Source organism: Pomacea canaliculata, linkage group LG1 (assembly GCF_003073045.1).
Source record: "Pomacea canaliculata isolate SZHN2017 linkage group LG1, ASM307304v1, whole genome shotgun sequence".
In the NCBI taxonomy this organism is placed as follows: Eukaryota; Metazoa; Mollusca; class Gastropoda; order Architaenioglossa; family Ampullariidae; genus Pomacea; species Pomacea canaliculata.
Window position 1 is genome coordinate 44,126,038 of NC_037590.1, and position 268,818 is coordinate 44,394,855.

General features: G+C 40.2%; 17 protein-coding genes and 1 long non-coding RNA gene across 35 annotated transcripts; 9 read left to right on the forward strand and 9 right to left on the reverse strand.

Annotated features, from left to right (window-relative positions):
- Positions 1 to 639: 639 nt before the first annotated feature.
- Positions 640 to 12,079, forward strand: LOC112561512 (ankyrin repeat domain-containing protein 50-like). The gene is given in 7 exon segments (XM_025234063.1): positions 640 to 1,360; positions 5,552 to 5,736; positions 6,134 to 6,361; positions 7,187 to 7,318; positions 7,320 to 8,021; positions 9,821 to 9,953; positions 9,956 to 12,079. Coding segments are annotated over 6 exon segments (1,560 nt in total). The 5' UTR covers positions 640 to 1,360; positions 5,552 to 5,574; the 3' UTR covers positions 10,159 to 12,079.
- A 3,158-nt stretch (positions 12,080 to 15,237) lies between these two features.
- On the forward strand, positions 15,238 to 21,700 carry LOC112572634 (cytochrome c oxidase assembly protein COX18, mitochondrial-like). The gene is given in 7 exon segments (XM_025252403.1): positions 15,238 to 15,664; positions 16,541 to 16,758; positions 16,920 to 17,067; positions 18,252 to 18,376; positions 19,198 to 19,305; positions 19,860 to 19,959; positions 19,962 to 21,700. Coding segments are annotated over 7 exon segments (894 nt in total). The 5' UTR covers positions 15,238 to 15,540; the 3' UTR covers positions 20,033 to 21,700.
- An 11,546-nt stretch (positions 21,701 to 33,246) lies between these two features.
- On the reverse strand, positions 33,247 to 44,135 carry LOC112566758. The gene is made up of 2 exons (XR_003099692.1): positions 34,356 to 44,135; positions 33,247 to 34,110 (listed from the first exon to the last, which is right to left on the reverse strand). It is a non-coding gene; the product is annotated as an uncharacterized LOC112566758 (long non-coding RNA).
- A 4,774-nt stretch (positions 44,136 to 48,909) lies between these two features.
- Positions 48,910 to 70,111, reverse strand: LOC112568890 (thrombospondin-type laminin G domain and EAR repeat-containing protein-like). The gene is made up of 11 exons (XM_025246405.1): positions 69,236 to 70,111; positions 65,456 to 65,579; positions 54,308 to 54,662; positions 53,515 to 53,689; positions 53,049 to 53,160; positions 52,592 to 52,732; positions 52,162 to 52,406; positions 51,600 to 51,786; positions 51,128 to 51,357; positions 50,680 to 50,867; positions 48,910 to 50,484 (listed from the first exon to the last, which is right to left on the reverse strand). The coding sequence occupies exons 2-11, from the start codon at positions 65,565 to 65,567 to the stop codon at positions 50,226 to 50,228; spliced, it is 2,004 nt and encodes a 667-aa protein (XP_025102190.1). The 5' UTR covers positions 65,568 to 65,579; positions 69,236 to 70,111; the 3' UTR covers positions 48,910 to 50,225.
- Positions 70,112 to 75,314: 5,203 nt separating this feature from the next.
- LOC112566122 lies at positions 75,315 to 80,332 on the forward strand. Its single transcript, XM_025242090.1, has one exon. It carries the CDS (start codon positions 75,349 to 75,351, stop codon positions 76,402 to 76,404), a length of 1,056 nt encoding a protein of 351 aa, XP_025097875.1. The 5' UTR covers positions 75,315 to 75,348; the 3' UTR covers positions 76,405 to 80,332.
- Positions 80,333 to 81,740: 1,408 nt separating this feature from the next.
- Positions 81,741 to 167,004, reverse strand: LOC112575860 (band 3 anion transport protein-like). 14 transcript variants are annotated; one of them, XM_025257983.1, is made up of 30 exons: positions 166,984 to 167,004; positions 156,794 to 156,935; positions 142,524 to 142,659; positions 121,930 to 121,992; positions 121,377 to 121,568; positions 120,370 to 120,590; positions 119,732 to 119,943; positions 119,160 to 119,333; positions 118,643 to 118,940; positions 118,175 to 118,334; positions 117,763 to 117,953; positions 117,224 to 117,369; positions 116,835 to 117,015; positions 116,329 to 116,464; positions 113,391 to 113,474; positions 109,395 to 109,578; positions 104,410 to 104,505; positions 101,316 to 101,612; positions 100,852 to 101,038; positions 99,455 to 99,520; positions 96,799 to 97,008; positions 96,241 to 96,389; positions 95,540 to 95,734; positions 94,953 to 95,231; positions 94,000 to 94,089; positions 93,412 to 93,578; positions 92,773 to 93,026; positions 92,119 to 92,288; positions 91,667 to 91,840; positions 81,741 to 91,086 (listed from the first exon to the last, which is right to left on the reverse strand). In XM_025257983.1, exons 7-30 carry the CDS (start codon positions 119,894 to 119,896, stop codon positions 91,006 to 91,008), a joined length of 4,134 nt encoding a protein of 1,377 aa, XP_025113768.1. In that variant the 5' UTR covers positions 119,897 to 119,943; positions 120,370 to 120,590; positions 121,377 to 121,568; positions 121,930 to 121,992; positions 142,524 to 142,659; positions 156,794 to 156,935; positions 166,984 to 167,004; the 3' UTR covers positions 81,741 to 91,005. The 14 variants fall into 14 exon arrangements, with proteins under 14 accessions (XP_025113768.1, XP_025113758.1, XP_025113741.1 ...); XM_025257973.1 differs by lacking the exon at positions 166,984 to 167,004 and adding an exon at positions 165,135 to 165,267; XM_025257956.1 differs by lacking the exon at positions 166,984 to 167,004 and adding an exon at positions 160,880 to 161,391.
- Positions 167,005 to 177,394: 10,390 nt separating this feature from the next.
- On the forward strand, positions 177,395 to 193,940 carry LOC112567627 (dnaJ homolog subfamily C member 10-like). Its single transcript, XM_025244323.1, has 21 exons — positions 177,395 to 177,655; positions 179,005 to 179,193; positions 179,538 to 179,706; positions 180,464 to 180,514; positions 180,926 to 181,011; positions 181,218 to 181,343; positions 181,518 to 181,680; positions 182,682 to 182,725; positions 183,044 to 183,169; positions 183,639 to 183,728; positions 184,160 to 184,279; positions 184,645 to 184,756; positions 185,046 to 185,182; positions 185,584 to 185,700; positions 186,219 to 186,320; positions 186,723 to 186,878; positions 187,381 to 187,517; positions 188,092 to 188,293; positions 189,992 to 190,123; positions 190,595 to 190,669; positions 191,154 to 193,940. Exons 2-21 carry the CDS (start codon positions 179,020 to 179,022, stop codon positions 191,175 to 191,177), a joined length of 2,343 nt encoding a protein of 780 aa, XP_025100108.1. The 5' UTR covers positions 177,395 to 177,655; positions 179,005 to 179,019; the 3' UTR covers positions 191,178 to 193,940.
- A 1,024-nt stretch (positions 193,941 to 194,964) lies between these two features.
- Positions 194,965 to 197,662, reverse strand: LOC112567022. Its single transcript, XM_025243461.1, has 4 exons — positions 197,053 to 197,662; positions 196,321 to 196,420; positions 195,783 to 196,014; positions 194,965 to 195,697 (listed from the first exon to the last, which is right to left on the reverse strand). The coding sequence occupies exons 1-4, from the start codon at positions 197,176 to 197,178 to the stop codon at positions 195,685 to 195,687; spliced, it is 471 nt and encodes a 156-aa protein (XP_025099246.1). The 5' UTR covers positions 197,179 to 197,662; the 3' UTR covers positions 194,965 to 195,684.
- Positions 197,663 to 199,338: 1,676 nt separating this feature from the next.
- Positions 199,339 to 202,176, forward strand: LOC112561521 (microfibril-associated glycoprotein 4-like). The gene is made up of 4 exons (XM_025234075.1): positions 199,339 to 199,680; positions 200,218 to 200,449; positions 200,583 to 200,806; positions 201,246 to 202,176. Exons 1-4 carry the CDS (start codon positions 199,339 to 199,341, stop codon positions 201,654 to 201,656), a joined length of 1,209 nt encoding a protein of 402 aa, XP_025089860.1. The 3' UTR covers positions 201,657 to 202,176.
- A 9-nt stretch (positions 202,177 to 202,185) lies between these two features.
- On the reverse strand, positions 202,186 to 203,375 carry LOC112567258 (fibrinogen C domain-containing protein 1-like). The gene has a single exon (XM_025243883.1). It carries the CDS (start codon positions 203,312 to 203,314, stop codon positions 202,733 to 202,735), a length of 582 nt encoding a protein of 193 aa, XP_025099668.1. The 5' UTR covers positions 203,315 to 203,375; the 3' UTR covers positions 202,186 to 202,732.
- Positions 203,376 to 203,595: 220 nt separating this feature from the next.
- LOC112561530 lies at positions 203,596 to 206,412 on the reverse strand. The gene is made up of 2 exons (XM_025234088.1): positions 205,563 to 206,412; positions 203,596 to 203,757 (listed from the first exon to the last, which is right to left on the reverse strand). Exons 1-2 carry the CDS (start codon positions 205,860 to 205,862, stop codon positions 203,596 to 203,598), a joined length of 462 nt encoding a protein of 153 aa, XP_025089873.1. The 5' UTR covers positions 205,863 to 206,412.
- A 2,275-nt stretch (positions 206,413 to 208,687) lies between these two features.
- LOC112569054 (histone H3.3) lies at positions 208,688 to 211,572 on the forward strand. Its single transcript, XM_025246703.1, has 3 exons — positions 208,688 to 208,823; positions 209,690 to 209,979; positions 210,854 to 211,572. Exons 2-3 carry the CDS (start codon positions 209,698 to 209,700, stop codon positions 210,980 to 210,982), a joined length of 411 nt encoding a protein of 136 aa, XP_025102488.1. The 5' UTR covers positions 208,688 to 208,823; positions 209,690 to 209,697; the 3' UTR covers positions 210,983 to 211,572.
- A 1,948-nt stretch (positions 211,573 to 213,520) lies between these two features.
- Positions 213,521 to 215,000, reverse strand: LOC112566895. Its single transcript, XM_025243319.1, has 2 exons — positions 214,843 to 215,000; positions 213,521 to 214,563 (listed from the first exon to the last, which is right to left on the reverse strand). The coding sequence occupies exons 1-2, from the start codon at positions 214,926 to 214,928 to the stop codon at positions 214,164 to 214,166; spliced, it is 486 nt and encodes a 161-aa protein (XP_025099104.1). The 5' UTR covers positions 214,929 to 215,000; the 3' UTR covers positions 213,521 to 214,163.
- Positions 214,510 to 236,300, forward strand: LOC112566874 (DNA topoisomerase 3-alpha-like). Of its 4 annotated transcripts, none has more exons than XM_025243289.1 (31): positions 214,511 to 214,593; positions 215,021 to 215,347; positions 215,610 to 215,746; positions 216,415 to 216,490; positions 218,471 to 218,579; positions 218,957 to 219,008; positions 219,619 to 219,710; positions 220,672 to 220,842; positions 221,386 to 221,431; positions 221,735 to 221,789; positions 222,036 to 222,110; positions 222,548 to 222,728; positions 223,312 to 223,418; positions 223,680 to 223,790; positions 224,202 to 224,276; positions 225,352 to 225,402; positions 226,755 to 226,833; positions 227,138 to 227,251; positions 227,368 to 227,437; positions 227,896 to 227,924; positions 228,221 to 228,279; positions 228,606 to 228,672; positions 229,470 to 229,548; positions 231,327 to 231,426; positions 231,968 to 232,041; positions 232,360 to 232,766; positions 234,056 to 234,149; positions 234,603 to 234,692; positions 234,868 to 234,980; positions 235,364 to 235,516; positions 235,974 to 236,300. In XM_025243289.1, exons 2-31 carry the CDS (start codon positions 215,198 to 215,200, stop codon positions 236,009 to 236,011), a joined length of 3,054 nt encoding a protein of 1,017 aa, XP_025099074.1. In that variant the 5' UTR covers positions 214,511 to 214,593; positions 215,021 to 215,197; the 3' UTR covers positions 236,012 to 236,300. The 4 variants fall into 4 exon arrangements, 3 of the variants coding, with proteins under 3 accessions (XP_025099090.1, XP_025099074.1, XP_025099082.1); XM_025243297.1 differs by having other exon boundaries at positions 214,514 to 214,593; positions 234,868 to 234,974; XM_025243305.1 differs by lacking the exon at positions 235,974 to 236,300 and having other exon boundaries at positions 214,510 to 214,593; positions 234,868 to 235,008; positions 235,364 to 235,505.
- A 138-nt stretch (positions 236,301 to 236,438) lies between these two features.
- LOC112566904 (protein chibby homolog 1-like) lies at positions 236,439 to 240,277 on the reverse strand. The gene is made up of 4 exons (XM_025243331.1): positions 240,189 to 240,277; positions 239,138 to 239,325; positions 238,879 to 238,994; positions 236,439 to 236,844 (listed from the first exon to the last, which is right to left on the reverse strand). Exons 2-4 carry the CDS (start codon positions 239,316 to 239,318, stop codon positions 236,764 to 236,766), a joined length of 378 nt encoding a protein of 125 aa, XP_025099116.1. The 5' UTR covers positions 239,319 to 239,325; positions 240,189 to 240,277; the 3' UTR covers positions 236,439 to 236,763.
- Positions 240,278 to 241,705: 1,428 nt separating this feature from the next.
- On the reverse strand, positions 241,706 to 247,848 carry LOC112563520 (monocarboxylate transporter 13-like). Its single transcript, XM_025237460.1, is given in 7 exon segments — positions 241,706 to 243,627; positions 244,415 to 244,730; positions 244,733 to 245,110; positions 245,113 to 245,441; positions 245,744 to 245,887; positions 246,203 to 246,427; positions 247,711 to 247,848. Coding segments are annotated over 6 exon segments (1,542 nt in total). The 5' UTR covers positions 246,393 to 246,427; positions 247,711 to 247,848; the 3' UTR covers positions 241,706 to 243,442.
- A 318-nt stretch (positions 247,849 to 248,166) lies between these two features.
- LOC112563512 (splicing factor 1-like) lies at positions 248,167 to 260,718 on the forward strand. Its single transcript, XM_025237448.1, has 14 exons — positions 248,167 to 248,304; positions 248,707 to 248,770; positions 250,087 to 250,257; positions 251,288 to 251,363; positions 254,207 to 254,359; positions 255,122 to 255,242; positions 255,458 to 255,610; positions 256,707 to 256,825; positions 257,266 to 257,370; positions 258,021 to 258,087; positions 258,335 to 258,451; positions 258,590 to 258,857; positions 259,015 to 259,128; positions 259,437 to 260,718. The coding sequence occupies exons 2-14, from the start codon at positions 248,725 to 248,727 to the stop codon at positions 259,703 to 259,705; spliced, it is 1,779 nt and encodes a 592-aa protein (XP_025093233.1). The 5' UTR covers positions 248,167 to 248,304; positions 248,707 to 248,724; the 3' UTR covers positions 259,706 to 260,718.
- Positions 260,719 to 261,903: 1,185 nt separating this feature from the next.
- Positions 261,904 to 266,930, forward strand: LOC112561968 (centromere protein X-like). 2 transcript variants are annotated; one of them, XM_025234866.1, is made up of 7 exons: positions 261,904 to 262,829; positions 263,397 to 263,542; positions 263,970 to 264,021; positions 264,197 to 264,250; positions 264,797 to 264,825; positions 265,192 to 265,248; positions 266,496 to 266,930. In XM_025234866.1, exons 2-7 carry the CDS (start codon positions 263,513 to 263,515, stop codon positions 266,508 to 266,510), a joined length of 237 nt encoding a protein of 78 aa, XP_025090651.1. In that variant the 5' UTR covers positions 261,904 to 262,829; positions 263,397 to 263,512; the 3' UTR covers positions 266,511 to 266,930. The 2 variants fall into 2 exon arrangements, with proteins under 2 accessions (XP_025090651.1, XP_025090641.1); XM_025234856.1 differs by lacking the exon at positions 261,904 to 262,829 and having other exon boundaries at positions 263,437 to 263,542; positions 264,794 to 264,825.
- The last annotated feature ends 1,888 nt before the right edge of the window (positions 266,931 to 268,818 follow it).

Sequence of the window (268,818 nt, forward strand, 5' to 3'; positions counted from 1 at the left end):
CTGCACGACCTTGCCACAGTCCCTTCATGCTCCTGCTGTAACAATCCCCCCTTCTACCCGCTCAGTCTTTACTGGTTCTCATAAGTACGAGTTACCCTGGGTTACAGTCGTCGATTATTGTAAAGTATCTACAAGTACATTAGTATGTACATGTATATTACAATCTTTGTCAAATTTTCTCTAAAAAATATAAAGAAACTGAAAATACTCTGATGTGGGCTTTAGGACATGAAAACATAAGTTTATTTCTTATGAGTATATATCTATATCTGGATAAATATGAGTGAGCGTATGCAACTCACGTAAGCAATACACGACCATAAGCGCGTGCACACACAGTATATCCTCTTTATAAAGTTAATAAAGTCAAAATAGTTTGTCTTAGCAAATGCTTCGTTTTTGTATTAAAACATTCTAGTAGATGTGACTCATTATGGTATTTGTTAAATGTTATCTACGATCAAACTGTCGATGGTACAATAAACATTCAGAATACAACTTCTACATTTCTATAGCTCTCCATACGCATGCGCACCAACATTTGGACAATAAAGTGCAGGTACTTCTCACAACACCACTTCTCAAACTTTCGTTGGACAACCGTGGATTCGACAACTTCAGAGTTTGTAAAAACCTGACTCGTTATTCAACCTGTTGCGGTGATGGAGTAAGGGAGATGACAACTGATGAGATGCTGTAGAAGAGGAGCCTCGAGTAGTGGTGATGTTGGTGATGTTGGTGATGCTGCTGACAGTTTACATTCTAAAAGTTCCGTTGAGGGGTGTGCGTACACTTGTGTTTATGAATGTGCATGGTATACATGATGGGTGTGCGTAGAGGGTGTACAAATGTGTATTGTATACTTGTGTGAATGCGGAAATGTGTACAAGAGTTGCTGCTTTGTGATCTGTGTGTGTGTGTGTGTTTTGTACCCACTGAACCCGGCTACCCGACTCACAACCTGCCATACCACTTGAGCTGTGCGGTGTACCCGGTCTGGCGGCACTCGACCCCTGCTGTGTACCCGCGCCCACCGATCAGTCGGGTGCATAAAACTCGCAGATACACCGCGCATGTCTGTGTTACTTGTTCATCTACCTGTCTGTCCTACTGCAAGTAGAATGCTCAACTCTCACTGCTCAACCTGATCGGGTGGTCGCCTACCTGTTGTACGGGTGCTTCGATAGTCGATACCTCCAAGTACCTGTTTGTGAGCAGTCAGGAATATTTCCACAATCGTGTGCCTTGCTGGTGGCATTAGTCGCTGCAGTGGACACTTGTGATTGACCTTCACCTGAGGAGGAATTCACTCGACTTGTGAATCACTGTCCCCTCTTCGTCTTGTCGGCCCCGCACCACGGTAAATCAGCTTTTAGCTTTAATGTCGGGCAAACTTTGTTTCTGGGAATTGGGGAATAGCTCACTAGGACGGTTGCTTGGCTGGCTGGGTGGTTGCACTTAGACAAAAGGGAAACACTGCATCTTAGATGAACACTATAAGTGCTGCAATGTCGTCTGTGATTTACTTTTCATCTTCCTGTGCCTTTCGGGTATCTGTGTACGAGTGTGCGTCCTTTCTGTGTTTGCATATACATGAGACCATCAGACAGAGTCAACTAGTCAGGAAGCGAGCATTCTGTATTTACCCTGTCTAGTGTGTGTCCAGTCATCCGTGCAAGCTTTTATTTCAACTGTCTAGTTGTCTGTGCAAATGTTTATTTTAACATCAAAGCATAAATTGTCTCTTTTAAACAAAAACAGTGATGTTTGTAACCCTTAGATTATTATTAAGTTTTCACAATTACAAATCGTGATTGCATCATGGATACTGTGGTGTGTATAGTGAGTGTGCTTGCTGGCCGGAATATTGCACAATACAGGTAAACATTAGTATTAATTATTAATAATAGGAGAAGTAGAGGTGGTGAAGAAAGAAACATTATAACAAATTACATTGATGAAGTTTTTGTGAGCTGCACATCAGCTATGCACAGACCAAATACCTGTGTGTGTCACCTCGAGCACACGGCCACTGACAGGTGAGAAGGGTTTGCCGACTTTGGTCGTGGAGGCCAGTCGATGTAGTGACAATGGACTGGCTGCCTGTCAATAGGTTGTTGCGCTGGTTGTCACTGTTATCCGCGGTGTCGTATAAAAGCCGGTCACCAAAGTGTCGCCCACGTCGTTAAGCGCAGTTCTTACGCAAGTCGTGACGGGGAGGTAGGGGTGCGGGTGGAAGGTGCTGGGCGCTTACCTGGCGTGAGACAAAGTTCAGCAGAGGTCACCTGCTAAATTGGAAACCAAAGGGCTCCGACACTAACTTCGCTGTGACCCGTAAAAACCCATTGACGGCCTTGCTTGGTGATAAAGGAAAAGCTTTTATCTTCATTCTCACCTCCCCCATTATTTCCTGATCGATGGCAGCAAGGGAGTAGCCTCCCTTGTTTCGTGCGGTAGTCTCCCTTGCTTCGTGCAAGCCAAGGACTCGGGGCGTTTCTCTCTCTCTCTCTTTTTTTTTTTTTTCTTCTTGGGCATGCGCGAGAATGCCAGAGGGATTTTCTAGCAACGCCAAGCGTCAGGTTACCTTGTTTGTTGATCTCAACACTAAAAACAACCACCTTGACTAAGTGAGCGCTGTCAAGGGCAGGTGCAAATGACTATACTTTCAGGGTGTCTAGTCACAGTTCTTGTCTGAAAGTCGAATAAAAAGGCTTTAAACATGCATGACTGCAGTTGTACCTGCGCCAGTTATGAACATGTTAAATTGCTGTATAATTATAAACAGAAAAGATAAGAAATACTCGTGGACCGTAATTTCACGCTCACAGTCACACCCACAACGGCCCAGTACCAGCCCTGTGCGTGTGTGCATTTCAGTTTATAATTTGTCATTGCGTTAGTATTTTTAATAGTAATTAAAATTCTGCTTAATCCAAAAATAGAATATAAAGATGATATTAATAATTCATTACCCCTTTGGTCCTTCATTTCTGTTTCTTTCTTTACAAGCTTGTTGCGAACTCCCTAATGTCACAAGCTGGAGCTCGTGTGAACACTCTCTCAATCTTTCTCACTCAGTAATAATCACACATTCACTCAGAAAACCTGTAGGGGATGGTGTGTGTCGGGGTGGAGGGGGGAGAAGACTGCACCAGTAACCTCAAGCAAGAAAGCGAAGCTTAGAAAGTTGCTCCACAAAGGTCTTTGTCACCGACACAGGACCATCTGAATACTCTATGCCAGTGCACGCAACAAGATGTGGCCTCGCATGTCTAAACACGCACAACAATGATTTCTTGCACTCACAAAGACCTCTAAGGTATCCAGACCGGAACAGAGCCCAATGTCTCATCCAAGCGCACGTGGACAGACGGCTTACCTGTAAATACCTTTCTCCTTTTTATTTTTCTTCTATCCGTGAGCGAGCAGTCTACCCTTGCTCGATGTGCTCATGTATATCAGCAACAAATGTGAACGAGAAAATGTCAATAAAATCAATACCAAAACCCTATCGCAAAGAAGAAAAAAGTACTGAACCTTTATTTTTTATGTTAAGAAAAGATATTGCCATTTTTGTCGCTAGGGGCGTGACTGGATTCTAACCCAGGTGTGGCAGGGTAACTCGATCTGCAATAACAATGGTCTAATGGACAAGACTATTATTCTCCTTAGCAAGGTTGCAAAAGTATAGAACCAGGTCTTAGGTAAACACCGTCCCCTGTGATAAAGTCATTTTATTTGTCTTGTGGAGAGAATTCTATAGTGATCTAGTGTTCAGCCCGCCATACCGAAGATCAATAACTATTAGACGACAAGATTGGCAGAGAGCTGTGTCATTACTGAATGTCCTCCTCCCTTTCAACGAAAAGACCCCACCCTTGGGAATTTTACACAGGTGAGACTTGAAGGATAGTGGAATGATAAAAATCTAGACTTTCAAGAGTTTCTGAGAAGGGTGTGGCATGTGCCAAGTTCATAGCATATGGGGAGGTGGGGTTTATCAGAGGACGACTGTCATCGCTGTCATGATCTCTCAGTGACTTCTCACCTGTGGTCCGGTGTCGTGTGGTGAACACGACAAGACAGGTACTGCAGGACCTTGTATTGAACATCCTGAAGCTCTAATGTAGACCGGAGATACCTTATCGTTACCTCCGAATCACGGATACATTAATAACATATTTCTTGTGCCTCATCGTCATACAATATCACCGGAATATGTTTTTGTTATATCTTATGGTATGTTTCTAGCAATTTTCGCTAAGCGCTCGTGTTTCCCTTAAGTAACCGTATAAATTACCTGGGGTAAGACAGACTAACAGACTTAAAAAATCAGACACGCAGACAAACAGATATCATATAAGATTTAGGCAGGTGTCTCTAACTTTGGACAAAGACACGGATGTAAGACTCATCACTATAGTTAATAGAATTATCGTCAGCCGGAACTTAAATAGTGGAATGTTATGGCGAACTTTAATCGGACATTCACACAACCCACTCTCCTAATCTTGAACCGATCCAATGTTGCTGGACAGTGTTCTCGTACCCAAGCGGCGTTTGCGTGTGCAAATTAGAGAAGCCTAATCATTCACCCGCCGAGGAGAGGGTGTCCCTTGAGTCAACATGATGAAGTGTACTTCAAACTCACGGGGCTTGATCCAATACCAGCCAATGATCCCCTGAATATGCTGTTCCCTGCGGATTCATTGACACTTACAGAATGTGGGGAACGGGTGGAGGGGGGAGAAATAGAATGAGGGTGGGTCACATGATTTCATCGATCTTTTCGTCACACTCCGATGTTTTCGAAATGTTTTAACGATTATCGGTCGTTCATTTTATTTCCTTGCGAAGCATAACAAATTTTTATGGTGACTGGGTTTGTTTTTTAAAGGAAGCGGTGATGCAAACAATAGCAAGAGGGAACGAAATTATTTACCCTTTTCTATTCCCACACACATATCGTTCTCCACAGTTGAGTGGCAAACATGGCGAGAAAAGCTGAACCAGAACGGACATTTTTGTCCCCGAGTGTTGGTGGGTTTTTTTTTTCTAGCCTTTGATTGTTTGTGTGTCGGTCGATTGGTGAACATCTGACAAGCGCTGGGGACTGTACAGTCACTTCATCACGTCTTGCTACGTAGACAGGAGGTAGACTGTGTCTACGTCAGCCAATCGCTGCTTTAGTCTCGCGACTCGCGAGACAGGACGTTGGCGTTCGGCGCTCAACAACACTTACACACACCCGATTAAACAATTTCTTGTAGCGGCTGTACCCTGACCTGTGATCATACAAACCGAGGTTTGTGAGATCTCTGCTCTAACGACAATTCTACACATCACTGTGGCTTCCTGTGGGGTCGTTTATTAAGAACTTTTTTATGGGAGCTGTTCTAGTCGCTAACGTCTGGTTTGTGGCCACCTCGTGTCTTTGTCAAGATGCTGTCATGATAAATAGATAGACAGATGAATAGACTGAAAGATGGACAGGGCTTACTATTGAAAGGTATATGCCTTTTTTATTAATTCGTCCACTTTGTGCCGACAGCGTGGGCCTAAGGCTGGCAAGAAATGGTGACCTTATCTCCCCCGCAACACGAAATATCCTTGCGCACCAGCAAAGAGGACAAGCGCCATGGCTTCCCAGAGCACCTCAAGCATGCTGATCTCTTGGGTGGTGCACAGAAACACAAATTCTCGTCCTCCAACGGCCTCTTTCATGCTGTGCTCAAGGTGAGTCTTCAAAACTTTTGTGTTGTTGTTGTTGTTGTTGTTGTTGTTGTTGTTGTTGTTGTTGTTGTTGTTGTTTGGTTTGACTTGTTTGCTAGTTGTATTTTGCTTTTTATGTTAAGAGGAGTTTTGTTTTTTGAGTGTTTATCTTTTCGTTCGTTTATTGTTGTTGATGGCTTGTTTGTTTATTTGTTGTTTGTTTGTTTGTTGTGCTTGATTATTCGCTTTCTTCCCACCCACTATTCTTCTTCACACAAAATTGGAAGGACAGTAAATCAGCTCTAAGCCACCAAGACAGTTTACCTTAACACAGAGACTAAGAGAACTTTCTAGTTTCCAGTGCCGATAGGTGCTGCCGACTGTTGGCTGAGGGTTCGTCTGTGGTGTTTCTGCTGTGCAGGGAAGGGTGAAGGGGACAAAGTTCCTCCTGGATCACAGTGTCAGCGTCAACAGCAAGAACGACTACGGCTTTAACGTGCTCATCGCCGCCCTGCACATCGACGATGCCAAGAAGCGGCGCAAGATGTTTCAGCTCCTGATGCGCAGCGGGGCGGACCCCTTCTTCAAGGACGCCACCCGTGGCAGGAGTGTGCTGCACTGGGCGTGCATGCTGGGCTGTCACGAGCAGGTGTGTGTGTGAGTCAGTTTGACAGTTTTCCGAGGGTTTTTTCATATTTGGTTTTTAAGCAGTTGATCTCTAGAGTAGTTCTTCCCTGCCGCTTGAATTTTTGAAAAAAGAAATAACTGTAAACTTGCAGCTGACAGGCCCTTGTGTACAGTGGAAGGAGAGAAATGTCTCTATCCTTTTTACGAATTTGTTTTCAAAATTCTGTCACACTTCATTTTTTTATACAATGATATTTTAAAAGTGATCTCTTTGATGATTGAAAAGCATGCAGAACTTACATGCAGACAAACAACATCAATAAAAGGTAACGGTGCCTTGACACAAGTAATTGCTTTAAGACTAAGATTTTCAAAAGCAAAAGAAAATATTTAGTGGACAGTAAACATACACAGCTGTCAGAATACACTATCATCACCCTCATCACTACTGTCTTCCTAGTAACAGTAGCAGCAGTAGCAAAGACTTTATTTACCTTATTAGTATCTGTCATTGGTAGTAGTAGTCCTTAGCTCTTGCTGACAAAAAACACTTAACACACCATCCGTCTCAGGTCTTGAATGTCTGGAATGTGCTGACTGACTTAAAACACTCTCTCCCCTCTCTCTCTCTCATACAAAAAAGCACTCACCATTCAGAATACAACAGATTTTTGTTATGAAAACACGTGATTATTAACAATGTTGAGTTCAGATCCTCGTCTGTCTCTGCCATTCATAGTTGCAAAGAACATTTCAGACAGTGTACTGTAGTTTGTCTGCAGACGACTGTTGTTGTACCCACTCCAATGCTAAGAACAGGTTGAATTCCCCGGATGTACATCTGCAGGTTGAAGACCTACTCCAGGAACTGGCTGGTGAGGTGGACCTGGGGGACAAGGATGCAGACGGCTACACGGCCCTGCACTACGCAGTGATGGGCGGCCACCTGGAGCTCGTGCGCACCCTGGTCGAGATGCACCGCAAGGTTCGGGGTGTCGGTGGACGTGGCGGACAAGCTCGGCCTGACGCCCTACCTGCACGCCAAGCGCCTGGGCCATCGCGAGGTGGCCGCGCACCTGCGGACAATGGGTCATGCATCGCAGGGTCACGGCGACCTGCTGTTCCGCTCGCCACGTGAGTGGTCCCAGATCGGCAAGTTCGAGCGACAGAGGGCGCTGGAGCGCCACACGCGCAACGCCGTTAACTTGGCCAAGATCCAAGGCAAGGTCAACGCGGTGCGCTACCTGGCGGGCTCGTCACCTCCCAGGCCAGGGCACAAGATCTCGGTGGTCAGCTCATGTCCGGCAAGTGACACCAGCGACGACTCCAAGCCACCAGCACAGGCTGCGCGCACACGCGTGTCCACCACCTCTTTGCCAACCCTATCCATCGAGGGGATCGCGGAAGAAACTAACGGGCGACCATCTTCTGCGGGCGGTGACATGAGGACCGGAGAAGACCAGGGCAAAGGTCAATTTGTTGTCAAAAGTCAAGGTCACAACTTCGTCGCATCGCGACGTCCGTTTCCTCCGAGGCTTGCTTTCGGGGACGAGGCCGCGGCTCCGCCATCCTCGACGGTAGAAGCCTCGTCCAACTACCTGGCGGTGCCTGCGAGAAACACTTTTCCCTGGGCCAGGCGAGGCAGGTCCCTGCCTACCGCAGAGGGTCTATCGTGCAGTCTACCTTGAGTCTACTGCAGATGGACGGCAAGGGCAAGCACGTGCAGGAGTTCCGCCACAGTCAGGTAAGCTCCTCGCTACGTCAGTGTCACGTGATACATGGTGCCGCATGAGTATCACGTGACGCTTCGGTTCGAGGTTCTGCTTGTCGGTCCCAGTGCTTCATGGGAAGTACTAAATTGGTTTCACAAACCAAACTGTGCTGTGCACACACTTGTGCTTCTTGTTTGCGTTCAGAACAGTTTGCTGTCGGTGATGTTCAGAGAGAACAGCTTGGCGTTCAGTCCATTTCACCCTGTAGACCAGGGGTGGCTGTACTTTGCCCACCCAGAGGGATGGGGACCTGGGAGATATGATGTGGGGGGAGGGTGTAAGAGGTAAGGAGGGAAGTGTTAAGGTAGATGTACGACAATGCTACGAGTGTTGGGTAGATGTCGGGTAATTGTGCAGATGTTGGTCATCGCTTTTGTTCCCTTCTTCCAGTTGCTGGGTTTTTGTTTTTGTTTTGGTTTTTTTTTGTGTGTGGGTTTTTTTTTTTTTGTTGTTGTTTTTTTTTTTGTTGCTGTTTTTTTTTTTTTTGATGTTGGTCATCGCTTTTGTTCCCTTCTTCCAGCTGTTGGGGTTTTTTTTGTTTTGTTTTGTTTTTCCTAGTTGGTTTTTTTTTTCTTACTCCGAGGTTGAGGAGGCCTGCGGTCAGCAGTGGTGGCGTGGTATACTGGTTGTCGGGTCATTATGTTACACTGTTCCTGTCTTCTTTTTCTATTATTATAGATTGGTTTATGTTATTCCATTTGTCTGTTAATCGTACTCGGATTTATTTTCCTAAAGGCCCTTTGTTCTGGAAAAGAATGTTGTTGGCATTACAGAAATAGTTTGATTGCTTCTGTTGAGTCAAATTGAGGACTGAGTGCTGATGGTATGTAGCTAGTGAGAACTACTACTCGACAACATGGCCCCAGATAATACAACGACCCGACATTCAGTCTTCTTGCAGACACCTTGTCGCCACATAAAACACGATGTCTAGCGAGTACTGCCGCCATCATTCTCACACCTTTGTACTCTCTCACCTGCTTGCTTGTGTTTGTTGTGGCTCCCCATGGAAACCTTCAAACGTGTCTTTTGTGAACAATCGACCTTTCTCCTCGCCGTTAATGTTCGATGTCTATTGTCAGCTGGTGTTTGTCGTCAGATGCTTGTTTGACCAAACCTCACAGGAAATAAATCCTCATTGTTTACAGGGTCTGGATTAGGGGTTAAACTTATAGCTGGTTGTAAGGAGGGAAATGCATTTCTAAAAAATAAAATAAAAATTCTGCCGAGGTCTAATAAAATTGTAAAGAACTATAGTCACCAGACGGTTCTGTTCGGGTGGCTATTGAAAGGCTGTCTATGGCTTCGTGAATTATTAATTAATGTATAGCAATTAGTAAAATACAGAGAGAGAGAGAAGGGACAGAGACTGCAGCACTTCTTGATGTCCTCTTCATCATCATTATCGTCGTTGTCGTCATCATCATGCGGTCCTCTTTTTCCTTCCTGTTCATTTTTCAACAATTTTAAAACAAACAAACAAAATCTTAAACATTTCAAATTTTCATCAAACATATTTATGCATTTTTTTTTTCAAACCTCAACCGTGCATATATACAGCAATAAAAGGTTATGTGCCTGCAGTTTCCTTGGCATGTATTAAAAACTTTGTTTTCTTTAATGTTTGGAACCGTTTTCTTTGCTTGCTTTCTTTGGCAGACTTTGTAACAATGTCAAATAAGGAAACAATTTTTTTTTTTCTGTTCAAGCTTGACACCTCAAAAGCGGATGAGTATCAGCACATACTGGGGAATCTCAATCACATCATGAACATCCTGTCCCAGCAGCAGTCCACGTCTTTTCGCCAGTCCGTGCGATACCAGCGACCAGAGACCCCCAAGAAGAAAAACCCAGAAATAAAGTCTCCTCCCTGGCCATCATCCTAGGCAGGGACAAGAAAAGCTTGCGCAACAAGCAACGACTGTCAAGCAACAAGATGGCGTCTGCTGCCAGGAAGGCGGAAGGAAAGGCCAAGGACAAGGCCACGACTTCCGGTCATGATAAAAAGAATGTGCCGAAGCTGAAAGTGAATGACAGACCTGTGTAATGCATCGCGAGTAGAGGACTGTTGTCTGCGAATCTGAAAATGTAACCTGCGCCATGTTGTTTGGTGGGGCTGACTTCCGGTAACAAACCCACTACACTTGAGAGTATTATTGACAGTTTGTTTATACGTTGGATCGGGATATATCTATATACTGCTTCCTTTTTGTTTTGTTTATGTCTTTTGAGCGCGTTTTACTGCACTTAACATTGCTTTAGTCTACAACGAGTGAGAGGTCGCGAGACTACTTTTACCTTTACCTTAGTAACAAAAGGGGAAGCGGATAGCGGAGTTGTAGGCGCGCCGGTTCGATACCCGTGTAGAGCAGCAAACTTTCCTCAGTCAACCCAGCTGTCGATAATGGGTAGCTCCATAGAGGTTTGGTAAGGCAACGAGGGAGAGGAGACAGGTACAGACCTAACATAAAAGCTGGCCCCGAGAAAAGTGTGGTCTTTAACACTTTACATCCCAACGACCAACAAAGATTAGAGAACGACCTTTACCTTAACAGTAACGAAATGAGCTGATAAAGCCTGCTGCCCACCTCCTGGACTGACAAAGTGTTAACTGCCTCACTAAGCAGTTTGACAGTTTTATAAATATCCTAACAGCAACTAGGCTGCGACAAGATTTTTATCGGCTTGAGTTTTGCTGTGAGACACCGAAGTCCCTTCCTGACCCCAAGTGGCTGCACTGACAGTCTGTCAAGAGTAACCAGGGACTTCACTTTCCTTACTTCACAGCCAGGGAGTCATACGTGTAGGGAACAAATTGCCCCCACACAACACTTGTACCCGAACTGAAAGGCAGGGTGCGAAGGGCGAAGGACAATATGCTTCAGTCAGACAAAATAATGGGCAGTGTGGGGTAGGTATTTCATCACCATTCTGGCCTAGAGAAGGAGAGTGCCAGATTTTTTTTTTCTTTATAATAAAAGCGACAGAAAATTCGAGATAAGAGACAGGCTGATTGTATATCGAGAGGTAACTTACCTGTTGGTAACTGGTTTGTAGACCATTGGCGTCACAGTCTTGGTTCGGTCTGATTTCTAGGTGAGATTTGTACCTGACCCGCACCTTGCCAAGCCGGAGACCAGGTGATCAAGAGCACGAAGCATTGTTCGCGAATACAAGGTATTGCCTTCACAGAAATGGCCTGATGGGGTATCTGCATGGGTGTGTGTTGGTTCTTATATCATCCTGCAGGTAATAAGGACTGCTGAACATCGCCATACCCTGGTTACATAATAGCAGAGCCTGAGAACTCTAGTTCCGTTTTTGTGTTTTATTTTTTGGAGGATTGCTTTTGTTTTGATATTTGTCTGGGGTGATTTTTTGTTTGTTTGGATTTGGGAGATTCTGCTTGTTTCTTTTATTATTGTTTTTGTAATATAAAAACAAAGTTCTCCTTTTATGTAAAATTGAAGCTGGCATATAGTATCTGAAAGAGTTGAGTGTAACAGGAAAGTGCGACTGAATTTTGAGCTATTGATACTTTTCACAGGGAGAATGCAAAGCACCACAATTTCAAAAAGATTTCTTTCAAGTGCTAATGAATTCAATGTAACCAAGTTGAGAGTCGATGTTTATCTGGAAAAACAGAAATGAGTTTATTTTCTTTCATCCACCTCAAAGACCTTTTCTGAGTCCTCTTTTTGAAAGCCAGTTTGACAGCAGACGAACTTTGTTCTTGTCTGCAGGTTCAAGATAACGGAACTGGAGGTGTTTGTTATTAGAAAAAGAACAGATATCAAATTTAACTTCTTATGCACTTTGTATCTGTTAGCCTTGCAACCTACATGTTGTATCTTCAAAGCTCTTCTGTGATCTATGTGTATATATAATCGTGTAAATAGACGATGTAGCATTTATTTAAACCTTTGTAATTTAAGAATCTCAATGAAAGTCTTCCATGTGACCTAGTATTTTCTTGTGTCTGTGTTTTTGTTGTTGGTTTTTTTTTTAATTTATTTATTTCTCTGTCCTTCCCACCCTTAGTTTGGTCAATCTGTATGTGTGAATGGTGTCATCGTCCCTCTTTGCCTATCAGGCTACAATCAGGGCTGAGCTTTAGACCTATCTCTGTTACCTGCCCAACTTTTTGTAGCTCTGTTCAACAACACTGGGGTTTGACAGACTTCCAGTAAAGCAATGATTGAATTTTGGGATACCTCTGTTGTCAATACAGAAAATTTTAATGAACCTCTGCTGGAGTTAGTACCTTGGTATTAGACTTTTGACACACATCTGTTGCAAGTAAGGTTGTCCTGGATTTTCTCCATTCTACTGTACGGGTGTGAAGCTCGGGTCTTGCTCACCGAGATGGAGAGGCAAATCCAGGCATTCAAAACCAAATGCATTAGGAACTGCTCCGAATCTCGTGCAAGGAACACACAACAAACAAACAACGCAGTCGTGACCCTGGTGGACCCACAGGAATCGCTTCTACCAACCATCAAATGGTGGAAACATGTCTTGGTTCCGGCTATGTCGCCAGACACGATGCACTTCCAGAGACTGTCCTCCTGAGGTTCAGAGAGGGACAAAAGAGGAGGCAAAGAGAAAGAACTGGCTGACCAGTGTGGAGGAATGGACAGGGCTTTGAAGAGAGATAGCTCGGGAGCACAAGACCTGTCCGGCACCCTCGACACTACTGCGTCTCATCTAGTTACCCCACCTCCCCCGACCACAGGTACCAGCAGGTCGACGACTCGTGTGTTCGCACCTACATGGAAACTTTCGCTCTACGTTATTATTATTACCGGCGAGATCTATGTGCAGTTTTCGTAAGGAGCAATAAATAACAATTGTTATTGCCATTTGTGTCCCCTGTTCATACTTTGAAAATGTAAGTGAAGTCTTACATATTAAAAGGAGTGCCAACCGTGTACACAAGCCTGCCTCAGAATTGTAACGTGAAGGGGCGACTGCTCCACCTGTCTGTTAAATCTTGTTACAGTTCTCGGGAGGGTTTATGTCTCCTTATCCGCCCAGCCGCAAACATTAACAAGCAAAGAAGACTTCGTCCGACTTCTACACAACGTGTTCGTGCATGTCTCGCTGTTTGTGCCACCTGATGTGACTTCGCTGTCGGTAAACACCTGGTTGTACTGCTCATCCAGGTGCCAAGCTAATGTAACAGGCATTTCCTCCAAACATCGCCTGGGTGGCGGCTGCACATTTAAAAGGGTGGCTCGGTCGGGAGGTCTCGATGTCCGCATTCCAAATTACTAGGTGTGAAACTCCATTACTCGTGGAAGCACGGTCTGGGCAAAGCAGTGACACTTTACCATAATAAAGTTAACTTAATCTTCATATGCTAATTCAAGGCCATAGGGCGGGAATGCTAACGGCTCACAATAAACAATCGGCCTTACAGTCACTTGGAAAATTTCCCATTCAATGACTAGCAGCCGTTCTGAGGAAATAACTCGCTGCATTCAAATGCTGATTTGAAAATAGATTAGGTTATATGCTTCGAAATATAATTCATTTTCTATATGACATTAACATTGAGTTAAATTAAAAAATGAGAACTTTCAAGTTTAAGAAAGTGTCTCACCCGATTAGTGATCATCTTATTGCATCAAAGTTGTACAGAAAAATTGTCTGTCTTTAACAGATTTTTAATATAAGCGATTACCCTATGAGGGATTCATACAAATTAAACATGAAAACAGATAAAGTATGGAAGGACCAGGGCTTAACGACACTTCTAGTAATTCAGTGTAGGCAAGGAAAATATCACGAAATAGGGCGGGGTACACAAAGCCACCCGACGAGAACCAGTTAATAAATCAGATGGAAAAGTGGCACAGCACACGTGTAGGACAGCAACTCGATCTAACAAGCCGTGAGTCTGCTGATCGAGTTCCAACATGTCAAAGGCACTTTTTGGATGCTTTGTTTTTAGCTAGAATTAACTATAACAGTAGCCTTCTCCAAGTCTAGTGAATGTAGCGGGAATGTCTCTAAAATAAGCGGCATTGTGTCAAGTCCCATGGTATATTCTGGCTTAGCATTAAAGCTGTTTTAGCAATGAACAATAAGACTACAAAGACACAGCACAGAACTATGGCAATGGCCTGGTTAAGATGTGCCAAGTGTCCATCTGAAAGAACATTTTAGTGGAAAGGTTGGATGAGCAGTTCATTCAATAGAGATAATTGTTCTGTGGTTGATAACACTGTATGTAGGGTTTCAGAAATTTAAACCAAGACAGGAAAATTATGAATCACTAGTTTCACAAGAAGGCAAAAAATCTATTTTGGAAACACAAGCATTTTCACTGAGAGACAAAATCTGTGATAATAAGTCAAAAATAGTTCTCTTTTAGAATCAAAGTATTATAAGAGAAGCAACAAGAAAACCTAGGTGCTGAAGAATCTGAAGTCACCATACTTCACTTTAAAAAAATTAGCAAGAGATTACTTAATGGTCTTTATATGTACATACCTTTTTTACACTAAATTTAAAACTTACAACATAAACGTTTGAAACGCTTATGCAGACGTCTATGTAAAAGAGGTCAAAAATGTAGTACACAGATTGAGAGGGAAAAGGATGACCTAATGCTTAAAGCATTGACATCTATACGAGCAGCTGCACATGCTAGTAGGTTTCAGAATAAACTGGCTTTAGAGCTTAGATCCTGAAGAACATCTCTTCAACTCACTCCCACATCAAGAAAGTGTCTAAAATTGGTGGTGGGGAATTAGTTTTACGCTGAGGCAGCAACTAAGCTATGTTATGGCAGGGCAGCCAGCCCTGTAAACAGACACCACATGCAAAGAAATAACAGCCAGCCCGAGACGAGAATTGAACCCTAGACAAACGACGGCGGGCCACCCATCCACAGCTAAGGGAAGACAAGAAGTAATGTTGAGGTAAGAGACTGTATTATCTCCCCTGAATAGGTTTTGTTTTGTTTTGATTACTTTAATATAAATATAATAGTCATAAAATTTTGTACAGATATTAAGCTATTCGTTCAAATAAATTAAGTTTACAAACAATTTTCAAATTTAAAAAAAAAATCACATGAAGCGCATGACCGGGAAAAAAGCCACTTCCTGCAGCTATTCCTCGACATTTTTCGCGCCAAAGGTCACAGTTGTGATGGTGCTCATCGACGTGTATAGGGATATTAGTTCGTGATGGTGCTTAAATGCAATGGCATTATTTAGTTTGACTGTGCGTTCAACGGTTTGCTCCCATTTTTTATTAAATGGATTACATGTGACAAAAACATTTCAAAATGCAGTTGCCTTTCTGCATTCAACCACGAGGTGGAGCCATCAGCATCACAAAGCTCAGCCTTCTAGTTGCGATCGCTTAATAAAAATAAATATACCACAGCACAGTTTGAATTGTGTAAGGACAAACGATGGATTTTTCCAAGTTCAAAGCAAGAAGCTTTTCAGCTGATACGTACAATAAGTACTTTTCACCTGACGTCGCACCAATAGGATATGCTCAAAATGTCTTGGAATCCATACATTCAGTAACAGGTAAGTTAATAAATTATAAATACCAAACAAATAATTCACAATCCTGGTCTGAATTTGTGTGTGAGGCTAACTGCTACCCAGCTAAGTGCTCCCTTGTACTGTGTCATGGATCTAGTCAGAGTGCTAGGACTGGGCGCGTGTGTGGATGAAAGGGTGCGAATGATGGACGTTCTCTAAAATCTAAATGGAACGTGATAAATGACGTAAAGTAACGTCAAAAAAAATAGTGACATCAAAAGGGGGTAACGTGAGGAAGCAGCTAGAAGGAGAAGGACGTTAGAGGGCAGATAGAAGAAGGACGCTAGAAGGCAGAGAGAAGAAGAGGACGTTACATAGTAGATAGAAGAGGAAGAACGTTAGCAAGTGGAAGAAGGTTAGAGAGCAGATAGAAGACGGATTGAGTTAGAAGAGATCCTTTGCCAAGACAATGTGCCTCGCGAGTGAGTAGAGATTGAGTGTGATAGTCAAAGAAAAAGCCGTTGTGTTAGTGACTGTATTATTTTTAGTCAGGATTTGTTCTTTTGAGTTTTCGTTCAGTAAACACGGGCAGACTCATACAGGCAAGTCTTTTTTTCTGAGTGAAAGAACGCGCAATTGTCCAACCCGCTGGTGTGTTGTAGAGAGTGAAAGACGAGAGGCACTGGCCGCGGCGTGACATACTGTGGTTCCAGATACCTGTGTAGATAGTGTGATGAGTCTCATTTGCCCTCAGGAATATACCATACCAAGCTACACTTAAAGTTAGCATTTTTGTTTTGCAATTATCATAAATTTTGGTATATTGAGCATAGCCGTATGTAAGCGCCGTACCAATAATTTTTATTAGTTCAGGTGTGTTCTATTCTACTGTATTTAACTATTGTCTTTATTTTTCAGGGCTACCATGGTGGGCCAGTATACTAGTTACCACTGTTCTGCTGCGTAGTCTGGTAACCTTACCACTAACAATTTATTCCATGCATATCATAGCACGAGTTGAGCAGCTCCAGCCAGAAATAGCAAAATTGTCTCAAGAACTTCGTAGAGAGGTTGCTGTGGCAGTGAAAACGTTTGGATGGGATGCAAAAACAGCCCGTTTTAAATACAATACCACGGTATGATTAACTTATAATGCGTATTTGTATTCTTTTGAACAAAAAATGATCAGTGCACTCATAAAGAGAAAATTTTTCAATTCAGTAAGTAGGATTCATTTCAAAAAAATAAAATACTGCAATTATAAATTTTATTTAATATATGAAAAATTTATTGACAGATGCGAAAACTCATCAGAGAGCTGTATATCCGTGACAACTGCCACCCTGCTAAATCCTCCCTTGTACTGTGGTTCCAGATACCTATGTGGATCTCTGTCTCATTTGCCCTCAGAAATATGAGTGGTGCCATACCAAACAACACTTCAAGTTAGCATTTTTGTTTTACAATTACTATAAATTTCAGTCTATTTAGCACACTGGTACATAAGTGCAACACCTGCTAATTTTTTTTTTAATCTCTACTTTTTTCACAAAGAAGCTGCACTGGTTTATAAGCCGCAAATATATACAACTTGAAAGCTGTGTTGTAGACATTTCATCTCGTTTTCGGCATGATGAATGTGTGTGCTTCAATAACTGATCTGAATGCCTTAATTATATGTGGGTTTGATTTAAAGATGTGAACAGTTAACACTTTAGCATGAAGCTCATTGAAAAAGTAATCAGAATTTGAAAAACATAGTGTGAGCATATATATATACAACATAATGGGCAGAAGTACACCTACACCTTCTCATACCGACATGTAAACTACATGCTGAGTAATATTTCAGCCCTACGAGTTCTTGTGCCTTTTATTCAGGATGGTGATGGCTGTTGGCAAGAAGGACCTCTGGTAGGCAGTTTTTTTTTTACATGGCACTTTGCAGTGCCTGCCCAAGAGCAACTGTTGAAATTTGGGTTTCTTTGTGTTTGGTCTGGGGCATCTTTCTGACTGCATGAAGGTACACGTCAGTGGCAGCTGTGACGTACCAGTAATTTTATTTACCTGGTGGATGACTCTGTATGGCCTTACCTTGTTTTTGACAAGGAGGTGACCATACCAGGCGGCAGTGTTAAATGTGAGGATGCTCTTAACAAGAGACCTGTAAACAGTTTCCAGCACCCCAGAGCTGATGTTGAAACTGCACAGTTTCCTCAAAAGATTTGCTGGGCCTGTCTGTGCACTTGGTTCATATGATCACTGAAGGAGAGCCTTCCATCTTTCACTGTACCAAGGTACTGGCAGCCTTTTGTACCTGCTGTCATTGGATTTGGATTGGTGGGCAGAGAGGGGTATTGCCATCTCTTCCATCATGTGCTGTCCCAAAGACCATTTCCATTTTCTGGACATTCAGCTCCAGAAAGCTGTGATCAAACCAGTCCTCCAGTTACCCCACACTTACCAGTTACTGTTACAGGGATTTCTCATCTTTGAGGCAGGTTACAAGGGCCATGTCATTGCATGCTTTACAAGTTTGAGAATAGCATTATTAATGATAGCGTGCTACAGCCGTAAATATTCACATTGTTCGTATGAGCTTTCTTAATGTTCATTTTGTGCACTGCAGATGCACCTATTCTTTGCCCTGACCTCCAAGCAGAGGGAACCTTGTGGTTTCCAGATCTGACAGCTCCAGATGTTACATGGATACTTCCAGTTATTCTTGGATTGGCTAACTTTATAAACATAGAGGTTTGTTTGTAATTTGTTCATAACTGTGACAGCACTTTCGTCATCAGCAAAATGGCTGAATTTGTCGATTCATTCCAACTCAGTTGCGATTGGTGCATAGTTTGTTAAATATAATTAAATTTTTTGTGAGGGAGAAAAATAAGTCTTGGTGTTAAAAAAAAACATTTTCAGAAGTTGCAAAAGAAAAATGCAGTGACTACACGGTGAAATAAAATGAGTGTTGGGAAATAACATGCGGCAAATGATGGGTGACAACCATTCATGACGTTTTAACAAAAATTCCGGCAGTAAGATCTTTTATATGTGAAAATTCTTGATTTTCAAAGGTCTTGATTATGACATTGAAATGTCCATGCGACAGACAGTGATTTTTATTGAGCGAGTCCACAAATGCTTTCAGCTCTGACCCCGACCCACCTTCCTCACACAATGAGTTTTCCAGCATGTATTTTTGTAAATTAATATTTTGATTCACTTCATTAGTAAGTGAGTGTTGGTAATTTCTTATCTAAAGTACTCATGGACTTAAAAATGTTTCAAGCTGCTGCATATGAGAGCTTTAAAATAAAGTAGTTTCAGGTTTAACTTAACAAGCTTAACAGCAATATCTCAAACCTAATTGAAATAGAGACTTATTCTTGTTTTTCTTTTATTACGCATTCATATTATTTTCTGTCCTGGGTCTCCTCGACAGATAATAAAGTTTGATTTGATTTACATACAAAAATTACTTATTTTTTTAAAAACCTTGTTTTGTATGCCGGTACCTATTTTAGTTGTGGAATGTGAAGAATGTTTATTGTCGTGATGATTTATTGCAGATGCACAGCTTGCTGTCACAAAAGGCGAGTAAATTTCAGCAAAGCTTGATATGGATCATGCGTGTTTTCAGCATTTTAATGGTACCCATAGGTGCAGTGGTGCCTAGTGTAAGAAAGGTTTTCTTATTTATGACCTTGGCTTAGTCTCAGTTTATTTAATCATCCTGCTCTGTCAAATGTCTGACAGTGGCTTTCTTTTCCGATTTTGTAATTCAGATTCTTCTATGACTTTGAGGAACATGATATTGAACCAAATGTGTTAATGAAGTGGGGGATGTTTTTCTAAAAGAAAATGAGTAAGGTTACAGTAATGATAATTGTAGAGTATAGATCTTGCATGAAATCATTAATCTGAGATGATTGCCATTGCAGCACCATGGGCTGGTGGGGTAGGATTAAAATGTCCTATGTGATATATAGGGGAAAGAGCAAAACCAGCTTTTTTATATATGCCTAGCACCTTATTTTTGAGTGAAAGCAGTTATTGTAAATGCAGCATTTTCATGTTCAAGAAAGGAAGCAGATAATTTTTATGGGTGATGGATCAGTTAAATTTCACTCATTAAAGTAGCATTTGTACAGTTGTGTTTTTATTTTGTGTTATACTTGTTTTTTGTTTTTATACTTGTCTAAGTATATTGTCTGTTTTCATCTTTTTCCAGTGTATGTGTTACTACTGGGTTTGCTCAAGTTTGTTTGGAGTTGCCCAGAATTTGATGCTCAAGGTTCCAACTATTCGACGTCTTGTACATCTACCTCAAACACCAGTGAAAGCAGCACTCCTTTTCAAGACATGTACAGTGCAGCACTGAAAAAATATTTCAGGAAGCAGTGATAAAAGCTACATCCTTTGTTGGGCTGAAGTACAGTCTTTCATGATCTTGTTTGGTTTGTGATTTTACTGAATTGTTCAATCCTGGGATGCCTGTAAGTACATGAATGTGATAGTGAAAATTTAATCTTTTAATTAACATTCTTTTGTATGGGTTGTGTGTAATGGAGGGGGAAAATCAGGTTATATGTGCATTAGGTGTCTGCATCTCGAGTACTTACCATATTTTGCATGAGCTATTCACATCATAATTTAACTGACTGGTTTTAAGAACGTCCAAATCCTTACCAATTGTGTACTTAGAACAGAAATATTCTGTAGCACTCTTGGCATGCTTTTTCCTTTGGTGGGTGTTGGTTATCACCTGTAAATGCCTCATTGGCAATAATCACAAGTTAATACAATTTTGAGTTTTTTTTTAACATTTATTTTGTTTCATACAATACATAACATACAATATACCATATGTAAACAATATATATTTTTTTCCCCTACCTCATTATCTTTATTCCTTTGGATTAATCTTTAGCATTATACACTTTATAAATTAATGTTCTAAATACTTCATAATAGAGCTATTAGTTTCATCAATAATGATATAAACAAGCTGCCATTACCCTGTATAAGGAAGGAAAAGCATTTTATATAGAACTTATCGACCCAACAAGGGCAGCACATTTTTGTAGAGATCAACAGTGTATTTGACCAGCTGAAATCAACTTTGTTACACTATTGACCCTTCGATTGCTCAGAAGAATAAATAACTGCCTTTTAAAGGAGGCATGTATAGTATTTGTGAGACCAAAATTTCCCCCATGTGCTGTTTTATTCTGAGTATCTTGAAACCAAATTCAGTTATCTCTTGTAAAGTTTTTTAAAACAATAAGTTTAAGAATCCGTCAGTTGTCAGATTGCCTTTCATTTAAAAGTATCTAAGATCATGTTACATGGTTTTGATACAAAAGCCACTGTTGATTAAATTCCTTTTGTCTGTTTAGCCTATGATAAGCAGCTTTTTCGGTCAAAAATCTGTGTTTTAGGTGGTATGTAAAGTTCTGGGCTACAGGGATTAGATTCTGGAGGGTGCTCTTATAGATAAAGAACTTGGCTGAAAGTATAATGATGTCCAGTACTTTATCTGTTAGTAGTTTTGGAACCATACCAAAGAGAATGAGTCCTTCAGTTAATGTAACTGTCTTTATGTGTGGGTATATATGGTGTAAAAAGTCTATAAGTTCTTTCCAGAATCTCTGGGTGATCTGGCAATGCCAAAAAAAGATGTTCTAATCATTACATAGGTGGCACCTAGGGGAATCAGCTGTTTTACAACTTGAAAAATATTTCTGTGTTGGAAGAATCCTGTGCAATAACCTTGTTTGGAACCATCTTAACTGGGTGTTTAGGGTAGTTTTATAGGGCAGCACAAAAACCTTTCCAGTCTAGATACTCAAATTTAATATTCCACTTAGAGATTGCTGTGGGTTGGGCTGAGTTTTGTAAGAGTATTGATTTCACCGCTTGATTTCTTTTGCCAGTGAGTGGCCATACATTGGAATTGGGTTAGACATAAATCACATAATTGTTTTACATGGCATGCTAACATAATAGGTCTCCTAGTGTAAAATATGACACCAGTGTAACAAAATAAGTGGTCTATAAAGATATGTGTGTTAAAGTTATAACATTATGGAGTAGGTAAGTATGCGACGGTATCTGGTTGCAAACATTCAGATAAAAGACTTACAGAGCTTTCAAAAACAACAGGACTTAACACTACTATCGTTGACAAAATAACTGCTAACATGACTAAGAAAAATAACATTACACCTTGACCATACATTAACATATTAGTCTTGACAGGTAACAAACTGGATAGACAAGTCATAATGGTAGCTGGTATGAGCATCCGCTCTGCTCTGGGCACCGAAATTTAGTATTATTATCTTCTTTCAGCAGGAGCAACTCTCAAATCTGAAAGAGAAATTTTAAGTAATAGATACACTATTACAGTTGTTGCAGCAAAGTCTATTTAGTGGGGGAAAATCTATTACCTGGACTAGTGTCCATCGCGCTAAGATTCCTCCTCACATTATGAAATAGAGATGAAGAAGCTCGTACAATAACGCTCCATGAATCTACGAGTAATGTCCCTTGCTGTGGGTGATAATCCGAGGTCACAAGGCAAAGAAGTCAACTATTTCTTCTATTGATGTATTATCACACTGAATTACATATCCAAAGGTTACTCGCCTTTACTAGGAAGAATGTCTTTCAGTTGCTGTCCATTGCTTATTCGTAGATGATAAGTGAACAGGGGTTGAGGACATTGGTAGGTTGCTGCCCCTAGAGGGGAGGTCACTAGCCGAAGGGATCTTCATGATTCTACCCGAATCCTTCGTTTTAATGTAAATACGCCCTTTGGCTGACTACGCACTCTCCACAGTCAGGTCCTCGCCTAATACCCTGAGCAGAGCAAAGTTAGCTTTTGTAAGGTCTTCTGTCATTATGATCCCAGATCCTTTTAAGAGCCTTCTGTTATGTAACACTGCTTCGGTGGCTCTCCTTGAAATGAACCAAACAGACAGCCACTGTTGTGCATTCTTTCAGTTCAAATACAACACCTGGCTGTAGGCTTCCCATGGTTGTATTGAGAGTGCCTAAGTGGATTAATGCTGGCTTACTTCATCTTTTCTTTGTTTCTTTGAATTTTTTTCTGAAATTTGACCTAGTCCTTACAATACCATGTGTAACGCATACTAAGAGGCAATGCTCAGTATGCTACACAAGCTTTTAGGACATTAGTTTGTAATTTTATACTTGGTAGTCAATGTTTCATAGCAAAAGTTAGCAACAAAATGGGACATAATTCTCTGGCCTCATAATAACGCTTTAAAAATGACATGAAGTTGCTTGAACTATAAGCATTTACATAAAACAGTAGTCTTCTCTTACATGTGCACACACATACAAGGAGACAAAAGATTGATGTGTGCCATCAAGCAAATAACAGACTGCATCAGTATTTATTTTTGTGGTCCAATCCACTGTACACAGTGGTGGAAGGGTACATGATTTAGTCTATGATCATATCAAGTGCTATTGATCAAAGACTGGTTTGGTCAGATATTAGGATGCACCAGCCACTGCTGCAGCAGGTTCAGATCTTCAGCAATCATTTCTCTTTTCTGCCTGGCAGCATTCAGCTGCAGAATTGGCAGCTTGGGTTGCTCTTTACACAGGTTATGTTTGTTGTTTTCATATAAGTGTGACTTAGGGTCTGCAAGCTGCGCAAATGAAGCGTTGATGCCCTTATCTCTAACTCTTTCTTTACGCAAGGCTAAAGGCGGTCAAACCCCCCAGTACACATGAATTTACCCTTTTTCAAAAAATTATTAAAAAATAACTAAACAAGATAGAACAACAATTTAAATTGATTATGACATATCAAAATGTGTAGAAGTGGAACAGTTTCACCTTAATCTTGCTTGAGAACTCACTTTTATGATAATCCTACCAAAATTAGGTATATGAAGTGAAGTGTGGAAAAAGTTTTTTAATACATTTCAAACATGGCGTGGTGCGAAATTTGGGAGCAAAAGAAAACCATTTTTACACCATTTGTGGTCAAATTCTCCATCTGAAGCAAGAATATCTCTGGGATGTTCTTTCTGTTCTTATTCGACGTTTCAAATGCATAATGTTCACGATCGTGTACAATCGTAAAGGACAGGTAGTGTGGAATATGGCAAGACTTCCGTTCAAACGTACGTCCTTCATCATGCAAGGGAGATAATTGTGTTCAGAAATGCCTAAACTTTCTTATTTATTGAGTTTTTCTTTTAAACCACGAGCTGTATGGGTCTAAAAAAATTTACAACAATGCATCGGCCATATGTGTATGCTCCGTACACAAGCGAGCGGGGCAAGATCAGGCACCCGTGTTAAGTGCGTAAAGAAAGAGCTAGGCTTGCTGCCAAAGTATTGTTTATTTAATTAGATTTAAGAGTTGCTTATATTTTTTATTTGAATGGCTTCAGCTTTGCCAATGCCTCATGAAGAGTTGGCTAATAACTACTTCAGGGTTAGTTAGGGTTGGGTGGGGGGGGGGGTCCTTCATCAGCCATGCCTCCTCAGGGCATGTCTCCATGAGGTCCCCCACCCATGCACGCATTTGGTTTGTTTCAAAGGGGGAATAAAACAGCACCAGCAATATTTACAACAGAGTTATCTATGCAAACTAACATTTTATGTTTCCGACAATGTATTCATTTCATTTCTGTTTTTAAGTACTTGATAGATATCTAGAGATTTTTTTGATGGCTGTTTCAGAGTTATCTATAAAGACTCGTGTTCGATCTTGGCCCTGTTTTAAAACATCCACTTTCGATCTGTAACCATCATAGGCAGGACAATCAAACACGTTCATTTCATGTTCAATCTTATCTTATGCTTGGGAGGGAGATACATCATTTTGTAGCAATGCTGTTGAAAACCAGACAGATTGTACATGCGAACTGTGTTGGTGCACTACCTGCAGTGCTACATGTGTGCTTAGCATTGAGGTTTTATACTACAGGCTATGTGATATGATTTTACCATAAGGTACTGCTGGGAAAGAAAAATGAATCATTAATAATCATCCTTTAAATTTAATGTTGGAAACAGTATATTGCTCTTTTTAAAGCATCGCTTGGACCATATATTATCTTAACTAGTTCTAATGCATATAAATAATAACGTAAACTGTCAACACCATTTCGGTGATAAAAGAATATTTGGTGAGGCAAGAACCTGTGACAGGACAGGGAAGCAGATTTAAATGGCACAGATATCCCACCTACATGTTAAAGGTGCATTAAAATGTGTGTGTGTGGCTCAAATACCTTGCAGGTTGAGAATCTATGGAAATAACACCGCACTTTTACAAAATGTTTATTTTCCCATAAATCTTGATATACACAAGAACATCACATGAAGATGTCATGAGTATGCTCACCCCCCACCCCACATACACACCCACACACTCTCATTATCAAATGAAACTTTCACTTTCCTCAAATTACAAACACTTTAAATAAGAAGCATGCATGCACACAGCTGAATACAGTCTAATATTTTCCTCATGAAAAGCTTATTATAAAACTATTACAAAGAATTTTACCCTTGGCCAATCTGATCATAGCAAGGGAGAAAGCATGTTCAGAAGAATAATCTTTTACGATAAAACACTTAAACCTTTTTGCAAGTTTACATAAATGACTTGCACCCTTCCAAAAAATCTGAAGTAAACAACAATGCACCGGGCCCCCTTGACAGCCGCGGGCCCGGGTACACCAGACCCCCTGTCCCTCCCCCCCCTCTCGTCAGGCCTGGTTTCAAAGGTGAGAAAGCACTTGGGCATCTAACTTTTATTTCTGGTATTACGGATGGTTACAAGAAGAAACGCTTTTAGTTCGTCACCACTTTGATGGACATCCACTATTTGACTCTTCACAGAAGGGAGGCTTAAAAAGCCTGGTCTCTTTCCCTCCTGTCTTCGAGGACATAGGGCCGAAGTCATTCTTTACTCGTTTTGAGAATTTGTTCGGAGCTTGTGAAGACTGATTGGTCTTTATTTGGCTTTTTCTGGATGTCCATCGATAGGCGCTCGCTATTTTCTTTTGCCATGTGAAAAGGGTATAGAGGTCCTTGTTAATATTTTTAGGTCCTCTCCATTGAAGTAGACATCTAGGATGCTTGATGCAATGCGTGGAATTCTCAGGTTGATTCTTTTGATGTCATGTACATAGACTTTTTTGCGTTTGGCATGCTGCAAATAATAATAATAAAAAAAGACTTTATTAACTCATTCATGTGCCAACACAGCAAAATGAAAATACTGAAGGTGGTGATAAAGGTAATTTTTCAGTGTAATAAATACCATGAATAGCTGTTTTAATGTGGGGCTGTAATGATTTTCACAAATAACCTAACTTTACGTTTTTTTTATGTATTCCTTCATTTACGCACAGGGTTACAAATTTAGACAGTACACTGGTTACAGAAGGACGTTGGCTGATAGAGCCCAACCCGCAGGTTGACAAGAGGTTTGGTCGGCCACCGTCCTAGTTACCCAGAAGCTTGGTGCTTCATTGGCCAAAACCGTAGTAAAGGGAATTAATTCCTATACTTTTCTCTTTTTTTTTTTTTTTTGACTATCATTGATTGATCTTTATCATAAATGGTCACCATTTGTTGTACATATAAGATTAAGTATAATGTAAATGTTTCCTGGGTTTATGCTCAGTGACATTTAATGTTTTAATGAAAATCTGTGTATGTCATTCTTGCCATGTTTGATGTTTAAAATTAAACATTATTAAAGGTTTTTGCTTAAACCTTTGTAAAACATTGATAAAAAAACCGTTTATAAAACTTTAAAACTCGTTTTCATTAAACGTTATATAAACATTAGTGCAATGGGCATAATTTATGTTTGATGCTCAATTTTTGCAAACATTGCTAAAACTTCATGCGTCAACTTTTTTCACACATTTATACAAGACTAACATAATACTGTAATCTGGGTAAATAAGACTGTACATAAAAAGTAGAAACGAGGTATACGTACTGAATTGTTTATACGCCGCCTTGATTTTTTCGCTGCCATTGCCCCTAAAGAAAAAAAGTAATTTAAAAATTATAAAATACTAAATCGAAAACGTTTTTTAAGGCAGCCAAAGGACCACCTATGCATTAAACAATATGGGTTACACTGGGGGGTGTAAAAGGTCAATGAACCATTTATAGCAGGGGTGGGCAAACTTTTTTGTTGCGAGGGCTGCATTGCTGGGTCATGACTAGTCCGAGGGCCGCACCTTGTAATTGAATACAAAAAGGACATAAAATCGCCAAATTGTAAACAAACGCATTTATTTAATAATCAGCACATGAAATATGTAACACTGTAGGAATAAATATAAAACCAGAATGAACAATTAAGCACACAATTTAATGAGAAAAATGTTTTTGAATACAATTTTGCTGAACAATTCTTTTAAAATTTGGCTCAAAATTACTGGTAGATACTCTCATAACTGACTGCAAGCTTGCATCTGAAAGCAATAACCTGTTCTTTGACTTGTTTATATTCGTGCAGGAAAAACTTTGCTCACAGATGTAACTTAAACCAAATATTGAAAATAGCTGGGCAGCAAATACTCTTAAACAAGGAAATGATTTGTTGGAGAGGCACTTATAAAACTCAACCAGTGACAGGGAATAAAACCTTTCCTTCAATGCATGATCTGATTGAAGGTGTATTAGTTCAAGTTGTAATTCATCAGGTGCATCATCAACATGAACAGAAAAAGGACATGATAATATGTTGAATTTTGATTCCATCTCCTTAAAATCCACAAATCTTGTTTGGAACTCTTCATTCAAACTGTCCAACTGTGCTCTAAATTTTTCATGCAGGTGAGCAGGTACTTTTGCCTTTGATAACAAAGAAAAATGTGTGAACTTCCCTTCACTTGCCTGCCTTGAAAATAAAGATATTCTTTGAAATGATTGTATCTCTTTATACATGTCATGAGCCAATAAATCTTTCCCTTGCAGCGTGACATTTAACTGGTTTAACTTTTCAAAGACATCAATAGCAAACATCAATTCACATTGCCACAAATCACTTTTCGTTTTGGAAACAAAGTCACACTCCATTCCCTTAATGTCCAGAAACATCAGGATTTCATGCCGCAAGTCCCACACTCACTTTAACACTTTCCCAAGGCTCAGCAATCTGACGTGGTAGAGGACGTCTCCATGCTGAGCCTCTATATCCTCCAGTAGAGCTTTAAATTGTCTGTGATTAGAGCTCTTGCTCGAATTGTATTGATTACACTTACTACAGGATCTATAATATGTTTCATATCAAGTGCTGCTTTGCATAAATGTTCCTGGTGAAGAATACAATGGAATGACCAGAGCACTTGATTTGGATTGTCTTGTTTTATTCTGTTTTCCAAAAGTTTGACCATTCCTACATTTTTTCCACGCATGGCCCTTGCACCATCAGTAGTAATACTAGCCAAGATGTTCCATTTCAAACCGCTGTCATCGACTGCTTTTAGAACACAATCACATATATCTTGGCCAGTTGTTGTGTCTTTCATGGACTCCATTGCTAGTAATTCTTGTGTGATTGTGAAATTTTCATCGACCCCACAAAGAAAAATTAGTAACTATGCAGTATCCTGTATGTCTGTGCTCTCGTCCAGTGCTAATGAATAACACAAAAAACTTTTACTTGCATCCGTCAGCTGTTGTTTTAGTTCTTCACTAATCATTTCTACACGTCGAACAACAGTTCTCCTTGATAATGATATATTCTCGAACTTGTTTTTCATTTCCGGACACGTTATAGTTACGCAATCCACCATACATTGTTTTACAAACTCTCCATCTGAGAAAGGTCTGTTTTGCTTCAAAATTAAGTAAGACACTTTAAAACTTGCCTCCAGCGCAGTATCCTGATTCGATGAATGTTTTTTAAACAGAGATTGCTGCTTGTCCAGCTTTGAGACGTATTCCAAAGCCTTTTTTCTTCTTTCTCCATCGGCCAGATTGCATCCAAAATCTCCGTGCTTTGTTTGATAATGACGCCGTAAATTGTATTCTTTCAGCACACCAACGGTATCTTGGCACAGTAAACATACTGCTTTCTGTTCAGAATAGGTGAAGAAATATTTGTGAGTCCATTCTTCATTAAAAACACGACCTTCGTTCTCAATTTTACGTTTTTTACCAGACATTTTTGCAGGAAATAAGGGAAATGATTGGCCAGCTGCCTTCTTTCCACTTTCACTTCCACAACTCAAAGGCCTTGTACCACTCAAAACTACACTATTTATCCTGTCCCAGTCGAACGTTCCAGAAACCGTCCTTTGTTCCCACAACATGGTTACGCAAACGTAGTCTCAACCTTTATTTGCCCCCCTCCTCCACCCGTGGGACCAGACTTCCTAGTCATGTTAAGTGTGTGTGTCCACGTGTCGAGGGTAACTGTGTGTGGGTGTGAGCACGTGCGTAAGTACGCTGCGACGGTTTGTGTGTGAAGGTGGGTACTCACGCATACATCCCCCCTCCCGCACCGTCTGGTCATGACCTTCCTAAGTTGGTCAGGCCGCTTCGTAACTCAGGTGTAACAAAGGGTCCACTGGCTACCGGCGAGACAGTTCAAGGCCGGCCATTACGTACGCAGCAGGCGTGGGAAGGGACTAAGCGTAACTTGTTTTCGGTAATATTTTTTTTTGTGTTGCCAAAAGGCTTCTGTGGGCCGCAGAGAACCACTTGGCGGGCCGCTATTTGCCCACCCCTGGCGTAAGCTAATCTCTCAGACTCTGACACTGTTACATATTTAATAGGAACGACAGTATCATTTTTTTTCTTAAGAAAGAGTACACAGTCCTGCATGGGCTTCCTCATCAGGATGGTGGAAACGACCTGATGGCTGTCTTGCATGCACTTTAGGAGCTGCTCGTGCATCACGATGACAGTTCAAAGCTGTCCTGACTAACGAGCCCTCCAACAGACTGGGAGGGCGTGGTCTTGCAGCTTGTGCTCGGTCTCGTCCATGTCCACCTGACTATGTATCTCCTCTATTTGCACTAAGCTCTTGTGCATCAAATGTACTATCTTCTGCATCTTATCAGACAGATCATTTACAATCTAGCAGGCCACAGCCTCGCGCTGGTCAGTAGTCTGTGCCTCTTGTTCTTCTGGACATTCGGGGTGTGGAGAGGTGAGGGATGAACAAAGGAGATCTTCGCACCCTGGGCACATTTCCTTCATGGTGTCATTTTTGCGGCGTGTGGTCGCCTTCGTATGGTCAGTGGGGAGAAGGTCGACCCAGCCTTCATGCCTAGCTGAATGAACCAGGTGATGAGACACTCCTGGCACATAATGTGACCACATAAGGGGATCTTGAATGGACTTTTGTGGTAAACTCAGGTAATTAAGGTTCATTGCAGGCAGCTGAAAGGTGTGCTTCCGTCGTGTCCATTCCTGTTTTTTTAAAAAATGTACTATTCAATGTATTTCCTGAGGGAAGTAAGCCAGAATACATTCTTCTTCTAGTATTTAGATTGTACCTACATTCGGTCTTCACAGGAACATATAACCTGTGATATGACTTGACCATAAGCAGGGCTTCTGCTAAGGCTGAATTCTTTGGGGTCCCAGGGACTTCAGATTTCTAAGGGGTCCCAGGTTAACTCTAAGGCGTCCCTTTACAATGTGAAAAAAGGTCAACATACCTTTCAGGCACACAAAGCACTGTAATGTCAGAAACTGCGAAAACTTCTGCGGTTGTTTATAGGCCTAAAAAAAAAATAAAAAATAATTAAAACAGTTTATTCACCTCATCCATTGATCGCTCCGAGGACGATTGAGCACACACTGTCCTCACAACATCTTTCCATGCCTCTGGCCTTTTCCTGTTGCAGTCTGCTGACCTGAATTTTGATAGCAGCAACGACTGACTAGCAGAAACTGCCTCTATCAAAGAACATAGTGATTAACATGTACTTTTAAGGTACTCACACATATCCACCTCTGCATCACACAGATAAAATGAAAGAAAAATAATTGACAGTAATTTTTATTTAGCAAAGGCAGATGTATACGCATCTGTGGTGTGACCAATGTTCATCTTATTTTTCATGTTCGGTATTTTCAGTTTTACTAGTTCAGTCCTATATCTGTTCAGTGTAATACAAGACTTCAAATATGCAGACCACAAAGGGATCTCTCTGTTTCCTGTACTCTGCCATTTTCTTCAGCTTTTTCTTGAGTAGCTGTTGTTTAGATCTATCCTGCTTTGCTTTGTCTTTGTCAGTCGTAAAAAGGACATAATCATCCAACTGCAGGTTATCTGTAACAAATCTCTTCTGTTTTTGATGTATATGGATGGCCATGTTCCGTGCACGATGCACAGGTTTTTCAGCAAAGCGCAATTTTTATTAATGACATTAATGCAATTGGTTACGAACGAGCAGGCATGTAGAATAAAAAGGAAGAGAAATGTGTTGAAAAGCAAGTAGCAATTCACCACACACCTGTTTCGGAGAGATCTGAATTTTTTTTCACATGACACCTGTGACATGGTTACCCTTTGCCTGCATCTGCAAGGCAATTTTTCGCCACACTTCATGGTGCTTTATAGCTGAATTGGAAAACATTTCCAAATGTTCCCTCTAAAGTTCACTGAGAAGTGAAACCTTCTCATGGGTCCATGTTGAAACACCTGTAGGAACATTATCTTTTTTCAATGCATGGTATGATGCCACTTTGACTTTTTATTGACCTCAGCCATTGGGCTCAAATCAAGGGGTCAACCATATTCCAAGATTACATTGGGTCATTAAACATCAAACTAGCATCGCGCAATTTAAAAACTCTATACAGATGGCGGGAAAGCTGTTTGAATGGTTAACTCAGCCGCATCTCCCATAACCCGTGACACATTGTTTGGGTCTGTAGCGCACACACCTTGCAGTACTGGGACTTGCGTTCTGATATAAGTATAAGCTTTACAAAAAAAAAAAGAGTACATGTGCTTCATCATCTATTTCTTCTTTGCACAGGGGACATGTCACATGGGGCCACATCATTTCTGCATCGCAGCTTATGTGTTGTTATATTGGATATCCCAAATCTGAAGCGCATATAAGCTAGTTTAAAACATTTCAATTGGTGAAGGTCAATATATCTTTCAGGTTGGAGGTAACTTTGATGCGTACACTTCTAGTTGAGAACTGTTCTTCAAGTGGAGTGCCAGTCCTGGACAAAACAGTCTTTCAATCGTTGTGGGAATGTACGTATAAATATATTAACACTCCCTACACCTTGTTGTAACCATACAAGTCCAAAACCATTTACACATAGCAAATCTTTCATGTGGTAGTACGCCACACCAAGCTTATTGTCCTGCTCGTAACCCAGATGACTATACAAGGAATGAGAGCCATCGTGGCCGTACTCATTATAGCCGAATGATCTCACACTTTACTGTACCATTCAAAATAAATAGATCCTATATTGTTAAAACTGATCTGCTTCTGTAAAAAAAATATTGAAAATAAAATCCACTGCTGCTATTTCCACATACATTGCAGTTATTCTCCAGTGTCCCACAGTAGTATACTCACCTATGCGCCACCACTCAGCTCTTGAACGTTCTTTTTGATGATATTTGGTCATTTGCTGGAGAGCAAACAATAATTTAAAAAGGTTAGCCTAAGCAGAACAAAATTAATGCAATTTATCTCGGAATGAATTTACTGCATGCTATGAAAACACAGTGAGTGAAGGCTGTATATAAACAACCAAATAGGGGAGTAAGTTAGCAAAGAGACATCTCCCTCTTAACAATAAAACTAATCCAAAGTGGCCAACAGTTGCTGTTGCTGAAAAGCCTGAATCAGGCATTCCCCAGTGCAGCCTTCACCCACGAGTTCAAGTTGAACACACCATACCTAAAGGAAAATCGGTTAAAGGGAGAGAATTTATTTAACCTTTCCCCATCCATCCCTGAATAAAACAAATTTGGAGGCAGCAACATGCAGATAAGGAAAGCTACATTTATTTTTCATGTATTTTTACACACAAAATTGCTCATTGGGAACAATGCCTCCAAATGAAAGAATAGATCTAAATTATCCCCTCGGATCACTTCAGGATTATTTCACTTCAATCATTCTATTTTCACACACCTGAGTTTGTGTAATCTCTTAGAATTTAATTACCAATCTGTGAAACCAACCTTATAGTATCTCTCTCTGTCTTGGAGAGCCATGACCTCATAAGGTAGTTTCTCTTTTAGATTGCGCCATTTGCAAGCTAAAGCTTTCACAATCTGGTGTTGGGGCATTAAAGGATGTTGTTTCTTTAAATGTATTCCCTTTTCTTTTATATAATAAAAGAAAGGTGTTCTGAAACAAATTAATAAATAGAAAATATCAAAATACTGAACAAATGTGTAATTTCAAATTCATAATTCAGCTTGTCTGCACAAGTACTAAGAGATTGGTCCTAAATGAAAGAAAATGTTCAGACTCTCATGATTACTCAGTTATCCATATACCTAGAGAGTACAATTTTGCATATGATAGCCTTTTGAGGCTCGTTTCGTTATCGCTTAGTCTCTCGTTTCATTATCGTGCTCTAACTGCATAGCCTTTTTTTTTTTTCTTCGCCGATTTACTATCACCTTTTTACTTTTACTATTTCAATTGTTAACTCTAACCACGTGTTTTCTTGTACGTCTCGGTATCTGGTTTTATAGGCAAATTACATGAAAGGCTTAGATAAAACTAAGTTACTAAGCTTTCACTTTCTTTTCTCGGTTTTTGGATTATTTCCATGGCAACTGATACCGTGACAATTGCAATAAAACCATTTTTTGAATTCCATTCAGCGGCAAAATCGCTGACATCCGCACTTTTTATGTCTAATATGCATGTTTACTACCTAAACTCTGTACACTTTATTACCACTAAAAATTCCTATTTCTTTTCACATTTCATTATCCACATGCCTTTACAGTGGCACTGATAAAGTGCAACACAAATTCAATATTAAATGTTCACATCCTGGAAATATTTTCCGCAAACACAGTAAAGCAAATTCACCCATCATTACTCCTCGTACTCTGAGTGCAAGGAATCCTTTTTTCCCCTTAACTCCAGTGAAATTGTACTGAAGTGCAAGTGGAGTTGAGAATATTCTCCTCAGTATGCTGCGCACCAAAGTTGCAACATTATCCCCCCCCCCATGGAGGAGAGATACTTCATCTGAAAAGTAAATAAAATGCTACAATACTGAGGTATGTGACCGAAAGCTCATGTTAATGCATGCTGTCATGACACTGTTATGACAGAATTAAGACGCACTTAAATGATAGTTATGCAGCATTCTTGAGAAAAAAAACCCAGTAATAATAAAACCCTAAAGAAAATAGCTGCTGCTGCAAAGCTTACCATTCTCCTTCTCATCTTATGATCCTCCAGATTGTCCTCCATCCTTTGCAGATCTGCCTCTGTCTTTAGAGGAAACGAAAAATCTTCAGATGCTGTTTCGCCCAAGTGTTGGTCATCATTGACCTTTTGTCTGTGCAGCACCTGGTTTATTGTTTCCTGTAACTGTTGCAGCCTCACCTTAATTTCTTCTAGTAATTTGAAATATCGCTCATGTGTTCTGTCTGCGCTCAAAACAAAACCAATATCAAATATAACCTGTGCATGTGGGATTTTGTAGACTAAGACAAAAACTTCACACAAAAAATTACCTTTTGGTTGCTGTCGGTCCCCAGACTGAGGCGGTCTACCTTTTTTCATGCTGCTGGTGGTCTTCTCACGGTGACGGCCCATTCTTTCTTCCCCATCCAATGTTTTGGAGTTGTCCATTATTCTTCCTTCCATTGCTATTACAGGTTCTGTAGCGAGCTCGTATTATTGTGTTTTATTTTCTTCAGGATATATCATTGTTTGTGCCTGTTATACGAGAGACAATCCTTGCGCATAAACATCAGTGTGAAAGGATCTACTGTCGCCAAATTAGAGTTTTTGATGCACAAGGTACATGGGCAAAATCATTACTGAAGTAAATGTCAGTAAATTGTTGTAGGTTATAGACAATGTTTTTTTTTCATATTTATTTATTTATTTTTTTTGTTGTTGTTTAGCCGGCTTTGTTCCTTGCTTCCTCCGTTGGTTTGAAAACCAATTCTGGAAGGAAGAACTACAATGTTAAGTACATTTAATTTTGAATTGTAATGAAACAAATGCGGCAATTTAAATTTGAAATTCATAGTACAGAGTGATTTTTTAGGCCTTGGTGGTCCGCCATATTTTGTACTTAAGTAAAGTGGTCAGCGGTCCGAAATACTTTGAGAACCACTGGACCAGTTTACTGTACTTACTTTAATAACCGCTTCTTCTAGGTGCGTGCTTTCTATGAGTCTTATCAGCGCGGCAGGCTTCAAGTAATTATTTTTACGAAATTCTTTTTTTAATGCCTTCAAGATGACTGGGCTTAAACGGTGGCCTTTTCTTTTTCCATCAGAGGATTCTGCGACACACAGAGACAGACAAGGCGTCAGGATATGTGTAGATGAATCAGATGAAATAGGACTCCACTAAAAGAGGCTTGTTTATAAAATTTTTCTTTCTTTGTTTGATTTTTTCTTTCCTTTATTTTTTGGTTCATTTTTTGGTTCACTTATATTCGTTTGTCCATTTTTCTTTCCCGTTTCAAGGGGAAGCATAACAAGACCTTATAAACATAAATTGGATTATCAAAAAAAAAAAAAAAAAAAGCTTACAGTACAAATAGCCTTCCAAGTATTGGAAATACTTTATGCACTTATGTACCATAGTGTCATATTGTATAATGACAAGACAAATCTACAAATTCAACATCTCTATTTCCATAAAGATGAATGTGACATGAGAGGATACAGTGCAAGTCCTTCTGTCGCTCAGGAGGTTCCCAAGGCAGCCAAATCCAGTGCATAACAAGGAACCATCCTTGTACACAAGTGTGCACATTGATTCCACACCAACTGCCTTCCTGACTTCCTCCTGATTTTCTCGAAGCACGGTCATCTGCAAAATAGCAAGCACCATTATAAGAATCCCAACATCTAAATGATTTGAGTTCCATATTATCAAGGGCTGTTTTGCTTATTATTAAATTTTAGTTGAAGTTAACAGTCAACTTTTTCTGCAGCAGTCCATGCTGAATAACAATGTTTGGCAATAAATAAAGTTAATAAAAAATAAGTATCTAGATACTGAAGCACAAACATGGCAGATTGTTAAGCACATAAATCTGGTGGATGAAATTTTTTTGTTCACATTATCTAACATTTTTCTTTCAAGACATCAGGTAGCTTACAATGTTTTTAATATTTCTTAACACGGCATTCACATCAAGTCTTTTGTTCCTTAATGTGAAAGCTATATCTTCATATTTTTGTTTCTTGTCTTCGGACAGGCTCCTCCACTGTTTTCCCCAATCCTCAGACTGGAAACCTGCATGGGGGTTTTTTAACATGTACTTTTAAGGTACTCACACATATCCACCTCTGCACCACACAGATAGAATGAGACAAAAATAATTGACAGTAATTTTTATTTAGCAAAGGCAGATGTATACGCATCTTGGTGTGACCAATGTTCATCTTATTTTTCATGTTCGGTATTTTCAGTTTTACTAGTTCAGTCCTATATCTTTTCAGTGTAATACAAGACTTCAAATAATCAGACCACAAAGGGGTTTCTCTTGTTCCCTGTACTCTGCCTTTTCTTCAGCTTTTTCTTGAGTAGCTGTTGTTTAGATCTATCCTGCTTTGCTTTGTCAGTCGTAAAAAGGACATAATCATTCAACTGCAGGTTATCGGCAACAAATCTCTTCTGTTTTTGATGTATATGGATGGCCATGTTCCGTGCAGGATGCACAGGTTTTTCAGCAAAGCCCAATTTTTATTATTGACATTAATGCAATTGGTTACGAACGAGCAGGCATGTAGAATAAAAAGGAAGAGAAATGTGTTGAAAAGCAAGTAGCAATTCACCACACCTTGTTTCTTGTCTTCGAACAGGCTCCTCCACTGTTTTCCCCAATCCTCAGATGGAAACCCACATTTCTTAGTGAATTGAGAAAAGACAATGGGTACAGTAGGATATTTTTCCATTATCTCTTTTCGATGTGTTTTCGAAATACTGTATATGTAGTATAAATACTATCCCTTCATTAACAAACAGTAAGATAAGATAACTTTATTGTCCAGCAAAGGAGATGTGTCTTCCAGCATGCAAGCAGAGAGAAAATCAAAAACATCAACAATAACATGAGCAATGGCAGAAGTGAGCACACACACACCCACACACACACACACGCCCGCATCAAAAGGACAATACACCAGTTTCCATGACTACATAATGACAGTGATAACAGAGATGGGATTACGTCATCCCCCTTGTGTGTAACACGTCAGGTTCGGTCTACTAGTCGCTTATAGTTTTTTGTTTGTTGAGAGCAGAGATGGCCGATGGAATGAATGACCTTCTATAAACGTTCTTTTTCGCAAGAGTGGCCCTCAACCTCCGTCTTGAGGGCATAGGCTCGAAGCGGGGGTTGAGTGGATGGGTGGGGTCAAGCATGATTTGTTTTGCTTTCCGGACAAGGGCTGAATCGTACAGGTGGGAAAGGGTCAGCTGTTAGGAGCCTACGATTTTGCTGGCTGTGTTTATGACGCGCCTCAGTTTGTTCTTGTTTGTCACGCTTGTCTGGCCATACCAAGAGACAATATTGAATGTAATTATGCTTTCTACCAGCGCACGATAGCTCAAATCAAGGGGTCAACCATATTCCAAGATTACATTGGGTCATTAAACATCAAACTAGCATCGCGCAATTTAAAAACTCTATACAGATAGCGGGAAAGCTGTTTGATGGTTTCCTCAGCCGCATCTCCCATAACCCGTGACACATTGTTTGGGTCTCTAGGGCACACACCTTGCAGTACTGGGACTTGCATTCTGATATAAGTATAAGCTTTACAACAACAAAAAACGAGTACATGTGCTTGATCTTCTATTTCTTCTTTGCACAGGGGACATGCCACGTCATGTGGGGCCACATCATTTCTGTATCGTAGCTTATGTGTTGTTATATTGGACATCCCAAATCTGAAGTGGATATAAGCTAGTTTAAAACATTGCAATTGGTGAAGGTCAATATATCTTTATATATATCATTGCAGAACACAAAGGGATTTCTCTATTTCCTGTAATTTGCCGTTTTCTCCCAGTAAGTTCTTTACTGACTTCGTGGGTTATAAAAACAAGAACAATGCCTATCAGGCTGACTGCATTTCCCCTGTAGCATGACATCTTTAACAAAAATATAAAAGTCATTTAACTGATTGCAAGGATTTTATAGATTTTCCAAGGTATACAAATATTGACACTCTCTTACCATATAATTCATTGAATATTTTCTGCACACATTAATGCAGATACCTCACATCCGATGGAACTGATTGCCTTTCTTGTGCTAGCACATGGGTCAGGCCATTTATTCTCATCTCAAAGTAGTAGTCCACACCAATGTGTGAAAGTGCTCTCTCCTGCATATTAAATTATTCCATTGTACTTTGACTATACAAATATTGACACTCTCTTACTATATGAATCATTAAATATTTTCTGCACACAGGACAATAAGGTGCATCATAATCATCATCATCAATCAACCATCCAATCCATCCGTCCACCGTCTGTCCGTCGTCATCAGTCATCATCATCATCAATCGTCAGTATTTGCACACAGCCCAGTCAGGACGAAAACTCCAAGTCGATTCAGGACTTGTTACAAGGAGGACACACTGTCCGCTCAGGACACACTGAGAACACCGAGAAGACCGCTCCTGTCAAGGAAAAACTCAGTCACAGCAAAGAATTCAAAACACCCCAACACTCTTTCCTGTGTTTTCTACAAAACCAATCTATCAGCACTTGTTGATTAAAAGACCGGCTGGCCATCACTGGTGTCACATGGACAAACAGAAAAAGCATCCTTGTCTTCTGCCTTGGAGTGTTCTGTTGGGGCATAGCAAGCTAGCACTGTTAGCTTGGTGTACTTTGAATGGAATCTTGCTCTCAAAAAGCCTGTGTCCATAAGGCTTCCATTCTAGCAGTGCCTTTTCACTTTTCCTGTTGAGGAGTAGGGCTACTCCTTCAGAGTGCTGAGCGTCTGATCTTCCTGAGAACAAGATGGTATGTCCTGACGCTAGTCTCCGTACCAGTCCATCTGACCTCACTGACTCCCAGGATGTCCAAGTTGTAGTTGTCAAACTCTTTGACTTGTTAGAGCATCCAGTTTCATACAAGGTCTGGGCGTTCCAACACCTCACCCTCAACTTTTGATTCGGCTTGAATAAATCCACTGTCGGGGTGCCAGCTCCTTTCAGGTTTGGCTATCATCCCTCATAAATCCAGTCTACTTCGCCAAAATTTCTTCTTTGTCAAAATATATGCTGTATACATATATGTTTCCTGGAGAGCAAACAATTTAAAAAGGTTAGCCTAAGCAGAACAAAATTAATGCACTTTATCTCGGAATGAATTTACTGCATGCTATGAAAACACAGTGAGTGGAGGCTGTATATAAACAACCAAATAGGGGAGTAAGTTAGCAAAGAGACATCTCCCTCTTAACAATAAAACTAATCCAAAAAGGCCAACAGTTGCTGTTGCTGAAAAGCCTGAATCAGGCATTCCCCAGTGCAGCCTTCACCCACGAGTTCAAGTTGAACACACCATACCTAAAGGAAAATCGGTTAAAGGGAGAGAATTTATTTAACCTTTCCCCATCCAACCCTGAATAAAACAAATTTGGAGGCAGCAACATTCAGATAAGGAAAGCTACATTTATTTTTCATGTATTTTTACACACAAAATTGCTCATTGGGAACAATGCCTCCATATGAAAGAATAGATCTAAATTATCCCCTCGGATCACTTCAGGATTATTTCACTTCAATCATTCTATTTTCACTAACGCCCACACCTGAGTTTGTGTAGTCTCTTAGAATTTAATTACCAATCTGTAAAAACCAACCTTCCAATAACGCTCTCTGTCCTGCAGAGCCATGACCTCATATTGTATCTTATTTTTGAGGCCATGCCATTTGTGGGCTAATTCTTGTGCTACTTGTGGTTGCCCCCACAAAGGATGTTGCTCCTTTACTATGACTTTGTTCTTTTATATAGTAAAAGAATGCTGTTCTGAAACAAATTAATAAATAGAAAATATCAAAATACTGAACAAATGTGTAATTTCAAATTCATAATTCAGCTTGTCTGCACAAGTACTAAGAGATTGGTCCTAAATGAAAGAAAATGTTTAGTCCACAATGTGGTCATCAGACAGGTATCACCAGCAAAACCATTGTGCTTGTAGGATGGCCTGACCAAAAAAAAAAGGAAAGGGAACAGGTTAAGTAATAGAGTCCAACATATACTCTCATGATTACTCAGTTATCCTTATACCTAGAGAGTACACAAAGCATCCTTTACAGATTTCCAGTTTTCCAGTCAGTAGCATATTGTTTCATATTAAATGCTAGTGACAAAAATGGACATAATTCTAAAATTTTAGATTTTAAAATTTGATGATGCTATATACATTCGTTACTTTAGTGCCTTCAAGTTAAAGATTTTTTTTTAAATGTTAGTGCTCAAAGGATATTACATGATTATTATTAATACTTAGTGTCATCATCCCTGGCATCTGATCTTTACAGAAATGAGTCGAAAAAGAACACTGCTGCCAGATTTATATAAGGCTAAACGTCAGTATGTGCCATCATCTGCAAATAATGAAGAAAATGGAATGCCTAGTACTCGGGGAGATTCAAACGGTTTGTCAAGTATGACAACGTATTCTTTTTAATATTTTGCACACTAATAATTGTAATGAAGTGTTCACCTATATCCAGTTTTATTTTTTGAAGGATGGTGATATTATCAGACACCATCTTGATTGCCAAACTTAATATGTAATAAACATTTCAGTCACATTCTTGCGTTCTTTTTAATTATCGATTACAGCTCAGCGTTTCAAGCTCACCAGAGGAATAGACATAGTTTTTTGACTCAGTTTGTTGACCCATTTTGTAGAAAGATAAGTTTGTACAAACCTTATAGCTTAAAGTCTGTATAAATCAAAGTAAACAGTACTAGGGCAGTGATTTAATGAGCAATTAAAATTGATCTTTGACTTGGTTATTAGGAGTGGGACTTGATCACTAGGGGTAGGATGGGAGTCTGCAAGCAGCTGCTAAAATGCTTTCTTTTTCTCTTTTGTATTGTGAGCTTTGCTGTGGGAGAAAGTTGGTCAGATCTTCAGGTCTCCACTTTATGAGGTTTGTCAGTCACTCCTATTTTGGTGAACCTGAACATCAGTTTTTATCCAGGATGTCCAAATGGAAGGTGTTGGTGTCTTACAGCAATCCACTTACCAAAATAGGGAAGCTTCGTCCTTTTTGCTGTTGCCAGAACAAGTTCATAGGGGCTTCCCAAGGAGATGACAGTGATCCCTACAAATCTGTTGGTCTTGTGTTTGGTTGCTGATGTGAATTTCTGGAAAACAGCAGCCATCTTTGGACATGCTGGCTCCCAAGTACTTAAAAATTTTGTTTTCCAGTTTTTGATTCAAGTAGACCGCTGCCTGCTCCTAATGATGTCTATTGTCTATGACTGCTGTTGTCACTGCTCGTCTTCATTCCATATGTTCCTGCTGTGTCTTATTATTGTAATGCTATAATGCCTGACAGAGAACTGGTGGAAATTAGCCATTATTAGACAGTCATTATAGCTAATGTCAACTCTGGATATTCTCTTTCAAAAAACAAAAGCCATATCATGTGTCTTCTGTAGCCTAGTAGATTGTATGGCCTTTGCCTTTCATTGTTTCTCACAGCCTGTCTGTTAGATTTCTTTGAATTCTCAGTGTCTCAGATAAGGCTTCTTATGTGTGAATTCTCATCTTGCAATCTTATGTAATTTAGGGACATTCCACAAGTGTTGTTCACACTTGGCCAGCATGATTGTGAAGTTAGCTTCAATATAACATTTATCACTTTCATCCTGAAACTTGTCTTATATATTCATAGTCATTGTAAATCCAGGTCTCAACCATTCCAGCATGTTAATTCATCGCTGTACCAAGCAGGGTTAGATATCTGCATTCCTATGCAAGTCATTTCAAATAGCTTCTGACCATATTATACAATTGTTATATATTCATTGTAGTGTCATCTACAAGAGGATGTCTCAGGCAGATTGAGCTGCTATACATTTCTTGATCTTGATATATGCAAACAATATAAACTAAACAATATAACTAATGATGTGCTGGACTGTGTTTCTCGATCATGACATTTTGTTTCACTTCTATGGCTTTAGCTGATGGGTTGAGTAATGCTCCTTTCTTCTATGGCGCCATTTTTATCTCGATCCAGTTTCTTGTTTGTGTATGTCAACAATTAGATGAAATGTGCAGTGTGGCAAAACGTCTTGATGACTCGAGGCAGCAAAACTGTTTACTTGTTTGACCTGGGGAGGTGTATCCTCAGCATTCTTAATTTGTTCTCTCTAATGGCTTCTTCGATGACAAACTATTGCAATCTTAGCACTAAATCTTCAACAGTGAAGTATGTTGCTAGGCTGCACAAACAAGTTTGGTCCTCCATTTTCTTCTGTCTCCAGGATTTCTTTTTCCCTAATTTATGCATTTATTTTAATTTCATAGATTTGTTGGATAACAGAGTACTATATTCGTTCAGTACAATATTCAGTACTATAATCAATTAGTCATTAATCAGATGGCACTACACGTTCCCCCATTCCACGTGTTATTCCTTTTTCTTTCCTGTCATCTTGGTTGGTTTCTTCAATTTCTCCTTATCTTGATTGTTTTTTTAATTGTTATAATTAAAATCATTAGTAACGCATCATGAGCGTGTTCATAGGGCTGGGATGTGGCACTATATAAATAATCTTTATTATTATTAAAAGTTTTGAGCCTTTTATTATCATTTTTATGTAGGGGTTCACTCCTGACAGAAATAACTTTTTATCTTTAACTCGTACCTTACAGTCTTTATATCTATAGCTCAGTTGCATTGATACACCTGTAGTGAATTAGTTGCAACTTTATGTCTTATTATAGAAGTACCATCTGACACTAAAGCTGCCTTACTGCTGTTGCGAGGATTGTTTCCTCTGGAGAAATTTGAGGAAAGATTACCACCTATTATTTTGAAACACCAGTTATACAGTCTGGTCAAAAATCGCACACACAGCTGGTTGAGTATTGCTCTGTGCACAGACATATTTCACAGCAGTAAAGTGCTGGAAACTCCTTTCTTGGTAATTTCAAAACAGAAAACATATATTTTGATATGTATGTCTATATCAAGAAAATGTTACATTCATAATAATTGGTTTTTAACTTTATTGCATGAAAACAACGCAGCATTATCTACTTGATTTTTTTTTTTTTTTTTTCTTAATTTTAATTAAGTGCTTATTTGTTATATTACATTACAATACTTTCATGATGAGTTTGGTGTGGGTTTGCCAGTGTGTGTGGACATGTGCATCATACTTGAATATTTACTTTTTTGGCAATTTTCCAAAACATCATGGTAAGCCTTGTTTTAAAGTATATTTTTCTTGGTGTCAGAATGACTTGGTCACTGCTGGGGAAGTGAAAGTATTTAAGCTAGGAGTGGATTCCAACAGTCAGTGTTTGGTATTCTCTGCTGACTATACACACCATGTTTTACGTGTTATGTCAGAAACAAAAGTTGATCAGTCTCTTATCGGTGAGTTTTGAGTAAGTGTGAGAGAGCGAGAGCAAGTAGATGTTTTCACTCACCATTTTCAATATGAAGCTCAAACTAAGATTTCCTTTCTGGCTGGTGGTTGCTTTTTACTGAAGAAGTAACATGCATGTCGTTGATAATATTTATTTTCAGACAAGGCTAGAGTTGTTTGTAAAAGAATATAAAAGTCATTCTTTCTTCTTATTAATCCTAATCACTCCCAGTGGAGCATAGGGCCGAAGTCATTCTTTACTCGTTTATTTTAACTTTTGTTTTACACAGAGAAAGTTAGAGTAAATATTCTTGATGCTCATACAGACATCAGCTTCGAAAAAGATTCTCTGACAAGAGAATATGGGTTTACAGATGCAGAAATTACGTAAGTACCTGTAGTTTTAAAGATTTAGAGGGCCTGCTATTTGTACAACAATTACATAAAAAAAACATTTAGCTATATATTAACTTTGTTTTTGTAAACCCATGTTATTAATAGTGTAATAAGACAGTCAAACATTTTGTATTTTGCAAAAGACACAGACAACTTTATCTGGGTTTTTTTTTTTTTTTTCTTAACAGTATTTTTATGGTGTAGTGATTACAAGCTACATAAATCACTCATTTTTATTAGTATTTAATAGATAATAAAATGTCCATATTACTGATGTTTGGTGAGTAGGAAAGAGATGGAGAGAGGGAAGAGAGTTGTGAAGACTGATTGGTCATTATTTGGCTTTTTCTCCCATCTGGATGTCAATCGATAGGCGCTCGCTATTTTTTTTTTTTTTATGTGAATAGGATATAGAGGTAATTGTTAATATTTTAAGCTCCTCTCCATTGATATACACATCCACAATTTTCGATGTTATTTGTGGAGCCCTGAGAAGGTTGGTTTGTATCCCTTGCTTTCTCTCATTTCTGTAAACTGCTGTGCGTTTGGCATGCTGCAAATAATAATAATAAAAAAAGACTTTATTAACTCATTCATGTGCCAATACAGCAAAATGAAAATACTGAAGGTGGTGATAAAGGTAATTTTTCAGTGTAATAAATACCATGAATAGCTGTTTTAATGTGGGGCTGTAATGATTTTCACAAATAACCCAACTTTACGTTTTTTTTTATGTATTCCTTCATTTACGCACAGGGTTACAAATTTAGACAGTACACTGGTTACAGAAGGACGTTGGCTGATAGAGCCCAACCCGCAGGTTGACAAAAAGGTTTGGTCGGCCACCGTCCTAGTTACCCAGAAGCTTGGTGCTTCATTGGCCAAAACCGGAGTAAAGGGAATTAATTCCTATACTTTTCTCTTTCTTTTGACTATCATTGATTGATCTTGATCATAAATGGTCACCATTTGTTGTACATGTAAGATTAAGTATGATGTATGATGTCGTAGAAACGAGGTACGTACTGGCAATCTTTTCTGGCATTTTTTTCGCTTGCTGACCATGTCGACCTATCAAGAAAAAAGTAATTTCAAAATTATAAAATACTAAATCGAAAACGGACCAACTATGCATTAAACCAGGGATGCCCAACCTACGGCCCGCGAAACTTCTGCCCACAGTGCAGGTAATCGGCATGTTAGTAATAAATTAAAAAAAAACGAAAAAAGGGAAGAAAAAGTATTTATCCCCACGTAGGGGCGTTTCCCAATCTTTTTTTCGATGGACGAACATTTCGATTCAGTGCTCCGACTCGGTGTCTCTACGATGAGGCCGGACATTCAGAAGTTGGTTTCGGGAAAACAACTTCAACTATCCCACTAATTACTACATAATTAATGGTAAGTACAACTTGTTTCTAATAAAAAATGGTATCTGCTCTTTTTTTTTTTTTTTTTTTTTTTTTTTTTTTTTTTTTTTGAATTTTTGCGGTGAAGTGGCCCGCGACACGGCTGTCCGAAATGGATATGGCCCGCAGGCCGAAAAAGGTTGGGCATCACTGCATTAAACAATATGGGTTACACTTTCAAAAAATATGTTTTAAATTAACAAGAAAATCATGCTCGTACAAATTTTTTTTCCTTACTGATAAATGTAAGCTTCGATGCGTATTTACCTGCTGACACTTTCACAGAGACTTATTGCGTTGTTATCTCTGCTCGGGCTGTTGGTTGCAAATATTATGTACAAATCAAGTGTAATAAACTTTTGTAAGTTTTTTTGTTTGCAGAATACATCAACTGTGTTTAAATATTTTCTTAAAATGCCTAATCATTAACCTATACAACATACCAGACTACATATTGGGCACTTCTTGCCCAGGAAGTCATGGGTATGAGCTGTCTCAAGACATAACACCTGATGATGGTGAAATTCTATAATTGTGTTACCTATAATAAACCATTAAAAATAAAATACCATTTTCACAATCCACTTATTCTTTCCATAGTTTCCAAATAATGTAAACTGAAATTATTGGCTTATAACCCTTTTAATTAAACTATATTTACATCCATAAAATGAAACTGTCGCACTACTTGACTACAGGTCTAGTGGCACTGATACAGTTCTCTATGGAGACATTAAGCAATATACCATGAGGAGCTTCTTGAAAGTTAGACTTATTGGACAACATATGATGATAGGTTTAGCAAGTGCCTTGTACATGTTGCTGTAGTCATGCTGTGACAAAATATGATAGCATGTTTACCCAGTGCCTTGTACATGTTTCTGTAGTCCCTGCTGTGACTATGTAGAAAAGTTGTCCTCCGCTCCAATGCCATGCAAAATTTCTGGAGAGACATTTGTCCTTCTAGCTGTAGCATTCTGCATTGCTCCATCACTTTCATGCAAAATGCGGTCTCTGGCTTCTTTGGTGTTGCTGGCCTATAAGCCATTTCTTACTACTGTTACTGCTTCTGACTCACATTCACAGAACTGTACTTTCATGATGTGATCTCTGCCTCTAATAATAAAGAGAAGAACATAAAAAGTGCTTTTAGAATTTGATACTGTTATACCTTTACAGAAATATTATGCAACATATTCTCATTGTTGAAATATGCTGCCTACTTCTTTTCTTTCCACACTACATGTTAAACTGCAGGTAAGGTAATTCAGTAAAGTAAATATTCTTACCTTTCAGAATTGTAAATTAAAGCTAGTTAGAGCTTTCATTTCTAATTTTATTATTACGTATTCATTTCTTTGAATCTATTTTACATATTTATTTTGTCTGACATTCAACAGTTAGCGCAAAATAAAAGTAAACATAGGAAAACATAATTTATAAATCATTACACCAAAAAGTGCCACAAGCAGGAACACGACCATCCGCCATGTTGAACATCGCTCACCCCCAGCCTGTAATTTCTAATGTTAGTGAGTCAACAGGGGCTGGGAACCAATTAAATCTATTTCCTTTATTTTTTTATGGGAACATTTTTTTCGGATAACGAACAGCTTTCCAGAATGGATTGTGATCGTTAACCGAGATTCCACTGTACAGTCGAGCAATAGGTACTTGGCTTGTAGCTTACATCTTGTGACAACTCTATGGTTGTTTTCTAGTTCTCTGAAGTTGTTTATTACTTGGCAATTTATGTTAAGTAAACTTTCAAAACTTCTCAAGGCTAACCACAAGGTAATCATTAGAGATCCTATTATTTCACTAAACACATCATGTTTTGAAGATGTTTTTCGTGAAAATTTCACCATGATTTTTCTGTCAACATGAGGGAGCTTTGTCCTCTTTACAAGGCATGTGCTTAAAAATCCAAAATTGTCAAGCAGCATTGATCTTTTAAAATAATAAGAATACCAAAAAGACATGTAATAATTACACATTGTAAAACTGAAACTGAGACATTTTGCGATCTGTCTTTCTGGCTGTTGTGGTGTTAATATATTACTTTCATGACTACATAAATGGTAGCAGGGTTTTGCATCCAAAAAAAGCTTTTGAAACCTCAGTTAAAAATGAAATTGCTGATGGTTTTCAGACCAATAAATTCCGAGGGTTTTTTTTTTTTTTAACACCCAATCACCAGCATCCAGTAAATATTACTGGATATCTTTCCAACCAGCAAAAAAAGAAATGCACAAAAATACACATTTGTTGAAATTAACACGATCTTGTCCACTCATTTTTTAAAAATTAAAGAGTTTTTGGACCCTTGGTTCAATGTCTTGCCAATCATTTGCAGAAGCAAACAAAAGTCAATGTACATGTGTAATGATCATTATAACAAGCCTTGAGTGCTTTAAATGCTAACTTAATGCTTGAAAAATTCTCTTGCAGTGTATAAGTGACAGTAATGTGCACATGCTTTCAGTTATGTCCAAGTTAAGCTGCAAGTATACTAGATCAATTTTTCTGATGAAAAGAAAAAAAATGCTTCTGTGCAAAACGAATTGCCTTGGCGATTATGCAAGCATATATACTTATATGTTTATTTGAATTTTAATTCAATGTTTTCAAAAGAGTGTATATTTTCAAATACAAAATGGTATTTCAGGATTTAATGTGCTTTGTAAACTGTGTGAATAGACTTTTAAAGCAGATGACACAGTGGTTGCTGCTTAAAGAATTCTTTTTGCAAAACTTCTCCCACCCCCACCTATTAATAGAACTATAAGTAACTAAAGAAAGCTCCCAGAATAGTTATTCCGTACTGCTTATATGACCCGTGGATTTTTTGCATTTTCTGGTAAATGATTTTATTAATAATATCTGTTTTCTCAAGGTAATAGTTATCAGGACCATTTTTCTATAATTTAAAGGCAATTATGATGATGAATCCATGGTAACACCATTCAGGGCAATATTTTTATACTGTGATCACATGTAGCATGGTGTGTGTGGTCGGAGCTTGTGCTTGGAGTATGACAAAGTACACTTTGGAAGGTGGTATAGTAACTGTAAGCCACCTTGGCCGTACTTCCACTGTTGTGATTTAATAAGGACAAGAAGCTGTTTTTAGAGTATGTTTTTTTTTTTTAAATTAAAAATGGATCTTAAAGCAGTTTTTAAAAAGTAACCTGCTCGGTGTCATTATTAATAACACTAGACTTTTTGTTAATGATTAGGTAATCCAAGTAATATTTTCATATCATACTCATGTAAAACTACTTTCCCCTCCCCACCACCAAGCCTCCTGCATGAGGTACCTCACTAACTGTTGTGTGATGTGTTTAAAGCTGTGGAACATTGAAAGGGCACTTGCATATATCTTGTATATTTGTAGATTGATTCTGGTGTGCATTATGTATCTTTTTAAATATTTATAGATGTTTCAGTGAGAATGTTGCTAAGAGTATGTTTTTGTTGTTAACTTGTTATGATGCAATAAAATTCACAGAAAAGTTGCAAGTTGTGTTTGTTATGAAGGCTTATCTCAGCTGATGTGTGTGAGAGAGACCACAAACCTGTGTATGAGCAAGTCAAACATGCATTCACACAAACCTCCACAGATTGAATAAATGAAGACTGGCAAAACATGATCATGTAGTTTATGAGAATATCAAACGATACACCAGCAAGTTAAAGATACATCAAAGAATAATAATACCGTTTGCATAATTACTGACTTATCATCACTTATTCTTTAAATTCGGGAAATGGTCCGCCAGTCTCGTGGAAATAACAGAAAGATATTAAAGATCGTTGTGCCCTCGGACATGTTACAGGACAGTCACGTGGATGCCATGTACATCATGAATGCATATGCTGTGTGTGACGTGCGACTTCCTGCTAGATGTGTCACATACACACAGAGTAACATTTGTCAGGTGGACAGTCACATGTCACTGGCAGGCTCACCCCCCGCCTAATAAATATTTCAGTCGCAGAAGTTTATTTGTGAACTGTGCTTAGCTTGTGTGTTTAGAATGCCCCCATTATGGTTCGAATAAAGTATTTCTTTTTCAAGCTATTGTTTCTCTCCATCCCCCATTACATGTACACATCTACCTAAAATGTTCCCCACTTACATAAAATGTTCCCGCTTCCGGGGGGAGCACTGAGCGCCACCTTCAAGAACGAGTTGTCTCTGCTTGTGTACCTCGCGTCTACTAGTTCCATGATGCACTGCAGCATCAACAAATAATGCTTCAGATAAATACGCTGTATGTACAGTCATCCTAAAGCAGACGATGAACAAACAGCCATTCACGCCTAAGAGCAATACTGAAGTACGATTAGAGGGTAACGGTCCCGTGAATGCGATAATGAGTCATGTGACCGTATTATCATGCTGATTATATTACCAAATATTGCGATGTACATCTTGAATAAGTAACGAGTGGGAACCAAGTTTGCTTGGATTACCACCCCCGAAAAGGTCAAAGGTTGTCCTTAAGATTTTTTTTTTCTGGGCGCAGATGACTAGCACCAACGCTGAGGGAAAAGTAAAATGGAAGATTATTTACAAAGGAATGTAAAACAAGTGAGGTAGGTGGTTTGTGGTGTGTCTTGGCACTCAGTGCGTCTGCCTGCATCCGCCTGCTATTATACAGAGTTCTTGAGGCTACTGCTCCCAGTTGTCTGACACTCCGCTGGTGTGTGTCGCCACCCGAGATGTGGGACCACCAGACGTATCGTCAGTGAGAGAAGTAGAGATGGCTGCCTACACAAACTATTCCTGAGAAGAGGCCAAGGTGTCTGGTACAGTCGTTCAAACTGTTCAGCTGTCATTGCATCAGCTAGACTGCAAAGTGTGTGAGAGAGAATGCGTGTGTGACAGAGTGCGTGCGTGCGTGTGCGTGACTACTTGTGACCAGTGTAGAACACTTCATGTGGATGCCAGGTCCTCTACACGAACTTGACCCTCAGCAGCTGCGAGGTGGCGCTCTTGGCGCTGGCCGACACCACATACACGTTGTCCCCGTCGCTGAAGGCGTCGAGGTCGGCGTTGGGCAGCGTGGCCATGGCGTGGACAGGTACAAACCGCTCGACCCCCTGCCAGCGGTACACCATGCTCAGCAACTGCTGCCCCTCCCCACCGTTCTGCGCGTTGGAGACGATGAGGTAGTGGTCCTCCCCCAGCCGCATGTACTCCCAGTCAATGGCGCTGAACAGACGAGGAAATGCAATAATCCGGCTTTCAATACAATTTATTAATTATTATTACATATTGTCTTTTCAAGAAATCTTGTGAGTAAAACACAGAGTATCTTTCTACACACATACAAGAACCTTATATTTAAAAAAATGTTCTACTTTCGTTGTAGTAATATGTAAATAGAATACTGATACTTTGTCTTACCTGTAAGTAGGTATAGACTGGTACTTCTCAAACACTCGTTTGGATTGGTTCAGGCGGTAGATGGTGGAGTTGGTGGCATAGTTGTCGACGTCGAGGTAGTTCTGTGGACCGTAGTTGTAAGCGTTAGCCACGGCCAGGAAAACCTCATCGCCAATCGTGAAGAACTCCCAGTCTGTGGCTCCGTTTGTCTGCAACATAAGTTTGTGTTCTGCCACAACTGTCAACTGCCGGAGGGTGAGTGGTGTACCGCTGGAAGGGGGTCGCTGCATTCTTTGGCATCATGTATGTGTTTCTACCCGTTTTATTGTGGTTTTGACAAGATGTCAGCATGGGTGGGTTTGATGATATGAGATGCTCAGTGTGGAATGAGTAATGTTAATGATTTGATGCGATGCCTACGTTATGTTTACTTCGTTGACCAATGAGAGTGGATTATTTGTCACTGCACCTCCATCGTCTGAAACTGCACGAAGGTGTCGTCACGGAAGAAGTAGAGGGCCGAGTCGGTCAGTGTAGTCTGTCCGGTGAAGGCGTTGGCCACCGCCAGGAAGTGGAAGCCGCTGACCGTGAAGTGTGTCCAGTCGTACGCCCCCACAGTCATGATCCGCTGCTGCTCGCGGAACACTCCCTCGCGCTCCTCCCACAGGTAGATCACCGAGTCCACCAGGTTCTTGTCACCTGCCCACGCAGGTGAAGGGACTATCACTACACTCCAAACCATTTTAATGACTACTTTCGTCTTGACTGGCTCAATGTAACTATATTTTCTCAATTATGGGTGCATACCCGTCTTCCAGGTGCAAGCCTACAAACATCCTCCATGCACAGAAACTGCCAACTACACAAACACTTTAGGGCATATAATTAATACCTGTACTAATGTCAGTATTGTTAACGAAACCGATGATGAGGATGCACACCTTGAGCGTGGTTAGCCACCGCTAAGTAGTGCTGGTCGCCGATGGTGAAATGCTCCACGTCACGAGCTGTCCACGTGGGCAGCTGCTGATACGCGCGAAACTTCTTGCGCTTCTTGCGCCACTTGAAGATGGTGGAGTTGGCCTGCTCGGCCGTCGAGTTGCCGTAGTTGGCCACTGCAAGGAAAAACTGAAAATGGAGTAAACTTTATTTATATTAGCGACAACCAGTTCTCTTGACATACAAAGTCGGCGATTTTATCTTTCTGACGCACAAACAGAAATGGGTTCAGACATTTTAAAATAAAATGAGCCCCAGAATTTTTGTAAATGTTACAATGTCATCTTCATGAGAGAACAACAATGCCGAGGAAGACTCATTACAATTAACAATCTGAGATATTTGTCGTTGAAACGATGATGTCTACATGTATATTCATTCATCATTGGAAGAAGGTTGGCCATGCACGAAGAGTTGTGGAGATAATTTAAACAAGACTGCATTTGCGTTCACGAATGCTATTAGAACGATTCTTTTCGGGGTTCATGATGAAGAGAGACTCACCTGACTTTTTATCTCGAAGAACTCCCACGACTGTGCTGCATTTGTCTCCAGCCTTTGGTAGAGTTCGAAGCGGTCGTTGACCCACTTAAAGAGGGTGGACACACTGGGGCGTCCAGCTCCAAAGGCTGCGTTGGCAAAGACCGCAAACCGACCCTCGTCTGGAATCGTGAAGACCTCCACGTCTAGGGACTCCGCACCCGTGTCGATCTGCTGGTGCTGCACGAAGTAGTCCAGCTTCCTCTTCTCTGTAACACATGGAATACACTATGAGACACCTTGCGTGTATCGAAGTAAACAAAATATTCTGCTCGCAGACATGCAACATGTTGTAATACAAAGACAAGTTATGAAAGGTCAGCGTGATACTGGCTATCTGAAGGGGTCAAGAGGGTTGAGCCTTCTGTGCATGATCCCTTGATCTTCGACTGACCTGTGCCAATGGAAACCTCTCGCCAGACGCCGTTGACGCAGACCTTGAGTTTGCTGGCGTAGATGTCGTAGGCGATGTTTCCCACGTCGGTCCACTCGCACTGACTGGGGCCCGTGGAGAAAGTGGGAAGGGGGTTGTAACCTGCGGAAGAGAGCAGACCCAGTCACAGGATGGAAAGGACAGTAACAATTCAGATGTAAAGAACGATGCTGGCAAAAGGATGATATGTTAGAAAGTGACTCTACTCTTTGTAATTTTAACGGTCATCTGTGAGACACACGTGCTGGTGGTCCTCGTGCGGTCACCGCAGTCTCATGTCACAATCTCACCCCACACCCGCATAATTCGCAATCACACACACCACATAAAGTAAATCAGTCGGCGTCTTGTTGTTCGATCTGCACACGCAGACGACAAGTGGGTGCACTTAGTGCGCGCAGGAAGGAAGGCATCTCACCAGGGAAAGTCTTGATGATGTTGTCCAGTCCTTGTCGTATCGTCTGCTTGGGAGGACACGCCCGCACCACAGCGTCCGCCCCCGCCACCAAGATGACATCCTTGAGCATACCCTGCACACCAACAGCCAGACATCATCTAACATGTCCTGCTCACCCAGTACCCTGCCACATCTTATAAAGCCTTGGAAACCTTAGTGTCATCGTCAACAAACGTTTCTGGAGACCGTCCAAGCGTCTGTTGCATACATTAAAAAAAAAAATAACCTGCGGGCATTGGCATGCGACCTCCCAGCCTTGAGCTGCTGCCTAACATCCTTCGTGTTTACTTATGGGACTAAGAACAGGTGGGTAGCGGGGTAGTGTAGGCGTGTTGGTCTGTTCGTATCAGAGTCGGGTGGATGGCAGGAGATGATACAATGATATAAGCAGGATCTCACATCTCTTTCGGCACCAACGAACCCGAACCTGGAAAACGGTGCGGTGGTTCTTGCAGCGCCCCAGACTGAAGGACGTGTTGGCCAGTGGAAGGAAATTGGGGAAAGGGGTGTGCACCGACCGCACCCGCTTGTCTCGGCAGTCCGTCGTCATGGCAACAGAGTCGGCGGCCATGCTGAAGCCATACGTATGCCATTTTTTGTCTCTGTGAGAATAGAAATGCAAGTTAGGAACATAAACACAAAAGTAGTATACACCTCTCAGTATAGCCGCAGTCTCAGAACAAATGCAATGAAGTCTCAATACATGAATGAATATAAGAAAATGTCAACAGATTACATAAACAGAAACAATCATTCAGCACAGCAGCCAGGAAATACAATATCTTGACATTTTGAGCAAACCTTGCTTGAGATGGAACACACCAGAAGTCATAGTTATGAAGGTTAGTCGCTGTCCAGGAGCAACATGGAGAATTCCCGTAGTTATAAAGAAATGTCCACACCCTGCAGATGTTTCTACCCCTTAGTTACAACAAAGATGTCCTGGGGTAAAGGAACGTTAGGTAACATCCGTAGGGTCTGGGCATCGATTTGCAACTACGAAAACAAGATGGTTTTCCTTGAGGAAACGACTTTGCGAAAAACGATTGAATTCCTCTTCATAACTACGGCCCCTGAGAAATCCCGACCATACCAGCTGACACTCCACGTCCTTAACAAAAACAAAATCATTGTTCCCTAAATATAATTACTTTACTATTTATTGCAAATCAGGCTTAGTGTTGTCTAATGTTTGTGAAACATCTCCAGCCAGCACTCACCTGTATGCGTTGTTTCTGAACTTGTAGCGCTTGTCCTTGAACTGGAAGACCAGGCGGTCGTGGGAGAGGACGACGGAGACGACTCGCTGACGAGAGCCCTCGTCGTAGAGGGACAGCAGACACTCCTCGCGCCGGGGGGACCTGATCATCCTCATGGACATGAAGACGGAGAACTCGTAAGGGAAGAACTGGCAGCCGGTCAGCAGGCGGTCGGCACGCAGGTAGATGTCGCTGGCGTCGCGCGCAAAGGTGAAGGCGTGCACGTGGCTGTGGCTGTCGTACACCAGGCTGACGCCGGCCGGAAGTTGGTCCACCCTTGGAACCGCTTCCTCCAGCAGGTCCACTGGGGGCAGGGCTAGATATGGTGGGTGGGGGACAAAGACGAGAGAGAAGAGACGGATGATGAGCACGAGATATGTTTGTTTTCTTGGGGAATTCGTTGTTTATTTGTTTTCTGTATTTTTTGTTAGATTTTTAATAAAAATAAATGAGCAATTTGTATAGCGCATACTCTCACACTCGTAAGGAGCTTGAGACAAGAATGAGACCTGGACAACATATGAAGGGACGAAATGATGAACAGTACTGATGGGTAATTCAAGACAAACATAGAGAACGCAAAGAGGAATCAGGTAACAACAACAACAACAACAACAACAACAACAACAACAAAGAATGGTATTATGATTCAACAGATGACGATGAATAGAAAAGTAACAATAACCGGAAAAGAGGGGGAGAGGTGAAAAAGGAGCAGCATTGTGTAGCTGCACAGTAGCTGAAAATTCTGTTGTTGTTGTTGTTGTGGTGGTGGTGGTGGTGGTGGTGGTGGTGGTGGTGGTGGTGGTGACAGGAATAATGAGGATACGTCATCAGAGCGGAGTTATCTGGCTGGGGTTATGAGGAAAAGAAGTTCAGAGAAATTGCGAAGGAGTCTGGAACGAAATTAAAACACAGCAAATATTTTTGAGTTGTTGTTTATGTGTGATAAGTTATTTATTTATATTTTTTGACTACAGTAGGAAGTGGTGTAGTTTTGTAATTTGTCGTTCAACTGTGGAGCAGAAGGTCGAAGCAAAGAGGATACCTCTTTGGCAGAAGGTTCAAACATCTAGACACGAGGAACCACTTACTTTGGACATGTTTCTCTGCGCATGTGTATATTTTAAAACGTGTAGCCACCATGGACATAAGGGTTTTAGGTCCAGTAGAATTAATTGATTCCGTTCATATTAAACCTTATTTTTAAATTATTTTGACTACATCTACAAAAGAGATCGTTTTGATTTTCTTTCATGCGCAGGCACAGACACAAGTCGGCGTTGAAAGAGTATTTTACCGGTGGGCAAAGTAGCTTGGATTGGGTTGGCACAAAACCTCGGCAATATTTGTGTGTCCTCGGGGTGGGTCTAAACTGTGATAAAGCAGCGAGTATGTGTCGCCATACTGTCAAACAGTTGCGGCGATCAGATGAAAGCTTAACACGCTTTGCTTTCTCTCGCACCGCCAGCCGCCTGATGGACTTTCAAAATGCAATTCTTTTCACAGACTAAATCCTATTACCCTGTCCAGGGTAAATTTCATTTTCGCACTCTCTCAAGACATTTTTCCACCTTTCTTCTTTTATTCTGCAAGTTAATCCCCACGTTTCTCTCCTCTGTGCTACCCGCTTACACGCTCACGTGCGAGGGGTCGCCCGGGTACACCCATCTCCGCCCCCCGAACTGAGGTCTACGGTCACCCACAAGTGTCAAAACTGCGGATTTCGTGGTTCAGTTTGCTTGCCTTCACTATACTTCACCTGGGCATGCTGATTATCAAATCCAGCCTGTGAAAGACCGATTGTGACTAAATTTTTTAGTAAAAATTCGTTGAAGAATATTTTTCTGTCATTTATTTATTTTTAGTAAAGCTCTGTCAAATGTTTAAATCTCAGATGTAATTAGTTTTTCTACAGCTGTAGTGAGCATGTGACGTGACATGTTTACAAAGTTCGCATGCTGTCCTCGACATGTTTGACTCTCCAATGAGTTAGTTCAGTTATGCCCTTCGCCCCTCCTGGTGCATAGGCCATCGACGACCGCCCTCCAACGCCTCCTGTCCTGGGCTACCGTCACCAGCTGCCCCCATCCAAATCCGGTGAGCTTGGTGTCGGCGGCGAGGTCCGTCTCCAGGTGTTTTCTCGGCCTTCTCGCTTTCTCTTCCCTGGGGGTTCCACGTCAGCGATTGTCTTGTGACGTTGGATGTTGGTTTCCTTAGGGTGTGTCCTAGCCAACCCCATCTTCTCCGCAGGATTTCCTCCTCTATGGGCTGTTGTTTCGTTCTCTGCCACAGGTCGGTGTTGCTTATCCTCTCTGGCCAGTGAATTCTGAGGATTCTGCGCAGGCACTGGTTGACAAACGTTTGGATCTTCTTCGTTGTGCCCTTGGTCGTCCTCCATGTTTCTGCTCCGTATAGTAGGACTGACTTGACGTTGGAGTTGAAGAGACGGATCTTTGTCGTGTAGCCTATGCTCCCGGAGCTCCAGACCTTTCCAAGCTTTATGAAAGCGCCTCTTGCCTTGTTAATTCTTGTCTTTACATCCGCGGTCTGTCCCTCCCTGTTTGTCCACCACACTCCCGAGGTAGGTAAAGGTGTCGACTTCTTCTAGCGGCCTCCCCATCCAACCTGATTGGCTCTTCGCAGTCAGTGTTGACCTTCAGGATCTTGGTCTTGCCCTATGGATGTGTAGCCCCACTTGTGCCGAGGCTGACTGGATCTCTGATGTCTTTTCTTGCATCTGTCGGTGGCTGTGGGACAGGAGTGCCAGATCGTCTGCAAAGTCAAGGTCGTCTAGTTGGTTCCACAGAGTCCACTGGATTCCATTTCGCCTTTTCATTGGTGGCTTGCTTCATCACCCAGTCGATTGCGATCAGGAACAGCAACGGTGAAAGCAGGCAGCCTTGCCTGACCCCTGTCCTCACCTCGAAGCTTCTTGTTAGCTGTCTTTCATGCACTACTCGGCACGTCATTCCCTCATATGAGTTGCGGATCAGGTTGACGATCTTCCTCGGATGCCATAGTGTCTCAGCAGTTTTCCACAGCGTCTCTCGGTCCACACTGTCGAATGCCTTCTCGTAGTCCACGAAATTGACGTAGAGAGGCGAGTTCCACTCTATAGACTGTTCTACGATGATCCGCAGTGTTGCTATCTGGTCTGTGCACGATCGGTCTTGTCTGAAGCCTGCCTGCTGCTCTCGAAGTATCTGGTCCACTGGGCCTTCAGTTCTCTCCAGTATGACTCTGTTGAAGACCTTGCCAGGCACGGACAAAAGAGTGATGCCTCTGTAGTTCTCGCATCGGCTGAGGTCCCCTTCTTGGGATCTTTATGAGATGTCCTTCTTTCCAGTCTGCCGGGACCTGTTCCTCTTTCCAAACCCTCTCAAACAGTCTGTGCAACATGTTGACGGATAGGTCAGGGTCGGCTTTCAGTGCCTCTGCTGGTATCTCGTCTGGTCCTGGGGCTTTACTATTCTTCAGTTGTGTTATGGCTCTTCTGATCTCGGTTTTGGTTGGTTTGTTGCAGTTGATCGGTAGGTCTCTCGCTGCTTTCTTCGATGTCTGGTGGATTTACTGGTGTTGGTCGGTTGAGCAATTCCTCAAAGTGTTCGGCCCATCTGTTCAGCTGCTGGTCTGTTCCCATCAGTGTGTTGCCGTCTCTGCCTTGACTGGTCGCTCTGAATGTCTAATCTTTTCCTGTCAGCTTTTTGGTCGTATCGTACAGTCTCTTCATGTTCCTACTTGCTGCTGCCTCTTCTGCTTCTGTTGCTAGCTCCTCTATGTGGTTCCTCTTGTCTTGTTTGATGCTCCGCTTCACTTCGGCATTCGCTGTGCTATACTCTTTCTGCGCTATTGCCTTCTCCGATCTAGTTCTACTGTTGTTGATTTCAGTTTTCTTTCTCTTTCTTTCGAGGATCTTCTTCTGTGTTTCTGGTGTGATCCATTCTTTCTGTTTTGGTTTCCTTCTTTCCAAGGACTTCCTCGCATGCTGTATTGAAAGACTCTCTGATGTTGTTCCACTGGGTCTCGATATTTGGGGGTGTCTCTTCGTCAAGTAGTTCTTGGAGTGCTTGAAATCTGTTGTGGACTGCTGTCTTGTATTCTTCTTTCATCTTGGGGTCTTTCATGTAGTTCACGTTGTATCTTGCTTTTCTTCTTTCGTGGTCTGTCCAGTTCTTCTTCAGCTTTAGTTTAAGCTTTGCTGTCACAAGGTGGTGGTCGGACGCCACATCTGCTCCTCTCTTGACCTGACATCCATCAACGATCTTCTGAACTTTTTTGCGATGCATATGTGGTCTATTTGGTTCTCTGTCACATGGTCTGGTGAAACCCATGTTGCTCGGTGGATCTTCTTGTGTGGGAACACGCTTCCACCAATCACGTAGTTGTTCATGGCACAGATGTCAGCAAACAGCTCCCCGTTGTCGTTCATGTCTCCTAGACCGTGCTTCCCCATCACTTCTTCATATCCTGTACTGTCTGCTCCAATCTTAGCATTGAAGTCTCCCATGAGGATATTGATGTCTCTGTCACTCAGTCTGTTCAGGATGCTCTGCAATTCGTCGTAGAAGTGCTCCTTGGCGTCTTCACTGCTGTCGTTGGTTGGGCATAGCACAGGATCACATTCATCTTTAGTCTCTTCTTCTTTGTAGAGAAGGACGCTGTGATGAATCGGGGACCTCTTGCCTCCCAGCCAATAAGCGCCTTCTGTGCTTCCTTCTCCAGCATGAACGCTACGCCCTCTGTGTGTGGTGCGCCGTCTTCCTCATGCCCGAGAAGAGGATCAGCTCGCCTGTTGCCAATCGCTGTTGTCCTGACTGCGTCCATCTAGTTTCACAAAGTCGAGGAGTGACAGTTTGTAGTCTCGCATTTCTGCTGCTATCTGGGCTGCCTTTCCTGCTCGAACATAGTTCGCACGTTCCACGTGCCCATGGAAAGTGTTTTCCTGTCGATAGAAGGGTGGTCGGTGTTGTAGCTTCCGAAGGTCGGCTTTCACCGCAACACGTCATACTCCCTCTAGGTGAAGGCCCTTCCTCTTCCAGGACTGTTGGCCATTGTTTTGCTGTTGTCGATGTTTTTGTAGCAAGGGTTTGTTTTACGGGGTGGGGGTGCTAGCCCCACGCCCAACCCTCCTCCTTTTTCAGTCGGGCTTGGGACCGTCCTTGGCGGAGTTTCCAATGAGTTAGGGTTTTGTTTATTCGGAGTCTTTATCCCTCCACGTGGAACTTTATTATTTCCTTCCAAATTCTTGTTTCCACAAAGTTTTACCAAGGGCAGCAGTCGTTGCCAGCAATCGAATATTGCACCAAACATTAAAGACCAACCATCACAGCATTTACTGTCCTTCATACTCACAGGCAAACATTTCTACACTTTAATCGTAAGAAAGGGGAGGGTGAAATTACTCCGGCCACTTAATTGCCTCCTTGGCAAATCAGGTCACACAACATGAAAAGTCTGTCCCTTGATGTCTTTGAGACACGAACCGCCGTCACTATGTCAACAAGGTGCGTGGGCGAGCAGGGGGAGTGATAAGATTGGGCGGGGGGTTACCTCCACCACCACTCTCATCTTCTCAGACCGCAGGTGACTAGTCGCGCCTTGGTCTCGTGGCACTCTCGTTAGATGCGAGACATTATCACAGGAACCACCCAAAGATCGGGTGGACTTGCCGACGAAAGGAGGCCGAGGAATACAAAGTCTGGGTGGTGGTCGTTTCTTCCGGTGAGTGATACAGAGAGCGGAGAAGGATTACTAATAGTCAACTCTTTCTTCCTGTCTTTCTTACTGTTATAATGCCTCGCTTTCTTGCCAAGGTTTGATAACCCTTTGGGTCCACTTGCCAAGAAAGAACATTCTTATGGCTAGTCCGGGATGTTGTAACTTCCAAAGGACCGACAAAGCGTGGAGGGTGTTGCGACTCTTTGATGTGTTTATTGGCCGCCTTCTCTCTCCTTTGTACATCTACATGACCACTTAACAATCTTGTGTGTCTTGGTGTTGATAGAATTATCAAAGCTGTGCGTCCAATGGTTCTGTGTCATCTCTGTGTGCCCTCCTCTCACTCCAGCCTTGGAATGTGTTGGACATACAAGTACGTGGCTGAGGCCAGGATGAAATTGCCTTTCCTTTTACAGCCCGAGACGGGGATGGGGCAATTACCTGCACACCCCCTTTCCTCACCTGAAATGTGTTCATTTTCGCTTTTGAATATTCATCGGTTCCCCCACCCTACCCATCTCAACCTGCGGTGCATTCCTGTGTAGTGACCGCAAAACGGCTTTTTGCCCACAGACGGATGTAAAAGCCTGCATAATTGTAAACCTCTACCCACCCACACGGAAAAAGTGAAAGTAACAGTCGAAAGTGGCATTGAATGCCATCTACTTACTAACGGACATGTGGGTGGGGAACATCCACCCCGCGAGTTGTGTACGAGGCGATCTGTCAGTAACTCTGGCTTTTGTCACAGCAACATAAATGTATATTAAATAACAATAACCTGAATTTTAAGGGACACACATATTACGGGACAGACAGGACACATATGAGTACATGGACAGACACGTATGCTTCCTGAGGCCTCGATGGACGATTTTGGTGAATTATGCATGTGACCTTCAACCTAAGGCGAGGGTAAGCCACTTCCGGCTCCATGTCGGCTGGTAATAATTTTATGCGTAGCATTCTTCGACCATCTCGGTAAGTATAATAATTTTTGTTTTAAAAAAATCATCGATATTGTTGTATACCTTACAGTTCAGGCATACAAGTATCCAACATAATTCTGTCATAGATTTTCAAAGAGTGAACAAATGAAAAAGCTTTGGCTGGTAAAATGTAGTTTGAGTTTATTAAGTTTATTTTTGCATGTGCGAGCGTGTCTGTGTGTTTGTAGACACTTTCCAATACAGACTCGGGTGTCACCAAAGTCAGGTGTGAACACGGGGTGTGTACAAACTTTGTCAACGCATCAAGCGTGCACAATAGCTCAGTGGATGTATCATCATCCAGACCACAGTCGTCACCCCAGCGTTTGGTCAGCGAGGTCGCCGATGTTACAGCCGCAATAAAGCCGTTATTACAAGCTCGTCGCCGTTCGTGATGTACGAGAGTCCCGTTAACCCTAAAGAGCTAACTCACAGCCAATTGAAAAGAGAAAAAAAAAATAGCCATAAACACTCTTGAGCATCAAGAGCTGCTCATGCGCGGCAAGACCTTTGAGGGCGCGAGACGGGTCAGAGGTCGGGTCCATCGGACCTCACACGCAGCGTCGACGATTGCCAACAAATTGATGGCTGCGACGGTTTGGGTGAGCTGGGGGTTGTGGGAGGGGGGTGGGAGTGGCTTGAGTTTTGTGAGGCGTCACCGACGAACGCTCGTGCAGCGCCATCGAGTACCTGGATCGGGGTGTGGCGGGGGCGGGGCGTTACCGCCCAGAAGGGGACTCAACCCAACGATCGCTAGGGAACCAGCCACTTCGTTACCTCCCCTCCGGAGCCGAGTTGAGGTCGATGTGGAGACCGCGTTCACAAAGTTCATTTTGTACGAGGTGAGTCGAGTCTTCACATTTCGTCTGGCAAGGGAAAATACCTACAGGTCTGGCGCCATGACAACGAGAAATGTCGCGTATCAGACGGTATCGCTGTATTGTAAACACTGCCGCCTGTGAGATCATATGACCGGGGCAAAGTGCATTTTTTAATAATAATGTGTCACAAGGGCCCTTTTTGCGTTTGCGGTATCATCGTAGCGATCAACTTCACTTTCTTGCGGGAGAGGAGGCAACTAGTGTGCGACCCTGCAAACCGAACATGCGGTACTTCAAAGACAAAGCCAGGCACGTCCAACCTTTTTCCAGCTCGGTCAGCCATTCACGGGGGTGGGTGAGGCTTGCAAAGTACCCCCCCTTTCTTTTTTAGACTCCCTCTTATGCTGTTGTTGTCCCAAACTTCGAGAGTAAGAGGGGACCCGTGGCTGGTTCCCCCACTTACGCCCAAAGTCTGTGCAGTGAGATCAGCACGTGACACCGTACCATCGCGAGCAACCCCACCCTCCAGGGACACCACCACCTTCGTCTTCTACAAACTCCCTCTTCACCCTCCACCACCTGTGTGGCAGAGGTCAGTGGGTGAGCCAGGTAAAGCGACGCAAAAGAGCGCCGGCAGAGGTGGGCCGGAAGGACCCATGGGGAGTCGTTTCATGTGGGTGAGAGAGAGGCTGGGCGATGTGATCCTCCGAGAACGCTTTTCACTGAGGTTGGTACAGCGGCGGAGCCTGGACATCTTAGACGAGTGCTGGCGCCACCCAGCGGGGGAATAGGAAGGGGAGATAAGCAAGTGTCCGGGTGATAAGAGGAGGTTTGTCTGCAGCCACAAGTGCAGCATGCAGCAGGTGAACGGCTAAACACCCAAGACTGCAATGGCACCAGTCAGAAAACAATCACCAGTCCCTGTCCTTTCCCTCAGTTTCCTTAACAGGTAAATATTCCGAAGCATGACGACCGTCACAGAAACAGATCACCATTATCTACCCACAACTGAGTTTCATAACAGGTTTTTTTTTTCCAATCTGAAGACAGTAAAAGAATGGAGGGTTATTGAAGTGTTATTAAACGTGCACTTACTTTTTAATCGTTATCATACTCGCCCACTAGTGATAGACTATTATGCACTCCCGTAAATAAGTATAAATAAAGTATAATTGCATTAGATATTTTTGGTATATACTTTTATAGTATGTGTTGAAGTGTTATGTAATGTTCTGAAGTTACCATCGGCAATTTCCTGAAAAGGATTTAAAAGCTAATTTGTATTTATATATGTACATCCCTAATGGCCAAGGGACAATCATTCCGAGCTTAAACTAGATCATTTCCTGAGGCGAGGTCCAATTTCTCGTTGTGGCCGACAAGAAAAGAGAACTATCACAGACCAGCCGCTGGTGTCTAAATAATGACAGGGCCCGTGACAGGGTTAATGGACCCAGCGTTTGATTTTCTTCCCCACCTCACCGGGCACAGAGAGTCAATATGGTACTGAAATATACCATGTTACCCGTGGACAATGGAGGTTGTATGTAGAGAAGATGGAGGCGATGGTGGTTTGTTGTTGCGAGAAGATTTTTAATTATTATTATTTGTAGCGATTGTTACATCAAAGCTCGACTTATTGAGACCTTCATTCCGAAGATCCGCTGAAGAAAGAGGATGAACAAGGGAGGCCAAGATGATGCTCACATCTCAATTTGGGGCTCAAAATATTCTAACATCCCATCATCAGTCTGCTGTTAGTTCACTGGCCAACCAGTCAACCGATCACGTGGCCGATGCCACAAGGGAGAGTTGTTCACATCTTTGTGTTGGCGCCAACGAGGGGTAGACGAAGCCAACTCATCGCCGTCGCCGATCAAACGAGAAGACAAAGCGGACAGGAGATAATTAACTTTAGAAACTTTAGTTGAGGTGCAGACGCGGTAATGGCAGGGGATGTCACTCTCGCCGCCACGGCGCACGCTGGGCAGATTACTCTTACTGCGATCGCTGAGAGTGGGTGTTGTTTGCGCCAGTAATGGCCATATCTGTCGCCCTCCACCGCCACTTCAAGTCGACAGGCAAAGTCACTGGGGTCAAACACATTGAAAACTATCCTTCCAGAATTCTCCGGATCCCTCTTTCCTTTCTCTCCCTCGACACACGCACACGCACGCGACACTTCATGGTTCGAATTTATGCTCGACTGCCTCGACATGTGTATATTTTACTCAATTTTGGGGTGTGTGTGTGTAAAGTACCATTCTTGGAGTTTTAACTGGACGAACCAAAGCAGTTTTTACAAGATTCCATGACTACTAAATTTGGTCAACCAAGGACAAGACTATAAACAATATTCATCTAGCGCTGGTTAGTGGCCTATATGTTGAATTGACAATGTGGTACTGGCAGTTTGCTTGTTCAGTTGACTGAGAATTTGAAAGTTGTTCGAACAAGTAGGACTCGGATGATTTGCTAATGTAACTCAACCGTGACATGGAAAGAACAAACAGCTGAATGTACACGCTGAATAGATGACAAGTAAAGCACTCTTCAACATGGCGATCGGGGAACTGGACTGACATGCTCATCCTTTCTATGAGGAATCCATATACAATATGTTGCGTCCAAGAGACGTATTATACGAGAAGATAGATTATGAATGAAAATAAAGAAAATGTCGTATGCTCTTTCACACTTCTTTCTCCGTGTTTTCCATATTTTTCCGTACAAAATATGAGATAATTGTATAGGTAGGCATCTCTACTGGGATGAGCTCGCAAATGATCGGGGACACGCAGAGACTGAGAGGATCGAACTTGATGTTTGGGGGCGGTATAAGGAGGGGGTGTCGCCGTCGCGAAAAGAACAAAGCAAAAAAGGCAAATGCCAATCAGCACCATTTCTTCCCTAGCCACCATCCACCCACTGTCGCCCCTCCCATCCTTTGCTGTGTTCTCGTCAGCCTGGTGTCCAGTGTGGGGGCCTCAGTGATGTCCAATGTTGCGGATTGGCATGACATGCATAAATATTTGTCAGCGGCGGACCAGCGGGTTTGGTGTGGAGGCGATCTGTAAGACGGGCCTGGGACTCGCCAAAGCCGCCGCGGCCTCCGAATTAGGTGTATGGGGGATGGGGAAGAGGGAGTGGATGAGGGAAGCAGGACCACAAACGCCTGCTTCAGGTCGCCGATGGCCCCTCGGCTTAAACGGCGGCGGCTTTGGCCGGAATCTCGCCCTCAAGCCCCCGGCGTTAGCTGCCAAATGCCAGTCACATGACACAACGCTGCGAGGAATTCGCGTTTAAACTCCGCCGACTGTCACCAAGCGAAGAGAAATGTCAAGAAGTTAGCGAACATATAGACAGTTACAAGTGGTTGGTGGGGGTAGAGAGACCACATATGCCATCACCGCGCAAAGCACACATGCACGCGTAAAACGTAGGTCACAGTCTAGTGGCCGTGAACTGGCCGTGAGTGGTTCACCGACACTAGCCCAGCTCTTCCCCTTATGCGACTTGCGTTTCTCTAACAACCAAGCTGCACACAAGGGACGGGAGACACAAATTATCTATCTCACCTGAGCATGCGCGAGGCAGTGTAGGGGGCTGACCTCTAGATGTGGTCAGGATAGACAGAAGGAGGAGACAAAGTCCAGGGGTGATGGCCTCCCAGTCTGCCTTCCGCCGCATCTTCAAAGCCTCCTGACAGAATAACCAGCGCATCACTGTCATCATCTCTTCATTGTTCCCATCACAAACTACAGTTGCCTTTATTGTCAATTAACTTTGTATGTACAGTATCATCTTTAAAAAATAAATAACACTAATTTTCACACGAAATAAGAAAATCTTTTTGAATGATTACTTGTCACACACTATATATATATTAGCATGCATATTATTTTAGAAAAAACCATCTGTGTCACTGAACTCAATGACAATTGTCTGCTGTGTTTATGTTTGGTTCTCTCGCAATAATAGAAATACTGCAGGCAATGAATTTCATTTTATTTTTCATTTTAAGAAAAGGCATCAGTCTGAGATTTTTTTGTCGATGAATATAAAATTGTTTGAGGGCGCGTACATCTGTTTGCAAAATCACAGGCTAAGGAAAACAACTGATAAAAATATATCAATTTCTATTTGTACATTGATAAAAGATCAGTTGTAATCGTGTATTCCATACAAACACCCTCTCCACCAAATCCAAACTCTTTTCTTCGGAAAGCAGTCCTGTAGCGACCCTTCGTAATTATTTTTACAACATTCGTCTCCAGGTTGTGTTCAATAAAGATGACTCAAAATGAAGTTAAATGTTGCTATAAAATATTAAATTTGGGTTTATCTTCAATAAAGTATTGGTGAAATGATACTTCTATCATCATCTTTAAAAAAATAATTAGCTTTTATTTCGCGAATTTTTATGAACCCTTTATCTGAAACATCTCTTCTAAACAACTTTTTTGTTTGTTTTGTTGACAAAGATCCTAGGACAGATGGCTTCATTTCATTACCAGAATTCTGGTGGTAAATGATGATAAGCACTGTCATCATTTATCGTTTCCTTAAATAAAATTTGTCTTCGTCAGCTGATAACAGGCATCCCAGGGATACAGGTCCCAGCACCAGGGTCAACATTAGAGAACAAACGAGGATCTTTCTTTGTGGCGATCAGAAGAGTCTGGCAAGAAGACTGGGTGGCCACAGTCACTCTCATTAAAACATTCCTCCAGTGGTGTCTGCGGCAATTTGTTACAGGAGACAAGCGACTGCGCTGACAATGAAGGCGATAAAGCAGTCGACATGATTTTGTTGCTAACAGACGATCGCTGGTTACAAGAGGTTTGTTTGTCTACACATGGATTTAACTGCTGCAACGCTAACAGAATAGACACTTCAAAGTGTTGTAATTATAATCTGCAAGCACGGAAATTGTAGCAGAATTCTTTTTGGACAAGAATTAAATATTATAATTGTACAAACAAGGACGTGAATTAAATGTTGTAACTAATGCATTTAACTCAGTATAAAAAAATACCAAATTGTTCAGAAATTCATTACATTGAGTAAAGATGACATTATGTATGGCTAAATACATGTACGTATCGAATTCTGCATCTACTATTGAAGTCGACACGGTGTCAAGTTGTGAACACACAGCAAAGGACAAAATCTTCATCAGTTGTAGCTACATCATCCTCAGACCCAAATCAAGCTTGACACACCATCTTCCTGCCCTATCTGCCCCCAACCACGTATTACCATGTTTCAACTGGAAGTTCAATCCCAGACTGAACCACCCGCTCACCACACCCCTTTATTGTGTTCACACGTGCCGTTCATGGTCGACTTCTAATTACAAGGAGAGAGTCTGGGGTCAATGTAGCAGAGCGAAGGATTGGACAGGGGTGAGGTGTCAGAGTTCACATACCTTTGATCTGAAGACAAGAGTGTGGGTAGGTGTGGGTTCTGTACCTAGAATACCTTTGATCGACAAGACAAAGCGTTCGCCAGGGGGCGACACTTTGAATGTTAACATGGTGTCACTAGGAGTATGCTAATTGCGACCTTTGATCGTCACACACCTGTGACAAGCCCAACAACTTCCTAGTGCTTTTAGATACACATACCTGTGATTACTAATTCCGGAAACCCAATGTTAGCACAATAAATCACACATCAACCAATGTTAGCACAAATTACCTATGAAAAAATTCCAAAGGTCTGTGATGAAATGTAGAAACAAGCACGGACGAGTCCGGCGTTACAGATAATTGCCGAGATAATAATTTTTGTGTCTGGTGCACCACACTATCATAGACACAAAACTGGAATATCGGTGAGTTATGGGAGAGTTCGTTATCGTGGTCGTCATCATCATTTTTCAAGATAAAGAAAAACAGTCAAACGAATTAGCAGCCCAAGAGGCATCAAAAATGGCGTGAAGTCGAAATCGATCCCAGACAATATTCCCAAAGAATATTACCTATTGTCCTATCAAAAAAAAAAAAAAAATAAAAAAATAAAAAAATAAAAACTCTGGTATTTCTGCATAACTCATGTTGCGCGTGTCCAGTTGACAGTGGGAGAAAATATATATATACAATCCCCTGTGTTATTAGTTAAAAACCTGCCCGAAGCCAACTAATGATGTTTACCGCTGTAACTCTGTGACCTTTGATTGATGAGAGGTGACTTTAATGTGACATCGCTGCCAGTCATCGCCGCATTAAACACCTATTGTAAAAGGTCTGGAGACTGATAACACGGAGTGTGGATTTATTGCTCTGTCTCTCGCTCATTATTGTCGACCCCGACATGGACGGCGTCTTCAGCCCTCACTTTGCACGTGCAGCCCGCACGCGACGGACAGGTTGACCTCGCCAACATTTTTTACGTTCGACGACCCCTCGGGGGGAAGTGGGGGTCAAGAGTCAGGGGCAATAAATTTTCCTCAAGTGGGGAGACACACAGTTGGAGCAAAGAGATTGCCTCTGAGGCTGGAGGCCCTGGACATGACAACATTGTCACCCTGCAGCAAACTGTTCGACTGTAATATTTCATCCAAGGGGCGACGCACCTAGCATTTTTAAATACCTCCATCTCCCCAGCCCCTTCCCTACACTCTCTCCGTCCTATACTTGAACCTGGAAGTGCGGATATCAAAAGATGAAATCGTTCTAACAAAATTTTGATGATAGTTTTTGTGATACCGTGAAATACTTTGTTGTCATGCCGTCGGTCGTTCGATATTTCTGTCCCGTTGATTAAGAAAGATTAAAAAATATATGGTCACATTGCGAGCACGTGTAAGCAAGCACCTTGTGAGGCTCCTGCACGCTCTGTGAAATGAACAACTGAAAGATTTTGTCCACTCTATTGAACACTGAGGAAGGAGGAGGAAGACAATCATCTCTTAGAGTGGTCAAACAAATAATGTTCACTAAGAACGATTGAAATGTTCAACTGAATATTACTTTTGCATTATTTATTATTTCTTTATTTGATATTCATTTTCTTGAAAGTTTTTTACTTTAACTATTGTTCGCTGTTTTTAAATTGTGTTTAGAGCATTGAAATATTCCAGCTGTACCGCTTGAGGTCACACACAAAGTTTCCATAATCTTCAATGGCACCTGATTTAAAAATTTTAATTTATTATTATTGTTTTGTGGGTGAACGTGTGCCCATGCTTGTGTATATTTTTGGCGGAGGCTTTGAGTGTCCATCAAGTGACAGTTTTACTTAACACAGTGTGCCACGACCAAACCCTTGCAAACTCCATGTTTCACAACTCTGTGGTCATATACATTACTTTTAATGTGCAGATTGTGGAGGAAGAGAAAAGCTTCACTCACCGAACTGGAAAATCAAGACCTTAGGTTGTCGACCCCAAGTCTGGCCAGAGTAAAATTCCCTGCCTTCCAACTTTTTTTCTTTTTTTTTTTTTCTCTCTTACATCTCCTCCATTGCTTACGAAGTCGAATGGTCAGAGCATCTCACAGTAACACTAATAAACGGCTTCATCCACTGATACGACTTGAAGATGACTGCTACCTGGATATGGTGGAGGGAGGGGGTGGGGAATGGAGAGAGGGAAAAATAGTTCTGCGAGTCGATCAGTCAAGGAGGAGGACGCCAGCTCTCATCTAAGATCTCAAACACAGCTCCTCCCTGCTGGGGAGGGAATTGAGGGTGGTGGTGGTGGTTGGGGGGTTACAGCGAATGGCTGGCTGGCTGGTGTTCCCGTTCTCTCCCCCCCCGCTCACCCACCTTCCCGTTCCCTGTTCGTTGGACCCCCTCCCTCACTCCACGTTCCTGGTCTGTTACCTGCCCGCTACGCACCTCACCTCTTTGATGTGTCCGCCCAGGGCTGGGTGGGGCCTTGAAGTGGGGGAGGGTGTCGTGGTGCCGCCCACCTGACGCCACGAGCGGCCGCTGACTGGAGGACCTGTTGCCAGTCGTCAGTGGAGATGCATGGAATAAACGGTGTAGAATCTGTAGATGAAGCCAGAGAAAGGTGTAGATGTCCCGTGTGAAAGGTGTAGATGGAGTCATTGAAAGATGTAGCGGTTTCTACACAAAGTATTCTTTCAAAACACAACATCACTGGCAGGTGGCAGCTGTCACGTGTCGCCCACGGCACGGTGACATCACGAAGGACAGTTTTCATTACACCGATAGGTAAAGTCTCGCTGTGTTATCGAAGTAAACGACATCAAACGAGACTTGGTAACCACCTTATAAGCTTTCTCAACCTAATCTTTTCTTGCATCCATTCGTTTCAGATTTTCTTTGTCACCTTGTTATCTGTCTCCCTTAGAGTGTCTTTCTCTTACTGCACCAAGCTTGTCGTTGTTCTTCTTCGGTTGTTCTTCATTTTTGTTCACACCTGTCTCATGTCTACTTTCCTGTCTTTTAGTGTATTAGGTGCTTTTATTCAGTTGTGTACGAAAATGTACACGAGTGTACAACTATACATGTCGACCTCTGTCGATCTCATACTTCTATCTTCAAATAGGGATTTAAACTCAAAAACTCAACAGAATATTTTGAAAAGTATTATTACTTCCCTGCTTATGGCAGTGGGAGGCTTAATCTACTTTAATCCAACCAAACTTGTTTTAGGATATCCTCTGGTCGCATTAAGGTGTAATTAATCATCAGCCTCGGCCACAAGCTGCAACAAAAATGTTATCAGACATATGAACTGCTGTAAGAACTGACATGGACATTTTGTATGGTGTACATTAGTCAGACACATAGAAGTGTGCTACTTTGCACCTGAAATCCTTTCACAGGTGAGCCGTTTCCTAAGGAATAAAAGACAACCTGGTGATGTCTTATTTTGAATGGCCCCTGGGATGAATAAAGTATTGTATTAAAAGAAGCAACGAAAACTCTTTAAAGGAGAGAGAGAGAGATATAAAACCACCCGTTGGAAGACGTTCACTCATGAAAATTGCCGCTACTGAAGTATGTCTTGTCAAAGGAGTAAAGGCAGCAACTTTTATTCCTAATCTGTCATTTATCATGAACTGAAAGAAACAGCCATGATGCCCTCGACATTGGTCAGCTGACATTTTTTAGTAGCTTTGCGCGAGACTGCAAAGTTCTTTTCCCTCCTTCTCTCTTCCCGCCCCCCTAGTCCTGTCGGCGATGTGGTCAAACGAGGAATGCCGGGCAGTCTGTCGAGAGGAGGATCATCAAGACGCTTGAAGTTTCCCCAACTTGTCGCCGAAACCAGGATCCGCCCCGGAAGGAGGTGGTAGAGGAGGGAGGAGGGAGGGAAGTCAGAGTAACTGGCAAACCCACCCTCTGCACACCTCCTCCCCGTCAACCCTCGGATTATCTCGACAAACAAGGAGCAAACGTTTCAGTTGGGTCTCATCTGCACAGTGAGAGGGAATCTGAGGCTTAGTAGCCTGACGTCTGCTAAGTCTGGCAATAAATGACCCCCGACCTCCCCCTTTAGCAGTGTGAGTGAGAGAGGTGGGGGGAGGAAGGAAGGAATGAGGGTGGGATGAACTAAACTTTATTCCCGTAAGGTTGCAGCTCACAAGTAAAGGTAAGCTCGCTGGTATTCAATGTCATGCATGTGACACCCATATACAAACATAAATTATCTACAGCAGTATTTACAGCTGTTAAACAGTCAACGCATCGCCCAGATACTGTATATACGTCTTAGACATTCCTGCTGTGTGCATACAAACCTATATACTTTATTTATAATTAACCGAAATTAATGTGATAGCAGTAAACACTTACAGACATATGTTTTGTCATCTACTAATAGTAAAAGACAGCTTTAGATGATATTGAATTTATAAGAACATTAATCTATTTAAAACTACAGGTTCTTTATTTCCATCACGTGATTCAAAAAGGTTGAAGACACGTGTGTGTGCGAAGTGTCTGACAAACAAAGTTTTCAGTCGAATGTGTTTACATGGTTTATCCAGAGAATATATATTATTCTTGCCGCACCGTACATTAACGGCGGTCACAAAGCAGGAAATGCATTTTAGTTTCGGTAAAATTTTTGGCAGAAAAGGCATGAGTTTATGAAATGTTGAGAAGCTTAGTTACACCAGTGCAGATTGTTTCTCCCGATACGGTGTAGACATGAAACAAAAACTTAACAAAATATGACCGGTTGTAAATATGAAAGCTTTCACTCTCCTCTCTCTACCTGTGTGTGTGTATGTGTGTAAAAGAGATTTCAGCAGATATTTTTGTTTACTTTTTTTAAATGATGCACATCTCAGTTGCGAAATAAAATGTTTGCCGTCAAGTGTATTGAAAACTACAAGATCTCTGCTTCCTCCTGAAGTCATTCAAGTGAAAAATGTCAATTTAAATGTCATCTACAGTGGTAGCAAGTAGGGTTCCTTAGCATAACTTTTAATAGTGTTGCTTATGTCTCTCTCTCTCTCTCTCTCTCTCTCTCTCTCTCTCTCTCTTTGGACTGGAATGCAATGTTCCTGTTTATCTATATGCATGACTAGTTCAACAGTATGCAATACTTGACTGTCTTGCCTAAGGCAAAATTCTTTCTTCAGTGAAGCAAGGAAAAGGTGTCCTTCATAAGACTGTTTGCCTGACTAAGATAGAGCATTTGGACATGTCTGATAACTGTGCCGGTGCCTATTATAAGCTTTTGTTTCTCGTCTTCTGGTTTTCCTAACTTAAAAGAAAACTCGCGATGTGACACGCGCGCGCACACACACACACACACACACAGACATGAAGGAATAGGAGCACACGCAGGGGTTGTCTTCTGTGTGTGTGTATGTGTGTACAGAATAAATTAGGTATGTGAATGTAATGATGGAGTCTTTAGTCTTTGACCATCAGATGCAAGACAAGATGTCTGTAAAATTATACAATTGTATAAAATAAAATACTTTATACAATAGACAACACTATATAATAGAATAGTGCTTTATGCTCGAAACGCTCAGAAGGACGAGGGACGGTGGTATAATATTTTATATTTTACCCCGGATATGTCGTCCGGTCCGGAGGCAAACCGTGTGGTTCCTATGAGTCCGCCAATGATTTGTCAAGTCCGATGACAATCTCAGTCTGTCGCTTGGAGCTATTGTCAATAAACTTCTAAAACAGCGCAGATCATGACAGAAGCATCCCATAGCCTGCAGCTGGGAGGCCTGGCAGGCTGAATTCCGGATGACACAACCGGCGTCCAGTCATAGACCGACTTGATAATCAAGATTGATAAGAGTTTGAATGATTGCATCCATTTTGATTTATTGTCTCTCTCTCTCTCACACACACACACACGAAACTAAATCTCGATGGTATTGTTGTGCCACTAGCTATTCTGTGCAATGATTCCTGTAAACTTGTTTGTATATTTTATCATTACTCGTTTCGGCATTGTGTGATGGTGATGTGACCAGTATGGGATGGGCCAGCAGAGGATAGACAGCAAGGACGGGAAGACGATACTGATTGTGAAAGATTTAGTCCACTTTCTTCTTAGCAGAGAAAGTAAACGTTTAGCCTCCAAGTTACAATCACTTCTCACTTCCGTGGACTATCTGGAATCTGCCAAGGGGCAGGACAATCCAGTCCTGCATGTTGTCTACCTACTTCTCTTTGCCCCTTCCGTGTCTAATTTTGAGATACGCTCACACCACGCACGTGCGTCTCGTCACTGTGGCCACGTGGTCTTTGTGCCGTTCACTTACTTCTCTAATTTTGTTTCACCTAGTCTTGTGTCACTTAGCAAGTCCATCCAGTTTTGCAACTAGGAATACTGTGAGAAACACACAAATAGTTCCACTACAAATGTCTGATTACACAACCCTCCCCTACTCTCTAGCATCAGTTATAATTGCTTATTCCAATAAAGTATAACACCTACAGCACCGGCTGGACGGACCGAGAGCAAAAGGACTCAAAACACATGACCTGCTGTTTCCATGGTATCCAAGCAGAAGTGGTCGTTGTCGTTGGAAAGTCCAGTCCAGACATCGCATGGCGTGTGAGAGCGATGGACGTGCCAGTTACTATCTGAACTCACGTACAGGTGGTCAAGCTGAGGGCGACCGGTTCAAGCATGGCGACTTTGGGGTGAACTGTGCCATCATCTACAGGCCTTGTTTCGCAGATCAGTGCGATTTACTTTAGTGATTTTTTTTCTTGAGTAGTAATCAGCAACAGATGGATATTTTCGCGATATCCGATAACTATACTTTATGGGTTTGGCTGCACCAACTTGTGACCAAAATTTCGTGCCAATCTGTTTGAACCTTTCTGGGAAGTGAAAAAATACATTGCACCCAAAGAAACAAATAAAAATGTGTCATTGTCTCTCCCTTCCATCCCTGGTTTCACGGCGTTGAAATCGCGACTTCAACAGTCAAATAGTAATTTGAATTCAATAAATCTTAGCAATAAAACAAAACTAATTCCGCAGTAATAATAGTATAAGATAATAATAATGGGTATGATGATACTAAGAAGCAGATTCAAGCCTGGCTCTACTAACGATATGACTAGAATAGTGGAACATTCCAACTACACATATCATCACCTACAATATTATACAATATGTCCAACAACAAACAATCTCTAGCGTCAGCCACACTGCAAGAAACTCACACTAAAATAACAACCAAAAAAAACTTCCTCAAGCAATCCAATATTCCATAATAAGCATACTGACAATACCCAACATTCATATATTAACACAAATTACACTAACATCGTAAAAATCATTTTAAAATTTGTTAACAGTCATTCTTATCACAAAATACATATTATCTTACCAGCACAGTAAGTTCAGTACCATATAAACTCGCACTCAGAATGCTGTCCATTAGGGACTAAGTTCTGCCTGAGAATGGCCATTCAAAATGATTACTGTACTTTGAAGGTTGGAATTTGTGTGTGTGTGTGCAACAGGTTTGTTCAGTCTGTGTACCGAGGGTCGTACTCGAAAATGCTGCTTTAATGGATGCGAAATATTATTTCAATACAGTGTATTTCTTTGGCTCATAAGCTATAATAACACGTTACCCGTGTTTCGCAAAGAATAACTTAAAAAAATTTTTATTCATTTAATGAAAAGTGTCATATAAACTCATTATTTATGCATGGAATATATCTGATAACAAAATAATAAAAAAAACTCTCATCTAGTTCGAGAAGAATAAAGAAGGGGACCACAGACTGTGAAAGCACGGACGTATATAGAAAATTAGCTGGGACGGTGAGTTACAGGGGACATAACCCCATTCCTTCGCAGTTGTCGTTCTTGTCTCAAAGCGTGTATTTATGAATTGTCTTGCAAGTATTTTATTCATAAAAAAGGTTGTGTAGATATTATTGAAACAGAATAAAGAAGCATTATTATAAATTACGCTAAAAAAAACTTGTTGTTTTTAACATCCTCTGTATTTCCTGCTTGCCTCGATCTCGTGTCGTCAAAAGCTTCAAAATGGCGGATGAGACAACAAAAATGTATTTTTGTTTGAGGGTGCTTGCTGTTTTATTTATTGTCTCTTTTGTATCAGCCGACATCATCATTCAAGGTCAGAACTGCGGATCGCAGCAAGAACCACTGGTTGTGAGAATGACGAATAAAGATGAAGACTGGATTGTATCTCACGCTGGTACAGACTATTATCAGCCAGACAAGGATTGCATTGTCACAATCATTGGAAAACCATATTACCAATTTCAGATTGAGATCCTCACGATTAACATTGACAGCCGAAGCTACGTGAGCGATTTCTGCAAGGGAAGATGCTGCAATGATTATCTCAAAATGTTCAACAGTTATCGCGTGGACAACGCTCGTCGTTTCCCGACTATCCCATGGCGAGGGCTTTGCGGGAGCGAGATTCCGAAGAAAAGCACCTTTATTACAACTCAGAACTATGTTACCATCCAGTTTAACGTGGACACATTCCAGGACAACATGCGCGGCTTCTCTTTGCGAATCATTCAGTACCTGCGCCGTTACAGTGGCAACGTGAACCCGGAGTCTGGGTACATCGGTGGCTGGAACGATGGCACTCTCAACGAGATACAGCTAGCGTGGAACGAGCAGGAGTCGATCCCCGGCGACTACATTCCGGGTGGAACCCCCGACTACGGCCAAGAACAAAATGGTGTGACGTGCTATGAGTGCTACAGGTGTCGCATCGACTATTTTAATCCTAGTTCTGCTGTGGATATGTCCACAGTTCGCACGGGTTGCTTTGTGTGCTCTAAGGAATGGCAGGATGCCATTGCAAGTGCCAACCGGAAATGCTACTCGCGCTCCCAGTACAACAGCCTGCTTCTGACCCTGAAAGATACATCCACTGGTTCTGGAACTGTTTCAGACTTTCGGGGCTGCCGTAAATTCATGAACATCCAAGGTATTTTTATGAACTATTGTATGTGCGATGATAAAGACAAGTGCAACCATGCTGTTGTGTTGGAAGGTGGGCGTATGTCTTTTTTCTTTGGGACTGTACTTTCATTAGTACTAATACGTTATGTATGAGTGTAAGGTGAACATCTTTTGTTTTCTTTCTTTATTTACTATATGTACTTGGAGAGGAATGGGGAGGGGCATAGTGGAAGAAGTATGCAGATAATAAGTGCACTTACATAGCACGCTTACCACCCATTTAAGTTCAGCGCACTTTCCAGCGCACTTACCACTGTTAAGACTGTAAATGATAGTGGCAAGGAGCATGCAGTAGACCCTCCAGATAGTAGTACCTGTGGTAGTTAAGTAGCATCCTTGTGATCATGCATATTAGTTTGTTTTGGGACATAAATTGATTATATTAATTACACTTTAGCTTATGCCATGAGTCTTATGCTGTATAAACTTGTTTTTCAGAGAATTAGCATATTTTATAGTGTCATTTTTTTAAAAACAGAAAATATTTTTGCTATGTAAAGAAATGAAAAACCTTGTAAAGCTGAATGCTGGGGTTTAGTTGGCAGCAGACATCTTGGTAGATAGCACTGTCTTTATTTCAATTTTGCTGTCCTGCTGTTGTCGACACACTTTGAACTTCTCCTCGCCCTCATTCTGGGCATTTTAGTTTGTGTTTTTAAAATTTTAATTTGCTAAAGTTGTAAAAGCTACTGAAGTATTTTGAAAAAGTTTGAGCAAAATGGTTGTTATTAAATTGTACTAGGTGGCAGTGGGAAGGAGGGGGGAGGGAAAAAAGAGCAACTCTTACTAGGAGTGACAATAGCTTGATATTGTTCCCTTTATATGTCTATCTTTAGTTTAGTTAGTTTAGTCCTTGTTGCTCCTCTGAGGAGCATAGGGCCGCAACAACACCTCGCCAGCAGACCTAGTATAGGGCAGCCTCCCCCCTTCAGATGAGCCCAGGTGGTTCCGATGTCCTTTGCCTCGCTCCTACTGTTCTTTTCGAAGTCTGCTTCGGTCTCTCAACTCTCCTCTTCCCATGAGGGTTCCAGTCAAGTGCTTGCCTGGCAATGGTGTCAGCTGGTTTGCGCAGAGTGTGTTATGTCTATCTTTGCTTTGGAAATTTTGCTAGAATTTCTATCTTCTGTTTTGTTTAAAGACAATGCTCAGCGAAATAGACAGTGCCTTATTAACAACAAAAGTATAGTTGTTAACATAATTATGAATACTACATATGATTAATTTCTTATACCATGTGTCCACATATCACCTCTCAGAAACAATTTGTACAGGACATTTTATATTATATTTATGTAGGATATGTAGAAAAGCAAGGAAAAAAGTACGTCAAATGCTGTTTAGATGTAATTGTTCCCCCAAATATTCACTGAGTATAGTTTAAAATAGCTTTTCCATTTTTAAAATGATTAACAATTGGCAATGCTTGTGTCATTATTTACGTTTTCCACAGATGTTTTGCAGGAGAAAAAAGACAAAAATAATTTGTTCAACAAAAATTTGAAATGAGTAAATGAAAGTCAATAATAAGAAATTGCATAGTTATAAAAGCAATCACCAGTTATTTGCTAAGTTATGTATTTCTTATTCAAACAGTAGAAGAGCTAGTGGCAATACCTGACTAATTGCTTGTTTGGGGATGCGATCTCTTTCTTGACATAGTGAAATGGCATGAAAGTAAACTTGTCTGAAAGTAGTAATATGTAGTTTAGTACGTGTCATTTTTAGCATCAATATGTTTGTACTGTAAGAATGTTTACTATGTGCATTTAGCTGTATTAATAGGAGGGTCTGCCTGATGGTTAGCAGTTTCAGAGTAGGTTTCAGGTTCAAGGTCCATTCTTGCCTGAAAATATTTTCCTGCTCATCCAGAAGCAATGGTAGCTGATTTTTTTTTAATTGTGGCAGTGAGTTGGGTCATACATTAAACATGCCCTGACTTAGACACACTAAACCACTTACGGTTCACAGTCACAACAGCTACTAGGCTATGGGACTTTTAACAGCTGTGTGAATATCTGCATTAACAGGAAACTTTCATCCTCAGAAATTTTCTGTTTTGTGTGTGTGTGTGTACCTTATTCACTTCCAGACATTCCGAAATAAGGATTGTTTGTGTACAGATATAAACTGATTTGTGAAATAAGTGCTGTACATATAAAGTAATAAACTGGTTAGTGAAATAAGTACTGTACATAAAGACATGAACTGGTTAGTGAAATCTGATAACTTGTGGATAAAACAACAGAGAATTAGTGGAAGGAAACACTCATCTGTCATCGTGAATGTTATACACAGATATTCTTCTTTATTTGGTGAATGTTCATCTCTTATCTATTTTCAAGATCATTGTAAATCCTTTGAAGAAAATTATTTTGTAATATTGCCATGTAAAGTGAATGTTTTGTTCTCACATTTCATTACATTTTATGTAGCTCCAGAGCAGTGACCTTTTCGAAGGGTTGTAGGTTTTCAAATATGTTGAATAAAATCATGTAACATAATTTTGAATACTTTTTTTTGAGGCTATTCTCGTAGAAAATTTGCTTAGTTCTGTCCTTGTGGTTCGCAATATGTACATATATAAAACTGGTTTTCAGATATGTTAAATAAAATCATGTAATATAATTGTAAATACTTTTTTTTATGGCTGTTATTCTTGAAGAAAATTTTGCTTAGTTCTGTCCATGTGGTTCACAATATGTACATATATAAAACTACAAAGTTCCTTACATATCAAGATGCTCAAAATATTTTTCTAGTTTATTTCCAGCAAATTCTTTGTGAAACAATTGTGTATGTGCTATGTGTATACTCTTTGTTATGTGTTTTAATACATAATTTTATTCTTTATTGTTATTCTGTTATACATGCTATAGTAAAACCTCTCTATAAAGACTTGCTAGAATACACAAAAATCAAATCAACTGAGAGGGATCTTAATAGGGAGATCAACCAGTTGGCTTTTATTCCACAAACTACGACTTCAAAACGCCTGTACAGGGGCAGTTAAGACAGAAGTGTTGGTTTTGGGGTTTTTTTTGCAAAAATTAGTGAAAGAGATCAAACTGCCGGCCGTATGTCAGGTTGGAAAGGTAGTCGTAATAGGGATGACTTTTATATAGCGAAATTATAGTGAAAAATTTCTGGATCATGATCGGGAAAGTCTTAATACAGAGGTTTTACTGTATTAGTATTACTAAGTGACTTGAATACAGTGAAAATCTATATTAGGCAGTTTCCTATCGCTAGATAAGCTAGCACATTACAGCTTTGAATTTTGTGTGCAACTTTTGAGTAAATCTAGATTTTTGACTTAACACATTCAGTCTGAACTGGACCAATTACTTCCCACAGGTTGTGTGGTATGCATTTTGATCTTCAAAAACACATTTTAATCTTACAAAATTTGTAAAGCAATCAGAAGGAAGATGCAGACTTTGTCTCTCATCATTCTTTGAATTCTTGGATAACAGGTTTTTATTATTTGTTTTACTGGCAGCATTTAGAGACTTTAGAAACTACTGATTAAAACTATCATACTTAAAGACAGAGTTCCTCACATGGATTAATTCAAGCAGGTCATGTCAGTTTAGTGAAAGAGCAGTCATTCAACTTATTATTGGTCAGTATTCTTTTAATGCTTTTGAAAAATATTTCGGCAACCAAATAGTGGAAAATCGATAATGAAGGCAATAGCCACATATTGTTATTTGCATATATGTATATTTATAAAAAAATAGAAAGGGACATTTTTGCATACTCAGGTATTAAGGATCATTCCTATGATGTACATCAGAATTGGCATAGACAGGTTGTGAATAAGACCAGCATTTATGCTCTTTTAAAGTGTTTGCAGATATTTTAGTAACATTGTATTGAGAATGTGCTGTTTTTTATACTGGAAAGGTCGCATGTTACTTTAGGTATATGTGACTTTTCAATGAACTGCATACTGATTTAACAATGAGTACTTCATTCCATTTTTTTCCCTATTAATACTAATAAAGAAAGAAAAGCTGTATATATATATCTTGGTGTGGTTTTTTTAAAAGCAAGATTACAGCAACATTTCCACAAGTGTCTTTAGGAATCCTCTATTCTTGCTGGTCTGCCTTAAGCGCACAGCACAGGTCTGGCATTATTCATGTAGTAGTCCCTGGTTACTTTCACTTTTACATTAAATTAGAAATTGACCTAACCTTTCGTGCCTGAATGTGGAGAAATATTCTTGAAGCTTTTTTTGAAAGGAGACAGTCCAGTCCCTAAAGCGGTCTTTCCAGTTCCCCACTTTAACAATTAGAAACTGTAGCCATGCCCTAAAACTGCTGCTGCGTCCCCCATATTCTCCTGTCTGAACAATTGTCATTGTTCGTTTTCCAGGCCAGACTTTTAGATTATGGCAGAAAAAAATGGTTCAACATGGAGAGAGGTGAGGAGCACGCACTGCCAATGACCCTAGCAGTCAGTCACAGACAAGGCTGTGCCTAAAATGTTTTAGGTTATTTTAACCCCTTTGCTACTTATGAACTGCAAGAGTAGCATGTAAGGGAGAATGAATGAGAATGTCAGCAGGAAAAGGGTTAACCAGAGTATTTGGTGAACACGGTTCAGCTGTAGAATTTTTGGTGGGAATGAGGTTGAAAAAATACTCGGGCCCGGATAGTGAAGGAAGAAGAGGTGCCTGAGTCACGAGTTGTAAATCTCCCAAGTTAAGATTACATAGTAGAGCAGGGTAGTGGCCATCAACACTGGATGCTGCGCGATCCTGACTCTTGGGGTATTAACCTCGCCTAGACAAGGTATGAACATCTTTTTGGTTTTTGCATATGGAATCGTAATCGAACTCACGTAGGTTTCAAAGTTGTAACCGCCTACATATGAAAGGAAGATATGTGGATTGGAGAATATTGTTTAGAATAGGAGTATAGTGTAACTTCGAGGAAATTTCATCCCTCCTTTTCTCAGCCCTCGAATGTCTATTAGGGGATGTAGACATGAATGAGTATATCCAGGAAAGTTGTTAACAATATTACAGGAGGAATATACTCTGATTCATAAGAGTTGACCAGACTAACCCAGGCCACAACCTCTTATCTTGGCTACAACATTTTATCCAGTCAGTTGATTGGTGTGGGCCAAACTAACCTCCCCTCCCCTCCCCTCCTCCAGGCAAAAGAGGAGTTTTTAGGTATGACAAGTCACAACCCATCGGGGACCAGTCTCCAGGATCCCATCCTCCACCGACACAGGCTGCCCTCCCTGCAGAGGTAATTTAGGGGACCTAAAGGAAGCCACACAAAGATCAAACCAGGGGAGTTCTTGAATTTATAGTAGTTTCATTGAATGACATGTCTTCACTACCTTTTTTGATGCTATTCTCTAAACATGCATGCACACACACACATAAATGAACCATCTGAACAAAGAAAGACAAAATAACTATGCTGATTTATTGGCAAGCTAGTCTACATTGGTCATTTAATACACTATGTATAAAGACAGCAGCAAAAGGGATTTTTTTTTCAAGAAAGCACTCTATGAGACAACATTGAAAATTGCCATTTAATGTGACATCCATGCAGTTGTAACTAGAACAGATCTGCACCATCAAGCATTTTAAGCATGCATTCAATATCTTGCAGCATAACCCACAAGGCTTAAAAAACATTCGTTTTCACCAGCATCACAGCCCTTGCACAGCCAACCTGCGGGATCAATCTCCACTCTTCAGCAAAATTATGGCGTTGTATCGTGCAGGAAGCAACCCCCTGCCACAAATTAGATGAATGAATTCCCTAACCCTGACAATGAACTGAGTTACATGAACCACTGGTTAAGACTGTTAAGCCATACATATTGATAAATCATTAAAAGTATTACAGGGGTCGCTGGTTAAGATATTTTAGCATATACAAAATTCAAAACAAAGATGAGAGCTCTAAAATAAAATTGCAGAAATTATTTTTTTTTAAATCTTTTCCTGGGACAATCAATTGTCATGCATTTAATTCTACTATACCCTAGCAGCATGTAAAATATTGAAAGTAGCTATAACAATTGTATACTAGAGCTATTACTTAATAGTATGCATACTTATTTTGAAAGTCTCTTTTTCAATGCAACTTGTAGCTGATCTTTCTACCCACCTCCTTCCCAAACAGTCCAACAAGCACTTTATACGCTTAGAAAACATACATGCTGTTCTTCAAGCCAATGAGAAAACAGGAGAGATCAATTGTGTGGTCAGGATTTTGAAGTTTGGCCAACAGTTCTATACTTGTTTAGGCGATTAAAAATGATAGGCATATTCTTCAGTGCTAGAAAGTCCGCTCATTTTAGGGAGCACTGGCAAGCCCGCATTAGTGACAAATACACGTTTCACAGTATACCTCAAAACTGTATCGGATTAAAACAAAAGTGAATGTTTAACCTCGCTTCTTGGGTTACAAAAGAAAAAATAAGAACTTGTCTAGGCTTAAAACATCTTGTCTGTGGTATGTACAGACCTATATAACAAGTTTATTTAAAAATAATACACCACCTTATAACAAGCACTTGGTGTACATGTAAAAGAAAAATATAAAATTTGCAGCTAATACTCAACAACAGAAATATGAGAAATGGAATTCTGGTAATTTTCTGAAGGAACACAACACATGCAGTGATTTGTGCTTCAAGGTCACTGATCATATATTCAAAGTGATGCATCATGCCATCTGTATTTGAACAGTAGTTAAAAATACTATCCATAATAACTATTCTGTCTTCACACTTTATAAAAATTAATGTAATGTGTTCTTGCTTATAAATATTTATTTACAATGCAAGGGTCACTAGTGAACTACCCTGTTATATATGATATTTAAAACTGACCAGACAAAGTTTTCGACCAAAAAGCTACTTAAGAAGTGGTGGTGTTAGCGGGGAAAAAATGCAAGATTGCTCACAGATGTCAGAGATAAGACTGTTTTTTAATCACATGCTCTGACACAGAATTGCCATGAGAAATGCTACTGAAGTCTTAAACAGATTTGTAAATCTGTTAATTGTAGAAGCAAAGATCAGTAAGATGCACAAGTACCCTGCTTATACAATATACCAGCTGACTTCCTACATGATGGTCACATCCCAGATGACTAGAGTTCATAGTAGCATAAATGATACTAAATGTGTAAGCACTCTTCGGAATGCAGAAGAAGCTCCTGCATGTGATGGTTATCATTTGGGATATAAAGAATATATGTCCTTCAGCAGTTTTTAACTAGAGGAATTTTGGCATGTTATGAAATGGACTCGTTCTTTACTGGGTGTCATTACTCCTACCACATGACAAATGAAAAATACTGAATGGCATTATTTTATTGATGTTACCTAAACTGGACAAATATGGACACCAGTGTGACCAACTGGGCAAAGTTTACACATGGTTAAAGGCTGGCCAAAACTTTGTTTGGTTAAGGGTCTTTAGACACGTTATGTGCTTTTTGCACAGTAGGTAGCACAGAAGTGACAAGCATTATTCTTATATTTAAATTAAGGATAACCTACATGGAACCATTTATGGTTTTGGCAACTGACAAACAGGAACCCTAATGCTCACCAGTTAACAAAGGGATACCACTCTAAGAAGACCTATTACAGAGTTAGCTTTCAAAGCTACAGAGACCATAAAAGACAAAGTATAGTGAATCTTAGATGTTTACATCAGGATACTGCCACCAAATTTTCGTTAAATAAATATTTCTTCTCCTCACTATTAGCTTTCAGATGACACTAGTCAAATTAATTTTGTGCATAAATAAGATTAGTTGTTTTCACTCTTGACAAAGATCTGTAATTCATTGTTTTTGACTAAACATATAGGTGAAGGAGTGGACTGTACAAAAGCAAAGAAAACTGGTCAAAGATTCCACAGCACTGAGTGCAGCTTGATTTAGGCATCATTATCCAAACTCAAACATAAAAGAAAACCTAAAAATGTAAGTACATTCACAGAAATGTTGCAGTTTGTTATTGTAGATGATACCACCACTAAACCTTTTTCCTGAGATGTATGATGGTTTATGTTTGGACCCTACAGCAGAGGCCAAATTAGAAAAATGGATTCAGCTTTTGCTGAGATTGTAAAAATTAAGCTTGATAGGTGCTGAATGTGAATTAAGGAGCACTAAACAGCTGTGCTTTTTCAAATATAAACACAAATATGTCCTGGATAAGAGCTGCACATTTATTTTTACGAAACCATATGTAATCTTCACTGCAAACATGAACATATGGCAATATTCTTAGTGCAAATGCTGTAGTGCCACTTGACAAGATTTCCAACAGCAAGGACCATGCACTACTCGTGTGATATTATTTAGCAGATTTTCTGATCAAAGGTGTTGGCCAGCAACTTTAAAGACCATTTAAATATGTGTAAATATCTGACAACTCTTTAAGAAAGACTTAAAATATAATGGGCAGGTTTAGCTGAAGAGAAAATCCCTTCTCTAACAAAAGCTTATATGCATGCACAAATGGCCAGTGGTGACACATGCTGTCCTGTTCATGATATGAAAAGACTTCAGATCACAAAATTTCACAGAAATACTTCCGAAACCTGAGGCTTCACATATTTCACAGCAAAAAGAGAAAAAACAAGTGAAATTACAAAAGACTCGTGGTGGTATTGTTTATTGGGCAAGCTAGCTGCACTGTCCCCAGGTCTGGAGTATCTGCTTCTGCCATATTATTTACCTGCTAAGGCTTGTAAAATCACAAGAGGAATTCTTTTATAAGTACCAAGAAAACTAATCCTGCTCAAAGGTTCTAGAAAATTCTACTCAACTGGATATGAGGAAAAGATTTTGCTTTTTTGTTGTGTGAATGCATTCCATCCAATGCATCGTTTTAAGTTTTAAAAAATCTAAACATATTTATGTGTCTGTGCAGGTGTGTATGAAAGAATTTGTAGATGTGTATGCATGTGTGTAATTGAGGGAGATGTTCATTAAAACCTTTTTGGTTATGACTTTAGATGTACAAAAGAACACTGCAGCAGGAGACAAGTTTTATCAGACATATTCCGTGTATGTTTAAAAACCTCACTGGCCTTTCTTCCAGTATATAGCAGGAATCCTCCACCAGGAAAACACAAAACAAGTTAGAAAAAAAAGAGAATAAGACACAAAAGACTGAGCTTAATCTACTTATCTGTTTAATTATTTGGACACGAAGAGACCATAAACTGCGAAAACTTCAGCAGGCCTCATCCAGCGTTTTGAAGACATTGCAAAATGAGAAAAACCAATGAAAACATCGCTACCACTTAAAAGTTGACTCTTAAAAGAAATAGTCCTCTGAAACTCAAATTTGTGAAATAATCTGAAAGATTAAATTAGGCAGAAAAGGAGTTGGGAAAATGCACACACCAGACTAGAACACTAGAACACCAAACATGAGCGGATGCATGACACCCACCAATCAAATAAGAGCTTGTGGAAAGATTAGTTAAATGGGAGAATGCTCCAGCTTGTGTTGCTGACTCACTTTTTTTTCTTCCAGAAACCTATTTGTACTGGCCATAAAGCCATTTCTTAACTAATACTGTAAAGCAAAAAATAGTGCCAACATCTATTTTAAAAAAGAAAAAGAAAAAAAAAAACCCTTGCCAATGTTCTCCCAAAAAGAGACCAGGCACCACAGCTATATGCTCACAGCTCATATTTATATACTCAAGCTGATTGCTTCACGTTAACCATCAGAAGAGCTTACCTCTCAACAAATACAACAGAATAAGGAGGCATGAAAACAGACAGAACATTGGTACAAGAATAGAAATGATTGAAGTAACAGACACCACAAAGATAGACATGGCAACAGACCAGGAAGACAAGTAACAAGGTTTCTGTGCAACATGTTTGCCATTTTCAATGCCAGTTTTACTGAGATTTTAAGGGAAAGAGCATTTGCATACGCACTATAACATTATAAACTGAACATCACGGGCATTTTGCAGAGTGTGGTATGTGAACCAGATTGCTGTTTTGCTGAAAATGTACATTCACAATGAAAATTTCTAATCTCTTTGCAATGGCACATTAACCCATAAGGTCTGGGACAACAGCTGATTGAGGTAGTCCTGTTGTGGCACCATCACCTCCAGTGATGTACCTCCCTAAACTTAAGGACATGACTTATATTCCAATGATGCACCTTACAAACACTAAGACTTGACCAGCATGCCAGCCAAACACCTTACAAAACTCAACGATATGACAAATATGCCACTATAATGTACATCATACTAACTGTAAAAGGCAGGAAAAAAAAAGCAAAACTGTGATGATTGAAAATCCCTTCAATTCTATTTGTCAGTCTAACATGTCCAAACATGTTTTCCACAGTCTATTGTGTCCAAATTTGTATGCATGTGTGGATGGGTGCATGTAAACATCAGAACACAGTGCTGACAGAACATATATTAACAATAAATTTTAGTGAGACAAGATGTTTTATCATTATCGACCATTTAAAAAAAATAAACTGTTACTAACAAGGTAACTAATAAGCACACACTGTAAAATCAGAATGATGCAAGGAAAGAGAGACTGAGATGGGTACAGAACAAAGGGGATAAAAGAAGGAAAAGGGTTGAAATCAATCTCCGACTGGTTTTTGGTGTATTTCTATCTTGAAGAAAATCTTTTATTACTTAGTTCACTCATGCAACAGAAATGGTAACAACAAATGCCAGAATTCTTCAACTAAAACCTGATATTTAAAAATTTCCACTTACAGATACAAAATTTTAACTCCTGAAAAAACAGCAAAACGTTTATATCTCTAGGACTGTCTATATCATGACAAGGTCTCTTATGGATCACCAGACACCTGTGGGTATGAAAACAGCAAAATCACTTCCATGGCCCCTCCCTCAGTTGCTTTACAGTCAGGTTAAAAACTTCAAGCTGCGTATGTTTGGTAGTGATATGAATACATCAAAAAAAACCTAATCTAAAAATTTTCAGATATTAAAACAGAAAGCTATGCCAGAAAATCGTACCAAGAGTCAAGGTGCGACAAAGTGAATGTCTTTTATGCTCCTCCCTCTTCCAAACCAGCCAGACAACCAGTATGATATGGCACATAGCTTAGCATTAACATCCTCAATCATGACACAGCCGTCTTCATGTGTTCTGCCATTTAAAGCTTTGGAAACTCATTTTCTCTGGTTTCCTGTACAAGTATTTACATCGTAAGGCATATTACACAGCCAACCTTTGAAAATAAAACTCCTCACAGACTTTTAAAAGAGTGTTACCCAAAAATATAGTGACTTTGGCCCAAACATCACACAGTTTGTGTTTAACAAATTAGAAAGTAAAATCAACACTTGGGAAAAAGAAAATAAACAAAGATAAAATTCTGCTTAAGACATAGTTACAGTTGTAGTGTGCAGCTGAAGCATTTTGTGAACATGAACTAAGTGTAACACATAAAACACACCCTGTACAGAGGAGGCAGTATATAGAAATCCATGTGGGTGGGTATGTGGGTGGGTGCTGGAAGACAGTGACTTTCTGTCATCAGGTTTGGAACAAAATTACAAAGCTTAGATTTCATGTAACAACATGAGACAAGTCCCAGGCTAATGAAAACTTTCCCAACTTTCAAGTCACAGCACAGTGCACAGTTAATACAAGCAAATAATTTTATCTTCAAGAAGAAACATGAATGAAAATCTTGGAAACACTCAGCAGCTTGATAATGCTAACAGCGATACAAGATAATGTATATAAAAGGCAAATGGAAGGCTACCATTCTTTTTCTCCCCTACATGTTTTTAAGCTGAAGACCCTTTGCAACATGGAACAAGAGCTCAGATGGATGGAACTTCTGAAGCATCTGCTCAAACTCTGAGCTCTAATCAACCACATCTGGGATTTTCTGGGTCACCAACGATGGGTGTACTCATGAGATTAATAATGAAGGAGGTGGGAAAGAAACATGGAAATCATGAAAATCTCTTCAAAGAGGTGTCTGACAAGAAATTTTTATGATATATTAAATTTATGGTCTTTCATTTTAAAAACTTAAGGAGACAGCTCATCGCTTAATTTTTTTTTTTTTAAGTGGTAATGACTTGCTCACTCTCTCATGTACAACACACACTCTCACATGTAGGCATGCAAGGAATTGTACTACTGTGGAATGACTTTACAATCAATTTCTTCAAATACATTATTTTCATATGCATACTTCACTTTTCAAAAATATATTTTGGCAGATCCAAATACTTGATAAATAAGCACAAAACTAATTACAGTATTTTGAAACAATTATGCACATGGATCTTTCCCCCCTCCGTTCTTTTTTTCTTCTGTCTGTACATCATCTTCCAGTACATCAGAACGTATGTTTCCTACACAACCATACTCATAAGTTTGTAAGAAGAATTGCAAAAAAACATGCATCAAAACATTTTCCACACTTCGTTCTTGCAATTTTCTCTTGACGTGTGCTCATCACCGTCAACTCTTCATCAGTTGTCCTGCTGAAAGTAAGTGTTTTGACATGTCAACCAATCAAATCCCTTTCGTATATTCAACATGCTATATTCCATTCCTTCCCCCCACCCAATCAACATTCACACCTCATCCCATGTCACTGCACTGCTTCTCTGGTCAAAATGTCACTGAAGCAAAAAATATATATATATATTATATATTGCCCTTGAGGTGTTCATTCTGGATACTGAGTCCAAAATTGCTCTCAGTCTTTTTTTTTTTTTTTTTTTTTTTTTGCATGTGTTCACAAACTTTCTTCGTTTCCAAGAAGACCAAGCAGTCAAATCCAAAACAACTTGTTCTGTGATCAGCATCCAAGCCACTGTAATGGTTAATATGAATGAACACAGGTGCATGATCCAGACAAAACTGTTGTCTTTAATGCTTGCAAGAAAACAGCTGGCACATCTAGTCCTTCAGTAAATAGGTTTAAGTCTAACATCAAGCTTGCTCTCTCAAATTAGTCTCATGCATCACTCTGCTTCATAACATAATATACACACTTTCAGAGAGGCTCTTTGCTATGTTACCAAAAACATCTGCTTCACAAGTCTTGAAGAAACAAACCAAAATCCTAGCATGTCTCAGATATGAGATCCAGAAAACATGAGGTGAAGTAGTCACCACGTCCCCTCAGTGTTTTCATCTAAACATGGATTACACAGCCAGCTTCTCTGCTATTTATAGGCAGATCCAGGTTTGCCATTCAAATACCGAGTTACACAAATTAGTATCTGGATGCAGTGAAGATGAGCTTTCAGTTTGGGGCTGCTTGGATTCTTAACTGTACAAAATTCACCACATCAAGAGCTTGCTTAGGTTCTTGACAAGTATCAAGGATGGTTGATATTGATTAGAGAGATATCATTAGTTATTTCTCCTGTCAACCGCCACCAGCAAGTTTTATCTGCAAATCTTGTTGCTCCCCATTGCATCACAGCTTTGCTGAGGCCCTTTTATTTCTTTCCCTCTAAAGACAGGGAGACATTAAAGCCAGTGAGGGCCTCACAATGTCTCCCTGTCTTCATACAAGTCTTATGTTCATATCTATTAGCTCTATAAAGTTTCAGCAGTGTTCTTTTTTTTCTTTCCAGAAAATTTACATTCGTCACAAATGTCTTCTGCAGTACTGTCTTGTTTGTAGCTAAGCCCACATGCAACAGCAGATGATCACATAGGATATCTGTTTATCAATCACATTTATACCTTTCTTACAATAAGCCCTCAAGTGCCTCTTACTTACTTTTGATGAAGTTATTAGCTGGCCCATTTTCAGCTTTAGTCATAAAAAAATCTTTAAAAATTCAGTTTTGTTTTCTGCAGTCATCTTAGCATGACCATAAGTTTTTGTAAGATTTTCATGCACCTAGACGTGCAGTTAGTTCAGCAAAGCTAAGTTTGTTGAACTGAAACTTGCAACATGGTGACAGATGAAAGAAGTAAAATGTTTGCCTAAATAATAGGCTACCAAAGTTCAGACTACATTGCATTTGGTGAAGCTTCTAAAAGCACCCCACCCCCTTTAAAATTAAACACTTTCCCCTCACAAATGCTCGTGGTCCATGCATTTCTCAGCGAACAGGTGTCCAGCTGCCAACTAAACTGGATGCATGCTCCACCACAGTTCTTGAACCCAAATCTGGTCAGCGTACAATTATCACAAATATGTGTTTCACTTCCAACAGTTTATTCAGGAAGAATGTTGCAAATGCAGCACCCTATCTGAAGGGTCACCCGAGAAACAGTTTCACCGGCCACCTCACAGGTGCTTAAGCTTGCATACCCCACGCCATCACCATTTGCTCCTCATGGTCACTGGTATGCACTTTTGTTTGCACAAAGATTTTTAAAAACAGGATGAGAGGAGTGAAATAGTAAAGCCTCACATGGCTAAAACATGCAGCAGAAGCAAGTGGCACCCTCCTTTCATAACAATGCCCTTCATATGAAGTATCTTCACAAACACTGTAAATAGATGCATGCATTAAAAAAAAAACTACAGCCAGGTCCTCAAAACTCCACATAGTGGAGACAAAGAATCTCAGCCTGTCATGGCCATGCTGAGAAGTGATGTGACGAGCAAAGGTGACAAGTCTCCACATGAAACCAGCAGTCTGACAAGAAGCAGGGTGGACATGGCAGCCTAGATAGGCATGTGGGCCATTTGGTAGAAGTCAGGTTCATCCTCGTCCTCCATTTCAGAGTCTTCTTCTTCTTTGTCCAGCTGTGCACACACAAGAGAACTTAATCACTTTCCCGATTAAATAAAGATAAACAGTGCACTCACTTCATTCTATGCATTTTTAAATGCTTACTCAATACAAAATAAAAGAGAAAATTGGGGATTTCAAAACTATAAGTGCATCAGCGTCATTGTTCATGTTTCTAATGTAAACGGGCAAAACATTAAACGTTCAAGAAAAACCCAGTGTTTGCTGGGTGACATTATATGTACCTTTATCAGGGCTTCTGCTTACGCAAAAAATTGCGTACAGTACGCATTAAAAGTTTCGGAGGACCCCTTCAATTTTCGTCAATGGGGTCCCAGGCAAATTTGGGTGAAGAACAGGGACCCCTTAAAAATCTGAAGAAGGGGTCCCTGGGACCCCAAAGAATTTAGCCTTAGCAGAAGCCCTGCTTTACTAATAAATGGACTACTCCACGATGCACAAACTACCTATCTGTACCATTTGTCTCAACTATGTGGACAGTGGACACCAGCAATAACTTATTGTCATCCTTATACCAGAGTAGCTGACACAGCTGAGACCTGCATTTATAAAATGAAGCAAATTAATACTCACCTCATGCAGCTCTTTCTCTGTAAAAAACCTGTTGATGACTTTGAGGCGAACAGGAATCAGAAGGATGAGTGCAAAGGGGAAGGCAAGGGCAGCCTGCGTGGACTTGATGATGAGAAGAACCACTAAGAATACAAGCTGGATGATCGTGAACAGGTGCATTTTGGTCACTCGCACCTGAAAATACATTGGGAAACAATCATTCAGAACAGGTACCAAGGCACTAGTTGCCATAACTCCCAAAAGAGGAAAAGGGAAAATGTTTCATCATTGTGCTAAAATACTATTGTCTTCATTGCTGATCCAATAAGACAGTGGTATTCAACAGAACTTTACTTTTATTCCTGATACATTAAGAGCGATATCCACAGCACTTTATGTATACAGCCTCAAGAACAATGGCAGGTGGTTCTTGAGTTACCCCCCACACAGTATACATATGACAGTCAACATACCCTTCTCACATAGCCCACAGAGGGATGATACTTGACAGGCATCAGTAACAGCTTGATACGCTCAAACATCTGAACACCACTCATGGCTGACACACCCAGGTATAGAAAGACGCCAAATAGAGCCATGACTGGAATAGCTCGCAGCACTGGTCCCATTAGTAGTGACAGACCTGCATGGGAGAAAGGTATTCATTATGATATGCCAAAGCACAGAGGCATGTATTAATATACACCAAACATTACACAGAATACAAGAAGATAAACAACAGCACCTAGAATATTTCTCAGAAAAGTTAAGTTGAAAATGTTTCAGTTTCAAACAAATAATTGTAACGTTTTATGCTAATAATTTAATCTGCAAGAGAAACAGCAATTTATCAGCAATTTTCATGTACTGCACCAGACTTTTTCTTGGCACTCATTCTCCAAGGATGACTGATCTTAGCATCAATGTCTGTTGGAAGTCGTTTCTATTTACTATCATCAAAGTGCATAAAAGAGCCGAAACATGGATGCAAGAAAGTAATGACACTTGCAATTACAAAGCTTCTATCCCCCATCTAAAAATACTCTATAAACATAAACATCATATTCTTAAAGTATTTGAAGTACTTTCAGGTGGAATGTTAAGGTCGTCTCATGCCTGACACTGACCTATAAAAAGGTGAACAGCAAAATTGGTGAAACGCTGCTCCTTCACACCCAGCAGATGGGGCTTTTCTCCAGGGGCATGTGTTCTGCTGTACGAGCTGAGAGCCGAAACATGTGCCATGGTGCGCACAGTGGCAGCACACATCCAGGGCAGGCCAAAAAGGGCACATGCAAAGGTGAGCAGACCCATGATGAATTGATCCAAGTGATAGCCTGAGCCTTTCTTTAGCTTTCGTTCCTTCTTGCTCAAGATCATCCTGCACAATTAAAGGCAACCATACATGCATAAGGTCATCCCAGTCAGCTTTAAAAGGTGTAGTTCCATTGTTAGCCAAGTCTCAATGGTTAAAAATATGGCAGCAAATAAAAACTATTACAAGAAAGTGAAGAGATTCGTACTAATGAAAATTTCAAGGATACACAGTGACAGGACAACATGGAGAGTTTACATCTAAAGGCTAATGTGATGAGCTGAGATGTGAAAGAAAATGTGAGGAAGTGATGGTAGTAGTCTATGGAAAATAAGGGAAGCAATTTTTAAAAAAAGGGAAAACATTGAGTACATAAGTCAAGGAATGAGTTCACCTTTGATGAATCTTTGGTACCAAGGTTAGAGAAGAAAACTAAGGAGAAGCTACTCACTCTGTGATCTGCACTTCCATGAAAAGCAAAATGAAGATGAGGAAGGCTGGGATAATGGTAGCAAAGACAACCCAGACTTCTATTTGCTTCCTCATGCCCATCGGGTTGATGAACCAGCTGCGCTCCTGAGGTAGTGTTGGGGTGATGGAGCTGGGCACTGCCAGTTTCTGTTAAGAGACATCATGCAGCAGTGGTGATACTCTGGACAATAACATTTTGTCTTTGTGTGTGTGCCTGTATGTGTGTGTGAGTATGCCTGCGTATGCATACACAAAGGTGCTTTAATTTTTCACTGACAGTTCCCATTTCACTATCACATGTCCAGCAAGAAGTACAAGTTATTTGATGGGAGGAAAAAAAAGTATCTTTGCAGGCAACAAGTGACTGAACAAAATCCAAACGAGCACAAGTTTTTTTTTTTCTTTAAATGCTGTTTGTTGAGATGAATGCAGGGATCTTGGCAATTAACTTGAAACCGTGCATTTCTCGAGAAGAAAATGGCAGTCAGGTGGATTCTGTTATGTGCATGTGTCCTTGTAGATTTATTACAGACCTGCATGCGCATGCCATCGAGGAGTTGATACTGACCTGTGTATAGGTGTCCTTGATGAGGTAGTCCAGCAGTGACATGCACAACAGTGCTATGAGGACCCCAAAGTCACCCAATGCTCTTCGCACCTGCACATACAAAAGACTTTGTACCCACTGCTTCTGATGCCTGGCACTCACCACAACAAAGCTATTTTGAACAAAATTCACAAAAATTTGCCTTTTTACCTTTTGCTGTAAACTTCAAATTTCACATGCCTGTTATTTTGCAAATTTTTTTCTTATATTTTTAACAATAGCTAGGTTTCAAAATGGACAAAACTCTTTGGATTGAAGCTAAACACAAATATGACTCCAAAAATATGCATCTGCAATGACTGAATGAATTTGCTGACATGTAATATCTGTACATTATGAAAAAAGCTCACAGACAGTGATGGATGCAAACAACAGATAGTAAGGGCAGAATACAGAAAATAGCAGCAAGACGAGATCTAATAGCAAATTCTTATATTGAACCAGTACAAAATAAAAACAAATTGAAATGCCATGCTTCCTTATACTGGATCAGGAAAAAAAACAACAACAAAAAACCTGAACAACTGAAATGTAATGCTTTCATATACTGGACCAATTACAAAAATTGAAATGCCTTGCTTTCAGAAAACTAATAATGTTCCTTTTCCCCCATCAGCATGGTCACCCACAACTGCCTGCAGGTTTATGACAAGTACACACTGTCCCTGATCTGTCACAATTTTATCTGAAAAAACTTCCATGTCTTTATCTCTAATATAGTCTACGCATCCCTTTCAACAACTTCACTCTTTCTCTAATCGCTGGATTCTAAAGCAGCATGATGTACAGTGCTCAGTAAGTACTCTAATTACTGTTGTCAAAGTCATTATTGCCTCCACCCCACGCAAACCACACACATTCACAGAATGGCAACCATATTGCACAGTTAGAAAACCTGGATGATTTATACTTACGCTGCGACCAAGAAACTTGCTGTTGCGAAAAATGCGAAGGAAGTAAGCGATCAGGAAGGTACCCAGGGTGAGGATGAGAGACAGCAGTGCTGTGTTTGGCTGTGGTAACATTTCATCATGACTGTGTTTTGGAAAGTCCCTGAACATTGTGTCATTATATGCATAATCTGACACAGACAAATTCCGCCTGTCACCAAGGGTGAGCTGTGTGTCATTCAAGATAGACTGGTTGAAGTAAGAGCAGTTGTAGCTTTGGGCCAATGGATGATGTTCAAATGTCTGCAAAGGTAGTAATGCAAGAGATAAGAAAATATGAAAGATAAAGCTAAGCCATCTGATAACAACTGCGACAAAACATGAAGGTAAGCCATTTGATAATAACTGTGGCTCTTACAGGACACACAGCTGTGACACAACATATAAGCTGCCATGACACAACCAGGCAAAAACGGCAATATTTTTAATGACTCACTTATAGAAAATATGCAAACTTTACAATATTATCTAAGAGCTGTCATCATGCCATGGCTACATGAAAAATAATCATCTGGAACAAATGTTCTGTGTTAAAAAAAAAAAAGACCTACATAAACAAGCTTCTTGACCACTTCATAAATGAAGATGATGGAAATAAGAATGGCAAAGATCTCCTCTGTAAATCGTGTGACATAACGGATGAGAAAGCTCCCTTCTGCAGCCACAGTGATGGTAGAGATGACAGCAACCCACAAGCCTATCCACACTCTCATGGGCAGAAATTCTATGCCATTGGAAGAAGCAAACTGAAAATAATTATCAAGTCATATGTTATAATGGCATTCTGAATCATTCAAATCAAAAACCATAGTAACTTACCTTTCTTTGAACATTTAGTTATGGATGAATTGAAGAGGTAGCCAAGGACACTATCCCAAGGATTGTCCTTTTATATTCCCTTTTACAAAGCAGGAGTACATTCATTCCTCAGAAAACCTGCCATTTCTCACTATGTTTGCACCAACATAAAAGTTTTGTGCTTCGACTAGAATGCTCCTGCCTTTAAAATGGCATTTCTCAGGCTGATTCAACTAGCACTTAAAACTGTAATATGATCTTTTTGCAACTAAAAGTGACAGCATCCCTGATGGATGTTGTCAGCTGTTATATATATATGCAGTATGAGTCTCTTTATCAATTCAACGCTGCAAAAAAAAAACAACCAAAAAAAAAAAAACAACCAAAACCCGGTGGTAGATACAATAAAATCATCATAAAGGTTTAAAAAGGCACAAAATGATATATTACGCACACTGTAGAGGGACTGTTCAAAGACCAGGACTGGACCAGTGGCACCTATGAGCATGAGAGGCTGGCCACACAGGAGGCTGAAGATCATGCCAGCAACAGCCGTGCTTACCATGGTCTCACTGACTCCCATCAAGCCCCCGGTCTTTTCCTCTGAAATGAGACAGCGTAGAATGGAGCAGACAGGGCATTAGTGTGACTGTGTAACTGAGGTGTTCAAGCGAACAGAACTGATGTTGACTTTCAAGCAAATGTGTCCTTCTCACAACAACCAATGAATAGACTACACCTGCTACTCCTTTCTTCATCTTAGAGGGCTCTTCAAATTTGTTCTGAATTTGTCATACATGCGTATACATTTATATCATTTATGGAAATTAGGCTGCCCACCCAGTTTCTAGAATCCTTTCAATTGATACTGTGGCACTTCACAGACTTTACCTAACAAACCTACAAAGATACATGTCAGCCTGGATACTGAAGTACTTCACTAAGATATACTTAACACAACATCCAAAAGATTGCATGGATCTTATTTCTGAAGTATTCAAACAACACTTACCTAACAAACCTCCAAAAGCAATACATGGTGAAACGCAAGCAAAAAAGATGAAGATGCTGGCCATTATACACTTGATATTCATAGCATCACGAAAGTCACTGATGTAGTATGGATACCGGCGCTTGATATCATTGATGAGACCACCAAAAATGCAACCAGTTCGTTGCAAAGGGTCTGATGGTATGTCTGGGGAGCCCTTCTCCAGCAAAGCTGAAAACATACACCATAATATATCTTCATCTGTCTTCTGGACACAGAGTGAACAAACTATTTCATCTTCTCTTCTACTTCTCTGAAAGCTACTTGATAATTTCAAATAAGATCAGCAGCAGCACTTTAAAGGCATACAATTATTTACTATGATGATTGATCACATTTACACAGAAAGTGCCAGTTATGTTTCAAGAAAAAATATGGGCTTTCTTTTAAGCTAAAACACAATTTTCTTTGAATTCTGACAAAAAACATGCTGCAATGGCTCATTAACAATGGAACATAAATATCTACTTCACTCTATGAACAAAACACAAGAGACCATAATTTAGAGAGACTATATAAAAGTATTTCTACTGCCCTTTGGAAAATAAAAAAGCAAGCAAATTTCCACTTGTGAAACATTAATACAAACAACCTGACAAGTGATTGACATTATCCAACCAGAGAATAATTATGAAATGGTTTCAAAGAGATCTTAACCTCTCTACTGTCTACACTTTTAGGATATTAATCAAGTGTGTTATTAGACATGTTTGGCTTTTGTCAGTCAGTCATCCCTTGACTGATAAAGATAATTGATGGGGTGCATATGGAAAAATGTGGTAACAAGGTCTGCCACTAAGGCCTGTCATGGGCAATGGTGAGTAGGGACAATCAGTCCATTGCTCAATGTTTGTAAGCCAGTTCTTCATCAACCTCCTTCCAATGTTCCTTGAAGGACAGTCTTCAACAGAGGATCATGCCAGGTCACATGGCCAAATGAGATCAACTTACACTACCTGACTTTTGCAAGTAGGGTTCCTGGTGTCTTACAATTGTGACAGTTAAGCTTCATACAAAGTTATCGGTTTTATTTTCCCATTACAAGTTTCTGAGCAGCCTCCTAAGCACTCAATCTCAAATGACTGGACTCTCCTCTCCATATTGGCAATCAAGAGTCCACACTTCACATCCATAAAGCAGGATTAGTACTATAAAGGACTTGTACAGATTGTACTTTGTAGTAAACCTGATGTTATGGCTGTGCCAGACCCTGTCCAGCTTAGCCATTACCGCTGCTGTTGTTATGGTCCTGAAGTGGATATCTGCATGGAGTTAGCTCTTCCAGCTGTATTCTGTTCATGGGCCCTTTGCAAGATGTCTATATATGTCTGACACCCATACGACTACTCTTCTTTTAACTATTATGAGATCAGCCATTATATGTATCTGCTCATTTCTCTCCCTAGATGACAAAGAATCTTGCTATGTCAAACCTTCAATATAATATAAGGAAGCAATAGAAAGAAGGTACAAGGTAGCTTAGTACAAAATACTGACTCTCAAAAACTAGCTTTTGCATGGTGTTAGTGATTCACATATGAATGTCCTAGCTTACATCATCTTTGTAATGTGTATTGCACTGGAGCATTATCTGAGGTTGGTTTAGCTGCCTGCACAAAATTGATCATCCCCCAACAAAAAACATGTTTCAGTGGTAAAATATTGTCAGGTGCATCCAAAAACTGACTGCTTTAGATTAATAATGAAGAATATATGGACAGCACTATGAAATAAGTATTTAACACCACAGCATAACAACAAAGCAATCACTATCACCAATAATAAAAATAAAGGATACTATTATTACATATCATGCCAGCTAACCATGTAGATGACTTCTATTAACCATCATACTGTCTCTCTCTAAAATATGTTCATACAAATAAAAAATATATTTTAAAAAGCATTATCAAAGCACACCTCTAATTGGCCTTATGCTGACAGTGGCCAAGAAGCAAAAAAAAACACACAAGTTTCTTAAAAGCTTCTTTCATAAAGTCCACTAAGTCACTGGAATTTCAAGTGAGTTACATGAACATGATTTCATCCTTAATAGTGGTATTATTAAGGCATGCAGATCATGAACATGAGAAAAGACCTGACATTAATGGTTCCCCCCCCCCCAAAAAAAAACCAGATTCTTCTTCAAGTAGTACTGTTAATAGACTGCCCAAAAAAGTACAGATGAACTAGTACACAGGTTGGCCACACTATGCCATAACCCAGGATCAGTGAAGACAAAAGATGAGCTCAAACATGTGGATGCTGGCATATTTAGTTAATGAAATAAGGAGCAGAACCATTAAAAGTCTTTGTCATCTAGGCATCCAACACAAATAAGGCAATTCTGGAGCCTGATGGTTTAAATACATATCACATACACATGCGCACACACACACAGTGCAAGGCACTAGAAGTCTGGCATGCCAAAAGTCTTGATGGTCAAGATACACAGCACACACAGTGCACCAGTGGTGAGGCCAGCAAACATGCCTAAAGTCTTGATGGTCAAGGCACACAGTTCACAGTGCAAGACACCAAAGGTGAGGTGAGTGAAAGGGGTGGACAGTGCAGGGAGACAACTCAGGTCAGCACAATAGCAAAACCTTCCACTTACTTGCACTAAGTCTATCTAGAGTTCGAAAAACCACGGAAGTGCGCCTTCCCAAGCTCTTCTCCATGTCTGCAGGTACACAGCAGACCACATAAAGGATCAATCACACATGCTGCCTCTGTATCTTTGTTATGCTCTGCTTCCTTTTCATATCTATAAAATCATTAAAAAGAGTAATAACAGTCGCGGAATTTATCTACTTTTGTCTCTAAAACCCCGCTGACAGCAGTTTGAAGACGCTGAAGGTTGTCCACACTGTCATGTGTCCTACATGTCATCCCTTACAGTCACTACCTTCCATGACGCAAAGGCAACCAATTCTTAGAAGTGCATCAGCTAGGGGTGAAGGCAAGATGTGCTAGCCTGCAGTGCTTTCCAGTTGTCAAAAAGAAATCTTCTGAGGGTCAATGAGGGTATTGCTTCCGTGTTCTCTGCATCCTCCATCAGCAAAGACAACCACCAGCTATGGTGCATGTAGTAAACTTAAGCCTCTCTTCTGTGTCTTGTCTTTTTTTTTTCTTCATCACAATGGTAGTTTTCTCACAAAACCTACACTCTAAAAATTTAACATGAAGTCACTCTAATGCCTCTATCTAAATGACATCAATTTATACAACTGGATGGGTTGGAATGTAGGAAAAAATTCCAGCATAGTTGCATGTTAAGCATGCCACCTTCCATCATACTATCGATCATCTTTAAATGAATCATATTTCCTGTCTTTGAAGCTGTAAGATACATGAACTGCTCATAAGCTGCTCTTTGATGCCAAAAACAAGTACTGAATATACACCGTCTCACTCAACTATTTGAATGTCAAATCTACCACCTATAAATACATGCAGAAAGCACTGCATTTCATACGAAGTGATGGCTTCATCTGCTGATTTTAATGCTTTCCTGATATGTATAAAGTTAATCTCAACAGGCTTGTACAGACTTGTACATGAACTGAGTGAAGAAAACCACTTCTGTGGCCCACATATGAAACTGTCTGCATGAGTACTGACCTTTTCACTGAGCACAGAGGTGTATCGTGTATACTTCACAGTGAAATTTTCTGTGTGATTATCTAGCTGGAATATTATAACGACCTAATGCTTACCTAGAGTAAAATTCAAAAACTGTGTCCAGTGTTGCCATCCACATTTATGTGGTCATTTGACACGTGGAAGTTGCACCACTCACAATTAGGAAGCAATACAATTTCACTATAGTATCTCTCAACTTTATGCCCCTTCTCTAACACGGTCGCACAATAATATGTCCCATTTTGCTTTGTATTTTAACACTCTCTCTCACTCACACTATACACTAAAAAAAAAAAAAAAAAAAAATCCAATGTGATGCTAACTTCTTTCTAATTAGTCTTTTCATCCCCCAAAAAACGTTTGACTCACCTTCTTTCTCCTTCTGTTTTTTCCTTCGGCGTAAATGAGCCCGCTTGCGAGCCATATCCATAATGGGCAAAAGAGTCCTTTGGTCCCAGTCACCTGGAGGCAGCACAATGGAATCATCCAGAAACAGGTTGATGGCATGAAGAAGTTCGTCTCGGCTCTCTGCTTTGTAAGCCACTTCATGGAAGGCCTGTGACCAATGGCAAGGACACCTTGTAATCTTTAAAACTTGTGGCTGATAATGATCCTTCCCACTGACCCCTGACAGACTTTTCACATATAAGCCAGTTAACCTCAGTGCGCTGCACTAGGTTCAGAGTATATGGCACTTCCAGGTTTCAAAATATATAGAAATATCTGCTGCTCCTTACCACCCCTGACAGTTCCAACAGCAATATCTACAACTAGTAACTCCCACCTGCTAGTTCTGACACAACAAATATCTACTACTCACTACTTCTCCTCACCTGATTTGACATGAGTGTTGAGATGGAGCGGCCTACTTCATGGTAGTCCATGCCAGCTGTGTCCGGTCCAAGCACTATGAAGACAAAGCGCACAGGCAGTGGCACTTCTGTCAAATTCTCAAGAAACTCTCCTTGTGACAGACGCACAAAGGCCAGGGCCGGGCGAGTCATGTACTCTACCTTCCCCACCAACACCGTGCTCACCTCTGACCCAACGGGGATGCGTCGCATGATGTCCTGCACATGCTTTTTTTGTTGCTCTTGAACTGGCACCAGGCCAATGTGGACACCATCCGTCTGCACACCAGCCATCAGATCAACTCCAGGCATTAAAGTGAATGTAAAAATAGGAATTTCATGACCTTAATCTATACACGTAACTGTACTACACTCCTGTTTACTTTAAAAACCACAAAAATTACCCCCTAAATGAGAACAAACCTCCTTCTATGAAGATTGCATTTTAAAATAAGTTCTGACAACTGGCTAACCAAAGGTGTTATGCATGAAGGTAAAACTAAATTAAAAGATAATATTAAGAGACAGCAGAGACTTATTTTCATACCTAGTATCATTTTTTTTAACATCTTACCAGATAACTTAATATAAATCTGACATTTTTCAATACAAGATTTAAGAATGAAAATAAACATGAAACTAGTGCACAGATTTACTTGGTCCCACCTATACTTTGTTTCAAAAACCTACAAATGTGATTTGCTAAACTGTACGCATACCCATAAGCTACAGATTGCTTTATTTGCCCTGATGTGCAGTGATTACAAGCAAAAATTTACAAATGAGTTTTGTACATTAGAACCAAGCATAGGATTTTGTGTACAGCAGGGCACAGTCTGTATCACACTAGTTAACATGTACAGGGCAAGCCAAATCTTTATGTAGCCATGCAAGTATTATGACAATATTAATGCTGATCCTGTGATGAATTGTGTTCAACTTAGTATTATTTCACCAACCAGTTACTGGCCCTAGCTCTCCTTCTATTAACTGATGTCAGCACATGTAACTTTCCCTTTCCTACTGTAGCTTCTAGCTAGTCCAGCTCCTAACTGTAGGTCAGTAGTTACTAAAACAGCTCTAAACATATACTCCTTTAAGAGCCATGTGATACACTTCTAGTCATAGGCTAGAAGGCTAAAGAGAAGCACTCTGCTAAAACTCTTACAAAGTACTAGCAGTATAGCTGACTGCTGCCTAGTGTCAGCCATCTAACTAGCAAATAACAGTGTACAAAGTACATAACCCTTGGTTTATCACCAGTAATTAATAAGAATTTATAAGACCATCATAAGAATTATTACAGAGCATAAAAGAACACAACTAACATAGTTTCAACACCTTTGAAGTGAATTCTTCTTGTGCTCATCAAACAGTAATGGCTAAAGTCTTGAAAAACAGCTACAGCTCCAATCAACTCAACATGCACTCGTCAACTCTGGCATAGATATAATGGATTTCTTTTAATTTTAAACAGAAAAGATACATAAGACAGGGAGAAAAATAGACAAGATCAGTCTCTCTTTTCCCCTTCTATAAACAACAAAGTTTATTTCTGGTACTTAAAACATTATTTTCTTTGATGTAAAAGATTTTTGTTAGAAATATCATACTGTCCTGCTCTTCCATGATGGATGGCACTAACATAAGCTTTGTCTGGCATACTGCCATGCAGTTCATGCTTCTAAACATATAAATGCAGTTAAACAATAATAAATAAAATTTAAACATCAATTTCTATTAAAGACTGCTTTTTTAAAACACACACACTACAACCACTCCAAAATCAAACGCAAAACAGCTCCTTATTCATTCTAGTATCCAAACACCTCACAACAGATTCTGCTGTTTATAATCTACACACACACACAAAAACCACCCCAACATTGTGGAACTATGAGGCAGTTCAGAAGGGAACACCTTGCCAGTCACAAACTTCTAGAACCATGACTATCCTCCACTCATGTCCATTCATTCTCTCACACGCATGAGCACAACTGTACACAAAAGTATCAAAACATTGTACCATCATTGCTATTGTTCACAACTTGCAACTGTTCTCTTCATACTTCCTGCCTAATTATGACTGATCATTGCAAAGATAGACCAAAAAAACAACAAAAAAACCCAGTGGTGCTCAGCAACACATGCAGACAGCCCCAGGGAATCACAAGCTAGCAGCTCAGCATCTGATGTGAAATGTAGTCTGGTTCTGCTTTCTAAATTATTAAAATTTCTCTCAAAAGCTCTAGACTTCTACATATCAAAATTATTATTTATCAGTACACCAAAAAAACTTAACTATGATCAGTTTAGTGCTCACCTGTTGATACTGCTCTTTTTAATCGGACAACAGCAGTGAAGAACACAAGAGTGTCCTTTACATGCATGCACATGCAAAATGCTTTGTCAGAACTTTTTACCATATACAATTGTTTATTTTATCTGCAAGCAGTGATGCATACTTTGTTTACTTGCAAAAAGCTTCATTTCAGCAAGTGAAGCCATGCACTCGATGTTGGAAGTACCTATTGTCTTTCTATAAGTGCTTTGGTACCCTGTTAAGGCACTGAGTTCTTAGGGTCTAGTAGCCCTGTCCATAAGGTGCACCAGGAACACACAAGGACCCCTCTTTCTCTCTTCCCTCCCTCGTCAAAACCTGCGTGCAAGAGGTTGTGTGTGCACAGGTGTACATTAATGAGCAGGTGTGAGAAAGGTAGATAAAAGGAAGAGTAGGTGAAAATGTACAAATGAGTACAAACACTAAATTCTTCCTTGACGGCTAATTAAGTTGCTTGGGCAGCTAATCATAGTGAAATAATCTCAAAATCAGCATTTTAGAATAAGCTTCAAATTCAAGCTTAAGAACACTCAACACCATGCATTTTGCAATGAGACCAGGAAAAGCAAAATAAAACTTAACAGTAAATATTTTAAAACTATAATAGTAATAATAATAAAAGGATGAAGCATGCTATTTGGAAAATTTGCGGATGGTACACCAATACAGCAAAGAGAAAAAAAGGTGACAACACCAAAATTCAAATCAGATTTATAAACAAAGTGCAGACATTACCATTTTATCAGTGAAGTGAATAAAACTTTCCCTAAAAATCACTGCTTCAGGTGAGGTGTCCTTCCCAGAAGGGACAGAATTGGGTGTTGTCAACTCCTGAAGGGAGTTAAGACATGTTCATTAAGATAAACTCCATTTGTCAAGCAAAAAAACTGAGTTACCAAAAATTTAAGTGGTTCCAATTTGTTTTATGATGTCTGGAAAAAAGTGAAAAATACAACAAAATCATCTGCAAAAAAAAGTACCAAAGCATGTGGATAATGAAGACACCCCTTTCTGGACTGGGATTCAGCAATGGTTGGTCTCTTCCTGAGCAAAAGCAAGCTAGAATCATTGCAGTATTCCACAGAGAGGAAACAACAGATGTTCAATAACCTGAAAAGGTCAAAATTAGCCATCACACTATGTCATACCACACATATGGCTGTAGGAGCAATGACTGAACCAGATGCAGAAGAAGAAATCAGAGTTAATGACAAAGCAAGCAAACTGGATGACTGGTGAGAAGGCCTACAAACCTAAGTGTTCTGCATTCCACACCTGCATGCAAGATCTTAGAACACTGTGATCTAGCAACACTTAGAATTTTAGAGATCAATTTAGCAATTTAGGTACAGTAGAGTATTTAAAAAGTCTTTTCTAGCTACAGGGGCAGACTGGTATAACACTCGGTTTGGATCCACCCTCCAACAAACTACAGGAGATTAAGGATCATGTTGTTTGTATGGAAGTTTTACACACACACATATATATATACCCTATGTTGCCCCTTTTTGTAAAACTTGAAGAATAAAATTATCCCTAGATCTCTTCCTTGCACATTTTTTTTCAATTATGCCTCTGACATCTTTAAATCACTACTAACCAATAATTCAAGAAGTGTTAATCCTCCATGTTACTTCAAGTTCCAAACCAGCAGCTTGTACAGAGGCAATGAGCTGAAATGCTTTTTCTTATTCAAAACAATGCTTTGTTAAAAATGGAATCGGGTTCCAATATTATTCATAACCTGTTTCAATTTCAAATTCTACATAAAACAGAAGAGCACAAAGCATTATGAGATGCCAATGCAAACATGATTATGTGAGTAGCTGTCTGCCATCACTCCAAGTACTGAGTGATGAGAATGCAGACCACCATCAGTCAAGAAAGAAGACATCAGCAGCCAATCACACTCAAGCAGAATACTGTTTTGCAAAAGAGTAGCAGCGATATCTGTTCTTGCTGGACAGCATTTCTCCAGGTGATCCACAGACATCAGCAAGAAACTGGGAAAGAGTGATAAGGTTATAGTCCACAAATACTATTCTTGGCCGATTCAGGCAAGAAAAGCAAACTCCCTAAAATATGAACGGTCCTTTACTGCCTTTTGGAGATCGATAGTCTCTTTTAAAAAAAAAAGTAAATAAATAAATTTTACAAAATTCAGCGGTGAGCCAGACGGACACACAACTGGAAAAATAGTGAAACACATCACATACATGCATAACATCAAAGTTGTATTATATGAAGCATGACAACATATTAACACTACTACAAAAATCTTTTACAAGTACTTTTTTAAAAAAAACAAGCACTGTCAACTGACAATGCCTCCTAGAGCAACACTTTTGTCATAAAACGTTACTTTCATGGATGAGAATACATGCATATGCATCCAGTGTAGGACCAAAGGTTGATCCCACTGCTTCTATCGTTACGCTGGATGCTATGTGCTATGGTTGTAGTCTAGCAGTAGAATACAATAATCAGGATTTAACACTCCAACCCTGAGAAAATGGACACACTATAATCCCACTGCCTAATGTAACAAATAATAGTTTTTGTATTATACAGTCCCCTTGGGAGCAATGTGTTCATATTCTGTGCACCTTATGGTTGGTTGGTTGTGCTTTACATTGTGCCAGCAACTAAGGCTGTATCATACATTAAAATGTATAGGAACAAAAAAACCCATAATATATAAAATAACAATATCCTAAACAATAAAAGATAACAAGCAAGAGTAAAATAAAATGGTAGATAATAGGTAAAAAGGGGTACTGTGGCTTAAAAAGCCACCAGTGAACCGGAACATTAAACCTGGTAACGAGGATCAAGAATTTTGAGGTAAGACTCTTGACAACAGCCATAGATGATGCAGCCATAGTCTAGCTTGGAACAGACCAGGCCACGATGCAGACAAAACAGGACCGTGCAGTCCGCCCCAACCCCCACCCAACTGGCATGGCAAATTACTCTGAGAATGTCCAAGGCTTTCTGACACGAAAGGCGTAGAGATCTGATACGTGGAAGAAAAGATTGTTTTCGGTTAAAGACGACCCCAAGAAATCATACTTCCTGGACCACACTCAGTGGCCACTGACAAAGATAGATGGCTTTGGAAACATGCCTTGCAGTTTACAAAGGTGAATACATACTGACTTTGTGGAAGAAAATTTTGTCACCCTCTTTTACACACCGGCAGGAAGTGGCCTCAGATGTCATCTACATACGAGGCCAGCAAACCTGGACAGACAGAATTTAAGATTGAATCTATTTTAATGTTGAAGAGTAAGTGATGGTGAAGACCCCAGAAGCCAAGGGCGTGAAGGTCCACAGAATACACTGCTTCCAGGTAGTGTCATACACCTCAAAAACATGCTCTTTGCAGACAAATGCATCCCTAATGAACATTTACAATGGACCAGATGGTCCAGGATGCTGCAATATTGTCTGAAGCCAGACTGCAGGTCAGAGAAGAGACTCTGAGACTCGAGATGCCAAGTGAGCCAGGTATTAACCATGTGCTCTAAAGTTTTGCAAAGACTAGTAACAGCAATAGGACAATAAGAATTTGGACAGGACTCTTACCAGGTTTTGGGATGGGCACCACAAATGTCTCTCTCCCCAAGGGAAAGAAACGGCAGAATAATCAAATACATTTGAAGATGGCTAGAAGGAGGAAGAGAAAGATCTGTGGAAGATGGGTTAGCAGCTGATAAGAAATGTTGTCTAGGCCAGATGCAGAGTCTTTGAACTTCTGAAGGGCCTGCTGCAGTTCCTTTAGAGAGAAAAGAAGATTGTACTGTTCAGAGTTATTGGAAGAAAAGCCACAGCAAGAGGATTTCTGAATAGACTTCAGGCGCTGAAAATCAGGTGGGAAGAGGAGGAACTCTGAGCAATGATGGAAGTGAATTAGCCACACACCATGCCTCAGTGATCACAGAATCTCCAATCTGAAGGTGGCCAATTGAGCCAGCCTGAAACCTTCCCTTTTTCTTCTTCGTGGCAGCCCACACTGCCTGGGAGGAGTACAGGGGGATTATGAGGACACAAACCTCTGCCACAGATGTTTTCTGCTTTGTTTAAAAATAAAGTGAGTCCATGCTCAGCTGTGTTTAAAATTCAGCAATTTTCTAGAAGTGGGATGGTGGAAGGTGAGGCACTGAGCCTTTTTACAGACACATTGAGCCATTTGGAACTCTTCTGTGAAGCAAGGGACACGGAGATGGTGTTTCTGTGTCCCTTTCTTCTGAATTGTTGCTGAAGCAACTTCAGCTAGAACAGTTGTAAAAATCTTTAAAGTATGTTCCTGATCATTACTACAATTGTTTAACGTAAAACTAGAACTGAGGCAGGAGACGCTCAGGGCATGAAAAGTCAGGTTCCACCCGCAGCTGTGCACTTTATAACATCCAGCTTTAAAAAAAAACAACAACTGCAAACCATTCTTTCAGTCTCTAACAAAAGCTAGTTTAAGCATTACTATACATCCATGGAAATGTCATAACAGAAAAGGTAAGGTCCTCAACCAATCTCACACACAGTTCCATTTTTGTTCAATTACTGAAGAATCAAGATGGCCATTTCAGAAGCAATCATTCTAGGCTCAAGTTCCAACTAAAAAATGCCAAATTGAAGAGCAAGAATGGTTAACTCAACCATTCAAGTGTGACGTCACCCTCTAAAGGCACACACCTGTGCAAAGAATCGATCCAAAAGGGTAATTTAGCCATGCAAAAAGTATGTATTTCAGGATAAAAAAGTGTTATTAAAACATTAACTCTGAGGCGATCTAATTTAATTTTTGAGAAATGATGTATATCATATTCTAACGGGAAAAAACTGGGCCCCACCTAGCTCTGGTCAACATACAAAGTTTTCTAAGGACAACTAACCTCATTTAAACAAGCACCATGTACTGTAGAACCAAAAGGTGAACAAGGTTTGGGAAACATGGTGGACACGGCACTATAGTGCATGGTACTATAAGTAGGATGTACACAAATCCATGTACCTTGAGTCAGTGTGAGACATGCACAGTCAAAAGCTAGTAGTTGCAAGGTCAGTGTTGTAGTGTTCAATACTTCTTAATCCTTTTCACCCCCAGTGGACCATTGTGTTCAATACTACTGTGCCTCAACTCAGCAGGGATTTGAATGGTAAACGTCTTCTGCCTTAAAAAAAGAGGTGAGGAATGGTAGGCACCAATGCTGGGTCTTGCGGCTAGTGGTCAGGCCTCACTTGAAGTGATTTCAAGAGGATGTCGTCTGTCAAACAGGTCTAGTGGTGAGCAACATATTTTTTCTAATGACTGGGTACAGCTCAGCATACATCCCTTTCCTCAAGCTGATAAAACTGTTAATACTGTGTAGATGCAGTGTAACAGCTCTTTTGTTGCTATACCATTAACCCTTCAGTTTTTGGACCCTGTTCATTCTACAAAACTGGCCTTAAAGTGATCTAGTGAATAAGCTGCACTGTCCAATGCAGAACATGGAAAACATTCTGTGGACTATGAACACCATTCTTCTGGTTCATCGCAAGGTTATATGAAAATACATTCCGACCTTCAATACCACAATAAGGTTATTTTAAAGTAATTCAAAACCCAAATACTATCACAAAGTTATGGTAAAATACATCCCAAACTTCACTATTATCAAAGGTTATTCTACAAAACATGAATACCGCCTCAAGGTTACACTAACTTGAATACATACCATATTGTTATCCACATCCACCTTGACAATCTCAAGTTTTGCCTTGACTTTGTCATCTCGCTGCCGGCCATCACTGTTTAGCTGGTGGTTGGAGCTGTACTTGTCCGAGCGGTTGAGACCCATGCTGGACCCAAAGCTAGCCAATGACAAGGTTTTTGGCATCAGCGTTTTCTCCCGTTGGTGCCTGCAATGTCCACAAAGTACTGCGGTCATTTCAAATCAAGAACCTTTGTTATATAACCATAGATGTGCATTTTAAACTGCTTAAAGGACAAAACAGTTGTAAATCAGCAAGCATTTCTTTCTCAGGAATTAGCTCTCTAGCCTGTAGCCTTCGACTGACAACATTTAAATGAAACAACTAGAGCATTTGTAGAAATGGTTTTCAAAATAGGTGTAAAAGTTCTAAGTAAAATCCATAGAAATTATTAAAAACAGATTTTACTTTTATCATTTTTTAAAAATACACAAACATCTAAGCTCAAAGTTCTCAAAATAAAAAAGTTCACATGGCAATGCATTGCAAATCCATTTTCATCAAATTCGTTTTTCATATGAGCTGCAGACAGGTAAGTACTATCTCAAATAACCATAATTTTATCTGAAGGCACAGGCAGCCTATCAGTTGAGTACTGTTCTTGGAGTCTGAGGGTTAAGTTTGTATCAATTTTTTTTTTTTTTAAGTTATAGTTTTTCAGCTCTTCCCCTTCCCACTTTCTATCTAGTTTCTGAACTTGTTTTTAGCATCAAGACACAGACTGAAGTAAATTGCCTCCGAGTATGATCTGAAAAATGCTTTCTCTACCATTAATCTTTGTATCTGAGAGCATCATTATAAGAACATTGCACAAAAAAATTAAAAAGGATAACTATTCTCATACCAACTAACACTTTGTTTTTAGTTGCTCATGATCAGAATATCAACATTTTATTCCATTCACCAGTTTTCCCACAGTGGAAATAAACTTTTAAATATGCAACCTCCACCCAACACCACCTGCATGAGATCTATGAGCTTGATTGAGCCAAAGTACTTGGCGACATGCAGCTTTGCACATCAGATTTTGCTGCCCTTATTTATCCCATCGTGCAACAAAGTACAAAGGATCCCACATCATAGCAAACTATTTATTGATAGAAGCCACCCAAAGCTTTGGTGCCTTATTTTAGGATAAATGAGCCATTACAAGGCACAAGACACCAGTCAATGTTGTACCTCTAATTTAAGGCAGAGCACAATCAGGCAACAGGAAGATGGACAGTGCATGACTAAAGTCATAATATGATGCAGTGCATATCACAAAAATGTGCAATACAAGATTTTGGGCATATCACGCATGACTGCACATGCCATGAAGGTAATACTGTGCATATCATTAAAGATTATATACCTGTGAGTGTGGTGAGTGTAAACTATCCAGACTAGTTCCATACCACTAAGCTATGGCACAATGTGAGTGCATAGTGACAAAAAAGTGCATACTCTCACTGAAAGAATCACAGAAAAGACTGCATCCTGTGAGTGGAATGATGCATACATTTCACCATGAATCAACTATCAAGAACTACTAGCACCAACAACAATGGCCTATTATTATGTCAAGTCATCTAGTGGCATACAATTAATCTGAAGCACATGGTACACAAAGTCTGTATGTGCCAGGGTATAAGGGAGAGAACATTTGTAAGCATGCATGCACTCACACGTGCATGCATGCCAATTTGCACAGGATGGGTTAAATTTGCTAGTGGTGCATGGGAAATAACGTTTCACATTTGCCTTTTATTTGCCCATAAAAATATAACATGTTGACCACCAGGGGACCTAAATATGTAACCAATCTTTCACTGCATTTCACAGTATTTTCTTAATCTAGCCACATGTCGACAAGTACTCATTATTCCAGATTCTAAAGAAACACTAATTCTTATAAGGCAAGTCAGTTAAGTTTTTGCTATTACACTGTACTTTTTAATATGTCCTACATAATAATAAACAAAAGATTGTCAAGATATCTGGCAGAATGCTTAGAAACGTCCATTTTGATTCTTATGTTTCTATTTATTCAGAAGGAAGAGACTTTTAGCAAGACAAGAAATTTGCTAAAGATGGCCAACATTTAATTGTACTTGCAGTCTCCTTCCTCACTGCACAATTATGTTTTCAAAAACATGTTTAATGAATGTGCAGCAACTGTACTAGCTGCTTTGAAGGCCATACAGAAGCACTATAAGGGGGATGACATCTAGTCAATCTCTAGCCATTTATAATTTTTCAGCTAAAACCTGTACTTAAGGGCAAAAACCATCCCAAAGCCAGTGAAAAACAAAGCCAGATACCATGTTGTTGTATAAACATGGTGCATAAAAACAATGATAGAAGAGTTGAGAACAGACATCACATAGCATCAGTAAGTATTAATGAAAAATAAGATGGAAGTAAATGAACATGTGGAGGGGTTAGCACTTTTGTTTTAGTAGTAGTTCGTTTTTTTAGCTTAAGAGATCTGACAAAAATGTACATTATTCACAAGTAAAACCGTTTAAATATACTTTGCTTTCATGCAGTGAGTGGTAACGGATTACTGCAGCACATTTCTTAGACCTTAACAAATCCAACATAAAAATGTTTTTGAGACAAATTTTCACAAGAACTAAAGTACACTTTGGAAAAAAAAAGTGAACATGGATCATAGAAGTGAAACACTGTGAGCTAAGAAACTGCAAACGAAGAAGAAACCTACTGAACAAATAATTTCTTTTACTTCTTTCACAAAATCATCTGTGCTGCAGTTATAATGAGCACTTTCTGTAAGCTCTGTGTATCTGGCACAATTAATGATAGTGAAAAAAAGCATATTTGGTACAAATATGACAAAAAAGCATATTTGATACAAATATGACAGTATGCTATAGTTACATTTATGTACAATGCTGCGATGATTTTTCTGATAATGCAACAACAATAAAACAAGGCAAGCAACAGATGAGTTGTATGTTCTTTTCTGGTACATAAACTTGGCAGGTGTAGCTGCTGTCCCAGAAACTGACAAGCCTGCAGCTTTATGGCTGAAATGTTACACACAGAATACTTTTGTTTTTTTAACAGAGCTTACCTGAGATTGCCTGCTATCTATAGCACTAATTCTTATTTAACAGTGAGCATCACTTATTTCTGTATTTCTACAGCTGAGCATTCCACAGGTATTCTTTATTGCTTATTTTTAATATTGATGCTTATTACAAATACTGAAATAAGTCCCATGTCTGGTAAAAGCATCATTTGTCCAGATCTGAAGCAAGGCAATCATTAACAACTGTCAAACATTATCACAGGTCTGAAAACCCAAACATTTGTCTGTAGATGTGTGTCCTTATATACAAAGTAATCTCTTCCTGAAATACACATGCATGAATCTAGCTGTCACCAGTAGTGCTTTCATAACCATGCTACCAATGTTTTCCAGTAGATAGCCTTCAGACCTTCATGTCTTCTCTCATGATGTTATCAGTATTTTATAACATGATAGAACCTTTATGTCCTGATCATTTGGCCTCACACGATGCCAACAGCAACAACAATAGTAGTGCTGTTGGTGGTTAAGGTGGCGGTGTCATCTAACAATGAAATCAATGCGATTATTGCTCCACACTTCATGTAATGTGTTACATTTGTTCAAGGAACCCTAATATGCAGACTGCTTGTTTTATTAGTTTTTCGCAAAATAATAAAACTACACAAAAAAGGAAATAATCATGCATCCCCCATCCAAACTCAATAAGGAAAACAGTCAACTAAAGAAAGGTTAAAATGCAGAAGCAACAATGTTAATGCTGACAGGTTTGTTAGTGGAAAGCCCAGAAAAAAAAAACAAAATCACAGAAAGCTGAAGCCCAGAAATAGTAAGCACAATGCATCAACTTCCTCTGCTCCTGAAAATAAAGACATCACATGCAACATTTACAGATGAGAGAAGGATTAATGAGGACTCCAACCTCTGTCGTTCGTTGCTATCAAGTCCTACCAGATTTGAATACGACTTTGTCCGCTGCAAAAATGCTGGCCTGGAACTCACATGCCTGCAAAATGAGCATGTGCCACAATTTCCTGTTAAACTTTATGATGATAAAGACTGAGTTAGATGAGCCAAAATGTCCAATGCCACTCAATGTCAACACTTCCTTCATCCTCTTCAAATACTTAGTATGTCATATTCAGTGAGAATCTACCCTCAAATGATCAGTAAAGACAGCATGACTTGAGACAGGACTTGGAAAGGGATAGTATGTCAGCTATTCTTTTAACCTTTAAAATAATCTGTAAATTAGGTGAGCAATCTATAACAAATCTTACATGAAGAAACCTTGATTAGAAAAGAACAGCTAAAATGTCAACTTGGCTGCAAAACTAAACTTCACACTTGGGGATGGGGCAAGCTACGTTCATTTCATGCCTTGTTGTAATTCACTCTGATTTCCTCCATACCTTATTCATAAGATCTAGTAGCTTGCCCCATCCCCAACTCCTGCTCCACGCCCTTCACATGACTTACTACAGGAAAAAAATGAAAGAAAGGTTTTTATATTTGTGTGCTCATTCTTCAATTTAGACTGAAACAGGTTCGCATTGGTTTCAACATGTGCATAAACTTAATCAACACAAGAAATATTCAAGCCTACAGTGGAGCCTGTTCTCAAATTCTTAAACTGACAGGCATCAATGTGTGCATTCCTTCAAAAATGATGCAAAGAGCAAGATACTCCCAGTTTCTGCATGTTAAGGGTGTACCGTACTTAAAAGGGCGACAAAAGCCCCACTAATAAGAACTTTTAGGAGCCTCTAGTGGTGACAAGCCGAAGGTTAATGGGGGGAAAAAAACCCTAATAGATAAAGTAGTTTAGAGTTGATCAGTCATAATTTACATAAAAGAGTCAAACAAAAGCTGTGCAAGACCAGCCACAGGATTTGGAAGGACAGGTTAAATGCTTAATTAAGTCCTAATGGCATTAATGTCTCTTCTATGAACCAATTATTCGTTTTATTCCTCATTCTTGTATTATGATGGGCCTATCAGAACTGTAATGATTCAAAAGTTTGCACAGCCTACTCTGAATCATTTTAAGCATTATGTAGGATGAAGATGGTAACAACTGTTCTATTTTGACTAAAGTTAGGTGCCCATCAGTCTCAGCGGTAAGACCAGAGCTTCCACAAGAAGGAAGAGTTTTCAACCATGATAAGAATAAAGAAGAACCTCAAAATATGCCACAAAGATTAGATTCACTTGTTAACAATGCCTTGAATGGAAGTCATTTCTTGTTTGAAACTAGACCAATAAGATGATGCACTTTCTATGTATGATGTTAGTGTGTCCACAGTTTAAACATAAAACATAAGCAAAAAACAAATATGCTTGTTATAATAAACAAAACATAATACATAAACAAAAAAATATGCTTGTTATAATAAACACATTTCCTAATATATGAAACAAACTCCAGTGAAGACCACATAACCAAGTACAAAAAAATCTAGCCTATTACACAAAGAAATAAACCACCACCACTACCAGTGATAACGACATTTAAGTATAACCCGACATTCAGAATAACAACAGGGCTTTATATGACACAGTTCAGCAAGCCATTACTAATTTTATTTTTAATGACAATGGATTTCAGCTAAGTCAATTTTAGCACAGTAACCAAAAAAGTCAGTTAGATGGGGGAAAAAGTTTATTAACAAAATTTTTGAACAGTTGAATATCTCTAGGAAAAACAAATCCTCTCTTTAAAGTCACAGCCAAATATCTCAAAATATTCACTTTTCCACTTAAAAAAAAATTTTCTCTTCATTAAATCTGACTTACTAAAGTCTTATGACGTATTAGTTACAATTAATGATTTATTAGTTACAATTAATGAATGACTGTTGCATTATGCATATTTTACATGCAAACTGCAACCATGCATATCAGCAGTACCTAGCTTTGCGTCTCAAAGGAAGACGTTTTCTGTGACGTCCAATAAAATGGTCTGGTGGTGAGAAAGGGAGATAATTTACCAATTAGGGAAAGCATATTAGTGATGCTAACCGTTTTGCTCAGATGATGAGGGTCCATTTTTTTCACTGATGGCTCATACATGAGGGGAAAGCAAAAGAATTTTTCCTTGGTTGTGAGCAGCCTGCCTAACAATGGGGGCTGTAAGTCTAGGGAAACTACTCTCGAGTAGGCTTTAAAAAAAAAAACAGGCTACAAGTAACTGGTATCCCCCTTTGATCATGTTGAGCCAGGCAAGATTGACCAAAAGAAGACAGATTGCTGGTACTGTAGGCTGGATCAAATTACTAAAAAAATTCAAGTTTTGTATTATCTTCCCTTCTTTACCACATATTTAGCCACACCTACAAATTCCACAACTGGCACAATTTCCAATTGAAGGAATCACTAAAACTGGAGCAAATACTGCTCCATCATTGTTCTAAAGATGTTTTACTCTTGTGATTAAAACGACAACCATCTATTTTCCAGTAAAGTACAGAGTAATAATTACTGATAAAAACTTAATTTATGGTTTCCCACTGAAAACGTCCTTCCTTACTCAAACTAGCTTATTTCGTGATGCATGGTTTTGGTTATGAAGATACAAAATCAATATGAATGCCATAAATATTTTCTGCATAACAATGAACATCGAGTTCCAAACATTCACTAAATAGTTTCCATTATAACAAAACAGATCCACGAATACCAGAATTCATTCACAAATCATGTTTATAAGCAGAAAGGAGCAATTTATGGGTTTTTTTAGAAACAAGCTTTTGCTCCAACATTTCATGCCAACATCAAAAGATTTATATGTAAACAAATGATAAATCATCAGGGTGAGCCCAGTATATGGCTGTACATGGAGAAGTTAAAAAAAAAATTACCTATGTTTCAGCAGAAGTGTTCGGATAAGTTTGCCACGGTCTTCTTCCTTCAGAAGGTCATTCACAACCATTTGCTCCACCACAGCATTTACAATAGTTGCCACATCTGAGGCCTCCAAATCAAACAGCAACACTCCTGCACAAGCACAGTGTCAGCATGGTGCAACAGTGTCTTTATGTATAGTTTGTGTCTTGGTACTGTAACAATACCATATCTATAACACTACTGCCCTTTGATGTATTAAAGGCCTGATCTGCATGTAGCTGCCATAGCCTGCCTTGTCTTCCTTATCATATTAATGTCTTTCCCACTCATTTATGCTTAACTGCATGAGGCAACATTAAATCTTCTAAAATAATATTTAATATTTAAAGCTGCTTTTACCCAAGTTTCTCGTAGCAAGTATCTCTAGTTCAGGGTGTGTTTTCTTCTCTTTTTTTTTTTTTCTGTGTGGAAGCAAGTGCAAGATAAAGAGAGACAGAGATTATGCCTTCTCCATGCATACCTTGTTCCAAACCTCTGCGTAGCTCTAAGAGACTGTGGAATGACAAGGAGGCCACATGTGGCTTCCCCCAGCGCTCAGCACCCTCTTCAACATCCTCCTCAAACTTGATCCAGCGAGCCTTCTCTCGCCACTCCAGCTCCACTTCCCCACCCATGTGCAGTTCGTCTAGTTCCACAAAAACCTTGAACACAGTTGCACCATGAAAAATCTTAATAAAAGTCACAAAGTCAAGGAAAACCCAGTGAGGACTATCAACACAATATTTCCATGGAATGAGTTTTTATTGTTATCACTGTCAGCATAGACAAACATTTAAATGTATGTTTAATCAAACTTTTAGCAAGTCATGCTTTTATGACTGCCAGAATAAGAAAATAAAATCCATTTACCTCATGTGGACTGTGATCAAACTGTTTCTTTTTCACTCTTTCCCGTTTCTCCTTGTGTGATTTGCCAATATGAACCACAGAATGCAAAGCCTTTCGCTTCTTAATCCTGGGTCGACGCAAGCCAGGCACATCAGCAAACCTATGGCCTATACAAGCAAATTAAAAAAAAAACAAACCATAATGATTCTTAAGTCCAAGGTGATGGGATCTTAAAAGTTCCATCAAGATGACTCAGTAACATGATATTAATGTGCTCTTTATCTATGGAACTTTGACAATTTTTAATTCATCAGCATAGAGACTTTCATAAGCTAGAGTAATATTATCACCTCATGCAAAATGTTTCTGACAGTACTTTTTGGGCAGGGGAAGTGCTGAGGTAAGATTCTTAAATCAGAGGAGAACGTGAAAACTTTACATACAATTTTCAGTAAAACTAGAGTAAAAAATGTTCATCTTAGTTATACAAAGCAATGGCGATAAGATAAAGAAGGCTCTGCTTTTGTTCTTGTGTAGAAGTGGAAAGAAAGAGTGCTTACTGGACATCTCATCAAGATCAGCCTTATGTAGAAAAGCAGCTTCTTCCACCTCAGTTGGGTAATGTTTCAAGGCATCATTCAAATGCACTTCACTGCCCTTCTGACGGCGAAGATTAAGATCCTCCTGACGGAAGTGTTCTTTGCGATGATGGTGGTGGTGCTTGGACCGTGTGGAGCGGGCACTGTCCGTACTGCAAAAACAGTTGTTTTTTTTTTTTTAACTTAGTGAAAAAAATACTGCAAATGTGTGAGTGAAGACTACCCAGCATGCAGCACTAGTTTGTTTCATATGCTGGCTTTAGCTATCATCTAGTAGCCTGTAGTCACTGCTCACTGAAAGTGGTCAGAATAATGCAGTATAAGAATCATGAGTGGGAAAAACTGCACACTTGTGCACTAAGTATCCACTTGCCTGGACACTCGCTTCATTTCAGACGCAGTGGCTGGCCCAGCATTGCTGTTACTTGTCTCATCAGTGGTGCTTGAGACCTCATCGTCTGCGCGAGGGGTCCACACACTGTCCTGCTGGACTTCTTCCATTTTGGCTACACTTGGGTAGGTACTATCAGCACCTAAATAGATACACAAAAATAAGCAAATAAAGCTCTAACATTTCTAACAATTTCTCTGACAGCTGTGCTTACGAAGAATCTCAGCAGGTTTTCCAAAAGCATTCTGACAAGCTTATTTATATTCAAGAACTGCTTAAATTCTCATAATTAAGAAAGGATAAAGTGAAATAAAATCACAACACAAAGTATTGCCCTTGGTATTTTGCTATGTCATCTAGAGAGTGCACTAATTTGGAGTTTTCTTCATTTACTGTAGCGTGGGTCTCATGTCTTTCTAACTGAACCCATTTATACAAGTTAATGCTTACCCACTGTGAACTTAACCTTGTCATCATTGACAGTGGCTTTTTGATTGAGTGATGTTGATGACGGGTCTTCAGAAGGCATAAAGAGGGAAGCTGCATGCTCTGACTGGCGTGGTTCTTCAGACACTTCTCCAAACATGGGTGTAGCTGTTGGCTCCCCTGACACACTGCGTCTGAATTTCTGTGCTGCCACGGATGGTACACGTAAAAGTTCTTCAGAGGTGATTTCATGGAACCCAAGACCTGCTTCATCTTCATCAAGAGGGCCTTCCAGAAGTTCTCCTCCAATGTAAAAGCCGACCTGCAGCACCATACAAGGTATGTGTTATCAATTTATCAAAAGTCCTTTAAACACTTTCTGTTCATTCAATTATACTTAGCTGTCATTAATTTAAATTGTGTTTATATGTATTTTTTATTTAGGGCATTTATAATGCACTTCACAAAACCATACAAAAAGTACAACTGCTCTCATCAAATGCCACAAATCCCAGGCAGAAATGGTGGTAGAAACACCTACTGGACTTTCTGCCCCACTTGGGCGACTACTTTGATGGTAGTCTAAAGAACCATCTGAAAATGTTGGCACAACATGAAGTGGGGACTCCTGAGGCACACTGCCAATAAATTCGCCTTCTTCATCTACACCTCTCTCATCCATGTCTTCATAACTTTCATCCCCATCATCTGTGGTCTGCGGTAAACAAACGTTCAGGAAATATTTCAATGTTGCATAATGTTAAGAATTGCTACATTCATTAGACAAACTTCTCAGACTTTTATTAAAAATTACCTTTTAAAAAAGTATTTGCAGTTAATTTAAGACAAAGATGTTTCACCAGTTAAACATTCTTGTTGCAAAAAACTAAAGAAAGGAAATCCTTTATTTTCAAATACTTAGCTTTGAGAAAAATTGAGTGTATTTGCAGCTTTTAAGAAACACAAATGTATTTTTTGAAGTGATAATTACCAGCTGTGTGAAAAGGGACAGGGCACATGTGAGAAAATACACACAAATATTTTATGTATATGAAGTTGAGGAAAAACTGCAGATACAAAATCTGCATATATCAACAGGAGTTGGAGCTTCACCTCATCATAATCCTCATCCTCATCTATCTCTTCTTCCTCTGGGATTGGTGGGCTCTGAACAGCATTGCGAGAGGGATAGGTCCGAACTTTCTTTTTTTTCTTCTTCTTCTTTTTCTTTTTAAGTGCAGCAGTTTTACTGGTGCCTTTCAGTGATCCCCTGGACATGGAGCGCAAAGGCTGATGGGTGTGGGGGTAAGAAAACCGCCGATGATCTGCAAACCATGAAACATTTCACTTGTATAACTCATACGAAAAAATTTTGCACTAGCTATAACTGATATAAAAACATTTTACACTTGCTATAACTCATATGCTAGCAGACTGTGCAAGTAGTATTTCAAAAATGTGTACCTGGTCTAGTTTTGGCAACTTATATTTTATTCGAAGTATTTCTAAACGCAAAAACTTAGGAGTACAAAAGAACGTTCAAGTCATATTAGTGAAAAGTAAAAAAAAAAAAAATTAAAAAAATAAATAAGAAATTTTTAAAAAGCAAGCCCCAAAACCTGTACAAGAGTGGAAAAAGTATTTTCTACTTGCAACAGTGTACAAGTTCGTCAACTTATTCTGCATGTGACTATTGCAAAATAACATTAGCATGCTATATGAGGTACTTGCAACTGAGTAAGCCAACATACTTGCATAATCTGACTCATCCACATGATAATACTCTGACAGCGATGGCTTGCTGGGCAATCTTTCAAAAGCCGAAGGCTTCCACAGGTTCAGATCCTGCTAAGAGCTCAGCAACACTGAAGGTGTTTGGCTTCAGGAACATTTTCTCCATGTCGTCATGAGAGAATGACTGATGAAGGGGAGTTTCTTCTGTTCCCCCACCTTGTTGTCCGATATCATACAGCTGTAAATCATACAAATAGACATACACACATAAACATTTACTTCACTAAAATGGATAAAATTATGAAATAACTAAACTGTGTAATGCTACAGGAGAGGGTTAAAGAAAGGCTAAGGTAGTCACATAACTTTTTGATGAGGTGCTAGAGAGACCAATTTTCTTTGGCCAGATTTTTGTAGGGTGATGCCCACCTCCTCTTCTCTCGTTGCCTTACCTTCCCCAATCCTCAACAGAGTCAACTACCCATTCATAACAGTTGGGTTGACTGGAAGAATTTCACTGTACTCCAGTGCTCCAACCACTTAGTTATCCACTTCCCCAAAAGAGGATAAGCATAATGAAAAAAAAATACTTCTGTTGGTTTTATAAGGCTAAAAATCTCTAAAAGTTTATAATAATAAAGGAAAGGAAACTAAAATTATACATGCATTGTTTCTGTTCTAAGGCATTTCAAGTAAAAGTTTAGAGAAATGAAGTGTCAGCCAGCTGTGGTCAACTAACACATGGTAGTGACAGCAAAGCTCTACAGCAAAAAAGCCTGTTTCACTATCAGCTGTTACAAACATTCTTGAGAAAATTTAAAACATTGCACCCAGGACATTTATTGTCTAGTACTAACCATTATTATGTCAACAGGCAAAGAGCAACACTCACATGTCAAATATAGTCAACAGCTGGTGCCAATGTGTTAACTTGAAGGTTATATTGCTTAAACCATACATTAAAAAAAGACGGCTCCCCGCCCCCATCACTGCCAGTAGCTTTGTGCAGCGGCAGTAGTCTTACCAAGTTGGGCTGCCATGATATTGCAGGCTCCGTAGCTGCCATGTGCAGGCTACCACCTGCACCTCTCTGGAGGGGCAGCAACAATGCCTCTTCTTCTTCAGACTGACCCCTCCCATCTGCTTCTCCCAGGTCTGCCTGTTCTAGGCTGGTCTGAACTGATCCTGTCAGTGGGAGCAGCTCCTCAGGCGAATGCTGGAAATCACATGAGCCAACTTAAATATTGAAACCAGAAACAAAATGTGCTCTGTAGACAGAATCATAACAGCTTCAAATTTAAAAAATGCCAGTGACAATCATACAAAAAGAAAAGTGACAAAATATAACCACATTCTGGGTGATGGGTGAAATATGTTAGTTACTGGCATGTCACACTGAACCTAGCTGAAGCAATTACAACAGCAATTTATATCCACTGAAGGGAATTCATCATTTTGCTAATTTTTCAAATGATTTACACTTTATTAACACCCAAACCATGTGTTGTTATTAAAAATTGCAAGTTTCCAGTCCAGTAACCATACATTCCAGATGTTCAGGAATCAAGACTACTTACCCTTTCCTTCTTAGAATCCCGTCCAAGAAAAGCCATTATATTCTCTAGCCTGAAAGTTGTGGCCTGCACAAAATTACGTCAAATGGAATTTAAAAATATATATATATATTAGAAAATTTTATATATAATTTTACACATCAAGACAACTGCTGAAAAGCATCTGAAATTTTAAACACTGTGACATGATCCATCGCATAATAAGTCAGTCAAGTAAAACTACATGCAAGTACACAAAGTGTTGGTATTATCAGCAACCTTGGGTAAGATACACTGCATGTATTTTATCATTAACCTACAAGCTTGGATAAGGTGCATCTTAGTAATTTTATCAGCTCTCCACCCCTTCGTTCCCAGCACACTATTAACCCATTACTTCAGGGTGCACATGTTCCTGAAAGCTATCATAACACTGAACACATTGTGCATCTTTAGACATTTAGGTTTGTTTGGGGGGGCTGATTGGGGGGAGAGGAGAGTTGGAGGGGGGATTTTACCATTTTATTGTGTTTTACCTGCAGCATCACAATCCTTTTCCTAACCCTTCTCCTTCATCTCCAATGAATGTTCCAATTCCCAAAGTGTTTGTAAGCTGCCTGCCTTGTCTCTCCCTCTGTGTGTGTGTTATAAGACGGTGGGGAGGATGGGGTTAAGACGAAAAAAAGTCTTCCGTTTAAACTACTGTCCTCATCATTATCTCCAGACAAAGCTTTGCTCTGGTTCATCACACACTCGCCCACCTTTACCCTTTCAGCCTCCTCCCACTCCCTCCATACTGCGACAGGCACTTCAAAGGCCGATGACTATGTTACCATAGCCACGTCCAGACCTAGTGGCTGGCTGGTTGTGTATTACACCAGTGCAAGCAGCTATAGCTATATCACCGCGAACAACTATTTTCTAACCATGAAAATAGCTGAAGAGGGTAGGGGGACTGATAAAGTCCGTTTGAAGGAAGACAGGTGACCAGAAAAGACTTGAAGACTGATCGAAGGATCCTGCGTTCAGTTCTTGTACATGGCAACCGTCGGGTGTGGACATCTAAGTGGTCACAGCAAAGCGTTGCGATGCCCGCCGGCAGATGGATGCAGTGTCGTCATGATGACAGATGACAGGCCTTAACACAACCAGCTAGCTTCGTGCCAGGTACTTGCAGTTAGCAAGGTTTTTTTTTTAACTGCCTTCAGTGACGGCCAAAGAACTGGTGCCTGCGTCCTCACCATTCTCCCACCTCCACCACCCCAAGCGTCGACAGGACGGATGAACATCTCGACACCCCAACCTGAGCATGCGCGAACAAACGAGGTTCTCAAGCATAAAGTTGAGATGAGGGTGCCTCGTGTATCATTAGCATTCTATCGAACTCACAATCCTCTTATATCAAACCTTCATTTTGTCACAGCCAGTTGGATGGTGGGGGATGTGGGAGAGGGGTTGACATCTTCAACGTGTAGGAACTGGGAGTTTGTCATGGAAGCTGTCAGGCGGACTAAATAAAACGCACAGTAAATGTCCTGATGAATTTTATTATTACTACACACTTTTAGTTAACTTTATCTGGTTGGAATTTTGTAATCGATTTTTTCATCTACTTCCATTTTCTTTAATACATACACAATTTTTAGTATATCTCAAATAAAAGTGGTTCTTTTTGGTTTATTTTTATTTATTTTTTTTTTTTTGTTCAGCGAACAGCTAAGGTAGGAGGGCCACGGATGGCAAATCCGTGTTTGTGGTTGAAAGAATTTGTCGACAAGTAGAGCAGGCGCATCGCATTTTATAGCAGGACGAGAAAAACAAAACATGCAGTTGTTCCGGAATTACAACTGCGCTCAGGTCCTCTCCGGGTTGCTGGCCTCCTTGCTGACGTTTTCTGCCCACGCATCAGCTGGGTTCAGGTAGCACGCCGCACAGCACGTGGCAACAGGTGAAAACATCTCGACTACCGCCTGGCAGCAAGGGTGCACTTCTATCCCCCACCCTCTATACAGCAGCCCGGGGGTAACAACAGGGAGGGAGTAAATAATAGTTGAGCAACACTTGCCAGCTGATGCTGCCCGTGAAAGCCTAGCTAAGCAGACATGTTGCTTCTTCATAGTGATCTTACTGTCGACATCACACGTGTGTTTGCGCGTGCAGACATCTGCACTTGTAATTCTGCGGTGTGACTGACTGGGGCGGTGCAGAAGGAAGAGAAGGACTGCGATGTAAAGCTAAGGTTGCGACTATACTGTGATACAAGATGTAAGGCCGATGTCAACGACTCGAGTGGGGTGGTGACAAAAAGGCGGGGTGGTGGTGGTGGGTATTTTTGTAGGATACCGTTTTCACCAGTGCAAGTTCGAGTAACATTTGTACACAGGTAAGGAGTGTTTATAGCAGAACGCGTAAAAAATAATAATAAATGAAAGATTTGTATAACTTTTACTCACACTCGTATTGTGCATGCTCTTAACGCTTTAAACGAGAATGAGACATGGACAGCATAGGAGGACGGAAAAATAAACAACAGTACTAAACAGAAAACACAAGGAACCAAGTAACAAGAACTGAGAATATCGTGATTCTGCAAAAAAGATGAGTATGAAAGTAGCAATAAGTGGAAGGGGAATAGGTTTTGAAAAAGACCGAGGCTTGAGAGGTTGGGGGGGGGGCCTGGGTCCTATCACAGGAGTTGAACCATGCGAGTGCGGGTCCAGAAGTTTCGTAGAAAGAGCAGACAGTGGTCGATGGTGTCGAATGTAGCAGACAGGAAGACGAAGGGGAGACTGCTATCCTGTTGGGAATGGAAGTCTGGTAGACCACGACAACAGGAGTCCAGCCACCCCTCATCCCTTCTCTCCCCTCCCAGCCCTGACCCGGTCGCCCCTGGCGTTTGACCTCCACGTAATCACGTAGTCACACTCGACGGCACGCAAGAAGAACAAGAGGAAGAGTTACACTGGCAGCTTCATTTACCGCCTCACGACACTCGTGGATACCTACAGCACAAACACACACTTACGTCTACGTAGAAGCCCGCGTGCAGCACATGTAATACTTGTGGATATGTACAGCTGACGTAACGCGCTCTCGGACACGTGCAGTCACGTGCAAGATGTGGATGCTACGCCTCTCACACTACAGCACCGCACGATGCTAACACCCCGACCCCTGTCGAGGGACGATAAAAATAGGAGTAAACATTTTTATTATTAATTTTTGATTTATGAAGTGTGCCGCAATGCCCTTGTTTTCGTCAAACCTGCTCACAGGCCGCGTTGCTCTCGATAAAGAGGCTTGCCTGGTGGCTTCCCCTCCCTCCCCCGCCGCCCCGCGTGGTTTGCCGCAGCTTGTACACCAGTGTGCAGCACGGCAGCGACTGTCTCTACATGGGTTCCTCTCGCCATCGAGATTTGAGAAACTGGTCACTCGCTCTCGCACCCCATGGTGTCAGGGGTCAGCAAGAGAAAGCAAGTGCTAGGGAAGCGACTGAGTCTGACGAAGACATCTTCCCACTGGTGTTGCTGTGGCCGCCACGTGCTGTACCACAGTCCGCCGCTCGCAGACACCAGGCAAACCTCGCATCTCCGCCGGCCGTGCGCTCCACGCGTGCGTGCGTTAGAGGGCGAGCTGGACGGGTGGATGCGCGTGTAGCAATCTGCCAGCCCACCGTTACTGACGGCCTACGTTGCACCCATCGTCTCTCTCTACTTCCCTCCTACAGTTTCACAACCTCGTTCTTGAGGGTGCTACCCCTTGACGGCTGCCGCGTGTTCAACGGGGGTTGAAATGTCGTCAAGCGCGTCCAGCTTTAGGTGGTTGTTTCGGGTGGCCCTCGTTTATAACTTCTACCGGCCCTACTGTCCACATAACACAACCGACGGTTTAAAGGGAACGAAATGAAAACTGAACGACTGGCCTGTTTCGCTCTTTCAAGGATGTCAAGGTCAAATAAACATCAACAAGTTTCGTAAACACTGCAGTCTGCGCTGGTTTGACCTGTCTGCACCCAACAGCAGCACCTCTTTAGCGGCACGGAGGTGGGTGGGAGGCGGCCGAGTGCAGCAAGCGGTCCTCAGCTCCGTGCTGACCGCATTGTGTGGTCCACCGGACACGCGACAAGCTTTCACTTCCAGACATAGACTTGTGAATACGTGTGACAACGGGTAATGTGTGCTTGTGACCATATTATGTGATGGCGGGTAACGCGTACTTGTGACGATTGTGTGTGATGACTAGTAATGCGTACTTGTGACAATTGTGTGTGATGGCTAGTAATGCGTACTTGTGACAATTGTGTGTGATGGCTAGTAATGCGTACTTGTGACGATTGTGTGTGATGGCTAGTAATGCGTACTTGTGACGATTGTGTGATGACTAGTAATGCGTACTTGTGACGATTGTGTGTGATGGCTAGTAATGCGTACTTGTGACAATTGTGTGTGATGGCTAGTAATGCGTACTTGTGACAATTGTGTGTGATGGCTAGTAATGCGTACTTGTGACAATTGTGTGTGATGGCTAGTAATGCGTACTTGTGACAATTGTGTGTGATGACTAGTAATGCGTACTTGTGACGATTGTGTGTGATGGCTAGTAATGCGTACTTGTGACGATTGTGTGTGATGACTAGTAATGCCTGCTTGTGACAATTGTGTGTGATGGCGGGTAACGCGTGGTTGTGACGATTGTGTGTGATGACTAGTAATGCCTGCTTGTGACAATTGTGTGTGATGGCTAGTAATGCCTGCTTGTGACAATTGTGTGTGATGGCGGGTAACGTGTGGTTGTGACGATTGTGTGTGATAGCTAGTAATGTGTGCTTGTGACGATTGTATGTGTGATGGCTAGTAATGCGTACTTGTGACGATTGTATGTGTGATGGCTAGTAATTTGCCTGCTTGTGACGGCTATAATGTCCGCATATACTCGTTCGCTATAAACAGTCTGCAGAATTTCTGCGTACCCCAAACGATACAGCAAAAACAGCTTTTTCAATCGTTAATGCCACAATTTGTGACGTCAGTTCCGCTCTGCCATCCCCTCCCTTTCTCTCTGGTGATTGAAGTGTAGCACATTCTGGTAATTCGGCCAAGGTAATTCTAGTCGAAGAAAGTGTGTTAGTCACAAAGGGAGTCGAGTGGTCTGCACATGAGCAAGCCACAGGACCCACCATAGCACTCACCATCTTGTGCCTGTCCAACGCCCCGCCTGCATCAACGCCAGTCGCCCTCTCGCTTTCGTTAGCCGTGAACCATCGTCACTTCTCCCCCGTACGACTAAGATCGTTCTTACCACACGCCACCGTCACACATCGCGGCACAGGTCCCTCTGACACAGAGAGGTTCGTAAGCACAGTGATGCCCGCCATATGACCTGTACCAGGGTTACCACGGGAGTGAGGGGAGAGGGGAGCTTGCGTACGCAATCTGGCATGTCAATTATTAAAAAAACACACAAAAATTAATTCCGCCGTCAACAACATTAATCAGGAGCTCGCGCGTGTCCGCACCGGCCTGTGTGGCCGTTGCTGTCTCGCCTCACGGCAGTGCATCTTCATGGGGGCGGGCCCCCTTGTGACGTCACATTAATGGAGGTCAGCACGAAAAACGTAAAGACGTGAACACCTTGTCGACGTCGTCGAGGAGAGTGGAAAGAAAGACGTAAGGGGAGCGGGGGAGACGGGGGTGGGTGGGTGTAGAGGTGACAGAGGAGCAGTACATCGGAAACAACAGTGAGTGCGTCTGCGCGGCCCCCTAAGCAGGCTGGCGACACGTGACAAGCGCCTCCCCTAGCCCCCGGAACGGTAGCCGTGACGCCACTCGTCGTCCTGCGACCCTTGTTTGTGCGCCTGCGGTGACGTCTGCAGCGCCTGAGTCACGTGCATGGGAAGATCATGACGCCCGTGTAAGGTGCCGTCACGCAATGTCACAGTTATCCCCACCCCCACCCCCACCTCACCCACCTCGCGCTTGACAAATTTTTGCTCCCTCGTTCTGCGTCCGCGAGCGTCGACAAGAGGATGGGGAGTAGGGGTTGCGGTGAAGGGGGGCTGGAAAGTAAGGCGGCGGTGCGCCAGCACTTAACGGGTCTTCCCCACACGTGCCGCTAGTGCTTTTCTACCTGCGCTGGCCTCCCCGCGCTTTGGCATCTGGAGGGTGGCCCGGTGTCCACACAGCATCGTGATGACCTCCCTCCAGGCCAGGTAACATTTCCGCATCAAGACACAGAGCAGCTGCTGGACAACTAGTCCCGCTAGGACGCCATCTGCTGTTGATAGTCGTCACGTGATTAGCAACAGACGCTGGGGCCAGCTGCACAACACATTTCTAATTTTCCACTTTAATGTTAGGCATAAATCTATTTAGATAAGTTATATAAAGAGACAGTGCACAACACAATTTTAGAACCTTTGAAAACCTTTTCAGTAAAACTGTTGAAGCCAGAGTTTTGTTCCCCTCAGCACAATTTCTCGTACCCCCTTGCGCGACCAAATAATGGCATAGTAGCGATCTGTGATATAACAATTTTAAGTGGGTCTTAACAAACGCTATTAGTTTAAGAATGTTGGCTCCTGAGCCCCTACAGAGCAGTGAGAGGGTACGACCACGTGATAGCATGGACCACTTCCTTTAATAAAAGCGAAAATAAACGCACCAGCAAATTTCATGAACTGCATTCAAAAATACAAACAAATTTCGCGGGCCGTGTATTGGCATCGGTCTAAATTCACCTGTACATGTATACCGTTAAATGACATGTCAACCGTCTTATTTGTACAGGATTTCGATCTGTAGCTGCCAGTGTTATTTTTAATCACTCGTATTAAACATTATCGTTTCAAATACTAATTTTCCGAATAAGTCAGGGCTTACTTTGCACAGCTGTACGACCACACTTCAATCATCATGGCCAACAACCTAAATATTTTCCTATGTTTTTGCAATCTACCCTTCCCTGCCTGACAAAAAATATTTCAGCCCCATTTCACAAACAAACGTGAAGTGAAGCTGCTACTTTCTTTTTTTTTTTTAAATATATTTTGGAGTGTGAGTGTCGAGGGTCTAAGTGCATGTGGATGTTTGGACCTGTGTGGCCTGACCGATGCGACAATTCCCATGAACTGCTGGGAGAAAAGCGAGCTGACCTCTGACACGGCGCCGCTCCACCTGACGGCCACATCAGTCTCCATACACCACCGTGGGATCCTCCACTCCTGCCAGTCGGGAGGTCGTCGCCAGCCTCATCACAGCCTGTTGGGATGTCCGACTGTCGAGTATTGAGGGTGAGTGTACGACAACACGGCATCGGCCACGGCGTGTTTGGCGGCAATGTGCGAAGGTTCATCACTCATGATCGTGGAATGTGAATATCCGCCTCCCTCCACCTGTCACCAACTCCTCATCCTCCCATCCCTTCTCCACATCGCCAGCAGACGACCGCATCGGTTGTAGTTATGTCACCAAACTCTCTAACTCCTGGCCTGTGTTACTTCTCAGGGATGGCGAAGGACACAAGGCACTAGAAGCATCTTGGTGACAAAGCACCTCCCACTGAGGAGAAACACATGCCTTCTGTAGGTGCACGTACTTGGGAGGAAGGGTTGGGGTTTACAGAAAAACAAGGCCTATTTCCCAAGGCCTCAAGATTGCCCTCAAAGAATGTTCTTACTCTCGGAGGGGTGCAACACCCGGCGCAGGGTTTCCAAAGAACTCGTCCAGTCACAAGTAAAGGTACATCTGTTCCTTTGCTGCGCTTGTTCAGCGAAACAAATACGCCGAGCTTTATTTTTAAATGAGGGCCTTTTCGGTTCGCTTGCAGACGATGAATTTTTCCCCCCAAAGATTCGGAAAAAGGTCGGACGGTTGTTGTCTTTTAGGTTGCCATATTATGCATACCATAACCCAACGCTTTAAAATATTCTCTTATTGTGACGGTCACAGGGCGTCTGTTCGTGTCTTGGGGTCCGGGTTGATTGGTGACACTAGGTATGTGAAATGGTGTCGCTGGTGTTCAGCTATTTGTAATTAGTTTACAGCTGTGATAAGTTGCCTAACTGCAATTAGCGACCCAATAAAGAAGTACTGTATATTGCTGTATATTGCACTGTAGGCGTTTCATACCTGAAGGACTGTTTCACCCACCCCAGCCTCTAATTTTTACTTCTATCTCTCTTTTCTTTTTGGTCTCGTGCATTTGTTCATCTTCCTGCTTTTCATCTCGTGTTGTATTGTTGTTTTCACGCCTTGCTATGAAAGTGTGATTCACGTCCACTATTAGCTTACTCACGACAACACAATTCTAACCAAAATCATCTCTGCATTTCCCCCCCACCCCCAAAAAAAAAATTAATGATCAAAACAGCAATGAGACATTTTTATATATTCAAGTTTTCCCCGACACCTTCTATAATCAACACTAAATAAATCCTATCTGCCGTAAAGAACGAAGCACACCCAGCACTGAGTACTGTCAAACTCTCGGTGTTCAAAGGTTCATGTTTGCTGAACATGAGATACCTAGCAACCACCACATGCAGGTGAATGCACCACCACACGGACAGCGAGTACAAACATAAAACAGAAGACCTGCTTAATGGTCCGGGACTTATTGTGTTGTGTTCATATCCGGGAAATTCGGCGTTTAGAGGCGAGAGCATACAGCAATTCAACTTTGTGACTTCTGAGCATCGTTCAACTTTGTATGTTGAGCAGGAAGCAGACAGCAACGACTGCACAAGCAGGACCAATACATGCGTGAACAAGATTTAGTACAATTAGTATAAAACAGATTTCCTTTAATGAACCCCGACTCTGTGTGATGCATTCATCTCAGATACATCAGTCGATTACAGGTACCCAGCCCCGTTCTCCCACCCAACAGGTAACCTGACGGCTCCCCCGCTCCTTGTACTATTTATGTCTCCACTAAACACACAACTTGCAGCACACACAAGGAATGTTCGCCCAAACCACCCTCTCTCTCGCTCACACACTCGCACACACTGTCAGCAGCTTATATACATTCCACTACAGACCGAAATAGCCGCCGGCAGCATCAAAGCAAACACTGCCTCATTCAAAAAAGCAGGGAGGGGGTGTTGACAATCGCGAAGGTCAGCGTGTTGTTCACACAAGTACACCGTTCACGACGTGTGCTAAATTTTCTCTTCACTCTGTCCTCTTGTTTACACTTTAGAAATTGTTGTAGTAAATCCTTGGCCCAAACTGTCGCCTTGTTTAAATTGCATGAATGTTTTGTTTAATGTCTGACAGCCTGGCACAAAGCCGGTGTCGTGAGTTACGACACGGCAAACCGCTCTCAACATGGCGGGCAAGCGTAACATCTTCACACAGCTCCCATGGAAGTCACCTGCAACCGACCCTTTCAACAGTCTCCATAAATCCATTCCTCAGTCTGTATTCCTTCTAGCTTTGTGTACATAAAAGAGAAACGGATAAGGTTGGAAACCCAAGTTTGATTGTTCTCGGGATGATCACCTACGTCACCATAGCAGACAAGCTGGTAGAAGTCAAAGCAAACAAGACTTGAGAAAAAGGGCGGGTGGAAGGTCGGGGTGTTATTTAAACGAGTACACAGCTAACTGACCGCACACATCACCACTGGGTGGACTGTCGCCTCAGTGTCCGCTGCACCATGCCACCAACTACAAGCGCACACACACACAGACGCGCCCTCCACAGTCGCCACACACCTCTGGATGTGAGGACTCGGCGTTGACGGAAGAATGCCGCTACTATCAGCTACCCCTCCACCTCCTTTAAAAAAAATCTCTAACACGAGGCGAGAAAGAATGGAACGCACTGGGAAATTACTTGAAATTCTTGAAGCAGCAGAGCGTCACAAACACGTGCGTGGTCTCGAGCTCACCTGCGGCTAACGTCATCGCTGAGCAGCTAACGTTTACCTGTGTGATATTTATAGCCCACGCGGTCATGAAAAAAGTATTCAAAACAAAAACATTTCTGATTCCCACGGCTAGATGAACAATTTCCGTGAAAACGATTTCTCTTGGGAATTAATATAAAAATATTTGTAATTAAAAAAAAAAAATAAACGCTATTGACTTTCTGTAAATCACTGAACCTATTATTTTAAGCGGTTTCAGTTCACCCGCCGGGTACAGTGCAGAAGGTTTATCCCTTCACCATGTTTGCATACAAAATATTTATTCTGTCATTGATATGAAACTAATGGATAGAATCCAGCTGGCTTTTAACTGAAGCTTGCTAATCGCCATATTGTTACAAGGAGATAACATCTCAGTGTTAAGGTGCCTTGCCACTGCGTTTCCGTACTTTTATAAACACCCAACCACTGCATTTTCCCCTTAAATTGTTTTAGTTCTTTGACTTCATGACTGAGGAGGTTTGGAATCTGTTCATGTCCCATGTTGTGCCACGACAATACGAGAGATAAGATGGCTGCGCGGTGGCTTCAGCAAGTTCTATTCCAGGTGTTCACAGGTTGTCTCCAGTAGTTTGAAATCCGAGTTCCTAATTAATACCCAGCACCATTACAGGTCTCAGCGGTGCTCACCGAAAAAACATTTGTCCAGTTCCTTCAGCGGCGGGAGTGTGACAAAGGAAATGTGGCGGCGGACTAAGGGACTTATCGCTGGCTTATCGCCGACTTATCGCTGACATCGCTGGCTTATCGTGTGACGAGGGGCTCGCCACAGCTTTCTACAGACTGCTGACGCACTGCTAACAAAAGTCGTTCACACACACACACGCAAGTTCAATTAGTCTTTGTCACATCACAGCTGAAACTGCTATAGATGACGAAAAGACGAAGTCAGCCGGGTAAAGAGTGGATTCCATGCACGCACTGACTTACAGAGCAAAGCTTTTTTCCACACTTGTTCCTTCAGCGATACAATTTATTCTCCGCCTTTGTCAAACCTGACACAGCCGACTGTATTAGAATTCTAAAAAAACAAACACAAAGAAAAGCAACGGACGTTCTTAACCAGACATATTTTTTCAAATTAGTGTATTATGATTGGAAAATATACAGTTTACAAAAAAAAAGGCCGCTACATGCTAGAATATTAAGCCACATACAGGTATGAGACCGTATCATATTATATGTGGCAGAAAAGCTTCGTGTTATTTCGGAGGGTCGGTTGACATGCATGAAATGTTTGCGGCACCCCTAGACCATGTCCCGTGCAGGTAACACCGCTCACCACACAATAAACAAACTGATCGCCGTGTAACAGCCAATCACCACACATCAAAGAAGACACAAGTGGCAGCTGCACTCTACAAAAAGTCGGAGTAAACTGACCAACGGTTATGCTGCTACACAGGTACGTCACTGAGGTCTGGGGGGAGGAGGAGGAGAGGGAGGGGACAGCTGGACAGATGCAGCAGGTGACACAACTCGCCACCTGGGCCTATCTTCAAACCTGTGGTGGTCACGAGTTCTCGCATTCCGCAAGCATATCAGCGGCACGGCCCCAGTTTCTGCACCTACTGCAATGATCCTCGTAACTAATGTTTCTCACAACAACACCTTTTCTCCTCAACAACACACACACCGCCCATCAGGGCCAGGTGGTTGGTTGTTTACCAGTCAAAACAGGTCAAAGCTGCCTTTGAACCCGCGTCCTTGCCTGGCTATATCGGGCCTGCGACGGGGCCGCTTATCTCGGGGAAGTCTGTCAGGCTCAAACGGTCTGCCCCTTGTAGATAAGGCTAACCCCACAAGAATGCAAACAGCGCGCCGTCACATCAGCATACAGGGCCAGACCTGCGGTAAATCGCTGGCTTTCTGTCCGTCTGCTTGTTCAAACGGCGACAAGCGCTCTGTCTGACGTGTGGCACACCGGCACTAAGTGACGACATCGTAACTCTCGGCGGTGAGTGGGCTTCCAGCATGGCGGACAGGCTCGCGAGATTTAGAAAGACATGTCACTTGTTCCGCATAATGAACCCGCGGGCACCATCTACCTCCACTGCCAGCTTTCGAAGTATTTTGCGAATAAATTTTTAAACCTATCCTCCAAGTGACAAATCCTGGGTGAGAACGACAAGAGCGATAAAGTCGTCACTTTGTTCTTCTCTCTTTCGTCACCCCCACCCCCACCCCTGACTCGCTCTCCTTGGCACTCTAGAACCGAGCCGGATCCAAAATCACGAGCAATTTCAATCACGGCGACGACACTCGACGAGATTTGCCCCACAGGTGTGTAGGACACCATCCTTCATTAACCTTAAACAAGGACAGCGAATCTGACCTTACCTTCAATCTCCTACCGGTATGCAAAATACCTGGGACACTTCATCCTCTCTCCCTCACACACACACAATCCATGTTCGGACAGCTATTTCTCCCCATCGTGTTGTCCTGATAATGTTTGGCAGGGGTGGGTTTTTTTTTTTTCGTTCCCCCGGCTAACTGGGTAACGTCTGCCAGCTGGCTAGCCCCCCGAGGTAGCAGAACAAGGTCGCACAAGAGTTAATTTCGTGAGGTAGGATCTTGTTTACGCAGAAGAGCTACCATTTCTCTCCCTGGATAACTACCTGACCGAGGTGGGCTGGAAGCGGGGAACGGTGTGGGTGTTGGGGTGGTGGGGTGGTGGCAGACGACAAACTAAGGAGGCTACGTTTGGCGTGCTTGATATTTCACGTGCACTTTCTCTGCAAAAATGTCACAAGCGCACACCCTTGGGAATTTGAAATGTCAGCATTAAGGGTCTATGTGTCTTTGTGTTTATAAAACAGCTCACAAGAAAACAAATTATGCACAAATGAACTGGCAGTCGCGTGCTTTCTCGCCGGTCAAGTGACCATCGCAACAGACCTACACGACTGGTATGCACACCTGGCAGACATCCTTTTCCTCGCCCATACATACTTTCCCATTCCCATACATTACAGTGAAGGTTGGCTGCCCAGAGTTCATTTCTCGTCTCGGGCACGCTGTTCTTTCTCTGCACGTGGCATCTGTTTACAGGGCTGGCTGCCTTGCCGTAATATAGCCTCAGTTGCTGGCACGGCATAAAACACCAATCCCCCCCCCCCCATTTCCCATACATAACACCACCTATATTTTACTATGTCCACACATGGCACGGCCTATACTTCTCTAATCCCATACATAACACCACCTCTACTTTACTATTTCCATACATAGCACGGCCTATACTTCTCTAATCCCATACATAACACCACCTCTACTTTACTATTTCCATACATAGCACGGCCTATACTTCTCTAATCCCATACATAACACCACCTCTACTTTACTATTTCCACACATAGCACGGCCTATACTTCTCTATTCCCATACATAACACCACCTCTACTTTACTATTTCCATACATAGCACGGCCTATACTTCTCTATTCCCATACATAACACCACCTATACTTTACTATTTCCACACATAGCACGGCCTATACTTCTCTATTCCCCTACATAACGGTCCCCGTAGCATCCAGTACTCAGCAGGCCTCATAAGCTTTTCCAGATATGGGAAAAGTGATAAGCAAGTTAGCGTAGTCACGCTCTGGATCCTTCCACTTGCTAAACCAGGTTGCGAGCATATCACACAGGCACAGGCATCTATATACTGTACATTTTGTCTTTAAAAACGATCTTTATTGATATAGTGTCTTTAACTAAAAGAGAAGAAACGGCTGCTGTCCGTGTCTCACTAGAGGGATGCAGGAGAAGCAGCAGGATGTATAACGATGACGTAGCTGTAGTACAAGAAGAGGAGAAGCTGGAAGGTAGAAATACTGTCCGCTCTAGGAACATTTAAGTGCTTTAGCAGGCAGTAAGATGCTGTCGGAAAAGCTCCTGTCGACGTCACCGCAATGTTACACAGCGACGATCCAGAACATTCGACAACTTGCGGTAACTAACAAGCTGATAGTGTATAGGTCATATCATGAAGATATCCGACGCGTACATCTGCCGGTTCAATACCCGCGTGACGAGGATTATTTCCCAGTTGACAGAGTTGTAAAAATGGGCAAGGCGCTCACATAAAAGAGACAACACCTCGTGAGGACAGCATGACCGAGTGTGGGAAGTAGCTGGTTTACAAAGACTTCAATGGAGCGTCTGCTCATACCAGTCCGGGAAAATACAGTGTCGCGAAATGAGCTGGCGATCATGAACACCTGCATCAAACCAAGTATCAGTATGCTGTGGCAAGAGCTCTTCACGAGAGAGGTCCGCAGCTCATCAAGTCACTCGTAGAGTTCAACACCTCCACTTGAACAGCGCCTAAACTGTTCAGCTTTCAAAGCAAGCAGTTTTATGAGAAGGGCAATATAAATCTGAATAAGTAAGTGTTACCTAGCTATACTGTCTCTACATCACGCCCTAAATCATAAAGTTAAGTCATAAAAAGGACAAGTTTGGAGAACCCGACATTGGAAAGAAACTGTAACAGATCTGACAACAGCGATCACAGGGCTGTGCTGTAGTATATGACCTTTGACCCTGGTAATCACGTGGTAAAGCAGAGTTCCTTTCGGCTATTGCGATTTTTTTATATTGCTTTTGGGGAGGATTTTTATATATATATATATTGTAACCAAACTGTGTAAGTTAGTATTCAATATTTAAGATTATTATCCAAAGATTTTTGAAAGCACAGCTGATACCCTTTTGTGTGATATTTGCTGGAAGAGAGAAAAGAATGTGACCTAAAACAGTTTCGACCAAAAGATATGTGTGGTAGGGGTAGGGGAAACATCTTGTTTTGATTCTACTTCCCTGACCATCGGAGCTCCTCAAGACACTCCCCACAGGGAAAGCGGACAGACATTAGGATTTAGAACAACTGTGTCTGAGCCCGAAGGTTCGCAAGCCGGTTCGATACCGGTGTGATGCGGCGTACTTTCCCCGTCACCCTAGCTGTTAATGGAGACCTGATTCCCTGCAAGCTCGGAGAAAGGAAGGCAGGGAGGGAGAGATGAGCGTCGTCCTCACAAAAGGCTTGATACCGAGATATCATCTCACGATCACCAGTGAGGAAACCTTTTTATCTCTAACACCTCTAACGACTGTAAGGTCAGAGTTCTAATCCTTACCGATCCGCAAAATTACACCGATCCGACTTTTTCAAGGAAAAGGCCAATCGCGTATTCAATTAACTAATCCTCTCTGTGAACTCCGAGGTCACAACCAAGGAATGGCATTGTATGCAAGGACTTTATAAGCCGATTAAAGTGAATTAAAAGGTCGTTAGAATAAATACAACAGGCAGAGAGACAGCAGTGGCTTAGGAAGATACCTGGCTCTGTGCTATGGATGGGGTAACGGGGAGTGGGGTGGGCAAACTCCGTACTGACAGTGAGCAACGCTCGCACTTGCACGTGAGAAAAAAAAACCGGGTGCGTGAGTGCAGCCACGCACGCACATGCCTACACCCTGGTAGCTTAACAACATGTGCTGCTTTCACTGTTAAACGACAAACTAACACTTAACAAAAAAACACAACTCATTGAAAAATGACATCCGGTTATCGCAATCACAAGATTGCAGAATAAGATAACCAATATAACCATATCAATCACATTCAAGGTTTGCAAGTCAGAATGTCAAAAAAAAAAAAACCCTTGCCTTTATTCTGTAGTAAAGTAATGTTTCTTTCTCCTTTCTTTGATAAAGGTCTAGATGTAAAAGAAAAAAAAGCATTTTTTACATTTATCGTGTACGAGGGTGGGTTAGAGGAATCCGGGTAACGCTCGGAGTTAACGTCAGGGCGGGTGCACCGATATCTCACCCCAGCACAAGTGAAACACAGCTGCTGCTCCACAGTATCAGGCGTTGCTGTACTTAAATCATTTAAAATGTTAAACAGACGCTTAGAAAAAAAAGCCGACGAAAGAAATATTGCATGTCTCCACGAGAAACGGTTTACGTGCACAGCTTTTTCTCGTCTCAGATGATAAACTAAGCGTGACCACACGCTTTAAAAAACGATGAATGAATTAATTAATGTCTTGGTGTGAAACGGTTAATGTACTCAACTGTTCCCGTGAAAAAAAAAAAAAGTGAATGAAAAGGTGTTTCTGGTTTAAATCATTTAACAAGCAGGTTGCCAAATTCTCCAGGCAACGTACAAGGGAACTGAGAACATTTTTCTACCCCTAGAAAACCCAGTAAACAAAAACAGAGCATCCATCACGTAGCATGTTGATGTTCTGCGGCTTGTTTGCTAAGGTGGTCACAAGCACACAAGGCAGTCATCATCACAACTCACCTGTCTGTAAACTCGTCTTCAACAATAACGTCAACAGGTGAGTCGCACGCCCACCTGCTGGCTGCACGACCAGTCGACTTCCATTAACCTTCACACCACGTCAGAAGATGGCACCCTAATGACAACGAGCCCTGATTGTCCCTCCTCTTGTCTCCTCCCCTTTTAAGGTGTACAAGCAATAAACAACAGCTGCCGTGCCTCTCCTATTTGCTGGAAAGTTGGATCAGGCTAGCACTGGTCACAAGCTTTTTTCGTCGATGACTGGTCATCATTTGTTTCTTTCCCCACTAGCTAAGACAAAAACTAATGAGGTCCTTTCTCTTACCATGTCCATCAACTTCGAAAAGATTACCCGTCAGCCTTCATCACTCTGACTCCTTTACCACCTGTAAGTCTAAACTTCAGACACATCTCAGAACGACGACTTCACTGTGACCCTGTCCTGACCATGAGAATGCATACCTGTGTCTGTGATTTACTTTGTGTACGGGAGTGTGTATATTGTACAGGTGAGCGTGTCTGTTATATGCGAATATGGGTGACTGGTTGTTGGTGATATATTATTTATGAAAAGCGTTCAGAGCAAATTATTGGAAAACGCTATATAAATCATAATCATCTTCTCCTCATTATCATCATGTTCGGAAGTGCGCTCGTTTTCTTGCAAAGGATATGTGTCTCAGGATGGAGAGGAATGAAAGAAAAGGGTATCGATAGCCAGGGGCAAAATATACTCAGTAAAATTTCAGTGTCGTAGACGAAGCTGTTCACGAAAAGGCAACTTACAAAACTACTCGTTTCACAGGTCCAGTCAACGCGGGGATGTTATGCAAACCGTTATTTGCTGTTATTTGCTTTGCGCGACCTAAGACTGGAGAGTCAGCAACCTTCACTCTTCGTCCTCCACAATAGTAAAAGATGTGAAAAAAAAGATTTTGATGGCCTTGAAGCCATGAAAATAAACCTATAAAATATTTCTGAAAGTTCCCTGAGATGCCGAAGTATCTTAATGGACTGACGACTTAGCAAACTTTCACTTACCGACCGATGCGTGCTTTTGCTTTAGTAAAAAGCTGCGACGATGTTAGTCGACTTTCTTCAGAAGAAAACATTAAGTCATAAAGTAATCGCTTTTCAAGCTGTATTTATGTGTCAACTTTCTAAATATCTGTAAATATGACTGCAATGCAGCATTCAACGTTCATTTCCGTGTCTTTGGTTCTTGAATAAAAGAATTCCTTGGATTTTATGGTGAGCGTTGGCTGTTCTATTCATCGAAGTCAGGTTCATTCACATCAGTAACTGTCACGCGCGGCGTGGGCGAGGCGCAACAGGCGCACGTGTGACCAGGACTGATGAGGTTCAATGTCCTTCCCAACCCCCATCATCTTACATATATACCGCACACATACAGTGGTCACTTCTAATTCTATCATATCCATTCATATAAAGTAATCATCAAAGTCAGTGCTCCTATATTCAGGTCAAATCCCTTTCCTGCCTCCAGACCCCTCCCTCCCCAGACCTCGACACATCGGAAGGTCTACTGACCACGACGGCTACACGTCTCTTCCTCCGCAGATAACGGAGATGGACTGCGGCCAAGTCCTGCAGAGTGCCGCAGTACAACAACAGTACGACAATTATCCCTTCGTTAATTGCTGAACGTGGCCAGGGTACCAGTCAGCTAAACTGTTTGAGGTGAGAGCTTCGGTTTGACCTACAAGTCCTATCAACAGACGAAACAACTGTCGCACGCTCCTCTGCAGGACTTGGCCACAATCCATATTCAGTCGTGGGATCACAGAAAGGTCTGTAGAAAGTCATCGCCTGCACGTGGTTGGTCACCAGTATCTTGCAGGCGGTGGTGCTGTATCTCCTCCACCCTGTCAGAAAACTATTCTGAAATCTTAACACCCTTCTGTACATCCTTCTTGCACAGCCGCCCAGTAACCTGGTTTTTCAGCTACGATTAACTTGGCAGTTACGAGATAATTTAGCATCCATTCAGGCAGAAAGCTTGTAATATGTCGATTAAACTTTTAACCGATAAACATAAACAAAACACTGACCGCGAACAGATCAACAGAGTGCCGAGCTAAACTTTCCGGATAGCCTATTGAAAAGACGCATCCTCCCCGACCCCGCCAAGACCCCGCCAAGACCCCACCAACCCCGCCCAACTCTCTTTCCAGCCGTTAATCAATAAAATTCATCTTACCAGCTCGCCTTCCTTTACCCGATTTTCTCTTCCCTGACGAAGACTGATTAGCAGGAATGTACCACTCTCTCAGCTGCCTTCAAATGCAGCGACTCCATTCCCCTACACACTAGCGCAGCTGATAACATTCGACTGATACCACTGCTCTTATAGCCTGTCGTGTCATCAGCCCTCAAATTCAAGCAGCTGATTACAAAAAAATGAAAGGTCCCCAATGCTCTGTACTGATAAAACTACTTTCAAATCTTCTAGCTACGTAAGTTTTGTGCCTGGGGCCCTCGCCGGTCCCAACCAGTTCAGATGGCGATAGTGAAGAAACGCCGGTTACACTGCACACATCGTGCACTGTCCTGAGCACCCGACATTTCTCCTCCACCAGCACCTCCAGGACATCATACAAGACATACGGCTGCTCTCATCAGTGGCTGTTAACTCACCCACCCTCCCACAGCTTGTTTGGGAACTCTCGCTGTCATCGGGTTTTCGCGAGACTTGACGGTTTGGACCACAACCGTCTCCAGGTGTTTAAAATATGAAGAGAGACAACTATGCATATAAAGTGATTTATCTCTGACGGAAACCTGCACGATATGCATTTCCCATGATGCTGTTGCCTCAGAGTAGAGAAAACGCTGCGACACCCGCTTCAACTGCGCACACGACCCCGGACTTCAGTGATGGCCCCGTGTCAAGTCTGGGTGTGGGTATGGGTTTGGACTTGCTTCTAACCCACATGAAAGCCAAGTATAGCCTCAGTTCTAAACATGTACAATGCTCGGACCCGGTGTACATCAACCTCTGTAGTCTATAATAACAAGTACTCGCCATTGTTCGAATGATTATTGCCGGTACAATAAAACTTTAAAGCAGAATGAACGCGTTCAAGGATGTATTTTGGCAATTTCTGATAAGGCGTTCAAATCTTTCCTACTTTCGTAGGTCGGACCAAGCTTTTAAGGATATGAAAGTAAGTGGTATAGTTATACAGTTAAACGCTCGATTTCTTAAATATATCAGCGGATGATAGGGCCATGAGAATACTAACAAGTTTAAGTGAACTAACCTATAATGCGATGAGTCATCTCTCCTTCTGTCACACACACACACTTAATGTGGTATGTTCCGTAAAGTTTTTTATGTGCTTTTTCCTTTCTCAAAGCAGAGTACTAGATATGTGAAAGCAGGTCTGTTAACGTGGTCACCGAAGAGCATGCCTCTGGTCTAAAAAAAACTTACTGTTCATATCGGCTCGGCAAGAGGATTAAAAAAGTCTACATGCAGCAAGATTTCATAGCTATGTACAGAGAGAGCGAGAGGAACGAACATCTCACCTGAGAAAGAGAGATTCAGGATATGGAGAAGTGAAGAAGGAAGAACCACACAATAATATATCTGACCAAAAGACACCACACAGATGCTGAAAAGACTGGAACGATTCGTTTTCGTGTGTGCCACAAAGTAGATGTCAGAAAAACCGATAAGACAGGAAAACTGAATAAAAGCGCAGACAAGCACAGCAAAATACAAGAAGTAATAAGAATAACAGGAAGCTACAGACAAAAGCAGAAGGACCAGAAGAAAAAGCGAGATGGCAAGGCAAGAGGTGGGTGGGAAAGAGCAGTTAAGCAGACCACAGTGAAAGAAGAGTTATCGAGTTGATTTTCAATAGACAAATGAATGAAGATAAGAAATAGAAATGAGATGGCAAGAAAGATATTAATTAGACCACCTGAGAAAAAGGCACTTCAGAGAAGGGAAGTGAAAAAAAAGCAGATGAAAAAAATGGTGAAAACAGGAAGAGGAAACAGTCACAAAGAGGCGCAACAAAAAAAAGGCAGGCAATTGGAAAACAGCTGAAAACCGATGACAACACCTTAGAAGGGACCAGCTGCACAACAAATTTCTAATTTTAGACACTTTAAGGCATTGAATCGATTTAGATAATCAGCTTTTAAAAGTTAAAAAGAAACCAACATTGTAGCAAATAGGATAAAACAGTTAAAGCCAGACTTTCGTTCCCGTCAGCAAAATTTTTCGTATGCCTTTGTGCAACTGGCGTATGAGCGATTTTGAAAAACAATTTTTACATTTTAAAACATGTTGTGCAACTAGCCCCAGAGCGGTAAAAATAAACTGTACTCACTGTAAAGGGGACTGAGACTAAGGATTGATGTTTGCAAACTGTTTGGACGTCACCGCCATTGCTGCTTGTTCACAAATTACGTCTTGTCCCAAAACCGTTCACTTGCTGTCATGCTGTGAAAACTGACACTTGTTACCTGGAAAAAAAAAATCAGAATGCATCAAAGACAGGAAGATCATTGACATTCAAGACCATTCTCCCCATACCCTTTCCCCCGTTAAAGTAAAACGACCTCAGGACTTTATCTCAAGGTGAGGCGTGTCCTGCCAGTGGGTGACTATTACTCTTTGTCACGGGCCAGTCGTGACGGATTTTGTACCCGTGTCTTCTCTAAGTGTTAGGGTGCCACAAAATACTTCACTTACCTCGTCAAATTTACATATTTTCTTACAGTTCAAACACTTAAAGACAAGTGCGCAACCACAGACAGGCGAAAGGGCACATTCAAAGAGAGATGGGAACCACACACATTTAAAGTGCGACCACTAGCACCTCATCCCCTGTGCCCCACCCAACGATTCGGACAAAATTTAGATGATAACACGATTACACGTGAGCACACACATATATACATATATGCGCGAGCGCACAAAACTACTAACAAGGACTAAAGCAAGGCAGAATTATGCTGTCGAGATGCAGGTTTACATACAAGTCGGCTTTTCTACGCTCTGGAAGATCCCAAGCTCTGCAGAATGTCAAAGCTGTAAAGAGGAACCCCGCTCTGAAGGATTTCTGAAGAGAGAGAGCTAAAGTCCAAGCTCTCCAGTATGGTTAAGTGTGCCTGGCCCAATGCTAGTCAGTTTGGTGAGCCTCAGACTTGCCGACGAGGGTTCTCAACCTTCATGAGCTAACGTTAAGACCTTCCAAGCTCCTCGAGGAAGGCGCTGCTCCAGGGAGGTGAGGAGTGAGCTGGTCGCACCGATCCCGCCGCTAAAATATGTTGGATAACACTTGATTTATGTTACACTTGAAGTGTCCTCTCCTCCCCCACGCCCATAACCACACATACCCCCGCCCCTCCCTCCAAAATTACAAAAACCGAAGACATTTCTGTCCAATCCCACCAACTCCACCTTCATTCTCTGTCCCCCTACCTCCTCTACATATACCCCTACCCTGTTTGTACTTGTCACAGGTGGGATTACTTTATACTCTCCCTTTATCTCCTTATTTATTTGACCTCTTTTCTGAACACACGCGTGCACATATGACCGGTGGGTCTGTAGGTAATGGATAATTTAAATTATTCGAGATGCATCTGCATCGGATTGTTGTGTGATACTGCAGGAAGATCCCTGTAGGTGGCAGACATGAAACTACGAAATACGCGAACATTGGTATTGACTAAGGGACAGGCCTGGTTAAGGGGGGAAAGCTGCTGTAAAAACAAGTACCTACTTTTTATGTTCTAAAACACTTGACAGACAACTACGAGAAAAACGATCTTCAAAAGATATAAACTATGTCAAAACAGAGCTGTTAACTTCTCCCATCAAACGGTATTAATCGATGTTAGCAGAGCCATAATTTCTTGCCCTTCAACTAGAGAACCATTAGAGTTTGGAAAGAATAGAAAATTTTAAGAATAAAAAAAAATCGCAAATGGTTTAATTATAGCAGAACCCGCTTTTTCCCGATGGGGACAGGGCACTCCAGTAGAATAGTGTAATTTCTCCTTCACTTCCTATTCTTCTATTATTCATATCACTAAAGTTCCCTGAAAGTACAGATTTGCCGATTATCTTCTTCCACTGGCTCTTGCGGGTGCACGCGCACACGCACACATATCAGTTCGAAAACCTTTTTCACAACTTTGCTTTCTTTCTGCACCTACTCCCTACATGGAAACAGCGTCTTGACATCTGCCAGAAAGTTGGCAGGTCTACACTCCTCTGAATAACCATTGTATAGAGAGACTGTATGTTCACCACAAGCCTATTAGCTAATATTTGTTAGTCAACTAATCAGCGAACGCGGGAACAAACACACATACACACGCCCGCGGGCTCCAGTAATGCATCGTAAGAAATGTGATGGAGGGGGAGCTCAGGGTACGAGGCGGCGAGACATGGGGTGATATTTCCAGGTGAGAAGGTATCAGATAACCTATTATGCGTTCATTTCATCTTTTTATATCTTATATCCACCGGTGGTGGTCGGTAAGCAGTGACCTATGCACGTATCAAGTCTGCGTATACTCGAGACTCGCCTGTTTGTTACAATGCTGATGGCACCGAAATGGCTTTCCCTTTCACCAAGTCACATAGAAAAATATATACATTAAAAGAACAGCAGGGGGTCTCCTGGCCGTGTCAATTAGACCTGCAAACGAACAGAATGTTACAACCGCGATGAAAAGCGAAACAGGCCAAGTGCTGCAACACATTTGTCAATATTTTCCAAACAGCGACATATATCTCTGTTTAAGAACGTACCGAGATCATCTGCTCTACAACAGTCGTGTTATCCTACTACATCCCCGTCGTCCCACTAGTTTGTTGCATACCTATTGTCTACTACCGTGACAACCCCTAACCCCAGTGACCTCAGCACTGACCATTATTCCATACAGACCTGTTATCCTACCGTAGTCATTTTTTTTCTACGGCACACTGGCTACCCTACTATAGTGTCGTTACCTTCTACTGACCTATTACCCCACTACAGACCAGTTACCTCACTTTAATTCCGTTATCTTAATCCAAACCCATTACCTCATTATACTCCACTTATTCCACTACAAACCTATCAGCCATTGACAGTTCCATTGTGTTGCTAAAGAGCTACTAGCTTACTCTTACTCTCCCAACGTCCCGAACTCGCACTACAGACCCAACTGGCAAGCACCCGACATGCCGAGTGCACGACTGCATGCACACGTGGAAGAGTGATGCTGTATCCCAAAAAGAAACTTTTAGCCACCAACACAGCCTTCCCTGTACTTTCAGCGTCTCAATGGCGCAGACGAAGACAAACCTTTAAGCCACCAAGAGAAAGCCAGTAATCCGCCCATCAAGCTTTCCTCCACTTCTTTCCCCGGGCTTGTTGACAAATCAGACTTCTGATATCGTCTCTTTCCTGTAACTCAGATCCTAGGAAAAAAACTTAGGTACGTTTACCATCGCAGTATTCCCACGTCCAATGGCAGTCGACAAATCTGCATGTTACTCGACAACAATGACACGAAACTGCTAAATGAGAGACAGGAGAACATGTGTTGTCTACATGTGAATGTCTTTGTAGGTGGAGTGGATAGAATGTGCGAATCAGATGAGGTTTGGAGCAGGAGTGTGGACAGACAAGAGATCAGAAACAGAGGGGAGGAGCCAACATAGCGAGAATCCATAGCAGAGCTGAGAGTTTAGAGTCAACTCTTGCTTTACCTGGGAGCCAGTGAAGAATGAACAGGAGAGGCGGAGCATGTTCGAAGTTGTGTCTTCAAAACGAGAAGAGCAGCCGAGTTCTGGACTTGCTGAAGCTACGGTATTAAGTACTAAAGACCGCCAGCAAGATGAGATTTGCAGGTCTCATTTGGATGGAACTAAAGAACACACGAATCCTGGTAGTCTGGATAGACCATGACAACTGGAACTGATCTTACAGTTTGTGATAAGCACCGTTAGGGACCTATGACCTGTTCAGGCGATAACCGTGATGCAACTTTCTAAAAATGTCTTTGGCGAACATGAAGGTTTGTGTCGGCTGCTTGATGTGTCCGACACCTGGAGGATCGCATTCGTAGAGAGCTCAGGAAAATAATCGAGCAGTGGTCAACTCAGCGACAATGGCGAAACGATGATGATAGCGATGATAACAAAGACAATCAAGACTGAGCAGATGGCGACTAAAAGCTTAGATGTTGGTTACAGTAACTAGTCTCAACCTTCACAACGGCTCCCTTGCAATTATTAACCACTAGCTATTACTGCAAAAGTTCCATTCCCATGTCTTATCCAAGGTTTATCAAAATTTACCTGGGCACCAGACAAAGCCAAGTTTTAACAGTTGCATGTCGGCAAAAAAGCTGTAGCGATAACATCAAATACTTCCCCTGCTTTTCAAAGATATCGCGATTTAAAAAAACAGCAGCAACAACAAAACTGAACGAAACTGCCTGAGCATATTAAAGCGATGATATCATAAAGCTTCCACAAATACATACGCTAAAAATGGTTAGCATAAACATTACAGGAAAATAAAGCAAGAACCAAATGCTAACTGTACATTCTATAAAACACACACACGTCGCTCTCATCTTCCTCGCAGTCCGTTCCACTTTCTCCATTATATATTCCAGACTCCACAAATCCAGTTGTTTCAAAAGACCATCACTCCACCTCTCCTATCCGGCCCCTCTAGTCTTTTCTGACTTGTTTTTAAAAGAGACGTCGATGCCAAAAAACTCTGGCATGCCTGACCTCCAGGTTGAGATAGGGAGTCGATATCTTTCTGCCTGAACAGTCAGAAGTCAGGCGTGTTCAACTTCCAGCTGTGAGCAAGATCCTTCACGCAAAGTCACGTGACTCTGCCAGGCACCCTGGCATGACCTTTGCCTTCTCGGAGTCGCGCCTTCAAAACAAAGCTGTTGAAACACACCTCATGGACACCAAATTCCAAAAAACTATGACTGATGGAACAAATGCAGCTTCCCTTTCTCTGTAGGGGAAGGTGCTGCTACCCGCTGGATATGCCTCTTATTAAACTCAAAATACTTCTCCCCCTCCCCGCCTCGACAATACCCCACCCTCAAAAAGTTTTATCGATATCCACACATGGTTTCAGAGTACACGACCTTGCCGGTCTGGTGTGTATGAGCACAAGTCAGTAAGTAAACCATCTCAACGAGTCGCCACGTATTCAGGAGATGGAATTACACTTCTCTATGAGCACCATCTTGAGGTGGGCTTTACACTTCTCTGTGAGACATGTTTTGTCTCGAGGGTCAAACTTCTCTGGGACGCAGCATGTCAAGGTGCTCATACTTTTCTAATGACCATCGATAGACAGAAAGAGTTTACCTGAACACAACTGGCGACAAGGATCACACCTGAGTGTTTGACGTAGCCCCATTGTCAAGGTACTATCACAGTCACGGGGGACGTTGGCCTCACCGTTTAAAGTCCAACCCATAATCCTGACAAACCCCACCGACTAGTTAAGTGCTTTTCTCCCCACTCCCCTCTTAGTTGACCACACCCAACCTTCCCATGTAAACCTCCTACAGTCGCATGCTGAGAGACTTGCCAAGATGACGACGACCTAGGCGACCAAACAGTAAGCCGTCCACGGAGGGGATGATAATGCGACATGTGCTTAACTTCGATCAAAAATATCATCAAAGCTTCATCGCAGACGACAATTTTCTAGACATTTTCCCCTCAGTTCGGCAGAGAGAGGCAGCAGACAGACCACCTCAGCGCGGGATGGATGGGCGGGTGGGAGATTGGTGTTTTACTCGCGGAAGACAGCAGGTGAATATACAATTAGTAAATGCGGAGAGACAGTGTGACTAAATACAGCAGGAAAACACCACTACATACATTTTCTACATTCTTCACACACCTGGTGATACATGCCAAGTCGGCAATACCACTGTTCATCGAGGAGTGTTTCCAGCCTGTGTTAACTGTGCAAACAGCCAAATAAACTGAACACCGAGTGCCGTGTTATAGTGAGAGAGAGACTGTTTCCTGGCTTTCACCTGCGCCGCTAACCATGTTCCACCTTTCTAAATGCAAATCACGTATCGTGGGCAACATTTTAGCAGGACTACATAACTTACTGGAATTTTTAGTTACTGTGATGAAAATTGCACCCTACTAGTCGCAGAAAGAGTAGACAACGAGGCAACAAAGACTGGGATACGATTTGAATCTCATGAGCTATATATTTAGAAACAGGATTCGCCTTGAAACTTTTGCATTTAATGACTAACATGACTGTCAAATTTATTTTCAAATTCGTGGGTTTAATTCATTGCGTGTTTCCCTTAAAAAGATGGGAGTCAAAGAAAAAAAAAACACCAACTAAGCTATGGCTGAGTACAAGCCTTTAAATGCCGTATTCTTCAACCAGGTTTGAAAACTGGTCATGACCTTTTGATCTCCCACAACCCCACAAATACAGGCTCAATGATTGGCTGCAGCAATCAGTGACGTCACAAACTAAATGTAATTCAAACCACGTATTCTTTTCTTTAATAATAACTGGCAACTCATGTTTGAAGCAAACAAATATAAACAAAACTATCTGCTCACTTGCCGCCAACTTGAGTTTTTTTTCATATTCGACTCGACACAGTCTTTAAGGGATGAATAAAATGTAAAACTCCAAGGCTCCTAAGTTAGCAAAACACACATGTATAACAGCTTCTTACAAAAACGCAATAACCAGGCCCACTCATTTCAAAAAAAATGTACACTTGGGTTTGCCTTTAACTTCTATGTGTTTACATTGGATGTCCCGCGGTCGGATCTCTGTGTTGCAATCAGCGACAATTTGCATGCGGAAAGTGGACAAGAAATCCCATTATGTAAAACAAAGCATTTATCAGCTTGCACAGCCGCCCTTGTCTTCCGTGAAGACGCAGAAATCCGTTAGACGCAGGTCGGACTGCCTTTAACCCCGGTGAATTGACCCACTCAGGTCATGGTCACGGACATCCAGGACATCGATGACCAGTGCATTGATTCTTGCGTTCAAAACTTTCCTGGGCCTCTGGGCCATCAGGCCAGACATTACACCGGCATTTAATTTTATTAAGTCTGCCGTGATTATGTAGTTCAAGTCATGTCGCCTACCACCTTCCCCTCTTCCTTTCTCACAGGTAGAAGTCTTGGAACAGGAAGGAGCAAGACGCCCATGCTTAGTTTCTGTATGAATGGTTCATTTGTTTACACAGCGCTTACCGTGCACCTCCTGGGTGTCTGGGGGGCTTGACAGCATGCTCGTGTGCATGTGGAGCGCTGAAATTTCATTCCTGATTGACTGGGGCATTGTCCAGTCCACGGCCACAGCCCCAAGTCTAAAGCCGCAAAAGAAATAGGGTTTATACAGGAACACAAGTCTGATGGTCGCCTATTTCCTCTTTTATTACAAAAGAGTTTCCAGAAGTCAAGACAATCACAGCAGTCAATCGCTTTACACTGGTCACCATTCATAAATGATCAGATTATGGAAGTCGGCAAGCACGAGCAACCACGCAAGGACAATACTATCCGTGTCACGTGACCAGCAGGCGATGACACGGCACGGCTTCAATGACCTCGGACCTTATTTCTTCAACCTTCTCTCCCTCCCCTCCCGATTACGCCATGCACAGTTAATTACCTGCATGGCCCTCCCTCTTCCCCTTCAAGTCACATCGCCGCTGTTATGCCGTATTCGAGGCCCGCGTGATTTTAACAGCCCTCTTCGTGCCGCAAGGACAATCTCGGGTAGCTGGCGCGCAGCCAGAAAATCGAGCCTACACCTGGGGTAGCTCTCGCTGAGCCAAGATGACCCACCCACCCGTTCGTTCGTACCGATTTTTGTTTCAGTCATCGACAAAGACTGCGACCATCCAGGGTCATAGTTATGAAGCAAGAACGAGTCGTTGCTCCCCGAAGGCAACACAGGCAAGCTAGTTATAAAGCGGGTAATCCAGATCCCCCCGCGTGTGGGTTTATTCTTGAGGCCGCAGTTATGAAGCAGTGGCAAAGATGGGGCAAATGAACACAAAGCAATAAGCGCCGGGTCTGGACAGCGCCAAGTAACTACGAAGATGCTTTCTATTGTTTCCTCGTATTCACCCCCGAGGTGACGACTTGCGTCAGCTTAGTAACCTCAGTATTTGATGTCTGCTCACTTCGCCCAACCTGTCTGCATTGCACTCGTCTCGCGATTCCGATGGACGCATACGCAAGGAGGGTAACCGTTCGTTCAAAATCGTTCGCATATTTCTCACATTCCCGTCTTCAGTTTCGTCCTTCACACCCGCCCACCTGCCCATCTCACCAGCAACCCACCCCAAAAGCCCTCGTCTCTTCTAGCATCACCATTCTGGGGTTGGACAAAATGGCGGGGTGCTGTGGGCAGTATATCGCGTTATCGACGTGTTTACGATCGCTCACCCGCCTTGGCTGAGTTCTGCACCGTGTTGTGACGAACTGCTGGGCCGCGCGTGTTTCTCTCCACTGGCGCTTACGTCTCGGGCAAGCCTCCTGTGTGTATGTGTGTGTGTTCAGACGGATGCCTTCAGCTCTCCGACACCCACATCTATGCCGTGCACTCAGCACCCACCCCCACCCCACCCTGGGGCCTGCCAGTTCCCTCAGTCTGGGTACGGGCCCGCTGCCACGATGCCTGGCAACCATTTCTGCGCCGACACTTCTGCCAGCGAGCGGAGGGCCAGTTCGCTTGAGGGCGTTAGAAGATCGGATTCCCCGTCAGACCAATATCTGCTGGCTTCGATCACTTTTTTGTTTTTTTTTTTTTTTTTTGCGTCAGCCTCGTGGTATCTGATAGGGTTTTTTTTATTGTTGATGCTGTTCACAAGCATGCTAATCCACCCCTTGTGGGTATGGACTGTTTTTCCGTGTACCTTCATGTTGTATCGCCAGTCAGAACCAACAGGTAACTTTGCTCTTTACGCAGAACATACAATTATTTCTGTTTTTTGTTTTTTTTAACCTAATATCCATCATCAGCTAAGACACTGTGTCCCCTGCAATGTCATGAAACGTTCATTCCCTGCAAGTTAATTTTCGGTGTTAACCTTGCAACTCAAAGTCATTTCCCCAAGAACCCACCCACCTTCCTCCTTACTCCCTCCAGCGGTTTATGATTTCTGCCAAGTGCCTGCTGGTCCCCAGATTAAATGGACATGGTAATGGAGAAGGGGGAGGGGGTCCACAAAAAAAACTCACCTTGCATGAGCGGTTTTCTCAACACGGGCGTATCAGCTGGGCCAAAAGGAGAAAAAAAAAGACAACAAAATTTGCGCGCATAAATGTCCTCAACGGTTAAAGATCCACAAACCCGTTGCTTCTGCCACCTGGGCAGAATAGCTTTGTAAAGGTGTGTTGGGTAGTGGAAAACGTGACAGTCACAAGTCCTGATAAAGCGCTATATTTACCGGCGCACGGGGCTCGGGCAATCTTTGCTGTACGTTCGGCGGCGGCGGCGGCGGTGGTGGTGTGGTGGCCAGGACCGCTGGACCACACAAACCACAGTATCAGCAGTGTATGCCACCCTGACAGGGGGCTGACCCACTTCCACCGACAAACTTTATCTACGCAGACACTGCTCACAAGCCAAGGTACGGACGATGTCCTTTTTTTATGTCTGGTGACACGTTCCCTCTGTTTGCTAATGTCCATTAAACATCTGAAGCGAGGTTCAGGCCACAATAACTTGTCAAGCTTCTGCCGTTATCTTCTGGCACTCTGCGTTACGATAACAGGAGGAGTGCGGGAGGGGAGATGAAGTGGTTATGCGCATAATTATCATGTCACTATCATGTCACCAACTCGTTCTATCAGCCTAGGTGAGTAGATAGCAGATGGAAACCAAACAGATATATAAACCAGACAGCGGGAAGAAATGTCAATCATCTTCACCACAAGTAAATAACAGTGAATTTCAATTATTTTTCACTCTAAATAAAGAACAAAAAAGAAAAGTCAAAATGTGTTCACTATAAATAAAAAAAGCCATACAAAAAACGCCACAAGCAGCAATACAATTTACTGCCCAACCTTTGTTCTACTTTTTCTACGCCTGTAAATAAATACGTAAAAGTTTATGTAGATGATGTACAGTGTAAGTAAACTCACTTCCATGAAAAAGAGTGATTTATCTTGCTGCATGACACAAAAAGGCTACTTTTAAAGCCTTGGTGTTTGTTTTGCTCTTTGATGCTACCCATCGTTCAAACATTCCAGCAACAGTTGTAATACAAAATTAAACATGCTGCTATATAGGATTCTTATGAAGGACAGCTACTGTCTCAAAAAGCTCGCATTGGGTTAAATACAACCACCATGTGAAATATAAGGCTACAGGTTAAATACACTGGCAATTCAAATATTAAAGCATGCATTAAATACAACCTCCAGTTCAAGCATACAGCAATGCTTCAATGTCACTACTAGCTCAAACATGCAGCTGGTCAGTAAGGACTTCCTCCAGCTCACATTTGAAACTGCTCATAAATTACAGCTTCTAAATATTCAGCCACACAATTTCTCTTGCAGCTCAGATATTCAGCAGCAGTTTAAACAGGTCTTCTCACCCAAGAATTTTATCAATGATCTTTATCCTCATTTTTGCAGAATTTGTAGTCTCAAATATGTATTGTAAACAATGTTAACAGTCTAATGAAATTTGAAATGTTCACATCTTAAACAGAAGGGCACAATAATGCACAACCTACAAAGTTCCCTTTATCCACCCACCTGCTACAGCGCACAACCTAATAACTAAACCTCACCTTTGGTGATCTGTCATCCTACACTTCTCAAGCATTCACACCCTGCTCTCATGTCTGGGGGTGGATCAAGAGATGACTGGTAGACCCCAGAGATTGTAAAAGGCGTTGAGATAAGGTGAAAGTCTTGCTTTAAAACAGGTGTTCATCACACTCATTCTCGTACCTATCTAATCAAATAATTTACAGTGTGAAATAAGTTGCACCAATGAAATGATGTACCCTCCAAAAAGCCATCACACAGATAATGTATCGCCATATCTACAAAGGACTTTAATCCTTCTAATCATCCAGAAAAGAGCATAATGCCCTTGTACAGCAGTCAAGAGCAAGATAGCTGTCTGCTGTCGACAGTGATTCTAGTGTGCTACACAGCCTATTAGCAATGCAAATGAATAGCTTTGCTGCTTTTTAATGGTATCTTCCATGTACTCCCACCCCCTTACCCACACACCCAGACCCGCAGAGTAGTTGGTTGGTAGGTTTATTTAGTTGGAAAGTGCTTCCATCTTGCGGCGATTTCGCACTATGGGGGAAGAGGGAGGGGGAGGAAACCGGAGTACCGAAGAAACCTCTCCCGACGCCCAGCCCTGTGGACAGGTGTCACATACATTAAATGCCCTGAGATGAGATCTGAACCCTGAGCCGCTCATTACAGTGGTGACAAGCGAGTGTTTTAACCACTACATTACCGGACCCCCCTAGCCGCAGCGTACTGAAGTAGGGTCTGATTTAGTCGGTCTTCTATAGCTGTAATCCACCAAGTCAACAGTTCTGTTACACCACAGTGATCTGTAAACTGCCCCCGTCCAGTGAGAAATTACTGTGTCCGAGATGAGATATCAATTCCACAATCCTAGAAGACCTGGTGAGAAGTGTTTTACCCTGACATCAAAGAGGAACATCGGACCGCCAGCTCATGAAGTGTCAGCGCATAACAAGACATGTGACACCTAGTGGGCTTGATGCTGGCGCGTGCTGGTCAGGTCCACTTGAAGCAACTGATGCCGGCTAGAAGGGTGCCCTACAGCAACTTCCCCAGTTCTTTGCCGACGAAGAGCAAAAGCATCGCCGTCCCACCCACCTACTATTATCAATGACCACCAGTGCGAGGCCACGCTAAAATCTTGTTTCTTGTCGTTATAGACGGATGGGGAAACCAAAGCTGCGTTTCGTTTATTTCTTGTTACTCCTCGAGGAGCATAGGACCGCAACACCACCTCGTTAGCGGACCTGGTATAGGGCAGTCCCCATCAGTTGGACCCATGCGTTTCCGATGTCCTTTGCCTCTCTCTACTCTTCCAAGTCTGCTTTGGTCTCCCAACTCTCCTCTTCCCCTACGTAATGAGATGAAATACGGGTTTACCCAGAGACGTAGGGGGAAGGAGGGGGACAGAATACAACTAGCCGATGTATTATATGTACATAAAACTAGATGCCATACCTCACAGCATGGGAAAAAAAACTGTCGCAGGTTCTGGCTGAAGATGACCGCGACAGCGGACGGTTTCTATGCTGACAGCAGTGAACATCCACTTCCCAAGAAGTTCATCTGTTTTTGAGCTGCCTGTTCTCATTAGCTCAATTGAGGTTAAACTAAACGCTCATCTTCACTTCCATTCATCAATGTTTCCAACCTCCTAATCCTTGACCCTGCTACTATAGGTTGGGTTTTATTTTTCATTCTTTCTTACCCTGTCCAAGATGGCTTCTTTTTAGTGCTAGTGTAATAAAGGAAATTAAGGAGACATGATACGAAGAATTTATATCTTTTTAAAACTCTTTATATCAGCTGCATGTGTGCATGCACTCACCCCCAAAATGTCTTTAAAACTACTTAAGGTAAACTGCCACAACCACAAACCAGCTAAAACAGTCAATACAATTCAATATTTAAAGTTTCTGACAAAAGAAAGAACAGACTTTTACAGCATACAAGCAAACATAAAGCAGCATTCCAAAGTGACACTGCAACAACCAAGTGACACTGACAGGATACAATTTCTCCATAAAGCCAGGCTAAGTATGGAGAAGATGTCTATTATCAGTTATAAGTAGGAGAAAGAAGGAAGATGAGTATGCACAGGTATGCACTTCAAACTACAGTGTGTCTCCACTTTCTGTAGCTCCTTTCCCCACAACCCAAAAGCAGGTGTGTATTTTTAGGCACCAAAAAGGTAGCTTGCTGTTACATTCTTTGCCCACCAGCATGCCAGATTGTATGTCACATGCTTCTCATCTCCAGACAAACACAAGTGAAATGTTTCATTGGCACCACTGCCTAAGCATTGGGCATCTTTCACAATCATGTACTAGTAAGTTACTATGGAAATAATGCAAAGGTGTACAGTTCCCGTTAGGCCACATCTTTCCTCAAGGTCCATTACTGACATCAAAGAGCTATTCCCTAAGCCTGTTCTCCTCCACATGGAATACGTTAAAGGAATGATGGGTTCACAAGGTTTTGGTGGGGGCTGGAGAGTGTGCAGAGTAGAGGGAAACTGATTAAACAACTCTACCATGTCTTGTGTGCTGATGGGAGTAGACTGCACAGATCACAATATGTGACCTCAGTTGCTACAAGAGGAAAGAGGTCAGGACTCTGCACTCCACATATTAACAATGTGTCATCAACACATATCTGTACACTGCATGGAAGAGCAAACTGGCGCTTCTTACTTACCCACACCCACTCCCTCAAATACTTCAGTGCCCCTACCATTGCTCAGAACAGTAAAAAGCTGGAGTGCCTAAGGACAACATAGAAAAATAGGAACTGAAGTGCAGCACACTAAAAATAGTTCCTTATAAGTTTTACACAGTTTACAAGCAGAGTTTATATATGATCACACAAAGATTGGCAAGGGACATCTATGCAAATGTCTGAACACTATGAGTAATTTTCTGCCTTGTGCTAACAGTTGTCTCTGACACAGAGCAAGGGACAATCACTGCCAACACTTTCACATGACTAATGGCTAAGGCTGCTCCTGGCAACCCTATCACATCTTCCTACCTCCAACAAGGGCCTTCTTAAGTTGTAGGGGAGGGTATTGGTAATGTCATTATAGCAGTAAAAATATGTCAACTTTACTCATAAGCCACCAATCTATACACTACATTAGTGAGGTAATGTTTTCCTGAAGACGTCCATTACCATAACATATCCACATGCCCAGGTAACACGATCAACCCTGAATTACACAAAACACCAGCAATTAGAAGAGAAACCACTGACAACTGGTAAAGAGATGAAAGAAGAGTATCCCTGCAGGAGGCATTTACAGCATGGAATTTACAAAACAAATGTAGCTAAGGCTACATGAACTACACTCTTGAATTCTCAAACTGTCACATATTCAGAAGAACTAGAAAAAGAAAATGCTATAGACAAGCAACAGTCTTATATATGTAACTGAAACATGAATGCATCATCCCCTAAAGAAAAGATTAATACAAACTGTCAAAAATAAGTTTTGGGAATCTTAAACGCTCGTAACAACAGTTTTAATTTTTTCTGAACTTTAAAAAATACAAATATGAAAGTATAAAAAAAAAAAATAGCCATGGACAACCTTCTATTTTCACTTTTACTATTATAAAATGGATAGCATTTTAAAAGACTTAAACATGTCAAAAAGCTTACAGGTCACACCTCTCAATACCATTATCTATCCCTTGCTATCCCCTACCCACCTGATCAAACCACTTGACTGACTGTCTCCACACCAGGAAGGGAGTTAAACCCACCTATGGTTACAATGCATCATAAAATATAGAAAGCCAACATATGACTGACCTGTTGGGTGGAGATAAGAGTTCTCAGCATGGAGACTGGCACAAAATCCACTGTGGACACGAGGAAAGTCCCAGACTTCCCTCAAACGAATCAAGCTGGCTGGCTTGATCCTCACTTCACACTGTTTTTAGTTGCCCAACTTCTGCAATATCCCCAAAAAGCCTTGTCACTGTTAACCACCAGACAAAGCACAAAAACATGTTTTATCTACCTACCAAAATCATACCAACACCAAACATGGTGCCCATCCAGTATCATTTTGTGATGACAAATGAACATTAAATTCCTGAAAACTTTGTTAACGGCTTATTCATATCTACCTGTAATAACTTAGAAAAGTTATGTAATGATACTAATGAGTCGACAAATGGTAACAATTTTTTCTTATAAATTATCAAACTAAAAACAGGGACTTGGAACTATTCAGTTTTACAGAAATACAAAAGCATTAAGTTTGCAGATTGTATAGATTTTTCTGGAAAGTGTCATGTCACCAACACTGCTGCAATAAAACCACAAAATACCTCTCTCTCTGAACACTGAGAAAGATAGGACTCTATCATTACTGTCATTCTTACTGAAAAGAAACCTGATCCCCTCTGTCCTCTTAAATGCTGCCTACAACCAAGAGTAACACATTACATGCCCATCTTCTCTTCTTCCCTGGCAACTTAAAACTCATCTATCATTAACACTGGGTCAAAATGGAAAATAAAGTGCAACACTACTGTCACAGTATCAGTCACAACTACAGAAAAGTCTACATGATGGGACTCTGTACAGTGCAGAGTGGTTTTGCCCTACTGATCTTATCTTGTTCTTTCTGAACAAGTCTAAAAACTGGGGCTCTTTTTTTTCCCTGGTAAAATTCTTAGCTTTTAGTTTTAGAACTTTTATCAAAAGATTCATGTGCCAGCAGATGGTAAGGAGCTATCCTCTTTTACAGTTAAAGGTATCTTGTTAACAAGCATTTAATTAGCTGTAAAGATTTAAGGAAGTTTCGACAAAATCATGCTAATGAGAAGGGCAAATACTTCTTGCCACCTGAGAAAATATCAACAAAAACTCTTTATAAAGACAGCAACTTTGGTCAGAACTCCTGGTAAAGCCTGTTGGTCAAGTGGCTAGTAAGACACCATCACATCAATAGTCAAGTCTTCATGGATCCCAGACTGCAGAACTAGATAATTCACTGGACACCAACTATAATACTTAAGAAAAGGATACTGACATTTAATGGCCTCTCCACTGGCTACAACCCTAATAGACACAACTTGCTTCCCAGTCACCCAGTCATTTTAAAGCCTGTTTTTGGTGAGGGGAGGGGCCTTAAATGCTGTCTTTTTTTTTCAACAGCCATGAGGCAGAAGCAGACTCTTATGTTCACACTCTCTACATAAAAAACTTTAATGATCTATTGTATGGTCGTTAGTTAGCAAAGGAAGCTAAGCTGTGAAATTACTACTCTTATAAAATTCATCACAGCTCACAGCGGTATCCAAATGGGGGTGCACATAAAATATACACCCTGATCTTCAGTTAAGATAATTCCAAGTACGATTAATTACTGCACAAGATTCTTCAACAAAGAAATTCCTCTCAACCTGTAAACTAGTAAACTATCCCTTGTACCATTTGTGTATGTATTAGACAGAAACATCAGAACATCTTTTTTGAAACTGACAACTTACACAGATTTTGGAAGGAAATCATTGGCCTGAAAGGCTTTAGTTAATTCACTTGCATAAACTACAAGGCTAGGTATATGGATCTTTATAACTTTTGTATCTATGGGCAGCAGGCTTTTTACTGTACAGAGTAGGATGCGATGAAACTGATAAGAGATTGTGTAAACACTGGACAATTTGTTTTGCTGAAGAAGGTATTTTAAATAAAAGCATAACTTTATGTGGACATATTCCTTTTGTATGTGTCCTCTAATTTATTGAATATTTCATGTATAGTCTGTATCTGTGCATTATTGAATCAAAATATTCCAAAAAAAACTTTTGGGGTTCATCCTTTTATCTTTAAATGCTATTTGCTGATCTAGGTTTTCACCAACACAAAAAATGTTTAAAAAAGCACTTACAGAGAAATATAGTTTCTGTGTCAAAAATTCAGCATCAAAATAGAAAGTAAAACTATAAAAAGGAAAATGAAACTATCACATGCAATAACAACAGTATACATATGCCAACAGTACAATACCAACTGCAGTTTATTAATATATTTGCCTTCCAACAATTTCCTTCTAAAAGTTTAACCCTTGTCTAGTGTTGTATAAAAGCTGTCAGCATACTATGCCTTGTAAAATTATATTACTAACTCTGTTGTCACAAACACTGTCAAGATCTATGATATGCAAGCTTTCTATATGATTCTGACCTCTCTGGCCACGCAATAAATTCTGAGATTCAGCTGACACAATGGTATATTTATGTGCCTACTGGTCACTTCAACACTTACAAGATATTTGTTGGGAAGCTTCTTAAAGCAAATGGCTACACATCTGTCCTTAAAATCTTTGAGATAAGAATACTCAGACTTCACTCTTTAACCCTCTTATTCAGCCTCTTAAATTATGAAAGTGTCTTCCCACATTCTGCTTTGCTTAAATTATGTGACAAGAGGTAAGCATAAGCAAGTAGGATAAAAGGAAAAGCCTAACCAGCTCTGTCTGAGTGTAATTTAAGCCAAGTACTTAACCAATGTAATTTATTTTACATATTTAAACATTTATACATGTACAGGTATATATACTGGCATGTGCATGGGTGCATAAAAGGAAGACTTCAACATAAGTATTTATACTGGTAAATGAATAAGTAAAAGTTGCAAAACAATGTTTACATCTATTATTGAAGGTAGCAAAGAAGCAGATTGTCTTTTAAATTAGTCTGACTATTTTTAAAGTATTTAGTTTCAACCATCTAAACAATGCAAAGCCTTTAACATACCAACAAAAACAATCCATATTATTATAATCTCAACTATACACTCATACAATAAATATTTTATAATGAATATTTCTAATACACACTTTATAAACACTGATAGTACTCCACTTCTGTCATGTTGATGCCTGCTTTTCTGTTAGATCTTCCAAATATTTTTCATTCTTACTCTTGTAGTGATATACCTAGCTTTCATTATTTGGAGACTGCAAAAGGTATTTAGCTCCATGCTTTAACCAGATTTCGTAGCAAAGCCACTCAAAGTCATTCTGTGGCAGTAGTATCATAAGAAATAATTAATACTAATACTAGTATAAAAAAGGATAAAATCTGACCTTAATTCCCAGCTTTATCACCTTTTAAGTGAGACAGCCTTAATCCTTTTCATGAAGATAAGGTCTTAAAGGCAGATTTATCAGTATTAGCTAGATTTTTTTTTAATCATATTAAAAAATATATAATTACTGGATCTGTTGATTTCAAATAACATCTGAAATTTTACAATCCTTGACTTCCACCACCCACCCATGCTAAAATTTTAAGAACGCTTACCTTTTTGTAGAATAACACAAAAGACGAGTTGTTCTTTAAGATCATTTTCAGTTTCAAAATGTCCTTTCAGTCTAGCTAGTCTCTTTAAGAAACAATGCAATCTTTTCTAATGTTATGTGGAAAAGGAATCGGTTGCCCTCTTTGCTTGTGGGTGAAAACCTTTAGGATCTACATCTGACAATTTTTAACAGCACCGAAAAATGCTTCCCTGTATATAGATCGGTTGCAATTATCTGCAGTCATTGGCTTGAGCCCAGCATTATATTCAGCTACTCGTCACTGCTTGCATTAGACATGCATAATACGACAGCTCCTTAAATGACTAGTTATTCTGACACACAGCTTTGCCTACACCGAATGTTCTAGCACAGACTATATGTTGAACTGAGAACATGAAGCCAAGGCAATGTCGTCAGACCTGCGCACCGATCCTTTGCGCCCTTCTCCAGACGGCGACTTCTCCAAAGTGCATACGCCGCGATACTTTTACATCCTTGACCATGCGATTGATTGAATAAACAAGACAGCACATTTTAAAATGCAAATACAGCACCACAGACTTGCGTAGACCACTCACCTACTCGCTTGGATCATCGGACGTGCATGAGTAATCACAGGTTTAACTGGACTGCAGCGCTTACGTCCCTTGCCAGGGTTACGCACAAAACATGGATCGGGCTAGAAACGAACCGCGAGGTCGGCGCCCACGGAACATGGTGCGTGTGGTGGACACTTCATACAAACCAGCCTTTCAACAGGAGCAACGGCTAGACACGACAACGACAGCCGCAATATGGCTGTGTGGAAAGCAGACCTGACCGTGAGACTGGCGAGATCGAGGTCACATTATGGGGACAACAGCTGCCGTAGATGACGGAGAGGCGGAACTTCCGCTGGGATTTGTCATCGCTGTAAGCACGCGCCGCTCTCAGTGCGTGCGTATTTGTGAGAAAGATGCTGATCGGATTTTCTAAATGCTTTCTTTGATCATCTGATTATGTATTTGAAAAACGAAATATCTTGAATGCAAGAGGTGAACAATTGTTTACGTAACGAACCGGCGGCGGCAAGTTTTTCTCGCTGCAGAGATCGAAGTACCGGCGTTTCGATCGCATTTTCCCTCCAAACAAAGCCCAGACACTTATTATGTTGTGGTCTTATTATGTAATGTCTAGCATCCTGCTTCCGCCACATCTTGTCATCACTATTTTTAGCGAGAAGCGATTGATCTTGAAAGTCTGGGTTGAGGTCGGATGCTTGTTTTCGTCTTCAAGTGACATATTTGATTGCTGCCACAAAATATTTTCTTCTGGCTCTTTTCTCTTTCATTTTATTCTCTTTTTATTTATTTTGTGACACTTAATGCTGGAAAGTACACAAGCAGAGGACACAGCAGGATGAGGAGGAGGCGCACGTGATAAATGTATGCGCCCACGTGACGAATGCATGTGCCCTCCGCGTAAACTGCGTGACCTGGCTACTGCGCTGCGCATCTCCGAAATTATTTAAAACGTAAAATCTCTCTGGTGTGAAGTTCTAACATGTGGCAGATCCTTCACCTTAGATAAACACGACATATATCTCAAAAAGATTGTCTTCATTCAAAAAATTGTCATCAGAATGCCGAGTTCTCCTCCAGCGACATTTGTTTTAATTTTTATGTTGGTGTTGTTTGTTTGCTCATTTCGGACAAGCTTTTTTCCCACGCAAGGAAAATGGTAAAGGATGAATTTTTGGAGAGGAAGCTTAGTTCATGTCCAAACTTAAACCATTACTTCATTTTGTATCAAAACACTGGCGCTCCATTTAGATATTCCTTTTATAGTCAGGTGAAGCTTCTCAAGAGAGTGTGCATCACTTTTTCTGACACAAAGGATGATGAAAAGGATGTAATGGAGATCAGCAAGGATGATCGAGAGACAGAGCGAAAGGAGAGGGATTGGAGAGAGAGAGACCGATTATTTATGACTATTGGAAAGAGAAAGCTGTCTACGTGTGTGAGAAAAAAATGACTGTTGGGGGCCTGCCAGGAAGGTGACCTCTTGCCCGGTGGTGTCGAGGGCGCCACGCCAGATTTCTGTGAAGGGAGGATGGTGAGGAGGGGAATCCCCTCTCGTTTATGGTAATGGGCGCACAGCGGAGTCCAGTGATTTGCTCAGGGCTGATGCAATCCCCGATGATGCGGCACTTTTTACAAACAATGGCTTGTTTATATTTCTTTCCCCTACCTCTGCTTGTGCGTGCTTTGTTAAGTGATGTCTAAGTAGAATTAGTTGCATTCGTCTGTAGTTGGATTTTTGAAATAAATTTTCAGTTTCAGTTATGATGTTAACAAACTAAAGAATTTGTTTTTTTCCACCTAAATGTGTAACAACCACATCTTCAGCCGACTTTGTCTACAGTGATACTTCGACATGTGGTGGGTGCCCTGTGTCCAGTCCATAAAATCTCAGAATTTCTTCATATTCCAGGAATGGAGGAGTGGTCGGTTACGCCACGCCATAACTAAGGTTCAGTCATTTAGTCAATTAGTCATTCACCCCCTGACGGGCACTGGTCGTTAAGGAAAGCACATGGAAAGACATGGCAGCTGACAAGGTCCGATCCTCACGCCTGTGTTTGGCGACAAATGAGCAAGACGACCAGTCCACTACTTCACATTAGTAAACCACTCTTCCTCAGGTCACCGCGGGGTCGTCCACTCTCTAAGGTACCTTGAAGGACATTCTTCAACAAATTGGGCCTTCCACCTATGGAAATGAAACAACGCTTAGCCTCTTGCGAACTTCTCCACTGTTAGTCTCGGCGAGCCTTAACAATGAATGGGACTAAACCGGAAGCTTTGTACACACCTACCTCGTTTTAGTAGTTAACTGTAAAAAATCGTCTGCCAGCAGTTCAGTAATACAAGTTCGTGGTTTCATACATAAAGTTGTCTAAAAAACATGTTGAGCAGCACTTACAGGTGAGAACGGACACCATTGACGAACGCCTTCTGCAACCATTTTGTTTTTCATCTGCCATAAAAGATTTTTCAACGTTTTCAGCGAGCCGGCTTAGAGACATTGTTAAATGTGTGACCATGGACGTAGATAGGTTCATGGTGTGACTGGAAAAAAAATGTTGCCGTAAGGGTCATTGAAAAATTAGCCAAACGTATGTCCTTTCTCGGTTTCCGTGTTTGTTTGTTTGTTTGTTTGTTTGTTTGTTTAGGCCCCACATCTGGGGATTTTGCTAACATCAACACATGGGGAAACCATTGGAAGTCGGATGGAGACCGAGAATGAAAACAATCGATGACATCTGACCTTTCACGCAAGCTGCTGTGGAATTCAGGCGCCTCACTGGTGATTTGACTTGTTATGACTTGCAATTCTAAACACCGAGAAGTGGTCCGTAATTCTGTTTTATATGTCGATTATACTGAAAACCCGCAAGTCCGGATGTTGTAAACCGAAAAAAAAATGGATTTGATCATTGAGATTGCTCGCCAATGTCTTTTGACTACAGTGTAGCTTACACCCGACCTATACCTTTTTCAGAAATGAAACCTTTGTTTTAGGAAGAACTGGACTGGTCAAAGACTGGACTGGTCATCCTGTACAGGACCTGCGTCCGGTTGCATTGCTCATGCGCAGCTAGTCCCCTGTTAGTCCAGACTAAACACCGCTATACCCGATTAACTAGTCTCCTTATTTACCCCGGTTGCATTGCTCTGGAGTCTGGACTAAGCAAGCGACATGTCATCCCCCCAACCTCAGGTGCTGGGACGACTAAAACAAGTTCTCGGGTATATAGTGAGATGCACTCCTTTTAAGCCTTCCCAACAAAAACACGTGATGTATAAATAATTATGGCGTTTCTGAAACACAGTTTTAAAATTAATTTGTTAAAAGTGTAAACTTTTGCTATCAACTGCACACTATCGATGACAAAAAGTTTTTAAAATTTCTTACTAAGCCACGACATTACCTCCTTGTAAAGCCATGAGATTGATCACCTGGAGGTAGCTGACGAAGGTCACGTCTGAGATGCGTGCAGCAGGTAAGCTTGCAATATATCAGCCGCCAGGCCACCGCGGCCCCCACCTGTGACGTCAGCAGTACACCTGCCGGGCCGTGGCCACATCAAAGGACGGCCGCGGTCGCCGGTGGAGGAGGGGCGGGTGAGGCCAGTGCGGAAATCGCACGAGCACGGGACTGGTCACGGAGGGACGTGACCTTGCTCAAAGCGACGTGAACGTGACATATTTTCACGTGCGCGCGCGCCGCCTAGGTCACGCCATCAGAATAGAGAATATTATTTGATCTTGTTGTATGTATTTTGTTGCTGCGAGATTTCAGCCCCCGATCTACGATAAGAATGTGTGTGTGGGCGAGAATCGGTTTGTAAGTAAAAAAAAAATATCTGTAAGAATAATGAGAAATTGGTCCACGTGACTTCACAAAGCATCACTTTCACAACAGCAAGAGGATAACAGAATCAGGAGTGACAGCATCCCTGTTCTTGGTGCTAATTTCTGTGTTGTTTTCCCACCCTACACCCCCGTTCGCCTTTATGGACAGATCGACATTTCATTTCAAAAGTGGATGAAAAAATTGGCTTGACTACCACGAGCACCAAAAGTTATCCAAGACCCATGGCACTCTTTGTATGAACAGTCATCTAGGGACAAATTCATTGAAGTTTTTTTTTTCAGATCAAGAAATAATAAACAAACTTGAACTAAAGAATTCACTAATATTGTAGCCTCCACCCTTACCTCTATCCAGCTGCTAATGACTTAACAAGAAAACATGATTGCTAGAAGTGAATAAAAAAAGAATAATTACCTCCGCATTCTTGAATGTGAAAATTGATGACAATCACCACACTCGCCACTGCGAGTTTCACACGAACACGTGATAGTCACGTGCCTACAGTTTGTGACGAGCTCGACATGCAGGAACTCGCTACAGGTGTCCTCAGGTAATCAGTGCAGCGTTCAAGGCGACACAGGTAAGGTCCTCTAGAACAGGTACCCTAGTCCTTGTTAATCAGTTCTGTTGTAGTTCAATGACAGTACAATGTCCTGCTGCCCAGCCCTTGTGGAGAACCTAAATAAATGTCCTGTCATTCGAGGATCCGCATTCTTGGGGGCAGCCCACAAAGTGAAATGACTCGTCATTCGGGTTCCACATCCTCCAGGAAGAGGTAGAGGGAAACAGTCTTATTCCCCGACATCGAAAAAAAAACAAAACAAAGAAAGCAAACGGAGAGTATAATAGCTGATGACAAAAGATGGTGGATATTTTTTCCAGTGCTTGTCGAGAAGTATACAAAGGTTAAGCCAGTGCTGCCATCGTCGATCACCACCTCGTTCACTGCTTGTCATCAACAAGCCGGAGGGACCTTCCCCAGCGCCATGCTGGCACGGACTCAAGGTATGCGCGCCCTTGAATGACCGGTGAGTGAACACTGGCGCCACGCCGACTAAGGAAAATGTTTTTTTACACAATTCATTATTCAACAGGTAAGATCGAGTGAGCTACCCCAGGTAGAAAAGTGAAGCCCACCGAAGACACAAGGATGGTATCAACACCTGGGCTTTTAAACGAGTTTTAACGCTGAGCAAACAAAGCTTGTACAAGGATATCCGTCATGCAGAATCAAGGTCGATTTTCAGGACGAAAACATTAGCTCCTCCGGGTTCTTAGTTCTGCTTTTAAGAAGACAGGGAAGCGCAGAATGGATGCTCGAACGGCCTGGTGTTGATCGGAAATAATGATATTGTCTGGGTCTGCACAGCTCGTGAAGATCAGGATGGCATTCCAAGAATGGGGAGGTAGGAATTGGTGTTTTACGCCGAGCCAGCAACTAAGGTTATATCATGGCAAGGCAGCCAGTCGTGTAAACAAATGCCACATGCAGAGAAAGAACAGCGTGCCCGAGACGAGAGCTGAACCCAGGCCAGCCAACCCTCACTGTATTGGTGACAGGCGCTAACCCTTGCACCACCGGACCGCCCGACGAAGACGAGAAAGGCGATGTACGCTTTAGGAGATACTTTATTAATTGTAACGCACTTGGGAATGTGTTCTAATGGACTGTAGAAACTTTAATATACTTTGGAAGATATTTGGGGATCTAATCAGTAGGACAATATTCAATTACAATGTTAATTAAACGCTAAAATGGTCTAACTTACCTACGATGTTCTCATTCCGAATGTACTTAAGGAGATTTTCTAATGGTTTAACCCACTTAGGAAGAAACTATTATGTGCTAATGTACTTGTGGAGATTTTGGATGATCTAGTGTAATTAGGAAGAGGTTTAATGTTGTAGCTATCGTGTTTCTGAGAGGTGTTAACATGTACTTAGGGAAAAGATTTGGTTTACTTTTGAAGATGTTCTAATTTACTAAGGGAGATTTGCAATGCGATAATTTATTAGGCAAATACTTCTTAAAAAGCTCTAAGGTACTAAGTAAAAGATTTTAATGATCTAGTTTACATGTATAAATGTATTTCAAGAATTTTTCTAGGGCGAAATCGGAATGACTCTCGAAACGATTTGCTTAGAAAAGATGCGCGACCGCAAATCGAAGACCAATATGTGCAGTGCACTGATATATTGATATAAGTGTTTTTAGCAAACATTAAAGTCGACCAAAATGAATTGACTGGCTAGAATAAATTACCTGAGATTCAGAGTATTGCCTGGTAACGTCGGTCCACGTCTTCTCGCAGGAACTCGGCGACCGGCCAGCCAGCCATCCTGGATTTCCCAATGCTGCTTTTTCACACACACACACACACACGCGCCTCAGGCGAAATCTTTCAGAAACATCACCGCAACCCACACCCAAGGTGGGATACGTGATATATCCTTTCGAATTATTCCGTCGAAAAAAGTTTGTTGCACTTAAAAGCGAAAGCTTTCGTTGCGATCTCAAGCCACCCGTAAAGACCACCCAGGAGGCAGACGACTAACTGTGACACAAGGTCAGCCTGGTGGTCGGTGCAGTAAAACGTGTCGTTCGACAGTTTGCCGGCATGGCCATCGGGTCAGGTGGTGATGTCAGGCTGACAAACGGCAGGCAATGTCAGGAAATGTTGACAGAAACGGGGCTGAAATCGAGACCAGGCACTGTGATGGCCCCTCAACACGTGTGATGGCACGCCCCGCCTAACGTGCTGGACGCTCGCTCCAAGCGCTCGCTGAAGGCAGCGAACGTTTTGTGTGTAACAAACTGTCTTGTGGCAAGCGAGACAGAGAGTTTGTATGTGTGAGTGCTTGCATATTCTAAAACTACTCTATTCTTTTGCTTCATCAGTGCTATTACATAATATTGAATATTAAATACATTTTCAAAATATTTTAGTGTTCTTTTCTATTTGCTTTATTGCACGAAGTGTCCCCCAGCACAGGACTAGGTAAAACTCACCATATCACTGATGACAAAAATATAAAGCCAGCGACACATTGTTTACTGTGTGTATTAAATTTTATACTGAGGAATCCTAATGAATCCATATGGATGTGTGGATGGACGGATGGATGGTAACAGACCACTTGTCAGCTCGACCAGCTTGTGGTTTCAAGTCAGTGTGGCCTCACTGAGAAAAGACTGAGAAGTGTGTGGATTTGTTGCGGATAAGATGACCCGGAAGAGGGAAGCTCAAGCACAAAACAATGTGTATATCCCTCCGCCAACAGCGACGTCAACAGATTAGGAAGCTTCTGGAAGCACGTGACTGCTTGTTTTGACAGCTTGGACACACGAGACATTGTTTGTGGGTGTCGCTCGCTACCAACGTGCTCTTGCCTTGCGAGAAAAACAAGGGATGGCCGAGCCTACCTTGTGGTGTAAATATTTGCTCTCACATTCTAAATGCGGTCGCCAAATCACGCTAAGAATGTCGGGTGGTCATTTTTTTTTAATCACTATACAAGATGTCGACATGTTGTAGCTGTGGGTCCTGTCCCACCTCCCTCCAAGTGGCTGGCTTCACTTTATGCATATTTTATGGAGTTTTTAATAACTTTTTTCATCATCATGTAGAGACTTGTAGACACGTAAGACGCTAAATCCGGCAGAGCTTATGTGGACTGTTTTGAAAAACTATGTAAAAATGTTAACAGAAAAGGTATATTAAAGTAACAACGGGGATTTTTTAATGACTAAACTGAATTCAATACAAGGTACTATTTCACCAAACCTAAAAATCTAAGGTTTGAGTTACCTCCACGTGTACTTAAAATTTTACACTAAAAATTAAACTGCGCTCTCTATTTTTGAGATACAAATGCTCCTTAACGGTCAAAAGTGTGACGTCACTAATATCAACAGGTAAGAGTTATGAAAATATGGACCAAGCTCTTCCATTGGTTGACGCCTTGAGAACATAAACGTGTACACTCCTGACGTCATTACTATTGAGTTCTGTGTATGGTGATATGTTTGTAGACGTGTCTCGAGAACGGAAGGGATGGCGGAATTTCACTCCCATTTGGAGAAATACTTTCTTGCACTGAACTAAGCTCAGACGTTTGACCAACTTTTTCGTTCCTGTAAACACTTAAGTTCTGTGTCAAAACAAGTGCTTACTCATTGTTTTGTCAAAGAATTGAAACCATGTTTACTTTCCTTCTCAACTGCGTGCTCCGCCCCCTCTCTTGTTAAATTCGGTCCCATTAATCCTGCCAAGTACAACAACAACAACAACAACAACAACAACACTCTAAGGAGGTCTCCTGTGAGTGGATCGAGTATTGCTTATTTTTTAAAATGGTTAATGCATTATTCGTCGGGCTTTTTTTTTTTTCAAAGGTGACTTTAAATTAAACCCAGGATCTAAGTTTTATTTTTTCTACAGGTACTGTACATTTCATGATAAAATTAAATAACGTTTGAAATATTGTATCAATTATTAAGATAGATAACCTCAATGAACTAATAGCTTTTTTTAAAGATTATTCTCATATGACCAGTGAAACATTCACATTTTCATTGCATTCCGGTTAGCGATTTTTCTTTCTCGTAGGTCAGCGACCTTTTCGCCACCTATAAAATTATTACTTTTTTCAACTAATGCTTATGTACACCCGGAAAACCAAATAACTGAATCATCGTTTCTCACTCATTCAAATAACCAAATAGCCAACCTCTTTATTAATGCTGCTGTAAAGTGTTGCACCTTTCCAGGTGTTATATGGAGGAGGTACATCCAAATCGCACTTTGGACTGCACACACCTTCACATGATTAAAGGCGGAACTTTTTGTGGGTAAGGTAGGAGTACCCGAGGTGCCGACAACTAACGGTCACTTACCCCCAGTTACTACATCGACAGGTGGGCGGGGTACAGGTTCACAAACACTGCCGATTGTCCTGACAATTAAACATCTTTCTCAGACAAGTACTTGCTGTAGGGGCTGAGAAAGGAAACGGCTTCTATGTGAACATACTGTCGTGGTTAGGACTGACAAATGAATGTTTTCTCAGTGAAATAAACAAAGAGAAAGAAAAATAAAATGAGAAGGATGAACAGCGGAAATGAGACAAGTTATACAGATAACTGAATTTAAAACAATTGATATTTATTCTTTCATCTCTTATCTTTCTCTACGTCTTTCTTTAGTACTAATATAATAATAATTTAATAATAATAATAATACAAATGGCCAATAATAATAATAATAATAATAATAATAAAACTAAGAACTGGACGGCGAGAAGACTTGTACGATCAGAAGGGTCAGGACCAGTTTAGCACCCGCGGTTTTGTTTGTGTTCTCCCTTGTGAGGAGAGAGAGAGAGAACAAGAAAGGAGACAAAGACAAACAACCCAAATGACAAAACAAAAAGGCAACAAAGAAAGACTCGTCGTCCCCGCTAGGTGACAGTTATTTTGTGAATGAAAGAATGTACCTTGCGTACATTACGTCGGGGATTATCCCCATTCAATATTTAAAAAATAATTTTGCCAATTTGGCACATGTTACTGAGAAATTTTTGAGAAAACAGTTAAACACAACCTGAGAGTTTCTGTCATCAAATCAGCAAACGATTTGACCAGGTGACAGGCGGCCAACATCACTCAAGCCTATCAGGAAGTGAAGTTTGCGTTCTACGAAAACAATAAACCTCATGTAGAAAATCCAAGATGACACACCTGATCTGTAACTTAAGCTTTTTGATAGCCAGATAAAGACACTGTTCTTATACGGATCAGAAATGGGGGCTTAAAAATAATCTCCCAGTAGAAATGGTACAATATTTTACATTTAAAAAATACTCAGTGTCAGCTCTAAATCCCAAATGATATTGTATACGGTGACACAAGGTAGATTCCCCTCTATGTACATTCCAAAGTCTCATTCATCCGACACTGGTTACACCTGATGAACCTTGACCCCAACAGACCTCCCCGTAAAACGTAGAATATGCTGGTTGACTTTCATAATAGAGGCAAAGGATGAGAGTGTCTGTGCGTGCGTGTCTACAGGTGTGCTTTTGGCGAGCGTGCGTGCGTTGAGTTCATGGTTGGTTGGTTGGTTCGTTCGTTCCTCCTCTTCTCACTCTCCAAACGCGTCACCACATTGCCAATAAAATCGAAAGTTTTTCCAGACCCTTGCGCGCCATCCGGGAGAAATAAAAACGAAAAGAGAGACAGGTCCGGATTTTTAAATTTTAAAGCAATCGACTTAAAGGGGTTTATGTATTGTGTATGTTGACACAAATTCTTTAGAGAAAGAAAGAACAACAAAACAAAAGAGAGAACTAGTAGTACGTATGTTTGTGCTGATTAAATCATATCCTCGCATACTGATAAGCGAACAACAAATGAATTTGTACTGCCCTCACATCAAGTGCTATCAAACCCTCATTGAGTTGATCGTTTCACTGCCAAAATAATTTATTTGGTCTACACATGGACATTAACATCTTACAATAATGTTGTGATAAGAGACCACTGAATGAAAGTTAAACACTCTTCTGGCAGCGATTCAAAACACAAAAAAGGCATCCGCAAAATTTAATTCACTAGAACTGGTCCGATCCTCGATTTTGTTTCTTGTTTATTAACCTTAAAACTTGATGCACTTCTGTGTGCACACGATGTTACAAGGAATGTAATACAAGCCTTTGAGTCCAACCAGACCCTGATTCATTATTAATGGAATATTTTACACACTGAGTCACTTAAACTCTATCTTATAGTCCAGATGACGGTCGGTCTTGACCTGGCGGTCCTGTCTTGTTTATCATACAAAATGAAGGTTAGGATTATATTAAAAGGAGAAATGTTTCAGAAACAATTATGCATGAAAGAGATGAGATCATTACCCGTTACTGTTTGTAAGGAATGGCCTCTTGGTGTTGTGTTGTTTGGCCAAAGCACAGATGAGACAGAAATGTAGTTCTCTGAGGAATATGAGACAAATGACTTGCAAATATCTGAGTTATTTTTTACTTGCTATTTTTACACTCTATTCTTCGATGTCTTTTAGAAAATATGTTCAACTGAGCTGTTTACTGACCTTGAAATGTTACACCTTGAAGTCGCCGTCGATTATATTCTTCCGACTGTCGTAGTGGAAAGAAAAAAACATGTGTACACATCCGCACTCCAATCTAACTCCCTTTTCTGCTAGTTACAGACCTCGCCAACTCCCTGCTGACAGTGAAAGAGGTTTACATTCTTGTCCCCGCGGTATCTTTTTTTGAGGGGGCAGCTGCCCTCCCCCTTGTCCCCCTGGTTCCTACGCCACACCACTGGTTGGCGCGGCTAATGATGGAGGTTACGTGGACAAGTTTCCCAAACAAGTCGCTTGAAACTCCATCAAAGGGTACAGGTTCAGCGATGATTCATGGCATGTGTGATGCTAATAGCAGCCTATTTGTCCTGTAACCTACGATGTTGAGAAACGGTTACATTTTGCGACAGCCCTTCTGCTCGAAGATTTACGGGGACACCGAAGTAACGAACTGCCCCATCCTTTACCCAATTCAGGTGTTCATGTACTTGAAGGTGATACACCTCTGTGTACTCTGACAGCAAGTGATACAAAGAGATGCCTTCTTGTGCATCAAACGAGATAATTAAGGGCATTTATCCACCCGTTTATATCAGTATTTACTTTTTATTTTGTAAGACTCAGAATGATTTTATTCGGGGAGAGGGGAACGTAGTAGAGATTGTGACCGTCACTTCCTACTCACAAAATTTGAAATGTTTAATTGTAGCTTTGAACAAAATGCGCAGAAGCGGACCGGTACACTGAGATGCCACCATTTTTTCACCTGGTGGCAACTGAAGTTTCCTCCCGAATGAGCAAAGTTAATTAATTAATTAGTCCATCCTGTGTAGACATTGCTGCTTTGTCTTTGAAAGCACTATTTAATCTTTCGGGATTTGTCACTAGTATATCTTTGAAATAATAGAAAGAGATATTTCCATCACGAATGTTCGAACTTAAAGCGAACATGTCTTCTCATAAATTTACATGATCCTCCAAACATAAAACGAAGTTCTCACATAGCTCGCCTGATACTTTAAATGTGAAGCAAATGTATCATTCTCATAAGCCGCAGGTCGCTCGTCCCAACTTACAGATGCACGGGACGTCTTCTTGGCGTCCAACCATCCGCCAGGCGCACCTTTCGTCGACAGAAGTGGCGCCCGTCGATGACAAGAGAGGAGGGAAGGGATAGGGGTGAGTTAATGAAGGGCAAGAAACGCAAAGTCTGATTTTTTTAACCCCTTCCCCTCCCAGCAACTGAGCCTGGCATCCCAAGATTTTTCTCGCGCTAGTGAAGCAGAAGACTCACCCCCGATGGAACAAGGTGGTGCACCTGATGGTTCAGATGCTGCTTGTGGCAGCCCTTGTCGCTTTGGGTTTTCTGGTTTGGTGCCTTTGGTTGTTTTGTGTGCTCGCTTGACCCTTACAGAGCTGAGGTTTGACATCACAGGGTGTTGGTCTTCTAGGGCTTCGTCCTGTTACTTTCTTCACTCCAAATGTTTGTTTCTTCAACGTGATCGGTGGATGGATAGGGATTGCGAATGATTAATTAAGGAATCGGCAGCAATGCGGAGGTTCCCTTAACTAGGAACTGTGGGAAGGCCACAGTGTTTATGTGAAAAGATTGCAAGTACGCACACATCGCTAGACGAGAACCAAGTGTATTGCTGACATGACTGCTCGCAATTGTACACGAATAAATTCTGTAAGTTAAACAGAAGGGAGAAAAAGATAGATCGCCTATCTTCTCGAACACATATTTTCCTTTATGATTGGTTCTTTAAAAAGAAACGCATAAAGGACAACGCACATTACGAAATATGTTTGTTTACCTTAAGAAGTAACGTCTAAAGAACCTGTCTTAAGAGGACACATATGCGGATATACATGTCCGGCTTGGAATAAACATCGCCGATGTGGACCTCTCAAGGGACACACAATGTCAGTACGCGGCGCAAATTTTCAAATGAAGGTCAAGCCAAAAAATAAATGTGTCAAACACAGCCACGTACCCCAAGATATTTGTTCGGGTATTTGGAGGGAATCCTCAGCCAGACTGGCGGCGCATGCGCAGTTCAACGTTTGGCTGATGTCCTGATCCGATAGACTGCTCATCGAATGCATCCGGGGCTAAACATAGCCGGGGTCTGGGTCTTGGCTGCTGCTGCCTTGCACATCCTGCGGATGTTTTGAAGTGGGTGTGCAAACTGTGACACCCTGACGCTTGCCACGTGCACCACACCGCCCCTCCTTCTCTCCCTCCCTCCCAGTGCCCAGCTCCAGGCAGCAACTGTACTTTCAGCATCTTTCCAGCATCCCCTTGTTTTGAAGCCTGGGCACGCGACACCGTTTGTCGGCAAATATTTTCATCGCTTGTTTCGGTCACCAGTGGCCACTTGCCAGTCTGTTCCCTTCTCCTCCTTTTAAGGCTACCTTGGCCCCTTGAAGGTCGTCTGAGTTTTTTTTTTTCCCTTCATCTCAGGTAGCGGGAAACGAACACTTCACTTTTCTGTTTGCTATCTTCTCTTCAAATTGTATTAGTATTGAGCATTCGAGGCGTTTGGAAACGGGTTTTGAAAATATCAATCAAGCAAAGTGAAGTTTATGATGTTTTCTAGACTAAAGTGACAATTGATTTATTTTCTTTCGCTGTAGGACCACCTGCTTGATCATTTATTCCTTCTTATTTTTATGCACATGTGAGAGAATGTTTGTTGTGTGTGTGTGTGTTGGGGGAGGGACTGAAACAATTTGCTGTTAGATAGGGACCTGGGATGGTGAAGGTTGTGGTGCAAGAGATTTTCCAGCAAGATATATCTTTCATTTGTATTGATTACAGAACATATTTTCTTTTACACTTTGTTGAGCGGGCGGACCGACAGACAGACAAACTGATCAACTGGTGAATAGACAGATCGACTGATCTGTCAATGGTGGTCCGATGAAAAGTAAAACCTGCGAGACGGTCTGATGCTTAGAAGAGATGTTCTGGAAGATGGCCAAACGACGAGCAAGGTGCTAGATAACACCTACAAGAGAGATGATGTGGATACTGAAGCATTCTGGGATGCGCAATGCCTACTTTAAAGAGTAGACAGCAGGAGATGGGAGACAGGTAAGATAAACATGGCAGTGAAGTCGTGCCTCAAGTTAAAATTCTGTGCAGGACCCGGAGACATGTAAACCTTGTTACCGGATGCACGACTGCATATATATAAAATTAGAAATGTATTAAACTGCCACGGAGCGCCACGTTTGTTCAAACATACCTTTCACATGTCCTTGGTAAAAAGCAGGAAGCTGTCCTCTGGCAATATTTCTCCAGAAGCTCATTGGATTGCTTCGCATAACAACTAGGAAGATGTAAAAGATGTGTGGTGCGAGACGAAGAAGTATGGCAGGAAGGACGGAGGTGTAGACCTCTGATGTGTAGCTAGACATCCCCCTTTCCTGTCCACTATGCAACCTTTCGCCTTTCAACTACGTAGAAATAAAGTATAGGGGTAAAGCTTGGTGCTGGGAAATTTGTAAAGAATTTTGTACACTGAACTCCCGAAAAACGGCCTGGAAGAACCGGGTGCAGGACAGGACTAAACGAATAGTAAAGTGAATTAACTGGCAATGCTAGTCATTTCCTGCTAGCGCTGCTTCGTAGACGGAATTTGAGTATTTTCATGGAGGATCACCAGTTCTTTAGACTAACAAGGGAACGATGACGACGGTGAGATGATGATGAAAACAATGTCCAGCCATAGCTCTCATCTGCAGGAGTAATTTCAGTGTCAGGAACCGTCATCCGGTTTCACCTGCATTGTGTGTGATGAAGATGGTGCCTTCTTCCCGAGTGACTTTGACACCTTGGACTATTACCGAGGAGCCTGCAAGTGTGCTCGACTGCTTGCATCGAGGCCTGACCCGACATTTCAGGGCTGTAATTATATGCCTTGGGACTGATGTAGGTGAAACAAGGGGGAAATTAATTACTTTTGAGACAGAGACTCGCAAGGGTCGGTGTCTGCGATCTCTGATTTACACAATCCCAAATTTTGTTTCAATGCACGTTTGCTGAGGTAGGAGCACTGCTCACGTGTCACCTTCGGTCGTGCAAACAGCCGCTGTCGGCGCGCACTCACCCTGGCGACAGAACGGCGACACCTGTACAATCGGCCGGGGGGCCACACCTGTACAATCGGAATGCCACAGAGAACTCCTGCACGACCTTAGTTCCAACCTGATCCGTTTGAGTTGAGAGTGATGCAATCCCCTTTCTTCTTGTTAGTCTCAAATGCTATCGCATCGTGAACTTTTGTTCCTCTCCTACATGATGATAGAGAGTGTGAAATCCGTCACGTGTACTCAGAATTAAATGTATTCGTCCACTGATGATCTCTAAAGAAGTTGTAAAGATTCTCCTTCGCTTGCTATGTGTTTAGACGATTGTACACGATATTAATGTCACACGACTCCAGACTTGACTGCAACTTGTCCTCTTTGATGTAAACAGATCAGTCTCTACATTTAACAAATTATATTAGTCGTTTTGAGGTTTTTTTAAGTCTTCCGATAATTTGACAACATAATAACAATAATGTAGCGGGAGCGCCTGTTCTTTGGTTCTGAGCAAGTGAGAAGTACCATTCTGCCTCAAGGTGCTATGGAAAGCTGCTCGCGTCATTCAAACCACCCCTCTCAGTACAGCTTTAGTTCTGTCCACCCTGAGTACCTGACAAGTGCCAATTTGCCGCAAGGTGCTATGGTCCGCTGGAAAGCAGCTAACGTCACTCAACCCCCTCTTTCCACACCCCAGGGAGTTAGTTGCTAGGTTCTAGAAAGCTAGGTAGGTTAGAGTGAGTAGACATAGTTGTATGTTTAAATTATGTAAATAAATATATGTCTTTGAACCTATTTACCTGTGTGAGCGTGTCAGTGCCAAGCGAAATGCTAGTGTGTCCTCGTCGTGTGAATGAGGTGAACGTATATCACTAGCACGAGTGAGATTTGTGGTGTCCGTGTAGTTGTGACACAGCAGCAGAGAGAACACATGAAGATCCGTGGAGTTGACACACCGAAGAAAAGAGACTTTTGTCTGGGAAAGAAAAGCAAGTCTTTTGTGGATTCCAAGGTTCGCTGAGTGCGGGTGTGTAGTGGATGGAAAAAAAAAAACAAAACAAAACACACGCACACAACACAACGCAAGGTAGAGATCAGACAACGCACCCGACATACGAGAGCTAGAATTTTAGTGGAAAATTCTCCTAGGGAACTTCGGTCCGTCCTCTTTCCTGGAACACCAAGAAGACCGGACTGACTTAATTGCCGCTGAGGTAAGGGGGCGTGGTGTTGGCGAGGGTCATCCGGCTACAATAATAATGGTGTGGGCTTTATATATTTATATATCCAAGACAGCAATTCGGGATGTTATAAATAAATGTCATACGAGTACCAATGAATTGTATTTTCACAATTTTCACAGTGCAGGAAGCAAAGAGCCCACATCTATTGATGCTCTTCTTACTCGGCATGAAAATCCCTAGATCCGTTTTTCTTGTATTATCTGGTCTGTGTTTTTAGTTCTTCCTTGCGTATTGGGCATGCGTAAGCTACGTGGCGTCTGCTTCCGGTAACTGCCTAGGCTTCTGAAAATTCTTGTCGTCACCTACAGAATCTTTTAAACTATTGGCGTCAAAGACATGCACGAATAATGCAAAAAGGAGCCATCGCCCAAAAACCACCATATTAATTTTTTTATCAAAACAATCAAAGGTTAGAATCCTATTTTGCAGGTATTGCCCCAGGCCCACTTTCGGATTGAAATACTCTGTGGTGTAGCTCAGTAACACTGAGGTAAGAGCAGTGTTATATCATTGTCATCTTTCTCTGTCTTTTTACAAAGTTCATGTCATACGCTGTTCATGTTAGCAGAAGCTTAATCCTAATAAATGGATTAAGAAGGAGTAGAGGCGTGTGGGTCGTATAGGTGGTATAGGAGTTTGACAGATTTCGGTTTAGTCGTCTTTTCCCGCTAAGGACTAAACTTAACAGATTTGAGAAGCTTTGTAAACATCCAAGATTAAAGTTCAGTATATACCATACTTTTATGGTATCTGTGCATGCTATCGCAAGACTAAGTCTGTGTTGATAAATCTTACCTTCCAACGCACCTTAAACTGCCCATTTTATTTAAATTGCCCATTGGGACTAATAAAGTTGGTTGTTATTGTTATTGTTGTTTGTTAACAAGCAAAAGTAATCCCAATATGTAAATCAGGTGATCCAAGTGACCCTACAAACTGTCGTCCAATTTCAATCCGATCACCTCTCTCAAAACCATTGGAAAAACACATCCATAAGCACTCACAAGAGCACCTTCTAAGGTATTAACTCCTCCACACAAACCAATCCGGGTTTAGGCCTCATCACTCTTGCCACACTGCACTTACATCTATGGTGGAACTTTTCCAAAACTGAATATTTCCATTTCTAGATTAGATCTTTTTAAATCAAGTCTCAGTGAGCGTGCTATGGAACTGCCTTCCTCTCCATCTTAAGCAATTGAACTCCCTGAACTGCTTTTGACGCCATCTACCTAAATACTTTCAAGATAAATAGAATGAGACCTCTAGAGATACCTCCCAACTCCAGGAAACCTTGTAAATATATACATATATATATATTTTCTTGAAAAGCACTTTGTACATATCCACCTTCCTTTATGTTTAGCTACAAATTATTCCATAATACTTAATGACTTCATTTACGTAGTTAATTTTTTTTCTCTGTAAAGGGCGAGGGCTAAATGGAAAAAAGCATTTTCTTACTTATTTTACCTCTCGTTAATAAAGAATTGTCATTTCACAAAATCTGGGAGATAGGGAGTTTATGAATACAAACGGTTTATTTTGTTATGCCTTTGGGGAAGGATGGAGTAGAAGTGCAGGAGGGAGCAGGTGCTCATTGGGAGGAATTTTGTTCTAATGATTTTGCCATCTTCAGATATTCTTTATGACGCACTGCAGTGACCTATGTCTCAAATAACTATGATACCAATATCAAAGCACAGTTTTGAATATATTTACTAACATATGTACTTGTCAAGTGTAATACGAGGCTGTATAACTACCATCATGTCTGTAGCAATAAATGGCTTTTATTCATTTTGTGGTGCTAATACGTCAGACCTCTGTTGTCCACAGATCTGAACTACGGGTATGCCAGTAGGAATGCTGCAAATAGGATGCATCCTATGTATCTTGGTAACTCCAGCTATCTTAGCAGCTGATGACTTTTATCAGCTTCTGGGAGTAGACAAAAGTGCATCAACAAAAGAAATTAGGAAAGCCTTCAAGAAGTTAGCTATATCTGCACACCCAGATAAAAATACAGTAAATTCATTTTTTGTTTGTTATTCTGTCTACCACGTATTGTCCATGTAGTCACAATGTTCTGAAATGTAGGCTATAAACCTTGTAGCACCTTTAAATATTAATCCTTCTTGATACTCATAAAAATCTGAATTGGTTAATTCTTAAGTCCTTATATTTTTTTCACCTCTTTCTTGCATTTGCTAACCTATGAAAAAGGAAATGCTCTTGCTGTAACATTTCATTATCATGTTATATATTTCTGGGACAAAAGCAGATGATCTTTACTTATTGCTGGATTTTTTATCTTATGAAAATAAAAACAGCCTGGTAGTCCACTGACAATTTTAATGTTTATTGTTCAGGGAGATCCAGACGCTCATAACAAGTTTGTCCGCATTAGTCGAGCTTATGAAGTATTGAAAGATGAAGACTTGCGCAAGAAGTATGATCTGCACGGGGAGGCAGGGCTGAATGATGATGCCAGAAGAGGGCGACAGTATGAAAGCTGGCAGTGGTACCAACAGAACTTTGGTAAGAGGAGTTTTAGCCTTGATACGTAGCAGTCAGTTTAATTTTCCACAAGTTCATCTTATGTTGTTGATAACCTTATCCTTCATTCTGGCCATGAGCAATAAGATAAATCGAAAACACTTCTCTGTCATTAGCATTTCGTTTCAAAAATTCTGCTCAGTAATTAATAGCAACTTTCAGTACTCATTTTGCCATTTATTGATTATCTCATTTGTTTAATGATCAATTCTCAATAAATACTATTATAACTTTTCAATGTATAAGTATCAAAAAAATGTATTTGGATTATTATACTTCTTACCTTACACTCTCCAGAAGTGAGTACCTCAGCTAGTTTTGTCTTCTTATAGTCTAAGATCTGTTGTAAAAGCCTGAGGTAATAATGATAATTAGATTTGCAAGAGTACATTTCCTCATGTGGACATGAGTTCAGTGCACTGCACACAAAAGACCACGAACAAACCAACCATACAAAAGCATTAGCAACCAGCAAACATATAACATAAAGGTATATGGAGGAAAATTTGAGTAGAGGTGGAACGATGCTGATCAAGCGAGGTACTTTCCAAAGAAGTAGGTCTTGAGACCAGAGTTGAATTCATCAAATGTAGGCACAGTTCAGAGACAAAGGGGAAGAAAATTCCAGTAGGAGCCTGAGAAGGAAAAGAAGCATCTGATGTATGGAAAAGCTTAATCCTAAAGCATTTACTATTTAGTGCTGATCTTTATCTCTAAGACACTAATGGTCTGTCCTCAGGTATTTATGATGACGATCCAGAAATAATCACATTGAGCAAATCTGATTTTGGTAAGTTCTTTATGGCTTTTTGTTAAGCTTCTATGAGTTTGTGCATTGTTCATCTTTCTGTAAGTATTTTAAGATCCTAAGTGTTTCTGTAAAAATAGTTGTGCACAAATTTCATAAATACATATATATGTCTACATGTGGGACAGTCTTTGCATAAACACACTTGCTCTTGTGTGATGTGAATATGACATTGTATGGTGAAATATTACAAGTGTTAGTAATAGTACCGTAGACACCATTGAACATTACTGAATTATTTATTTTATGTGATGGGTTTTGTAGAGGATGTTTTGTTCATTTTAAAAAAAAGGAATCCTTTTTATTTCCAGGAATCAGTCTTAATTATTTTTTTTCAAGTAATTTGTTTTGAAGAACTAATTTTCAATCATAAAAATGTAAATGACATTGCAGAATTGTCAGTGGAAGGAACAGATGATGTATGGTTCATCAATTTCTACTCTCCCCACTGCTCCCACTGCCACGAACTTGCACCTGCTGTAAGTCTTGCTTGTGCTGTTAGTTTCACCTGTTCCTTTTGGTCATCTTCAGGATGTTACTTCTGAAAGCAAATAAGACTGCCTGCTTTGTATGGACTTACTTATTGTTCGGAAAAGAGGTACTTTAGGTAGACATGTTTGATTAAATTATTGAAACTTGAATGTGCACTTATTGTCATATTCCTATTCGTTTTTAATGTTTTCAGTGGCGAGAAATGGCTCGAGAATTGGAAGGAGTGATTCGTGTTGGTGCAGTTAACTGTGAAGATGACTGGCAATTGTGCCGTATGCAAGGCATCAATTCCTACCCATCTTTGCAAATGTACCCCAAGGTCTGGCATTAAACTGCACATTTTTTTTGCTTTGTAAAATTCAGCATGTTTTTCATGAATTTAAAAAAAAGGAAAAGTAATATTTATGCAGCCCAGTACCAAGCATCTAATAAATATTAATAAAGTCTAAAGATAAAAGTAGACATTTACAGATATCTATACATATATTTTCAGAGGGAGAGATACAATGGAGAACGCACAGTCTCTGCACTTGTCAAGCATGCCATGAGTGCAATCTCAGCCAGATACCAAACATTGACCAAAGGAACTTTCGAATCTGTAATTGGCAAAGACACAAGTGGTCGACCATGGCTGTTAACATTTTGTGGAGAGGGAGGTAGGCATCTACATATAAAAATTCTTACTTTTTGTTCAGTTTTTTTTTTTTTATGTCTTTGTTTATGACCTGCTGACATTAGGAAATATGGTATACAGATTAAATGCCCATCTTGGCTTGTGTATGACTGTACAAAATGGTCTGAATTATACAGTAAAGTTTTAATAACATTCACTGAATCACCAAGGATTATTGGCTATATCTTCCAGTAGAATTTATTTGTCTTCATTATTTGGTTTCTGATTTCATCATTTCATTAAATAATGTCTAGGGTATAGACACAATACCCCTCGAAGCTTGTTGATTGCTTTACAACCCAGAAAAGCATTAATAAGGATCACTAACTCACCTGGGATTATTGGTTAATTTATACGGTAAATTTTGTTGTCTTCAATATTTGATTTCTGAAAAATGTGGCGTAATTGCAATAAATAAACAGTTTCTTTTCTACCCTGTATCTTTTTACCATTTGACTCACAATGCTTCTACATTCCACTTTAAAAATAAGAAGAAGAACAACAACAAATATTTATTTATAGTGCCTTATTCCACCAACAAAAGCAGGCTCAAGGTGCATGCACATATGAAGTCGCACTTATAAGTAGGCATCCAATGTGTCTTAAAAATCACTCACCATTCAAATCATAGTAATAATAATATAATGAATTTGTATAATATCATATTCCAGTCATATGGACAAGCTAATGGCCCTTTACAACAACAAAATCATAACTACTCATAGTCTCTCTCTCTCACTCACACACACAAAATATTTCTTTAATAAGTAAATGCAATAATTAAATATGCTCAAGCATCTGGGAGCTAGGAAAAGATATCAACTCTTTACATTTGTAAAACTCTATCACAGATCCTCTGATCACACCTTAATGTTGAGAAGATTATACAAGTAATATTCTGTGTGCTTTCACTCATTTATTTGCATAGTTTTAATAGTCCATTTGTTCACAAAAAAAATGCTGTCTTTTTTTTTTCATTAACAGACTGCCTGGAGCACAAGTCTTCTTTAAAGCTGGCAGCAATATTGGTAGGCTGATTCTCCTGTTCCTATTCTGAAAGAAGAGACAAAGAAAAAGTTCAATATTTTTATATTGATAAATAGAATTAAAGCCTGTGAGATTTCATCGTCATGTAACAACTTTACCACTAATTCCAGCAACATTCTTTTTCTAGACATGTATTATTGTTATTTATTTTGCAATAGATTCTAGTTAGAAGCTACTTACCAATCACCTGCACACGCATGCAATATTGCAATATTTGTTGAGGTATTGAATTTTTTAATTTATTATTACAGTTAACACTATTTTCAGCTTGTGCATTTGCATGTGTGTGTACACAACAGGAGGATCTGGTGCATGTTGGTATGGTGGATTGTGATAAGGAGTCTTCCTTATGCAAGAAGCTTGGTCACAAACATGGCAATTATTTCTTCTCTTCTTCCGATGAAATCACTAATGGCAATGGAATGGTCAGTATGTGTTAATTAAACTTAAATGATTGGATTTTTTATGCGTAAACTGTTAATGTTATGGACGTTGCCCATCTTAGTTTGGAAAAAGAATGATCCCATAAGTCTTTTGTACCTTCTAAAAAATATGTATAGAAATCACTGTTTAAATACCCTGAGTCTGAGAAGATATTGTTTATTTGTTCCAATAATCTGTCCTTTTCATATAAATTCCCTTAGCTTTTTATATTTTCTTTATTTATATATGGTTCATTTCCTTTTTTTAAAGAGCAAGGTAAAATACAAGGTTTAGATCGTAGATCCAAAACCAGAAAGGAGAGAGTGGAAAAGAGGAGATGAAAAGATTTATCATACTCAATTTTTTTTGGAGGGGGAAGCACTTTAAGATAGTTTATACTAATCCTACTATGCACAGTTTGTGAAATATTACTGTAGTACTTTATTATGTTTGTGTTCATGATCCAAACAGGAAATAGATTCTCTAGAAGTGAAAGAGGTAGCCTCAAAAGTTTTGTATCAGTTGCCAGACGTTACCAACCTGGACAAAGACACATTCAAGGTATGCTGCCTTCAGCCTCAGATTTATTGACTTTTAAGTCAAGAATTTTCTGTAAGGATATTTTAAGTGCACGTGTCAAAGGTCCCATTTACTTAGGGGTGTCAGAACAGTTCACAATGTTTTTGTATGGTATGTGAAAGGTCAAGTTCAACTCCTGTTCCGCAACTTTTTATGTTTCATGAGAATTAAAATAGGTTTCATAGGTTAAACAAAAACTTTGTATATGTGTTAAAAGGTCTGAGACAGAAAAACAATGATTTGGAGAAGGTAATTAAAAAAAAGAGAGAATGTTGATGACCACTTGTTGACTGATGCCTGCTGTAGTGATGTGACACCATGCAGCTTTCACTGGTTACTTTGATATTTATGGTTGTGTAACATGCCATGTAGATGCTGCTGCTTACTTTGATGTTGATGTTCTTGTGATGCAGGCAATCCTTGACAAGATGAAGTGGGGCCAGGAGAAAGCATGGCTGCTTCACTTTGTAGACTCGAGCCACTCCAACAACCTGGAACTACGGAAGCTGCCTGCCATGATCACTAACATTAAGGTAGCTCTCTTACTGTATTTGTGTGTGTCATTAAGGTATCTCACTCACTGTATATGTGTATCAATATATTTTCCAAGTAGTAGTCATTCAGCAGCATGAATTAAATTTCTCATATTAAGTTAATTTTTTTTTTTAATCCATACCTGGTTTTTTTCATGAATAACTGATATTCTTGTAACACAGAAACGTGATACAGATCCAGAAGTCTAAACTTCAAGGAAAAAGATTTCATTCTTTTGACTTTTACATGACCACCAGATTTTTGAGCAGTAACAATGTGATAGTTTCTGGGAACTTTTATAAATATTTTTTTTTAACTTATAATTATTGAATGCAGATAAGCTAAAGTTATAGGAGTTTTATAGGTTGGAAGAGTCAACTGTGCTGAGCTGCCTGAAGAATGTCTCAAGCTACACATCCAAAAGTTTCCCACATTTGTGATTTTTAAACAAGATGGTGGAGCTGAAGTGTACTATGGTAAGATGGCATATTGCCATTGGTATTGTGTTTCCTCCATTTTGTGGTGGAAACTGGTGAAAATGCACTAGATCCTGATTTTATCATATTTGTTACACTTCTCTCTTTACACATATTTACTTTGCATGGAACAAATTAGAGAAGGCTGATAAATGGTTTCTCTCTGTGTCTATGTCAGGTATGAAGCAGGTAGCGTAGGTGCTTATTTAACACCACAGGGATGAAGATGACTTGTTAACAAGTAGAAAAAGTAATGATACTACCCATATCTTTTGGCTGGGTTCTTTAGGGCGAGTGACTGCGCATGATGTGGCAGCATTTGCTCAGGATAGCACTGTGACACCAATGACCACACTGGACCCTTCTGATTTCCCTAACCGTGTGGTGCTAAGTCGTGACCCATGGTTTGTTGACTTTTTTGCTCCAGTAAGTGTACATATTGTTCTCACTGTTCTGTTTGAAAGTATGCTCATGTATTAAAGTGTATGACCTTGCAATTTTGCTTGTGTTTAGTTTACTACGATGCATGAAAACAGCAGATGTGATTCTTTTTCATCATATCATACAAGAGAACTGAAATTATATGTTATTTCTACAGTTTCTATAGTTTTAATTGTATAATGTACTTTATAAGAACAAATGTGCCATTTTGATGTGAAAGTGCAATTGATAATGTTCTCTCAATTTTTGTCTGATTTTATCATGTGCATTGAAAATACTTGATTCTATATTGATTGTTTCTTTGTTGTTTGTTAAGACTTAAAGTGTTCCCTCATGACATGCCATGATTGTTTCCTCATCATTTGCTATTACTTTATCATGCACAGTGGTGTCCTCCTTGCATGAGACTACTTCCCGAGTTTCGCAAGGCTGCCAAGCGGCTGGGCCACACAGTCAACTTTGGCACAGTTGATTGCACGATACATACCAGTCTTTGCAGTTCGGTGAGCTTGACAATCTTTTATTTAATCTTCTAAAGTGCTTCATCTTTCTTTCTTTGGGTTTTGTTTGTTGGGGGTTTTTTTTGGGGGGAGTGGGGGTGGGGAACATAATTTTTCTTGCCATTGTTTACACCAAAATCTGCTTGTTCTAGGGGGAAATTTTGATTTCACTGTAAATATTTTCTATTCCTATATTAAGATCACTACTTTTTATTTTCAAAACATTTGCAGACTACAGGACCTTAGAAAATAGATGGCCTTGATGTTTAATGAAAGGAAAAAATATGCCCGAATCTAGTAGCCAAAGGGGCAATGAAGTGATCCACCATGTCTTGGACACAGCTTGTGCAAGGCAGAACCATTCTGTCTCCCTCCACTGACGCCACTTATAATGATATCTAACATTAGTGTATTGTTATTTACAAAAACCTAACCCAAGTCAGTTGGAACTGTATGAAAGCATTTTTGTTTTTCTCTAGTATTTATCTAAAGGTATTTATATGGCGTTCTATCTGTTTCAGTATAATATCCACTCTTATCCCACTACCATATTCTACAATCAGACTGTTCCCCACCAGTTCACTGGCCAGCACAATGCACATGATCTGGTAGAATTTATAAAGGTATGAAATCCGCTGACTGTACAGTTACCTCATATGTCAGCTGCTAGAGCTTGGAATGACTCTGCAGTGGTCTTTATTATGGCATGACCTGAAATGATAAAGCTGTGGGTCGCATAATGCTTTCACACACCCTTGACCTATGGCCTAACTGTCTAGAATTGTCTTCTGATTTCTCTTTAACTGCATACTTTACATATTTGGTGCGTTTTAGGCTAGTGTACATCTGCTGTATCCTGTATTATTTTCCACTAGCCTAGCTCTCATTTTCCCACTGAGAAAGAGAAAAATTTGATCACTTGTATTGATCAAAACAGTCAAAAGACTATGATGGTATAGTTTGAAATAGTTAAATATTTTGTAAAATACATTTAAATATCTTATTTAAATTGACTGCTTGTCCAGGATACTCTCAGCCCTCCTGTAATCAGCCTGAATTTTGAGACATTTTATCAGCTGGTTGGGAATAAGCGATCTGATGAAATCTGGGCTGTGGACTTCTTCGCTCCGTGGTGTGGTCCATGCATGCAACTAGCACCTGAGTGGCGTCGATTAGCTAAGGTACAGCTTGTGTAACTGTCAAAATTGATATGGTGTATGTGCATATGTACATAAGGGTGCTAGAGGACCTGGACTGTGCAGATGACATTAGTCTCCTATTGCATCAGCAGCAACATGCACAAACCAAACTGAGCAAGTAGAAGAAAGCAGAGAAGACTGGCTTAAAGGTCAGTAGAAAGAAGATCGAAGTGATGAGAATCAACAACAAGCAGGAACTCCCAATCCAACTCTGGTTTAATTGTTCTTAAAAGCAATAGAAAGGAACTGTTTATCATATTTTGGTTGGCTTGTTTTATCTCAGTCACTAATCTGGAGCATGCAAACTGAGAAAAATTCCACAATCATGAGAATGATGGTCTCCTGAGAACTGGTAAACTGGATATTCACTTTATTTAAAAATGAGTTTACCTAGATGTTTGCAGAATGATCTAATTATGTAAAGCAAGAACTGTTTGTGTTCAGCAGTCTTTCAAACAGTCTGTTTCATCTGAGTGTGTTACAGATGCTACAGAAGACCACATCATATGTCCATGTTGCTCAAGTCAACTGTCAAGAGCACCAGCATCTGTGTCAAAGAGAGGGAATTCACTCATACCCATCTATGCGCTTGTACCCTATGGGTGTGGGAACCTCATTTTTGTAAGACTATAGTCAGTTTAACTGGAAAAGTTTGAGTTTGGCTTAGTTGCACTCTTAGCCAACTATGTTGTTTCAATTATGTCACCAGGTGTATGTAGTCTTATGCCTATATATACACACCTGACTTGTTTACCTTTACAAGTTTCTCATAATCATCAAAGGAAATACTCAGAGTTAAAGGAATTATAGCTAAGGCCAAAACATTACATCTGTTTGAATTGTGAATGATTAAACACACTAACTCATGAATGCATGCTTTTTTGGAAGTATTATAGGTTTGTAATTCTAGGGGTTAATAGTTCTGATGCATACATATAGAGAAAGAAACAGTAATGTCATTTATTGCAATACAATGGTTTGAATCACAATGCACACACACCGAGAAAAATGAAATAAAAGATTTTTCCCAATGTAATGTCATCTATTGCAGTATATACAATGGCTTAAATCACAATGCATACATGAAAAGAAATAAAATTTAGAAATTGTAATGTTATCTGTTTAGTCTATGCAATGGCTTGCATACATATAGAGAAATAAAGGATTTGTCCTAATGTAATATTGTCTGTTGCAGTGTATACAATGGCTGGAATCGTGATGCACATTCACTGCAGGCCTGGGTTTATGAGTTTGTACCCAGTCGAGTGGAAAGTCTCAGCTGGCAGACATTTCCCACTCAAGTTTTAGACAGCTCACAGCCCTGGATTGTTGACTTCTATGCCCCATGGTGTGGGCACTGTCAGGTGTTCAAGCCAGAATTTGAACGTGTAGCTGAGGTACGGTATCAGAAGTTTATTTGTAAAAATTTATGGATAGTCAGTCACTTTTATTCAATGTTTATTTTTAGTACTATTTTAAATTTTGTCAAGTAACTGTGAGCAAGACAAATGTATATCATACTAACAGTTTCCGAACATTTTTACAGATATATTCCTAAGAGCTTAAAGTGTTTACTTCATTGTGTATGGGAATGGCAGATAGATTAGGAACTAAAGAAATCACTTGCTTAACTTTTGTATTTTCTATATTAGTATAATATATAATATTTTATGCAGTACAAATTTTAATTATCCCTACCTTGGTGAGATCATTTTCTCTGTTTTGTAAACAAATATTTATTTTTATATTTACAGTGGAACCTCGGTTAACGAACTTAATCCGTTCTGGAAAGCTGTTCGTTAACCGAAATGTTCGTTATCCGAAACAATTTTTTCCATAAGAAATAAAGGAAATAGATTTAATTGGTTCCCAGCCCCTGTTGACTCGCTATTTGAAAGTTACAGGCTGTATATATATATAGGTATTTGTTTTAATGAGAACATTTATAATGCAATATAAACGGAGTTAAATAAACATAAACATTAACGAAAGCATTTAAACATCAGAAAACTTGCCGTTGTGACGGCGTGGTTGGAAGCAGGTGTGGGAGGAAGGGGTGGAATTACTGCTTTGAATCCCCTCTCCATGAGCACACGTGACATTATAAAATCGGAGGTGACTTCCCTTTTCTGTAGCTTTGAGGTTGAAGAAAAAAACTTGTCCACTGTCTGTTCCTTCTGCCTTTTTGTAAAACTCTTCGGTAAGACGACATCACATATCCGACAGACGCATGCCACCTTCATACTTTGAAATCATTTCCTTTTTCAATTCATTTGTTGGCCGCTGCCTTGTCATTACCTCACTACTATTAATTGCTCTTAATCTTCTTTGGAGCCATGATTGATGATTATCTTATTAAAATAAAGCACAACAATCACTAAATAAGAAGGATGCGCACAGGTAAGGAACGACTGATCGTAACTGTGTCTCGAGCGCGAATGATGACATGTTGGTCGGTCACGTGAGGTTCACGTGGCTGTTCGTTATCCGAAATTTTGTTCGCTATCGGAGACAAATTTTTAACGAAATTTTTGTTCGTTATCCGAAATTTTGTTCGCTATCCGAGACAAATTTTTAGCGAAATTTTTGTTCGTTAACCGAAAAATTCGCTATCCGAGGCGTTCGCTAACCGAGGTTCCACTGTATTTGTAAATGTGAAAATTTCAGACTGGTGGTTACTTCAAGGAAAATACACAAAGAATTCTATAGTATCTTTCTCACCTTCTCAAAAGAGGGAACAAGAAAGATTCCAATGGTCAAGGAGTTAGTTAAATTAAGTATTTGTCCATAATTTACCAAAGCAGTACCTTTCCCTTATCTGCTGATTTCTAACTATACTACCAGTGTTACACTTGAGATGTATCCTGTTTTGTAGACTAAATGTCGCAGCTACATTGTATTAATGAAAGTGTGTACACAACAGATGGGAAAAAAAGCTGCATTTTTTTTTTAACAAGTTTATTTTTTCCTCTGTGAATGTATTTGAGGTGTGGAATGATAAATTTATCAACATTTCTACTAAGCACACTAGTCAGCTGCTTTAGTTTACTGGTTTGTTAATGATTGAGTGTTGTAACAGTACTACTATTCTGCAGATGCTGGAGGGACAGGTTCGTGCAGGTAAAGTGGATTGCGATCAGCACAGGCATCTGTGTACACAGGCAGGTGTAAATGCTTACCCCAGCGTGCGCTTCTATCCAGGATCTACGTCACCTCATGTTCGACAGGTAGTAGTGCTGTCAATTCTTTGTATATGGCATTTTCAGGGATTTCGTGCATTAACATTCATGAACTGTGTAATCCATCTTGTCAGACATTTCTAAACAGAGAAAAAAAAATCACCATTCTGTTTTGTCCACTATCACCATTCTTGACCTGCTTTATCCATCTTGTCAGATGCATTTGAGCACTTACCACTCAATGACTACACTGATTGCTTTTGGTCATAAGTATTATTAGAATCAGGTGAAATTTTATGATATAACTTATATTTTGAATAAAATATTCTTTTTTTTTTGTTTGTTTTTCTTTCAGAAATTAAGCAGAAGTATCCATACAGCTGGATATCTAAAATATGCTTTCTAGCTTTTTCTCTCTCTCTGCTCATCATTCTTATGTCTCATTCCTTCATATCTTTATATTGAAGGTATATTTATCTAAGAGTTAAGTAAAAAAAATGGTATTTGACTGTTTTGCAGCATCCTTATGGTTGGCAAATCGAGAGCCAGAATGCTGAACAGATTGTGGCCTTCGTAAGAAAAAATATGCGACAGGTATGGCCAGAAGTAACGCAGCCTATATGTTACATGCAATCTTAGTTGTTGTAAGAAGAGAAGATCTTCTATCTCAAATCATGAAGCATTACTGCGTAGAATAGGTACTTTTCAAGAAAATGCATTCAAGCTTTGCAAAAATGTAGAGGAAAGAAATTAATGGCAAGCTTTAATGATTGAATGTATAGATTCATTTGTAAAATATACTGTTTAAATGACTTCACCATGCTTGTGCACCTGACAGTTCTATGCAGATAACCTGAAGCAGTCTGTGACAGACCTGTCAGTAACATAAGAATATCTTGCAGGTCCTTGGATATCAGTCATAGTTTTATTGAACACTTCAGAATCAGTGTATTGTTTTTGACTGCTGTCAACTATGAACTGTTTGCTATAAAAATGTTGTAGTTCATTGTAAATTACTTTTCCATAAATGTCTCATTTTTGACCTGGTTTTATCATAATTTTTCTGACCCTGTTTCAGCCACAAGGCCGTGACGAGTTATGATGTTGCATGGGTGACTAGGAGAAAAATTCAGGGAGGAGTCTGGTTTCTTGCTGCTAAAATCTCAGTCAGCATTTGAGCCCTTACATTAAATGAAGCTGCTTCATTTGTGTTCTCCACATATTTTTTTTAACTCACATGTTTAAAGGTGGGAAGAAGTCACCCTCAGTTTTTGGTATTTGCCATGAGAAAAAGATTTCATATCACACACTACTGGCTCACCATCGTACAGACATTCACCACTGATTTTTCAGACTTTTATTTATTTCTATTTTTTAAAAACCCTGTGCCCGTAACACAGGCGGCTGAAGAATCTGCCAAATGTTAAGATCAATGACTGCAGTGGGAGTGGCACATCCATCACATCAGTTATCTGATATTGAGTTTGATGTCAGCCCTGTGACTTCAGTCTTGGCACATCTTTGAACTACAACATCATCATTATGCTAAGTTAACCTCCCACTGCCTCATCCTCAAACATCTACATGCATGCACAGAGGCACATTCTCATGCCTACCTTATACTGATATGTGACTGGATGAACCTGTGGAAGTCTGCATATTGTTAGGGTTCTCGATTGAAACTTTCTTGCATGTCTCTCCACAAGTGTACTTACCCATATCTGAATGTGTTTGTCTCTCTGCATATACCTAGAAAGTAAAGATTTATGTGATTTCAAGAGACCATGTGAGTGAGCAAACAGTAAAGTATGTGGCGTCTTTTGCTGCAGAAATAAGAATATCTTTGCCAGATTATTTTGATTGATCGCTAAATAGAAAGTGGATTAGTACTTTATTGTGACTGGAAGTGTTTTGTCTTATGAAAAGATGTGTGTAGAATAGGCGACTGATTAAGCATTTTTCTAAATGGGTCTGTTTGGTGTAAGTAGCTGATAGTGTTTGTCTCAAGAGATGTCTGTAATGAAGTGTTTGCCTTGAGAGAAGATATGTGTGATGTGGGTAAGGGAGAAAGATGCATATGGCAGATAGGTTGTTGAAAATGTTGTTGAAACTTCCTTGAATGCAGATTGTGATGGAAGATTTGTCCAGTTTATTATACAGCTGCTAAAAAAAAGCCATGATCAGATTTGTCATGGTTAGTGCAATCAGGGTACTGTATCGTTGGATTCCAGAGCACACCAATGTCATGAGTTGTCCCAGCAATGTGCCATCATTGACATTACTCATAATTTTATCATACAGCTGATTTATGATTTTTTAATAATGGCTACAGCTTTGCCTTATTTGCTAGCACTGATGTCCGTAAGCATATGCAGAAGCATTCCCTAATGTTGATATCTGTGCAGTTGTGACATGTTTATGGCAACTGTCATTATAGCTTTTTTTAGGTTATATGTTGTATTATGTTGTTACTTACATATATCCTTAGTAGCCAGTACAGTCTGCAGGCGTCCAGTATATAATAGCATTTTCCTGGATTGTAGGCGGCCAGTCTGTATGTTCAAGTTCTGTCCAACTCCATGAATAGGGAATGTTGGTGCTGTGACCAAAAAAGTCAGTTTGCAGAAGCCATGCTGTGAAAGAATGTTGCCAAAATAACCGCACACAGAAACAATATATTTATGTTTTTGCTCAAAATCTGTTGAACTTGTGTTGTAATGAATTTGCAGTTTCAGCACAGAAAGTCCTCAGGAATAGTTGTGAGCCTAAAGAGCAAGCACTACATATCACCAAGAACTGGGTGAGAAATCAGTCTCCTGTTTAGTGATATGATAGTGTGGCAAATGTCTTCAAGTCAGTGTGGGCAGTCTTATGTCGCAGTGGTTTGCACTTGTCACCATTGCAGTGAGGATCGGCTGCTCTGGGTTCAGGGCACAGTGTTCTTCCTCAGCATGTGGCATCTGTTTACTGAGCTGGCTGCTTTGCAGTTATATAACTTTTATGAGCTTAGCACAAAACACCAATTTACCCTTACCCTCCAGAAATTGTGGAATATACAACTTTTACTAGAAAGACTTGATGAAAGCTCGAAATGTGTGTAAAAGTTTAGTTTTTCTCATACCAGCCTGGTGAAAACTAAAAAGCCACCTAATATCCACAAAACTCTTCAGTTTACTGACAGCTCAGAGTTGGATTTTTAGCTCCAAAGAAAGTGTGTAGTCTGAGTTGGATGTGTGTTTATCTAACCTTTAGGTGTACAGCAGGAGGTCAATATTTATGTTTCTTCTTGTTCTAGGGAAGTGAAATTAGGATTTGTGGATCTTGCCAAACTGAATTGGATTCACAACTTTTTATTGGATAACTGGAACTAACTTAATTTGTCTGAATTTAACAAAAATGATTATGCACACCACATTATAGTGATTATGATTAATGCAGATTTGTTAAAGATGCACGATGAGAATGTTTTTCTGCAATTATTGTTGGAGGTGCCAAAGTTTTTTTCTAAAAAGTTTATTTTTAAATCAAATCTCTTCTTCGCTATTGTGAGCCATCAGTCATGAAGTAACCATATTGGTTGATGATGCTTACACAGCTTCATATGTTAATATTTATAATGCCTTGAGAAACCATGAACCTGGTGTTCATGTATTTTAAAACTATTGTATGAATATATTTTTGTAGTTCACTTTAATCGCCTGCTATCGATCTGTTTTCATGTTGGGGTTCAGGGGTCGTGACTGAAGTTACAGGTAAAATTTCTGCACCACAATACACATGTAAAAAGTCATTGAATATGATAATTGGGTGTGTAGTCTAAATCCAGCACTGTTGACAGTAATAAATTTATTTGGATAAAGTGGCATTTCATATTGTGTGTGTTTTATGTGCGTGCATGCATGCAGACACACTTCCAACCTATCTTTTTTGCAGCTCTGGCACCTATTTACCTTCTTGGTTGTTCTGTTGCTCTAGAGAAAAGCTGCTAACCGTCCTTAGGATTAACTTCTTTAGATGGGGGTTTGTCTTTGTTGTCCCAGCTGTCAGCATTTAAGTGGAACTCATTTGTTCTGTTACTTTGCCAACAACTTTGAGCTTAATTTCATGCTTGAGTTGCGTCAGCTTTTAGTTTTACTTGGCTTAGAATGGAAATTACAGATTGATATTGGGCCGTGCAATTTATAGTTTCAAAACATCTACTGGGAAAGTCGGATAATAAAGGTGTGATGGCGGAGTGGGCGATCGATTCAACACATAATGAAGAAACGTAAAAAACCTGACAAGTATTGGATAATGCCCACATTTTGTGGCACAGGGACCATCATTTTCTGTCAATACCTTTATCGCCACCCTCATAAAATCTCTTGCTTGTTTTTTTGGAGGATTTGTTACCGCATATTTCTCTGCCAGATTTCGCAAGTAGTCGCCTAAAAGGTTTAAACGTGGGCCCAGCGCGTACCTGATACACTAACATCTTTTCTTCAACTCATATTTTTTCATTACTGTTGAGATATTTTAATGTAGTGTTCTGTTTGCCCATTGCCCTTTTAGCCTACTTTTTAAGCTTTCATTTTATTATGATTATATAAGGAATCATCTAGATTCTCTAGAACACCCATTCGCCACTTGACTCTGAACACCTACATGCTACATCCCACCGAGGGACACAAAAGATGCACAAAAAGTCACGTGTCTTACACAGGTATTAACGAGCAAAATACAGACAGAAAAATTACTTCTGTATTCAACCACTCCAACTTTGCAAGGACCCTACTGGGATTACCTCCTAACATATTAAGATGAATTATTCTTGCAAGAACTCGGACTATTGCCATTCTAGTTACAAGGGCTTTGCAAACACCAGTGGATTTTTTTTTAATGTAGTCCAGGTCAAAGGTATCACCTTCAGTTCCATGCTGTAGTTGTGTGTCGTCCACTACCTTTCACAGCTCTTCTTGAATTGAAGGCTTTGCTACCAAACCAATCCTGTTTCTAACAATCAGCCGTCGCAAACAAATACCATTGCATTTTCTTTTCCTTTTTATCCTTTTATCAGAAAATCCACACGGGTATGACTAAGCCAAACTGGCATTAGCAGTCGGTACGTGGACCAGAATGGAGCTTCAAATCTTGACAACAGCAATGAATTTTGCGTGCACCTACCCACAGGGTTGATGAAGGAAGTGCCGCATCTCAACTTCTAGAGGACCACCAGAAACATGTTCAACCTGAAGACGGCCGCCTTCCCCAAGTTGTTGGTCCAGAAAGCCTCGTTAGGCACGCCCAGCCTTACCCCGGTGGTTGGCTGAGGTAGCGGACCCATGGGGTTGCACGTGGAGCAGTTGCGGCCACGAACCAGAAGCCGGCGGCGTGCTGCAGGGCGCAGTTGACGCTGGCGTCGCCGTCGTTGTCGTTGTCGTGGGCGCTGAAGGGGGCGCCGAGCAGCGGCGTGAAGCAGTCGCCCAGCAGGTAGGTGCTGACGTTGCGGTTGAAGTAAAGCCGGTAGCCGCTGGCGGCGTCGGAGATGTTGAACTCCTGGTACTGCTGGAAGACGGTGCTCTTGTTCTGCAGGGTGGCCGTGACCCGCAGCTCGTACGTCTTGCTGTTCGTCAGCTGGTAAATCTGCGGCAAGTGTCACATGTTTGTTATTTATTTATTTTGGTTCTGACTCACCATGGCGTTTGAATGACTTCTTTAAGCCACTTACCTTCTCCAGCCCCAGCCAATGGTCGGCGGACAGGTCTCCGAACCCCAGCTTGTAATCACGTTGAAACTCCGGTTGAAGTTCAGCAGTGCATCAGAATTGTGGTCCATGATGTAGGTACGCACATTGCTTTTCATTTTGCAGTTCACACGGAACGGCTGTTGTGCCAGCAGCGGGTACACCTCCACCACCATGGTATCGTTGTACAAACCTCTGTTGTAGGCATCCGTGCAGTCTGCAGAGAAAGCTTACACTGCATGGCAGTTATCAGTATAGTTAACATATGGTTATTTTTGTTGTTTGGTTTTTTGTTGGTTTTTTTTTTGTTGGTTTTTTTTTGTTGTTTGTTTTTGTTTTTGTTTTTTGTTTGGGGGGGGATGAAGAATTACTATCTTATAATATATTTAACTCAATTATTAAAAACACTTGGGTTACTTTCAACCCTTTTTTTTCGTCTTGTCACTGAATGGAATTTCAGATGTCTTTTTTCTGGATCCGAACTCGAGTAAATTGTAAGAGGATGGCAACAAAGACCACTCACCTCCGATATATGGTGTGCAAGGTTTGTCCCTGTAACCATCAATGCACACGCAGGTCCCGGTGGGTCCCAGAGTTTGAAACTCACCTGTGCAGACTGGACTCTGACGACAACAACATACCGACGAGTCATCTTAATGCTAAAACAAAGATTAAGTTTTTCTGGTAAGCATGAATGTTCTGATTTTGTCCGAGCTGGTCTGGTTAGTATGGGTGTTTTGATTTTGTTTATTTATTTTGTGAGATTAGATAATGTAGGTCTGGTTTTGTCTAGTCTGATCTGGCTGGCAAAGGGCAAGAATGGTAGGGCAAGATCCCAGTTGTCAACTACTTGACCCATGAAGGAGAGGTAAATTGCACGGTTCTAGTTGATTCTCAAATATATTGACTCAGGTCACGTGATCATTGAACGCCCAGCACCTGCGCAAGATAACAACCACATCTTGTTCTCCTCCGCTTCGTGGCAGATATTCCCCAAGTTAATCAAGTTCTAGCCATCAATACGCACAATGTCTGTTACCTATTTGTAACATTATTTTGAAATGAGTGAGTTTTAGCTTATTATAAGATGACATTTACAAAAATCTGAACAAAAAGTAGTGTTCTGTCTAGGCAAGCCAGACCAGACTAATGTTGTAGCATAGTGCATTGTGTATGGCAGCGTACAGCACCAGGGCTGAACACCAAGTTTTTAAAAACATAAATTGTTGTATAAAGACATCAGTATCAAACTCACAGGTTCGAAATGTTTGCTGCCTGACGATGCTGCCTCCATGTTGGCGCAGTCCAGTCTGGCAGTCTGCAGGACCCAGGCGGCAGGAGGACCTCTGGGGGTCGTGCACTGCCGACAGGCAGCTGACATTGCGGGCACAGAGCAACACACACTGCAGGGCACTGTGAACCACCCCAGTGAAGTAGCTGTGAACTGGACTCAGCACCCGGCCTGGACACCGTGACGAAGTGACGAAATGTTTGCCCCTCTGGTCGACGACCCCGCTGGACACAGCCCCTTGCACTCGTGTTGAGGTCAGCGCCGACAACAGGACCATAGCCACCAACACAAAATACACCATTTTTTTCTCTATGTTGTCCTGGTTTTTTAGAAAATGTTTAATTTGTTTTCTTCTAAGACAAAATCACTTCAGAACATCTCCAGTTCTGAAGCATCAATGTTGCTGCTGCTGCCTCCAGTACTCGCAGCGCCTTGGCGAGTGTCTTCAGCAAAACGCAGTCTGCATCCCGCTCATGGTGAGTGATCCAGTCTGCATGGCAACAGCAGAAATAAACAGCAAAAAGCAAAAAGCAGCCTCTTTCAAACGTAAATGATTATTGTGGTCTGTAGTCTGGGGTTGGGGACATTGCCAGCACTTTCTAAGGCTTTGCATCGTTTTACACATCGATTGGACTTTTCGTTTGTTTGCCCGTGGAACTGACGGGAATATTTTTACCTGCGCTGTGTGGTGCCCACCCCACTAACTTTGATTGTCTCTAGTCATTTTCTTCGCGAATCAGAAGGGGTGTGAATGAGATCCCAGCTTTTAAAGAAAAGGCTAGGGTCAAAATGGTAATATGAGCAAACATGTGCAATATTGACACGTGCAGATCATTGCTTTCTTTTATGCAGAGCATTTTCTTTGAAGATGCACGCACCAAGCATGCGAGAACACAAATTTTTACAGACTTTGTATTCGATTATAATAGTGCTTCATTTGATGATTTCGCCAAGAGATGACAACAGGAAACATGCCAATTAAAAAACCTTATTCTGACTCTGTAAGGATGGGGAGTCCAACTTATTGGCTTGTGTTTCCGTGTTGAGTAAATGCAAATAAAAGAAGAATTGATTGCAGTAGTATTACTTCCCTGCCTTCTTGATATAAAATGCAGCGAGGGTATGAATCCAATATTTCATTTTCTCAAGAACGACTTTTTAAGTTGCTGTCAGCATCCGCCAGCAATTTTTTATTTTGGTGTTGCTGTGCTACAGACTATTTCTCATACAGGATGCTCTTTAAAACAAACAAACAAACAAAAAAAAAATAATAACAATTTCTGGACAGTCAGTCTCTCTCTCTTTCTCTCTCTTTCTTTCACACACAAACGTAAATCGTTGAAAGAGAAGGACAAGTAATTTATTGTTTATTAAAACCACTTATGATCATGGTTCAATCAAAGCTTGTATTTTCGTCAAGCTGTTCAGCTTTTCCGGTTGTTCTCATGACAATGTAATTCACTAAACAAGCAATTTTCAATTTAAGCGTTAGACAGCAACTGAGGTGGAATGCTATCAAAACACTTTCATGATTTTCTTTACAGATCATGTCCAAGGACTTCAGTGCCAGTGTCAAGTTCTCTCTTTCTCTCTTTCTCTCTTTCTCTCTTTCTCTCTTTCTCTCTTTCTCTCTTTCTCTCTTTCTCTCTTTCTCTCTTTCTCTCACTCGCGCTTTCTTTCGTCCAAGCAAATGATCGCTGAAGATGGTTCCCCAAGCAGCCATAAGATGTGGAAGGACAATCAAAGCTCATGAATTTCAAGTTATGATCTTCGTTAATTACTGCCTGCCTCACTAAATTTGTAAAGGTTTCTTAGTTGACCCTCCCTACCGGTGGAACACCAATAAAATGTAAACATTCACTGAAAGAATGGGTCTTGACGCTTGGTTGAAGCTGAAAGTATTTGGTTTCTAATTAATTCCAGGTTGGCGTGACTACCCCGCTGCTCTGGAGCTGACTAGTCTCAACACAGGTTTTCGTAGAATGCTTTTCCTTAGAGTGGTCTTGTCGTTACTTCTTGCTTTTGTGTTCTTTGAATCGACTTTGACTTAGCTTGCATCTCGAGACTACTAATGACAGCCTCGCGCTCAGGTTTCAGGGGCTGGGAAACGGGTGGGTAAAAGGATGGGTGGTCTACATCGTTCTCACCATGACCACCAGACAGGTTATAACCTTTCAGCCGTCTCACACGGTCAGAGGTATGAAGAAACGGTCGCTGGGAGGTCTCACCTGTCGGAGACCCTGTGTAGTGATGCCGCTCATGAGCCGCACTATGTTTCGGTCACTTCATCTCTACCTGCAAGTCTGTCTCATGCTGCTGGGACTGGAACCCCAGAAGCACACGGCCACGGCCGAGAAGCGTCTGGCTCGGGTGAACTACTGCGGTGGTCGGGTGCTGGGTGCTCACCATCGATACCGATCTGCGCCTGCCCGGAGCGTTCTGGAGTGCGCCACCTTTTGCGGGGCTGACCCCGGGTGCCAGGCCGTGGTCTTCGATGCCAGTGCCGCCTGGTGTCACCTGGGCAACGTCATTGCCAACAGCGATTGCTCCAACATGGAGCTGGCTACCAGCGGAATGACGCATTACCAGACTGTGAGTTTTGTGAGTTAACTTGATGGGTTTAATGCCAACCTACCCTAAATAAAATGCTTCTTATATATAATTGCTGATAGCATAATTTTTATTGCCATTGAAATTGTATTTGTTTTTGTAAGCCCTTTTTAATTTTTAAATGAGTCATTGCAATGTGTGTAAACGAAGACGATAATTTATGTAGCCGCCTTAAGGATGTACGGGATGTGGAGATTGTCAGGGGTGAGGTTGGGATGGATGTGAGAGGGCTCATGTCCCTAACGGTTAACAGGCTACTCAGCACTAACATCAATATGCCATCGGTTAGTGACTGTGAACACGAACGCAGCCAGTCCCTTGTGATTCTGAACATGAACGCATCAGTCTCTGTGACTGTGAACGCAAAGACGATTCGCCCCTTGTGACTGTGAACACGAACACGTCCACTCCCTGGTGACTGTCAAAGTGAAGAAAATAACAATGAGGATATAGGTGTATGCTCTGGGAGGCACAAGCAGAAATCTGATTCCTGAAACGACTTGCAAATCTCTAAACCAGAGGCGGACAGGGGCTGATGAAAGCCTGCATGTAACAGTCACAACCGGCAGAGACAAAGATCCGAGTCTTATGTCAAATGACGGCCTCTTCACTCACCTGTACCTGTCTGTCTCTGCAGGTAGATCCCCAGCTGAGCAACCACAGGTGTGCGGAGCGAACCAGGTGTTACAGGGAGCAACGTGTGAATGTGCCCCTGGCTACCGTGGGAATCCGTGCACCGCCTATATTGGGGGTAAGTTCAGCGCCGACTATACGACAGCCATGACGACGACGACGACACGATGATTGTTGTTGTTGTTGTTGTTGTTGTTGTTGTTATTATTATTATTATTATTATTATTATTATTATTATTATTTTCAAACAGACTGCGAAGACCTGAGGACGACAGGGGTGACAGCCGACGGAGTTTACTCCATCTTCCCGCTGCAGGCTTGGGAGTCTTTCCCCGTCTACTGCAGCTTCAAGAGCAAGGCCCGCACCTGGATCATGGAGCGGTACAGCCCCAACTTCAGCTTCAACCTCACCTGGGCAGCCTACCGAGACGGGTTCGGTTCTCTAGCCGGCGACTACTGGCTGGGCCTTCAAAAAGTAAATGTCCAGCATCAAGGGATGAGAACGGGAGAGACTGGGGATGATAAGGGCTATGAAGACAGTGAGGATGAGAACGAGCGAGAGAGTTGATGAAGAAGGAAATGAGGCTCAGGAGGTGTACAGTATTAATATCTTAGTGATGGTTTGAGGTTTTATTTCAGTTATTTAAACGTAATAAATTATCTTTTGATTTTTCAATACACCTGTTTTGTTATCGCACATGCAACAGACAAGTTGTGTGTTTTGTGAGTTCTTTGTTTTTACATAAAAGAAAACAAATGTCATCTACGCAAAATTGATAACGATGTTTTCTTTTCTTCTGTTTTTTTTTTAACCCCCTTTATCTACCTCACCGACAGTTACACAAACTAAATTATGGCTTTCTCATGGTTGCCTATCCTGTAACATTTCATCCTCATCTTTATTATTATTCCAGATCCACTTGCTAACTACCAGCAAAGCTTACTCATTACGGGTGGGGGTCAAACTCAAGAACAGCACCACCCTCTATCAAACCTACAACAATTTTGCGGTGGCGGACGAAAGCAACTACTTCCGCCTATCTGTCGGCCCCTTCTCGTCGACCGACGACCTCGGCAACTGCCTGCAACCTCTCAACGGTTCTTCCTTCAGCACTCACGACAGCGACCACGACGGCGAAGACGCCATCAACTGCGCGGCGCAGCGCTCGGGTGGATGGTGGTTCCGCAGCATCACATGCAGCACGTGCAACCCCACAGGGCTGCTGGGGCAGCAAGGGCTGGGTGGCGACAACGAGGCGTTCTGGACAAGCGACAAGGGACGCCTGACGCCCCTAAAGATCTCGTTTTATTTGCAGACCATGTGACCAGTGACCGTACAGAAAAAGTTCTCTTGGCAACACATGACGTCGCTCAAAGAGGTCAACTGTCAGGTCTCAGCGAGTCCTTTGAACCCTGACCCCCTAACCCTGACATTTTTTTAATGTCAATTAGATACTTATTCTAACTTATTATTATTAGTGGTGGTAGAACTTGACTTTCTCAAATTAAAAGATAACGAATTTTTTACATACCATAATGCTCGAGAATAAAACACCTCCGTCAACACGAGAGCTCACATCGTCTGTTTTTCTTTTTAGTGTTGATAGTGAAACGTGAAGTTCATGCTAAAAACCTCATTTTAAAAGTAAATTTAGAAGAAATTTAAAGTTTATACTTCACTGTCTGTCTCCATTCGGGTAGGCGATGCCGATGTTACTTTTGTTACTTCATGCTTCTCATTGGTGTGAACAATGTACAAAGTCTTCGTCCGACCATTCATCCGCATCTCTCTCTCGTTGCTATGCTATCTCTCGGTGTCTCAATCTCTCCACGTCTCTCTCTCTCTCGCTTTCTTTCTATTCTCTTTTTCTCCTCCCAAATACTGATCCATAAGTAAAACGTGGTGTTCCAGAAGGGTTAGTCCTCTTTTATTCTGTTTTTTCATTAATGATCTTCAAGTATCCCAGCCGGTGACATAACAATTCATGTACATCACAGACTGAGCCACTTGCGTCTCTGCTACAACAGGATGCTGATGAGCTTTAGTCTTGGACAGGATTGAACAATATGGCATCAATCCTTAGAAAACAGAATTCGCGCGTAACACCACGGCAGAAAAGACAAAACCTACCTGACCCATTACAAAAAAAAAAAAAAAAAAAAAACAACCACAGATAATCTAAATACTCAACCAATAAAAGACGACACGGACTTCTAGATGTGACTATTGATAACAATATGTGATGGTCTCCTTTCGAGAATCAAACACTTCTTCACTTTTCTATTTATAGTTTATTTTATCACCCTCGTAAGAAAGAAAGATTTGTCATTTGTCCTCTCTCTCCCCGTCCACTGGATACTAAAGCGCGGCAACAGGGACTGGAAATGCAGATTTCTTCCACTACAGCGGCACAAGGTATCCATACAGCGTGAAGGGCACCATGTCCCCCATCTTGTCGGTCCAGAAGGCCTCCGCCTCAACCCCCAGTCGCGTGTCATTCATGAACGGCCCGAGCGGATTGCACGAGGAGCAGTTGGCGCCCAGGAACCACCAGCCGGCGCCGTGTCGCTGTGCGCAGTTGGTGGTGTCATCGCCATCACTGTCGTTGTCGTAGGTGCTGAAGGAAGCCCCCATCAGCGGTGTCAGGCAGTCGCCCAGCTCCCTGTCCATGTCGTCGGTGATGCCCAGTATGAAGCTGTAGCCGGCGGACTGGTCGCGAACGACGAAGTCCTTGTAGAAGTGATAGTACACCGACCCGTTCTCCAGTCTCACCCGAAAGCGCAGTTCGTACGCTCGGCTGGAGGTCAGCAGGTACAGCTTGTCCAGCCCCAGCCAGTGGTCGGCCGCCAGGGAGCCGAAGCCGTCTCGATACTCCTCCCACGTGCGGTTGAAGTCCAACTGTCGCTCCTCGCGTCGAACCACAAAGGTGCGCACCTGAGAGTCCATCATGGAACAATGCACCTGGAACGGAGCTGGTGCCATGACGGGCTGGATGGTGTAGACTCCTGATTCTCGAAACCAGCCCTTGTTATACCCGTCCGTACAGTCTGCAGCAATGGTAAAATCAGAGCAATGGTGTATAAGTTTGTTTGTTTGTTTGCGTCTTAACCATTTATTTTAAATTTTTTTATTTCACTTGGAGGTCTACGGCAATACTAAAACAAAGTAATGAGGTTTGACTTAATTTTCCACCCAGATATTCTTCGTAATAACATTTACGAAATAAATCAATTTAAATAGGATTGAGGTTTGTATTACGACATTCATGAGTCGGCAAAGAGGACATTGTAACAATGTCCACAGTCTTGTACTGTAATGACTGGGAGGGTGCCTTTACCTCGTGCTAGTGTTGGACAGTCGGCGAGGGTGAGACAATCACATCGCTCGTCAGTGCTGGACACACCGTAGTTGGTGCATGGCTTTATCTGAAACACCACAAGACATAGTCCATAGTGTATGGTCTGAAACACATCACATTTCTCCTTCAATCTCGATTTACTGTTCAGCAATATATCGCTTTTGTAACTGATCACCAATTTTCGGGCATTGGGCTCCCCCATAGAGCCATCTTGTTTCGCAGAAAGAATCTTGTTAAGGTTAATATTTTTACATCGCAATTGATTTTTATGGCAGCTTTGCTATTATTTTTATTTTTTGTTTATACATTGTTCATTTTGTGGATTATATTTTTGAAACAATGTTTCTCCCAATTTAAACAAGGTTTTATGATGTAGCGTGTGACACCTTCATCGGGGTCTAGAAAACGTCTGGAACCACCGTGACACGCAAATCAAACTTAATCAACAATACAAAATGAAAGTGTTCCTTTTGTTTATCAATCGCGTCCGTTGTAGCATTCAATGACGTCTTCCTTGTAAATAACAATATACATGTCCAGAAAAAAACTGGAGAATGTACCTTCGTGATTCGTTTACCCAATCATGCGCACTTCAAGGGAGAGTTTTTTTTTTTTAATGTTTCTTTTGTCGATCGACGACAAGGAGATAAAATGAATGTTCAAACTAGAAAGTGCCAGTACATTCTTCGGTATTATTAATTCGTCTTTATGAAACTAGAACACGCAAATGAAAAAAGGGAGATATGGCATGAGATAAAAGATTGTTCATATTCGTGTTCAGCACACCGAGATACTGCACATTAGAACTTGTTAAAGTCAGTAATAATTTCAGTGTTGACCAGTGCAATCATTGTTTACATTTTTGTGAGTGTTGTGTCCATTTTGTACAAATAGATTTCCTTCTTGTTTAAGGAAGAACAAGATTAGACAAATTTATTTCAGTTTCTTTTTCTTGGAGTAAACTTTTAGACCAAGGGTTTGTTTTATGGACTGACTATCTAGAATTCTTGCCTGCTGGTGGGTACACTGCAGTCAGCGAGGTATGTCCTCCGTGTTGCGCTGCATGTAGATAAAATAATCAGGTGTGCCGCATCACTTTAGTTTGGTTCTCAGTCTTTGTGGCCTTTTGCTCGCAAAGAACTTGTGCAACCCCTGGCCAGTCTGCTCGTGTGTTCTTGTGTGCTCGCTGCAAACAGCTCTTCTGATGCTGGAGCTGGTGAAACGGGAAAGCTTGTATGTCCAGTCAGCGTTTGATTAATTTGTTTCCTCCCACGTGCCCGCCATATTTACACAGCTGTGCAGCTGGATGGCGGGTGCTTGCGATGTGCGGGTCTCCGTGTTCAGCGGTATTTACAGCTGGTTCTCGCGAAATGCATTTAAAGATCCACCCGAGAACAATTAGCTTTTCAGATGCCTATTCTCACTTCGTTGTAAAGACTATCCCACCCACATTAAAGTACAGGTATGTACAACATGGGGTAAATGCTGTGCACGGATCTGCCAACATCGTTCTCACTGACTGATGCTGAGCCAGAATTATGTGTACCACTACATGAGTTGTTTATTAAATTTTTGCTAAACCCACGCTATGGAATCCATTGGTCGGCTGCATGTTCGCTATCAACAATCAAGATGACACTACAAACTTACTTGTCTATTTTTCCCTTAAAATAAAATAACAGTGAAGATTGAATAAATGAATCCTTCCTAATAATTTTCAGTTGATAAATATACCTCTGGTATTTATGGAAAAAATGAGTATAATTTGCCATAAAATTTATGCATCATGTTTGTTCAAGTAAACCACATACTTTTATCTAAACATAACACAAATAAATTATGAAAAATAAATTCACGCTGATTTATACTCACCAGTTCTAAGTGGACTTCTTCTTCTGAGGCTGGCTCCATATTGGAGCAGTTCTGATGAGCCTTGACTGCTCCGAGGCAGCACTGGAGAGTACTGGTGTCAAATACAACGGAAAGACACCTAGAGTCAAGTCCACAGAAGTTGACACACTCCACAATACCTCGGGCTCTGATTGTCTGATACCTGTCAACTGCTGCCAAAGCCATCCCTCTACAATCGCTGGATTTTTGGAAGCGAAAGTTCTGGATGGCCGACTGAGTGGCTCTGATTTGGAGCAAGACTAGCATGATGCAGAAGAACATACTGGGTTTTGCCTGAAAGTCGTCGGACACCTTGCAATCTAGTCTTTACTCAACCTACAGCACTGAGTTTCTGACGCATGTGACGAACAGCCAGAGCAGGAACTGGTTTTCACATCGTCTGGGACGATTCCTTCATGCTAGATTCTGACAAGCAGACTAAAAGCAGTCGGCTGTTCAGACATCATCGGGCTCTTCCGCAACTCTTCTAACTTTAAAATGCTTTTCCCCTGTTGTCTGCAAAAACTGTAAGTCCTGTTGGGGGACGTGGAGATGGAGGGGAAGAAAAGGGAAAAGAAGGACGTTTCTCCTCAATCAGTTCGATCAATCAAATAAAGAGTTGTAGGAATTGCAGTAGGTGGAGGTGGATTTGACCGGCTTTACTCCATTATAGCTGGACCCGCCGGCTACGCTTGGATACACAACCAACGGTCGTCTTGCTGATTGGTCGATCACTTCTGACGTCGTCCTCACCCACCACAGATGGGACGTCCATTGAAGACTTCGTAATGAGCTGATTCACAGACCACAAACAAACAATGGACCTTCATAACCTGACACACTGACATATTTTAATATCATTCACGCAATATTATCGAATTATGTAAAATAAAATATAATCACTTGTTGTCGAATGGAATTCGTGTTTAAAAAAAACCCTTGCCAAACAGGGATAAATTCGAATACATATATATGTTTACTCCAGTTTAAAAAAAAAAATTCTTAAGGATAAGGCAGTGAATAAACAAAGTGGCGAACTCGAAGTGAATAGCTTTTCGACCAAAAAGCTTGAAGGCTACTGCACAGGGCATCAGCTTGTTGATGACTCTACCCTTTTGTGTCTTGCATCAATGTGCACGTTCTCAATTAAAATACTTAATTTTTTTAAACCTAGTTGTTTGCTCTGTTCACTTTGTCATGCTGCAAAATGCTGCATTCAGCAAACATGTGCAGTCTGTGAAACAGCAGTCATTTCATAATTCAGTTTGCCGCCGCTTCTTTCCTGGACAGACTCAGGTAAAAATGCTGACACCGTGCACTTATCTTTCTCGCGGCTTCTTTCCCGTCATTTCATGTATTATCTTCTTTCTCGTCAAAATGAAACGATGCCACGTGACAGAAACCCTTCTAAAGGTCTCGTCAATGCAACCTAATTATTTTGTCGTGGCGTCAGCACTGCTGGACCGTATGTCAACGTTGTCATCAACACACCTTACGATGATGATTAATTAATCACGAATCATTGCTTCGTAAGTGGCATTTCTTCACAGTTGTTTTATTATTTCATAATGTGCTTTTTCGTTTGAGTTTTTTTTCCCTTTTCTTTTCATTTAACCACGAGTGCTACATGCCTTGCATCGGGAAGTTTTATGTGTGTGTGGCTCGAAAGTATTTTTTAATATCATGTACGTGATGCATTTGCAATATTTTAGCTATAATCTATAACTCATAGCTCTCCATAGCTTTATCCGCACGTTAAAGTCGGCTCATTAATTGCCCTCCTGCTTAAGTGAATGCACGTGTGGAGGTTTTATTTTCTAGTCCGGACCTCGCCGCATAATGTGTTTAGAATGTTAAGTAATAGTGCACAGGGGCGAGCAACCGAATAATTCCATTCCTTTGACCACGTACTCCTTTTCGAGGGGCAAACAGCAGTTCGTGTAGAAAAATATCGTCATCTCATGCGGACAAAAGATTATTTAATAGCATGACTGAAGTAATTTGCAAGCCATGTTCATAGGCTGCAGACAGCTGGAATTTCAGGTTCGGCGGGTCAGTAAGCATGCAGCCAAACTCTTTGGGTATTTTCTATAAACTGTACGCAAAGTATGGTCAGCCAAGTTCCTTGTAGCACCAATGCTGTTCTAAGGATGTGAAATGTGGACTCTGCTTGCCGATAAGATGACAAGAATCCAGGCATTCAAGAGCAAGTGCCTGAGGAGGTTGCTCCAGATCTTAAAAAGGACATAAAACCAATGCCTTTTTACGAAGCACAGTTACCGCACTCATGGCACACCAGGAGCCTCTCTACTTGTAACAGTCAAGCTTACGCTGATCTTCCATGTGACGGCACGACACAGTGTCGAAGACTATCCAGGGAGAGGGAGCGGGGGAAACGAAGTACCCGGAGAACCCTATCCCCACCCCGACGCCCAGCCCTGCGAACAGATGTCACACGCAGAGAGTGTCCCGAGACGAGATCTGAACCCTGAGCCTCTCACTGCAGTAGTGACACTACAGGGCCCCCGGAACCTTACCTGTCGCCAACGACAGGTACCAGCCAAGGAGCGAATGACTGACTTGTCGGTGAATTATTTGATCAGTTATTTCAGACTGGGTCAAGATCATAAGGAGATAAATCGCATTTATTAGAACATAATAATTAAATATGGAAATCAACCAAGTTACTTTTGGTAAAATCGGATTTACTCGATCAACAAAGTGGAATAGCAAAACAAGGGAAAACACTCATTTTACTAACATGCAGAGTAATATGCGATTAATTCCCTCTAACATAGGCACCATGCTACCGGACCTTGAAATAACTCAGCGCAACGATTCTCACTCGCCGAGTTCCTCGATCTCTCCGACGCAGCCTGTATCTTTGATATTTATATTTATTTTGGTACAGCTTTCCATTGCTAGATTATTAAACTTTTCTTCTACCATCAACAGATCGCCCACATTCACAGCAGTCTTTAAAATCTTCGCAACTATCTCTGTGGTAGTAAAGATCAACCAATGACACGATTCCAAATAAAACCAATCGTAGATCCTCTTTATCCCAACCTTATCCAATGGTATCACTCCAAAAGTAGCCAATCAAAAGCTAGCTTTTTCAACCAGTTAAAACGAGCGTTTCAGTGACATCACCAATGTTAATGTATTCATTACCACAGTGCGTTGCGAATTTTGCGGCAAATTGTGAACGCAGTTCCTGAGATATCGGCTCAGAGTGAAGAGGTTAGATTACTTTATCGATAAATTACAAGTTGTAAAAGTATATTAATGACTCCAGTTTTTCTCAGGTGGCTTCTTTTGCTTATAAACTGCGAATTTCAAAACTTATCTCTTGTGTCGTTGAGCGCTATGGGGAAAGCCGAACAAGCCGCCATTTTCACATATTTTGACTTTAACCGCTTATTTTGATTTTGACCGCGCGAGATGTAGCTCTCTTGTTGAGACTGAGTAACATTTTTGCTTTGTATGAAATACACTTATTTATGTTGTACGTTAACTTTTTTCGACTTTGAAGCGCATGAAGTACGATCAGATGTTTACATTGCTCTTTGTTCGAAACGTCTATTTTAAGCAACATCATGAGTTTGGGCATGCCCCGCAGTGACGTTATCACAATGTGTAGACCACAGTGCTATGAATAACTGATCTACAGTACTATGTGTCTAACGCCAGTGCGATGAGGCGTGCATTATAATTTCGTCTGGTCTCTTTTAAGTGTGATTTTTGAAAGCAAATTTTGGATTACCATGCTGTCAAAATTACTTGAAGACAGATTTGATGGAGCTTACCTAATACATTTTTTTTTTTAAAATCCTGTACATGTTCGAAAACCTTTGACCGTTATTAACCTAGTTTGGAAAGTGACCATGTGTTGTTCGCTGACATCAACGTTTTCTCTTATTGTGTTTCGTCCGAAAGCTTTCAGATAACTTGTACAATGATAATGATAGAAAATGTGAGACAAAGTTGCTGTTTATGAAAAAAAAAACTGTTCTAGTGATCAACACCTACAACATTCGTATCCTGTTCAGGAGCGGCGTGTTATGATAAATTGCAAAAACCATATATTATGCATTTTTGTGTTTCAGAAATTAAAATGGCCCGTACTAAGCAGACAGCTCGTAAATCAACTGGTGGTAAGGCACCTCGAAAACAGCTGGCCACCAAGGCTGCACGTAAAAGTGCACCATCTACTGGTGGTGTTAAGAAGCCTCACCGTTACAGGCCAGGTACTGTGGCTCTGCGTGAAATTAGAAGGTACCAGAAGTCAACTGAGCTACTTATTCGCAAGCTCCCTTTCCAGCGTTTGGTTCGTGAAATTGCACAGGACTTCAAGACAGACTTGAGATTCCAAAGTGCAGCTATTGGTGCTCTGCAGGTTTGAAGCCCTATTAAATACTACTGATTAGCTTGTAAGAAATAATTCACCCATTCTGGTTCATGCAATGCTAAAAAGCTTGTAGCATTTGTGGCATAGTAATAAGTTGACATAAAACTACGTACTTAACTGAAGTTTTCTACAAGCCTGTCTGGCGATTTAAACATCACTTTACTGACATATGACGACTGTCAGCCGCGGACCACACTTTGAGAACCACTGTGATAAGCAATAGGAGCTTAAACATGTTCAATGATAATGTGATGTATTACCAAAAAGTGTTACAAAAAAGGCAGAAGCAACAGACACTGGACAAGTTTTTTCCTCCAACCTCAAAGCGACATAAAAGAGAAATATCTCCCCCCCCCCCCCCCCCGGCCCAATTTTACAATGTGACATGTCAGTGTTCATTTATATTGTTTTATAACTGTTCTTATTTCAAAAAAAAACCCTATATAGCCTGTAACTTTCAAATATTGGCGAGTCAACAGGGGCTGGGAACCAATTTAATCTATTTCCTTTTTTTTTTTTCTTTTGGGGAAAATTGTTTCGGATACAGACAAACTTTCCAGAAGGGATTGTGGTCGTTAACTGAGGTTCCATTGTACTAATTTTAAAAGATTGTGGCTCCACTGGGGGCGACTAAAAACAGGAAGAAGAATTTTTAAAAGAACAGCTGTGCAGCATGGATAAAAGTGCAGACTACAGTGTTAAATCATGACATTACTGCCCCATGCCTCAAAAGAATGATGAGAAAAGAGATCACTGCCAGCACTTCATCTGTGTAGCACAGTCCTTGACCTTAGATACTATCATTTGGCAGATTGTTTCAGCTTAATTTGTTTTTTCAGAACTTGCTGATTTCTGTTGACAGGAGGCCAGTGAAGCTTACCTTGTGGGTCTATTTGAGGACACAAACTTGTGTGCCATTCATGCAAAACGTGTCACCATCATGCCCAAGGACATCCAGCTGGCCCGCCGCATTAGAGGAGAACGTGCATAGTGAGCTGCTATCAAGACCTGGATTATGTGCATAAGATCATCACATTTTTGCTTCATGTTCATATCATCAGCTGCTGTGTGACTTCATAATACTTTCCATCAAGAAGAGGATAGTTTTCAGCTGCTAGCTACTGAACACTTTTGAGTGTTGTACTGTCCTTATATGGCGGAACTCTCTGAGACTTTTCTACTTTGTGTCTTTTTAATTAATCCTTTTTTTTTTTTTCCTTTAATCAAGGAGTGGGATGTTTGAATTCAGATACATGCTATCTACCACCTATACCCTCTCCTTTTGAGATGACTGACTGGAGGGCTAAACTTGTTATACGTTGTCAGTGTTAGAATGTTCATTGTCAACGTCATTTCATTGACTTGGGGTTCTTGTCCAGAGTTTCATCATAATTCTTAACAAACCTGTTTTTTTAATCAGGGAATGGCTAGTTCCATACCTAAAAGGCAGCAGTTGATCAAGCGTGACACAAACCTGCAAACAGCATCTAGTGGGACAGACAAGTGGGTTTATGTGACCTTAGATTGATGTTGTAATTTGTCATTTATCAGAGGAAAAATAAATTTCAATATAGATAGAAATCTGTGTTGTCTTCAAGTGGTGTGCAAATACTTACAAGCACCTCATGTCACAAGAATAATCTTGGGAGTTAAAATTTGATCTGATGCCAAGCTGTTTGGGATATAGTAATCCCTTGTGCTTCACCTTTCGTGGGTTTTTATAAGAAATAAATGGGGAAAATGCTTAACGGATTTTTTGCTAAATTTAATCAGTGAAAAATATATATAATTAATTTTTAGATTAAAAAGCCCATAGGGTATAAAAATATATTACTAATATTCTAAAAAGAAATGTTCTAAATCAAAATTAATATAAATTCAAGTAAGACATGCATGTATTTACTCTGAAACGAGAACCAGCACCGCTTGCCTGAGATGCTATGCACCTATTCACGAATGTAAACTGGGAATGGTTAATATGGAAATGGGAAAGGTAAAAGTATGCGGGTAGGGTTTATAAAACCTTAATGAAGTATATAAATAAATATACCGTTTCTATTTCGCGTGTGGTTCTGGAACACATCGCCTGTGATTAATGAGGGATTGCGGCATAACAATTGTAAAAATTTGAATTTCTACTAAATCAAGAACAATAAGAGACTAGTGGGGAACCACTGAACCATACAGATACCTTTCACTATTGGTTTTAAGTTGTCTTTCAGTTTTCTTTCACTTTCCTGTTTATAAATCCATTTAACATATATCGGTCCCTATTTCCCTCTTCACATTAGTTGTGATGTGCTGCATTGCTAATAATTTGTTTCTCTACGTAGGTGTTATCTCAATGTTCCATGAACAAGACTATAATCTTAGATCAACAAAGAAATGCAAGCATGGGCAAATGGGTGACATTGTTTAGATCAGAAGTGAGGAGAAAATTTCAGTTGACTAAAAGACTTGAAAAGGCAGTTCTTAAGAGTTCAGACAGGAGGGTAGAGAATTCCAGAAAAGGAGGATCTGCCTATTTCCTCACATCTCAGATGTATGACAGAGAGGAGGAAAATAAGAATAGATCGGATTTGTAGGCTTTAGTATTTGAGAAAGGTATGAGGATGGCATCTTTTAATCCATGTGAGTTAAAACTGACAGCCAGTGGGTCTCTACGAGGGGCATTGCATGGTCTGGTTATCACTTACAAAAGGTACACAAATGGCATTAATCGGATTTAAGCCCTTGGAAGATTGCCTGGTCAGCAATTAGACCAGTATCCTGAGAATGGCCTAGATGCAAATCTGTGAATTGATAAGTTTTCTAAGATGCACCACTTGCACTTCTTCTGTCTTTATTTTTGTAATTGAGCTCATTGGGATTAGCATAAAGTTGGTCGTTATCATTGTCAAATAGAGCTGAGTTATCCAGCTGGGACATTGCAAAAACAAAAGTAACTTTTTGGTGACAGGAAGAATAGGATGTGACTGATCCTGTAAAATTCAATGACAACGTAATTGCAAACTACATTGATGTGAGGTATCAGCCTGCATGGTGTGAAGGCCATATCAAAAATCCTGTTTATTACAGCAATATCTTAAAATATTCCTAAAACTGTCCAGAGAACTATTACAAATTATCCGTGCAATATAAATTCTTACCAAACATTTCGTATCAAAAAGACCATGGATCTGAGCATGTTCAGTGAGAGATTAGTGTGCATTAGATTTAAACCGTTGCATGCTGAAACAAGATGTCTGATATCCCTTATTCCTGTGGAGCAAATCTTGAAAAATAGTATCCATTGTGTAAATGTCAAATACACATCACTATGCTCCTCGAGGATGTAACAAAAAAAAAAATAAACTAAAACTAAATATCAACGAAAAATATTTAAAAACCAAACCCATAAGAAAATGAAGACATGAACTAATTCAACACTGGGATGCAAAAACCCAAGGGAGAATATTGACAAAGATGTCCAGTTTTGTCTTTTAGTAGCATCTGTTGGTCTCAGAATTTGACACCAACAAAAACAGCATTTACTCAACAATTATATTTATAACATATCAAACAGTTCTGTTTGATGTGATGAAACATAACTTTACCAATTGTTTAATTACTCACTGAGAAAGAGGTTTGAGTAGGCCTGTCGAGACATCATAAATGTGGGGTTTCAGTCAATCCTGCAGGTAGCCAATTTAGCCCGCTCAGGTACGGTAACAGGCTGTGTTAAAATGCCTTATGAAAAAGCTCTGACTGGTACACTATAAAGATAAGATGGATGCTACTATTTCTTCCTGATGTAATGAATATCCTCTCAATATATAAAAATAACAAGCTTGTTATTGATATCCACACCTGTATCATCCTCCACTGATAAACAGCTAAGCAGATTTCACAAAAACTTCATTTAATGTTCTATAAAATTTTCATCATCAATACAGTCACTCACTGTTCTTTCTGAAGATGCTATCTGAACATCTGCAGAAAGGTTTCTTGGAATATAATTGGTAGAATTTAGTTTACAAACAAGGCTTTCATAATACAAAATGTCCCATTGAAGCTCTGTGATATGGGGCACTGATCCTGATTTTTATACTGCAGTAAGCTGTTCAAGGTCTTTTAACCTATGTATTTTGGGGAAAACTACACTTTCAATAAAATAGACATTTGTGACTTGTTTACTGATTTGGTGTGTCAGTTCCTTTTTCTTCATGCAACTGAACCAAACGTTCTTCAAGTTCTTTAGTATCTTTGCCATGTTCTTGGGCATATTTTATGGCTATTTTCAACTGGGACTCTTCCAGATGTGGTACACGTTCAAAAAGTGGACGAGATAACTCCAAATCCAAATCATTCTCTTCACGCAGATACAAGAAATAGATCAGAAAAACACCTGTGCTGATGGCTACACTGAGAGTCTGATGCCAAGGAATTTCTTGTTTTTGATTGTTCGCTGCGTTGGCAAGGCTCCATGATGCTGCTTTGCTGGTTGAAAACTTAATGGGAGCACTGTCTGATGATTCCTCTTTCGTACATCGCCATGAGCTGGTTGAAAGTTTCGCCCTGGTACATCTTGAACTAAAAAGAACACGATATCCAATTTATATGGTATATTCTGTAATATGTATTAAATCAATATGAATGCGAGTATGTGCAACAGGGTAAGAATTAAAGGAAAGATTTATGCATTGTATCAAAAGTGATCACTTTTGTTCAATGATTTCTCTTTAGAATTAAAGCGATTCTTTTTTCAATAATCAACTTTTATATAATAAAATTGAAATCATACTCTTAAACAATAACACTTAAGTTCACTAATAGTAATAATTAAGATATAAAAGGTTATCTAAAACTCACGAATCAGATCTCATTAGCAATTGATTGAGAAGCTTGTAATGCTCTGAAAAGCGAGTAGAAGTGATCTGCAGTCTAGCGAGAAACATTTTTAAGAACGAAGTAACCTTCTCTGACTCTATACTGAAAAACTCAATAGTAGCCTATTCTCAAAATGTTTTAATCTCCATTTATTTTGCAGAAAAGAGTTAAAAACCTTGACCTTTAAAGATGGCGGCAAAATGAAACATTGGAGGAGTACCAACACAAAACACACCTGTTTCCGTCATTTTACGTACCTTATGCCTTGTTCTTGTGTTTGAAAAATAAACATCTTTTGACTTTGGGGTATTCTATCTGGATTTGGGATATTGAGTTTATGAAACGCATTTTCAATATCTTCTTTCGTCGGAATGCTGTACGATCTGTGTCAACCACAATTGAAATGGTACGCATCCTTAATGTCGCAGAAAAAAATGATGCAGCCAAGTCGATCGCTGATGTCATGTCTCGTGGTCATTATAGAAAGGTAATCTGTTTTGTATGTTGTAATATTCTACTGCATAATCAGTGTAGACAAACAGTCACATCGAGTGACATTCATTACTCAGTGTCGCTCTGTGAGTATGCTATATTTCTTTAAATGCTATTTAGTCTCTTTCTTTCCCCTTTGTGGGTTATGAGGATGCTTATTTTTTCGTGACGTCAGATGCACATTCTTTATTGTTTTAAAGATTTTCAGGCGTTTTACAAACTAGTCTAAAGTTGATAATTTGCATACTTTTTTCCAGAGAGAAGGTTTCTCGAAATTTAATAAAATATATGAATTTGAGTCGTCTATTTTGGACCACCAAAACTGTACAATGACCTTTACTTCAGTATCAGGACATCTTCTTGCATTGGAGTTTCCAATACAGTATCGCAAATGGTAAGCAAAGCAAACCAATTCTTAAGCACGTTTCTGTACTGCTGAATGTGTAATAGGGAAGGGTGATGAAGGAGATACAAATACATAACTATTTGTAATTGTTTAACCTATGTTTTCCTTTACTTAGAGAGTATAGTTTAACTTACTATAGGTGTAGGACTGCATGACTCAGCTGGCCATCATTGTAAAATGAAAATGTGAGAGGTGAAATGCTCATCAGTTTTCTTGTGCACAGTAACCTTACTGGCTTTTAACAACAACAAAAATACTAAAATAATCTTATGTTAACAGAAAGGAAATCAGATATAAGATCCTTGGGTGTTTGGTCACAGGTCTCTACTTTTTCCCCGCATGGTGTAGTGCAAACAATCAATAGATGTACTGAAGATGTGAAAATGTACACTATGTTTAGTGCCATAAACTTTCTTTTTAAACAAACTGGAAAGCCTGTCAAGATAGTGTGCGTGTGAAAGAGAGAAAATGCTTTTTAGTATAATGAAGAAACGAGGATTTTTGTTTATGAAGAGTTAATGAATTTGAGAACTAAAAGAAAATCAGTTACAGAAATATCACAGATTTTTGCAACGTCAGTTTTCCTTGGGTATATTATGAGGAATATTGTAAACTTCAGGGAACATTTTCATCATCAGAGGCTTTGCTGTTTTCAGGATGTCTTGCAGTCCTGTAGAACTCTTTAATGTGCCAGTGGAGAAGTACTGCCCCAAGGATTATGAAGACATAAAGGTGTTTACTAAATTTTTTTGTTTAAATGTTTTGTGTTTGTTTTTTAAAGTAACTGACATTAAATGAATAAGCTAAACTCTGTTACAGTCAGGTCCTATTTATTTATATATTAAATAAATAAGCTTAACTCTGATACAATCAATCTAACAGTGGAGTACAAATGACATACATATTTTTTATATTGCCGATGGATTTTTCATATTCTCTAACTGAAATTAGTAGGTTGAGACCCTTCAGTATCTTAGCCACTAAGCAGTTTTTTAATTTCCACCTTAATATATTTTTTCTTTTTGATGTTACCAACATCATCAAAATAACAACCTCCCTCAGCAGAATGAAAAATGGGAGCAAAAAATAAATGCTTTTTACATAGGAAGGCATATGTTCTACAAAGGAGAGTGTGAATTCATGTTGTACATTTCACACTGTAGATACATTTAGGTGAAGGATGTCCAAAAACGAAATTTCCAGTCTTTGCAGAGTCAGGAAATTTGCTTACAGTAGCTTTTGGCAAATGCAGAGTAAATATAACAGTGTTTGAATGTTTAAAAATGTAACTTGTAAGTTTGTGATTCAAAGAAGTTAAGAAATGAAGGCATTGTAATAAGGCCAGAAATATTAAGCTGTTATGTTCTACTGACAGAGGGTAGAGGTGTGTTTATGCAAGAATAAAGAAAGGTGATTGGTGGTGACTGGGGCCAGGGCAAATGGGATGGGGAAAGAAAACATGCTCTTAAAAAAATCAGCATCTCAAATAAAGTAAGGAAAAGGGGTTGGCGTGGTGGTAGTGGTGACATGTTGGTAGCAGGGATGAGAAGTAAAGAACATCAGATTACTTTTGAATTATTAATAGGTCCCTTCCTTGTTTGTTGGCTTGTCCCATTTTCCCCCATAATGATTTAGCAAATACACCCAGACAGTCTATTCCACTCACCAGCTGCCCATTATCTATAAGGTTTCTCTTTGTTTTCTTTTTTTCCTGCTGCTTCTTTACCTTTCTGTATTGTTACATTTGGAGATTTTTTTTTTAATTAAAAAAAATGCTTGCATAAAGGCTAAGCTCATACTTTAGGGTGGGAAAGGATTCAACCTTATGGAGGGAGGTGATGAGCAGACAGAGTAGCATACCCTAGTGTCATAATTCACATAACTGTTTATATCTGGCATGACAAGGTCAAACCATTTTTTCCTGCCAGTCAGTGGAAGTTTAGCCTTCAACCTTCATTGTAGGAAAGAGGAACGTTGTAAGTCAGTCATCGGAGAGGTGTTGAGTCGACCACCTGTAGGTGTGAGATTAAAGCTTGAAGATTATTTATGTAAAATGATTTTGAACTTATTTTTAACCTTAAACTGTTGATGCTGGCTGATAAATGTTGCCAGAAATATCATGGGAAATGAAGAGAATTTGCAAATTTTTTGGCTATTTATTTTGGTTTCCTGTGATTTATTTAATGAATAATCGCTTCTTGGCCTTTTGGCTTAGATCAAAACGATCATGGAAAAAAAATGAATAAACCTATTGGTCCAACACCAAATTACTTGAAATGTATAATAAGCTAATAATCAAATAAATTCTATTGCATCATGCTAAAATATATATATGTGTGTGTGTGGATGTATTAGTAGTGTTGGTTTTTTTAAATAACTTGCATTTTTAGAGAAATTCATGCATCTGGGTTTTTTTTTTAAGGGTTGTGTGACTTTATTTTAGACTAAGCAATCTTGAATCTTAATCAGTTTACTTAGAAACTAAGTGTTTTAGCTATATTAATAAGGGCAGTGATCAGCAGTATGTTTTTGACAAAATAAAATTTTGTATGATTGAAGATATCTCTGTAAATTATTGTTTTCATGGTCTATGTTTTTCACTTAAAAACTTTAAAAAAATTTTAACATTTTCCCATGTATTTAGTTTTAGAATGTATCTTTAGAAGAATAAAACTACTAAATGGTACGATTATTTTTATGACACACATGCAGCGGACCTTGGAAAATGAAATAAGAGGCTGCCAGAAGCTTGTGATCTGGACTGATTGTGACCGAGAGGGTGAAAATATTGGATTTGAAGTCATCCAAGTGTGCCGTGCAGGTCATTTTTTACCTCTTGCTATAAAGTTAATGATGTGTTCTATCTCACATTAAGTAGTCACTTTCCCACTCCTACAATCCCTTAGATCACTGAAGACTTCCTCTCAATTACTTTAATAGAATCATTTACATAAACCACTATCTTTGCTCACATTGTTACCATCTTCATTTTTGTTGCCACAAGAACAGCTAAAGCTGTTACCTGTCTTATTCTATTGGTCTGTTTTGTGTGCTGCCTAAGTCAACTTTTGAATTATGTAACTTATGCAGGCATGACACTGATTTTAGTTTTATTTCAGAGAACTAAGAACTAAACTAAATGAATATAGTAAAGAAAGAAACGTAGAAAATAAATATCTGTGAACTTTTTCCCTACAGTAAAACCAAACATTCAGGTGTATCGAGCCAGGTTCTCAGAAATTACACCGCAGTAAGTTTTTTCTTTTGCTTGTTTGTTTTGAAAAAACAAATGGTATTAAAAGGTTTTTGCTTTGTTTGGCATTTTATGCATCTGTCATATACTACACATTAATTATAATTATAATAAATTGTAGAAAAGAGACCACCACTGACAAGAGCAAAGTCATAGTGAACACCAATGGTGACAGCAAAGCAGAGATTTACATGAATATAATACAGCTTCATAAGGATAAGTACCTAAAGAACTTGATAGATGCCCTTTCTAAAGATAGGAGCTGCATAGCAGAAAACTGAATAAGATTTCAGCAACCAGGCTGAACAGGATTTGGTCCAGTAATATCATTATACCTCGGAGATGGTTGACACGAGATGGACAGAGAAACAACTCAGTAGCAAACTTAACCGTTAGTCTGATTATTCCATGCAGAACATTTGTACTGCCCTTTAAAGCAGGTCCAAGGATTAATTAAATCTTGTCAGCAATTGCGTTTGTCTAGGTCCCCCTAATGGCTGGTCCTAGCAAACTAACATAGCTGATAAAATGATGAATGAAATGGTGTTTTTCTCTTTATGACCTTTTTAAAAATTCTGCAATTGACATTATGTGTTTTCACATTTAGCGCTATCGCCAATGCAGCTCGGAACCTGGTAAGGCCAGATCAGCTTGTCAGTGATGCTGTTGACGTCAGGATAGAATTGGATCTTCGCATAGGTAGAGTGCTGAATATCTGACATTCCTATAAAGAATATACTATTACTGTCATCAGATAAACCAAAACAAAAACTTACTCATGATGGCAGTTTTAGAAAAATTCATTGAAAAATTAGGAGTGTTATCAAAGTGTAAAATAGTAGACCACACTGGGTAGGGTTCATAGTTTTGTTTTGATTTTTTTCAACTGAAATCTCACAAACATCAGGTTCCTTAGTTTTTTTCCAGTCATATTCTTTGTGGTGGTCAGTTCAAAGAATAAAAAAAAAAATCATTCTGGTCAGTTGAAATCATTCAAAAGAATACTTGGCTCGATTCATGTTCTCTGCTAAAACTCAGATTGTGACAAGATGTGTAATCGTAACATTGACAGACAAACAATTTCCTGAAAATTATTAATAAAGATATATTTTTTATTTGTAAGATGACTTTGTGTCATTTGTCATTGCTTCAGTGATAACTGGTAATGCAAACTTGTGCTAATCAGATGTGTAAAAGCCATAAACATTGCATGTAAACACTGGGAACCAATCACATTAAAGCAGAGTGGTTTTTTTGCTCTCACTGGTGTCACAAGAGTATCAATGGCATTCATTTATGCTGAATAGTGTTTCCTAACAGTCATGAAAGATGCATATGAAACAGCCAAAAGGGGATATTTTTTAACATTTTCATTCATCTGTCCCAGCCATCTTGTACAAATTTTGAGAAAGTTGGATGTAACCCCCTTCCTCAAATACACCCACCTCTATTTTTATTTTCCTGAAAGTATTTAGAATTACCAAGAAAACAGCCAACTTTAGCAGAGATTTAAAAGGTTATCTTAGGAATCCATAAACCAGATTCAAAATATTTCTATGCTTATTTATTTATTTTGTGCTATCTTACTTGTTAAGTTTTTATCTGTATTTATCGACTCAAAAAAATCATTGTGTCAGAGCAGCACGGATATCTTTGACAGGTGCAGCATTTACCAGGTTCCAGACACTACGGCTGAAGAAAGTCTTTCCTGAGGCACTAGCTGAGCAGCTTATCAGCTATGGTAGTTGTCAGTTCCCTACATTGGGTTTTGTGGTGGAACGTTACAAACAGGTGCAAGCTTTTGTTCCAGAACCTTTCTGGAAACTGAAAGGTAAATGTTGGAGTGGGATAAAAGACATCATTCTTGCAATCACAAAGGCATTAATACATATGAGTATACTTGTGCTTCCACACACACAGACAGATTTTTCTGCATAATGCCATTGAAAATTAGTCATTCAAAAGAAATTTGTTTTTGAAGGTCTTTGTTATGGCTTATCACATAAAGGTCTAGTATGGCCATATGCTAGCACCTAGCAGTATGACCATCTGCGTTCAGATATGTGTCCTTTCCATGAGATTTACATCTAGATTGCAGCCATGATAAATACAAGCTGACACCATGAACAGAAGGAGATCAACAGTGCAGATGTCAAGAATGTATAGTGATGCATTCATGTTGTCAAGGCTACAGCCAATGGGTTAAGTGGGACCATGTGTTAATTAGGTGTATTTGTGGATAAATGGGAAGTCACAGTCATTACAAGACCAATCTTTACGCAGATTTTAGAAAATGGTATCTTGCATTGAGCCTAACCTAATTATTAGGAAAAAAAAATTGCATGGAACTCAACGTTTAACTGTGCTGTTTCAGTAACTCATCTTTGTGATGATGTCAAGGCAGAATTTGTGTGGAAAAGGTAAGCACATGCATACATATGGGAATGTTGCTTTCTAAAAATTAACAGCACTGTAGCTTGTATCTATGCACATCTATTAGAGAGCACATGTACTTAAAAGATTTAACTTTTGACTTAAAAAGCTTAAAAAAGTAAACTTATGTGAAATTAAGCATCTCTACAATAATGGGAAAAATCCATTCCTTGCTCTGTTGACATATTTTTACTTTACTATCTAGCATGAATCTATGGGAAAGGTATTCTGAATAGAAATCTGCTATAAGCCTGGAATAGATATTTACCTAATTTTCTTCCTCTTGGCAGGAATCGACTGTTTAATCACTTGGCGTGTTTTGTATTGTATCATCACTGTATTGAGGTGAGGTCTGTTTCTAATCTTTTGTAGATAGGCTTTAAATAAATGTTTTGTTTTGTTTTTTTGGGTTTTTTTGTGTGTGTTTTTTTTTTTTTTTTGACTTATTAAGATTTAGCTTCTTTTTAATTTTTCTTCGTTGTGCTTTTTTCTACTCTCTGTTTTTGTCCCATAGAAATTTTGATTTTTTTTAAAAATCTAGCAATACTCTAAACACTGAATGTAAATAGATTCTTTTTTGTGCATTTTTAGAATCCTGTGGCGACAGTGGTAGATGTAAACAGCAAGAGCAAAAATAAATGGCGCCCAGTTGCACTAGATACTGTGGTAAGAAATACCTTATACAGATACTCCTTTCTTTATATTTTGTTTATGCACATTAGAGTGTGTTTGCACAAGTGACAGACTACGGGATTGAAGATAAAACAATTATGGTTATGGTCACTTTAAGTATTTTACAAGCTTCATAATTTGACCAAAATGAGTTCATAAAGTAGATTTTAACGTACACATATCTTTGGTGTGCTCACTTGTAGCCCATGGGCTTTGTCTTATCAATAATAACAGTTCTTTTTACTTTAGCTCTTTATTACCTCCTTCCTCCATCACTACTGGTGTTTACTAGAGCATTTTATGCTGAAGGTGAAAATTTATGAAGTTACATCTGATACCCCAAAATTCTCCAGCACATGTTGATTTTTTGTGGGTTGGCATTCTGTTATTTTCTGCTGGCCAACATCTCAGCATTTCTTTTTTATGCGCAGGAAATGGAGAAGCTGGTCTCACGCAAGCTTCATATCAATGCCAAGGAGACCATGCGTGTTGCCGAGAAACTGTACACACAAGGATTTATCTCCTACCCTCGCACTGAGACCAACATTTTTCCAAAAGACCTTGATCTTGTTCCTCTTGTTACAGAACAGGCACGTGATCCAAACTGGGGAGGTGAGCATATATCTGTTAGAAGGAGCACCACTTGAAAAAGAACAAAACTTGAAACACCTGTGATATCTGAGTTTATTGATGCTACTCATAGCATTCCTACTTTGCAGTATTAGCTGCTTTGGTACTTGATGTGGAAGTATCCTGTCTCAACGAGACTAAAGAGTTGAAAATACAAACACTAGGTACTTACATAGTCTGTGGGTCTTTTTGATTAGAAAGGATCACTTTGAGTCAAAGGTATGGGAATTGGCATTTTTATGCCATGCTTGCAACTATGGCTGCATCACAGCAAAGCAGGATGTTCTAGATACAACTACAAGTGCCAAATGCAGAAAAGGAATAATGTTGCTTAAGGTGAAATCGGAACACAGGATAGATGATAATTCTCACTCTATTGGTGGCAGGTTAACCATCTCATCATTAGACTGTGTTCATTATGTAAGGAATTTTTTTCACTAGAATCTAACTTAAAAGGTCAACTTGCTCTTGGTGTAATTAAAAGAATCTGTTTTTGTTTTTTTTTTTAAATGAATGGTTTAATTTTGTCTGACCTTTTTTGTTGTCTTTTTTTTTTTTATAACAGAATTTGCTCAACAAGTTTTGCAGCAAGGGCCTCATCCTAGAAATGGTAACAAGACGGACAATGCTCATCCTCCCATACACCCTCTTAAGTACACCAATCAACTCCAGGTAGTTATTTTTTTTTTATATTTTTCCTTCTTTCCCCTCATCTTCCACCAGGCAGGTGCTGATAGAGAATCCTATATGTTCCCTAACTGTGAAGATGGATGTCAATTTTTTCAACAAGATTTTGAGTTTTCTGGATGGGAAATCCTGATTCCATTAATTTTTATAATTCACACATTCATACACTCAATTCTTCAAATCATTTAGGGAAGGAATTAATGGCAGACTCATTACATTTATATCTATTCGTCTGTAAATTTTCAGGGCAATGAGCAGCGTATATATGAGTTCATTGTGCGTCACTTCCTTGCCTGCTGTTCACAGGACGCTCAAGGCCATGAGACAGTTGTGGAAATAGATGTTGCTGCAGAGCGTGTATGCATAAAATTACCTAAGGCGTTTTTGTTTGTTTGGTCTTTTTTTTTTTTTTTAACCCTTATTAAAATCCTAGTGTCAAACCTTTTGCTGTGATAAGATTTTGTAAATAGACTTCGCTATTGTGCAAAGTATGTTCACAGCAAGGCTTAGCATGAGCAGTGGGCTATTAGTAGCAGTCTAAGTAGTTTGGACTGTTGGAGAGGAACGCAGGTGGATTGTGAGTTCAGAGTTTTTCCTAAATTTAGCATTATTATTTGGCTTAGTCTTTTATTGTCAGTCAGAGGTTTGGGAATGCCTTTGTTTTAATATTTTGAAATTGCAACATTTGAACTGGTTTAAATCACCTTTTGCTGACAATTAATTTTAGCTCTGATAAGTTATAATTATTTTGTATGTGTGTGGCTGTAGTTTAGTGCACAGGGACTGATGATCCTGGCTAAAAACTACCTGGAAGTGTATCCCTATGAAAGATGGAATGCCAAGGTTAGTGTTTCTTCTTCGTATTGTACTGGATGACATGACTATGTAGAGATCACCCTCTATAGCAGACCTGGGCAAAGGCCCGCCCGCCAGTATATATACTATATATACAGTATTGGATAAAACTGAGTTAACTATATTAGTCCGGCCCTCTAAAACCATCCCAATTTCTCATGCGGCCCCGTGGGAAAATTAATTGCCCACCCCTGCTCTAGAGCTACCTCAAATCCAGCTGTCCAAACCTGTCAAAATGTCTTTCTTCTAGTACTTACCAGATGACATGACAGCTAGCTCCCTACCCCCACCCCCACCCCACTTCAGTGGTTTCCAGACTCACTCCAGGTGAAAAACAAACGTGACAGGTTTTGTGGTGGAACGTTACAAACAGGTACAAGCTTTTGTTCCAGAGCCTTTCAAGGCAGCTTTCATGGGAGTGGGGGGGGGCTGAACTGAATTCATATACTAATGTTCTGTGGTCGTTTGACCGGAACAGTTTTGGACAGCTGGATTTGAGGTAGCTAGAGGGTGATCTCCACATAGTCATGTCATCTGGTTAGTACTCGAAGAAAGAAGTTTTACCACTAAAAATGGTATTTTTATATAATATATTAGAAAGACCCCAAAACAAAAATGTATTTGCCGGTGGGACTTGTTGTCCAGTAATATATTAAGCCACATTGTTATAGGAACACATTTTCATGAATTAAAACATTTATGGCCATTTGATCTTTGAGATCAGTTTCATCTAAATAAATTTTCTTTGCCATTTTATCTAATTTATATGCAGTAATGATTTATATAGTTATTCCTTTATAGGAAAAGTATCAGTGTGCATGCATGTGTTTGTGAGAAAGAAAGAAAATGGGGTGGGTGTACTTTAAGGTTGATCTGTACATGTACATCCATGTACATTTATCTGTATATGGTTCATGTTTGCATAGTGTTCAGCATTTGCAAATTTATTTCAGCAAAATGCCAAGTTAATTTAATGAAACAGCATTTCAGCTAAAAACTAAATTTATGCTTTTTCTTAGCTGCACATCTCATGACCATTTCTTGATTGGTGGATATGTTTCAGGAAATTCCCCTTTATTGCAAAGGTGACAAGTTTGATCCATCCACCATAGAGGTGATACTTAGTGACTTAAATCAGTTCTTTTCTTCTTATTATTTATTATTCTTTGTTTTCCATGCCAAAGTGCAACTTATTGCATTCTATGACACTCTACTGGTTACAAATCTCAAAATATTTAGCACACTAGTAATAATAGCAGCCTTTTTCTTGCACAAAGACTTGGCAGACTATTGTCTCCACATTCAGCCTTCTCCAGCACTTGTTCTCGAATGCCTGGATTCTTCTCTCTTTTTTGACAAGCAGAGTCCACATTTTATGTTTGTCTGTGTATCTCCATCTCCCCCTTCCCCTTCCAGACCTTAGGACACACATTTAGATTTATATGTATGCACGTATATAACCTATTATAACTATGGTGGAAAGTCAGCTTATTTGTGATTAGGAGTTTCTTCAAAGTGGTTTAGCCAGTTAAAGGCTAAGCTTCTTAACCATGCTAACATAATTGAAATGCAAGAGAAAGGGAGAACTGCAATTGTGACGTGTGTGGCCATAAACATTAATATCCACTATTATCTTGGCTTGCCATGGCATGTCATATCTGCACTTTACAAATGTGAATGGAAACAAAAGACAGGCCAGTTTTGGTAAGAAGATATCAGTCTTTAGGGTGGCCGTTGTAAGTGTTGAGATGTCCTTGCAGAAGATATCGATCTTTGAGGTGGTTACTGTAAGTGTTGAGATGTCTTTGGGGTGGAGTTCCTCTGCTAGTAGGACACAGAAGACATTAATTCTTGACATTTTCTATTTTGCTGGCTGTCTCTGCTTCCTCTCTTGCTCACTCATCTTTTTTGTATCTAAATCCACACAGAATATGTGTCCTACATCTTCTTACATTTGTCAGAATAGAAAGCAGGCCAAATGAAGTGATTGAAAAGTACATACACACACAAAACCAAAAAGCACCCAGGCAGCTTTAGAGTTTGCTCTGGCCATTGTCACTAGCAAAGTTATTTTGGTACATGCCTAATGTGGAACTGATGAGTATTCTCCTGTAGAACAGAAATTTCACATGCAGAGAAAGACAAGCATCTCACAGAGGACTGAGCTGCATGAGTACTAAGAGTTTTAGTCCCCGTGTGTGAAGCTGCCCATAAGTTTGAATTGATCCAGTGAGAAATTTATGTAATGTGTGCAACAATATCAATGCAATTGCAGTCCACATGCAAAATGGTGTTTTTAGTTACCATAGATGTTATGTTATAGTTACGTGGACTAACAGCACCATTAGTACTAGGTTTCTTTTTTTTAGTAATGAGAAGAGCAACTATCACTTAAATATTGATAATTGCATGGGCACATGCAGATTACAAATGAGCTTTTTTGAACTCTTATTTATGACAACCCAGATGGTTGCTGGTGAAACTTCGCCACCCTCATTGTTGACAGAAGCTGACCTCATTGCTTTGATGGAAAAACATGGCATTGGTAAACCATTATTCATCATTTGCTGCATATTAAGCTGCAAAAAGTACATTTAAGCAAATTAGAGGCATTTGTCACACTCTGTTCAGCAACAGCAACACTAACAAATAATTTAATTCTTAACATGAACAGAACAAAAATTTCCAACTGATAGATTTTTTTTTTTTTGTTGGGGGAGGGGGGCAACAATTTTTCTGTATTTTTTGCGTAGGGACAAGTTGATAAATGCAAGGCAGTTTTTTTTTTCTAATACCAGAGTGTGACACATACATTATTATAATAACAACAAGCAATGCTGTGTCAACAGGTACTGACGCCACACATGCTGAACACATTGAGACCATCAAAAGTCGTATGTACGTTGGTCTGCGACCTGATGGACGATTTGTACCAGGACATCTTGGCATGGGACTAGTGGAAGGTTGGTTTAAAAGAATACACTTGCAATCAATTTTTCTGTTGTACGTGATGATAAATGATTATTCTTCTGGATCTCAAATACTAACTTTTAATGGCATGTCCATTGTTTATGGACAGGCTATGACCAGATGGGATATGAAATGTCGAAGCCACATCTTCGTGCAGAGCTGGAAGCAGACTTAAAGGCGTATGTTAAAATTTTTTTCTGAGAATTTTATGTGGTCTTTTTCATAATTTTGTAATTTGTATTATTATTTCATTAAAACATTATTTATTTGTTTTTCAGAATTTTTTTTAAATATGCCTACAAAATGTTTTTTATTTTGAAGAAAATGTCTTTTTTCATTTATTTACTGTCCTACTGTATCTTGACATACAAGAAGGGAGGAGATATCAGTTTGTCTCCACTTTCTTTCGTGGTCCTTTGTTTTTTCAAGTTGGGCACCTCAAAAAGTAGCTGTTAATACCCCATGCACATTGCCATTTAATGTCGTGCAAAAATGAATAGCCTAGATTTTCTGCTAGATCTTGTAGCCCTCTAAGCCATGTCTATAGTAATGTATTTCTGTAGTGGTTAATTTCTGAAACTGCCATTTGTATATTTTTTTGAAAAATTATTGTATGTGTGCATGCATCTATGTGCAGTATTTCTGAAGGAAGAAAACAGAAGAATGGTAAGTTTTTCTGAAGTTTTCATATGACCAGTTTTGCTTGCCACAAAACTTTTTTACCTATAAAATTATATAGACTGATTTACACTGTTTATTCTTGATGTGACACAAAAATATCCATATCATTGAAAGAAAATATAGTTTATTAGTCAGACATAAAATCCTAAAATAACACTTCTTATGTGAATTCTCTTTTTGTGAATATTTCCAATGGACACAGTCTTGAAAATATCAGTATTTTCTATACTTTGGCTATATAAAACACACCTCTTTGTAAATATAAGAATCCATTGTTACAGATGTATTGGTGCAGCAAGTGCAGAAGTACAAGGATGTCTTCATTGAGGCCTGTCGCCAGGTGAGTTGTTGCCACAAACATAAATTAATCATTCATAGAGAATGGGACTCACCATTCTTCAAAAAATTAAAAAAAAATGCTCAAGCAACATAATGCCAGAGAAAATACCTCGTGCTTCTTTAATATAACTCTGGGTGTCCGAAATACTTCCAGAAAATAGAAGTGGTGAATGGAAATTTTGTGGAAGTCAAAAATGGATGAGATGTTTGAAAAACTCTAAACATATTAAGATGGTGAAATAGTCATTGAGAGAAGGGATTGGGAAAATATGGTCTTGATCTGAAATGACCTGCTGACTTAATCACTAAAAAGACATCTAATGACAGGCCCTGAAGCTAGATGAAGCACTCTCTCAGTATCTTGGGCAAGCACAGACCTATACTCCACATCCAGGTCAGAGATTTGATTTTTTTTTTTTAACGATGATTATTTCATATAATTCCTTTTCTTATGCTTTATTTGCAGCATGTACTGAGTTGCTTGTATGTCTGTATCTGGGTAGGGCTGTGATGGATATTGTCACAATCAAATATCTGAACTGTTAGCATTGTAAAAATAATAACTGTTGTAGCTCTAATATGAGCAAGTACTAATTTAAAACTGACCAGTCACTTATGTCTTTCACTTGTTCATACTAGTAAGGGGTGTCTTGCTTAACCTGCTGCTTTAAGGTTGAAAGGAGACCAGATGTATCTGATTCAGCACACTTTGATAGTGTATGAATGCTGTACCCCATCTCCCAACAAACCATTTTGTCAGCCTCCCTTTTATGTCTTTATATCAAGTCTGCACACATCCTGCAGAACAACATTCATCTTGCAGTATTCACCATTCTCTTCCCTTCACTAATGCATCTCAGTCAAACAGCATCTTTGTAACTTTGCATCACAGACCCAGCCATACTCTGAAAACTGATTGCTGTCTAAAATTTCCCCACCCTTCCCTATACATGCTTCACAAACAAAGTAACTGCACTTGGGAACTAAGTCAGCAATGCAGTCCATAACAAATACTGTTGAGCATTTTCTAAATGGTCAAATAACAAAAAATAGAGGCTTATGAACACCTTGGCCTTTAAAGCATCTTCTCATCGATATCATACTTACGTTTTTAAAGAAACATTTTTTTGTAACAAAGTTTTTTTGTTGCTGAAGCTGTTCTGTCCATAAAATAAAAATGTTTGTGATTAGCCCCAACTGCCAGTGTTGTGAAGCCCTGTCCTCACTGTGGTCACAACCTAACTTTGAGAACAAAGAAAAATGGTAAAGGGTGAGTCACGAGTATTTTGCACAACCTTGCTTTTAGCTACATAATTTCTACCGTGCATTGTTCCACAGACTAATAGTTGTCCTTGAACATGTTTATGATATGATTATCTCCCTGTAGAGAAGTTCCATTGTTCTTTGAGTTTATACTTAACCTCACCTTAATATTGCTGGTGTACCGTGTTTTGGTTCTACATAATAGCTCATCATAATTGATAATTCTTCTACGTACTCTACCAGATAACGTGACTATATGGAGATATTGCCCTCTAGCCACCCAATTCCTGCTGTCCACTCCCATTGGCCAGGGATGGCCAATGAGCAGAAAGAACACAATATCAGCCAACTCCACTATTCCTTTCTGCCTGGCTGGCTGGTGAGTACACCTCCCCAATTTCTTTCCCAGCTTCTACTGCATTGGTCTTATGTTTTTGCTACATTGCTATATGCTGGATTTGTGGTGAGAAAAAGGATCCTTACACTACTTGTAGTGTGGCAAGTCTCTGCAAACTCTTATTTGCTGTCTTCTGCTTGCCATGTGACTTTTGCTACCTCTGGTCTGAGGATAGTTAAGTACATGTGGTAAGATATGAACTGCAACCTGCTTCTTTGTGACAGTTTTTTCAGCGGTTAGAGTGTCAGATTCATGCCCTGTCCTCTGAACTTGCCTGTCTGCAGTTTTGGACTGATGGCTTGATCACACATCTTACCCACCCAGGATTTTTGTCCAAGAATCAGTTACCATTGCTTGACCCACAGGATGACATCTAGTGATCTTAAAAGGCTTCGGGATGAGTCTTGCACATTTACTACAAAAGATTGGCCTAAGCAGAAGCTGATCATACCTGTTCTTATCTTTGCAGGAAGGAAACGCTGGGTAGATGAATTTTGGGTGGATAAAAAAGAGTTATCAGGGCAGTATACATGGTTCTATGTCCACAGATGGAATCTCTAGTTCAAGCTAGGGCATATGAGTTTCGAGCTATAACTACTAGCCTAGTCTGTTCTAAAAATGTAGTCTTTAAAGGCATCATTCAGGCTGGTTCCTGATTCTATGCTTGCCAGGTTCTACCTGCAGCTCACTCTCTCTGGACATGGTCAGTAATGCCTCAGCAGCTCAGCATGTCACGTGTCAGCTTCTCAGAAGTTCACTCTGAGGCAGCCTTTGGTCGGCAGCTTCTCAGTAGCTTACTCCTAAAGCTCAGCTGGAATTGAGCTTTTTTTTTTTTTTGGCTGCTGAGGCAGTAGACTACATCCTGTATTGGCAATGACTCCACTTTTACTTTTTATTTATTCTCCATATAGTCATGTCATCTGGTAAAGTACTAAAAAGAAATATCATTTTTGGTAGTAAAAGTTCTTTCTTTGAGTACTTACCAGTTCACATGACCACTAGCTCTTTACTGCCTCTGCTGTTGGGCCCTTCTCATCCTCCACAAAAAAGTGGAGAGGTGTACTTACCAGCCAGACAGGAAGGAATGAAGGGGATCAGCTGGCTATTCAGAAGTGCACAGGAATTGGGTAGCTATCTCCATATAGTCATATCATCTGGTAAGTACCCGAAAAACAGAAAATTTACCGTATTAAAAATGGTATTTCTCCATAATTCACTTTTTGTATGTTGGGATTTAGGTCTCAGCCTGTGAGAATACAGACTAAACTTGTCTTAATGTGCCGAGAGTTTGTACCATCATAACTGGTTTTACACCTCACACAATCTGTCAGTCCACTTTAATAATAGCTTACCAATCTGTATGTCAATGCAATGCTTTATCTTTCCAGCTATTACATTGGATGCAGCAACTACCCTGAGTGTCGCCACGCACTCTGGTTACCAGACTTTGTTCTGGAGGCTGATGTGGACTCTGAAATCTGCCCAACAGTTAGTTAGAATTTTACTCTTCCATTTGAAAAAATTATAATTAAGTTACATTTTTTTAAGTAATCAGTTGCAAGTATTAAGTATTTTACATTTTTAAACACATTCAGCACTCAGGCTCCTGTTTTAAATTTCTCCCTTCTGCAAATTGCAGCTCTATTAAAGTGCTACAAAATGCCTTTCAAATTCTGTCAATATTGAGTAATAGGACAAATGTACACTTACCTTGCATACCCATGAGGTATTACACACACACAACACAACGCTCGACGACATCTTTTTCTGCTTCAAGTGACATGTAACAAATGACGCACACAAGATGTCAGACACAAGACACCATACACGAAACAATACAAGACCTACCACAACTCACTACAATTGCAACTCAGAGATAAAGACAAAATTAGAAAAAGTCTCTCATTGCTAGACTTTCTGACTGCAGGCTTTATCAAATTGTATATGTTGGCCAGCACTTTTTAGCAACAAATGTACATGCAGGCCAGCACTTTTTGGCAGCAAGTGTATGCTAGTATGTCTGTGACAGTGCCAACCAGGACCAGTCCACCTTCTCCGATTCCGTTTTCGTCCTGGAAGTGTACCACCAACCATTCCAAATAAGTGAGTAAAACTGAGAGATTAACAAAGATTCAATTGTTCTTCAAGAAGCAGCAGTTTACATAAAACAGCTATCTGGAAATTTAAATAGAGTGAGACATCTTTACTGTACTCAATAAGATTTCATCAGTTATAGTTTCCTCAGTTTTATAATAACTGTTGAAATTAACATGATAATGATTATCAGATCAAGATTTTCCTTTACATTCTACACCCAAACCTGCTCCTCAACATTTTTTTTTATCCTTATATGCTTTGAGAACTATTGCTTAGGAATGGAAAGAATTAAATATGAGAGATAAAATATATGGCTATTTTCAGCTTCACTGGGTGTGTTGGAGGCTGTGATGAAATGTTGTCAGAGACTCTTGGAATCACGCGGTCTTTAGGTACTTACAACAGAGTCGCAGGAAATACCAATAACAGTGTCCACAGAGGAACTGGGTGTGGTACAGGCACACCCAATGCAAGGTCTCTGTCAACCATACCTAACCCCACTGTGTTTGCAACATCACAAACACCACCTGCTGATAGAAACAACCAGAGAGCTAGAGGGAACCCTGCAGGCCGCATACCTCTTGGGTTAATGGATGCCAATGCCCAGAACAGAGAAAGAGGACAGCAAGGATCAGCTGCACGATCTACTATGGCTCCGGACTCCACCATCGTCTGCAGCTGTGGACATAACGCAAGACTTTTTACTGTGCGGAAAGAAGGTCCAAACACAGGTGGGGAAGTCGGTCTCATGATTGTTTTTGCGTAGATCAGCGGTTCTCAACCTTTTACTTGTGACTCCCCCCTGATGAACAAAGGTACTTCTGCACGCCCCCCTTAGCCAGCTAATTTCACTAATACTGGTATAAGAAACTTTTAAAAAATGACCACCTTCGCGCCCCCTTGTAAGCATGTCGCACCCCCCACCCCCACGCCTGGGGGGGCACGCCTCACAGGTCAAGAACCACTGGCGTAGATGGTCACTCTAAGATTTTTGGGTTTGTGCTTGACACATAGTTGAATACTGCAAGACTCTGGTGATGAATCATTGGGGCCCAGATTCCCAGTCCTTTGTTTGGTTATCTAGTGTAGAGAACTAGTGAATAATGACCATCTAACAATCAACTAAAAATATCCTGGCATGTACGCATTTTAGGCAACTGCTAGGACTTACTGTGTGCTTTGTGCATGGATTTAGGCATACAGGATGGAGTGCATCATGATGAAAAAGCGAATGCTTGAAAACAATTTACTTTTAACATTTGATGTTGCATTTATGCGTGTGTATGCGTGCTGTGTTGTGGAAGAATCTTATTACCTACACATTTTGCTCCTGGTGACAATCAGTACTTGTCATAGAGTTAAAAAGGAGGAGTGGGGGATAGGCCTGTTTTAAGCAAGTCCTGCATGGTGCGGCTATTCCAATCTTCTATATTACTTAGCCATTCTGTCTACCTCAGCATTGACCACTTTCCAAGGGACTGGAGGGAAAGTCTTACAGTGTCGTATCATGTGTCAGATTGCCTTTTTCCTCTGCTTCGCTGTTGCCATTAAGTGTTCTTGGTTAAAAAAAAAAAAAAAAGGTGAAGGTCATCCCATGGCCTTTGTCAGTGAGGTGTTAGAGACCTCTTTTTTTCTCAGGACCAGCTTTATGTGAGGGTGGTGCACATCTTGCCCTCACTGCCTTAACTTTCCCAACCCTCTTTGGAGTCAGGTACCCATTCCTGCCAACTGGGTGAAGTGAGATGCGTACATGAGTATCGGACAGGCACACTCCTCACTTTGCACTTCAGCGCTCTAACCACTCTAACCACTATCCACTTCCCTAAGGTAGCCACCCCCCTCCCCCACTTTCCTTCAAGACCATCCTATAGATATAGTTTAACCTATACATAGATGTTTTGACCCTCATGAGCTTTGTGTGGATTTGAATTCCTATTCTTTTGGAGTTTTGATTTTAGTGACCTCCTTTAGAGAAGCTCTAGGCCACTCAACCACCACATAGTGTTGTTAATTTTTTTAGGTCGTCAGTTCTATGGATGTGGCATGCCCCAGAAGGTCTGCACATTTTTCCTTTGGGCAGACGAGCAAGAAACAGGCAGGCAAGGCCATGCTGGGTAAGTTCTTTGCATTTTACTTTAATTTATGTTTGTATAAATGGTGCTGATGGAGAGAGAGTAAAAAATGACTAAAATGACTTGTGTAATGTTATAGTGTCTAAAATATTTATTCAGTTTGGTAAGCCTTGAAAACATTCAGTTTTGACATAAATGCTTGACCATTAATTTATCTGAGATTTTAGAAAAAATATTTACAGCATTGGTTTCCTTCAAACAGTAACATTGGGTTAAAATATTTGTATCATTACTGCTTGCACCTTTGCTCTCTCAGGTTGTCAGTTATGTACATTTTGTCTTCTGTAATCTCTTTCTGCTTGTGTGTGCATATGGGTGGTGGAAGGAACAGAGGGGTTGTCTGCATGTATACCTATGAATGTGCATGTGCTGTATCAAAAATGTTTCCCATACCCTTGTCCCTCTTCCAGAGCTTACTGATATCCATTGTTTCAGCTCCAACATAGCTCAGCTTAACAATGTTCCGCCCACATCCATGCAGGCAGGAGAGGAAGTGCAGTGCAACTGTGGTCTTGCTGCTCGGAGGTGAGTAGATCACTCCAAAAGCACCTTCATTTATTCAATACTCGCCCTCTTACAAACATTGCTACATTTCTGCATTTGAGCAAGTTTTTGAAATGATCAGTTAAGAATTGTTGTTAGTGCCACTTGATATCAAAATTCCTTTACTTATAGTTCCATTTTCCTCTGCTGGGAATAGGTTAACAGTCCAGAAGGATGGTCCCAATAAAGGCAAAGAATTCTATGGCTGTTCTAAACCTCGTGCAGAAGGCTGTGGCTTCTTCCAGTGGGCTTGCAACGTGCAAGGTGCTAGTAAGAAATATGCAGTTCATCTTAGCAAGTTAATATCTTGCATTTATATAGAGTAGTAAATACATCTGTTGAGTGTCATGGTGCAGTCAGATATAATATTAATGTATATTTTGTGTGGCTGATGATTTGAGGGCTATGTGACATCAAGGTTTAGTTTAGTTTATTTCTTGTTACTCCTTGAGGAGCATGGGGCCACACCTCACAAGCGGACCCGGTATAGAGCAGCCCCCCTCAGTTGGGCCCAAGTGGTTCCAATGTCCTTTGCCTCTCTCTCTACTGTTTTTTTGCAAAAGTCACATCATGGTGCTAGTGAAAAGCTGTCTCCTCTCTGGATTAACCTTTTAACTAAAAGATGTGACAGAACTATATTGCTTGCTTTTCAGACAATAGATTCACTGGATCAAGCAGTTTCCCAGGGCAGGGAAGAGGACCAGGGACTGGAGGGTTAACTGGACAAAAAAGAAAGCTAAGTTCCACTTCAGAGGCTACCCCAGCTGCCAGGCGTCCAAGGCGTTGTGGATTATGTGGGGTGGAAGGTTCGCGTTGTAGATCATTCAAAGCTGATATGACAATGCTTTCACATGTGTAGATATCAATTTATTGTCAAGGTATTTTAAGTACAGCTATGGTATCTGTGTGACGAGTACTTGCAACAGGATAGGAGGCCAAGGTGTAAATTAAGTCTATTTGAACTAAACAAATGCTAACACGCATAACTATGGTCTGGATATGGGATAGTTAAATATAGAATCTTCTCTGTTAAAGATATGTTTAAATGAGTTTAAAATATCAGTAAGACTAAAGAGGGAATAATTATGTCGTTTTCAGATCATCTAATTTGTTCTTTCATTAAATTCTTTTAAGTTCGGAAGAAGGGAAATATTAATCTTTATAGGGTCAAATGTTCTTATGTGCAATTGAGGAAAGTGATGTTTTTGAAAAGGGATTGTGAGCCTTTGAGTTTCATTCAGGTTGGAAATACTCTATGTGCAGGACATACAAAGAAGACGTGTCCACATAAAGACAGCTAAGAATCTTCATTATCTGTCGCTGGTTGAGGTTTGGAACAAGGATGTGCTGTTCACAGATTATGAGTGAAAAGGCTCTAAGACTTTTAACAAAAATATTGCAAACTTTTCACAGATGTAAACAGCGACAAACTGAACTTTTGCATCATTTCACTGGTCTGAGCAGTGGTGTGAAGTTTCAGTTATTGAAAGATTTTATGGTTAGTTTTAAGTTAAATATATTATTTAAAGGTTGATATAAGGGTTTTTGTATAAAAATGCTCATTAAAATGTACAGCATTGTCCTTAAAAAGTATTTTGTCGGGTGATGCTGGATAAATGAAAGAATGAATGAAAAGGTACAAAGGTATCAGCATGAATTTTGCCCATACAGATCTCAGGTTTTCGTAAACTGCCTTCCCATCTCCACAAAAACCAAAAATGCTCTTCATTTAGTTTTCACTTTTTTCCCAGTGATGTTTAATTATTATTTATTTATGCATATTATTCAATAAAAAAAACTTGTCACATTTTTTACACATATGGCTATAACAAATTCCATTTCTCGTTTCCACAGACATATTGCCTATTGTTGCATTTTCTCACACACACCCTCCATTTTTAAACTTGTGGTGCACTTCAAACCCATTCATTAGTGAGTTATTAGACTATCACTCTAAACAAGAGTCATCAATTTAAGATTAAAGCACTTGTGAATTCTATTCAGCAACTCATTCACTTGCAAGACGCCAACCACTTAGTTAATGGTCACGGAGCTATTTTTTCCTGTTTTTTGCTTCTCGTATTTGTTTTAGCTCATTTTCATGGAAGTGGGACACAGCAGATGTCTCTGCCAGCTGCAAAATTCGAGAAAAGACAGCTAGAAAAACACAACACAAAAAAAGGATTAGAATAGTTACCTATACTCTGCCTAAGTGCATGCAAAAATGTTACTTGTGCCATAACTTTAACATGGATTAATAAAATAATAATTGCAAAATTTATATAGTGCATACTCGCCCTCTTAAGGAGCATGCTCTTAGCGCTTAAAAATTAGACATGGGAACATACGAGGGGACAGAAGAACAAGCAAACAACATATGAATGATGGAAGAATAAACAACAATGCTGATGACAAAGACAAATATAAAAATGTAAAGAGTAACAAGGTGAATGACAGAGTATTATGATTTTGCAAAAAGCAGGGAAGTAGAAATAAACAGAAAAGGGTGTGAAAAAGGGCTACCATTGTATGGAGTAATGCTCAAGGAAGAGGTGGGTTTTCACTGCAAATTTAAGGGATTTAATAGTGGGTAGGAAAGGGATAGTTCTATTGTTTCTTTGCACAGTAAAAGTCATGTGACCAGATGTTCTCGTGACAGAAATAGAAGATAGTCGTCAGACGAGGAGCAGAATTGTCTAGGTGCAATGTAGGGGATGAGAAGTTCAGAAAGATAGGACAGAAGCTAGCAAAGAAATTAAAACAGCACATGAAAGTGAGGACAGATGGGTAGCCAGTATAGAAAACAAGGAGGGTAGTGACATGGTCCTATTTCCTGGCTCTAAGCATCAGAAGTGTGGCAGAGTTCTGTACTTTCTGCCGTTTGTGAAGAAGGTATGCAGGGCAGCTGGCAAGCAAGAAGTTGTACTAATCAAGCCGAGAAAGAACAAATGAACAGTGTATAGAGAGAAAGTGACAGATGGCACTGATCTTATGCATCTCATAGTAGCAAGACTAACAGATGGCTGTAAATTGTTTATCAAGAGTCTTGTCGCAATGACAATGAATCCCAAATTCCTGACAGATGATGCAAAGGTGATGTTGGTTTTGCCCACCTTGATGTGATCTGGCGTACAAATGAGTGAAGATTGATTTCTTCATCTCGAGCATAGAAGGGCATCTGTTTTATCATTGTTGAGTTAAAGTTTGTTACTATCCAGTCCTTGACATCATTAATACAGGCTTTTATGGTGCTAGCAGCAGAGGGAAACACTCAGCCAATGGAATGGAGCAGTACAGTTGTGTCTCAGCAGCATGTTATTGGTCAGAAATCCTGTGAGACTGGATGCAAGATGAAAGTGGTTTCGTATACAGAATGAACAGAGCTGGGCTTGTGAGCAAAAGAAAAATTTCTGTCTTTGACTTCCTCTGACAGACAATAAAGTTTGATTTGAAGTACTGAGCCACTAGAAAGTGGAGCAGGGCAAGATGTTTGATAATCAATGAACACAATTTGTGTCCTATCAATGAGATAGGAGTTGAACCATGCAAGTGCAGGTCCAGAAATTCTGTAGAGGGTATGGAGTCTTTGAAAGAACAGAGAATGGTCAATAGTGTCGAATGCAGCAAACAGGTCTAATAGAGTTAAGGCAAAAACATCACCACTATCAAGGGCAGATAATATGCCAGTGGTTACTTTAATTAGTTTCGGTACTGTGAAAAGGTCTGACTGAATTTAAGGGATGAGCTGGTGCTCTTGTAAATAGGCCCAGAGCTGTGTCAAAGCTACTTTCTCTATGATCTTCGAGAGAAAAGACAAGTTATTCAGCACATTGGCATCATGCATAGATTTCTTTATACAATCTATCTACAAATGCAGGCTTTACAAATTAATAAGGCCTGAACAAAAGTTCTCAGCCATAGATATTTTCATTTCTCAGCTGTAGATCTTAGCAATAAGTGCAATCTAGCAAGTATCCATAATGACCTGCCTGAGTGTCTCATCAAATTTTTTTTCTTTATCTGAAACTGATAAGCATTTCCTTACATAGAAAGGAGATGTATGTTCTTTTGCAACTATCCTAGGACCAGGAAATGCATCCATCATGATGTCTATCTTTGGCAAAACTTGTAAACTTCTACAGTCTAAAATGTATTGACGGTCACATACCATGTCCAGCAGGATGTCTATCTTGAGCTTAAGCAAGTTGTTTTCTTCATGAAGCTGTTGATTGGTCTTTTTGAGGCGCATTAACTCAACATGACTTGCACCACCTCCACCTGATCCTGAAAGCAAACCCTCTATAAGAAAAAAATCTTAATATAAAGAAAAGATTATCATAACTGTTCTTTCTTAGACTTCCCCTCCATGAAAAGGGAAAAAAAGACAATGTTGGGTTAGAAAGCAAGCATTCAATAAAGTTTCATACCTGCCAGCCAAATTCCATTTTCAAAAGCCACCTCTTGTCCACCTAAGTTGAGCTTTACACCATCATAGTCCACCCCAAACTCTGCTCTCATCTGCTCTGCATCCAAATCAAGATTGGACAGAGACTGTGCCCGTCGTGGTGGAGTTTTCTTTGGTGTGAATTTGTTACCAAACAGTGGCATGATTTAGCTGTAGTCACGAGAAGAGGCAAGAATAAATGCATAATGACTGTTCTTAGACCTCATGTTAATGCTGGTGACAATATAGTTCTGATGTAAATGGATTTTCATGGTAATAGTGACCTCCACACATTTCTCATGCATCTAAAGATACTGGGAACAGTGATTACAAGGCAAAACCATATCGCCCGATGGTAAAGCAGGATGAAGAATTTATATTTGCTGGCCCCCTCTCAATAACTAACAAGGAACAGACTTTAATTTTTTTTAAATAACACAAATATATTTTATCCAAATATATTTTGACCATCTGTACTTAATATTGTACATAAACATGCGGATATCAAAACTGCCTTTTTCTGCAAACAAAGAAGTGCCCACAGAAGTTCATGTACAGTGGTAATCAAAGCATGCACTTCATTTTTTTTCCTTTCATTAATTTGACATTTAAAACAATTTTGAACACCACAGATTGAAATAAATCTGTCCAAACAAAAAAAATGGATACGACCACTGCAATTTACTGTGTGACCATATCTTATCCCCTTCAAATGAGACTATCAATCCTCAAAACTGTTTCATGAGAGTATATTCAAATAGTTGTTACTTTTCTGCAAATTGTGATGAGGATGCAGTAAAAATTATTTTAAAAGTGCAAGGCACCCAGCAGATATTTTATTAATCAATCAATGATAGGTTTATCATAGCGTAAAAATATTTTCTTTAGTGTGATCGTGTCCCAGCATGTCTCACAAGATTTAACACAAAGCATCTGAAGTTTGCAATCATCATTTTAACAGTTATGATTTTAGATTATCGGGCCTTAAAACATAGTACTTGTGCAAAACCAGCGATCAATATCTCCCTTGTTACCTAAGCGTATTGGATTTTATCAAACCGTAAATACTGTTGTGATGTAAACAATGCGAACAGGAAGCGTGTGAGTAGTTTCCCTTGTGAGAGTGGCGTTGTTAGGAGGAACGAAAATACGATGAACGCAGGGACTTTGGTGAAATGTATGCATCATGTTTGATAGAATGGCAAATATCCAAAAATTACTGGGATACTTAAGCCATAAGTTTCGCTGTGCTATCACTTAAAAATAGTTACGATACGTTTTGATTTTATGCAAGCGTTTTCATAAAAATTTTAGACGTATGGGCTTTTTAGTGCGTGTAATCATCGGCTTCGGTATAGTGCGAGCACGAACTTGTATCCGTGTTACGGGATACTATTTTACATAATGTGGGAGAATCTCCCCTCCACTCTCGAGATACTCGTGCACAAATATCATGTAGACGGGGTGAGAGATGGATTATCTTTATTAACATTTAGTCAAAACTCTCCCTTTAGTTCAAACTTTGAGACGGATAACGTATCACTGTGTTTTTGACATCTTGCTGTACATTGTTGTTTAAAGCTGTACAGGGGGCGAAAAAGAAAAAGGATCTCAAGGTATTCAACAAGAATTTGGGAGATGGTATCTTGTAAGTTCCATTCATTCATTGGAGGGAAGGGGGTTGCACAGCAGTAGAGACATGCTTGGGCTTATGGGAAACGCCCTTGCCTATAAACCAGCTGCTTGGCAGAAATGGGTACCTGATTTGTCAGGAAAGGTAAAAGCCAGAAGAAAAAGGTTTGACTCAGCCCTCTAAATACCATACTCTAGACACAGTCACATTTTTACTTCTACAGCCCTAGGATGTGTGACGCGCTTCCTCTACCTTTCTGATAAACGTAAATTGTTTTAGCAGCTCTTTTACTATACATGTATATCAGATATTAAATTTCTTATTGATGATGGGAGAAAATGCACTATTTTCATGAAACGTAAGTGCAGTCCAGAAGATAAAAATCAATGTGATTTTTTTTCATGAGCCATGTCAAATGTTTATCAGGTGTGAGTGTGCACATAAAATTTGCTTTCAATGTAATCTTTTACTGTGCACAAAAATAGACCATATTTTGAAGGGAAAATTTCTTATTTTTAAATTTTACAAGTAGTGTTAATTTGTACTGCAGCAGACGTCATGGCAGCTGGACTAGCAGCTTAATGTCTATACCACTACAACATCCTCTTCCATAGTCACTCAACTGATGACATTGATGGTGTTAGAACTAACACCAGGAAGGGATTTGTCCACATTTTAATTTTAGGAGTATTTATCTTATAAGTAGATTAGGGTAATGTTTGCAGCAGTTTCATAATAATGCAAAAATACTTGGTTTGTTCAATTCTTACCAAATTTGGCACCCTCCCTTTCCTTTGCTATCTTCAAAAAGTTTACAGCTAGTACAATAATACAAGTGTTTTGATCTATAGATACCACAAAGGTAAATCTGAAAACCAAGAGAACAAACGTTCACATATTGTATAATGGATAATTTTAATGAGTAATGGTGAACAAGCTTGCATCTTCTAAAATGTCACACAATTTATTCAACATTCATTCTCCCACTTTCTTCAAGTGAATATATGCTAATTAGTGTATATAATGCACATATTTGTATACAAAAATATGTGTGTCAGTTTTTAGACATTCAAAACTAAAATGGTGACATTCACATATCTTCACAATCTTTAATAATGCAGTTTTCAAAAATCAGATCTTCATAGGCTTGTGGCCACGATAGTAACAGTGCAAATAAAACTATATATAAGTTTTTTAATGTTCAGCAGATCTACTGTCATGGCCAATTCTGACCAGAATACTCCATATCTCCAATATTGATATTAAAGGTGACAATGCAACACAAGTATCAAGAGGTTTTTAATCAGCCAAAACAGGCCAGAAATTGTACAAATAACAAAGTGAAGTTTACTGTGACAAGTACAGCTGTGTTTGAGAAAGCAGAGTTTGGTTAGAAGACCATTCAATGCTAGAGATTTGCATGCTAGCTGATTTGATGCACACATAGTGCAAAGTACTTCCCCAGAAGTTGACCCAGCTTTTGAATGGATACCTGACCCTTCAGAGCAGACCTGGCCCGCCTCCTGTCTCTGACCGGCCCACCCGCCAGTATATATACTATATATATACAGTAGTGGGTAAAACTAAGTTAACTATATTAGTCCGTCCCTCTAAAACCATCCCAATTTCTCATGTGGCCCCTTGGGAAAATTAATTGCCCACCCCTGCTTCAGAGGATAGGGAAAAGAAAAGGAGATGGGCAAAAATACCACCCCAAAGAGCTGGCCCCATAAAAAGTGTGGTCTCTAAACAGCTAATGTTCCCATGCTGTGACAAGAAAGTCCTTAATCCAGTTTAAAGATGACTTTCATTAATCAAATATGCATTTCAACAAGACTCAATATCAACATGACCTATAAAAGCTTATATCAAATTTTTATTCATGTATTCCCAAAGCAGTCAAATAGCATTCCTGGGAACCCTTTGTTTATATTAACTCCCAGCTGTAAAGGGGCTAAATGAACTACACTTCATCACAGTATGCAGAACAAAAAGTGAGGTACTGTAAATGTAAGCTGCAGAAATCTTTGACTGCTCTCTTTTTCATCAGTTTGAACTTGATAGTCAACAAAATTACTTTCATGAAGAATGTCCAACTACCAGCAATAATTTTACTAATCTTGATATGACAAATCCCACCTCATCCATATCTACTTGAGCAGCAAACCTAACACAACCATTTTGTTTCTTCTAACAATTAGTTGGATGCAAAACTGATGAGCCCAGAAATCACAGTTTATGCTTAACAGACAAATATAAAGGTCACAAAACCTTGACTCAAAATAGCTTTTACAATGACCAGTGCATCCACTATTGTGCAGAGTTGTAAGAGATTTTGAAATGCATATACTGTAGTCTTCTTAAGCACACATCATCAGCTTCAGTCCATTAATTTTTCTACTTAAACATTTTCTCTACACTTAAACTATTCTACATGTTGCACAACGAACACATCTCTTTTCAGAATAAATGAGAAAAAGTAAGTGATAAAACTGAAAGTGCCATTTATCATCCTCTTTTTTGAACAGTCAGAATTATGCACATCGGTATAGAATAAGGAAGTAAAACTGATAAATTTCGTTAAATTCTGAGAAACTGAATAAGACTGAACTACTTTCTATTTAATCATGTAAGCATGCACCCCCAACCTCCCCACTAAACTCTTGTCCCATCAGGCACCTCTATGGTGATAGCCACATCTGATAGCCCTCGCTTGGATTTCCTATGAGAAAAGGACTTGAGCACAGGAATGACAAACATGATCAAGCCTGCAGCAATACTTGCAGCACCAGCCAGATAAAATGCTGACACATAGTCTCCAGTCACATTCTTCAAATATCCTGCAAAAACAATTGGTTTATTTTCATCATAAGATGAAAGCAGTTTGAGTCAATCCAACAGACCATTTTTCTCATCTCACCAGTATTATTGTACGGACGTTTCGCCGCCGGACGTTTCGGAGCCGGACATTTTGCCGACCGGACGTTTCGGCGCGAGGCATTTCATTTCGGCATTTCACGCGGGACCTTTAGCCGAAGTCAAGTGTGTGACGCCCCTTAGCTCACACATTTCTCTCGCCATTGTATCCATGTATCAGTGAACTCTCTCTCACTATCCCTCCTCATGTGAACGGTGAACCGTTAGCTCACACATTTCTCTCGCCATTGTATCAATGTTTTTTCTCAAAGCTGTTGCGCATAATCTGTGACAATCAAAGTGAACTGTCTGTGAAGTCTGTGTGTAAAATTTGTTTGAAATAAAGAATTATTGTGTAATCTAGTAGTTACTTTCATTCTTTGAGAAGTAAGTAAGCTCTCTCTCTCTCTGACATAATGCGGCGAAACGCCGGTCGGCAAAACGTCCGACTCCGAAACGTCCGCACACGATGATAAATGAATTTATAAAATTGCATAAGGAGATGAGTTTAATTAATTTAAAATTGAAATGGTGGTCATTGTGATGGGTGGAAAACAAAAAAATAGACCATGATCACAAAATCTAAACAACTGAATATTTAGAAATAAAACTGCAGAGTGTCTGTAATTTTTATAGTCAAGAAAGAAGATTCCTCAGTCATACACATGCATGCATAAATCCAAACATACGTGCTTCACTTATAAGACTAACCTGCAAGAGCTGGGCCAGAAAATGCTCCTATGCCATTAGAAAGCATCAAGTAACCAAGGCCATCTCCGAGACTCTGAGGTCCAATCAGATCTGTCAGAACAATTACAAGAAGGCCAAGCACAGCCCCAAAACTCAGTCCACCAAAAAAGAGAATGACAGTAAAATGAGTAAAAGTAAAACTTTGAGAAACGAGCACGCAGCATATTCCTAGGGCAATGTTAGCTGCAACATACTGCATTTGACGTTGACTAGTATATAAGTTACCTATCAGCCCTCCTAGTAGGCTCCCAAACAACTCCCCAATGCCCAAAATAGTCAAAGCTGAGCAGCATTCAAAGGATCTATCCCTCTTTCAGTTATGAAGACTGGAGCAAAAGCCAGCAGTACACCGCCTGTGACATTCCACAATATATTGCTGACAAAGTAGATATCAAAACCTACATCTGTGAAGATATAGAAATGACGCAACACACGGTAATCTTCATCTGCATCCTTTGAATTTTTGTTTAGCTCTTTGCTTTTTCTCACAGTGTTTGTCTGACCAATGCCGTTGTTTTCCACAAAGGCATCACTGATCTGTAGCATATTTTCTTCTTCCTCATTGAATGACTTGTTGGCAGTTTCCGATGCAGAAGATGGAGGAGGTTTTTGTTCTTGGTCACTCAGCATTGGTACAGATTCTGATGGATGTTTCACTTTCTTGCCACAACATTATCCAGGTCCATATGTTTTATGTCACTTGATGCTGCTAATACTTTGCTTTCAACGGAGTGTTTGTTTGGCATTATAGTAGATGGAGCACGAAGAAGTGCAGAAAAGACTAGCAGATGAAGATTTAGGCCTGCCACTAAAATTAGTGATCCCTTCCACCCATACTCCTGGATTAAGTAGCCCACAACAATTGGCATGATAGCAGCTCCTAAGCCAGAACCACTTGTGGCAACACCTGTTGAAAGGCTTCGGTGGCGATCAAAATATAAACCACTAAGTACATGCGATGGAATATACACCATACATGATCCAATTCCTGCAACAAAAAAAGGCCATGAGAATAATATAAAAAAATATCAAAATAAAAACTCCTATAGCACAGTATAAGAACACTATCATACGATCAGAATATTAAAAGAAAACTCTCTTGTTCACATCTTTTACCTTTATTAAATAAGTGCTTTATAACAGGAAGAGTGCGGTTTTTTGACGTAAGTTACTTATAACTCATCTTGAATACCCAGTTTTTCAGGATGATTTTCTATTAAACTGTTTTAACATCACAAGAAGTATGCACATACACATTCTGAAATATCAAGTGAAATTGCTCTCTCTTACCTGTAAGAACACCAAAACTGAAGCACATCACAGGTAAATAAGTCAGAAAAGGCATCAAAAGTATTCCAGTCACAACCAATGCTGAACCAATCAACGCGACAGTACAATATGACATTTTAGTCATTAGGAAGCTGACAATTGGACCTAACAGGAAAAAAAAGCACAAAAATAAGGCATTAGTTGTTGTTACAGAATTCAAGGGTCATTATTAATGGTAAATTTATTGTTAAAACTCAGTGCTTGTCGATTCCTAATTCAGTTTGCAAATTTATTATTAAGATAAAATATTTGTATACAATACTTTGAAAAATTTTCTTCTATAATGTGATGATAAAACCAAATATTTTTATGTTTCTCTTTAAAACTGAACACTTATGTTCTTAGTTTCAAAATAATGCTTGTGGAAATTGCAATTTTTTAATCGTTGCTTCTTATTTCTTACAGAATGTTGTCATTTACCTGTCCCAAGGAAAAAACCCCAGTTGATAGCAGCAATAAGGGATACACCAACAGCATCGTTGTCAAAGTAGTTAAGGAACTCAATGTTGTACACACCTATAGCAGAACTAGTGCCAAATGCAAAGACCTGAATGAAAAAAGCTGCCATCACTATAACTAGACCCCATTTGTCTTCTTTTATATCCTTCATTTTCTACAACCTTTTTTCCCCTCGCACGTAAGATCCTGAAACATATAAACAGTTCCTGTTTTCAGTATTACATGTAGCAAAAATAGATAAAATATTGCCATGCGACTTTTGAGCTTGAATGGTTAAAATAACTTCACACTAACCATCTGGCCTTTTAATGCCTGTCTTACTGCTGCATCTTTGATTGTTTTAGCCAGTTTTTAAACATGAAGATAAAGCTGAGATCTCTCCGTGACTCATCAGACAGACCGCACCACAAATTCAACGAGCACTTTCTTAGAGACTGCAGGCAATTAATTTATCCAAAGCTACACTATGGGTGGCTGCCCAAAACTGGGTTCGCTCGCAAGATGTTTTTGCAACCCTATGCTTTGCAAGCATGTAGCACATTTCCATAGAAGAGATCAAGTGTGGTCTGACCCTGAATAGTGGGACGTGACATAATGGTTGTAAGTTTTAAGAACTGATGTTAGGTCAGAATGATTGAAATAATAATAATAATAAATGCAAAATTGGTAAAGCACATAGTCACACTCCTAAGGAGTATGCTCTTATAAATTTAGGAGCGTCAGGACAAATCAAGTTAAGGTTATGAGTTGCAATTTACTGCAACGTATTGGAAACATTTGCCCTGAGATGAATTTACACAAGGGTGAAAAACAACTGGGGAAATTCTCTCAGGTGGTGAAATTTTCTTCTTCTTCCTAATCGCCCCCAGTGGAGCATAGGGCCGCAACTAAATCCAGCCATCAACCTGGTTCTGGGCATCCCTTTCCAGTTGGGACCATGGGGAGGTAAAATGGGTGAAGCAAAATTGTAAGTAGTTCAAGGTTGCAAGTACACATCCTTTCACAAAGAATTACCATATCACAGTACTTGTTGACAAAGAAATGTACATCCTCTGCGATGTGCCTTACTGGTAATTGTGGCAGTTCTATCTTACCTAAATGGGCCATAGCTAGTCTTAATAATAGTGGCAAGCCACCGCAACTCTGGATTTATATAAAGAGGATAAAATAGCAAACACAAAATTATGCCCTGCTGTAAATAACATAAAGCAATACTAATTAAAACGTAGAGAATCTAACTATAAATTTTTCAAGAATTTTTTTTAAAATAATAGGTTATATAATTCTATTAACATTTAAACCAAAAATCAATCAAGCTAAGCAAAAAGTATTAAGATAGGATACATAACTCATTAAACAATGCATAATAAGAGGTATATTACATTTCATAAACAATACAAATAAGAAAATAAAACCAACCAAAACCAAAACCCCATCTAGAAAAAGAAAAACATTTGCATGCAACATACCTGTGTAGTATGCCACTGCTTCACGCTTTCTAGACCCAACAGTTAAGAAGGGCATCCCACACTAGTAATCATCTGCGCCATCAGTAGCCTTACCCTTTCTTATATACTCCCCAACTGATTGTTACCTATGACTACCCACGTGGTTCCTTGTGGTATTCTGGGCATTATCCACGTGCTCCCTTGTCACACTAATAGAATATCACCAAGAGTCCAAGATTGTTCTGCTAAGAGTTTAGCTTTCGCTGTTTCCGACTTCTAATGAAACAAATGTTTCATAGTAAAGTAGGTAATTTTCGGAGACGGAAGTAAGATCTCATTGAACAGAGGGGAGCTGGGATCAGTACAATCATAAATACTCGATACTAGTATATAGCACCTGTGGTACGATAACATTGAACAGAGGGGCTTAGAGTTGTGTGCCTTTAGTAGATTAGGGTTTCTTTAGTTTGTTTTGCTGTGCCGGCAAAATTAGTCTCGGGGTTAATGAACTGCCTTAATGAACTGACCGGATGATAGAGATTTTTAGTTTTGTTTACCCCATCGGTTCAAATTAGTGGCGTGGATTTGTGTGAAGAACTGCTCTTGGTCAACCAGGTAATCAGGATATTTAAATTTTTGCATCGTCTGAATTTAGCGCACTGGTATCGAAGCAGATAACAGTGTCGAGTGCGATCAGATTATCTGCTTCGGTTTGCCTACTACTATGTCATTTTCGATAATGACTGCCGATTTTACTCTATAATAAATCTAAACCTAATTTTTTTACTAAAATATTGCTACTCCCTTATTTTAAACGAATCAGTTAAACAACTTATTAATTGTAATAATAATAATACATTTCAGTAACTCGTCTTATATTCAAAGTGTTGTATTCTTTCTTTGTCAAAATTCCCAAAGAGTCTAGACATTATTACCCATATTGCATTGGTGCATTCGTCAGACATTTTATCATTGGCTAAGCTGATATTTTGTGTATTATTTTGTTCAACAATCAAGGAGAACAAACTCAACATTATGCTGTCAGCAACTCAAGGAACTAAAAGACCATCTGGATTTGATGGTAAGCTGACCTTTATCTCTAGGACAAACTTTTTCGCTAATAACGACTCACGGCCTCATGCCATCCTAGGGGTCGTGTACATTATATTTGGTTCACGGTTTTAGTATTTTATTTTTAAATAACATAATTCATACGTAGTAACAAACAAAATAGAGTATGTGAAGTGATTTATTCATTTAATAGTAGCATTTTGAAGGTAATCTGTTATATTTTAGAACCTAAAACTAAGTAGATCCGGTTATCGGCTTTCGTAAGGGGAGGTAACTCTCCCCCCCTTTTCTTGCCCCATCCTTACTTCGTGTTTTTTTGTTGTTGTTTTGTGACTGTCGTTATATCCCAGTATCCCAGATCACGATCTCCCTGGTGGAGGATTTTGGAAATTGAAAAAGAAATGTACGCAAATATGGTAACAATATCCGCCACCTACCCACTATTGAATCTTTTAAACGTGCACTGAAAACGCACCTCTTCCGTAAACATTACTCCTAACACCCTTTCCCACAATGCTAGTCCCTTTTCATATCCTTCCCTGCTCGTTTTCTTTTTGCAATATCATGACAATCTTAGTTCTTTGCTATTTGGTTTCTCTTTGCATTTTCTGTCTTAGGTGAGCTTTTATTTATCATTAGTATTGTTGTTTAATCTTTCATAGTCCATGTGTTGTTCATTTATTTTCCTGTCCTTCGTATACTGTCCATGTGCCGAAATCACATCGTGCCGCTAGGGCATTTAGGGGCCATCAAAGGTTCGCCCAGCCCATATGTGCAACAAAGTTTGAGTCTCATGTCAGATTGCAGCTGTGTAGCAGGTGATTCTACCTGTAAATGTAGAGGCGGCCCTCCCCGCCTTTAACTCGCGTGAGGCTCGCTTAAGATGGCTGCTGCATACTTGTTGCTGTATGAAGCAGAAAGAAATCTTCACAGAAACAGATTATTTCGCGATCAAACTAATCCCATTGAAACATGGGATGATATAGTACTCAATCAACAATTAAGAAAATACAGAACAAGGAAGTGTTTTACTCGAGCATTTTAGGCAGATGCTTGGAAAAAATGAAAAGGATTTTATGGAGAAAGGGCATGGCAGTTAAATAGTATCTTAAGATTGTTTCGGAGGGAGGTACATAAAAATATAAAGAAAAATGTGTTTTCACATGGGGTAAGCTATACAAAAAAGGTAAAAACGTTATGATAGCTAAGATCAAAAAATGAAATCCAAATTATGATGGATAAGATGACTCTTCTTTTACTATAAGATTGTTTGCTTGTTTACATGCTGTAGTTGCTTATAGCTTTTATTTTTATGCTTTTCCACAGGCAGTGAATGGCTAATCGACATGGATAGCAACAGTCTTGGGGGTTCTGGGTCAAAAAAGAAAAAGCGAAAGTCTAGATGGAATACAGATGAGGAAGATAAGACAGTGATTCCTGGGATGCCTACTGTCATACCTCCAAGCCTTACTAAGGAACAAGAAAAGCAGTATATTAGTATGTATTTTTCATTGAAACTTAAAGAACTCCAATATTAGGTTCCATAATTGTATAACATCTTATTTAAATGCAAAAGTTAAGTGTTAAAATTTTGTATTTACTGTGGTTTTATGACAGAGAGATCATATGCTTGTAGATATACTTGTAAGTTCTTCTTTGTTTTAGATGTGAAAAATGCTGCTAGAAATTTATTGCCTGTTTGTCATCACTATAACTACATAAGTATTAAAAATTTTGCACATGTTCAACTGTGTAGGGCAGTTTTTGATTGATTTCCAGGTGTGCTGCTTAGGGCTAGTCATGTATGCCTGTGTGTGTGCATGCACATGTGTACATGTGTTAGAGAGTGGTATACTGCATTGATTTACAACTACACGCCAATATGTTTGTCTTAGAAAAAAGTGCATAGCATGGTGAAAATTCAATTGCAGTAAACTGATATATGCTATAAATTACAGCAATCTTGATTTATTGACTGGTATTGATATATTGTTTCATTATAAAAATGATATATTTGAGTTTTTTTAATGTTTGCAGATTATCAGAATGTTTAAAGCTTATAAATATTCTTGTTACTTCAAGACCCTGCATCATTTTAAAATGTTATCGATGCATGGTTGCAGTTTCCATACTCAGAAAGTTTTGGCATAGACTACATAGTTGATGTGACTAATCTTTCACTGTATACATAATATTGTTTCTATTTATGTATAACCTAATTCAGGTACACTAAAATTTTAATTTTAACCCAAATGCATATCAAAAAAATTTAGTAAGTCTGGGCAAATAGGGTCACACCTATTGTGTCCTTTAAGTAGATATATCTGAAATATTTTTGATTTATTTCAGTTTTTAAGAATTTTATTTAAGATCAGATATTATAATGTTTATTATCTTAACATCAGACATGCATTTGGGTTCCCACCCACTCCCTTGCTAAATTTGCTCAAGTTTTCAGGTTACAAATCACTGATATTAGATATGATATAAACTTAATCATCCTACACTGAAACCACTTTTATTGCAGTTCACCTGCAAATTGAGGAGATTAGTCGTAAACTGCGCTCTGGTGACCTTGGGATTCCAGCCAATCCGGAGGACAGGTGTGAATTGATGGGGGATTCTCTGCATGGCATCAAAACCACATCATGTGGTGTGGTGTCAAAAAGAGAAAAGCAAAAACTTTACCAGAGTTGTCTAATCATGTTTTTTCAGGAAGCTTTTAAAAATCTTTTGAGTGCTTACAGGGGTGTCCTGGGGTCATGTTGATTAGGTTGTTTGTTCTTTGCATGCACATATTGATTGTATGAAAATTTGCTTCATCTTTGTCATACATTGTGTGCATGAGTAATCCTTTGTTAGAATGAGTCTGTTCTCTCAGTCCATCATTTCTTCCTTTCCTTCATTTCACTGTGGGTATGTGTCTTTCATATTCATGCACCTAAAACTAGAAACAAGATGCCTTGACCTGCAAAGCATCTCACTTTCCCAAACCATTCACCCTTTTATTTAAAAAGAAGTATCAGCTGAAATGTAGACCAGATTTGTTTTTATGCAGAAGAGTGAATAGTAGCATTTTATTAAGCAGTTTTTGTACAGAAGAGTTAATTATATTGATAAGCCTGGTTAAAATGTCTTGACATGGTTGTTAGTTTCCATTTTAAAGTTGGAAAAATACATGCAGTTAAAGCCTTCATAAAAACATTTAAGAAGAGCGATAAACGTGCTGTTATAATACACTTTAGTTTTGTTAGTGGTGTGAGATTCATATCTTGGGATATGGTTGCTATTTGAAACTAAGCTGGCAAAATGCGTACACTTAAAGCCTTCATAAAGCCTTGAAAAGGGACAGTTGACTTGCAGTTGATAATACACTTTTGATGGTGATAGGAGTTAGTGAAGTATCTTAGGAACATAACTTTCTGTTGTCTTCTTGCTGTTGTGTTTTTCATGTTGCTTAGAAAATTAAACTTATTACACATTACTTTTGGGTGCTGAGAGCTTTGCTATCTCAGGCTCTTTTTGTATTGTAAATAGTTTCTCATAATCATTAGTCTGCAAGAGGTTAGTAGAAATAACTTTATTCCCATGTATTTTTTGCAGATAGATATTGTCTTTTGTTTCTGTCATAAAATGCTTTTGGATCTAATCTGTTGTGCAGTTGTAAAGTGAACAATCTGTACCTAATCCATCTTTAAAATGAACTAATGCTGAATGATAAATAATGGATTACTTTTTAATACTTACAGCTAGAGCAAGCTACCGCTGAATGTGCCTTTCATTCAGTATTCACATTTTCCCGGGTACTAAGTTACAGATTACGGTATTTTTACTTTTTCTTCGTCCCTGACTGAGAGGATATTTTTAGGCTACTATGTAAGGATGAGGAGTAGTCATGTTAGTTGACTTACAGAATCAAAGGGGTCAATGCAATCCAAGCAAGGAATAATTTTACTTGGTTTTGAAAAGGTTTGATTGCATCATCTAATCAGTAGTTAATCTACTTTCAGTTTGGTGCACAATAATTTAGCCTTTCCATAATGTTAAAAAATAAGAAGTCTGTCTAGACAACCAGAAACCCTTCCAACTATAGACACATTTCACAGAATTTGTTCTTAGTAGTTTTTTTCCAGGATGATATAGAAATGTAAGGGTGAACTGAGGAAAGTTAAGAAGCAAATGGCAGTGTTCAGATTTTAGCATGTCTTTAGGTCCCTTTAACTTAATTATAACAGATAAATCCAAGCAGTTGAGCTGTAGCTATTAAGACATTTGCATCTACAGATGTAAACTGTTTAGGAAGCAATTTTTTTTTTTTTAATTGAGGACTTTGTTTTAGGTTCTTTTTTCTTTGTTCTTAACAAACTGCTGGAAAGTACATTGCACTTAATTCATTACACACCATCTTTATTAAATTACACAGTAGGACAGAATTTAAAAAAACTGTATCTCATGCTAATCATGTAAGAGATTAATGTGCAAGATTGTAGCCTATCCTTAAAGAGGCAAATGCCAAATAAAGCTACATGGTTTTAGATTTTGCAATTCCTATTCATTTATTCTTTACCTGTCTCTTAATACCTCATCCTAGAGATTTGCAAGTGAAATTCAAATCTGCAAGAAACAATTTTATCAGAAAATCTCGCCTACACGTGCCTGCACAAATGTTCATCAAATATGGTAACTATGTTACGAGAATTTTCTGGGTACTGCAATGGGTTCCTTCTTTAAAGTTGATAGGACTGATCACATTCTTTTTGTTGGTGGGCCTGTTGATAGGTGATACCTAACGTTCTCTCACAGGAATGAACATACCTAATCCATTTTTGATACCTAATGAAGCCCAAATACTTCACAGACTGTTGATAACTAAATATTGTCATTGATCATTCATGAAATGTACAGCTGCCAGGTGTTGGCTGCCGACATCATGCTTGGGTTATTTTTTTTTTAATCATATGATTCTCTTTTTGACAGTTAAAATAGTATTAACTGTACAGGAAATAAGTTGGTGGATATTGTCTAAAACAATTGAGTTTATTCAAAAATTTATCTTGCAGTGTGGATGATTTTTCATATCGTTTAATTCCCACAGAATTGTTAATTCATATTTTGTGTAGAACATTCCTTTATATAAGTGCAGTAACCTTACCTCATGCAATCCCTTTTAAGGCATTTAATATTCTTAGGTTTGGTAACTGTGGTCATCCTTCATCTGCAGAATTCATATAGTTCTTTGTTAATGTTTATACTTTAAAAATATTACATAAGCTTAATATTTTTAGTGGGGTAATCAATGGTATATAGAGAAAAAAATCAAGGTAAAATTTTAAGATATAAATTAGAAATTACTGGAAAAGGCTTAATAATGCAAGTATTGTGTTTCAAAAGGCATGTTATGGTTAGTCTTATAAAATATTTGACCAAAGTTGTATCTATTTCACAGATCACCATCTCCTGAGCCCATTTACAACAACGAGGGCAAACGCTTGAACACAAGAGAGTATAGGACTCGTAAGAAATTAGAGGATGAGCGTCATGCTCTTGTTCAACAAGCCCTTAATCTAAATCCACAGTACAAACCCCCTGCTGATTACAAGTAAGCTTTTTGTCTAGTAATATCTTCTATCAGGCAGTTTGCATAGAACTTTTAGATAACAATCGCTTTATTATGTCTGCCATTGAAGATGTGATATTGTTTCCTCTTTTTTATTTTATTTTTGTAAACTCACAGTTTTGCATGAGCCAGTGAAATGACAAAATATATATCTTTTGGACTAATTTAATAAGTTTTTATAAGTAAAAGGTTTTGAGTTGTGGATGATATTTTTGAGGCCAGGTACAAATGTATGCCTTAATAAAAAATGGTGTTGATCTCTTCCATGCAGTTCTTTTAAGACTCATACTCACTAATCCTTACTCATGGCTTCTGCTAAGGCTAAATTCTTTGGGGTCCCAGGGACCCCTTCTTCAGATTTTTAAGGGGTCTTTGTTCTTCGCCCAACTTTGAATGGGACCCCATCGACGAAAATTGAAAGGGTCCTCCGAACTTTTAATGCGTACTGTACGCAATTTTTTGCGTAAGCAGAAGCCCTGATTTACTGAAAGAAGCTTGGGAAATTGTACATTGTTGCAAATTTTTTGCAGAGATCAGGATTTCTCTAAATCATTTGAATCTTTTTGTCATCACATTTTATGAAAACATTTTGAAATTGTGCACTGTTACAGTATAGTGGTATCCGAGGAATGTTAAAATTTTAGTTCTGACTTTTTATAGATTTCTACAAAAAAAAATTTTGTTTGTATCTCTTTATATGTATATATGCAGTATGGCCACTTCTACAAATTTCTATTTTTATAGGCCACCTATAGTTCGTGTGAGTGACAAGGTGATGATTCCACAAGAAGAGCACCCAGACATAAACTTTGTGGGGCTGCTTATTGGTCCTCGTGGCAACACTCTAAAGAATTTGGAGAAAGAGGTAAGTAGAAGGCAAGAAGTGTTTTGAAGGAAGTGGTGGGGGGGGCATGTTTGGTCTCAAGTGGTTCATCCTCACTCACACTTTTTGTCACCATGTAAAATGCAGCAATAACAACAGAACTGCTGGGCAGGACTTCTTTTCCAACAGCATTGCACATAATACTAGCTAATTGTTTATGCTAGCACACATATACTTATTGTCTCATTCTTTTTCAGACTGGTGCCAAAATCATCATACGTGGCAAGGGCTCTGTTAAAGAGGGCAAGATTGGGCGCAAGGATGGCCAGCCTTTACCAGGGGAAGATGAACCATTGCATGCATATGTTACTGCAAATAACCCAGAAAATGTGAAGAAAGCTGTTGAGAAGGTGAGCTCATTGCTGGTGCTCCTTGAAGTCAAAAAGGGTCATTTGATGGAGTGGTCTGTTAGAGTTTAGGTACACTATTATATAACAACCATTTGAACTTGTGTGATTAAGTAAGTGTTAAAGTAGTTCTGTTGTGCAAAGACAATCTTAACTTGACCAGATAACCCAACTGTTAGAAGCTTAGAGGTATGCAGAGATAATCTTCAACTTTACCGGGTGACCCAACTATTGGACGCTTAGGCAACAAATTACTGACCTTGTTCAGTGGATTTAGTACAGGGGTGGCCAACCAACAGCCTGTTGGCCACATCTGGCCCCCAGAGGTGCCTTATCCAGCCCACTCATTTCAACCAGACACAACATAATTTCATTTTTAACACCATGATCTGGAAAAACCGCCATGTTCTGACCCCCAAGATTTTATATCATGTCCAGTGTGGTCCTTGGTTGAGAAAAGGTTGTAGTGGATGGCTATTACCAGATTGCCTTAGTTCTGCTCCAGTCAACAACTTTTGTACACCAGACAGCCGATTTCACTAAGCCAGGGCAGCTGTTTCTCTGCTGGAAGGTTTACAAGACGAATGCTCGTTCCAGCTTTACGAAACTGCCCCCTTACCCCAATCCTCCAACACCCTTCAACCCTTTCTTGCAAGCATTCTTAAGCAGCATGGCAGGAAGGAATGAAGGCATCCCTGGACGACAAGTTGGAGCAATCATTCACCTTGTGAGCCTTTGAACGACAAGACACAGCCCTGCCTTCTGGAAAGTTTCCTTGGAAATTCTTTCCCAGTCTTCCCATCTGCATGAAGGGAGGGGTTAGTGAAAAGAATGCTATGCTCTTTTGCAGAGCTTTTTATAAATATCTTTGGCAGATTCAGTTGGTTCGGAGGGGGCCTCTGGTGGTCAGAGCTGCTAAACCCTCTGCCTAGAGGCAATAATTTGGTCAGAGTAGTTGAGGCCCCTAAGCTTCAGATGCATTGTTTGGTAAGAATTAAAGAAAGGCAATTTACAAGGAAATTTTCATTTGTTTGTTGGTGGTTGGTTTTTTTTTTTTAGTAGGACATTATGACTGTCACATTTTATTTTTGTTATGCAGATCAAGGAGATTATTCGCCAGGGCATTGAAGTGCCAGAAGGGCAAAATGATTTACGACGACAGCAGCTGCGCGAGTTGGCATTGTTGAATGGTACTTTGCGAGAAAATGATGGGTTGGCGTGAGTATTTGCTTTCTTATTCATGTTCATCACTAAAAGCTACATTTGCTTCCATGTATTTATCTGAGTGCAAATTGTCATCTGCATATTGTAAGTGAGAAGCGACAGCTACGGAATTAAAATTAATGAAAGATGACAGGTTTTTGTGGGTTTTTTTGTTTTTTTTTTTTTTTTAATTACTATCTTCTACATTGCTGTAGATGAAAGTAGATATCACTTCTTTTTTTTTTTTTGTTTTTTTTAATGTTTCTGGTCATATGGCAAGCTTTCCAGGATCTCCCAAAACTTGGTTGTCCTTGGATGGGGTACCTCAAAATTGTGCACCCTCAATATTTTTAGCTTGTAATTTTTTTTTTTCAAATATGCCACTTTCTCATGTACAAGTTTGTGCTATGCATTACTATTCACCTTTAGAAAAGAAATATGCCTGTGTCTGACAGGAAGTTGAAACAAATCCAGCAAGCTCAGACCATTGTCACCAACACAATAGTGTGCACAGTCTGCGGAGGTGCAGGCCACATTGCTCAAGACTGTAAAGAACGCAAGTATGCATCTTTCTGTCACATTTAGTTTGTTAGAGAAACCTTAAGTAATATGTGAGGGCATTGTTTTTGTAGCTGAACATGCCAGTTAAGCAAATGCTACAATTGGCTCTGTAAAGATTAGTGATCAGAATTTTTATTTTTAATCATATAAACAAAAGAAAGATATTGGTTTGTTATAGTTCGTTGCTAAAGAACTGATGATATGAAATTATTGATAACACTTTATTTACAGCGTGACTTCTTTTGCATGATTGGTCAATTACTTCAGGTCGATAGGTTGAGCTAGTATATTAAGAGGTTTCATCTTACAAATGTGGAGAATATTGTATTTAGCATGTTGATATAAGTTTAATATTAGTAGAGGGATTTAGCACTTAAATTTCTCATTCCATTACAAATGCCTAATTTATGCTTTAAATTATTTCTTGAAACAGAGCTTAACGCTGCTTAAAAACCATCAAAAATCATGCTAAATCAAGCTGGCTCATATTTAATTGCCAGTAAAATCTATGCCCAGTAAAATATAAATTGTTTCGTTCTTATTTAATTTTTCCGTGGATAAGGAGAGATTTATTAAACTCTTGTTTGGAAGTAATATGAAGACGTGTTTACATAAAAATACAAATTTGGATTATTATTTTTTTTTTTAGGCCAGGAGACACCTTCAGAATGCACCATATGCAATCAACAACAGATCGTGCCAAGATGGACAGTGAGGTATGAGTGGATTTTACCAAATGAAAGATTCACTAGCTTTTTTTTTTTTTTTTAAATCAACCAAATGCAGAACTTTAAGAATGGTTAGACCAGATGGGGGAGGTGAGGAGCAAGAGTGCCAGTGACACTAGCTGTCATTTTTCTCTAACTGCAGCCATCTGGTTTGACAAGTATCCATCTCAGTTGCCTTTTGTCTATGTCTTCATTCTAAAATTGTGTCTTGCTTACAGTCTCGTATCTTTTGCAGTATATGTCTCTGATGGCTGAGCTTGGTGAAGGTCCACCACCCAAGTCTACTCCAGCACCTCCACAACCTATGCAGCGTCCTCCTTTGTTTCAGAATCAGCCCCCACCAAATCCAATGGTATGTTTTACCACAAACAGATGCACATCACATTTGAACTTTTTTTTTTTGGTAAAAAACATCCCATGTATTTTGTAATTATGTGGTTTTTATATATGTTATATTATATGGTTCTTATACGGCTCTTGTCATTGACAGGCATTTAATCCCCCATGGCAACAGCAGCAGCAGCCAATGGGACCACCTCGACCTAATATGGGGCCACCTAACTTCCAGCCGCCTGGAATGGGTATGGGCATGGGGAATATGCCTCCCATGTCTCAGCCAGTTCGCATGCCACCTCCGCCTGGCCCTGTGCCTATGCCAGGTAATATGGGTGCCCAGGTACCACCCTCAGTGCGGCCTTGGCAACCTGCGCTCAATGCATCTGCTCCATCTGGTCTACAAAATCCTTCCGGCCCTCTTGGTACGACAGTTTGCATTTTCTTAACTTTTCTTTATTCTTTGGGTTTAAAATGAAATTGCATGGTTTTTTTATCTCCTTAAAATTGGATGACCAACAGTTTTGAAGCATTCATGGAAACTTTGTCCACATCATTTACATTGCACTTTTTCCCCCCCAGGTGTGCCTCCTCCACCAAATATGCTATCAGCACCACCACCTCCACCACCTAGCACACAGTCCCAGGTTCCACCTCAGCATAGTATGCCCTGGAGCATGAACCCAATGCAGCCAGGTAATTTGGGAGGTTTTTGGCATGACTAGTCTAAGACACTTTTGACTCAGATTTGCATTCTTTTAATTAAAAATGAAATTAATGAGTTGCAGTGTGAATTAACAGGGTCTGTAGAAAGAAGGTATGGTTTTTGATAGAAACCCTCATTCAAGAGCATATAGTATTCACAATGTGAGCAGGAAACAAGGGATGTGTGCATCCTCAATGTTTGAAAGAATGATGGATGTTTGCAAATGATGTGCATGATGTATGTGAAGTATAGTTTCAGAAAAGGATACTGCAACATTTCTTTTTTCCTGTTGGTGCAGGTATGCCACATCCTCAAATGCAGCCTCCACAGACTGCAGCAGCACCCTGGCAGCAAGCACCAGGTTCTGTTCCTCCTCCCCCACCATGGCAGCAACAGCAGCAAAACCCACCACCACCTGTTCCACCTCCTCCTCCACCACATACTGCCCAGCAGACCTTCAGTCCAATGGCACCACCACCTCCTCCTCCCAGTAGTTTTGATGTTGGACAGTTGAGTGGTGTCAGTCCACTGTTGGTTGCACCACCACCACCCCCACCTCCAAGTTGACCACCTGTGGAGATGATCACTGCAAAGGAGGTGTTTCTTTTTAACTCTTTAGAATGTTAAGGCGCACAGCAGAGAGGGATGTGTTAGTCCCTCATGTGGAAATAAAACAAAAAGTACAAAGACTGGGTTAGGGACAAAGCAAAGAAAGGGTGGCAAATTTGTTAGGAACATGACTACATGTCCTTTAGAAAGAAACATCAGTAATCAGATTAGTCCAGGACCAGTTAAACAGGACATTTCTTCATTATATCTGCATGTTCCAAAATCTTTGTGTTTTTTGTGGTGGTTGTTTTGTTTTTAGGGGAGAATGTGTTTATCCTGTGTTAAGCTTTGTATTTACGTAGACCCCTCCCCAAAATGCTAATGTCAGGCAGACTGATTGAAAGGTGTTAATGCAAGTTTTGTCATTCAGTTTGGGAGTTACTGAAGTTGCTTGTGGTTGTTTAATAAAATATCCATAACAACATATATTGAGCACAGTAAATTTTGATGTGAAAAGGACCAGGCATGTCTTGTACCATTTTTTCTCTTGCACGTATTCATGCATTTGTGCACATGCACAAAGCGTGTACATAAAGCTTTCATCTAGAAGCAGCTACAGTTTTTCGGTATGTGTAGTTAATGGGGGGGGATATCTGAAAAGTGCAGAAGAGAATTAAAGGGTTGCTTTAAGGCACATGAATCTACATTGCTGTTGTAATACACCATAAAGAGTGTTGTGTTCTCAGTGTTTTATGAGTCTCAGCCTACTGCTACAAAGAATGTGAGATCTGTACATGGTTTAGTAACATCATGGGATTGTTGGAAAGTAAACTTCCATAATTAAAAATCCAGTTTTTAATAATTACATCTTCAAGTGTGAGACATTTTCATTGCCATTTATGAACATCTTGTTGCCTATCCCATACGTACTGAAAAAGGTTGCTTCAGATTTTTGTCTTGGTGGCCAAGCTTCTCATGTCTCTTGTAAAACTTCATATAAATTAACAAATCATTAAAGTGAAAAAACTTGATTTGTTTGTGGTTAAAGAAAGGAAGAGTATCCCTAAGGGGGAAGGTGATTAGGAAGGTACAGTATAATTGTGCATATACTAGAGTTTATGGAATGTTTGATAAAGCAGAGGTGAAGAAACTGTCAATATTTCAAAGCACTCTACTTTCTAAAACAGCGCAAGACAAGCGTGCCTTTTTAAATCCCTGCCCACATTGTGACACAGTAGTTGGTGCTAATGAGGAGAATAAAAGTATGGACAACAATTGAGTACCACATGTCTTCTACTCTAAAACATGAGGCCGAGGAAAGATAGTAACCTTTGAAATGGCAATAATACTCCTTTAAAGAATTCTTTGAGCAGTCTTGCAGATAACCTCCCATAATATTCCCAGCAGAAGAAAGGCCCAAGAGATTCCCCAGTTTAATTTTGCTGAGACCAAGATAGTGAATCTAGAAACTTTAGAAGGCTAAGGCCATCACTCCACCATCACGCGATTCAGGCCGTCGTTTCTGTGTGCAGGACCAAAAGGAAGAGGTTGTCATTTGTTGTTTTTGCCATGTGATGCTGAACACTGTGAGAGTAAGTTGTGATCGCATGCTGGTCTGGAGGTCTGGACGATAGAGTCGCAGGTCTGAATCTGCGATAATGATGGTTGTTGTGTTGAGCGGTTTTTCATTATTCATTTATTATAACTGCGTGTCTGTAGCATTTTATGGCTGACTTTTTCAAGGCTTCTGCTGTACATGTCGAAGAAGAAAATGGTAATGATATAATTTCGCCCCTTTTTGTTTTTTTTTTGTCGTATGGTTAACTGTTGGTTTTGTTTGTTCGGGGTTTCTTCTATAGTGTCTTCATGTGCGGAAGTGCTCACTACAGTTATTATTATTAAAAGGATTTGTTGTGCTGATATAAATACACCAAATGGAGATCTCAGGTTGTTACCCAGTAGGCTTGTAGTGTATGATCTGCAATGGCTTGGAGCCAATAATAAAAAAATATACATATATCGGAGTGAAACACCAACTCTCATGAAGATTAGGAGAGACCAGGTGACTGCTGAATGGACATCTTCGTACATTAAAAAACTATGAGGTACAAAGTAAATCGGTATTGGCATGCCTATATATCCGGTCATGAATAGTCTTGTGCCTAGCTCACTGTCCTTCACTCAGTCATTCGTTTCTTAAATGGTTACCGGTCATTGTAGACAGCATGTCAAAGCAAAATATGATGGATCACATGAAAAAAAGGAGGTAATGTGGGCTGATGACTAGTTTTATGCCAGGTTCATTACCTTGCATTATCATGTGCATTACCTTTTCTTAGGAATGCGAGTTGCTTTATTCTTCCCTGTCATCATGTTATTATTTTAGTAGACGAGAGTGCAAGAACATCTTGTCTCTCTAGGATAAATCCATTCAAAGTATTCTGTCCGAACGGTCTGAAAGGAAGGGTGCTCAGGTCCTGCAGCAGCTGAGCCCAATGGACACATGTTTGTTTTATCCGTCTCTAAACTCAGTTCTTTTGTAAAGGAAGGAAGACCTCAGTCCAGTATTCCAGTACCAACAAAATGTCACATGCCAAATAACTAAATGACTTCAGACCAGTGGCTCTGACCCTTATTCATGCATGGAGAGGGTCGAGTACAATCAATTAGCCAATGCTATTGATAATCAACTAAATCCTTAGCAGTTTGCGTACAAAGCAAAAAGAGTGGATTATGCCTGCTTGACTTTCTATAATCAGGTAACAAGTATTCTGGACAGCACTGGTACATAAGCTCGTATTCTAGTAACGATTTTTTTTTTTTTTTTTTTTGTCCATGTACAATTCACCCATACATGCTATTACGGTGTCTCATAGCACTAAATGTTAACACAATCCTAGTGCTCCGTATGAGGTATAGTTTCTCCGGGACAGACCACGAAAGAACACTTGCAAAGTTTTAGGTGCAAAATAACCTTCCAAGAAAACACCAACATCGTTTCCACGAAACCACATCAGCGCCTATTCCTGCTGAGGCATATGAGTTTAGGTGTCAGTAGCCCGTGCTTGAAGTAGTATATATGATCGAAAGCAATTTAACTAGGATTCATCCAGTCTGTGTGGTTAGGAATTCTCCATCAAAGGTAAAGTTTGCTTGTTGACAGTGACAACGATTTATTACGAGAGTAAAATAAGCAAGAATTAAAATGCTTTTTTTCCATTTAGCCCTCGTCCTTTACTGGGAAAAAATGGTGAGGGTGATCAAGACTGCCAGCAAGCTTTCCACAAAGACCATTATGTGATCTAAATCAGGTAGGTGCATATGAGGTTGAAAGCTGTCAACATCATAACAGACCCCTTTCATCCGCTACACCACCATTTCCTAACATATCTAGATGGAAGCAGCTGCATCATGCATGGTCGCAAAGAAGAATATAGTTGCTGGAAGTTTGGGGGTAGGGTGGGTGGTTAAGTGTAAATGTAAGTAACGTTATAAGCATTTGAGGTGTGACCGTATTTCGTTTAGTTTTTTATAACTAGGAGCTCGACTCTACAAATTTAAATTCATCAATTCTTTCTGTTGTAGACAGATTAAACAGACAATATATATGTACATGATGACGTCATTAATATATTGAAACCAAATCTACCGCTGCCTACCGTCACGTGTGTAGGCGAAAATCGTGTCATATATATTTTTTCTTTTATAGGACAAACACTTCTCTGTGTAGGCTTTGTGTGTACTGACTCGATCATGTCTGACCTTTAACCTACATCATGGTGGCTACTTTCGCTTTTATCCTGTGCGCGCGCATTTTTCGGCCCCATGGCGGATGTCCAGGCAACTTTTAAAGCGGTAAGAATATTAAATTTTGTGAACGTGTGCACCTCTGCCGCTAGCAAGTACTTGTTTAAAAATAAAAACTGCACGAATATTGCGAGATTTCATGGCCCAAAATTATTTTTTGCCGCTGTGTGTCATGTTTATGTCAAATGTTATGGCCAGCGATCCTTGTTTATTTTGCTACATCGTACATGTTTACTTGCCCATTTCTTTGTAATGACTTTGAAATTGATTAAAAGGTTCTTGTATTTAGCAGACATCAACAAACTACCAGTGAATATAGCAGTGACAGAGAGAAGAAAAAAAGGGATACATGTATAGTTTTTACTATGAAGGTGATGGATTAACTGGACATAATTTGTGAACAGTGAACATTTGTTTTGCATTGGTACTATCAGTAAAAATTCATTTTTACACTGCTAGAAAAATTTGCTTGCAGAGAACAGTGCAGAGTGTTCTTCAGCTTCACTTTAAAGATGAAAAAACGAAGGGTAAGTAATTTTTTCTAATATATAAATATCAATTAGTTGTATGAGTAAGTGCCAAACCTCACAAAAATTCTGCTTGAGCTATCATTTTCATTTTCTGTTTCATTAGATGTATAAAACTACTGGGTTTTTCTAATCAGTTTTTTTTTTCTATATGCAATATTTTTTTTTCTTTCAGTTAATGGTGATGCTCTTGTTCTTACAGCTGAGTTACTGAGAGTTTTCACATCAGGTAATGTATTTTTTTCTAATAAATTTTTTTAATCTAAATGCTTGTATTTTAGAGGAAAACGTGATTTTTTTTTATTAATAATTGTGATAAAAATTAACAGAATGTTTCTCTTAGCTAGATTTTTCTTCTTTGCGTACTCCTGATACACATAATGGATTTTTAGATCATTAGGAAAGGAAACTATTTGCTGCTGGGTTGGTATGCAATTTATGTTTGAGTTTTCTAATAAGCTTCTTTTTTTCTACCTTCTTTCCATTTCCAGAAGAGGATATATTTAAAGATGTTTATTAAGTATACATAAGTCTATGCTAGTCAGGATGGTGTTTATACTAGTTGCATAAATAAATAGATAATGATTTTATTAGTAAAACAGTTCTTGTACTTAACTGGCCTGTTGCTGTGTAAGCTCTGCCTCTATTTAAATGCACCAGTGTAGCCTAGAAGTAATATTTTACTTAGACTGTTCCATTAGCTTTACTTTGTGTCTGTATATGTGTGTGTGTAAATTCCAGAAATTTTGAGTTTCGTAACATTTCTTTCCAGAAGCTGCTGAAAGAGCTGCAATGCAAGCTAAGGTTGTAATTTTATTAATTCATGTGTTTTACTGTATACTCTCTTTAATGTAGGCTGTTAATCATGTTTCTACTGCAATTTTGTATCTAGTTTGGTTTGTAAGATTTTATTCCCATGAGATACACAGTATACACATAGATTACTACTTATTAGAGTCAGGTTTAAGTATTTGCTACTTTAGACATAAACTTCTGGGTGCAACTTTTTGTGAGATGACCAGATTGCCCCCATGATCATAGGAAGTTGGTCAATACCTTTTACATGTATACTTTACACAGATATATAAAATGATCCAAATGAGTTTGACAGCATGGTTATATGATGCCTAAGGTTTTAGATAATGCTGTATAATTTGTTTCTGTTTTCAGAAGGAAGGTTCAAAGCTGGTGACAGTTGAGCATGTAGAGAAAGTTCTCCCTCAGCTGGTAGGTCTTCGTAGTAGGGAAAAACCTGGCAGTCATGTTGTTCTGTTGAGTCAAACAATAACTAAAGATAGGCTCATTGAACTAGCAGATTTAAGCCAGCACTGTTTTTAGTTACTATTGTGAGTTCATAATGTTCATATAATTATAATAATAAGATTTATGTAGTAGGTAGTGATGCTGTATGACAGAGAAGGGCATCAGAATCAGGCAATCATGCAAGCGGGGAAGTGGTTAGAGCTCTGGTGTCCAAACAGAGCGTGCTGGTTCGCTTTCTGACTTCCCTCAGTCGATCCAGCTGGTAGGAATGGATATCTGACACCATAGAGGGTAAGGCAGCGAAAGAGAGGAGATGGCAAAGCTGGCCCTGGTAAGGTCTCTAACACCACACTCCCAATGACCTGAAAAGGTTAGGGAATGACCTTTACCTTACCTTTTTAGTCATACAAACAAACCTGCACAGTGAACATTGCTAGGAACATGGAGAGGAGGTGGATAAAGTAACTGTAAACTGATTACAATAGGTATTTCCAAAAGAGGTTTTAAATCCAGACTGGACAGCATGTAGCATCTCTCTATTGTATGGAGAGACAGAGGCAGTGCATTCCAAATACTGGGGCCAGCAAAAGAGAATGAGCAGTGGCCAAACCCTCGCAATCTATGGATATAGGAGAGAACCAGCTTGGGCAGAGCAAACTGACTTGCCAAGCTTGTAGAATGACACAAGTTCTGAGAGACTGGAGCGAGGCCATGAACAATGCGATAACAAAGTATGATGATCTTGAATTCCATGCAAATGACAGCCAATGGAGATTGTACAGAAACAGCGTGACAATAGTCGAGCTGGATAGTACCTATGCCAACATAAGCTGCTTGATGGAAGCAACAGAAGGGAGATATGGCCGATCCTATGCAGTTCAAGAAAAATGGACTTTTCCATATAACTTGCTTGACTGTTGTAACAGGTTTGATTATAAAAGCCACAAATCAAGTGTCATGCAGCATAGGCAAGCTAGCCAGGTTTTTGTTGTAGCCTAACATTATAAAAAGCATAACAAATTTGATTGTTCATAGTTTAGAGCACTGATTTGACACAGCAATCATTAAATGGGAGAATTCTTGTAGCATATTGGCACCTACTTTTCTTAGCTTGCCATCTCACCTCTTGCCATGCTTTGCAAGTGAAATGATTTATTGCAATTTTTTAATTTTGATTTTTATCTTTTTAAATTTTACTTCTTTTGTTTCAGCTTCTTGATGTTTAAGAAAGCAAGAAAACACAGTGGCTTTAAACTGTACTGGATACACTAAAATCAAAGATGACATTTCTACTGTGATATGCTCCTGTAATGTCTGCATATATAGGAGACAAGTTGGATGTTTGCATTCTCCTTCAAAGTACATTGAATGCATGTCAGACCACACCTAAACGTGTGGCAGAGCTGTGGTGATAGAATTCGTGCTGACATCTGCCTTCTTTGCTGTGTGAGAAAATTGTACATTTTAAAAATGTGTTTTGTAGCTGCGGATATTTTAAAGTCAAGCGAATCATGTTCTGTTGATTGTAATAATAATCAAACCTTTCACTCATTTTGGCTCAAGTGGCAAAACAATGAGACAATGACACTAAAGTATGATATCTCAAAGTGTTGTTAAAAAAAAATTAAAGAGAGGTATGCAGACTGTTTGAAGTTAACTTTATAATTTTGTGACTTGGTGTTTTTTAGTTGTTGTTTTTTTTAAGTTGAAGTTTTAACATGTATAAAGCAATAGTCCTATAGCATGTTTGACTCTGGCAGTAGGGGTTGATTCTCCATGTTTGAAGTCTGATAAAACTAAACCATATTAAATCACTTAAAAGTCACTTTTTGCTTCTCATTCACATTGACTTCTCCACTCTTTATTAGAGAGCCATGACTGAACCTTTGAAGATTTCATCTCGTGAAACTTTTAGTTCATGAAAGAGTTAGGTCTGAAGGCCAGCCTTCCTTCAATTATGTATAAATCATGGGCTATATAAGGTGTGTAAGTATAAGAAAACCTACTAAAAAAAAAAGGTGTTTATCAACGATTTACCAGAGAACTTTCAAGTACATGTAAATAATTCAACGATAATACTAGCTATATAACAATACAGTAAACTACAATGCTCTATAAAGTAACATTATTAAGCTGCAGGATTAGTTTGAGTTGTGAAAATGTTAATGTGTTAAAATGTCGTGTGCTACATAGTAAACAAATCAAGAATAAGAATTTGACTACTACTGATGCTAGTGGTAGCTTATGTAAAGTAGGTGTAATGATAAGAAAGACTTAAGTGTCATATTTTATATCCTATGATCCTCAAATTCAAGAGATAGAAAAAAATTATCAGATAATGATTAAAAGAATATTTAAATATTTGGACAAAAGTACACTTCTAAAGTTGAATGAATTTGTTTAAATCCAGTGAGCAAATATAGTTTGGTGGGGGGAGATAGCTATGTAGCACAAGGGGAAAGGGGACACTTTGCTGGCTAGCTTCACACCTCCCTCCACTTACCTCGCACCTTGCTCGCTGCTAGCAACTACTGCCTCCCTTCTCGCGTGTGCATAAACAACTGACAACATGGTTGTACAACAAAAAATAACTTAATTACGAAAATGAAAAATTAAGTTGAATAATATAAAAACACAACACATATACTAATAAAACGACCTGACATCAGGTCAGTGAAATTTGAATATAGCAAAAACATACTTCCCTCAGCCTGGTACATGATCGTGGCTCAGTCCTGTGTCCCCTGGATGCTCTTTTTTTTTTTTTTAATTAATGTCTCGGTGCTGGGAAAAACTTCAGAAGAGTAACGTCGGCGACCTTGACAGTCCGCATTAAGCAAATCCTCCATTTCAATCTTTGCCAGCTGCGAAACCTTTTTATGGCGCTATGTTCAGCAACTTTTAAACACTATGAAGGGCTGCATAAAGTTAAGCGGTGACAGGCAAAATAACTCAAGGCCTAAAACTGACGACAATTAAAAGTAAATTAAATTAAGGCCCAGAACAACCGAGACAATGTAAGACTGTTTAGTAGGTTAGATTATAAAGACTTAGAGCAATTAAAATGTCTCTGTGGCGTTGTGGTTACTCTCAGTACCTTTGGTTTGACATGTATTGAAATATTACCACCTAATCATGTGACCATCTGAAACAAATCTACCCGACCCTGACAATGGCAAGAATGCTTGGAGTTGCATGGTTACTTGGGGGCAGCGGAGACAAAGAAAGGGTCACACTGGTTGATCGAATGGATCGTTGACTGCTATTCAACAATATATGGTCACAGGATTTTTAGTTACCGTACTGCAGCAAAGCAATGGAACTCTGATCCCTTTCGATATCCGCCACCTATATCCACGACTGAATCCTGTAATGTGGCACTGAAAACGCACCTCTTCTACTTCTAACAACAATCCACACAATGTAATGCTAGTCCTTTTCACACTCTTATCCGCCCTCATTTCCCGCTTAATGCTACTTCTCTGCTCGTCTTTTTTCTTGTTACTTTGATCCTTTTTACGTTTTTTTTTATAT

Excerpts from the sequence above, each read along its gene's own strand:
- LOC112568890 (XM_025246405.1), bottom strand. The coding sequence starts at position 65,567 with ATGCGGCGGAAGGCAGACTGGGAGGCCATCACCCCTGGACTTTGTCTC. Across the intron at positions 53,161-53,514 it reads ACCACCGCACCGTTTTCCAG|GGTATGCTCAAGGATGTCAT; the intron begins GTTCGGGTTCGT and ends GTTGGTGTGCAG. Across the intron at positions 52,733-53,048 it reads CATCATCAAGACTTTCCCTG|GTTACAACCCCCTTCCCACT; the intron begins GTGAGATGCCTT and ends TCTCTTCCGCAG.
- LOC112566122 (XM_025242090.1), top strand. The coding sequence starts at position 75,349 with ATGGCGGATGAGACAACAAAAATGTATTTTTGTTTGAGGGTGCTTGCT.
- LOC112575860 (XM_025257983.1), bottom strand. The coding sequence starts at position 119,896 with ATGTCCAGGGGATCACTGAAAGGCACCAGTAAAACTGCTGCACTTAAA. Across the intron at positions 118,335-118,642 it reads CAAGGTTAAGTTCACAGTGG|GTGCTGATAGTACCTACCCA; the intron begins GTAAGCATTAAC and ends GTATCTATTTAG. Across the intron at positions 117,016-117,223 it reads TTGATCACAGTCCACATGAG|GTTTTTGTGGAACTAGACGA; the intron begins GTAAATGGATTT and ends ACTGTGTTCAAG.
- LOC112567627 (XM_025244323.1), top strand. The coding sequence starts at position 179,020 with ATGCCAGTAGGAATGCTGCAAATAGGATGCATCCTATGTATCTTGGTA. Across the intron at positions 181,344-181,517 it reads CTTTGCAAATGTACCCCAAG|AGGGAGAGATACAATGGAGA; the intron begins GTCTGGCATTAA and ends ATATATTTTCAG. Across the intron at positions 190,670-191,153 it reads TAAGAAAAAATATGCGACAG|CCACAAGGCCGTGACGAGTT; the intron begins GTATGGCCAGAA and ends ACCCTGTTTCAG.
- LOC112567022 (XM_025243461.1), bottom strand. The coding sequence starts at position 197,178 with ATGTCAGCTGCCTGTCGGCAGTGCACGACCCCCAGAGGTCCTCCTGCC. Across the intron at positions 196,421-197,052 it reads GCAGCAAACATTTCGAACCT|AGTCCAGTCTGCACAGGTGA; the intron begins GTGAGTTTGATA and ends TGTTGTCGTCAG. Across the intron at positions 196,015-196,320 it reads TTGCACACCATATATCGGAG|ACTGCACGGATGCCTACAAC; the intron begins GTGAGTGGTCTT and ends CTTTCTCTGCAG.
- LOC112561521 (XM_025234075.1), top strand. The coding sequence starts at position 199,339 with ATGCCGCTCATGAGCCGCACTATGTTTCGGTCACTTCATCTCTACCTG. Across the intron at positions 199,681-200,217 it reads GAATGACGCATTACCAGACT|AGGCGGACAGGGGCTGATGA; the intron begins GTGAGTTTTGTG and ends TCTCTAAACCAG. Across the intron at positions 200,807-201,245 it reads ACTGGCTGGGCCTTCAAAAA|ATCCACTTGCTAACTACCAG; the intron begins GTAAATGTCCAG and ends TTATTATTCCAG.
- LOC112567258 (XM_025243883.1), bottom strand. The coding sequence starts at position 203,314 with ATGGCACCAGCTCCGTTCCAGGTGCATTGTTCCATGATGGACTCTCAG.
- LOC112561530 (XM_025234088.1), bottom strand. The coding sequence starts at position 205,862 with ATGTTCTTCTGCATCATGCTAGTCTTGCTCCAAATCAGAGCCACTCAG. Across the intron at positions 203,758-205,562 it reads AAGAAGTCCACTTAGAACTG|ATAAAGCCATGCACCAACTA; the intron begins GTGAGTATAAAT and ends GTGGTGTTTCAG.
- LOC112569054 (XM_025246703.1), top strand. The coding sequence starts at position 209,698 with ATGGCCCGTACTAAGCAGACAGCTCGTAAATCAACTGGTGGTAAGGCA. Across the intron at positions 209,980-210,853 it reads CAGCTATTGGTGCTCTGCAG|GAGGCCAGTGAAGCTTACCT; the intron begins GTTTGAAGCCCT and ends TTCTGTTGACAG.
- LOC112566895 (XM_025243319.1), bottom strand. The coding sequence starts at position 214,928 with ATGTTTCTCGCTAGACTGCAGATCACTTCTACTCGCTTTTCAGAGCAT. Across the intron at positions 214,564-214,842 it reads TTGCTAATGAGATCTGATTC|TTCAAGATGTACCAGGGCGA; the intron begins GTGAGTTTTAGA and ends TGTTCTTTTTAG.
- LOC112566874 (XM_025243289.1), top strand. The coding sequence starts at position 215,198 with ATGAAACGCATTTTCAATATCTTCTTTCGTCGGAATGCTGTACGATCT. Across the intron at positions 225,403-226,754 it reads TTGATCCATCCACCATAGAG|ATGGTTGCTGGTGAAACTTC; the intron begins GTGATACTTAGT and ends ATGACAACCCAG. Across the intron at positions 227,252-227,367 it reads TGGCATGGGACTAGTGGAAG|GCTATGACCAGATGGGATAT; the intron begins GTTGGTTTAAAA and ends GTTTATGGACAG.
- LOC112566904 (XM_025243331.1), bottom strand. The coding sequence starts at position 239,318 with ATGCCACTGTTTGGTAACAAATTCACACCAAAGAAAACTCCACCACGA. Across the intron at positions 238,995-239,137 it reads AAATGGAATTTGGCTGGCAG|GATCAGGTGGAGGTGGTGCA; the intron begins GTATGAAACTTT and ends GTTTGCTTTCAG. Across the intron at positions 236,845-238,878 it reads TAGACATCCTGCTGGACATG|CTGGCAGAGACATCTGCTGT; the intron begins GTATGTGACCGT and ends CGAATTTTGCAG.
- LOC112563512 (XM_025237448.1), top strand. The coding sequence starts at position 248,725 with ATGCTGTCAGCAACTCAAGGAACTAAAAGACCATCTGGATTTGATG. Across the intron at positions 255,611-256,706 it reads TGAAGAAAGCTGTTGAGAAG|ATCAAGGAGATTATTCGCCA; the intron begins GTGAGCTCATTG and ends TTTGTTATGCAG. Across the intron at positions 259,129-259,436 it reads CATGAACCCAATGCAGCCAG|GTATGCCACATCCTCAAATG; the intron begins GTAATTTGGGAG and ends CTGTTGGTGCAG.
- LOC112561968 (XM_025234856.1), top strand. The coding sequence starts at position 263,513 with ATGGCGGATGTCCAGGCAACTTTTAAAGCG. Across the intron at positions 263,543-263,969 it reads TCCAGGCAACTTTTAAAGCG|AGAACAGTGCAGAGTGTTCT; the intron begins GTAAGAATATTA and ends ATTTGCTTGCAG. Across the intron at positions 264,022-264,196 it reads TAAAGATGAAAAAACGAAGG|TTAATGGTGATGCTCTTGTT; the intron begins GTAAGTAATTTT and ends TTTTTCTTTCAG.